The 226,340-nt window shown below is 51.3% G+C and overlaps 6 protein-coding genes and 3 long non-coding RNA genes across 17 annotated transcripts; 5 read left to right on the top strand and 4 right to left on the bottom strand.

Annotated features, from left to right (window-relative positions):
* The first annotated feature begins 6,408 nt into the window (after positions 1–6,408).
* Positions 6,409–20,106, top strand: POLR3H (RNA polymerase III subunit H). 2 transcript variants are annotated; one of them, XM_072843778.1, is made up of 7 exons: positions 6,409–6,647; positions 6,747–6,875; positions 9,867–9,963; positions 15,861–15,947; positions 16,343–16,406; positions 17,708–17,909; positions 18,760–20,106. In XM_072843778.1, exons 2-7 carry the CDS (start codon positions 6,765–6,767, stop codon positions 18,811–18,813), a joined length of 615 nt encoding a protein of 204 aa, XP_072699879.1. In that variant the 5' UTR covers positions 6,409–6,647; positions 6,747–6,764; the 3' UTR covers positions 18,814–20,106. The 2 variants fall into 2 exon arrangements, with proteins under 2 accessions (XP_072699879.1, XP_072699878.1); XM_072843777.1 differs by lacking the exons at positions 6,409–6,647; positions 6,747–6,875; positions 9,867–9,963 and adding an exon at positions 14,713–14,887.
* Positions 19,971–76,189, bottom strand: ACO2 (aconitase 2). 2 transcript variants are annotated; one of them, XM_072843776.1, is made up of 18 exons: positions 76,041–76,189; positions 42,101–42,237; positions 37,397–37,655; positions 34,217–34,309; positions 30,781–30,939; positions 30,409–30,559; positions 29,095–29,199; positions 28,080–28,171; positions 26,962–27,067; positions 25,643–25,800; positions 25,364–25,437; positions 24,821–24,932; positions 23,415–23,537; positions 23,009–23,164; positions 21,997–22,188; positions 21,482–21,614; positions 20,853–20,974; positions 19,971–20,499 (listed from the first exon to the last, which is right to left on the bottom strand). In XM_072843776.1, the coding sequence occupies exons 1-18, from the start codon at positions 76,074–76,076 to the stop codon at positions 20,362–20,364; spliced, it is 2,346 nt and encodes a 781-aa protein (XP_072699877.1). In that variant the 5' UTR covers positions 76,077–76,189; the 3' UTR covers positions 19,971–20,361. The 2 variants fall into 2 exon arrangements, with proteins under 2 accessions (XP_072699877.1, XP_072699876.1); XM_072843775.1 differs by lacking the exon at positions 76,041–76,189 and adding an exon at positions 61,550–61,681.
* Positions 43,601–47,661, top strand: LOC140642762 (uncharacterized). Its single transcript, XR_012039160.1, has 3 exons — positions 43,601–43,740; positions 43,867–43,974; positions 47,527–47,661. It is a non-coding gene; the product is annotated as an uncharacterized lncRNA (long non-coding RNA).
* Positions 76,187–86,589, top strand: PHF5A (PHD finger protein 5A). Its single transcript, XM_072843779.1, has 5 exons — positions 76,187–76,324; positions 76,448–76,643; positions 77,058–77,081; positions 77,616–77,782; positions 85,925–86,589. Exons 2-5 carry the CDS (start codon positions 76,592–76,594, stop codon positions 86,012–86,014), a joined length of 333 nt encoding a protein of 110 aa, XP_072699880.1. The 5' UTR covers positions 76,187–76,324; positions 76,448–76,591; the 3' UTR covers positions 86,015–86,589.
* A 9,355-nt stretch (positions 86,590–95,944) lies between these two features.
* TOB2 (transducer of ERBB2, 2) lies at positions 95,945–107,312 on the top strand. Its single transcript, XM_072843781.1, has 2 exons — positions 95,945–96,417; positions 103,331–107,312. The coding sequence occupies exon 2, from the start codon at positions 103,428–103,430 to the stop codon at positions 104,436–104,438; it is 1,011 nt and encodes a 336-aa protein (XP_072699882.1). The 5' UTR covers positions 95,945–96,417; positions 103,331–103,427; the 3' UTR covers positions 104,439–107,312.
* Positions 104,226–123,312, bottom strand: LOC140642765 (uncharacterized). 4 transcript variants are annotated; one of them, XR_012039164.1, is made up of 5 exons: positions 122,930–123,312; positions 121,795–121,845; positions 121,402–121,487; positions 115,768–115,937; positions 104,226–112,515 (listed from the first exon to the last, which is right to left on the bottom strand). It is a non-coding gene; the product is annotated as an uncharacterized lncRNA (long non-coding RNA). The 4 variants fall into 4 exon arrangements; XR_012039163.1 differs by lacking the exons at positions 121,402–121,487; positions 121,795–121,845 and having other exon boundaries at positions 106,401–112,515; positions 122,930–123,282; XR_012039162.1 differs by lacking the exons at positions 121,402–121,487; positions 121,795–121,845; positions 122,930–123,312 and adding an exon at positions 117,481–117,967 and having other exon boundaries at positions 106,401–112,515.
* A 6,601-nt stretch (positions 123,313–129,913) lies between these two features.
* Positions 129,914–155,336, bottom strand: TEF (TEF transcription factor, PAR bZIP family member). 3 transcript variants are annotated; one of them, XM_072843784.1, is made up of 4 exons: positions 155,050–155,336; positions 140,463–140,780; positions 134,655–134,875; positions 129,914–133,492 (listed from the first exon to the last, which is right to left on the bottom strand). In XM_072843784.1, the coding sequence occupies exons 1-4, from the start codon at positions 155,156–155,158 to the stop codon at positions 133,277–133,279; spliced, it is 864 nt and encodes a 287-aa protein (XP_072699885.1). In that variant the 5' UTR covers positions 155,159–155,336; the 3' UTR covers positions 129,914–133,276. The 3 variants fall into 3 exon arrangements, with proteins under 3 accessions (XP_072699885.1, XP_072699884.1, XP_072699883.1); XM_072843783.1 differs by lacking the exon at positions 155,050–155,336 and adding an exon at positions 145,206–145,459; XM_072843782.1 differs by lacking the exon at positions 155,050–155,336 and adding an exon at positions 144,698–144,975.
* LOC140642766 (uncharacterized) lies at positions 140,337–142,762 on the top strand. The gene is made up of 2 exons (XR_012039165.1): positions 140,337–140,838; positions 142,612–142,762. It is a non-coding gene; the product is annotated as an uncharacterized lncRNA (long non-coding RNA).
* Positions 155,337–159,389: 4,053 nt separating the features above from the next.
* ZC3H7B (zinc finger CCCH-type containing 7B) lies at positions 159,390–222,260 on the bottom strand. Of its 2 annotated transcripts, XM_072843785.1 has the most exons (23): positions 221,969–222,260; positions 197,294–197,352; positions 194,049–194,082; positions 193,726–193,923; positions 192,173–192,331; positions 189,247–189,327; positions 188,389–188,445; positions 181,909–181,951; positions 181,128–181,318; positions 180,457–180,778; positions 179,220–179,278; positions 178,329–178,428; positions 176,482–176,643; positions 174,154–174,359; positions 173,029–173,129; positions 170,593–170,774; positions 167,471–167,556; positions 163,808–163,941; positions 163,586–163,691; positions 163,336–163,444; positions 162,909–163,042; positions 162,605–162,768; positions 159,390–162,236 (listed from the first exon to the last, which is right to left on the bottom strand). In XM_072843785.1, exons 2-23 carry the CDS (start codon positions 197,344–197,346, stop codon positions 161,990–161,992), a joined length of 2,928 nt encoding a protein of 975 aa, XP_072699886.1. In that variant the 5' UTR covers positions 197,347–197,352; positions 221,969–222,260; the 3' UTR covers positions 159,390–161,989. The 2 variants fall into 2 exon arrangements, with proteins under 2 accessions (XP_072699886.1, XP_072699887.1); XM_072843786.1 differs by lacking the exons at positions 197,294–197,352; positions 221,969–222,260 and adding an exon at positions 195,596–195,651.
* Positions 222,261–226,340: the final 4,080 nt, after the last annotated feature.

Genomic DNA, 226,340 nt, shown 5'->3' on the forward strand with positions numbered 1-226,340 from the left:
TTTTTTTAAAAAAAAAGGAAAGAAATGTCTTTTCAGTTCCCTGGATGCCCATCTCCTTGTCCATGGGACTTCCCTCCAGCCTGTTCCAGTGATTTCGCCCTATGGATCCGACTGGTGCTTCCATCCTCTCTTCCTCTTCCTGGCCTCTCTTCCTTTCTTCCTCTCTTCTGTCCCCCAGTCATCTTCTCCAGTCTGGCTACTCCCCTTCAGCCAGAGAAGATCCTTTTCTGCAGCTTTGACCACATCATTTGTTCATTCCTTCAAACACTTGACAGATATTTATTGACTCCTTACCATGTGCCAGATGGTCCAGGCTGGAACACAGCCATGAACAAGACAGATGCACACCTTGAGTTTATAAAGCTCATGTCTTATCTCGGAAGAGACATAGTACCAAGTATGCAAACAAATAAATGTATAACCACAAGTTATGGAGATGACAAGCAAGCAGGGTGGGATGGAGACTGGCAGGGCTGAGTCCACCTGCTGAGGACTGAGAGGCCACTTTGAGAAGGCGCCCTTGTAAGCTGATCCCAATGGGTGAGAAGGAGCCAGTCTTGTAAAAAGCAGGGGAAGAACATTTCCCAAAGATGGAACAGCATGGGTGAACTCCCAGAGGCAGGAAAGGAGGCTGCATGTTCAAAAGGTCAGTGATGTGGCTGGATGAGGAAGTAAGAGGAGGACAGGTGTCACGTTGTGTAGGGTATGGGGGGCCTGGCAAGAGGCCTGCTCCTCATCTGAAATGAGACAGGAAGGCATGCATGCTCCTGCCTCCAAACAGTCTCCCTGGCAGCCTCACAGCCTCGTTCAGGGTAAAGATCAAAGCAGGCAGGAGACTGAAGAAGACAGAGGAGTCCCCTGGCCCTGGCCCCAGGGCTGGAGACTACCCTCTGGCCTGTGGGTGAGGGTTTCCTTGTACTATAGCTGCTTAAATCCCCTCAAGTCATTAGGAACCACTCTCTGTCATGGGGTAAGGGGTCCCTGCTCCCAGCTGCCCCTCAGCACCTCCCCCTGAGACCCTGGGCTGGAGCAGCCATGCTGACCTCCCCTCAACCCAGGGCTGGGATGGGCTGTGAGTCAGGCCTCCCTCACACACCCATTCCTGAAAACTCTGAGCCTTCTCAACATTTAGGATCATCTCTGTCCATACTTTCTGTGTGAGGTGGCCTTGACTGCCCTAGCTAGAGTAGCAGTGCTAGTCACTCACTGTCACATTATTCATGTGACCTTTCTCCATAGCAATGCCTGGCATGATCTTCCACATTTGTTCCCTGTTTCCCACTGAGGCCCCTCTCTAGAGCACAAGCCCCCAGAGTGGGGCTTCATGCACAGTGGCCCCCAACCAATACCTGTTGACTTTCTGGACTTTACTTTTGGCTCAAGCCAGAACAGAAGGCAAGTTATCGAGAGGCTCTGTTTCAGGTCTCTTCCAGAATTACTATTCCCAGTGGCCTCCATGGAAGGACTTTTCTTTTTTAAGAGTTTATTTTTAAGTAATCTCTGCACCCAACATGGGACTCGAACTCACAACCCCAAGATCAAGAGTTGCATCAGGATGCGTTCACAGGTGCAGAGGCAAGCATAATCTCCAGGTTGGGGCCTGAGCAGCCCGAGACCAGAGGAAGTCATTCTCTAAGATGGGAAGATGGTGGCAGGAGCAGGTTGACAGGCGACTCACCACCAGGAGTTCCGCTCTGGCCCAGATTAAACTTGAGTTGCTGGACGGAGCCTCAGAGCAGGCAGGAGGACACAGGAATCTGGGGAGATGGCCACAAGGCAGCCTTGGTGGCAGGATGCTGGTCACAGCCCGAGGCCACATGAGATCACCAGGAAGCATGGGGATGGCACAAAGTGGGCCTGGGACCCGCCAACATCTAGAGATGGGAGGAAGGCCCTGGAGGGGTGGGGAGGGTGGGGGCCCCTGGGAGCCAGGTAGAAGGGGTGAGGAAAGGATGCAGAAGAGCCAGCTGCTGCTGAGCACTGAGCATGAGTGCTGCATTTGGCAATGCGGAGGTCGTCGGTGACCTGCAGAAAGCGTGGGTTGTGTGGCGGAGCCAGAACCTCAATGCAACAGGTGGAAGAGAGGACAAGAAGAGGGCACTTGGAGACTGCAAGCGCCCATAGCACCTTCAAGTTTTGACGGTAAAGGGAGCAGAAATTGGGGCACTCGCTGGAGGGCTGAGAGAGGGGGGTGTTTTTAAGATGTAAAAAATCTTAATTGATTTTTATAATTTAAATTTAAATTTTGAATAGGTAATATATTCTCATGATCCTAATTATCAAAGATTCCAGAGGGCGTTTGGTGCAAATCTCCCTCCTTTCCCTCTCCCACGCCCTCAGCCATTCAGTGCCTCACTCTGCAGTCCATCCATGTCATCAGATGCTTGTCAACCCTTCTAGAGCATGCACGCATGTACATGCACACACACACACACACACACACAATATTATTTTCCCCCTTTTCCCACAAGTGGTAACATCCCATACACACTGTGCTGTGCCTTGCATTTTTATACTTAATGTATCCTGAATATCATTCCATATCAATACACAAAGAACATTCTCATCCTTTTTTTTTATGGCTTCACATTATTCTGTTCTATGATACACCATATATATTTTTTATCCAGTCGCCCATAATGGGCAATCATCAGAGATCTGTTCTATTATTATCTCCATTTACAGAGAGATAGCTGAGGCGCTGAGAGGTTCATGGGCTTCTCTGCGGTGGCTGTGGCGTGGGAACTCCCTGCCCTTAACCACTCACTGGACTCTCCTCCTCCTCCTGGATTAGCTTCCAACCCTGTTCCTCCCTCACTCCTACACTTAGCAATTATTTTGCTATCCTTTTGTTCATTCAAATAATACATATTTACAAGCCCTGACCTTGTGCCAGACACAGGGCTAGGCACAGAGGATGTGGAGGGACCATGACAGAGGAGTCCTTCGCCGTCGGTCGAGAAGCTTACAAACTGTCTTTGTGTGTTTTTGTAAGCTACCTCAAATCTTCCATGGAACAACGCAGAGAATTAATAAAGAAGCCCGGTCCCTGTTTTTCCTAATGAGGAAACCAAACGTGCCAACAAATCACTGTTGCAATCGTGTGAGCTGAATACCATACAAGAAGCCTGGGAACTCAAAGCACTAGCTCTGCAATGGCTGGCCCCATCCCCTCAGTCTGGCCTTCCTCCAATTTCCCATCTGAATGAAAGGCCCACCACCCAGCCAGCCACCCAGGCCACCACCCAGCCTGAAGCAAGCCCTCCTGCCCTGGCTCCTCCTACTTCCGGCCCTAGGTCACCCACCCTATCGCTGAGACCACCCCCCAGGGACCTCTGGACTCTGCCCAACTTCGCTGTCCATGGCTACCAGTCTTACTCAGGCCATCTCTTAGAGGAGCCACCCAAGAACTTCCTCCCTGGTCCTCTTGTTTCCACCCCAGCCCTTTCCCACCCACTGCCCATCCTGCGAATGTGTCACTGGGTCATTTCCCTGTTCTAACCATCTAAGGCTTCCCTTTGCTGTCTTTGGGCTAACATCTTGGCACAACCCAGTGGTTAGGATCATGGGCTCTGGAGCCTGAATCCCAGCTCTGCAACTCATTACCTGTGTGACCTTGAACGACCTACTTAACCTCTCTCTGCTTTAGATGAGGCAAAAGGAAAGGATGAGATAAATGAGAATGAGATAAATCAGATAATGATGATAGTCCCTACTATAGAGCTGTTGTGAGGATTGAAAGTTAATGAATATTATATTGAGAAGGTCCTTGTGATCCAGACCCTGTTGAGGTCCCCAAACTCACCGGTTCTTATCTCCCTATAAATCAGCTGAAGTACTTTTTTAATTCCCTGAGACAATCAAATTCCATCTCTCTCTCCCTCTTCCCTGCAACCCTTCTGAGCTGAAGCTGGACCCAGGGCCCAGTTCTTCTTCCCCACTGGATCTCCAAAGCTGGACACATAGTATGTTGAGTGAATGAAAGAGATAGGTAATGTGTTTGGGTTCTGAGGGATGAGTAGGAGTTTTCCTGGTAAAGAAGTGTTTGAGGCAAGACTAAAAGAACTTGCTCCGTCCCAGTGTTTGGAGAACAGAAGAGAGGTAAGACTGGAGAGAAGGGCTGAGTTCAATCCAGACCCTTCTGTTGGGCAGAGGATATTCATGAAGGGAAGGTTCTTGTGAGAGTGTGGAAGTCACAGGAGACACTGAGGCCAGGAGCTGGGGTGTGTGGCTAAACTCCAGGGGAGCAATGGGATGGCCTGAATCAGGGCAGCAGCAGTGGGAATGCAAGGAAGAGGGAGGTTTGAGAGATTGAGGACTTAATATCATCTCCTAAATACTTTTCCTGAATACCTCCTAGAAATGATATTAGGGCATCATGGGAATAAAGAGCTGAAGTAGCATTTCCCCCTGTCTTCAAGTAGCTCAAATCCTAGGAGAGGCAGACAGACCTAAAAATAAAAATATGGATGCAGAGAAGGCCAAATTAAGTATCACTGCAGCCAGCCTTACATAGATATCTCTACACGTGTAAAATCTGCAAAGTGAAGCACCATACATTTCTGAATGCCTCTCAAGGCTTTTTTTAAGTTCTCAAATTTTTATTTGGTTTAAATACACTACAGTACATTTCCACAGCCCACCAACTTTTAGAGGCACTGTAGAGGCTTAGAGGAGCGCGCTGCTACTACATAGCAGCCCTGTGACCTTGGACAAGCTACTAAATTGTCTTAGCCCAAGTCCATGTTACTTATCATATGAAGATGAGTGAGGAATGGCAAGGGGAGAGAACAAAATGGGGCTGTGAGTAGGGGTATGGGTGGTGTGGGTAGAGGCAAGATCCTTCAGGGCCTTGTGAGCTACCATAAAGGTTTTGGACTTATTTATTATTATTATTTTTTAAAGACTTATTTATTTATTTATTCATGATAGACACACACACAGAGAGAGAGAGAGGCAGAGACACAGGCAGAGGGAGAAGCAGGCTCCATGTAGGGAGCCCGATGCGGGACTCGATCCTGGGATTCCAGGACCGGGCCCTGGGCCAAAGGCAGGCATCAAACCGCTGAGCCGCCCAGGGATCCCTGGACTTATTTATTATTAAGATATTTATTTATTGGGGCGCCTGAGTGACTCAGTGGTTGAGTGTTTGCCTTCAGCTCAGGTCGTGATCCCCAGGTCCTGGAATGGAGTCCTGCATTGGGCCCCCTGCATGGAGCCTGCTCCTCCCTCTGTCTGTGTCTCTGCCTCTCTGTGTATCTCTCATGAATAAATAAATAAAATCTTAAAAAAAAAAGATATTTATTTGTTATTAGAGAGAGCACACGAGCAGGGGGGAGGGGTGGGGGAGAAGGAGAGGGAGAAGCCGACTTCACACTGCTCATGTTGAGCAGGGAGCCCAACACAAAGCTCTTTCCCAGGACCCTGAGATCATAACCTGAGCTGAAGTCAGGTGCTTAACTGACTGAGCCACCCAGGAGCCTCAATTTATTTAAGTAATTTCTACGCCCAAGGTGTGGCTCGAATCCACAACCTGGAGATCATCCCACACTCCATGGACTGAGCCAGCCAGGTGCTTCAAAGTATCAGACTTTATTATTAATTTAGTGGGAAGGTACTGGGGTTGTTTTTTGGTCCAATTCATGATCACTTTTCTTTTCTTTCTTTTTTTTAAGATTATGTATTTATATATTCATGAGAAACACAGAGAGAAATAGAGGCAGAGACACAGGCAGAAGGAGAAGCAGGCTCCGTACAGGCAGGGAGCCCCATGTGGGACTCGATCCCCAGAGCCCAGGATCACGCCCTCGGCCGGCCCAAGGCAGGCGCTAAACCGCCGAGCCACCACTGAGCCACCCAGGGATCCCCAATGATCATTTTTCAATTGAGATGTAATCTGCCTACTTAAGTGCAACGATCTTAACTGTCAAGTTTGATGCGTTGTTTTTTGTTTTTTTTTTAAGATTTTATTTTTAAGTAACCTCTATGCCCAATGTAGGGCTTGAACTCACAACCCTGTTAACAAGAGCTGCATGCCCTACTGACTGCCAGGCCCCCACCTGTGTAACCCACCCCCCTAGAAGAAGATAGGAAACATTCCTATCACCCCAGAAAGGTCCCGCCTGCTCCTTTCCAGATAAATCTCCCGCTTCCAGGGTCCTGAAGGGGTCTAAGCAAACTGTGCCGGCTTTTGAGAGGATCCCTCTGGCCGGGCGCAGCGCACCGCCCCGCCCGGGACGGAGAGGAAGAGCGACAGCCCCGCCGGGCAGGTGAGGTCGGGATCGCGCCCACGTTGCCTAGCAACCAGGAAGCGCGGTCGAAGGGCGGCCGGCTCCGCGGGGGCCCACGGGGAGGCCCCGCCCTACGTCGCGCCGCGTCGCGTTGGGGGGCGGGCAGAGGCTTCTTATTGGTCTGTTCTCCGGAAGCGACGGGATTCGGAATCTCGCCCGAAGTCGGCTGCGCGTGGGAGCGCGGTGCATGGCGGCGCGTGGCGCGTGGCGGGACCGGGTCGTGCGGCGGGTGCTCGCGCTCTCTCGCTGGAGCGAGGGCGTCTCCTGCTGAGCCTCAGTTTCCTCAGTTTGCAGAGGCTGCACACGCCCCGCACGGGGTACCCGGCGCCGCACCGCGCAGCCCCTCCGCCGGCCTGGGTGTGTGCGTGGGGGGCGCTCAGCGGCGGGGACGCGCCCGAGGGGGTTCGGGAACGCCCACCGCCCCACACGGCGCGTGACTGAGCCTCCCGCCCCCAGGGCCCCGGCGCAGGCGCGATGTTCGTCCTGGTGGAGATGGTGGACACCGTGCGGATCCCCCCGTGGCAGTTTGAGAGGAAGCTCAACGACTCCATTGCCGAGGAGCTGAACAAAAAGTTGGCCAACAAGGTACCGGGGGCCCACGGGGTCGCTGACAGGCCCTGGCACGGGAGGCCCAGCGCTGCCCTCCTGCCCGCTGCAGGCCTCCCCGGTCACGCCAAACCCTGGCCTTGGACAAGTAGCTTAACTTCTCCGAGCTCAGTTACTTCACCTGCACGTGGGATGTTGGAGTCAAAACAGAAACTGGGGAAATGCCAGATTGCACCCTGTTGGATTACCCGCTCTGGGCCTCAGCTTCCATTTGTAAAATGGAAATAATGATGGCTGTCACACACTGTGTCTGTGAAGATGGACAGTGGTTTAGAGTTAACCATCATTAAGGGGCCCCTGGGTGGCTCCGTCCCTGAAGGATCGGCCTTCAGCTCCTGATCGCAGGGTCTTGGGATTGAGCCCCACATTCAGCTCCCTGCTCAGTGAGGTGTCTGCTTCTCCCTCTCCTCCCTGCTCATGCTCTCTTGCGCTGTCTCTGTCTCGCAAATAAATAGAGTTAACCATCAGGAGATTTATTCTTTTTTTTTTTTTAAGATTTTGTTTATTAATTCATGAGAGACACAGAGGCAGAGGGAGAAGCAGGCTCCATGCAAGGAGCGCACGCGTTCTCTCTCTCTGTTAAATATATCCTTTTTTTTAAGATTTTATTTATTGATTCATGATAGACACAGAAAGAGGCAGAGACACAGGCAGAGGGAGGAGAAGCAGGCTCTATGCAAGGAACCCGATGTGGGACTCGATCCCAGGAATCTGGGATCATGCCCTGAGCCAAAGGCAGACGCTCAACCACTGAGCCACTCAGGTGTCCCAATAAATATATATTTTTTTTAAAATGAAGATTTTGGGATGCCTGACTAAACTGCTCAGCAATTTAGCGCCTGCCTTTGGCCCAGGGCGTGATCCTGGAGTCCTGGGATCCAGTCCCACATCGGGCTCCCTGCAGGGAGCTTGCTTCCCCCTCTGCCTGTGTCTCTGCCTCTTTCTCTCTCTCTCTCTTTCTGTGTCTCATGAATAAATAAATAAAATCTTTTAAAAAAATGAAGATTTTATTTATTTGAAAGAGAAAAAGAGAGAAAGCACAAGCACGGTGGGGGGCAGAGGGGGAGGGAGAAGCACTCTGCTGAGCAGGGAGCCTGACTTGGGACTCAATCCTAGGACCCTGGGATCATGACCTGAGCCCAAAGCAGATGCTTCACCAACAGAGCTACCCAGGTACCCTGGGGATTCATTTTTGAGAGTGGGAAAGGGCTGTGCAGAGAGAAGAGTTGGGCAGGCAAAGGAAACTGCATGTGTAAAGGCCCTGCGGCAGGAGGGAATATTTCATCCATCATAACCTGGAGGAGGACTGGTGTGGCCTGGAGAGGAAGAGAAGAGAGTAAGCTGGAAAGGTGGCAGGAGCCAAACCACATGGGGCCTGCAGGATGTCATGGCAGTATTGATTTCCATCTGTAGAATAGCAGGAGGTGATAGGCTGAGAAGGAGCAGGAGGAAGGTTGGCTGGCTTTAGACAGGAGGCCAGTCCCTTCTGTAGATAGAGGCTGAGATCATGGAAGGGAGTTGTTTGCAGCTGTTGGTGGAGAGAACTCATGAAGTCCTTAGTGATTGGCTTCCAGTTACGTTGTGAGGTAGAAGGTAGAGGGGGTCAGTGGAGGGATGAAGTGTGAGCATAGTGGTGACAGAAGGTGTGAAAAGTCCAAGAAGGTAAAAAAAGTAAAAAAAAAAAAAAAAAAAAAAAAACTGTTTAAAAAAAAGGGGATCCCTGGGTGGCTCAGCGGTTTAGCGCCTGCCTTTGGCCCAGGGTGCGATCCTGGAGTCCCAGGATCGAGTCCCACATCGGGCTCCTGGCATGGAGCCTGCTTCTCCCTCCTCCTGTGTTTCTGCCTCTCTCTCTCTGTGTCTATCATAAATAAATAAATTAAAAAAAAAAAAGCTGTTAAAAGTCCAAGAAGGGAATGTAGCCCTTTGGGGTACGGGTCCTTCAGGGACCTGTTCAGACGAGTCTTTTATATTAGAATCATTTGAGAGGAAGCTGCACAGAAGAGGTCTGTGGTCTGGCCAAGGGCACAGATCTTTTTTTTTTTTTTTAAGCTTTTATTTATTTAATTATGAGAGACACACAAAGAGAGGCGGAGACACAGGCAGAGGGAGAAGCAGGCTCCATGCAGGTACCCAGTGCGGGACACGATCCCATCCAGGCCTCCCAAGGGCACAGATCTTGTGCAAGGCAGCCAGGCTCTGTGGCTCATTGTGGTGAGGTCCGGCCCGGACTTGGAGTTCTCTGAGTTCTTGCTAATCCTTGAACAGTCCTGCAGGGTGTGTATTGGGAGGTGATGACACTGGTGGCAGGTAAGCAGGCTGGTGATTTGGGGCATGGTGGGCATGGGGTATGAGATGCCCTGTGTCTAGTCTCAGAGCCTCGGGCACGTGTCCCTCTGCCACCCTCAGTCCCTGTGGCCACGGCTGTGTGCCTGATACTTTGTGAGCAGGTGGGGTTTAGCCCGGACTCTGACATTCACTGAGCCATGAGCTCCAGCAAGAGCCGGAGACTTTGGGGAGTGTAGGTTTAGGGTTTCCCTGCCAGTGATCCTTACTGGTAATAATAGTGATCTGTGTTGACTGACTGTTACTACTTCCAGCATGTGAGTCAGATGCTGGCATGGGTGTCACATCCATTACCTCTTGTTATTTAACACACCTGCAGCCTGGTTGGTCCAGTTTTGCAGATGGGGGAAACTGAGGCTCAGAGAAGTGACCTTGGAGGTCACATAGTGGGTGGTGGAACTGGCGCTGTAACCTGGATCTGTCTTGTCACAAAGGCCCTCCTCCTTCCAGAGTGCCGCATCCTTTGGAGGCTCCTTACCCTTGGATACCTCAGACGGTGCCCCAACTCGTTTCTAGCTGCCCCGAGTGGTGAGGGTCTCAGGAGAGAATGCTGGGGAGCTGGGCCTCTGTGTCCTCTGTGTGCACGCGCGTTTGTACGTATATATGTATGTACGTCGATGCCCATAGGTCGTGTACAGCGTGGGGCTCTGCATCTGTCTGTTCGACATCACCAGGCTGGAGGACGCCTATGTGTTCCCAGGGGATGGCGCATCGCACACCAAAGGTAGGTGCCTTTTCCTCCTTGGGATTTTTGGTTGTGGGACTCCTGGTCTAGGGATTGGGAGACCCGAGGCCTAGTCCTGACTCTGCCAGCAATGGACTGTGTGACAGTGAACAGAATCTTCCCGTCTGGGCCTCAGTTTCCTTGTCTATAAGAAATGGTGGACAAGGTGATTCTTTTTTTTTTTTTTAAGATTTTATTTGGGATCCCTGAGTGGCGCAGCGGTTTGGCGCTTGCCTTTGGCCCAGGGCCCGATCCTGGGGACCCGGGATCGAATCCCACATCGGGCTCCCGGTGCATGGAGCCTGCTTCTCCCTCTGCCTGTGTCTCTGCCTCTCTCCCTCTCTCTGTGTGACTGTCATAAATAAATAAAAATTTATTAAAAAAAAAAAGATTTTATTTATTTATTCATGAGAGACAGAGAGAGAGAGAGAGAGAGAGAGGCAGAGACACAGGCAGAGGGAGAAGCAGGCTCCATGCAGGGAGCCCGATGTGGGACTCGATCCTGGGACCCCAGGATCACGCCCTGGGCCGAAGGCCGGCGTCAAATCGCTGAGCCAGCTGGGCTGCCTTTTCTTTTTTTTTTTTCTTTTTTTTTTAATTTTTATTTATTATTTATGATAGTCACACGGAGAGAGAGAGAGAGAGAGAGGCAGAGACACAGGCAGAGGGAGAAGCAGGCTCCATGCACTGGGAGCCTGACGTGGGATTCGATCCCGGGTCTCCAGGATCGTGCCCTGGGCCAAAGGCAGGCGCCAAACCGCTGCGCCACCCAGGGATCCCTTCTTTTTCTTTTTTAAGGATTCATTGGTTTATTTGAGAGAGCGAGAGACTGATCTCATGACCCTGAGATCAAGACTTGAGCTGGGCTAAGAGTCCATCACTTAACTGACTGAGCCTCCCAGAGGCCCTGCACAAGACCATTCTTGAGGCCTCTCTGGCTCTGAGATTGTGGCTCCGAGTCTGTGCCCCCTGTGGTCTCGCTTATTACCGAGCTCTGCTCTTCCTGGTCCTCAGGCTGCTCAGTTCTGGTTGGGGGGGTGGCCAGACAGGTGTCGGGTGGCACTGGCATGGTCAGTGTTGGGTTAAAAGTTGGGAGCAGGGGCACCTGGCTTGCTCATTTGGTACAGCATGTGACTCTTGATCTTAGGGTTGTGAGTTCAAGACCCACATTGGGTGTAGGGATTACTTAAAAATAAAATCTTAAAAAAAATAAAATAAAAATGTGGAGAGCAGAGGGGAGTGGATCTGTCTTGGGGAGGAGGCAGGTTGGAGGGGAGGGGACTTTAAGGGGCCCTGGGACATAATGAGTACGTGTAGCCCCTGGATTCCAGTCCCAGCTATGCCGATTACGTGCTGTGAGACTAACCACTCCGTGCCTGTTTCCTTGCTGTGAGATGTAGTTAACAGTAGATTTTATATCACAGGACATTGTGAGAATAATAATATGTGCAAAGGTCTTTGGACGGGACCTTGGCACATGGGGCTCCGTGACTCATTGATTTGAACTATTTCTCCTGATTCTGGGATCTGCTAAGTGAGTTCTTCCGGGCTGGCCTGTCCAGGGCTGGATGGGGTAGGGTGGCCTCCTGTGTCTGGTGGTTGGCAGACTGGTTGGTTGGGGGTGGGCACGAGGGTGGCTCATCTCTGCTGCACATGGTCTCATCTTTCCTTCCCGGAGATCAAGGCACCATGGTGCAGCTGAGCCCCTGTAGGAGCAGCTTTTCAAGCCTCTGCCTAAATCCCATTGGCCAGAGCAGGACTCCTGGCTGAGGCTGGCGGTGAGGGAAGGAAAAATAGATTCCACCTCTCGATAGGAGGCGCTGCAGTCACAGCAAAGAGGTGTGCTCCTGGAAGGGAAGGTTGGTTACCAGACCTGGACGTGTAGGGAGGGTGTTACCTTGGCTAGAGTTCTCAGGGAGGGAGTGGGGACCCTTCCCTCTCCTCCCAGGACCCAGCCACATCAGAAGCAGAGGGAAAGGGGGCCCCTGAGGTGGTTCGGGGCTAACCAGAGTGTAGGCCTGCAGCTGGCCATCAGCTTGGCGCTCAGGCCTGTGAATCCCAGCCTCTGGAGGTGAGCCCGCACGCATTAGAACGAGGAGCTGGGTGCTGCTCGCATGAGGAAGTGTGAGGAGCCCTGTCTCGGTCAGCCTCTGGGCACAGAGATGTGGAGCATTCCAGAACGCACCATGAGGCTGCCTGGTGTCTGTGTCCAGGAATCCAGACACTCGAGTCCACAGAGACATCGCCAAGCTCTGCAGGCAGCCCTAGGAAACAGGCTGGATTGGTACGCGCTCGGAACATTTAGCAGAAAAATAAAATGGTGACGTGAAAATAAGACCACAGGGCCTCAAAAAAAAAAAAAAAAAAACCACAGGGCCTCTTTACAGAGAAGAACGCACTCCAGCCAAGCCCAGTCTGCCTTTAGGTGGTGTTCTGGAGACGAGTGGTAAGAGGTGCCAGAACTTCAAGGAAAACTGGAAAAGTTAAAATTGAAGTTCTGTTCTTTCATTTGGTTGTTTCTGCCACTTGGTGTAAGATTTTCACTGTCCCCCAACCCTAGTTCACCCTGGGCCCCCTGTGTCCTTGGGAACGGGTGTGAGGATTAGGGCAGGTCACACGGTCCTGGATTTAATTCTGCTTCCCCCCGTCCCGTGTGGACCTTGAGCAGGTAACTTGCCTCTCTCGGTCTCGGGTTCCTTATCTGTAAAATGGGGTCACCATGTGCAGCTGTGAAGCCTGGCCTGGGCCACAGAGCACCGCATGGGGTGGTGGTATGTTGTGGGGATCATAGCATGTGTCACGGGATCACCACGTGTCAAGGCTGACCCTCCTCCCCTGCCCATTCCGGCCGCCACCCCGTCCACTGCCTCACCCAGGGCTGTGGCCAGGGTGTGCGGAGCAGGGCCTCTCCATACCTGCCTCCACTTTTGGCTTGAGGACTCTTCTTTTGCTTATTACCTTGTACTTCCAACCCCCCTCCCCCACCACCGCCGGGGCCAGATTGCATCACTTGTCTCAGCAAGTGTCTCCACAAAGTGCGCCTTTGTGACTTGTAACACCGAGCTCCGTTCAGCCTCATCTCTTGTCACTGTAACAGGTGCCAGTGCCATGTGCCCCATGCTCCCGAGGCTGGCCAGACCTGGCCTCCCCCAGGGGAGCCCCTCTTGACTGGCCCTGCCACCCCTGCCCTGCTCTGAGCTGGGACTGGTGTCGTGCCCACCATTTGCTTTGTTCCATTGTTTTTTCCCCTAAGTTGTGCTACGATACGTATAATATAAAATTTACCATTTTAACTATTTTTAGTGCACAGCTCCGTGGCATCGTGTATAGTCATCGTTGTGGAATCACCACCAACCTTTCAGTCCTTCCAGACTCACACTCTGTCCCTCTTACACATTCCGCCTTCATTCCACCCCTCTCCGGGGCTCTGGAGTCCACTATTGTACTTTTTTTTTTTTTAGATTTTATTTTATTTAATTTATTTTTTTATTTTTTAAAGACTTTATTTACGTATTCATGAAAGACACAGAGAGAGAAAGGCTGAGGTGTAGGCAGAGGAAGAAGCAGTCTCCAGGCAGGGAGCCTGATGTGGGACTCGATCCTGAGACTGCAGGATCATGCCCTGAGCCAGGGGCAGGTGCTCAACCGCTGAGCCACCCAGGCGTCCCAGATTTTATTTATTTATTCATGAGAGTCACACACAGAGAGGCAGAGACACAGGTAGAGGGGGAAGCAGGATCTCTGTGAGGGGCCCAATGCAGGACTCGATCCCGGGATCTTGGGATCACAGCCTGAGCCGAAGGCAGATACTCAACCACTGAGCCACCAGGCACCCTCACTGTTGTACTTTCTGTGTCTGTGAATTTTTCTCCGGGTTACTGCACGTAAGGGGGGACAGTGTCTGCCCTTAGCACAAACTCACCACGTCCCCAGGCAGACCTGCTTCTCCTGGGACAAGGTCTTCCTCTTACCCTGCAGACCCACCCGTTCTGGCTTTCCAGGCTTCCCATCTGCCCATGAAACACCCTGGAACTTTAGGTGGGGCTCTTGGGAGATGGCTCCAAATACAGCACTGCCCCGGCTGGCCCTCCCGCTGGGCTGTGGCCTCCTTTTTGTTTTTAATTGAGATCTAATCTACATGCCACAAAATTCACCCTTGTAAAGCTTACGATTCAGTAGCTCTTAGGATATTCATAGAGCTGTGCAACCATCACCATGATCTAATTCCAGAACATTTTCCCCACCTCAAAAAGAAACCACGCACCTATCAGTCACTTCTCATTCTCCCTCCTCCAGCCGTGGACAACCACTGATCTACCCTCTGTGTCTGGATTCGCCTAATCTGGACATTTTGGATAAATGGAATCACACAGTATGCGGTCTTCTGTAACTGGTTTATTTCACGTAGCATAGCATCCTTGAGGTTCATCCGTGTCATTCAGTGTGTCTGTACTCCCTTTTTAAGACCGAGTAATATTCCATTATACGGATAGACTGCGTGATGTTCATCCGCTCACCTGTTGGTGGGTGCTTGGATTGGCCACCATGTGCCTTCGGCTGTGGCTGTTCCAGACTCGAGCTCCCTGGGCACGAGACCACCTGCCGTTCTGCCCCCATAAGCCCAGTGCCCAAACCGGCCCTGGCACACATTTGGTGGGAGGCTCTGTGGGGATTTGCTAAGCTGAGCCGAACGTTGGGTCACATGGGGGACAGGGTTTTTCCATCCTGTGGACTTGTGACCGCTGGCTGCCCTCATCTGCTCTCTGCAAGGTCAGCATGACGCGCTCGTCACAGGGAGGGAGGGGGTACCACCTGCCTCCTCTGCTTTCCTCAGGCATCCTGCCTGGTGGGGCTGCGCAGCAGCAGCCTGGAAGGAGCCGGGGCCGCCGGGCCCTACTGGCCCTGGGCAGCGTCGGCGGAGTAGGTTAGTGGCTGCAGCCCGTGTTCGGGATGGAAGCTGCCAGAGGAAGGCACATTCCACCCTGTGGCCGTTTGCTGGTCCCGAAAGTCTCGGGGTCTTCCCATGGCAGAACAGGGTGGAAGGGCGTGTGGCTGAGCGGCCTGCGCAGCTGTCCAAACCGCTTCCCCATCGTCACAGCGGGGAAGCCTTGACCACTGGTGTGGGTGGGTTGCGATGGGCACTGCGTGACCAGCAGGAAGTAGCCTCGTGTGGTTGCTAGCTCTGGCGGTGTTGGGGTCCATGTTGCTCACCCCTTTGGGGCTCGAAGGGGCAGGAGTGATGAGGTAACGGCTCCCGCCGGGCCTGTGGATCAGGCTGTGATGTGGGCACAGACCTCACCTGATACTTTCCCGGGGGTGTGGTGACCGCAACCACCTAGGGCAGGGCCTGAGAACCCACAGAGGAATTTTTGTTGGGTGCTTGCCTCTGCGTCCCCGTGGCCCCCCTGAATCTCAAGGCACTTTTAGCATCCTGTTCCAGGTCAGAGCTATGCCTGGGGCAAACTCCCATCAGAGGGAGACGGAGAACTTGTTTCCAAACCTGGCTCCCTTTGCCAGTTGCTTCTGCCCATTTTAGAATTTAAGGGAGTAAGTCTAGAGGAAGAGTGGGAGTGGACTATGGAGTCATCTGCGGCCCAGAGTCTGGGTTCAGGAGTGACTTGTCTGCTGGGTTTGGGGGCCAGCCCTTGGGTCCAGGGCCTCTGCTGCTGGCCTGTTATGGGGGCTGTGCTGTGGCCTTGCGGGGGACGAGGTGTGGGTCCCCCTAGTTCAGCTGGCGGGTCTGGACCCACAGGGGTATGGGGTGTGGAGTGCCCAGCAGACTCCGGGGTAGCTGCAGGGCGTCCAGGTCAGTGGGCCAGCCAGTGGAGTCGGCCCTGGGAAGCCTGGGCCATTGCTCATGTGCCTGCTCGTCACTGACGCTCTTCCTTCACTTCCAGTCCATTTTCGCTATGTGGTGTTCCATCCGTTCCTGGATGAGATTCTGATCGGCAGGATCAAAGGCTGCAGCCCGGAGGGAGTGCACGGTAAAGGCCTGGGAGCACTCGGGGCAAGGGGCCCGGCCTAGGCCTCCCTTCAGCTTCTGTGCTGGGCCACATGGTTGGGGGGGGTGGGGAGGGTCAGATTCAGACGCTGTGCTGTCAGGGAAGCTCGTGTGTGGAGGATACGCAGCCCCCTCGTGCTCACGTAACAGTGCAGGGCCTTGGCCAGCCGGGGGGCTTCCCTGTGAGACCTTGCTCACCTCGGGCCCAGGTGCTCACCAGACCCTATTTTGCATGGTGTCCAGCATAAGTTTTGGTGGCTAAATGGCGTAGGTAGAGGCGCAGGGATCTGAGGTATGTGTGTGTGGGGGGGAGGGGGTTCCCATTTCCATGGCGACAACTGCCATGTCCCATGCTGTCACTTTCTTCATTTGTTCCAGTCTCTCTAGGGTTCTTCGACGACATTCTCATCCCCCCTGAGTCTCTGCAGCAGCCAGCCAAGTTGTATCCTCCCAAGGTTAAAGTGGGGCACAGGGGAGCTCAGGTCTTTCCAAAGGACAGTCTATGCTCCTTCCGGTGACCCTGGCTCCTGTGGGCCGGTACTGCTGATCTCCGTGCCCACTGCCCAGCCCACACTTGTGCCCTGGAAGTGCTGACCTGCCCGTGCTTCCCATGCTGACCGTGGTGGTGTCCACGTGCCTGGGCGTGTAGGTGGTGCTCTGTTCACTTTGCTTAGGTTGTCCTCTCAGGGATCACTCCAGAATCCTCGCCCTGGAGAGGTTTGCCCTGTGGGGCTCGCCTCCCTACTTCCCTGCTGTGCAAACAGTACCGTTGGCTGGCGTTTGAGGGCTTGACTGTGCCTGATGCTGGGCTGGGCTGTTTCCCTCCGCTGGGTTCCCCCTTTGCCCCACGCCGGCCCTTGCCCTGTTGCACTGGGGCTGTTTCTGGGGTCCTCGCTGAGACTGCTCACCAGAACGGACCCTGTCTTGTCAGGACTGTGCCCACAGTGCCCAGCAGGGGACCTGGCACGCGGGGCCGCCACTAGAGGGCGCGCTGGCTGCTCTGCGTGGGCTGAGCGAGGGGCCTGGGGCTTTGCAGGGGTTTGCAGGGCGCTGCCCTCACCAGCTCTCGAGGCCACCGCGGCTGGGCCGGTGTGTGGCTGGGCCCGTGTGCATGTACGGCGGACCAGGGGCGGGCTCGTCAGAAAACCTGGCCCTGCCTGGCTGGACCTCCCGCTGGCTGCGGGCCCTCGGGCCGGTGACCTTCCATTTGCCATGTCTGTCCTTCTGAAACCCGGGAAGGTCCTTGTGCTGGTTGTTGTCACAGGGCAGGGCTGGAAAGGACTGTGGGGTCGCACTGTGAGAGAACACGGGGTGGCTTTGGCTAGCACTGCAGGGCCGGCTGCGGCCAGTGGAAAGCACTTCTCGTGTGTGTGGCCATGTCCCCTCCTCGCCACAGCCCCGCGAGGCCAGGCCAGGCAGCCAGGCCTTGCTACCGCCCCGTTCTGCACGCAGCACCCTGAAGCACAGACGGCGGGCCTGGCCCCGTCCCCGCTTGTGGAGCAGAGGCCCGAACGTGGCAGTTGGCCCGAGTCCGACCCGCAGGAAAAGGGCCCTGGGCAGCAAGAGGCGAGACTCGCTCTGCGCCTGAGCCGCCTTCCTGCTCTGGTGGCAGCCCACACCTTGCCCGGCCTTGCTTCTCCTTGACACCCCAGCCAAGGAGCTCTCCCCCTAGAATTGGGTTTTCCTGGGGTTTCCTGTGGGCTCCTCGCCCCCGTTGTTACCTTGACCCCGCGCCGCGCCCAGTGACGAGGCGGAGCAGGTGTGGGTGTGGGAGTACGAGACGGAGGAAGGAGCGCACGACTTGTACATGGACACCGGTGAGGAGATCCGCTTCCGGGTGGTGGATGAGAGCTTTGTGGACACGTCCCCCACGGGGCCCAGCTCGGCCGAAGCCACGTCTTCCAGTGAGGAGCTGCCAAAGAAGGAGGCTCCGTACACGCTTGTGGTGAGCTGTGCGGACGCCGCATGGCGGGGAACCGGGTGGCGGGAGCCACTTCCTAGGGTGTTGGCTTGGGGTTCCCCGCCTGGAACCCCTGTCCCTGTGGGTGTGTCTTAGGCGGTCACTCTCCCGGGGGAGCCTGTCCCCTTGGCCATGGCCTGAGGCTCGTGGGGGTGGGTAAGCTGCCACAGCGCTGGGGGGATAGCAGTGTCTGACCTGCCTGCGGTCGGGACAGAGCCCACGCCAGGTGACAAGGCGCTGAGGGAGAGAGCAAGGCAGGGGCTGGGGAGGGGGTTCAGGGGCCGGTGACCCTCCATGGCGGCTGCTCCCGAACCCGAGCCCCCGTGGGCATGGGGTGGCCGCAGAGCTGCGACCAGCCTGGTGTCTACCCTCACGAAGTCAGACAGTGGCGTGTGACAAAGTAGGATGCATCTCCAGGGCCTGCTAGTAGGGTTTGCGGGTATAACGTGCCGCAGGTTGTCAAAAATCTGGGTGGCCGAGGGCATCTCCTCTGTGTTTGGAGGCTGGGGCTCGGGGTTGCTGGGCCTTTCTCGAGCCTTTCTTGGAGCATGCCCAGGACTGGCCTGCCGGTGCCCGTGTCTGGGCAGGCCTGGGGCTGCGGAAGGATACCTGACCTTGCTGGGGCTGGAGAGGGGAGTCCGGGCTGTGTTCCCATGTGGCCAGCTGGGTGCTGCATGGCTCCTGGATCTCCCCAGGTCCTTGTGGCTGGCATGAGCTTGCCTCGCTACTCCCTTGGCCCATGCAGGGCACCCAGGAGGGTGGCCCCCCTGCCTCCTGAGTCTCCTGAGGCCCGAAGGTAGACGCAACGTGCCTGTTTTTTCTCTACCCCCGGCAGGGATCCATCAGTGAGCCAGGCCTGGGCCTTCTGTCCTGGTGGACCAGCAGCTAGCACGGGGGCTCAACGGCGGACCTTGCCTGGTCCTGCAGACCCCAGCCCAGCCCCTGGGGAGGTGGTGCCGCTGGCCGTGAAGACACCAGCTCTGCAGTGTGTGTGCCTTGCATCCTGGCCCTGCTCCTGCTCAAGCTTCCCCCGAGGCCCCACTGTCCCTGTGGACCTCTGCCAGAGACATTTAATAAATCAAGGCCACATCAGTCAGGGAGGAACCAGTGATGTAAGGTCCCCAAGCTGCCACAGCTGAGAGAGCGTGTCCTCTCCCCAGGCCACTTCTGGAGATGACCTCCCCTCTGGCGGGATGTGGGGGTTGACATTGTCGGTCTCAGGCTGGGCTCTGGGCTAAGTTTGGTGGCCTCCCTAAAATAAGAGCGAGAGGCCAGCCTGGGGTAGCTATAGCTCCTGTCACTTCCCCTCCCCCACTGGTGTTTGGAAGGTGGGGGCCTGGACTCAGCCCAGCCAGCGCCATCAAGCCAAGTGGAGGCTGTCAGCTTAGCTGGCGTAAGGTCAGGACTGGTGACCAGCCGTACAGCTGTCACTTTCAGACCTTGGCCACGCCAGGAACACTCAGGGTCTGCTGGTGACGCCAGGTCCCCAGCGAGGGCAAACACCGCATTGTTTATTCAGCAGAATGGCTTTCCAGATTCCTCCTGCTGCTTCACTCCTGCAGAACCCGCGGGCAGGCTTGCTCTCTAGCGCCCACCGGATGCCGGATTTCTATCAGGCAAATCGTGTGCCCTCCATGGAGTGCGCCTCCTTCCTTGGCCTCCTCAGCTTGCATGGGCACCGGGGTGCGGACGTCACTCCAGGAGCAGCTGGAAGTGCCCCCTGCCACCCGGTGCCGTGGGCCAGGGGACCGTGCACAGCCCGGACTGGCTGTGGCCTTGGGTCTGTGCCCCGCTCGGGTGTCTGGGGGGCTGACCCTGTGCCCAGGGCAGGGCAGGATCCAATTCATCTTGGACCCTACCTCCTGGAACGTGAGGGAAGCTGTGCAGATGTTGGGGGGAGGGGAGGCTGCCCTGTGGGCAGGCCACTGTGTCACTTGCCCTTCACTGCAGTGGCAGGTCCAGCGGGAGTGTCTGCTGACTGCTACAAAAACCCACCCTGAGCCCTGGAGTCGGTACCGTGTACGGACACCACCACTCTCACACGGGGACAGTCACTGAGTTTGGATTCTTATTTTTTCATAAGAGTAAAGTTTCTTTAAAATCCTTGAGCCACCAGTGAAATGAGGCGGGAGAAAAATTTTAAATGGAGTCTTCTCATCAAAAATAAATACAGTTGAACGGAGTTGCTCAAGATCTGAAACAGACTAAAAACGGGAAGGCAGGGGAGCCGGAACATTCTTTTAAGAATACCCCCCCCCCCCAACCATGGGTCAGTCGGCCGGCTGAGGGAAGGGAGGCCAGGAGGTCTGACCCCACTGTCTCGAGCAGGAAACCATGGCTGGATCGGGGCAGATCCAGTTCTGATGACGCGTGGGCTGTACTGGGGACCCCGCTGCAGGGTCCGAGGGGCAGGCGGGCAGGGGAGCTGGGCTGGATCTCACTGCTGCTGCAGTTCCTTCATCCTGTTGAGAGCACTGCCGGCACGGAACCACTCAATCTGGGTCTCGTTGAAGGTGTGGTTCAGGAGGATGGTCTCTTGGGTCCCATTTGGGTGCTTGATGATGCACTTCAGGGGCTGTAGGGGGGAGGTGGAGTGGCTCTTAGGAACGTGGCCCTGGCGTCTGCCTTAAGGTCAGGAAGGTGGGGTGCTCCAAGGTGAGCCTCAGGGGCCAGCAGGCCGACCAAGATCAAGGGCAGGTGTGGGCTCGGGTGGCATTAACTCCCAGGGCCCAGAGGATCCTGCTAGGCGTGGGCTGTTGGCTTTCGAGAGCCAAGCCTGTACTAACGAGTGGGGCTTGGAGAATTTAAGGGCCCTTCCAGCTGGAACAAAGGTTCATGGAAGGAGGAGGATGCAGGGCCAGAAGTGGGTGTAAGGGGAAGAAGCAAAGTGGCTGTCCTCGGCCCACCCTCCTTCCCCACCCCCCTGACCTTGCCGGGAGCAAAGTCTTTCAGGCCCTGGATGGTCAACTTGTCCACGGGATGAATCTTATTGTAGTCGGCTGGGTCAGCAAAGGTGAGGGGCAGCAAGCCCTGCTTCTTCAAGTTGGTTTCTGGAAGGCAGAGGGCACACGGAGTCCACAGAGGGCAGGGCCAGTCCCTCCCTTCTCCACGCAGGAACCTCACCAGCCTAGAGCGCTTCCTTTTCTAAGCCCAGGTAGGGCTCTAGGAGAGGCACCCTGGCCCTGCACCTGGAGACAACTGAGCAGAGCCGTCAGGACCGGGTTGGCTACACTCCCGATGACGGGGTGCCTTTGGCCTAGAGCCCTCTGCAGGCCTGCCGGTTTGGGTCTCTGTGGACCCAATGGCTTTCTGGACATTCATGATCAGAAAAATCCTCTGACCACGTGCCCTGGATTTCAACTGCTTGGGTATGCAAGTTAGGAAGCCAGTTCCCATCTTGGGAAGCTGTGGGCCTCGGACCCAATGCTACTCAGGAGTGGCAGAGACTGGTGGAAAGCAGGCGTGGGGCTCCAGACCGGAGTCCGTCACCAGCAGGCTGGGTGCCTGGGCTGCCGGTGAGGGGAAGCGGAGGTGGTGGGACCTGGGCTCCACCTTACCGTGGATCCTGGCAAAGCTCTTGGTGATGATGGCCCGGCCCCCGAGGTGGCGCGGCTCCAGCGCAGCATGCTCCCGGCTCGAGCCCTCACCATAGTTCTCATCTCCGATCACCACCCACCGGATGCCGTGTTTCTGTCAGGCAAGTGGGAAGGGTATGAGGGAGGGGACACAGGGCCCCTGCCTGCCTTCCCTGGGGCTTCCGGGGCATCACAGGTCACCTGCTGCCCCAGGGCTGGTGAAATCAGAGGTGATCAGATTCAGTCCCTGTCTGCAAGGGGCGTGGGGAGGTGCGGTCTACCCGCCCCAGTGCTCAGGACAAAGGCAGGCTCTGGAGGAAGGCCCAGTAGGGGAGCAGAGCGCAGGGCAGGGGTAGATGGTGAGGGGGACACAGGACTGCCCCCCCCACTCCCGTGGCACCAGGGCATCCTCCAACTGCAGAGCTATTGGTGTAGGCTCCTGGGTAGGGAGCACCCCTTCCCTGCACCTGCACCCCGGCCCCACCGATGGGACCCACCTTATAGTAGCGGGCAGTGTCAGGGACAGGACCAAACTCCTGGGTGACAGCATTGCGCACGGAGTTGGCCTTGCCATTTTCGATGTTGATGGCACCGATGAGCAGGTTATTGGAGATGTTGTCCAGATGCCCACGGAACTTGAGCCAGGGGCCGGCGGCTGAGATGTGGTCAGTGGTACACTTCCCTTTGACCTTGGGTGGTGAGGCGAGAGGACGGGGGTCAGGGAATGGCGTGGGGGAGATGACGGGAGAAGCCCTCTAGAGGCTCTGGACACAGTCGCAGCCCTGGTGCAGCCACAATGACCACAAGGCTCGGGCAGGATTGTCCCCCCGCCCCTCAAGAGGCCCTGGGCTGCTCAGTGAGGAGTTGTCCAGGACGGGTCGCTCCCAGGCAGCAGAGGCTGCACGGGCAGGACTGCGGCCCACCCCTGCAGACCGAGGCCCCCAGGCAGTGATGCCGAGGCTGGAAGGCCTGCTAGAGACCTCGTGCTGGACACAAGCCCAAGGATGTGTCCCGGTCCTGACTGGTGACCGGGTTTATCCTATGGGCTTAGTGCTGCCTTGTCACCACCAGGAGACTCTGTAAACAGCATAACTTCATGTCTGACATGGGTCTCAGACCCCTGGCCACACCACAAAGGCTGTGTCTGCCTGGCTCCCAAACACAGGCCAGACCAACTGGTGCCCTACTGTGGGAACAGAGGACCCAGGGGCTTCTGGAGCCTGTGTGGCCAAGCCAGAGGCATGGAGACCTGCCGTGCTGGGTCACGCGTGCCCTGCCTGCCCTGCTTGTGCTGCGTCCTCTGCCCGTGGCCGCTGGAGGTGGCCCTGAGCAGCTGCAGCCGCTGGCTGAGAGCCCCGGACACAGCTGGCCAGATCCAGCTCAGACTGGCACAGGGCGGAGGAGGAGGGGACGCTGGGCCGGGGACGCCCGGGCGCCTCCGGCCCTTCCTGCTGAGGGCAGGGCCCAGAGGCTGGGGCTGTCACCACTGCCCCGTCCCCCGTCACTGACCTTGATGAGGATTTGCAGGTCCTCCAGGTCTTTGCCATCCCACTTGTCAAAAGGCTCCAGGAGCTGCAGGCGTTGGCTGGTGGGGCTCACGTCTACTCGCTGCCCGCTGCTGTCCTTGGGAGGGTGCTGGTAGGTATCCTGCCCGGGGTCAAACTCCTGCAGGAGGAGATGGGGACACGCTGGGTGCCGAGCCCGCAGCCCCCACACAGACAGGCTCTTGTAGGAGGAGGACCACACACATCGCCCCCACCCCCACCCAGCTGCCCCATTCTCACCACAGGTGCTGTCCTGCCTGCCCAGGAGGGACAGGAGAGTCTTAGCCACAGGGCAACCCGCGGGGCCCGAGACACCCAGGCCGAGGCAGGCCCACAGCGGCCAACGGCACAGGGTGGCAGCGCCTGCTCACCGCTCGGGGAAGCTCATCTGCATCCGGAGCCTCCAGCTTGAATTTCTTGCCATCCTTGCCTGTCAGGAAGTCAGTCTCTGGGTTGAACTTGAGGGTGCCTGCGATGGCCAGGGCTGTGACAATCTGGAACGGAGGCGGCCCGCTGCTGGTCAGCACCAGACACCACTCCCACCCCCGACCCTAGCGGGAGCCCAAAGCTGCAAGGAGGTCTCTGGGGGTGCAGGCCACTGGGCTGGACCTCAGTGCCCTCCTCAGGGCAGTCTCCTCCCCTCACGGGCATGTGCTGGGGCCCCGGCACACAAACGCTGCTGTGACAAAAATGTTCCTAAAACGGGCAGCTGAAGACGTGGAAGGTGCCACCTCTTCACTCATCTTTAGCGAACCAAGGAATTTCTGGAGCACTCGCTTAAAGTCAGGAACAGGGCGTCTGGCTAGCTTAGCAGTAGAGTGTGTAACTACCTTGGGGTTGTCAGTTCGAGCCCTGCATTTGTGTAGAGATTACTTTAAAATGTTTTAAAGAAAGAATAAAAAGACTGCCCTGTGCTGACAATGGTCTAAGCGCCGGAGCACGTAGCTCGGTCATTGTTCCTAAGAGGCTGCCTTCCTGGCCTAGACCATGCAAAGCACTTCCGCTACTTGCTCTGTAGTCCTTTTTTTTTTTTTTTCTTTTAAACTTTATTTTTTAAATTTTTTTTTTAAATTTATTTATGATAGTCACAGAGAGAGAGAGAGAGAGAGGCAGAGACACAGGCAGAGGGAGAAGCAGGCTCCATGCACCGGGAGCCTGATGTGGGATTCGATCCCAGGTCTCCAGGATCGCGCCCTGGGCCAAAGGCAGGCGCCAAACCGCTGCGCCACCCAGGGATCCCTGTAGTCCTTTTTTTTAAAAAAACGTTTTTTTAGGTTTATTTATTTGAGGGAGAGAGCAAAATGAGTGCATGCAGAGGAAGAAACAGACTCCTCACTTAGCAGGGAGCCTGACGCGAGGCCTGATCCCAGGACCCCAAGATCATGACCCAGGCTGAAGACAGATGCTGTGGAGCTCCCCTCATGTAATCCTGCCAGGATCCGGGGGCACAGAGGAGGGGGACTTGGCCGAGCCCACAGGACTGGGTAGAGCCAGGGCTGCCATTTCTCCTAGGCAGTGATTTCAAGCTCCTGCTCGTGACCATAACTGCTGGGCCGGGAGGGGCCAGGCAGGGAGCACCGAGGAGGGGACACTTGAGGCCTGTGGCTCTCTGTTTGCACCCCGACAATCCCTTGCTCTGCGATGCCAACACTCCCTCAGCAGCCCTGTGGGGTCAGACGCCCTGCCCCAGCCTCTGTTCCCCCTCGCAGCACCCTGACCAGCCAGGGGCAGGGCCCCAGAGGCAGCCCCAGGCCACCGCCGGGCTGGGTAGTCTCACCTCTGGGGATGTAACGAAGGCGTGGGTCTCAGGGTTCGCATCATTGCGGCCTGTGAAGTTCCTGTTGTAGGAGGTGACGATTGTGTTCTTCTCCCCCTTCTTGGTGTCCTTTCTGCCAGGTCAGAGGAGACAGGGTTAAGCATGTCTGTCCTTGTCACCAGGCCCTTCCTGGTGGGGGGGATTGGAAAGAGCCTGAAGTGGCTGCCGCCTCCCAGGCCTCACGCAGGAGGGAGCCCGGGAGGTCCCAGAGCTTTGCCTGGACCACACGTAAGGAAGGTAGAGCCGAGACCAGGGCCCGAGTTTCCTGACTCGGGGCCACTGCCTCCGTTTAGGGGGCTCATTAGAGCCCCTGGCTGCATGTGACTCAGCCAGGTGGGCGCTCAGGCTGCGGGGCTCTTCCTCTTCCAGGCATTCCTAGAGAAGTCTAGTGGGCAGCAACCCCTGAGGCTAGAGGCCTGGGTGGGCCAAGTCTCTTCCCTCCACCCCACGAACGCTTCCCCTCAATGTCTGGGGCTCTGTACCTATCAAAGGTGTGCCTCTCACCTGTCCCACTGGCCAATGCAGGGGCCACAGGCATTGGCCAGGACGACACCACCCACTTCCCTTAGGACCTGTGCCTGCGGAGAGAAGACGGGCAGGTCAGCGGCAGGCTGGCGTCTGACAGGACAGGGTCGGTCAGGAGCCTGAGTGGTGATGAGCTGTCCTGGATCCCTGAGGCTGCTGTGGGGTACCCGGCTGACAAGGCTGTGGCTTGTCCTGCCGGAAGCCACGTTGCTCAGCAGTCAGGAGGGGGAACTGGGGGCAGGGCGTGTGGGAACTCACGTAGCCATCCCGCTCGATGGTGGCCCGGATCTGCTCAGAGCCCGGTGTGATGGTGAATTGGGACTTGCACTTCAGTCCATGAGCCAGCGCCTGCTTGGCCACGGCTGCCGAGCGCCCCATGTCCTCGTAGCTGGAGTTGGTGCAGCTGCCGATCAGACCTGGTGCATTGTGGGTGGTGGGGCCAGGGGTCAGGAGCAGAGGTCTCCACCCGACCTCAACTATCCAGACCTGGTCAAGAGTTCACCAGCTGTGCCAGGCCTGGGGCTGTTCTTAGCGGAGACCTGCTGGAAGTGATCCAACCGTCTAACAATACAGGACAGGCTGTTCCGTGGCCCAGCCATTCAAGGGAAGACGGTGTGGCCAGTGAAACGACACGGACATGGAGTCAGAGGGCTCCCTCTAGAACACTAACAGTCACCATGGCTGGATCAGGGCCGTGAGGACATAGTAAGTCCCTTCTTTCATACTTCTGAGTATTCTCAGTTTTGATTGCTTTATAATTGGGGGGAACAAAGAATTCTTTTTTAAAAGCCTATGACAGTTATTGAAAAAGTCGACTGGATGACATCATATTGTTTATAGAACCTCAAGACAGTCTCACTCATCAGTTCAGCCATTTACTTCAAATTAAACCACCAATATTTTTTTAAATTTACTTTAACTGCTAAGAGTGAACACATTACATGGCACTTGTTTTATGCCAGACACTCAGCAGAAAATTCTTTGCACATGTTAACTCGCCACCCTTCCCAACAGTTACAGGTAAATACGACCTCACCCTCATCTTCCAGACAAGGAACCATGGCACAGGTAGGTGAATTAACTTGCTCAGGGTCACCCAGCTATGCGGTACCAGAGCCAGATTCAGAGGCCACCTGGCTTCATGGTCCGTGTTCTAGTCACACTGTACTGTGACAAGAGCAGGTGCCAATCAGGTCATATCGACATGCCAGTGTGTCTGTACGTGTAAAGCATGTAAACGGAAATCAGGGAGCGGCGCTGGGATGATGAAATGATTGTAAAACAAAAATATACACACGTCTGTATGCACAGACACGCAGGAAGAGTACACCTGCGGCAGCTCCTAGAGCTGGCTTCTGGTTGAGGGTTCAGATTAGGAGTTCTTAAAATTCATTTGTTTGTGAATATTCTCTACGATAAGCACGTATTTTTTTTTCTTTTTACCAAGAAAAGGTAATTTTTTTAAAAACCCATATAGAAGATATAAACAATTTCAGAAAATGCCCCAGAGTGAGCTGAGCGCAGGCAGGCCCCCTGGCCCTGTGGCCTGTTAAATCGACAGGGTGGAAGGTACTCACCCACTCGGATGTCCAGAGGCCATCCTTCCTTCTCTGCCACAGTGCCTACTTCTGCCACAGGGTGAGCCAGGTCAGGGGTGAAGGGCCCGTTAATGTGAGGCTTCAGCTGAAGAAATAGAAAGGGGAGAGAACAAATCGTCGAGTGTGGAAACCTGAGACTACTTCAGACGCTGCCTGGCTCCTACTCACCCAGGTCCAGGACCCAGGAGGCAGACTTCTAGCTCAAACCCAGGAAACACCTGAGCACTGGGTTCTGTATGTGCGCCAGCTCTGGGTCCCTGCGAGGCTCGTATTATCTCCATCGTGCAGATGATGGAGATGGCGTGCCTTGCTCTAGGTCACTCAAGGTCACGGGGTAGGAGATGGCAAAGGCACAGAATGAATGAAGGATGTCAGTGTCACAAATCTACTGTCTCCTACACTGAGATGCTCTGTAATCTCATGAGAAAAACGGACTTAAAGCCAGGTGCTTTCTCTGTCATGACACTTACCACTAAATGCAAAACATTTAGCAAAGCGCTTGCACACAGCTCTCGATACATGTGCCCAATTATTACTACGCATTCAAGTCCCACGGCCGCCTGAGATTTTACACACGAGAAAGTGAGGCCACAAAGGTTGAATAACTTGTTCAAGGTCATAGGCTCAAGTGGCAGGGTCGGGAATTAGGATTTGAACTCATGAAGACTGCTTCTGGGCCTAAACCTTCAATTGTCTACTCAGCTGCTTCCAGTCCTCCAGCCAGCCTGTCTTTCCTCTGGCCTTCCAGATGCTCACTCTGCTCTGTAGGTCTCAGGGTGCCAAACCCTGCCCAGGCCTGGGAACCCTGGGCCTTGACCTCTGAACTGTGACAACAAAGCAAATTCCAGGGCAAAATCTTGGCTTCTGCTAAGGCTGAAGTGGAGGCAAACGGAGCCAGTTTCTGAATCACCAGCCGCCTCTCCTGCTGCCTCCCCCATCTGGCTGCAGTCTGATTTGGGCAGCAGTTTGCAGGGGCACTGGGGAACCAAAGGCCCACATACCCTGCTGGGTGTGCAGGCAGGGCCCAATAGGAGATCCCAGATGGGGCCTCAGCGCTGCACCACAGAAATTCCCAGGACCCCACTGCCTCCCCTTACCTCATTGAGGTTAATTTCAATCAGTTGGTCATAATGGCAGCCAGGGTCAGGTACCAAGTGATCCTTATATTCATCAGCTAGTTTGGCAATTTCTGAAACCAATGAGGGAGGGAGATTAAAGTATGGGGGAGAGAAACTGGTCGCAAGACCAAATGACCCACCTACCCATCCATTTAAGCCAGTTCCCTGGCACCTGTTAAACTGGGCCATGGGCACTGAGCAAACAAAGCAACAATAAAAACAGCACAGGACAGTCCCTGCCCTCAAGGAGCACACAATCTAATGAAGGAGCTATGATGAGCTGGAATTAACAATATGATACAAGAGAGACACAGGAACATGTGGTCATAGAAGCAACAAGCGAGGTTCAAAGTCAGGGAAGGCTTCCTGGAGATGAAAAGCACTGAATTTTGAAGAAGGTACTTGATAACGCAAGAGAAGGACCGGACTGCCAGGTAGGCAGCGCTCGGAAGCAACCAGACAACCTCCCGCCTTGACCCTGGCTTCTGGTTCCACCAACGACCTTTGTTCACTTCCCTTCGGAGGCTCCAACGATCCCTCCCACAGGCCCTATTTCTTCCTCAAAGAGCTTCAAAGAAGCCAAGCTAGAATCTCAGGGAAATTGTGGGGGAGGCTGGGAAAGTGGTTCTGGTTCCAAATGTTTTCCTCCTACTGGGCAGGAATCATGAACCGTGTCATTTCCAGAGCTTCCTGTAGGGGGCACCCTGGGCTTGCTATCCTTTCGGGCGGAACTAAATTCCAATCCCGAGGCAGGGGTATCTCAAGCTTAAATGTCAGCCAGGCCCTTCGAGAAGCTGTTGCAGCCACAGACACCCTACTCAGAAACAAGAATGCACACACAACCTCCCATACCCCTTTGGGGGCTTCTCAGGGCCTCGGAAGCCAGTCTGGAAACACAAGATTAAAGACCCCTGCCCTGAAGGGAAAGCTTTAGCTCCAGGGTCTCCATGCAACACGACTGTTCTGCTCTCCAACCCTGGCCCTGCCGGCTCACCCTCCCGGCCAGTCTTGCTCAGGTACTTCTTCATCCTGTGGTTGTAGGGGAACACGGAAGTGGTGGCCCCGATTTCCGCGCCCATGTTGCAGATTGTCGCCATGCCTGTAGAGAAACGTAAGGCGGGTGGAGCAGCTGGGCATGGGTTCTATCCCCCCACCCCCACTTTGGATGCCTATACATCTTCACCCCAGGGAGCTGGTGTCATTCCTTCCCTCTGTCACATGGCCATCTAGTGGCAGCCGGCAAACTCGTCCCAGGGCCAGTTGACAGGAGAACACAAGGTTCAGCCCCTCCCAGCCAGGTTCAGTCCTGGCCTAGCTGTCCTGCCCGGCAGACCAGATGGTCACCACATACTGAAGGCTGGCCTGGCCAGGCTGCCCAGCTGTTACTGTGGCCATCTGCAGGTGAGTGAACTGGCTCAGAGGTCCAAGGTCCATGCCATAAAGCAAATGCAGGTGCTGCCTTTCAGGTCTAAGTCCACCCGCCTGGTGTCCAGGCCTGCCCTCCTTTCAGCCACACCACGGTGCTATGGGGAAATGTTTCTGGGTCTCAGGTTTTCCAGCAGTAAACTGGAAGGACGTCCACTGTCTGGACCACAGAACCCCACACAGAAGTGTGAGGCTTACAGACATCCTGATTGTACTGGGATATACTAGTCTCATAGGGTTGCTGAGACATGGGACTAGGATTGTTATCAATTTCCAAATGGCAGTAAGGGCTGCCCGTAAGACTGAGCCCCCATCTCTGGAGGGGTACGAGGGCCAGCTGAACAGGAGCCCTGTGGGGCTGCTGTGGAGCTGAGGCAGCCACCTGTGGAAGTCTAAGGCTTGTTCCAAGTCTCCCTGCACTCCTGAGGGCGAGGCACTGAAGCCAGGTCACCCGGAGTGATGAGTAGAAGGGACTGGCTCCTACTTGGTCTTGGAGCCTACTAGGTAGTAAGTCTAATTCAAGGGGAGATGAGTGAGGTTCCAGGAAGATGTGGAAATGGGACTGCTTTGTGAATGAAGCCCTGGCTCTTGACTCCCCATTCCCACCACCACCTCTGTCCTCTCTGGGATTCCCTTTCTGGATCACCCAAGGGAGCCCAGTGCTAGGTAGGGCAGCTGAAGTTGGCACAGCCTCTAACTCTGCATGGCCACAGAGAAGGTACCTGCCCTCCCAGAGGAGGCCACCATCTCTTCCTCTGTTGAATGAGACTAGATAATCTCCCCCCTCCCTCTAGGTCCCCACTGGATGGATTCTCAGGGGAAGGCCATTCACTGCTTCCATGGCTTAACTACTGGCCCCATGTCACACGGCCGCCCTCCTCACCAGTGCAGGAGATGGAGTCAACACCAGGCCCGTGGTACTCCACGATGGCACCTGTGCCACCTTTCACTGTGAGGATGCCCGCCACCTTTAGGATCACGTCTTTGGGGGACGTCCAGCCGGAGAGTGAGCCCGTCAGCTTCACACCAATCACCTGAACAGGTGGAATAAGACAGCAATTATAGGTGCCACGGGCCATGCCCCAGCCAGGAGGCCAAAGGGTCTGGATGCTGGGATTCCCATCCCTGCCTGTCTCTCAGAGAGACCGGAGTCTAAAATATTCCCTCATCCCTCGGGGTCTCACAGGCTCCTATGCCTCCCCACCGACCACCTCTCTGCAGCCACCCCTGAAAGAGCCCTTCCCTACTTCTTCACCTTGGGGCACTTCAGCTCCCAGGGAATCCCGGCCATGACGTCCACTGCATCAGCACCTCCGACTCCAATGCAGATGCCCCCGAGGCCACCACCATTGGGGGTGTGGGAATCAGTGCCAATCAAAAGAACCCCAGGGTATGCATAGTTTTCCAGAATGATCTGAAAAAGAACCCAAGATCTTCAGCCTAAAAGCCTTTGTCAGAGAATGGAGATAGGGACCAAAGGGGGTCAGCAAAACTGCTCCCTGGACCATTCCCAGGCACCCCTCCAGGCCAGGGCCTCGAAAGTGTGGCAGGAGGAGATGGAGCCCGGGCTTCTGACCAGCCCCAACAGTCCCAGACTGTCTGAGGTGGGCTTGCAGGTGCCTCCAGGGTCCCAGTGTCTGTGTGCGGCGGGTACTAAGAACCACCCGCACCACCTTGACTGAGTCATGGTGAGAACCAGACAAGCAGGGATACAGGAACATGTCCTGTGACAAGTGTGGCTGCCAACAGGTGCTCCTGACGATGCTCCCCACCCCATGTGGCCAACTGCCTAGGGCATGGGACATGCCTAACTGGGGTTCTCAAGGGGGATGGTTCCTTCAGGACCTGGCTCCAGGGTCCATAAGGAAGCACTGGGGACCCGACAGGAGCACAGGCCATGAGCTCTTCTGTTGCTGACCTGAAAGGAAGTGCAGACAATGCTTCCCCAAGCCCAGAGGCCTGGAAGTGGCTCTGAGAACTGAAGGGACTTACTCACGTGGATGGTACCTTGCCTCCTCCTCCCCTTTCCTGTTTGATGGTGGCTCCTTCATCGTGGGCCTCCTTCCCAGCTCGGGAAGGCGCTGGAAGTGAGCATTTCCCCAAAACACTTGATTCCGGAGGTACAGCTACCTCAGTGCAGCCCTGCCCCTCCCTTCAGGTGCCTGAGGCTGCAGGATGTTACCAGAAAAGCCCTGGCCAAGAGGCCCTGGGTCTGAGCCCCAGCCCTACTGCCTGCTAGCAGGTGGGGACCTCCAGCAAGCCACTTCACCTTCCAGGCCTGCTTCTTCATTGACAGAAGTAGCCAGTGCTGCTCACAGTGAAAATTCAATGAGATCATGTGTATTATGCTATAAAAGTGTCTGGGAGAGGCAATATTTCTATTTATTTTGTAGCACACGCTCAGATGTTGGGAAGGGCAAAGAAGGTCAGAGACGTGAAAGGCTCCATGATGGTGGGAGCCTGACTAAATGGTGGGCAGGCTCCATGGAATGTTACAGAAACCCCAGGCCCCAGTCCTGGGCTACACGTCTCCCAGCAGATGCAGCAAGGTGCAAGGGGTCTTGCCCTTCAGGAGTGTGGGCAGTTAGGAGGGCTGGTTCCTTCCCCAGGAGGAAGCTGGGGAAGGAGGCTGGGAGAAAAGGCTACCAGAGAGGAAATCCTGGACAGACAACGGTTAAGACGGGACACTGCTCAACTGTCTCATTTCTCTGGCCTCCTTGCCCCAGCCACAAACAAAAATGTAAAGCTAGTTAATGTAAGCTCCTCACGGTTCTGAAGTCTGATCCATGAAGACCAAACACACAGAATTCAGTGTGGTCTACACAGTGGGGACCACGAATATGGTTCATGTCCAAAAGGAAGGGTTAGTGCAGACCCGAGGACCGCAAGTGTCACAATGACGCTGGCTATGGCAGTGACCTCCGCGGGTCAGCTGGGTGTGGACGGGGAGGGGAGGAGAAGTTCACACAACACATGTACAGGGACGACTTATTCTGTACCTTCCTGGTCCCAGGCCCAGAGCTAGAGAGGAACAAACCAAGTGTGGTCTCTGTCCCCAGTGCACATGGTCTACTGAAGCACTGGCACATACTGGGGTCATAATGTGAAGGGGTCCCCAGAGGATCACACACGAGGGCTCTAATACGGGCAAGAGGGAGGGCCGGGGGGCTTTACGGAGGTAATCAAAGGGCAGAAGTGTGGAGGAGGAAGGATATGCCAGGCCTGAGCGAAAGGGGTTAAGGTTTGGTTTGGACGTGGTGGGTGAAAGCTGCTGACGGTCTGACATCAAGGAGGAAAGAAAATCAAAGCTGTGAGATCACATGCTTCATGAGAATTTTCTTCTTAAAGGAAAAAATAGGGGTGCCTGGATGGCTCAGTCAGCTATGTGTCTGTCTTCAGCTCAGGTCATGATCTCAGGATCCTGGGATCGAGCCCCGCATTGGGCTCCACACTGTGTGAAGTCTGATTGAGACTCTTCTTCCGCCCCCTCACCCCCACCCCATGCTTCTCTGTCTCTAAGATAAATAAATAAGACCTTTTTTTTTTTTAAATAAGACCTTTTAATACTAAAATTAAAAATTAAAAAATTGCAAAAATCTTAAAATAATAAATAAAATAAGGAACAAAATATATCAGGCTGTATGTACACTTAGCTGGTGGCCAGGGGCAGCTGTGAGCTGCCATCACTCATAGCCCTAAACTGTGGTCCAGGAGTTTCCAAAGGGCTTGTAATGGGGTAGAAAGGGGGACATTGGGATTGGGGTGCCCTTCACGATCAAAGTCCAAAGTTGGATCTACCTGACTGCCTAGCCCTGCTGCTGAGAGGCTTTCTACACCCTGCTGATGGATGTGCCCTGCCGTTCTCAGGCAGTCCCTTCCTGGCAAGGGCAACAGCTTGAAAGGGCAGAGCAGTGATCCGTGGGCTCTGGTTTCGGAGCGGGGCAGTGCTGGAGTCCATGCAGGGTCAGATTACAGCCTGACTCAGCTTGTCTTGAAGGAGGCCCGGGATGGAGATGGGGAGGAGGGTCACCTTGTAAAGGTGCAAAGAGGCAGGTCTTACACAGGGCGGATGGCAAATGGACACACGAACCAGTGCACCCTCCACAAATCAGCCACCTTGGATGAAAACTAAGCACCTGTCTCCCTAGAAACACATGTACGTACAGAGACAAAATTGCCCATCAAAAGAAAATCCAGCCTTTGGAAGCCCCGGGAGAAAGTATGACCTAAGGTCCCTCCATCCTACAGAATAAGGGCCAGAAGGGGCCAAGAAGACCCCGAGGGGCACTCCGCTCCGAGGGAAAGTTCCCTGGTATGATGGGAGGCACGCCAGCAGCACACGGTGCAGAGCATTGGCTCTGGAGCCAGACTCCTGGCTGCAGATCCTGCCTCCACTGTCAGCCAGTTGTCCACAGGCAAGTGCATTAACTTCTTTGTGATAAAACCACCTACCTCACAGAGTTGTGGTGAACAAGAGTAAGTTATTATCTGTCGAGTGTCCGGCACACAGAACGTGTCCATCAACTGTTAGCTATCCATGTAATATGAACACTCGTGGAAAAAAGACAAAAAATAATACAACCCCCCTCCACGCTCCTGAGTCTCTGGCCTTCTGCTCCTGCAGGCCAGGAGATGCTCTCTGGTTCCCTAAGGGCCCTTCCCCCAGAAAGGCAAGCCAAACCCTGCTTTACCTGGTGAATGATTCCAGAGCCGGGCCTCCAGAAGCCCACACCATACTTGGCACCTGCGGTTGCCAGGAAATTATACACTTCCTGGTTTATGTCCTATCGAGATAAATCAATAACCAGAGCATTAGTAATACAGTTTGCATCTGGGATGACCCTTGCTCAGCCCACCCCTAGGACTCTGAAAATGCTGGGGCTGTGAAGACAGGTACTCTCCTGGAGGCCTTCTATAAATAATTCTAAAAGGGCTTGGACATTGGCCCAGTCTCAGCTGGCTGGCCTAGGGAGAAAGGCAAAGGAGCAGAGAGCCTCAGTTCTGGGACACCTGGCCAGGGAATGGGTCTGGAACAAGTCCCTTCCCTACCCTGATCAGTTTCCTTATTTGTAGAAGGAACTCGGCTACATCATCTCTGGCACTCAAGTCCTCAGCCAAGGCCAGCAGCAAAGGGCACACCACCACAGGACCGTCTTGACTGGGGCATGGTGTTGGGGGAAGGGGTCAAAGGGAAGCAGTGACACCAAGTGGGCGCTCCAGTCCGACTGTAGCTCATGCAGGGTGCTATCTTTCCGCCCAAGTTTCGGATGCCTCAAGTGAGGCAATGTCAGTCACCCGGGCTGACATTTATTGAATGCTCACTGCACTAAGCATCCTCACAACCCATCCCACGAAAGAGGAAAGGCATTGTCATCAAGGCCATTTTGCAGATGCAAAAACAGAGGCTCAAAGGTGAAATAACTTGCTGGAGATCCCAGAATTAAATCCCAGGGTTTGAAACCAGGCCTTGCAGCCATATAACTCGAGAGCTACATTCTAATATAAAATAGCTACTTCCCTTATAATGAAGAGGACAGCTCAGAACACCAGTGGCTGGACGCTCGAGGTGCTCAACGCTTGGTAAAACGTTTGATGGGCCTCAAATGAAAGATTGTCAAATGGACCATGCTATAAAATGCAGATTTCCCTGACTCCAGAGACAAAAGGAATGGGACCAGGGCAGACAGCACAGGGTCCCAAAGGAAGAAGCAGGCAGTGAGACCTGCTGGCCTCTGGGCACGGGAGATCCACACTCCAAGGCAGAGGGACTCACTGTCAGCTTCCTGGGCCCTCAATAAAACACCCTCAAGACCACGCTGTCTCCTTCATTTAAATTCCAGACCAACCATGGGTCCTTCTGAAGCCCACATGGTTCCCCCAGGCAAAAAAATAGTACATAAAAAACTTGGGCCCCCAGAGCAGTCTCTCTCCAATTAATAATTAATAAGACTGCCTTTTCATTCAAATCAGTCACTTATAACATTGGCACCAAGGGCAGGAGGCAGTGGTTGTGTGCCTGGGTGTGTGTTCTCATGTCTGTACAAGTGGTGGTGGTGGTGGAGGGGGACAGAACAGAGTGCCAGTCTTGGCCTGAACTCAGCCTAGAGCCTTCTCTGGCTGTGTGACTCTGGACAGGTCACTCTGCCTCTCTGGTTCCCAACCACAGGGACTCTACAAATATATGTAAATCTGACCATAACCCTCCTCTGCTTGAACCCTTCAGGACTCCTAGGATGGTGCCCATGGCCCTCAGGGCCTGCCTGTGCCTGTCCTTGCCCCCCTCATCCCACCCTCCCTGCCACAGGCCCCCTTTCAACTCCACAAATGCATCAAATTGCTTCCTGCCTTGGGGTCTTTATATACACTGTTCTGTCTAGAATATTCTTCCTCTAGTTAATATCAGCTTATCTGTCCCAGTTTCAGCTTACAGGTCTCATCAAGAATCTGTCCCTTCTCCCCAGAGCCTAAATTAGGCTTCTTTCTTATATCCTTATATTCACAGAGTCCTACGTCTTCCTTTCATAAGATATATACGAACTGGCAATTGTCTGTTTGTGGGATGGTTTAGTGTCTGTCTCCTTACTAGGTTCTGAGATGCATGAAGGCAGGGCCCCCCTGCCTTGTTCACACTGAATCCCCAGCATCTAGCACAGTGTCTAGCATGTAATTAGTGTTCAACAACACTGAAATCTTATGATTCTGTGAATCTCATCTCCAGAAGTAGATTCTGAATCCATAAAGTAAAGGGAGAGCCAGACCCTGAAAGCGGTGGCCCCACAGCAGGCAGTCATTCCCAGGGGTGGACAGGACCCTGCTCCTGGCCATGCCCAGCTCCCAGCACCACAGGAGCCCCTGTAACATGACCACTTCCACTGCTGCTAACATGGAAACCTCTGGCCAGCAGGCTGGGGCTCTTTCAGCTGAATAGAAAAAGAGCTACTGGCAACCAGGACAGAGAGTGCTAGGCCAGGGTGGGAAGAGAGGGCTCGAGTGGGAAAGCTGTGTTTCCCATGGGTCTGAGAGGCTCTGTGAGCTCTGCTGACCCTGGGAGCTGGAGCACTTTCAATTGCAGCCCTGCCAGCATTCAGCTCTTGCCAACGGCCCCCTGACAGGGGTGCCCACTTCCACTGCAGGGGATGGAAAGGGTGGAGGTCCAGAGCTGGCAGGGATCTGCTGTGGTCAAGAGCAGGCACACACAAAGGTACCACAAGCAGAGCCTGGGGGAAGAAGCAGTAATTTTATTTCATAAGGCAGGCTGGGAGGAATTCAAGGGAAAGAACGACTCATTGTGGCATACAGGCCCTTCTAGCTCATTAAGCAAACCCCCAAAAGAAAGGCCCCAGAGGAGGCCAATCAGTAAGAGAGAGCACTCAAGACAGGGCGCTGGCCCTAATCACGTCCCTATGCCACTGTGGGACCTCCTGCTCAGGGCCTTGGCCACCTCCCCAGCCGGGTCCTCGGGGCTTGGCCAAGAGCATGAGTGTGTGCACATGTGATGCTGGCAGAAGGGGAAATCTAAGCTACCCCTTCCAGAGCAGCCGCCAATATGTATCAGAACCAGACATCTGTACCATTTCGTCTAACAGAACAGAAAAATGACCATAAAAACTGCCTTTCATGTGGTAAGATTAAGGATGATGGGTAGGGGTTGTTTGTTTTTGGTTTTTTGAGTTTTTTTTAGGCTTTCTCTGTATTTTCTAACATCTTCACCATAAGCAAATGGTATTTTCTGAGTTAGGAAAGAACAACAATGTTCAAAACAAGACTAAACCAAAGAGCCTATAAGAACTAGGAGGTGATACCCTAGCTCAAGAACCCTGCTTCTCATCCCATGTCACCTCCACTGCCGCCCGATGCCACCCTCAGCTCACCTTGGCCCGGCGCAGGTCTTTCTCACCCCCGAGCTGCGCCTCGATCAGATGGTCACAGTGGATGGTGGACGGCACAGCCACCTTGGGCAGCCCACTGCTGATGAACTGCAGCATGGCCATCTGGGCCGTGGCATCCTGCATGGCCACGCGGTCCGGCCGCAGCCGCAGGTACGTCTTGCCCCGCTCGATATCCTGTTTGGCTGGGTCATCCAGGTGTCCATATACAATCTTCTCTGAGAGAGTCAGAGGCCGATTCAATCTGGGGGAAGAGGGAGAAGTGCTGGCTGTACAATCCCCTGCCTGCCCACAGCCACTCCCTCTGTCCCACCGTAACCCTGACAGCGGGCAGGGACAGGGGACTCTGCATTCCATGAGGGTGGGCACAAATCAGTCTTGCTCACTACAATCTTCCTAGCACACAGCACTCACTAGGTGCTTTAAAATTACCTGAAAAATAAGTGACAACACCACAAGAGGTGAGCGGGGTGGTTGTTTTTTTATAAAGGCCATCTGTTTTTCCAGCGTGCTGATTGCTATTATCTGAGGGGTACCTATTACACATACATCTCACTATTTAATCCTCCTTGCTATTTAAACAAATAAGCAAGAGGGAAGGGAGGCTCAGCAGAGTGGTGGTAATAGCTCAATAGCTCAATAGCTCACAGCGAGAGTCTTGCTTTGGATCCTCAAATTCTCTCTGTCCACGGCCCCCTGCCCTGTGCCCTCAGCCTCAGTGAGACGCAGAGGATCCCTCCAGCATGCCTCTTGCCCAGCATGCCCCACCTGCCACCCACAACCCTCTGCTGCTTACACTATTGTGCTAAAGCCTTTCCCATTAGCCCCATTTGCTCTCACCCTGTTCAGATAGGCATGGCTATCAGCTCCAAGAATAGAAACCCAGTCATCTCCTTGAGCCCCTCTTTCTGACCCCTCTCCCTGCAGGTCCCACCCTTTCCTTCCTCATCACGGCCAAAGGGGCAGTCTAAACCCGGCTCCTGGGGAGGTGCAGCCCCTACCAGGCCTTAGGTGGCCTCCCACCAGCCACCTCCCAGGTGATACAGGTCAACTCTCAACTACCCACCTCGAGGCTCCCTATGGCCACCACAGCAGCCCTGGCTGGACCTCACACTCTGCCTCCCCAACCTGAGGCCTCCTGGGAAGGGGTGCAGCTCACTCACACCCAACAAGCCAGGAAAGAAAAAAAAGTATCAAACTAAGGAGTCAGAGGTGCTGGGTTTAGACCTGACCCTATTACTAAACCTAGTGTGTAACCAGACAAGCCACTGCTCGCTCTTCTCGGGGAGCTCCCCACCCCATCTCTGAAGTCCAGCACTTGGAGTGTAATGAGAGACAGCTGGCCCTTATATGGCACTTGTTTTTAAACAGCTTTACTGAGGTGTCATTGGCATGCCATAAACCACATATTTAAAGTATACAATCCGCCAGGCTTGATGTATGTATACATCTGTGAACTTACCACTGCAATCAAGATAATGAACGCATCCATCAGCCCCAAAAGTTTTCCTGTGCCCTTCTGTCATCCCTCTCTCCTGCCCCCATCCCTGGAGCAACCAGTGCCCTGCCTTCTGTCACTACAGATTCATCTGCTCACAACATGTCCTTTTAGCTCAGCTCAGCTCTAAGAGCTCTACTGTAGGCAAGTCACCGTATCCTCATGACACAGATGAGGAGACTGAAGCATAGGGAGCTGAAGGAACCCGCCCCGGGTCACAAGCTAGTGAGATAGTGAGACGCAGAGCCAGGACGCAAGGAGCCAGCCATGCAGTGTGGCTCAGCTGGCCATGTCTTTCCACTGCCGTCCCTCTAACACCTGGAAACCAGAACAGGGCCCAGGCTCTGGGATGTGTCCTACAACTCTCATTCTTAGTGCCGTCACCACTAGGACTCTGCTGGAAAAGCAGAGAAGCTTCCTTCCAATAGCCTGGTTCCAGTCCTCACTCCCAGTTACCTAATCCCGAATGCAAGAGTTGCCTAAGGAGCTGGCTCTGGGCAACAGCAGAGCAACCAGCAATTCTGAAAATCTCTACAGTTCTGCTGTCATGAGAACCTTAAATAAAAATAGCACTGGCCTGAGGTACAGCCTGCCCCCTTTTGTGGCAGCATCTCCAACGCCGGCGTATGGGCAGTGACTCACTGCCCAGAGCACAGCCCCTCTTTCTGGCCCCCAAGGGAGACAAAAAATAGCACATGGGCCTTAAAACCAAAGACCTTGACAGCAAATGCCTGAAGTTGTACAAAAAAGCCCGACGATGACAAAAGCCTAAGGCCGGGTTCATTGCCACATTTCCTTAAGGATCAACTAGGGATAGCAAAATGGGTCTCCCATGTCCATCTGTCCCTGTACTTTACTGGGTGACAGAGACTCAGTTTCCCAAGAACAGAACAAGGGCCCCTTCTGTCACGAACACAGGGTAGAGGAAGAGTCCCTCTGGAAGTCCACTGGCTTTTATTTATTTTTTTTTTTAAGATTTTATTTATTTGAGGGACGCCTCGGTGGCTCAGTGGTTGATCCCGGAGTTCAGGATCGAGTCCTGCACTGAGCTCCCTGCATGGAGCCTGCTTCTCCAGTCTCTGCCTCTCTCTCTGCCTCTCTGTGTCTCTCATGAATAAATAAATAAAATCTTTTTTAAAAAAGAAAGATTTTATTTATTTGAGAGACAGACAGAACAAGTGATGGGGAGGGTCAGAGGGAGAGAGAAGCGGTCTCCCCACTGAGCCACACAGGCGCCTCTATCCCCTGGCCTTCTGAAACGTTCTTACATTTTCATCCACTAATCTTTGTTTTGAACAGTCTCACTTCTAACAGGCTCCCAGGGTGGTGGTGCTGCTGACTCACAGACCACACTTTGAGGAGTAAGGCCTACACCAACTGAATCAGAATTGGGGCCCAGGTGCTGGTAGTTTTAAAAGTTTCCGAGGTGGGGCACCTGGCTGGCTCAATTGGTGGAGCATGTGACTCTTGATCTCTGGGTTGTGAGCACAAGCCCCATGCTGGGTGGAGAGATTACTTTAAAATAAAATCTTTTAGGGGCGCCTGAGTGGCTCAGTCCATAAGGTATCTGACCCTCGGTTTCGGCTCAGGTCATGATCTCAGGGTCTTGAGATCCAATCACAGGTCAGGCTCCCAGCTCAGAGCGGAATCTGCTTGAGATTTTTCCCTCTTGGCTTCTCCCCTCACTCTCTCTCTCTAAAAATAAATTAAAAAAAAAAAAACTTAAATATTTTAAAAATAGATGAATAAATGCTTCCAAGGTGATTCTAATGTGCAGCCTAGACAAAACCCACAAGAATGCTAGAACAACCACTGGGGAGCAATGGAACCAGACAGACCTGGCTTGAGTTTAGGTCCAACCACTCAACAGATAGATGAGGGATCCCTGGGTGGCGCAGCGGTTTAGTGCCTGCCTTTGGCCCAGGGCGCGATCCTGGAGACCCGGGATCGAATCCCACATCGGGCTCCCGGTGCATGGAGCCTGCTTCTCTCTCTGCCTCTCTCTCTCTCTCTCTCTATCATAAATTAAAAAAAAAAAAAAAAAAATCCATAGATAGATGACCTCAGACCGGGTATTTCCCTAATCTGACACCCGATTTCCTTATCTGCAAAATAGGGAGGCAGACATAATAACAACCTCTAGGGATTATTGAGAAGAAAAGAAATGCATGTGAAGTACCTAGAACAAACTGGACACTCAGGCAGCTACTACTCTTACAGCCCTCCTTGATGAACATTACTCAGTTCTTACTATAATTAGGCGATGTCAGGCTGGAGGCTGCTGGAGATACAGATTATGATAGTCTCTCCCCTCAAAACCCAAGTGAGGATACCAGTAAACCAAGTGGCAGGGGAGAGGGAGTTTGGGGTGGTGACTAGAGCATTGGACAAGAGCAGGGAGCTAAGGTCCCACCACTTGCCCACTGTGTAGCCTTGGACAAGCTGCTTCTCCACCCGAGCCTCGGCTTCAAATGGGCATACTCATGTTTATTCTCTCTCACTCCCAGGGTCACGGTCACCTGGTGGGCAAGCACCCAGTCCTCTCTATAGTTGTTCAAAAGCCGGGGGGCAATGCTGCTTGCTATGTGCTACCAGCCCCCACACGTCATCCTCCTGTAGCATCGTATCCATTCTTCTGGTGCCAGCATCTAGCCTAGGACCTGGCACACACGAGAGAAATGCAAAAACAGCTGCCATTTTACCAAACGAGGAAAGGGAGGCCCGGAAAAAAAAAGATATTCTCAAGATCCCACCTGAGCTCTCTTCCGGGTCTGAAGCCTGAGCTCTCCTCTAGGCCAACACACTGAAGAGGAAATACAGACAGTTCTCTAGCCTTTGGGCCTGGCGGATCCCAGGGGGCTGGCTTAGGGCCAGTAGTCTGTGCTGGAAAGTGCTGGAAAGGGCTGTTGGGAGGACCAAGTCACAGCACCAAAGAGTGTCTGAGACCTTCCCTATTGCCCAAATCACCAGGCTACTTGACAAGAGATTCTTTCTTAGCAGAGAAGGCCAAGGCCCATCACCAATCTGCAATGTCGTTCCTCGGCAGGGAACTTCATACCCTAAAGGCCATGATCCTACTGTCATCAACAGTCTTCCTTTACCAAGCACCTCCCGTGCTGACTGAAAAGGGCAGGAAGCAGAAGCAGCACACTGTGGCAGTCCCTACAGTGCCCCCCGCCCCTCAGCCTTACCGTTTGCGAACAATGTCAATGTTCTTCTCTAGCAGGTCATAGCGGATGTATTCGTGAGGCTCAAAGTGGCTCATGGCCACCTTGGCCCGTTGGCACAAAACTGAGGCCACATGGTACTGCCGCACACCCAGGGCTTTCTGCAAGAAGAAAGACAACAGCTACTGTCAACAGAGTATTTAGGGTGGTCCCCCCCTGGAAGTGTGGTGGAAAAAAAATGAGGAAGTAGGGCAGCCCCGGTGGCGCAGCGGCTTAGCGCTGCCTGCAGCCTGAGGTGTGATCCTGGACACCCGGGATCGAGTCCCATGTCGGGCTCCCTGCATGAAGCCTGCTTCTCCCTTTGCCTGTGTCTCTGCCTCTCTTTCTCTCTGTGTCTCTCATGAATAAATAAATAAGATCTTTAAAAAAAAATGAGGAAGTATCGAGAACTCCCGGGTGACTGCAGCTTCTGTGTCCTCTTCTAAGGCAGGGGATGATCCAGTAGCCACAGGAACGGTCCCCGTGGCAGGAGGAAGTGCAAGGGATTTGCAGTCAGAATTGCTGGAATCAAAGTCAAGTTCTATCAACTTAGAAAAATCCTCCATCATCTCAGCCCCAGAGGAGATGGGCAGTGGGCTACCACCGGCCACAGTGATCACACCGGGTTATCAGGATGGTTAAATATCAACATATGGGATAGTCCTCACGAGGCTGTAAAGCACTAACCAAATCCTAGCTGTCATTCTATCTATGCAATATGTTCCTTGAGGGTTAGAATCAAGCCTTCTGGGATCCCTGGGTGGCGCAGCGGTTTGGTGCCTGCCTTTGGCCCAGGGCGCGATCCTGGAGACCCGGGATCGAATCCCACGTCGGGCTCCCGGTGCATGGTGCCTGCTTCTCCTCTGCCTATGTCTCTGCCTCTCTCTCTCTCTCTCTCTCTCTTTGTGTGACTATCATAAATAAATTAAAAAAAAAAAAAGAAAAAAAAGAATCAAGCCTTCTTTGTCTTACCCATTTCTGTATCTGGACTCCTGGGACATAGCAGACTTAATAAATAATTACTGAATGAATGGAAAAATGAGGAAAACCCTGTGCATGAGCTCTGATATCTCCCCCCCACACACACACCTTTCTAAAAAGATTTTATTTATCTATTCATGTGAGAGAGAGAGAGAAAGAGAGAGAGAGGCAGAGGCACAGGCAGAGGGAAGAAGCAGACGAAGCAGACTCCCCACAGGGAGCCCAATGTAGGACTTGATCCCAGGGCTCTGGGATCATGCTCTGAGCTGAAGGCAGACACTCAACTGTTGAGCTACCCAGGCGTCTCTAAAGGTGACCCCCTTTAATGTGCAGCAGACGGACTTAACTTCTAATGACTAGAATGGGACATAAGTGAGGCTTTGTGACCTCCAAGACTAGTCATAAAGGTTAAAGACAGTCGCTGTGTTAAGACATTAAGGCAGTGCTGGGAGAGGTCCACTCAGATAGACTCTCTGAGGCTTTTTGCCAATAACGAGCACCACCTTGCATGTGGGTACTCTAGCCCAAGGCCAAGCCTTCAGGTAACCACAGTTCTGATCAACACCTGGATTATGATTTCTTGAGTGACCCCACGCTAGAACCATCCAGCCAAGCCGCTCCCAAATTCCTGGTCCACAGAAACTGTGAGAGAGAAATGTTTATTGTTTTAAGCCTTTAAATGTGGGGGCAATTTGCTTTGCAGTACTAGGTAATTGATTGTCACGATGGGGTTTGTGTTAGTTGATCTTAAACTGTGACAACTTTCACAGGGTACACTGTGATCAGGGAAGATTTCAGGAACCTCCAAAAATGAGAGGGGAAGGAATGGCTGCTTCCCTTCTAGCTGACAGTCCTGGTCTAGAGAATCATCCTGACAGGTAAGGAAAGAGGCAAAGCTCAAGCCACTATCCCAGGCCCCCTTCTCTATGTCACCGGAACATTTAAATCCAAACTTAGCCAAGCCCGGCATCTGAACCAGTACAGGTACACAGCTGCCATTACCTTTTCGGGTCACTCATTAGTGAGAACCGACCCCATTAGGAAACGGGGCCCCAACCATCATCCACCTGACCACCACAGCAGGAGGGTCCTCCCCAGTGCAGACTGCAGACCCCTTACCCTTTCCCAGGGAAATCTTCACTATCTGCCTCTCAGGGTAGGTGTGAAGAACCCACCAATAGCGCATCAAAGGACTTTCAACAGCCTGTGCACAGGCAGGACATGGTATACAGCAGGTATACAGCAGGCGGCTGGGGAAAGCACAGGGCCACTGACTATCAAGTCATCTTGGTCAATTTACCCTAAGCACTTGTTTCCTCAGAGCTGTTGTGGGGATTAGCAGAGGTTACATAAAGTACTGGCACAGTTTCTATTATTACCCCCGTAAGAGAAACCACACAAGCTGTTCTGCAACTTGCTCTTCTCATTTATCAACACACCTTAGACGCCTTTCCAATGTCCATATACAGATCAGATCTACCTTTCTTTTTGTAAATTAATTATCCTAAGCTTAAGTTTCCTTAGAAATAAAAATAAAGGGGCTGGGTGGCTCAGTCGGTTAAGCACCCGACTCAATTTCAGCTCGGTCATGATCTCAGGGTCGTGGGACTGGGCCCTGCCCCAGAGCTCCAGGTTCAGGGAGGAGTGTTTGTCCCTCTCTCTGCTCCTCTCACCCCCACACCTCCCCCTCCCACTCTTGTGCTCTCTCGCAAATAAACCTTATAAAAAGAGAAGATTCTCCCACTGTCCCTCCTCCTCCTCACATAATTAGTTATAAAAAAATATAACACTACCCAGTGTTTGGCCCAGGAGGCAAAACAATTAACTGTAATCATAATCATATAGTGTAGAGAAAAGGTAAAGTCCCAAATTCCCTACAGCAAGGGAACACTTATGCAATCCATGGACACACTGATATCTAAAAAATAGGTTCAGGGTGCCTGGCTGGCTCAGTTGGTAAAGCAAGCAACTCTTGAGCTCTGAGTGGTGAGTTCAAGCCCTATGCTGGGCATGGAGCCTACTTAAAATAAAAAATTAGTAAAAAGCTTTAACCAGATAGATATATAGTTTAAGAAACAATGCCCATTGGGGGGAAAAAGACAAAATAATATGTTCGCATATAGACTACAACTTATGGATATGAGAAAATTATTTATTAACGCCCAGTGATGCCAGCACTATGCTAAGCACTTGGCGAGCATTACATCATCACATCCTCACCGCCATCCAGTGAAGTGTCTCTAATCTTAATTAGCCCAGGTTCCAAGTCAGGAAATCGAGGCTTGCAACAAGTGACTAAGGCCACAGCTAGCAAGTGGGACTCAAATCCAGCCTGACTGACCCACTTACCTGCTGTTGCCCTGGGCATGTTACATAACTCCCCAAGCCTTCCCTCCAAAATGGAGATGAACTCCACTGTTAGTAACAAATAAAATCATTGCGTGCTCAACCCTTGATCACCATGTGTCCTGCTTTCCAAACATCTGTGCACAACAGCCAGCACTGGCCAGGACTTCCTGCCATGATGGATGTGTTCTAGATCCGTACAACCAATACACTGGCCACTAGCCACATGTGGCTGCAGAGCAACTTGGAGGGTGGTGAGTGCAGCTGAGGAGTTTTCAATGTTATTCAATTTTAATAAACTTGAAATGAAACTGCCACATGGGACGGCTCAGGTTTATACACTAATAGGGAAGGAAAGCGTATTTAGGAAGCCCGAACAACTCGTACGTTCATTAGAGCCCTTCTTCTATAAAGGTGACTTTATGCTTTTAAGTTCAGAGCACCACCCACACACCTACCACGCCAAGAGTTCATAATCCCACACAACCATACAACCCACTCCCGCATAATTTCAGAATATTCTCCTGCACGCTTGGCCAAACTCAGCTTCCTTGTATAGACTGCTTTCCAGCTGGGGTCCACCCTCAGGGACCCAGCCTCTCTTCCTCAGGACAACGACTCCCAGACCTTGGATGCATCACAAACTCCTGCGTCTGTTAAAAATACATCATCCTACACGCTACCCACGTCAATGACTCAGTCTCCAGGGTGGGGTCCCTCACTTACTTGAAGTGAGCTGTGCCCTGTCATCTTCTCTAAAATCTCCTCTTGGCCAAAGGTGGCCCAGAGTTATTTTCAACTGTCCCCATACATGGCAGTTTTCCCAATTCCACAATAGCCCGACCATGCCCTGTGCTGAGGACAAAGGGTCTTCACTTCCTTTAAAGCTGCTACCAGCCTATGACAGCCCACCTCACTGTGGATCCCCACCATTCCTTCCAGATATTCTATTCCAGAATAGCCATCTTTCTCAATTGACTACTCTCAAGCCATGCTATACTTGTAGGCTCGGTTTTTTGCACAAAACTCTACTTTAATCTTGATTTAATTTCATCATTGGTTTCTGTCTGCCTCCTGCCCCTGTAGTCCATAGAAGTCCTGGTCAGTCACCCTATGTTCTGACAGACTGGCCCTCCCAGTGTGTGTCAGCCACAAACAGCACAATTCCTAGGCTATTTATCCAAGTCTAACCACCAATGTGACCCATTCCAGGCCAGGCTCCCCAGGGCAGACACTTGGTCAGGTCAACAGTGGTCTATATAGCAACACTCCCAAGGTCTAGGTATTCTATCCACTTCAACAGCCCCCTAACTGTATCTTCTTTCAAGTAGGCTCCATGCCCAACATAGGGCTTGAACTCTTGACCTGAGATCAAAAGTTACATGTTCTATGGACTGAGCCAGCCAGGTGTCCCAATAGCCACCTCAGTGCATTGCCACTAAGAGCCTTGCTTGTTGTTAAGGACTACCTGATTGACCAAACTCTCTGCAGAAATCAATACTCATTCTCACTACTCTATCTACTAATCCCAACAAAAAGTAGAAGATACTAGCTTTGCCGAGACCCTACACAATTCACTTCATCCCTCAAGGCCTTAGTTTTTCGCACCTAGAACAGGTGAAATCTCAGCCTCATTCCCACTTCAGAACAGTGCTGTGAGGGGCTGACATGCACGAAAGGTCACGTGTAAACTCTGGAGCGCTCCCCCACACTGGTAGGCTTACCCCAGAGACGGACTTCAAAGGCGAGGACATTATGTAGCACTCATTCATGAACCCAACAAATCTCACAATGTAAGATGATTACATTATGGGTGATCTCTGCTTCCCAAATAAGAATAAAACAGCCGTTACTTATTAAGCCCCTGCTCTAGTGTCAAGCACTTTCTGTGCCTAGTTTTGAATTCCTGTGACAACAGGGCCAGGTCACTGCCATTCTGGTCTTACAGATACAGGAACTGCAGACCAGGGACGTTAAGTCATATACTGGTAAGTGGTGAGCAGGGAATCCGGGATACAAGTTCAGGTCTGTCTCCTGAGATGGATCAGTTCCCCTGACTTCTGCTACTCTCTCACCTCTCACAGCCCCCCTTTCTCACCGAAGGTGGCACAGTATGATGGTTTGTCTGGACTGAAGATCTGTACTCTGCCCAACCCTGCACCACCACTGAGCTGCTGTGGCCCTGGACAAGTTACTTAGCCTCCCCAAGCCTTAGTTTCTCCATAGAGAAAATTGAGATAAACTTCATAGTGTTACTATTCAATAAAATAGCCTACACTGGGTTTTGGCACAGAGCCTATTCACTACATGTTACACTGTATTATTTTCCTTCATAGAGGAGACAGATGCAGAGTGAGATGTGAAGCTGTGTTCTTCCTCTGGATGCTGGAAGAAGCAGCAGGTCTCTTCTTTCACTTACTGCACACAGTTTTAAAAGCTCTTTTGGGGTAGCCCAGGTGGCTCAGTGGTTTAGTGCTGCCTTCAGCCCAGGGCGTGATCCTGGAGACCTGGGATCAAGTCCCATGTTGGGCTCCCTGCATGGAGCCTGCTTCTCCCTCTACCTGTGTCTCTGCCTCTCTCTCTCTCATCTCTATGTATTCTCATGAATAAATAAAATCTTAAAAAAAAAAAAAAAAAAGCTCTTTGGTTGATCATTTTTCAGAAGATTTAGCTTGGCTGGGCCTTTCACATTCTTGACCATCTTCTCATGTATTCCAGTGGCCATACAATTTCTAAGCCCTCCAGCTTTCCCCAACTTATTCTAAAAATATAAGCTGATGTCTTTTGGTGCATCTCTGCCTTCTCTCCTGCAGATGACTTGCAATTTCTCAGAATTTTCCTAGGAAAGCCTCTCATCTCTCTACTTATAAGGTCCTGGAGGTGGGATCTCTTCTATTTGGTCTCTCAGTGATTCTGAATTTGCCTTCCTCAAAGGCACCGAATATGTTGAACTTCATTGGCCAGTAAAAAAAAAAAATCTAAAGGGATCTGCCACAGTACCTTTGCACATGCTGTTTGTGCAGCTCAGAATGTTCTCTGTCTACCCTTCATTCCTAATCTGCTCTTTGCCTATATCATTCCCATTGATCCTTCAAATTCCAAATTAACAGGGACAGGGAATCCTTCCTGAACTCCCAGCCCAACCAAAGCCTCCTATTATCTATGCCTACTTGCTACTTCTTGACATTCATTTGTGAGATGGTATCTGTCTCCATTGGTGTGTAAGTTCCACTGAGGAGGGATGTGTCAGTTTATTCATAATAAATTTCCCATGCCTGAACACTAGGTCTGATATACGTACTACATAAGTATCAATTAAACTATTATTCTTGCTTCTGTTTGGCCAACTAGCTCTTCAATTTGAACAGGGTTAAACACAGAGCAGGTCTGGTTAACCTTGTGAGAGCAAATAGTTAACAAGACAAATCAATAATTTACCAGTCTCAGATGCTCTTGGTTACAGTATAAACACTGTAACAACACTTTTTTTTTTCTTAAGTAGGCACTACACCCAGTGTGGACCCAACACAGGGCTTGAACTCACGACCCTGAGGTCAAGACCTGAGCCAAGATCAAGAGTCAGGTGCTTAACCGCTTACCAGAGGCTTAACTGAGCCATCCAGGAATTCACAGGTTCAGTGTTTTTGAAAGACAATTAGGTAATATTTATTGAAATGTAAAATGTAAAAAAAAAAAAAAAAGAAAAGAAAGAAAGAAATGTAAAACGTTTGTATCTTCTAACTAGCTTTCCCCAATTCCAGAAAGCTAGCTCACATAAATGAACACAGATAGGCAAGGATATTCTCTGCAGCACTTTTTTAAAATTAACTTTTTCAAAAGATTTTATTTATTCATGAGAGACACAGAGAGAGAGAGAGAAGCAGAGAAATAGGCAGAGGGAGAAGCAGGCTCCCTGTAGGGAGCCCTATGAGGGACTTGATTCCAGGACCCCAGGATCACGCCCTGAGCTGAAGGCAGACACTCAACCACTGAGCCACCCAGGCATCCCTGCGGCACCATTCTTAAGAGAACAACCAACTGTCCAAAAAATAGGGCACTGATTGAATAAATTCTGGTTCATCCACCAAGGAATGCCATCTTACAGCCATTTAAAAAGAATTAACTAGGGCAGCCCAGGTGGCTCAGTGGTTTAGCGTTGCCTTTAGCCCAGGGCATGATCCTGGAGACCCGGGATCGAGTCCCATGTCAGGCTCCCTGCATGGAGCCTGCTTCTCCCTCTGCCTGTGTCTCTGCCTCTCTCTCTCTCTCTCTGTCTCTCTGTCTCTCATGAATAAATAAATAAATAAAATCTTAAAAAAAAAAAAAGAATTAACTAGAGGGGTGCTTGGCTGGCTTGTGTGACTCGATCTCAGTGTCATGAGTTTGAGCTCCATGTTGGGTATAGAGTTTACTTAATTAAAAACTTTTTTAAAAAAGGAAATAATTAGAGGTGGTGGTCCTATAACACTGTGAATGTAATTAATGCCACTGAATTGAATACTTAAATATGGTTAAAATGTCAACATTTATGTTACATATTTTACCTTTTAAAAAAATAATAAGGTAGATCTACCTTTACTGGGAGAGAAAAACTTCCATGACACATTCAGGGAAAAAATAAGTAGAAGATGGCATTATAATAAGAGCTCATTTCTATATAATTGTAAATAACAATTCACACATATAGATATGTTTTAAAAATGATATGTCTGAACTGTGCATAGCAATTATCTCTAAGAATTAGAATTATGGGCACTTTTACTTTCTAGGCCAAGTATTTCTCTTTTTTTTTAAGATTTTATTTATTTATTCATGAGAGACACACAGAGAGAGAGAGAGGCAGAGACACAGGCAGAGGGAGAAGCAGGCTCCACGTAGGAAGCCTGATGCGGGACTCGATCCCAGGACTCCAGGATCACACCCTGGGCTGAAGGCAGGCACCAAACCGCTGAGCCACCCAGGGATCCCCTCTATAACTTTTAAATGTAATGTGATATATAGGATATAGGAGCTCCTTTTGTAACCAAGAAAAAAGAATGAGCAAGGCAAACAGGTGCAGAAAGCATGTGGACTGTGGAATGGTGTTAATACAATCATTTACTGGCAATTTGACAATCAACAATTTTTTAAAAAAATAAACCCTTGTTTCAGCGATTTACAGGAATTTATCATTAATAAGGAAGACACAGGGACGCCTGGGTGGCTCAGTCAGTTAAGTGACTGCCTTCAGGCTCAGGTCATGATCCCAGGGTCCTAGGATGGAGCCCTGTGTGGGGGGTTCCCTGCTCAGCGAGGAGTCTGCCTCTCCCTCTCTCTGCCCCTCCTCCCCTCCTCCTGCACTTTCTGTCAAATAAAATCTTCAAAAAAAAAAAAAAAAATTAGGGGATGCCCGGGTGGCTCAGCAGTTGAGTATCTCCCTTCGGCTCAGGGTATGATCCCGAGGTCCTGGGATCAAGTCCTGCATCAGGCTCCCTGTAGGGTTCTCCCTCTGCCTATGTGTCTCTCATGAATAAGTAAAATAAAAAAAAAAAAAAAAAAAAGGGAAGAGGGAAAAAAAATACCTTTATACTAGAAGGGCAACCATTACCTTAACCCAGAGATCAAGCTTAGCATTACCAATAGCAAGAGTACGTGACACTCATCTACCTGGTGGGACAGCAACACCTAAGAAGAATTCTTGTCAGGGTGCCTGGCTGGCTCAGTCAGTAGAGCATGAGACACTTGATCCTGGGGTCATGGATTCAAGCCCCACCTCAGGGGCAGAATTTACTTAAAAAAATAAATACGAAGGAAAAAAGAATTCTTGTTCAAAAAATGTTTAACCTGAATCTAAACAGGCACTGGGACCTTAGCCACAGCCCAAGGGGAAATCATGGAAAGAAACGACAATCAATCAAATCCAGGATGTGGACTTTCTACAAGAAAACTGGCCTGGTATCTCTGAAAAGTCAACATGACAGGGTAAACAAGGTGTATGGGAGGTGGGGGTTGAGAGTGTTCTAGAGTAAGAAAGACCTTTAAAAGAGTAAATACAATGTGTAAATTTTTTTTATTACATCCTGATTTGGAAAAAGACCACTACCAAAGACATTTTTGGGAGAACAGATAATGGCATTATAGTTCCATAGCTAACTAACTTATTAAGAAACAAATGTTGTAAGTTTTTAGGAATGAGGTGTCACAATGCCTTCAATTTATTTTGAAATGGTCAAGAAAAAAATAATAAAAAATAATTAAAAACTACATAGTGAAGCAAGCAAGTAAAACAAAATGTTACTAACTGTTCAAACAAGATGGTAGGCATGTATATGGGTGTTCTTGCTACTACTTTCTACTTTTCTTTATGTGTAAAATTTTATAACAAAAAAATACTTTGAGAAAGACAACAATTATGGTTTAAATTTCCTTCTTTTTTGTTTTTTAAGTAATCTCTACTCCCAACGTGGGGCTCAAACTCACCACCCCAAGATCAAGAGTTGCATGCTCCACCTATTAAGCCAGCCAGGCACCCCTAATATTTCTTATAATTAGAAAAAATATAACTGTTAATTTTTAATTAAAAATTAAATGCTCAAAACCAAAAATAAATATTCTTGCAGACTGCTTGCTGTGGAGTAAAAGCAAACTGATCTTTTTCATAAAACAGTTTGTCAGTATGAAACCCACAGTAATATCCTTACCCTCTGACCCAGCAATTCCATATCTTTTGTTTTTTAAGATTTTTATTTATTTATTCATGAGACACAGAGAGAGAAGCAGAGACATAGGCAGAGAGAGAAGCAGGCTCCATGCAGGGAGCCTGATGTGGGACTCGATCCCAGATCTCGGGATCACACCCTGAGCCAAAGGCAGATGCTCAACCACTGAGCCACCCAGGCGTCCCCCACATTCTATATCTGAAAATCTATCCTTGAGAAATAATTCTAAACATGAAAATGATACTGTATGCGTTGAGTAGTTCACTGCATTACTACTTATAGCCCCTAAAACTAAAAGCAACTTAACATGTTTAATTTCTATGGATAGGAATGATAGGTTTAAATACTAAGTAGCAACACAGGAAAGTGTCTGTGATATAATAATAAATGAAAACACTGTCTACAATGCTAAAACTCATGTTCACAGGGGAAAAAAGACCAAAAGGAAATGCACTAACATCATAAAAAATGTTTGGGTTAAGTGGGAAATTTTTCTTATATTTTTTTATTTTTCTTTTCCTATAATTCTCCAAATTTGTATTAAGGTGATGTGTAGCTAAAAAGATAGCAAGCTGTTTTCAGCTGGCGTAGAGGGAGCTGAAATCCCCTAGTGTCACTGTATTTTTGTCCTTGAACTCTAATTTTGCAATCCAACATTCCGATGAGGGCACCACGCTCAGACAGCCAAAGAGCCATGGTGTGCCTGCCCCATGGGCTACTTCCTCATGTGTGGATCAAACAGAGAGCCCCCCACGTGACAAGAAGGAACATTCGGGGCATGGGAGTCCAGAGATCTGGCCTCCTAGCTAGGCCACTAGGTACCCTTGCAGTAATCTCACTTTTCTGTGTCTCCCTTTCCCCATCTATGAAATGGGAGAAGTGGATCATTCCAGCTGCATCAAAGCCACCTGAGAGGTTTCAGCTTCTAGGCCCTACCACGCCCAGACCTCTCCATCAGAATCACCTGGGGTAGAGCCTAAGCCTCGGTAAAGACTACCAAGTCACTCTGATATTGCCATGTCTGGCAACCACTGACTAGATGTTCTCCAAAGTTCTTTCCAGCTCAGAGATTCTATAAATATTCCTCCCCAGCAAGCAGGTTCTCAGATAAACCCGTGTATTCCCCAAAGGCCCAGAGGAAAATGTAGCAATGTCAGAATAGATTTATCTGTACCAGGGAAGAAAACCTCCAGAGCTCAGGCTTTTCCGAATTAGCCATAGCCTTCGCCTTCATTTACACATGGGTGAGGATGCAACACTATGTATGTATGCGCACATAAAACGCAACCCAGGATGGTGTCACAGAAAGCGAAACAGATTCAGAACGGTACATGCTTATTATTGGCCGCCTCGACTGACCAAACTGCTTACTCTTTCTATTTTAAAATATTAATAAGGAAGAATAACCTCTGTCTAGACTACCTCATTTAACAAACAACAAATACCTTCCTAGGTGCCAAACACTGTTACCACATGGTTCCCACCCCTTCCAAGTTAAGGCCCATGAATAAAATACCTTATTTTTTGGACATTACAGCTAGGTAAACAGATCAGCGAGCCGCTGGGAGGCAATGGTGGGGGTGGGGAGGTGGGGGGGAGGTCAGGATCTCCGCACACCTATGTCCCATGTGGTACAGCGTGCCTGAGGAAAGCTTAGCTATACCCACTAAATTCCACCACCACCACGCTGTCCCTACGGGCAGGATCACAATCTGGTAGGATAAGGCAGACATGAAAACAAAAAGGGTGGTAGTATTAAAGTTGCTACTGAAGACATGAGGTCTATCTACTGTGGCTAGTGCATATAAATCACACCATAGGGGCTCTTTGTGTCTTCCTTTTTTCCCTTAGCATTATAGATTATCTTTTCTTGAAGGCAAAAATCTCACTCCATTCATTTCATGATCCAATGACAGGTCAGGATAGGGCAATTTGAACAACACCTGAGAGAACTCACAATTTAGAGAGTTACAAATGTCAGGGCCAAATAGCCCTAAGAAATGACTGGTTCACGATCACCCTGGACCTTTGCTGAGCATCATCAGGCTCTCTACCATGGTTCTGTTCAGTCTGTGGTGCCAGAGGCACCCAGGCCTCAGCCACCTGCTTGGTGCCTCTCTGCGCACAGCTATCCACCAAGAAAATTGGAAAAATAAAGACAACATAAGCAAATTTTTTTAAAAAGTCAAATTTATTAAATTTAAAACATGTCTTTTGTTTTGAATCTTGCCTTCCTATACCTTTCATGTTAAAAAAGGCCCTTTAAGTAATGATCTAATAGTGGAAAATGGTTTGTTTGGCACACAGTGGGGGAGGTGTTGTTTTGGTTTCCTTGATGAGATTTAACACCTGCAAACTCATGTTGATCCCCTCAATTGTGTGCACATTCTGGGCTGTCATGCAACTTCTCCAGAACACAACTGTTTGGGGGGTTTCGGGGGGCAGGTACAATCACTGGAGAAGATACGAGGAAGAAAAAGCTAAGATTTTAATTTTACCCTCAGGATCACAGTAGCATCCAGAAATATGAGAACTGATGAGCACAGCTGACTGGGGAAAACCATCTCTCTTCACTGTCCCTTTTCCCTCCTACCACCAAACCTTATTCACTCATATTTATTCATTCATCTGTCCATCAAATAGTTACTGAGTGACTGTGGGTGCCAGGCCCTCTTCTAGGCACTGAGGATACAGCAATGAACAAAACAATCTTCTTGGACCTGACATTCCCCAGCCTTTGAGAAAGTCAGATGGAGACAGAGACAGAGAAAAAAGTAAAACCTCTGTCAGATGTTGGTAAGCATCATGAAAGAGGATGAAGCATGAGTGATGGATAAAAGAGCCAGGGCAGTGTGGGGAGGTGCAATTTAAAATAGGATAGTTGGGAAAGGCTTCTATGAGAAGGTGACATTGAACAATGACCTGACAAAATTTACAAGCCAACCTACAGAATGAAGGAAAAGCATCTCCTACAGAAAACCCAAGGGTCCTCTAAAGTGAGGTGGTAACTTTTGTTTTCAAAGAACAGCAAAGGGGTATTTCTACACCCACATTGATAACAGCATTGTTATGATAACAGTCAAAAAGTGGCAGCAACCCAAGTATCTATTGATGGATGAATGGATAAAGTGTGATGCATACATATAATGGAATATTCCTTGAAAAGAAATTTTGGAGCACCTGGTTGGCTCAGCCAATGGATTGAATAAATAAAAGATTTTAAGTAATCTCTCCACCCAACTCAACATAGGGCTCGAACTCACAACCCTGAGAACAAGAGTTGCATGCTCCACTGAGTCAGCCAGGCGTCCTTGAAAAGAGTTTTAAAAGTCTGAAAAATCCTGACACATGCTACAACGTGGGTGAACCTTGAAGGCATTATGCTAAGTGGAATAAGCCAGTCACAAAAGTACAAATACTTTATGAATTCCAGTTACATGTGGTACCTGGAATAAACAAATGGATAGAAAGTAGATGGTAGTTGCCAGTGCCTGGGGGAAGAGGGAAATAGGGAGTTAGTGTCTAAATGGGGACAGAGTTTCAGTACAGGACAATGAAAAAAAGCTCTGGAGATGGTAAGTGGTGATGGCTGCCCAACCATGCTAAGGTACTTGATGCCACTGAACTATATACTTAAAATGGTTAAAATGGTAATTTTAAAATTAAAAAACAAAACAAAACAAACAGCAAAGAAGCCAGCATGGCCAGAGCAGAACAAACAAGGGGGAATGTTGGTAAGAGATAAGAACAAGGATTCAGGGATCCCTGGGTGGCGCAGCGGGGGATCCCCGGGTGGCGCAGCGGTTTGGCGCCTGCCTTTGGCCCAGGGCGCGATCCTGGAGACCCGGGATCGAATCCCACGTCGGGCTCCCGGTGCATGGAGCCTGCTTCTCCCTCTGCCTATGTCTCTGCCTCTCTCTCTCTCTCTCTGTGTGACTATCATAAATAAATAAAAATTAAAAAAAAAAAAACTTAAAGAAAAAAGAACAAGGATTCAAATTGTATAGGATCTTGCAGAATTGACTAAAGATTCTGACTTTACTCTGAGCGAAAAGCTAATGAAGAATTCTGAACAGGAATCAATGCTCCAACTTCTTCCCAAGGATCCTTCTGGCTGCTCCATGTAGAACAGAAGGCAGCAGGGGGACCAGGTTGCAGGCTAGTGTAACAGCCCCGTGAAAGATGATGGTGACATGGACCAGAGTTAGAGTGGTGGAGGCAGTGAGAAGGGGCTAGAGTCTGGATATATGCCGAAGGCAGTAACAGTTAAGATTTGCTGAGAGAGGGGATCCCTGGACGGCTCAGCGGTTTAGCGCCTGCCTTGGCCCAGGGTACAGTCCTGGAGTCCCAGGATTGAGTCCTGCGCCAGGCTCCCGGCATGGAGCCTACTTCTCCCTCTGCCTGTGTCTCTGCCTCTATGTCTACCATGAATAAATAAATAAAAATCTTAAAAAAAAAAAAAAAAAGATCTGCTGAGAGATTGGCCAAGGGATGTGAGAGAAGAGTCAAGAATGACACTGGGGGGATGCTTGGGTGGCTCGGTGGTTGAGTGTCAGCCTTTGGCTCAGGACGTGATTCCGGAGTGCTGGGATCGGGTTCCGCATCAGGCTTCCTACATGGAACCTGCTTCTCCCTCTGCCTATGTCTCTGCCTCTCTGTGTCTCTCATGAATAAATAAATAAAATCTTTAAATAAAAAAAAAAAAAAAGAAGGACACTGGAGTTTGGGCCTGAGTAACTGGAAGAATGGAGTTGCTACATGCTGAAATGGGGAAGGCAAGTGAAGAACAGACTTGAAGGGGAGAGCAGGAGTTTGCTTCTGGAGAGGACACTTGGGTAGAGATGTCAACTAAACAGTGGGATTCTGGGGCAGCCCCGGTGGCGCAGCGGTTTAGCGCCGCCTGCAGCCCAGGGCGTGATCCTGGCGACCCTGGATCGAGTCCCACATCGGGCTCCCTGCATGATGCCTGCTTCTGCCTCTGCCTGTGTCTCTGCACCTCTCTCTCTGTCTCTATGAATAAATAAAACCTTAAAAAAAAAAACAAAAAAAAAAAAACAGTGGGATTCTTATCCTAGGCCCCACTCCTTTAGAACTCTAAGTATTTTAAGATTTTATTAATTTGACAGAAAGAGCACATAAGCAGGGGGAGCAGCAGGCAGAGAGAGGGAGAAGCAGACTCCCCAGTGAGCAGAGAACCTGATGCAGGGCTCGATCCCAGGACCCTGAAATCATGACTTGAGCCGAAGGCAGACACTCAACTGACTGAGACACCCAGACGCCCCGAATCCTGCTAATTAAATGTTCATCCAGAATCACTGATTATCATAGAAACCCAGGTAAGCCTTGATCACCAAGTATTTTACTTCATTTGACAGATGAAGAAATGAAAGCTCGAGGTCACATACCTAGTTAACAATGGTTAGTGGGCGGCCTGGGTGGCTCAGCAGTTTAGTGCTGCCTTCAGGCCAGGGCCTGATCCTGGAGACCCAGATAGAGTCCCACATCAGGCTCCCTGCATGGAGCCTGCTTCTCCTTCTGCCTGTGTCTCTGCCTCTCTCTCTGTGTGTCTCTCATTAATAAATAAATATTTTTTTAAAAAGTGATTAGGAAAACTGAATCAGCTCAATTCTCAAGTCAGCGCTATTTCTGCCATACTACTTCCCTAATTTAAACTAAAGTGTTACTGATTCCTTCAACAAATACTTACCAAGTCCAAGAATTTATACTGTGGTGCCTAAATTAATGAGATAAGCAAGATAGGCACTTCCCTGCCCATGCTGACTTTATAATTTAAGGAAGAAATGGACACAAAGTAATCATTTGAAGGATCATATAAGGGGGATCCCTGGGTGGCACAGCGGTTTGGCGCTTGCCTTTGGCCCAGGGCTCAATCCTAGAGACCCGGGATCGAATCCCATGTCGGGCCCCCGGTGCATGGAGCCTGCTTCTCCCTCTGCCTATGTCTCTGCCTCTCTCTCTCTCACTGTGTGCCTATCATAAATAAATAAAATTAAAAAAAAAAAAAATGAAGGACCATATAAGCAGCTACATGAGGGAAAAGTACTATGAAAGGAAAGCTAATCAGTTATAATAGTAGAAAGCAAGAGAACTTATTAAACTAGACTAGGAGAAGGGCTTCTCCAAGAAAGTAATATTTAGTCTAAGAACTGAAACATGGGCAGCCCAGCCCCGGTGGCGCAGGGCTTTGGCGCCGCCTGCAGCCTGGGGTGTGATCCTAGAGACCCGGGATTGAGTCCCACATCGGGCTCCCTGCATGGAGCCTGCTTCTCCCTCTGCCTGAGTCTCTGCCTCTCTCTCTCTGTCTATGAATAAATAAATAAAATCTTAAAAACAAAAAAAATAAGGGCAGCCCAGGTTCAGTGGTTTAGTGCCGCCTTTGGCCCAGGGCATGATCCTGGGGTCCTAGGATCAAGTCCCACATCGGGCTCCCCTGCTTCTCCCTCTGCCTGTGTCTCTGCCTCTCTTTCTCTGTCTCTCATGAATAAATAAATAAAATCTTTAAAAATAAATAAAATAAAAATAAAATAAAATAAAATAAAGAACTGAAACATTATAGGAGTTAGCCAGGCAAATCAAATGGCGTTTAGCGGAAGGAATCCAAGGAAACCTGCAGGCACAGATCAGCATGTGCAAAGGCAGGAAAACCACCTGTAACTGAAAACAGAGAAGCCAGCTTGGCTGGAACAAAGTGAGCCAAGTGCAGCAGGAATGGCAGAAAATAAGGCTAAGAGGTAAAAAGGAGCCAGGTATCATGAGGGACCTTATAGGAAGAAAAAAGTACCCTAGGAGAAAAGTACCCTAGCAACATGGGACAACAGCTCCTCTGAGTCTTGCCAGAACACCTTGTGATCCTCCTGGAACACTAGATGGGAGGCCTCTAGAGGAGCTGCTGTGAGGCCATCTCCCACTTGCTTCCTTATCTCCTCTGGGAAGCTGTCATGAGACAGTTTCTCCTGTCTCCCAGAATCTGATGAGGTATGAAAGCTTTCTGCTCCACATCTTGCAGACCTGAGCTGCAGAATGTAAACCCGCTGAGTTGAAACAGCACACCCACAACTTGTGTGCAGTCATCAGCATCTTTTGCTTTAATGTTGTCCATTTTGGTGTGTGGGACCAGGACCCAGGGAGCTGGCACCTTCAGCTTGTTCTTCTTGTCTGTGTCAGTCATGAACTATCTGTATATGAGTGCCTCATTGTACCTTTACTGATCCAAGGCCTTGACCATGTCTTGTAAGTGTGTGTGACCTTTATGGTAGGACATGTTAAATGTTTAACTTGATCCTAAAAGCAGTGGGAAGCCACAGAAGGTTTAAGCAGGATTGTGACTGGACCATATTTGCATGAAAAAAAAAATAAAAAAAAAATCACTATGGCTGCTAAGTAGATAATGCATTCAACAGGGGCAAAGGGAGAATAGGTTGATGGTGGCTTATCGTGTAACTTCTTTCCTAGGAAGGAGGTCTGTATGCATTTTAACACTGTAACACCAATTATGTGCCAAACAATAGGAAATAGATACCAAGAAGAGAAAGTCCCTAAGTTAATATACTTAGTCTGACCAAGATCAGCATGTAAATGCAACCAACTGTCACCTATGCCAAAAAGGAAGCACATACCAGAGGCAAGCGTGCTGCAGAGGGAGCAATAATGAACTCCACTTGGGATGCTAGGACAGGGTTTCACAGAGCAGGGCTGTGGGGAGGATAACAGGAGTCTACAAGGCACTCAAAAAGGACAGACAGTATGTAAAAAGATACAGAATGATCAAGTCAAGCGTGTAAAAGCTATTAAGCACTCAGAATGGGAAGATATAACAGACAAAGCGGGAAATGGTGGAAGGTCAGGCTGGGTGTGGTTCACTATCCTATAACTTGAATTATAACCCGTGGTTTATAAGCACACAGTGAAAAGAACTTAGCTCTAGCTCCAAAGGCCAGTTCTACCATTTACTAGCTGTGTGATCTCAAGCAGGCTTCACCTTGAACCCAGTTTCCTCATTTGGAAAAAAAGGAATAATAGCTGGAGTATTATGGAAGCTAAGAAAGGATATGAATGGGTTCCCCCCTCAAATAGCAATTATTACGTAAAATGCTACAAGTAGATTTTTTAAAAATTTACGAGAGTTTTTCCAGCCATTTTAAAGAGTAGGCCACATTTCATGAAGAAAATTTACAGGGGATCCCTGGGTGGCGCAGCGGTTTGGCGCCTGCCTTTGGCCCAGGGCGCGATCCTGGAGACCCGGGATCGAATCCCACATCGGGCTCCTGGTGCATGGAGCCTGCTTCTCCCTCTGCCTGTGTCTCTGCCTCTCTCTAACTATCATAAATAAATAAAAATTAAAAAATATTAAAAAAAAAAGAAAATTTACAAAACACATAAAATACAATTTTACAGACTCCTTGAAGCTCATCCTGGGGATATCTACCACTACCACTTTCCCTCCCACCAGACTTCCTGGCCAACGCCAGGTACCCAGTGTATTTAATACACAGTGACTCCAAGAGAGGCAGGAAACACTCATTCCATGCCAAATCTACCTCTCCTCACAGTCCCTGGCACCACAGTACCCACACCTATAACCCACAATGAACAGGTGTCATGGCTGGGGTTTCTAAGCAAAGACCTTTATTAGTAATATTTAATACTTCCCACTGAGTGCCAAACTCTAAGTACTTTAGTTGGATGAAGAGCCCTCTTGTAAAATATGAGCTCCATTTAACAGATGAGGAAATTGAGGCTGCAGAAGGGTGGCAACTTGCCGGAGGTCTCACAGGGAGTGAACAGCACCAGCATTCAAGCACAACTTGAGCTCTAAAGCTCAAACACTCAACCCTTCTGAGTATCTCCTGGCAATTCTAAGTATTGATCTAGACACAAATGAATTAAAGAAGCCAAACAAAATCAAAGTGGAATAACTGCCAAACTTAATAGCAGCTCTCCCCTGTAGGGTGAAATTATGGAAATATTTGAACATTTTGGGATGCCTGGGTGGCTCAGTGGTTGAGGCCTACCTTCGGCCTAGGGCGTGATCCTGGAGTCCCAGGATCGAGTCCCACATCGGGCTCCCTCATGGAGCCTGCTTCTCTCTCTCTGCCTATGTCTCTGCCTCTGTATGTGTCTCTCATGAATAAATAAAATCTTAAAAAAATTTTTTTTAACTTTTAAATGTACGTTAGTGTGGACCTATAATACTGTCCATATACATTAGCTTTAGGATGAGAAAAATCTTTTTAAAGAAATAGAAATCATTTTTCTAAGCACCACACTGTTTCCTACAACTGGCAGTCCACTTTGGATTGTTAAAAAGCAGAAGAATGAAGGCAAATTTTTTTTTTTTTTTAAAGAACATGACGGGGATCCCTGGGTGGCTCAGTGGTTTGGCACCTACCTTTGGCCCAGGGCGCGATCTTGGAATCCCAGGATCGAGTCCCACATCGGGCTCCTGGCATGGAGCCTGCTTCTCCCTCCTCCTGTGTCTCTGCCTCTCTCTCTCTATGTCTATCATGAATAAATAAATAAATCTTAAAAAAAAAAAAAAAAAAAGAAGAAGAACATGACCGCTTTCTTCCACCTTCATTATACAAAAGTAATTGGCAAAACTCTCAAAGATTTACAACATAAAGCACTGGTAAGGATTTGGAGGAAACAATAACCTTGAATTTCACTATTAAAGAACACCAGTAAAGTCTTCTTGGTGGGAAGTGGCCAACAGCTGCTAAAACTCAGTACACTTGTGACTGAGCAAGTTGGAACTTTCCCCATATACCATGCATACACACAAGGAGGAGCTACGAGAATGCTCAATGCACCATTAAACAAAATATTTAAAAAACTAAAAACAACCTATGGGGCCTGGCTGGCTCAGTTGGTGGAGCATGTGACTCCTGATCGCAGGACAGTTGAGTTGGAGCCCCACATTGGGTGGAGGATTACTTCAAAATAAAATCTTTAAAAAATTAGAAACATGTTTTTTTAAGTTACATTTTATCCATTTTGTGGAACACTATAAACACTTCAGGAAAAACTCTTGAGGGCAGCCAGGGTGGCTGAGTGGCTCAGTGGTTTAGCGCCACCTTCAATCCTGGGTGTGATCCTGGAGACCCGGGATCAAGTCCCACATCGGGTTCCCTGCGTGGAGCCTGCTTCTCCTGCCTGTGTCTCTGCCTGTCTCTCTCTCATGAATAAATAAATAAAATCTTAAAACAAACAAACCTCTCTTGAGATTCGCTATTAAGTTACAGATAAAACACACAACCTACTGCTTTAACACTGTCTGCACTACATGTTCACAGAAATGGATCTAAGAGGACATAGCGGGATCCCTGGGTGGCGCAGCGGTTTGGCGCCTGCCTTTGGCCCAGGGCGCGATCCTGGAAACCCGGGATCGAATCCCACATCGGGCTCCCGGTGCATGGAGCCTGCTTCTCCCTCTGCCTGTGTCTCTGCCTCTCTCTCTCTCTCTCTGTGTGTGACTATCATAAATAAATAAAAATTAAAAAATAAATAAATAAATAAGAGGACATAGCTTGATCTGCTGTTACTTCTGGAGGTAAATTTAAGAAAGGTCTGGTAGAGGGGCACCTGGGGGCTCAGTGGTTGAGCGTCTGCCTTTGGCTCAGGTCATGATCCTGGGGTCCTGAGATCAAGTCCCACATCAGGTTTCCCAAGGGAGCCTGCTTCTCCCTCTGCCTCTCATGAATAAAATCTTTAAAAAAAAAAAAAAAAAAAAAGTGTGGTAGAAAAGAAAGATTTTAGCTTTTTTTATTTTTAAGATTTTATCTGAGAGAGAGAACGAGAATGCACAAAGAGGGGGAGCTGCAGAAGGAGAAGCAGCAGGCTTCCCACAGAGCAGGGATTCCAATGCAGGGCTCAATTAGAGATGACCTGAGCAGAAGGCAAACACCTAATCATTTGAGCCACCTAGGCTCCCCAGATTTTAGCTTTATCAAGAGCCTGACTGGCTCAGTTGGTGGAACATGCAACTCTTGATCTCTGGGTTCTGAGTTCGAGCCCCACATTGGGTGTGGAGATTACTTAAAAAAGTGTTCAAGGGGGGGATCCCTGGGTGGCTCAGCGGTTCAGCGCCTGCCTTTGGCCCAGGGCATAGTCCTGGTGTCCCGGGATCGAGTCCCGCGTCAGGCTCCCGGCATGGAGCCTGCTTCTCCCTCTGCCTGTGTCTCTACCTCTCTCTCTCTATGTCTATCATGAATAAATAAATAAAATCTTTAAAAAAAAACTGTTCAAATACTTATAAGAATGTCTTGTTACTTTTATGATTATAAATACATGTATTATTGTGTTTTTATTTTTTTTTATTTTTATTTATTTATGATAGTCACAGAGACAGAGAGAGAAGCAGAGACACAGGCAGAGGGAGAAGCAGGCATCATACAAAGAGCCCGACGTGGGACTCGATCCCAGGTCTCCAGGATCATGCCCTGGGCTGCAGGCGGCGCTAAACCGCTGCGCCACCGGGGCTGCCCTTGTACATGTTTTTAATCTGGATTATAAAAATTTAAAAACACTGGAAGGAAATACACCAGAATATTAACAGTAGTTATCTCTGGTTAAAGGTGGGGTATTACAGATAATTATAGGTAACTTTTATGATATGCTCTCTATACCTCTGTATTTTCCAAGTTTCCTATAATGGGCAAATTACTTTCATAAACAAGAAAAAGAGTTAAGAAATTAACCTTAAAAACAGACATTACTGAGTCCTATAATACGCTAACCACTGTGGTTGAGGAAAAATAGTCTGGATCAATATTATTTAAAGAAGGATGGTGATTTGTGGGCATATTAAAAAAAAAAAAAAAAAACCTACTAGGGGGATCCCTGGGTGGCTCAGCAGTTTAGCGCCTGCCTTCGGCCAGGGACATGATCCTGGGGTCCCAGGATTGAGTCCCACATCGGGCTTCCTGTATGGAGCGTGCTTCTCCCTCTGCCTGTGTCTCTGCCTCTCTGTGTATCTCTCTCATGAATAAATAAATAAATAAATTCTTTAAAAAATACTAACCTATTAGAAATAAATAAATAAATAAATAAATAAATAAATAACCAACCAACCAACCAACCAACCTACTAGGATGTTTTTGTTTCCTAAATCCAAAAGCAAAATATACTTCACGCTCAGTTCAACCTGGCCCTGGGACCCAGAAACATCCCTGAGATCCCTTGTAAGGCCTACCAACCCAGATGTTGCAACAACTAGGAAACATGAAAATTGTTTCCCATGCCTGAGCCCAAGTCTCAGGTCTTCTGAAATTCTCACAGGTACACACCAGGCCCTTATCTACACGGGGTACTTTCACTAAGCCCTCATCCTCCACTTCCTCTGGAACAAAGGAACCTAGAGCAGGACTGAGCAGAAACCTCTCTTCGGCACCCTCCCTAAGCTCCTCATTCAACAGGATGGGGCCAGGAAGCTCAGTTCCTTCCAGAAAGCCTATTTTACTCCTGGACAGTTCTAATACTTTCCAACCACAACAAATGCTTCTTATACTGAACTGAAACATGCCTCAGTCACATCAGAACACAGATTCCAGCACTGGAGACTGCCTCCAACAAGCTGTGTAACCTCCTGCAGCTGTATTTAGCATCTAAATATTGCCTTATCTTCCCTAAGTGGGGATAACCTTCCCAGGCCCAAGTGAGGGCTCAGAGAGACCACCTATGAGAAAGTACCCAGTCCACTGCCTGACACACGACAGGCCTCACTTCCTAGCCCTGACTGTCATTGTTGTTTTTTTTTTTTTTTTTTAAAGATTTTATTTATTTATTCATGACAGTCACAGAGAGAGAGAGAGAGAGAGAGAGGCAGAGACACAGGCAGAGGGAGAAGCAGGCTCCATGCACCGGGAGCCCGATGTGGGATTCGATCCCGGGTCTCCAGGATCGCGCCCTGGGCCAAAGGCAGGCGCCAAACCGCTGCGCCACCCAGGGATCCCTGTCATTGTTGTTTTAAAGATTTTATTTTTTCATGAGAGACACAGAGAGGGAGAAGCAGGCTCCCTGTGGGAAGCCCAATGCAGGACTTGATCCCAGGACCCTGGGATCGATCACGCTCTAAGCCAAAGGCAGATGCTCAACCACTGAGCCACCCAGGCATCCCATAGCCCTGCCCTTTGGAACCAGATCAAATGAGCCTAGTCAGTTTTCCATACTTTAGCCTTTCAAATCCTTGAAAACTCTCATTGTGTCTTTAATAATCTAAGCATCCACACAGCATTTCCTCTGCTACAAAACAGCTCCCTAACTTTATACAAGGGTGGGAGTCGCCCACAGATCTGTTTTGGAGTAAATAGCTGTTAGATGTCACCCTGCTCTGTGCCAGCTACTCCATACCTTGCTGCAGCTGTACAAAGCTCAGCCGCTTTAAATGCCCTGAAGATGCAGAGGCCCAGAGACAGGAAGTGGCGTGCCCAAGGTCACACCGCTAGGAACCTATAGAACCCACATTCTTTTCTTTTCTTTTTTTTTAAAGATTTTATTTATTTATTCATGAGAGAAACAGAGAGGCAGAGACACAAGCAGAGGGAGAAGCAGGCTCCACACAGGGAGCCCAACGTGGGACTCGATCCCGGGTCTCCAAGATCACGCCCTGGGCAGAAGGCGGCGCTAAACTGCTGGGCCACCGGGGCTGCCTTAGAGCCCACATTCTACTCACTGTGCTACAGAAGGTGTCTCCTGAGCACCTAGGTGGCTCAGTGGTTGAGTGTCTGCCTTCGGCTCAGATCATGATCCTGGGGTCCTGGGATCAAGTCCCACATCAGGCTCCCCACAGAGAGCCTGCTTTGCCCTCTGCCTGTGTCTCTGCCTCTCTCTGTGTCTCTGATGAATAAATGAATAAAATCTTTAGGAGAAAAAAAAAGGGTATCTCCCAGCCTCCAACAGCCAGGAAGGCTCAGCTCTCAGTGGAGGGACAGGAGGGATGGGGGAGCTCTTAGTTCCAACCACTGAACCAAAGTGCCTTTGGTAGAGTCTGGCTCCTGGGTGTTAGTAGGGCCCCCTCCCTTACTGAATGAGATCCAAATCTCCAGGGCTTGGGAAGCCTGGGTGGCTCAGTGGTTGAGTGTCTGTCTTTGGCTCAGGGTGTGATCTTGGAGTTCTGGGATTGAGTCCCACCATCAGGCTCCCTGCACGGAGCCTGTTTCTCCCTCTGCCTATGTCTCTGCCTCTGTGTGTGTCTTTCATGAATAAATAAAATAAAATCTTAAAAAAAAAATCTCCAAGGCTCCAAGGGGTAAGGGAGGTTCCGCTGATCCTGTGTTTACTGACACAGAACAAATTCTGAAAGAGGAAACATACTCAAAATGGACCCCCACGGGGGAGCCTGGCAAGAAATGAAACAGAACAAACAAAACAAAATCATGCCAGGCAAGGTAACAATTATCTTATGTCACCTTCCCAACAAATGTGCCAAGAGGGATTACTACAGGTCAGCTTGTCCCTTGTTTAGATGAGAAAATGGGAGAACCAGGCAAATGAGAAAGTAAATACCACTAAAGCATAAGCTCCCTTAAGGCAGAAAACCTGTCTAGTCACGTTACCATGCATACTCAGCCTAGAACAATATCTGACACTCAGAAGTTCAAGAAATATTTGGTGATGAAAAGAGATAAAGGCAGAGCCATAATTTGAACACAAGCCTCTTCTTCATGCTTTCAAATTCATGCACCTGTAGCAGAGGTGCTGAGCTAGCTGCGGCAAAGCTTATGGAAAAGGGATCCACCCTGGGGCGTGTTATATGCGCACCCCTGCACCCCTCGGAACTCTGGCCTTCCCAACTGCCCTAAGTCAGACATGCTACAGACCAGCTACGTTCTGTTCCCAAAGGACAGAAGTCTCTCCTTGGGACCACTTGTATTGAGAGAACAGTCCAAATCAAAGGGACTGACATATTCTTGAGCAGGAGTCCAATCTGACCTCTTGGCCATCCTGCAAGGCATGGCACATGCCAGCACTGCCTGAGAGAGCCACGTGTCAGTGAGCACCAGAACTTGGAACAAGCCAAGCAGCAGAAGTGGCTGGGCTGTCCAAACAGGCTGGGCTCCTGGAGGAGGCCTCATCTCTTGAGGCAGCTGCTTCAGCAACAAAGAATTCACCAGCCACATTCGGACCTGTCAAGTACCATTGTGGAAACACTCCAATCCATCAAGTCAAAGAGAGGGCATCCACTCTAGAGCTGGATGGATCTGGCTTACAATCTCAATCTCAGCTCCTCCACCTATGGGACCTCAGACAGTATTTTTCATCTCTCTGAGCCTCAGTTTCCTGTTCTAAAAAATGGGGGTAAAAGAACAGAGATTTTTTATGAGGATTACAAAGACTGTATTGCTTGTAAATGCAGAAAAAAATCTAAAATGATAAAACACAAAATTCCTATCTCTGCTTGCCCTTAGGGACTAGAATGGAAAAAAAGAGTTTTTAATGAATATACTGCATTCTTTAAGGAAAAAAACATACAAAAAGCACAGAGCTCAGTCTAGATTCCTGACAGGCATTCAATAAATGTAAGTTGCTACTACTCACTCAGCTCTCCTGGGGGCCAAGTTGCTACTAACACACTGTCTGCCTGTGTGTTACAGAAAGGACTACAGGGTGCTATTTTCCATCATGCCCTCTACCCCTTTCCTAACTCACAAAAACCAGAGCAGGTCCCAAGCACCAAGGTGGCAGATCTTTGAACTGAAAAGGTCCATCTATCCTCTGGTGCTGCCCTGGCATGCCTCATATGGAGCCATCCAACCTGTGCCCAGAGGTGAGGGACAGACTACCTTCTGAGGCAGCCCCTTTCACCAGCATGATGACCTCAAGATCAGAGTAAGACCCCTGATTCCTCTGACCATGACCCTCAGCAGCCTTCAGGCTCAGAGCTGTTAGCTGTTCCCAGTAGGGAAGCCTCAGGCAGGGTTTGGCTAGATGGGTCAGACAGGAATGCCTGTCAGTCAGCACCCTCCTAAGAAGCAGCATCTTCCCACACCTCTGCTTCTTGGAACAATTCTCTCCCACCCCTGGGAGGTGATGCCTGGCACCTCTCCCAAGAATCCAAAGCTAAACAATTCTCTCCCACCAGGAGGCAATCCGCTAGTCTGGTTGCTATGCAACTGGCAGGCACAAAAGGTGGTGCAGTTCTTTTCAGAGGCTTGGGAAGGGGGCAGGCAGCTGTGTCTCTCCAAGTCGCAATCTCTAAATGGGCTCCAAGGTGGGGGGGGTGGGGGGGGAAGGCGTCCTTTAAGGAACTGCTTGAAGATTCACTCATCTGCCTACTTGTCCTTTGCTGCTGGTGTCAGTGGCAGGACTCCAGGCACACTGTGAACTGCATACAAATCCTGAGTCCTGCTCCAGCCCGCAGGGCAACAGCTCTACACTACCACGCTTAGGAAGGACGTCTTCAATGGGTAGCCTGTGAGGCTGACCCAGAGCTCAGGCAAAAATAAAGCTGCCTCTGTGGGACTCACCCTGCTAGCCTATCCCTCTCAAGTTTGGCTGGTATTTGGGGCAGGAGGCAATCAAGGCTCCAAATAAACATGCATCCCAACAAGGCAAGGAGCCAAGTGAACTGTGTCCCCTATATCCAGCCTACTCCACAGAGGGCTACTTTCTACTCTCTACCCTCCAGGGAAGTACTCTAGGGAAACAGTATGGTTGAGTGGTAAAAACCTGGGTTCTGTGATCAAACAAATCTGCATTCAAGATCCTGCCCTGCTGCATGCTAGCTGTGACCTCAGACAAGCCGTTCAGCCTCTCTGGTTCTCAAACTAATGAAACTTACTTCTTAGGGGTGCTGTGAAGCATAAAGGAGGTAGTCTTTGTAAAATAAGACCTAGTTCAGTGACTAGTATCTCTAACAGCAGCGATGGTGTGGCACACACTAAACACACCCCTACAACAGCCAAGTTCAATGGCTCAGCACACCCCTTTCCTCCCTGCTTCAGGCCAGCATGTTATAGTTATGGAGTGACTGCCTCCTCACCAGCATATAAGCCCTTCCTTCCACAGGCAGGGCCCTTGTCTTAAACCAGCTCTACCTACAGCTCTCTCAGTGAACAAGAAGAACACCACAAATGTCCAGCAGAAGGTGAAGGAACCCAGCTACACAGCACCAAAGTATGGGAGGTTAGAGGAGCTTCTGAGACCTCTTGGGTTCCTCCTGCAACTGCCCCTAGAATTCAAGCTTCCAGTCAGAAGCTGTCTCAGTCTCTTCAGGATGAAAGCAGAAATACTCCCAGTGGGCCCAACTTCCCCCAGTACCCGACTTCGATGATGAAAATACTACAAATGTGGGGCACCTGGGTACCTCAGCATCTGACTTCAGGTCACGTCATGATCTTGGGGTCCTGGGAATCCCTGCTCAGTGGGGAGTCTGCTTCTCCCTCTGCCCCGCTCCTATATACTCTCGCTCTCAAATAAATTAACAAAATCTTAGGCGGGGGGGAATACTACTACAAATGTAATTCTAAACCTTATTCTCCCAATGTTGCCCTTCAACTTCGAAAATAAAATCAGAAAGCCAACAGATTCACTTCCGCCTCTTCTCCCAACTCTGAGAGCAGCATCCAAAAAGCTTTCCTGAACTACTACATACTCGAAGTCCATGGAGATTAGGGGAGGAACGAGAAGGTTTCTTAGAGCCAGTCTTTTTTTTTTTTAACCTAAGAGCTCAGGATAAAAAGGCAATGGCGGCTGCAGCCCATCCCCAGGCCTGGGGATGGAGACTAACATTCACCAGGTGACTGGACCCTGCACCAGATTTGCTCTGGGTACTTTACACACACAGTCCTACTTAATACAACTATCCTGGGAGGCAGATGATACTAAGCCCATTTAAAGATGAAGAAACCGAGGTTGCAGAATGCTAAAGAAAGAACAGCACCTACAAGTTCTTTCGGAAACAATCTGAGGAAAAAAATCTGCCCCTATTCTTAATTTTAGAAAGGGCTTATTCTTTTATTTTTATTTTTGGGGGGCTTATTCTTTTAAAATTTAAATAAAAACCAAAATAAATACAAAATTTTTAAAAGAGCCCATCTCTACAATATCAAAAACTATTCACAAATTTTTAGTGTTTGAGAGCTTGTAGAATTTTTCAGATATTATTAGGCCTTCAAGACCTTTCTTAATGGGAAAGTGGCAATTAATCATCCTGCTTTGCAGAGGTGTAACCCGAGGGCCACAGAGGGCTGAAATCTTGCTTGAAGCCATTGATAAAGATAGGGATAGCTAAGTCGGTGCAGAGGGTCTCTCTCAGGGTCCTGATATTCTTTTGCTTTTTAAAGAATGCAAGCAACCTCCCCGTAGTCCCTCCTGTCCTGCATTCTGAGAGGCCCAGAGCCTACCACTGCCTTCAAAACCAAGTACAGGGAAAAACAAGTGTGTCAAAGAAAGCTGGAGCCAATAAAGACAGACCACTCAAGTATCAACACTCACTTGAAGTACTAACCAGATGGCCCTCTGGGAGGCATCAGGTTCCAGAAAAAGGCCACAGACAGAAAGAACAGGGTTTGTTGCTGAAATGATGTTCATACTCAGGTGAGGGACCCTGGGAAAGGCACTTGACCCCATCCAGCTTCCTCACCTGTGAAATACAGGTACTTGTTGAGAGTTGATGTTAGGATCAAGAATTTATCAACAGGAGTGCCTGGGTGACTCAGTCGGTTAAAGTCTGCCTTTGGCTCAGGTCATGATCCCGGAATCTGGGGATGGAACCTCGAATCGAACTCCCTGCTCAGTGGGGAGTCTGCTTCTCCTTCTGCCCCTCACCCTCCTTAGGCTCTCTCTCTCCCAAATACATAAATAAAATCTTTTTTTAAAATTTATAAACAAGGGATCCCTGGGTGGCTCATCGGTTTAGCGCCTGCCTTTGGCCCAGGGCGCGATCCTGGAGTCCTGGGATCGAGTCCCACGTCGAGCTCCCCGCATGGAGCCTGCTTCTCCCTCTGCCTGTGTCTCTGCGCCTCTCTCTATCATGAATAAACAAATAAATCTTTTAAAAAATCTATTAAAAAAATCTATAAACAAACTTTGGCTATGTTACAAGTACTATCCAAATACAAGTTCACTCATCCCTCAAATGCTTAGGCCACAAACCTAGGAGTCATCTTTAATTATTCTCTATCCCTCACACTCCCTGGCCAACCCATCTGCCTTCAAAATATCTCCACTACCAGAACCCTCGTCCCAGACACCATCACCACTCCCTGGATGATTCCAATAGCCCCCATTGGTCTCCCTAACTCCTTTTGTCCCCCTGTGGTCCATCATCTATCCAGCAACCCAAACGATTTTTTTTTTTTTTTTTTTTAATGATAGTCACAGAGAGAGAGAGAGGGGCGCAGAGACACAGGCAGAGGGAGAAGCAGGCTCCATGCACTGGGAGCCCGACGTGGGATTCGATCCCGGGTCTCCAGGATCGCGCCCTGGGCCAAAGGCAGGCGCCAAACCGCTGCGCCACCCAGGGATCCCCCAAACGATTTTTTTAAAGATTTTATTTATTTATTCATGAGAGACACAGAGAGAAGGCAGAGACACAGGCAAGGGAGAAGCAGGCTCCTCGAAGGGAGCCCGATGTGGGACTCGAACTCCGGGATCACACCTTGAGCCTAAGGCAGACACTCAACCGCTGAGCCACTCAGGCATCCCTCAATCGATTTTCTCTAACCATAAATCAAATCCTGTCACTCACTGTCTTAAATCTTCCAGTGGGGGTTGGGGGACAAACCTTCCAGGGGATCTTCATTCCACTTGGGGTAAAACTCAAGCCCACATGACCTTGGCTCCTACCTCTTGCTCAGACCTTCCTCTCCTTTCAACCACTCTGCCACACTGGCATTATTTTTTTTTTTTTTAGATTTTATTTTTAAGTGATCTCTACACCCAACATGGGGCTTGAACCTACAACCCCAAGATCAATAGTCACATGCTCCACCAACTGAGCTAGCCAGGTGCCCCAACACGGGCCTTATTTCTTACCTTCAACACACTAAGCTCATACCTGTATCAGGTGTACATGCTGCTCCTACTTAATGTCTCTCTTCCCAAAACACTGAATGAAGGGCCAGGGCGCCTGAGTGGCTCAGTCAGTTAAGCATCTGCCTTCGACTTAGGTCGTAATCTAGCAGTTCTGGGATCAAGCCCAGTGTTGGGTTCCCTCCTCAGCAGGGAGTCTGCTTCTCCCTTTCCGTCTGACCTGACCCTCCTCTCCCTCATACTCGCGCTCTCAAATAAATAAAATCTTTAAAAATATATATATATCTAAGGGCTGCCTTCTTATCACTTAAGTATCAGCTCAAATGTCACCTCTTCTGAAGGGCCTTCCCCAACCACTTCAGTTAAAGCCATGTCACAGCTCCACACTTATCCTCTCTACCACACGATCCTATTTTACCTTCCTTGTAGTACTTAGTAGCTATGATTTTGTCTACTTATTTTCTGTTTGCCCAGAACTACAATATAAGATTCACTATTCTTGTTCACTATTGCACTAGCAGGGTGTAGAACATTCAATGTAAAGCATTCAATGAACATTTTGTTAACAGCAAGTTGAAAAGTCAACAATGTGCTCCCCTAGTTCTCAAGATGGGGACTCTACTCCCTCTGCCCAAATTTTAGATTGGAAGTTTATTTACTCGTCCGTTCAATCATTCATTCATTTACTCAAGTCAATAGCTCCCTATAGGATACCTGAGATGCTGCTACAGTGACATGTAACCAGAATGACCTGTTTCATAATTCTCAAGGTTGTTGGGAGTTTTTCTGTTTTAACATGGCACTTTATAGAGAACTTCTGCCAAATTTGTCAGACTCCTTTGGTAGTTAAATACCATCTCAGATTTACACGTAAGGTTACAGGACTTCCCCAAGGCCACATGATGAGAACTCAGCAACCCAGTATGTCAAGGCAAAACCAAAGACGTAAGAAACATATGTGTAAATGCCCAACCCCTTACACCTACCACCCAGAGTCATGAGCTCACAAATAAAAAATAAACACCGGAGAGTAAATGGGGATTTTCAAAATGTTCCCCTCATTTTCTTCATTGTTTCTAATGTTACCAGCTGGTGACAGGCACTGTTAAATAATGGAACACTTCCAACTCAAGGAAATCTGTTCTCAGGTTATGAAGCATTAATGGTACCCTGGCTGATAGACTGAGTCTTGATGTCAAAGGGAAGCAGTATGCAGGTGCTAGGACCTCAGACTCTGCAATCAAAAAGGTACAAATTCAAATTATACCTGCTAACAATTGATAAGGCCCTAGGCAAGTTTATTTCAATTTACTTAATTATACAGCACTAACTAGGTACAGGCAGGGTTCTAAATAGTTTGCACCTATAATATGGTAATTAGATAAGCCAAATGTACTATCCTTATCTGTATCTTACAGGTGAGGAAAAAGGCAGAGGAGTCAAGTACCCTGCCCAAAAGTGAGTATTAGAGTCAGCTTTCAAGTCTAGACAATGTGATGCCAGAATCTATGTTCTTAACCATCATACTGTATTTCTTCTCTAATCCTTCGTCTCTAAGACAGAGCCGATAGGTCTGATCTCACAGGATCATGTGAGATTACTGGCACACAATAAGGTAAATGTTAGCTACTCTTAGTGGTAGTGGTAATCGCTATCACTGTATTATTTACCTTCACCTTTGGTCCAGCCAAGGGCAGAAGAAAAATATTTTGATTGAGAAAGACCTCAGAGGCCCTCTGCAGTAAAATATATTAGGATATAGTAGAAGCTCCATGAGAATGGGAAATGAAAAAAAAAAAAAGAGAGAGAGAGAATGGGAAATGTCTTCTTTGCCTATCATTGTATTCAAAGCAAGTAGTGGGTACTCAATAAATATGCAGTGAATGAGGTAGGAATAAATTGAACACAAGGCCAGGGTTCTGGTAGTACCAGAAGGACCATCACTTCTCAAATGTAGCCAAACACAAAAGAGGTAAGTAAATTTACAAGGTTCTCAGAGCACAGTGTTAGCTGACCATTACTTAAGACAGCCTGGCTTAAGACAGGGAGGCAGTGTGGTATACTGCTGTTGTTCACCTTAGCTGAATGAATAAGGACACCTGGATTTTAATCCTGACTGTTATTGAAGTCACCCAGGCTCTCAAGGTCTTGGATTATCTATCTGTAAAAGAGAAGGTTGGACTATACAATGACCATAAACAAATATTCCTTTTCTCATCACTTCATAACAATCTGAATGGAAGCCTATTACCAAGTACTCAATAAGCATTTGTCAATGAAGATCATCCCAAACTGACAGATGATAAAACTAGAATTCAAAAGTAATTTGCTCAAGGTCACAGAGTAAGAATAGTGTATGAACTATGGCCCAGATCTCTTTCTATGCTGGTCTAACACTCATGTTTTCCAAGATCCTTTTTCAGTTAAAAAATACTATGATATCAGTCCTCTCTTCCAAGATTATTGAATCTGTAATCATTTAAACATCACATAATACTGCCTGACTTCACTACATTGTGGGGACAGCAGGATCAGGAAAAAACAATTACCTGTATTTCTATATTATTAACCTACAGTATCAAAAGATCTGAAGAGATAATTAGGGCAAACTCCTGTCTTTGCCCAGAATTGTGAAATCAGAAGTATTTAAGATAAGTGATCATATCATTTTAAACCATATGGTCTAAATTAAGGCAATGTGATTTTAAAAACAAAACGAAAAACCCCTTAGTAACACGTTTCCTGAAAGGATAGCACATAACTTCTTGAATTTTATTATCAAAGCTGTGCCACTTGATTCAAAGCAGATTCACAAAGTTAAATGTAAAAGGTTGTCAGAGAATGTCTACTTTATTGGCTTGCTTTATTTTTATTAACAAAATACATGCTTGACATTGAAACCTTGCATGTAACACCTTCCTACTGTTGTCAAGTTAGGAGTGAAGAAAACCATCTGGCAAGCACAGTCAATTTTCTAGATGGTCCATAACAGAAGAGTCAAGGTCAAACCGCTGAGTCTCTTTATCCTCCCAGGTAGTAATTGAAAAGCAACTAACTGAGCTCAAAATACTCCATACTGGTACTTTCACAGATACAAAGGTCAGCTCAAGGATCACATTCTGGCTCACAGAAGACAGGCTGACATAAGAAAAAAAAAAAAGGGTAAGCGGGGCAGATGTTCAGGCCACAGCACTTCGGTGACACTCAGGAGAGCACAAACTTTCACCTACTTTCTAGCAGTTTCCTCACTTATCGAATGAAAATTATCATCTGACCAGATGATAATATGAATCGAATGACATGACGAGGAATTTAAACAGTTTTGCAGTCTTGCAAAGATGAGAGATTACTGTCACCATTACTATTTACTACGTCTGGGCCAGGAAAGTCCCCCTGGCATTCTTGGCTATATGTTCCGCAGGATCCTCTTAAAATGGAACGCGGTACTAATCTCTTCTACAGTCTCCAGGCCTGGCAATCGTAGATGCACCTGGCTAGCAAGTCTCCGCTGCCGAGAGAGAAGTGAGGCCTTCAGATTCTGGGCCTAGCGGCCTCGACTACGACCGCGCCCCCCAGTCACCTTGTCCTCACCTTGAGGAACGGAAAGACACTCTACAAGAGAGGGGAGTGCAATCCTCAGAAAGGGGTGCCCCTCCACTCTTCACCTGACCGCCGCTGCTTGGACCTACGCTTCCCACGGGGCGGGGACGGGGCTAGGAGAGCTGAGCCGGGGACGCCTTGACCTCGGGCGCGGGAGGAGCGGGCACCGGCGCTGGGCCCGCGGCCGGGACAGGTATATGAAAAGTCGGCGGGAGGTCGGGCCCGCCTCGCCTCGCCTCGCCCACAGCCGCAGGCACAGTAGGAGGCACCCCGCCCTCGTGAACCCAGAGGGCCCTGAGCTCGCTCACCTGCAGCCGGGTCACCAGTAGGCTGTAAGGCGCCATTTTGTGCACTGACAAAGATGAAGTCGCGTGAAAATGACGTACGACACTGCGTATTTATAGCTTTGGGGCAGGGGCGTGGCCTGACGGGAAACACGTAACGGCGAAGGCGGGGCCTCCGCAGAGGCGCGGGAGCCGGGCGACCGCAGTGGGCGGGGCTCCCGCGCTAGAAACGAAGGCCTGAAAGGAAAAGAGCTGCGTAAAAACACTTTTGGAAATAAATACCGGACACAAAGATGTGTTATTAAAAGGCAAGTTTCAGTTGTGTCTTCCATCCAAATCTCGGAAAGGCATTTATTTTTCCATGACTTTCATGCACCTACCAGGACCTAGCTCCCTATGCTAAGACGGAAACTCCTACTTTTTAACTTAAGGTTTGATCACGCGAGAACGAGCGAGAGCGAGCGGGGCTTGAGAAGCTTGGGAGACCAATCACGGCGACCGGCAGGCTGGAAAATGGAGGTTAAAAGTCGGGCGGAAGTTCCTTAAGCTTCCGGTGACCGGTCTGCGTTGGCACTATGGCTAAACATCATCCGGATTTGATTTTTTGCCGCAAGCAGGCTGGTGTTGGTGAGGCAGCGTCCTGCCCCGGCTGTCTGAGTGGGGATTGTATTAGGAGCTGGGGGGTCAGAGGTTCCCATCTCATCCTTAGGGTTTTGTCTCTGAAGCGCCAGGTTTCCCGCCTCACGGTTGGTAGCATGGGAGCGCGCGGGTTTGTGGGCTGTGTGCAAAGAGGGCGAGGGCCTGGGAGCCAGAGGCGGGCGGCCGAAGTCAGGTCCGAAGAAACTCAGACTGCCCGGGCCCTGGGGGCGGCCTCATACGGGTGTGGGTTTGCCTCGGATGGAAGGTTATGCGGGTAAGATGAATAAGAGCCCTTAGGGCTCACTGCAGTCCCTGCTGTGTCGCCACCCCAAACTCGAGGATCTTTCCCTTTTTTCGTCAAAACCAATGCTAATATACTCTTTACCATCTTTGATCTTGCAGCCATCGGAAGACTGTGTGAAAAATGTGAGTGGAACACGCCCTCCCAAACACCCCACTCCTTCCCCCTCACGACTTGTGTAGAACCGGCAAACGGGCATTTCCAATTTCCAGCGTGCCACAAAGAGGGCTTTGAGTAGATGTGCCTGGAAGTATGTGAACTGAGTACTAGGCCGCACCCATAGGCCCTCTCCACCTCCTCGCTCCTCACTTGCACGCATTAAACATTATGTTTAGGTTTCGAGAAAATCTCTACATTTGGACAGGAGAGAGCCTGACCGCATCCTCCAAAACACACATACCCAGTCCTTTCCGGTAATGATAGAGACTTCTTGTCTATGAGGCGATGTTCTAAGCTTTCAGTAGATTAGTTGGTTAACTTCAGTCTTGAGGGGATTGGGGTGGACACTGGGTAGGCTGAGTTTTGTAATACCAATAAAAGAGGGTCCTAAAGTCACTGTCGGGCGGAGACCAGTGTATTTCCCCATAGCAGGAGAACGGCACGCCTGTCAACTTGAGGTACTTGCGGATGAGCATAATTCCATTCTCTGTTCTTCACAGGTGATGGCAAATGTGTGATCTGTGACTCGTACGTGCGTCCCTGCACTCTGGTGCGCATATGTGATGAGTGTAATTATGGCTCTTACCAGGGGCGCTGTGTGATCTGCGGAGGCCCTGGAGTCTCTGATGCCTATTATTGTAAGGAGTGCACCATCCAGGAGAAGGATGTGAGTGTATCTTTGCTGCTCTTATTTAGTAACTCTTTGCCAACCACGGCAAACTCCTATTGGCTCCGGAGATTACTGTGTTCAGGTAGTCACTCAGGTTATAATTTCCTCAAGTTCTGTAAGCTGAGCTGGGTGTAGTCCAATAAAAGGCAGTTATTTTGCATCAAGGGCTAAAATGCAAAAGAAGCAAATCTTTATCAACGTCAGCAGTTTGGTGAGTGCTCTCTGTTCCTTTGATGTCTCTGATTATTCATATTTATTTATTTTTTTTTTTAACTTTTTTTTTTTTTAATTTTTATTTATTTATGATAGTCACAGAGAGAGAGGGGGGGGGGGGGCAGAGACACAGGCAGAGGGAGAAGCAGGCTCCATGCACCGGGAGCCTGACGTGGGATTCGATCCCGGGTCTCCAGGATTGCGCCCTGGGCCAAAGGCAGGCGCCAAACCCCTGCGCCACCCAGGGATCCCTGATTATTCATATTTAGAAACAACATCCTGCACTTTGTGAGTCCTGGCACAGTGCGTAGTATGTAAGCTACTCGGTCATTTTCCTTACTATCATTAAAGATTGCTGGGGAAAAAAAAAAAAAGATTGCTGGAGTGGATGTGGTGACAGCTGAATTTGGGACAACTAAGTTGATTTCCGCTTTAACTGGCTAAAGGATGCCTTTGGTCTGATAGTGCAGAATTGTGATTCTGTCTCGTGTCATCTTTGCTCCTTGACATTGTGTGGTGGCAGTGGCTGTTGCTCAGTTTCTTCAGTCGAGGGGGGCACCTGAGTGGTTCATTGGTTGAGCATCTGCCTTTGGCTCAGGTCATGATCCTAGGGTTCTGGGATCGAGTCCCTATCAGGTTCCCCATGGGGAGCCTGCTTCTCCCTCTGCCTGTGTCTCTGCATCTCTCATGAATAAATAAATAAAATCTTTTAAAAAAAATTCCTTCAGTCAAATGCCATGATAGAGGGGTTGTAGATCTATACTAAAGGCAAGTTTTACTGTTATTGTTTAGGTTGGAAGCAGAAGCCTTCTTAGAAGGGTGGGGAATTTGAATCCACTTGTTTTCTTCTCCTTATGACAGTAAAAAGAAGTGTCATAATAGTACCACTAAGCTAGTAGTAGGTACCTGGTTACTTAATTTAGGGTAAGGGAAAAGATCCATGAGGAGTGCCTGGGTGATTCAGTAGGTTGAGCAACTGACTCTTGGTTTCAGCTCAGGTCATGATCTCAGGGTCCTGGGATTCAGCCCCGAGTCAGGCTCTACACTTAACAGGGAGTCGGCTTCAGGAATCTCTCTCCCTCTGCCCCTCCCCATGCTCACAGGTGCATGCTCTGTCCTTCGAAAATAAATAAATCTCTTTTTTTTTTTTTTTTTTTATTTATGATAGTCACAGAGAGAGAGAGAGGCAGAGACACAGGCAGAGGGAGAAGCAGGCTCCATGCACCGGGAGCCCGATGTGGGACTCGATCCCGGGTCTCCAGGATCGCGGGTCTCCAGGATCGCGCCCTGGGCCAAAGGCAGGCGCCAAACCACTGTGCCACCCAGGGATCCCCTAAAATAAATAAATCTTTAAAAAGAAATATATGTGGGCAGCCTGGGTGGCTCAGCGGTTTAGCACCAACTTCAGCCCAGGGCCTGATCCTGGGGACTGAGGATCGAGTCCTACGTCGGGCTCCCTGCATGGAGCCTGCTTCTCCCTCTGCCTGTGTCTCTGCCTCTCTCTGTCCCTCTTGAATAAATAAATAAAATCTTTAAAAAAAAAAAAAAAAAAGACATGATTCTCAATGTTCCCGTGTGCAAAGAGTAAGTAGTTTATAGATGTCATTCTTTATTCTTCACAGTATCCCTATTAAGTAGGGATAATCGTTATCCCCACTTTATAGTCTATCACTCAGCTAATAAGTGCAAGCATAGTTGTCTGACTAAAGCTAGTGGTATCTCCATTATTACACTTTGCCCATGTTGAGTAAAAACACCTAGCCCCCTCAGCAGTCTAAATAATTTGGATCCTGTCTACCCAGTAAGTGGACCATATCTGGCCAGATGAGACTGTTTTCTTATACTACTATGTCTTCTGATTTTTTAGGGAGATGAGAAAGGTCATAGATGACATACCAAAAACATAATTTCAGTTGATGACTTAAACATCATCCTGGGGGCAGCCCGGGTGGCGCAGCGGTTTAGCGCCGCCTGCAGCCCGGGGTGTGATCCTGGAGACCTGGGATCGAGTCCCACATCCGGCTTCCTGCATGGAGCCTGCTTCTCCCTCTGCCTGTGTCTCTGCCTCTCTCTCGCTCTCTATGAATAAATAAATAAATCTTAAAAAAAAAACAAAACACCATCCTGTCCTGAACTCTGATTTGCATTTACCTTTGCCTGTCAAAGCATAGCCTTATCTAGCTGATTCACCAGCTAGGTTGCACTCCTTTAGAGAAAGGAGCTCAGTTTGGTTATTTATCTCTTTTCCCTGAGTTCTTGGTATAGTGCCTGGTATGTATTATGAGCATTGTCCACATTTTTGGTGCTTCCCTGTAAGCCATCCATAGGAGTGCCCCATAGAAACTATCTGGTATATAGGAAGTGTTTGGTAAGTACTTATAATCTTTTTTTTTTTTTAATGATTTATTTATTTATTCAGAGAGAAAGGCAGAGACACAGGCAGAGGGAGAAGCAGGCTCCATGCAGGAAGCCCTATGTGGGACTCGATCCCGGGTCTCCAGGATCACACCCTGGGCTGCAGGCGGCGCTAAACTGCTGCGCCACCGGGGCTGCCCAAGTACTTATAATCTATAAGGAGTGAAGCCATGGGAAGGTGACAACAGTGACAAGAAAGTATGAACAGGTCTTAAACTACCTACAGAGCCCATGAGGACAACATTTTCTTGAACTTTTTAATGGTTGTTGCTAGAGTTTTTGTCTGAAGTAAGCTTGTAACCAGAGTGCGTAATGAATGTTAATTACTGTCTGACTTGTTTGCTGTGGTGCATCAACTGATACTTTGGACCTTAGTGCTTTGTTCTTTTCCTGAGAATTATTCTAGACGTCACTCCGCCTACTTCATACTGTACAGGAATGTTCTGAGGATACTTGAGATGGCATCAAGCTTACATATACTCGGCAATAGTTTCCAGGGAACACAGAGCAGTCCAGTGACATGATCCAGCCTCTCAGCCTTCCAGATCTTCTTGTAGATTAAGTCCCTAAGACTTTTTTCCTAGGCAGATATCTTTCTGCAACCAAAGCAAGTCCAGTTATTGTACTCCTCTTCCTGCCGTTTTCATAATTTATAAGGGGATTAGACCAGTGAACTAAACAGGTGTTCTCACTTAGTTTTTCAGCTTCAAAAACACTCAGGAGTCCTATCTGTGGGCGCTGCTGCCATAGGACTAATTTATAGTTTCTTATAGGGCAGCCTCATACTGATCTGATGTCCCCTTAACCCTCAGTTTCTTTACTTCAGACCAGAAGATAAGGAGAATAGCCACTAACATTTATAGTCTCTTGCTCTGTGCACCAAACTGTGCTGAACGTTTTTTAAGATTTTATTTATTCATGAGAGACACAGAGGCAAAGACACAAGCAGAAGGAGAAACCGGCTCCATGCAGGGAGCCCAATGTGGGACGCGATCCCTGAACTCCAGGATCACACTCCGAACCAAAAGCAGAACTCAACCACCAAGCCATCCAAGTGTTCCTGTGCTGAATATTCTTTTCCAAAAGTTCTTTGTGATACAAATTAGAAAACTAAGTCTTCTAGATGTTAAGCAGCTTGGGCCAAGGTCACATGGCTAATCAGTGGCAGATCCGGGACTAGAACACAGGTTGTCTGATTGCCCGTATCTCATGTCCTTTGTTTCATTATTGGCCCCCTAAAGAGAAAAGTTAAAATTCAAATTATATTTTCTCTCTAATAAGAGAAATTCAATACTAAGGAATACAGATTTTATTGGGTGAGGATAAACACAAACCATGGTAATGTTGAAGATGGTTTCATCACCTTTGAAAATGGGTGGTCAAACTTAAAGTACTTCTCCAAACGACCTCACTGTTGCTCTTCCCCCTGTTTAAGTGAACAGCAGAGCTGTTTGTAAAAAGGATATTTGGTACTTTTCAAAGTTAATGTATTTTTATAAGATATTTGTTTATTCATGAGAGATACAGAGAGGCAGAGGCGTAGAGGGAGAAGCAGGCTCCCTCTGGGGAGCCCAACACAGGACTCGGTCCCAGGACCCCAGGATCACAACCTAAGCCAAAGGCAGATGCCCAACCACTGGGCCACCCAGGTGCCCCAATCCCTGTTATTTCACGGATACATTTATTGAGAGCTTGAAGGTCTTCCAATGGACATATAATACTATATGGCAGAGGGAAAAGCAGGCTCCATGAAGGGAGCCCAATGTGGGACTTGATCCCAGAACTCCAGGATCACGCCCTGAGCCAAAGGCAGACGTTCAACCATTGAGCCACCCAGGTGTCCCAGATTTTTTGTTTTTAAGAAATCTTTTTACCCAGTGTGGAGCTCAAACTCAACTATCCTGAGATCAAGAGTTGAGATCAAGAGTTAGAATCAGTGCTCCACTGACTGAGCCAGCAAGGTGCCGCATCCTCCAAGATTTTTTTTAATAGTTCTTACATCTTCGTTTCCATGCTGTCCATTCACAGACATGTTCAACAAAAGCCAAGAGCACATCCTCACCTCCTACAGCATTGATAGAATTTGGGAAGAAGTAAACCCTTGGGAGATGTGTAGAAAATAAAAAGCAGGAGTATTTAGGCAGGAAAACAGGAAATTGTGAGTCTGTGAGAGAAAATAGCTTAAAAACCAAAGATTTTATAATCTTTTTTTATTCATGAGAGACAGGCAGAGAGAGAAGTAGGCTCCATGCAGGGAGCCCAACGTGGAACTCAATCCTAGGACTCCAAGATCATGTCCTAGGCTGAAGGCAGGCACTTAACTGCTGAGCCACCCAGGCGTCCCCTTTCGTAATCTAATACATTGGTTTTCCAACTGTTTTTATAACATGCGGAGTCCTATCTTCAAAAAGTATCTTACCAAAAAAGGGGGATATCTTATGCGGGGGTACCTGGCTGGCTTAGTTTGTAGGGCATGCAACTCTTAATCTCAGGGCTCAATTGTAAGTTGGAGTTCCACGTTGAGTGTAGAGATTACTTAAAAATAAAAAAAAATTGGGATCCCTGGGTGGCGCAGCGGTTTAGCGTCTGCCTTTGGCCCAGGGCGCTATCCTGGAGACCGGGGATCGAATCCCACGTCGGGCTCCCGGTGCATGGAGCCTGCTTCTCCCTCTGCCTATGTCTCTGCCTCTCTCTCTCTCTCTCTCTCTGTGTGACTATCATAAATAAATAAAAATTTTTTAAAAATTAAAAAAATCGGGGATCCCTGGGTGGTGCAGCGGTTTGGCGCCTGCCTTTGACCCAGGGTGCGATCCTGGAGACCCGGGATCGAATCCCACGTCGGGCTCCCGGTGCATGGAGCCTGCTTCGCCCTCTGCCTATGTCTCTGCCTCTCTCTCTCTCTCTCTCTCTCTCTCTCTCTCTGTGACTATCATAAATTTAAAAAAAAAATTTAAAAAATCTTAAAGTATCTTACACAGAAGTCGTGTGTGTGTGTGTGTGTGTGTGTGTGTGAGAGAGAGAGAGAGAGAGAACTTATTAAAGGCTAATTATAGGGCAGCCCAAGTGGCTCAGCGGTTTGGTGCCGCCTTCAGCCCAGGGTGTGATCCTGGAGACCCAGGATTGAATCCCACGTCGGGCTCCCTGTGTGGAGCCTGCTTCTCCCTCTGCCTGTGTCTCTGCCTCTCTCTCTCTCACTAATAAATAAATTTTTTTTTTTTTTTTTTTAAAGGCTGATTGGGATGCTTGGGTGGCGCAGCGGTTTGGCGCCTGCCTTTGGCCCAGGGCGCGATCCTGGAGACCTGGGATCGAATCCCACGTCAGGCTCCCGGTGCATGGAGCCTGCTTCTCCCTCTGCCTGTGTCTCTGCCTCTCTCTCTCTCTCTTTCTGTGTGGCTATCATAAATAAAAAATTTTAAAAAAAAAAAGGCTGATTATAGAGACACCTGGGTGACTCAGCAGTTGAGCGCCTGCCTTTGGCTCAGGATGTGATCCCAGGATCTAGTCCCATATCCGGCTCCTCGTGGGGAGCCTACTTCTCATTCTGCCTGTGTCTCTGCCTCTCTGCCTCTCATGAATAAAATAAATAAAATCTTAAAAAAAAAAAAAAAAAAAAAAAAAACAAATAAAGGGACGCCGGGTGGCTCAGTGGTTGAATGTCTGCCTTCAGCCCAAGGCGTGATCCTGGAAACCCAGGATCAAGTCCCACATCCAGCACCCTGTGTGGAGCCTTTTTCTCCCTCTGCCTGTGTCTCTGCCTCTCTCTCTCTTCATTTCTCATGAATAAATAAAATCTTTTTAAAAAATAAATAAAAATAAAAGTCTGGTTATATGTCAGGCACTGTTCTAAATATATTATTTATTGGTTCTTGTGTTTTCATAAGTAGGGAAATTATTTAAATATTTATTGGTTTGTAGTTCTGTAGATAGGTTCTACCATTGTAGTAATTATATATGTGACAAAAAAAGATGGAAGGAGATTAATAACATCAAAAGTCGGAACAGAACAGTGCAGTTTGGAGGATGGGCCCTTGTATCACTTGGCAACTAAGATGAACCCAGGCTCTCTACAGTTTGTAAACATGGACCTCATCTGGTCCACTTATTTTACAGTTAGGGAGTATGAGTCCAAAGAGAAGTGATATACCCATAGTCCTGCAAGTCAGACATAATAAGCCTAAACAGGCTATCATTATAGCACAATATTTCATAGCATCTCTAAAGATAAAGAACTTAGAGCATTGTGGTGTTTAGTATCAGGCCATCTTCCAGGTGAGAGGCTGGTGTTTCCTCATTTGTACCAGGATTTTCAATACGGAGTACATGGCTTGAGTTCCCATAGGGAGCTGTTGGTGGGCCTGGGCCCACTCCTTGACTCCCTCAGCAGACTGAGCTCCTCAGTTGGCCCTTCTCAAAGTGATATATGCTATCTATTTTCCAGAAAATAAGATGTTAGTGTTGGCTTTGTGGGTTTTTAGAGGTTTTTGTACAGTGTTGATATTGATCCCCCAAAAGAGAAATCAGCTAAATTAGAAATAAGGATTTGATCAATTAATTCGTTCTAAAGCCCAGTGTCCCAGGGAACAACCTCCTTTGATTGATAACAGTGTTTAATAAAATCAGACCTGTGTAAGTTTTCTCTAGTAGCATCTTCCCCAATTTTCCTCCCATCATCCCAGATGAACTGATAAAGTCATCATTTCTGCAGAACACAGCTTCCCCAGGGGCTTCACTAAAACCACTCAAGCTCACAAAATGGCCAAGGGAACATTTCATGACAAATCAGAGTATAGATCTTCAGCAGCCATCTCTAGCACAGGAGTGGTCTTCCCTTGGCCATGTGTCAAATTAAGTGAATTAGTAAGGACACATGAAGCCCGGTTTTCTTATATTGGTATTTAACATGTAAAGTACTATTTCCTAAAGCCTTTAGTTGTTTTTGTTTTTTTGTATTTTGCCTTGGTGGTATTATTCTTCCCTTTGTTGAGATAGTGGAGGGAAGCTAGAGTGCTTGATGTACAGATGATCGTAACAGTTTCTTATCTCTCCCTTGAGGAAAACCCTTTGGATATCTTAAGAGTTAAATTCTACCTCAGCTGTATCATATTAGCAACAAAAGTGGGTGAGAAACCCAACATTCTAAGTGCAGGCTACCCTGGCTAGAGAGTAGAACAGGCCCTGGCACATTCTAGATAATAGATTCTTTTTTTTTTTTTTTTTAAGATTTTATTTATTTATTCATGACAGAGAGAGAGAGAGGGAGGCTCCATGCAGGGAGCCCGACGGGGGACCCGATCCTGGGTCTCCAGGATCATACCCCATGCTGAAGGTGGCGCTAAACCGCTGAGCCACCGGGGCTGCCCTAGATAATGGATTCTTGATGATTGAATAGGATAACTGGACGGATAAGGCAAATAAATGGCTAACCCCATTGATCCAAAAGTTATTTTTATCTTAAATTCCTTTCAGTTCAGAGTCAAAGACTTCTAACAATTTCTCTATCCTGTTTTCCAGAGAGATGGTTGCCCAAAGATTGTCAATTTGGGGAGCTCTAAGACAGATCTCTTCTACGAACGCAAAAAATATGGCTTCAAGAAGAGGTGATTGGTGGGTGGCCTCTTCCTCCCACCAAGCTGCTACTGCCGCTGCCAGAAAAGATGCCTACCACCGCCAGCACAGAAGGAGTAGTGCAGAGCACCACCTGAGTGCCTGTTAGTACGCTGGCCCCTCTCCAACTTTCTTCTCCTCTTACCCAGACACGTGATAGGAACAGAAAAAGAATCTTCACAGACCACTCTGGCAGACCATAGCAGTGAAAAATTGATAGATTGGGTCATGATTTTTCTTGAATTCAAAAAACAAGCTTTGTTTTCCAAATTGCCATGTTCTCTCTACATTGAGAGCTTCTGAAACAGGAATAATATCATCTCAGTCTGCTGTTTGAGGAATTGACTGTGAAGCTACCACAGTGAGAAACCTGTTCTTGGCAGCAGCTCTGATGGCAGCTGTCCTTGATGAGACATCTGCAGTGTGGTGGAGAGCTCCCGGAACAATCGATGTGGGCATTGAATCTTGTAACACTTAGCAGGTGGTGCCTGTTCATGTTATTTTTCTTCTAAGAACTTGGAAACCCTTTCTGTTGCTGTTTTATTAATAAAGCAGGTGTTTCTTTTCTGGTACTCGGTCACAGTCCCAATTTAAGTTTAACTCTAGGAATTTGTTTTAGTCACCCAGGAATTTGTGATTCAGCATAGATGTATTGGGATTCATCAAGCACTTTGTGCTCTTATTACTCCTGGAAGGGATTCTAAACCATTGATGCCTTTCATTATAGATACATCAAGGTGGTTTTTAGAAACTTAACGGTTTTTTCTTCCTGTTCAACTTTAATTTGGACTGAAGAAATGACTTCCAGTAATGGTCAAAGTACTGAGACAAAATGTGTTCAAGTCAATGAGTTCAGAGAACTTAACTTGGCTGATTTGTTTCATGAAGTACACATATACTTAAACATGTTTCCCTTTTTTTTTTAAGTAAATACACAGAATAAAGGCAAATGCTGACATACCGTTTATCCTCACACAACTATCAACTTTTTGCCTGCTAAAGGTGATCGGGTTATCCTAAGGAGGCACAATCATAATTTGAGACTTCTGTCAAGTGGTCTTTGACATTATGAAAGTGAAACAGGCTTTGAGTCCTTAGGAATGCAGGGGCTTGGCCCAGGTTACACTGAAATTTTTAAGAGCAAAGCCAAGGGGAACAAATCATCGTCTTTTGACTACTTGTCAGAGCTTTGGTTTGAATCAACAAACACTTGATTAATTGAGGTATATTGAGGGTCAAAAGTAGAATTATAAAATAATCTCTGCCTTCAAGAATTCTTTTTTTAAAGATTTTATTCATGAGAGACACAGAGGAGGCAGAGGGAGAAGCAGACTCCATGCAGGGAGCCCGATAGGGGACTAGATCGCAGAACTACGGGATCATGCCCTAAGCTGAAGGCAGACACTCAACCGCTGAGCCACCCAGGCACCCCTACCTTCAAGAAATTTAATAAGGGACGCTGCCAGAAACGGTTTAGAATAACCCTGGGAGGATTAGGAAGGTTCTTGGCCTACGTTGAGGGCACCTCAGGAAGGCCAGGGGAAGGTCATAGCCACAGAGTAACAATAATCCTTAAGGCTTTCCCATCTCATCTAGCACTCTTCATACTCTACCCACTGGGGCTCGTTTCAGTTCCTCTAATGATGGGTCCCCCTTTTGTCCACCCTATTACACATCCTTCAGACTTTAGATAATATTTCCTCAAAAGATGCCTCTCCTGGCCCCCAATTCAAGTTAATTACTCTTGTATTCATTGCACCGTAGCATTTTGTTTATACTGTTGGGTAATTATCAACAGTCCTCCATTAGGCAGGTTCCCTGTGGCTGTAACCAAGTCTGTTGGGCCCAGTAGGCAGCAACTACTCGGTATTAAATGAATAATTGAAGTCAAACTGGATAATAAACTTTGAAGGATATACTGGACCTACAGACAAAGGAGGTGGGGTGGGCAGAAAAGGACATTTGTGGGGCAGCCTGGGTGGCTCAGTGGTTTAGCACTGCCTTCAGCCCAGGCACAAGGTGTAATCCTGGAGTCCTGGGATCGAGTCCCACATGCAGTCCCCCTGCATGGAGGCTGCTTCTCCTGCCTATGTCTCTGCCTCTCTCTGTGTGTCTCTCATGGATAAATAAATAAAATCTTTAAAAAAAAGAAAAGGACATTTGTATGGGGGAAGCAATCTGAATGGGCAGTGTGTTTGAGGAGCTCTCTGAGCAGTTCTAAAGCATGAGTCAGGGATGGTGTATCAAGATTATAGAGGCCAGGGATCCCTGAGTGGCGCAGCGGTTTGGCGCCCGCCTTTGGCCCAGGGCGTGATTCTGGAGACCCGGGATCGAATCCCACATCGGGCTCCCAGTGCATGGAGCCTGCTTCTCCCTCTGCCTGTGTCTCTGCCTCTCTCTCTCTCTGTGACTATCATAAATAAATAAAAATTAAAAAAAAAAAGATTATAGAGGCCAGATAATTTTCAGATTAGAATTTGTCACTGAAAAAAAAAAGAATTTGTCACTGATTCTATAGTAATTTTAGGGTTTTTTTTAAATATTTTATTTATTCATGAGAGACACAGAGAGAGAAAGAGGCAGAGACACAGGCAGAGGGAGAAGCAGGCTCCATGCAGGGAGTCCGACGCGGGACTCGATCCTGGATTTCTGGGATCACGCCCTGGACTGAAGACAACACTAAACCGCTGAGCCACCCAGGCTGCCCGTAATTTTAGTTTTAAAGTGTACTGTAAATCACAATGTTTTATCTGGATAAAGACCAGTCAATTTTTAAAATTTGCTTATTAACCACCCTGGTCTACATACTATTTTCCATTTATAAATATATCAAAAGCTATTCCTTAGTTTCAGCAAAACACCACTTTAACTGTGCTCCATCAGCCTCAGCGAGTATACCTCTGAAAGGTATTACAAGTGAGTTTAAGATTAATGCCCAATTTCAAGGGCATCCCCCCTCCAGTCTCCATTGCTGAATGGAGCAAGTTCAATCTGAACCCAGTGAATTCTGCTGAACTCTGTTTCTCTATCACCTACTTTCATAATCCCATTCTCAGTTTGTTTCCTTTCCAAGGCCAAGAGAATACAATTAATGAGTTAAGAACACCTGAGATAAAGTGAATGGCTTTGAAGGTCAAATTCTTTTTTCTTTTTTTTTTTTTTTTTTAAGATTTTATTTATTCATGAGAGACACGGTGAGAGGCAGACAGGAGAAGCAGGCTCCATGCAAGGAGCCCGGTAGGGGACTCAATCCTGGGACTCCAGAATCACGCGTGGAGCCGAAGGCAGACGCTCAACCACTGAGCCATGTAGGTGTCCCGAAGTTTAAATACTTAATTATTGTCTATTTTGGAATTTCCAAGTTCAGTCCTCTTAAATTTTAAGAAATTAGGACAATAATAGTACCAAATTATCTGCTGTTGGGAGAACATAATTTACAAACTAAATTTTAACCTCTAACAATATACATACAGTTCTGTGGAGAGAATTAGAAAATGATCTCAGCCAACTGTGTAGGTCTATAAAAAATCAGAATGGTCTTAAAATGTGTTAAGTGTTTTTCTCCATTTTTAAGTAAGCACTACCTGAGACACCTGTGTGATTCAGTTGGCTTATAAGCATCAGACTCGATTTCAGCTCAGGTCATGAACTTAGGGTTGTGGGATCGAGCCCCATGTCAGGCTCCACACTGGGCATGGAGCCTGCTTAAGATCCCCTTCCCTCTCCCTCTGTTCCTCCCCACCTCTTAAAAAAAGAAAAGAAAAAAAATTGAACTCATCATGGTCAGCCTGAGAAAGCAGTGCCCTTTCCTGGATTTAAAGCATATTATTTTTTTTTTAAGTATTCAGTACTTGATATTCATTTCTAGGTTTTAAAATGGATGGGTATCTTCCAGTTTCTCAAGTACACTGTACACACATGGTAATTTCCTTTAAACATTGTGCTTACTACATGTGCTCTTGCTTAAAAAAAAATTAGAAATGTGTAGTCTTTATTATCAGACCTATATTTGAATTCTCTGCTTTTGACCCTTCGAGTCATTTAGCTGCTTTTTTCTAATCTGTTAAATAAGGATAACAAGGCTTGCGTTTTCAGGTTGTAAGGATTAAATTTGACCTTGTAAGTTCCTCACCCTTATGGGGAAGTCTTTTTTTTTTTTAAGATTTTATTTATTCATAGAGAAAGAGAGAGGCAGAGACACAGGCAGAGGGAGAAGCAGGCTCCATGCAGGGCGCACGACAGGGGACTCTATCCTGGGTCTCCAGGATCACACCCCATGCTGCAGGCCGCACTAAACCGCTGCGCCACCGGGTCTGCCCGTGGGGAAGTCTTTACAAAAATGGCAGTTCTTTCATAGTAGGTTCCTATTTTTTCATGGATATTTAAGTCCTGGCATGGAAGGTCCTCAAAATGGTTCCTTCTCCCTTACCTCCAAGATTTTCCTTCATTCACTTCTGTCTCTGCATCAGGCAATTAAAGGGACATTACTGGCACATACTTTGTCTTCTTGGCTATTTCCTTTGTTCGAAATAGCCTTCCACAGTCACATGAGCCAGCCAACTGGGTACCTCTTCCTTCTACGTTCCTGATATCTCACAAATGCTTCCAGATACATCATACCCCACAAGAATCTCTCCTACTTGGACTATTCAAGCCTAGTACACACATTTAACAGAAACAAGTTTTGTGGAACAATGCTTACAATGTAAACACTCCGATATTTTCACTTTATTCCATTCTATTCTAAAATTCATCTGAAATCCACTAAGCCAAATGATTTTATGAACCCACTGATGGATATTGAATCACAAGCCGTGGGACGCCTGGGTGGCTCAGCAGCTGAGCCTTCACCTCAAGACATCCTGGAGTTCCAAGATTGAGTCCCACGTCCGGCTCCCTGCGTGGAGCCTGCTTCTCCCTCTGCCTGTGTCTCTGCCTCTCTGTATCTCTCATGAATAAATAAAATATTAAAGAAAAAATCACAAGGGGCAGCCCGGGTGGCTCAGCGATTTAGTGCCGCCTTCAGCCCAGGGCCTGATCCTGGAGACCTGGGATCCAGTCCCGCGTCAGGCTCCCTGCGTGGAGCCTGCTTCTCCCTCTGCCTGTGTCTTTGCGTCTCTCTCTCCCTGTGACTCATGAGTAAATAAATAAAATCTTAAAAAAAAAAATCACAAGCCCGATTTTAACAACAATAAACTGGGTAAGATCCTTGAACTCCTTTTGCCTCTCCCTCCACTGAGGGGCAATCACTTATTTATTACATTAAACTGAAAAATGAGTCACAAATTCAAGAGTCTGAATGTGCAATATAGTTGTTGAAGAAAAGAGAGGTATTAAGAATAGCCTAAACAGGGTGATAAGTGTGACCCTTGTTTTCAGTGCCTCGGGTGCAATAGAGAGAGAGTGGTGAGGACTTCAGGAACCCAAGAGTATAGACTCTACCTAAAGGAGGCAGCTGCCATTCAACTACAGACAAATGTCAGCTTGAATGCCCAGATCCTTTGAATTTAGGAGGCGAAGCAAATTAAAATATCTTTGTGCAATCTGCCAACTTTTAAATGTCAACTCATTTTAAACGTGTCAGTATACACCAGGACAATACACCAGATGTGGACCTTGACCTGGCAATTAGCAGCTTCTAAATTAAGAAAATTAGGGGCATCTGGGTGGCTGGGTTGAGTGGCCAACTCTTGATTTCAGCTGAGGTTATGATGCTGAGCGCAGTTTGCTTGGCATTCTCTCTCTCAACCCCTCCCCCATATTCCTCCTCTCTCTCAAATAAATAAAATCTTTAATTAACCAGTATGTTAACTGGAAATAAAAAGAAAACAAAAAAACACAGGGAATCACACGGAACTAAATTTCAGAAAAACGATGTCACTCTATTCTGACCTGTGCTCTTTAGTAGTAGTTTGAAGCTAGGCATAACGGTGAAAGATGATTTGCCTCGACTGAAATTTTTGTGCCTTAAAAAAAGGACTCCAGGGCAGCCCGGGTGGCTCAGTGGTTTAGCGCTGCCTTCAGCCCAAGGCGTGACCCTAGGGACCCGGGATCAAGTCCCACATCGGGCTCCCTGCATGGGGCCTGCTTCTCCCTCTGCCTGTGTCTCTGCCTCTCTCTGTGTCTCTCATGAATAAATAAATAAAATCTTTAAAAAGGGAGGGGGGACTCCAAATCCCATCTTTCACAGTTATTTGGTTGCTCATCAACTCCACCCCCAAGTGGCCTCCTACCACCAAGGCTAAAATGTTACTTTCTTTGAACACTGCAGTTTCAGTGTCTTAGCAAACCTTTAGTGAGGTTTGTTTGGTCACATCGTTGGTGGTGAATAAATAGCATTTGCCCTGCATCCAACCACTTCTCCAAAGCCAGTGTTGTTGGGGTTATGTTTGCTCCTGCCCAGCTGGAGCAGTCGATCTGAAAAATCAAATTGAGGAACTATTTTCTTAGATAACATAAAAGTAACTGCAAAATGTTTCTAGCATGTGTATATGAGAGTGACTCACCCCTGAGAGTTAATTGTGGTTAATTATTACCAGCCTGACTTGTCAAGGCAACAACACATCTGGTATAACTTGCTTATTCTCAGACAGGGGAGTTGCTTCTGAAGCTCACCATCTTGAAAACATGGTGTGTACCTTTCAACATACGATTATTTGAAATGGGAGGGGCCTGTGGAATGCTTGAGTGGGAATTAAGCTCTCGATTAAGCCCTGGCAAGATGAAATCACACACTGAGAAGTCCTCACCTCCTCCTCCCCACAAGACAAATGGAGGCATCAGCAGTTAAGAATGCTGATTACCTTTTGCTCCTCTATTTAATCCCTTCTTATTTATATGCCAACCCTTTGCCAACTGCCAAGGAGGCTGGATTTCTTAATTTTGTTTTAGTTAAGTTGCTCAGGCCTGGTGTGTTTCTAGCACTGCAGGGGAGATGAGAACAAAAGCACCAACCCGCAGAAATCCAGCGCCTTCTGTCCAGGGATGGGGTGTGCCTTCTCAGGCTGCACTAAATGGTAGGAGATGTCTACCCTTTATCTACTTCTATGGACTCCATCCCTCCTTCCTGAGATGCCCTAGGAGAATTCATTTCAGCTCACCCCAACCTTTCTCATCATTCTGCATAGTAATGCTTCTTGTTGGGGAACACACACCGAACTGTGCACAGGATATGTAGGATGCAATTTGGCCTGAAGTCATCTATACATCAAGGATACCAACTTTTGGGGACACTTGGGTGGCTCAGCAGTTGAGCATCTGCCTTCAGCTCAGGGGTGATCCCGGGGTCGAGGAATCAAGTCCCGCATCGGGCTCCCTGCGAGGAACCTGCTTCACCTTCTATGTCTCTGCCTCTCTGTGTGTGTCTCTCATGAATAAATAAAAAATAAAAGGGGACGTCTGGATGGCTCAGTAGTTGAGCGCCTGCTTTGGCTCGGGGCATTATCCTGGATTCCCAGGATCGAGTCCCACATCGGGCTCCCTGCAAGGAGCCTGCTTCTCCCTCTGCCTGTGTCCCTGCCTCTCTCTCTCATGAATAAATCAATAAAATCTTTTAAAAAATAATAAAATCTTTTTAAAAAGATACCAACTAGGGCAGCCCAGGTGGCTCAGCAGTTTAGCGCTGCCTTCAGCCCAGGGTGTGATCCTGGAGACCTGGGATCGAGTCCCACATCAGGCTCTCTGCATGGAGCCTGCTTCTCCCTCTGGCTGTGTCTCTGCCTCTTTCTCTCTCTCTTTCTCTCTCTCTCTCTGTCACTCTTTCGGTATCTCTCATGAATAAATAAATAAAATCTTTAAAAAAAAAAAAGATACCAACTATTTGAGCCAGGCTTTACATTACGGTATCATATTTAATCCTCACACGATCTCCATGTTAAGAACAAGAAAGCAGGTTTGATGATGTAAAGAGATTTGTTGCCATTAAATCAAGATAACACAGTTGGTGGACACCATCGGGATTCAAACCCATGGCTGCCTCGAATAAATGACTTCAAATACCAGCATCCCTTGCAAAGCCCCATTGCGCAAACGCACACTCTTCCCAAGAGCCCGGCGCCTGGGCTTTTGGCCCCCACTCTCAATCCTAGCGGTTGGATGGAAACCCAATCAGAAGCCGCCTGTCCCCGCTCCCCGACCAACGGGAAGGCTGTTGCTAGCGCTCCGGGTATATTTTTAGCTCTCCAGTGCTCTGGGACCCGGTGGGTCGGCCGGCTCTCACTGCTCGCGTGGAAGACGCTAAGGGACAACGAGGGAGGAGTGGGAAGAGATGGGGAGGGGTGGGGGGAGGTAGAGGGGGAGGAAAAATGGGAGGAGTGGAGTGGGGCAAGCGGGGCGCGGGGGGGCGGGGGGCGCATATGTGACGCTCTGCCACCGGCTGACGCACGAGGCAAGTAGTCCCTGGAGGTGCCCCAGGGGCTGAAGCGTTCAGCGTGTGGGGGATGGGGGACCTCGGGATCCAGCTCCCTCCCGCCTCCCTGTCCCCTTGGAGTTTGCCCTCCAGTCCGGGGTTTTTCTGCTGCAGTCAAGGAAAGCGCTTCAAAACCCCCACGCTACCGTTGCTCTCTGCCCTTGCCAGGAAAAAAAAAAAAGTAATCAAGGAATAAACAAATGCAAACTGTTCGTAGCTGGAAACTTTCGGATTTCGCCACCCCACGTGGGTTCGGCGACTGCCGATGGCCTGGAACCGTCTGGAATGGGAATAAAGGTCGGGGGTTGGGGAGCGATCTGGAGAATGGACTACTGGACGGAACACCTAACGGCAAGCTGCCGGGGGTCCGGCAGCCCGGTCTGCCTGTGACCTCACCTGGGCACAGGCCTCCCTACCCGCCTCCCCGCGCCCCGCAGTCACAAAGCGGCCGAGCGCGCGGGCCTGGGGCGCCCCGTCCAGGGCCGGCGAGCCTCGGGCTGCAGCCCCACGGACCGTCGGGTGCGTGAGCCCTGCGCCCCTGGCACGGGCAGGCGCCACGACCGCCGGCGGGGGGCTCTCCCTAGAAGCAATGTCACTCTGTCTAGTGTCCCGTACGGGGGTCGCCCGCGGGGAGAGCACACGGTTGGACCGGAGAAGGGCTGAGCCCCGCCCGGGGCGGCCCGGGGGCGCGCCTGCGCAGAGCCGGCGCTGGCCTCTCGGGCCGCCAGGTAATGGGGGCCAGAGGCGGCACCTGGGAGGACTTTGTGGCGCTGGGCTCCTTCTCCCTTCTCCTTGTCGCCTCCTCTTCCTCCCGCCCAGCGTGCCTGGGCCCCGGTTTCCCCGGCGGAGGCACGGCGCGCTCGGGAGACTCGAGCCAACCCGAGTTAATAAAGGAGCGAAACGTTTCCAAAGCTCGCGCTGCCCCCCAACTCCCCCCTCCTGCCAGGGGCGGTGCCGGGGTGTGCGAGCCGTGGGGGTGGTCGGACAGCCCGACGCCCAGACCCGGAGGGACTCGCCAGGGTGGCCTGGCGGACCAGGCCGGGCGACCGGACAAACCGTCGGCCCTGGGGCAGGTGCAGGGCCAGGCCGCGGGCGGGGGGGGGGGGGTGTGCCTCCCCGCGACGTCCGTGCGTCCCCACGTCTAAGGTGAACCACCCGGTTCCAGCCCGGGCCCCTGCGCGCCCGGAGCTCGCTGTCTCCCTGGGGAGACCCTGTGCCCAATGAGCACGCTTTCGGAGTGGGGGGCCTGAAGGAAATCAGGGTGGCACGGCGCTGCGATGCGGGGGAGCAGGCAGCACTAGACCGGCTAAAGGCGGCCTCGCCGGCGTGTGAGCCGGGATGGGGCGAGCAGAGGCCGGCCACGGGACGGCAGGGCACCCCTGGGCGCGCCCGGAGTCGCTGGCCGCGCGGCCCGAGGGGTTAAGCCGCCGGGCGGGCTGGGAAGTAGTCCCGGCCCGGCGCCCGGCCCCGCCCCTGCAGGGCGGAGGGACGCATCACGCAGGGGTGGGGAAGCCGGATCCGTGCGCAGGGTTGCTAAGGGTGAAACTTTTCATTGACTTTGCTCACTTCGGGCCCGGGCGCGGGAAGGTGCGGGTCGTCGCCGGAGAGAAGCGAGTGGCTCGGGCGACGCGGGGCCCGAAGGGCAGGACCGCCCGCTGGCCAGAGCCCGGCCCGTCCTCCGCCCCGCGACACGAGCCGCCCCCCGGCCAGACATCCCCGCGCCGTCGCCGCCGGCCGGCCCGCCCGCCTTCCATCCCCCCTCCGCCGAGCCTGACCTCCAAAAAGCTGTAAGAATTATTATTGAGAGTCCGAGCCCCAAACTCCCTCACTTGCCCCCCCCACCAACCCTCAACGAAGAAAAGAACCCATCAGCCTCCGGCCCGGCGGCGCCCAGGAAGGAAGGAACAGCGACCTCCGCCCCGCGCCCGGGACCACCCTGGAGGGAGAAGTCGCGCTGCGGCCGGCAGACCGCCCCGCCACCGCGGAGACCCGAGTGAGTGAGTGGGGGGCGTGCGGGCGGGGGGCCCTGAGACGCCTTCCCCCACCCCGTCCCGCTCCTGCTCTCCGCTTTGCTGGACGCAGCGCGCTGCTGTCGTGCACCCCCTCGCAGGACTGGCCAACATTTCCCTTTCCCCTTCCACCTCCCCTGTGGACCCCCCCCTTTTCCCCGGTGCCCCGCTCCTCTCCGTGTTCTGAGTGTGGCCTCCTGGGTGGGGTGCATTTCCTCCCCTCTCCGCCTCCCTCAGTTCTTCATAACGTAGAGACTCGCTAGATTTTTCCTTGTCCCCCCGCCCCCCCAAAAAAGCCCATAACTTCCACGCCATTAAATAAATCAGAGGAAGAAGTAAGGGGATCCAGGTCTTGTTATTCTGCTGCTTTTCCCGTGTGCGGGGAAGGGGGTGGTAATAATAGGGTTTATTTCTGGCCCCGTGGAGCTGAGGGATAGAAGGTAGACATCCCCTTTTGGACCGGTCATTGGTGACTGTCCTCTGGCCCCTCAACCAGAATTTACCATTTTGGCTTGAGCTCTTTATTCTCTGTAGTGTTTTAAGGGAAAACCGTGCTGGGGGTGGTGGTGGGGGGGAGTACCTTTACAGCAACACCAGTGAATGGACTCGGGTTGGTCCCAGTGAGATGCCTGGGAGGAAGAGCCCTACTTCTGAGCTGGTTCACCTCCTGCCCAGAGGATGGACTGTGCCCTTGACCAGAGACGGAGGGGAGGAGGGGCAGCTGGCAGGCCTTCTCCCACCCCGCAGAGGAACCAGAACCCTACACAGCAGGCTTCAGCCTGGGCCAGCGGAGGGGGTCTCGGGTGCCTGCTCCGTGTCTAACCTTTCTCTTTCTCCTTCCTATACACCCTACCCTGGGACTGAGTCCCTCATCTTTGATTTTCCAGCGGAAAAACGCTCATTGCTTTCTTGGGCGCCTGCCCCCACCCCCTCTTAAGCAGTGGGGGAAAGAAGCTTGTGTGGGAGGAAGGATTAGGGAGGTTTAACACCGTGTAGGGGAGCTTTGCCGAGGATCTGGTAAGTCTGGTCATAGAGCAGGCCTTGCAATGGGAGGAGACTCACAAACAATTTCAAGTATTAGAATATGTTGTTCGGGTGTCAGATGTACGGTTTTCCTTCCTTGCCGGGAACCTTTTCTCATTTCCCTAGCTGGGTCTAGTTACTCGACTTGGATTAGAAGAGGGGTGAGGCTTGGGCCCTGCTGGCTTTGGGCCTTCTGATTTTCGGCCCGGCCCCTCCCCGCAGCTTAACTGGGAATTTCTTTGGCTGAGAGGACGGGAGAACTGGGTTTCGTTCCTGCCTTTTCTGGCTTGGGGGTGCTGGACCGGAGCCCGCTGGGCATTAAGTGAAAAGGCTTTTTTCTTTTTTCCCTCTTTGAATTCACCCGTCCCTACAGCAACTCCAGACGGAGACCACTCAGCCCAAGGAATACAGATTAAGCGGCGGGGGGGGAGGGGGGGACGGCGGGGGGATGTGTGACCTTTATCTGTCCCACCCCACCGCGTTCACCCAGAAAAAAACTCATTAGAAGGAAATCCTTAATTGAACAGTCAAGGGAGGCCGTGAAGTGGAAGGTGGGGTGGGGAGCGAAGTTCAGCCTTTCTTGAGACCAAGACGTGAAACCCGTGGGGGGTGGTACGATACGGGGTGTAGGCCTTATGGGTAAATTTATATAAAATGTATTAGGCGGTGGGCGGGGGGGGGCGTCCACCACAGCGCGCATGTGCATCGGAAACTTTTCCTTGGTTCTCCGGACCTCGGCCAGCTCCCCTTACGGGGCATGCGCGATTCGCTGGCTAAACCTTCGCAAAGCACTCAGGGAAGTGTAGTGTGCAGAGAAAGTAGGTCACTTGCTCCAACCTAACTGTAAGGTGTCTGAGGACTACAATTCCCAGAGTGCAGAGCGCGCCTTCGCTGCCTGCCTACGTTGGAGTTCAGTGAAGTCTTCCTGGCTTTACAGGAATCGAGTGCCCCAGAAAGGGCCCTCTTCCTCGGAAGAGTTGGGCTTGCACAGTCCATGTTTGAGGCAGATGGTGGAGACTCTGGGCGGGGTGTTGCGGTGCATCGGCACAAGTCCGGGAAGCCCTTCAACCATACCTGCGGGCCTGGGTGGCTGCCTCAGATTGGCGTGGTGGGGCCGGGTGGTCCCACTGAGCCTGGGTCTCACTCCCTGGGATCCAGATTGTGGCACCTGCTGGCCTTGTCAGAATTGAGGACCCCTCCTCCCCGACTCCTCCTTCCAGACTCACTGAATCTGATAGTGCTTGGTCGTAGGACCATTTGGATGTTAAGGCTTGGGGTGCCTGGATATTGTTACAGATACCAGATACTTGTAGTTTGGAGATCCGAGAAGTTCCCTCACCATCATCCCTCCTTTTTCCCCTTTAAAACATAGTTGCTTTTCTTAAGATCCTTCCTTCTCAGTTTAGTCATAAGTTCTTTCTGGAAACCCCATTACCATATCGTTGACTACAGCAGCCACCTTTCTTACCCCATTTTTGTCCTTCTCTTAAACACTCTTTAAAACAGTAGTCAGGGGAGGCCTGGGTGGCTCAGCGGTTGAGCGTCTGCCTTTGGCTCAGTGCGTGATCCCGGGGTCTGGCGATCGTGTCCAGCATCGGGCTCCCTGTGAGGAGCCTGCTTCTCCCTCTGCCGATGTCTCTGTGTCTCTCATGAATAAATAAATAAAATATGTTAAAAAATAAAACCCACCACAAGTCAGCACAGAGGATCTGAATCCCACATTAATTTTGCTGTTGGAAATAAACAAGCGAAGGAGTATTCAATTCTGAAAGAAATTGGACAGAATTTACTCTCACATTTGCAACTTTTTAATATGTCGACAAAAGGTAGATGTTGCTATTGTTAAATACTTAGCTTTGTTTGGTGTTCAAGGGGGTTGGTTTTGTTTTTACGTTTTTGCCACCTTTCTGGCTTTTTGCACCTGAGTCAGGGTTGGAGAAGAACTCAGAGTTCTCTCTTTCCTCTTTAACTCAAATCTACTTGTTCCTTGTATTGAAGAGTAGTTACTACTAAGCTTTCTAATCTTATCAAATACTATGAATATTTTATGTATAAGCCTAGAATTTGTCCATAGCCTTAAAAAAAAAAAAAAAAGAACAGACTCATCTGAGTCTCCTCTCTTTAGTTCAAGACAAGACAGCACCAATGCTTTAATCCTCTGTTCCATAAGCTTCTTGAAGTCAAAATTAGAGCCTGAGCTGATAGAGCAGAAAATCTCATTCTGGTTGTCCAGCATTTTTGAAAGGTTCCACCCCACAGCCATCTGGCCCAGCCTGTTCTCCAATTAAAGAGGCAAAGATGGCATTATATACTTCCTTATTTGTGTGGCAGCATCATTGAGGTATAAATTGGTGTGCAGCTTTAGTTGCTTATGCTGCAGAAAATGGTTAGCTAGGCAGGGCTGATGACAGTGGTTCTATTGTATTTTGGGGTAGGAGGCTTATTTCCCAATGACTTTGGCCTGCATTTAAAATGCTCCCATTTTGAAAAGATAAAAAGGAGAGAGGGAAACAAGCCATAAGAGACTCTTAACGGGGGAAAAAAAAGAGAGAGAGAGAGAGAGAGAGAGACTCTTAACAAGAGAGAACGAACTGAGGGTTGATGGAGGGAGGTGGGTAGGGCATGGGCTAGATGGGTGATGGAGATGAAGCAGGGCACTTGTGATGAGCACTGGGTGTTGTTTGTAAGTGATGAATCACTGAATTCCACTCTGAAACCAATATTACATTGTATGTTAACTAAGTAAAATTTAAATTAAAAAATTGAGGGGCAGCCCCCGTGGCGCAGTGGTTTAGCGCCGCCTGCAGCCTGAGGTGTGATCCTAGAGACCCAGGATCGAGTCCCACATTGGGCTCCCTGCATGGAGCCTGCTTCTCCCTCTGCCTGTGTCTCTGCCTCTCTCTCACTCTGTGTCTGTATGAATAAATAAATAAAATCTGTTTAAAAAAATGTTTAAAAAAATTAAAAATTGATAAATAAAAAAAATGCTCCCATTTTGAAGCTAAACTGTTGAGGGGAGGTTAACTTGGAAGTCGCATATGCAGCAAAGTTTGAGGAGGCCTAGAAAGGTGTAGGAGCCCCTTGGTCTGATTCTTATACCAAGAGGCCATGTGGTGCTTTGGGGAAGTGTCATGTCTTTATTTTTTAATTAATTAACTTTAAATTTTTTATTTTATTTTATTGTTTTTACTTATTCATGAGAGATGCACAGAGAGAGGACGAGACATAAGCAGAGGGAAGAGAAGCAGGCTCCATGCAGGGAGCCCGATGTGGAACTCTATGCTGGGATTCCCGGGATCACACCCTGAGCCAAAGGCAAACACTCAACTGCTGGAGCCACCCAGGCGTCCCTCATGTCATATTTAAGTTTATTTTACCTTTTTTTTTTTTTCTTTTTCCTGGGTCTTTTTTTTTTTTTTTTTTTTTTTTTTTTTATTGGTGTTCAATTTACTAACATACAGAATAACCCCCAGTGCCCGTCACCCATTCACTCCCACCCCCCGCCCTCCTCCCCTTCTACCACCCCTAGTTCGTTTCCCAGAGTTAGCAGTCTTTATGTTCTGTCTCCCTTTCTGATATTTCCCACACATTTCTTCTCCCTTCCCTTATATTCCCTTTCACTATTATTTATATTCCCCAAATGAATGAGAACATATAATGTTTGTCCTTCTCCGACTGACTTACTTCACTCAGCTATTTTACTTTTCAAAAACACTTTGGAAACATTGTCTTTGACTCCAGGCCCATCCTTGGGAACCAGTGCCAACTTTCTTCATAACTTTTTAATCTCCATGTTGGACAGCTCTGGTGGACTGTCATGGCCCTTATAGACTTCCACTCTTGGGGAAGGCCTTCAGCCCTGGTAGCTAGTCTTGCATCTAATGATGAGTCCAATCCTTATAAACAGAAAGCCCCCTATCTTTACCTTTTCCTCCCTTCTTTAAACCTTGAATTGACCTGTCTGTGCTCCCAGCACCTCTTGACCCCCCATGTGACCCTCTGCTCAAACCTGAAATGAGGGTGGGACTGGACCTAGCCAGTGTCCTATGATGCTCCATATTGACCCAATGCTTCTTCTCTGATAATCACCTCAGAGAGGGAGGATCCAGTCCTAAAAATACCCCTATGAGCCGTGGCCCCAGTCCTGAGAATGATAAGGAAATGAGTTGAGGCAAGTGTCCAGAAAACTCAAGATCCCCAAGCCTAGAATTAACACCTACATATTCTATGCTGGACCCAGAAGGGATTTTAATCAAAACCCAGCCCCAGATCTATAGTAGGGCAGAAGATGCCCCTGATGGACCATGGATTAGTCTTGTCTCTGCTGAACTCAGCAGCACATTTCCATCCAGAGGCCTGGCTGGTACCTGTTCTGGCCCTGCCAACCCGCGAAGAGGGTCCTTTTTCAGTTTTCCCACCGCATGACCCTGGAGCTGCTCTTTTGGAAAAAGTGAGGAGAATAGGATCACTGGCTCTCAGGACTTTACTGATCATCTTCCTGAGACATGAGTCTGGCCCAGACCTCAGGAGTAAACCTTTTTGACCTCTGTGGGAGCTGGCTGTGAGAGAATCCCAAAATAACAATCTGAGTGTTTATCTTGGGCTGTCTCCTCTCCAGGGATCTCCAAGCACTTGATAAATCTGATCTGGTGCCAAGGACAGGTGGTCAGACAGTCCCCAGGAGACTGAGTGATGATGGGTCCCCAGCTGGAGGCTGCAGGGTGATGGAAAATTTCGTCTCTTTGCCACCCTCATCACCTACACTCTAGCCAAAAGCTAGAGTCCCTCAGGCCACACTCGTGCTGCTCTTAAGGATTTTTTGGCATCTAGGGCCTTGTCTCCGTTCATTTCCTCTGCTTCCCTGAGACAGCCCCTGGTCAGCGGTCCGTTGTTGGCCCACGCCTCTGGTTGTGACAGGTCTTGACTTCTTGGGGATCATTTTCTTGTCTTTATTCTTGGAGGCGTGCTGGATGGAGGTGCTCCCTTTGGTTACAGTGTGGTGGTGTTGTATCAGTTCTGCAAACCCAGGGTGAGGGAGAAAGCATGTACACCCAGGGAGCCCAGGATGACAAATTAGATGTGACTGCAGTCCAAGCCAGTAAAAAGTAAAAAGTTGGCGGTGCTGCTTCCTGTTCGGTAATCTGTATCCCTTTCCATTTAAGGAAAAAAACTAAGGATTTTAAACTTATATCTCAGCCTGTGACAGTTTGGGAGCACGACTTCAGCACCAAGATGTTACGAAGATAAGTTAGCAAGAGCCTTCCCAGCTGAATTAGGGGCTTGATTTCTTTTTTTTATAGCAGTCATATAGTGACTTGGATTCTCAAAATAGTGGAAACCACAGCACTCCTGTTTCTTTAGAATTACTTGAAAAACAATAGCTCATTTTATCAAGTGCCTTCTAAATAGCAGGTTCAGTGTGAGACAGTTTACATCCTTGAGCTAACTTACTCTCCATGATAGCCTTATGTTCCTGATGAAACTAAGGTGCAGAAATAAGTGGCTGGCCCTCAGTCACACAATTAAGCTGGTCCCCAGTGGAGCAGAAAAGGGGCCTTGAGTCTATGTGATCTTTTTTTGTTTTTTAAAGAATTTATTTATTTATTCATGAGAGACAGAGAGAGGGGCAGAGACACAGGCAGAGGGAGAAGCAGGCTCCGTGCAGGGAGCCCAACATATGGGACTTGATCCCAGGACTCCAGGATCACAGCCTGGACCGAAGGCGGCGCTAAACCGCTGAGCCATCCAGGCTGCCCGAGTCTATGTGATCTAAAGTTGGTGCTTCTCTATCCTTTGCCATTGATCCCCTGCCCCCCACCCCCACCCCCACTTTCTGCATATCTGCTCATGATACTCTTTGTTCTCCTTTCTCAGAGCTGTCTGGAGCCCGAGGCTGCCTACCATACATCACCTGCCACTGCCTGTGGCCTGTACACGTGCCCTGAGCTGATTGTCCGCCCAGGAAAGGACCATGCAGCTAGAGATCAAAGTGGCCCTGAACTTTATCATCTCCTACTTGTACAACAAGTTGCCCAGGCGCCGGGCAGACCTGTTTGGGGAGGAGCTTGAGCGGCTCTTGAAAAAGAAATATGAAGGCCACTGGTACCCAGACAGGCCACTGAAGGGCTCTGGCTTCCGCTGTGTGCACATCGGGGAGATCGTGGACCCAGTGGTGGAGCTGGCCGCCAAGCGCAGTGGCCTGGCCGTGGAGGATGTGCGGGCCAACGTACCCGAGGAGCTGAGCGTCTGGATTGATCCTTTCGAAGTGTCCTACCAGATCGGTGAGAAGGGGGCAGTGAAAGTGCTGTACCTGGATGACAGTGAGGGCTGTGTTGCCCCGGAGCTGGACAAGGAGTTCAAGAGCAGTTTCAACCCTGACGCCCAGGTCTTCGTGCCCATCGGCAGCCAGGACAGCTCCCTGTCCAACTCCCCGTCGCCGTCCTTTGGCCAGTCGCCCAGCCCCACCTTCATCCCCCGCTCTGCCCAGCCCATCACCTTCACCACCGCCTCCTTTGCTGCCACCAAGTTTGGCTCCACCAAGATGAAGAAGGGGGGTGGGGCGGCAAGTAGCGGGGCAGTGGCTGGTGGGGGAGCCGGGGGCCCACAGCCTCCCCAACAGCAGCCCCGCCTGGCCCGCTCCCCCACCAACAACCTGCTGAAGCACAAGAGCCTCTCTCTGTCTCTGCACTCGCTGAACTTCATCGCGGCCAACCCGGCCCCTCAGTCTCAGCTCTCACCCAATGCCAAGGAGTTCGTGTACAACGGCGGGGGCTCTCCCAGCCTCTTCTTTGACGGCGCCGATGGCGGGGGCAGCGGGGCAGGCCCGTGCAACAGCAACAGCTTCGACGTGGCCCAGGTCTTTGGAGGCGGCGCCAACAGCCTCTTCCTGGAGAAGACGCCCTTCGTGGAAGGCCTCAGCTACAACCTGAACACCATGCAGTATCCCAGCCAGCCCTTCCAGCCTGTCGTGCTGGCCAACTGACCACCCACCTGCCACCGGGCCAGGAGCGCCTAATACCACAGAAAAGAGAAAGGAAAAGAAAGTCCAAAAAAAGAGGAAAAGAAAAATACACAAAAAGATTTCCAGTCTTCTCACTCTGGCTTCTAGAAAAAAAGATCCAGCCCAGGCATGGAGTGGGAGGGGGCTCCTGAAGCACCAAGTCGTGTTTAACTCAACCCCCTGCTGTTTTCCTGCCTGCCTCTGATTTATTTGGTTGGTTTGGGTTTTATATTTTTTCTTTTTTTTTTCTTTTCTTTCTTTCTTTTTTTTTTTTTTACATGTAGTTTTCTATATAACATCTTTAATTAGTGGCTTCCTGTGCTAAGAATGGTCCAGATGTGAATTGCTGCTCCCTGCTCCCTCCCTTTCTCCCTCCCTCCTTCACACCTGGTTTTATAGGATTGGTGTGTCCAAGCTCACAGGGAAGGAAGAGCCACAGTTGGGGCCTGACCCTGCCCAGAGCAGGGAGAGGCTGCCCCCCATGTCACTGCCCCTGACATTCAGCTAAGCTTTCACTCAAAGCCATCCAACCTCAGCAGGCCACCTTGGGCCCTGCCACCCGAATAGGTTTGACCCCAGCCCCCCACTCCCTCTCAGGCCTGAGCCACGTGGGGAGCTGCTGACTGGCTACTTGATACCCTCCCGCTAGAGCTGAGGTCTGTGACTCCAGGGAGGTTAGCACTTGGTCTAGTGGAATTGCTTTCATCTCTGTCATGTAGCCCCACGCCACCACCCCCACCTGGCCCAGACTCTCATCATGGCCCCAGAGACCCAGCCATTGACATGTGGCCTCTCCTGCAGCCCCTTCTTCCCTGGGCCTGAGGTTGTGGGTAAGGAGGTGGGGCAGGTGTGTGTGCGCGTGCGTGTGCGTGGTTTGCTGTCCTGTTTTAAAGGATTCCAAGCCATGTAAACCCTCCCCACCCCCCAACATGATTCCAGGTTGCAGCAAGTGCTTATTTTATGTAGGAGGTTGGGGAATGGGCCTGGGAGGGTCGTCAGTCCTTTTGTAGGGTGGGTCATGTGTTGGGGTGAGACTGCGGCTGAGCCTAAGACACTCCCAGGGGAAAATACTGCAGAAGGAACTGGTTTCCAGACTGTGGAGGGATCTGCACTTTTGTTTTTGACCAAAAAAGGGGGGATGGGGGGTAGCTGTGAGGGGCTAAGGGAATACCAGCCTACCGGCCCCCCGATGCCTAAGAGGAGTCCCTGGACTCAGATCCTCCCGTTTCATTGTGACCTTAACCCAGGGTGAGGAGCCGCTCACCTGAGCACCCTGGGGGGTGGGAGTTTGGAGTCAGTGCCTAGAGTGCGCAGTCCTGAGCCTTGAATTGAGACTTATCAGTCTTTGGTTGTAGATGTTCTTTTAGTCTGTTTCTGCCCCTGCCTGCTTGAGAACTTCTTGGTACCCCTTGCTGTCCCCTCTCACTGCCCGACCCAATCCCACTGGGCCTTGATGCTGTGAGGGGTGGTCTCAGGCAGGTGGCAGGGCTGGACAGGCAGGTGGCCATGGCAGGTGGCGCGTGTGGACTACAGGAGAGCCCCGGCCCCTGTCTCTGCCGGAAGAGAAGTTGTCTCTCCCACCTGACCCTAGTGAGCCAGCTTCCATGCCATGATGCTTTGGCTGGTGGGCCACATGGCATCAGGGCCCCCATCACCGGAAAGTACCAAAGCCCTTGGCACCCCCACCCCACCCTCCTGTGACCCCAAGTGGGGCAACCGCCGTGGCAGTGGGTCCGGCCCAGACAGACACTGCCAGCCTCCTCCCTGCAATGGGCACCAGCTCTACCTCCCCCAACGGGGCAATGCTCCGGCTCCTCAGCCCAGGATCATCTGTCCCCTAGATTTCTCAGGGGCCAGCCCAGTCTGGGCCCTACCCTCTCCGAGCCCTCCACTCCCGCACAGTGACAGGCCCAGGCAGATGGCTGCTCTCTGGGAAAGGTTGGATGCTGCCTTATTTATGTCCTCTCCCGGCCCCTTTCCCCTGCACTCACATACACAGGTACCCGCCCCCCGGTCGGCTTGTTCTCGCCACATCTAGGGAGAGGGGAGACCAACCCCTTAGTGTCTTTTGAAATACGAAGAAAAAATGTATGTTCCGGAGCATGACTCCAGGGCTGGGCTCTTGGGCCCAGTTCAGTCTGTCTCGTCTCAAATCTAGGCATTTTTGCTTCAATTTTATTTTTTTTAAGGAAACAAAAACAAAAACCTGCACTAATTTACCTGGTTTCGTAGGAGAACTTTTTTTTTTATTTTTTACATTTTTTGGTGTCCGTTTGTATTGAATAATTTGCTACATTTGTAAAATGTAAGAGGTATATATAATATATGTATATTTCTAACGTAAAAAACGTAATTTTTTTCTTTTCAAGATTTTTTCTTAAAAAGAGGAGAGAAACAGATATTTTTTCAGGAAAAACAAACTTTAAAATAAAAAAAGAGGAGAATTAAACCTATTTCTCCCCTTTCCCCATCCTCTCTGTCTGCCCCTCTTTCCCAGGAACAAATCAAAAAAGGTGGATCATCTTGTAAAGAATGTAAACTTTTAGTCCAGAATGATGTATTTTTCTCAATGCAGTGAGCTATAGATTCTCTAGTTGACCCCTCGGGATGGGAAGGAGGGCATTGAGGCAACGTGGAGAGGAGCTTGGGGGAGCAGGGTAATGAACTTGTTTTCTTTAGTGAAGGAGGAATACAATCGAGCGTTTTGTATTCAGAATGTTGTGCAATATTTTGGAATGGGACATTGGTGTGTTTAGAGATTTAGTTTAAAAACAAAACAAAAAGATTGATCAAATCTGTACAGTTTATATTGTTCCAGATTTTTTTAAGTTTGTATTAAAAGCATGATATATAATAGCCTGCTGCTTGCTCCTGGCTTGTTTCATTTGGGGGGCCCCTTTTAGGATGGAGAGAAAGGGAGGAACCCAGCCCCTGTTGGTCCTCCTCACCTGACTCGGGGTGCCTGAGGTTCACCACCTACCACATCAACACAAGACACAGAGTTCCCACTTCCGGGGGTTCTTTTCCACACCGGAAGCAGGCTCCCCAAGGCTGGGAACTGCCCAAGCTCCCTCTGCTGATGGGTCATGGAGCCAGTACTGGAAGCAGAGCCTTGAGAACAGGATAACTTAGTGGCTTCTTCTGGAATGGCCTATTCCTGGGAGGCCGAGGGAGGGACCTCCCGCCTGGTCTCCATGACAGAGATTTGCCTACCTCACAGGGCTTCGCTCAAGTGGGCGAGGATGAGAGGAGCCCATCCAAGGCAGGTTCCGTCAAAGACCTGGCACTCGGACTCGCCCTTCTCCAGGCCCCAGGCCAGGCCATTCCCGAGCTGCCTGAGCCTGGGGGTGGGAAGAGCTGAGCGGGCGGTGCTGCCCACCGCAGGGTCAGCTCCTGGCATACCTTCAGCCCGACGGGGACCCTCAGCCTCGCAGGCCCCCGCAGCCAGTAAGTCAGTGAAGCTAATTGCCCTCACAGCAACGTGGTGGTACAGGTGTTGTCTCCACCGTACAGCTGCGAACGGGGCTCCCAGGTGGATTCCCTGCTGGGTCCACAGGACTGGTAACGGGAAGCTGAGGTTTTGTGTGTGACGTTTCCATGTCTATAGAGAGGTGGTAACCTGTAGAAGAGTGACGCCCTCCAAGGGGAGTGGGAGGGCTGACCTTGCCACCTCCAGGCTGGGATGGGGTGGGGGTGGGGGGCAGGAGGCTCTTCTGGGGCCTCAGTGGGATGGAGTCTACTCAGGCCCCTCACTTCCCAAACAGGCCAACGCTGATCCCTCCCCATCTGAGCATGAACTAGGCCTAGAAGCTCTCAGGCCAGACCTCCACCCTCTGCACAGGGTCCCAGGAGCTCCCGACGGCTGGCCCCTCTGTGGGCCACTTCCCCACCAAGGCCCAGGCCTCTGCCTGACCAACATAAGGCCACTGCCAGGGCTCTCACTTTCCTCTGTCCTGCCAGGGAGGAGCCCAGCCTGTCCCTGCGACCCTGTGTGCAGGCTGCCCGCCTACCTGTGGGACCCAGGGCTCCTAGCACACCCAACTCCTACTTGTGCTAACAAATACCTAGCACAGGTCCTGCCACAACAGATGCCCGGAGTCACCCACTGACACTCCCTGCACATGTGCCTGAGAGCTGGCAGGGCCTGGGGGAGCCCCAGCTCAGCGCCGAGACCACCTTCCCAGTCAGCCCTTCTGGCCAAAAGGCTTGGAACAAACCCCAAATTCTCCACAGCACAGGCACAGAAATGATTTGTTCATACGTTAATGTTTTCCTTTATTCACTAAATGCTCACTGGCTCTGAAGTGGTGTAGTGGGAGTTCGGGGGTAAAGAGCTGCCTGGGTTCCCGGCCTTATCCCAGAGGAAGAAAGAGCATTCTGGTAGACTCAGAGAGCTCCCCAGGGGGAAAAGTCTCATTTATTCACTTGACAAACCCCTGAACACCCTCGGTCTGCCGTGGGAGCGCAGGTGAGGGAGCCGTCACCAGACAGGTGTGCACAGGGGGCCTGAGAGCCCAGGGAGCAGGAGGCACAGAAACCACACGTTCGCCAGGAAGGAGAGATTCAAGGCCAGGCCTCTCCCCGGGGAACCATGAGGGAAGAGACTGCTCTAGCCCCTCAGAATCCCTGGCTTCCAGGCCCACCCCTGCTGCTCCCCTGGGGGACCGCAGGCAAACCACTTCACCTCCTCTGAAGCCTCATTTCCCTCACTTCTAAAATGGGGATAATAGGGCTGCCTGGGCGGCTCAGTCAGTTATGCATCCTACTCTTGGTTTCTGCTCAGGTCATGATCTCAGGGTCGGGAGATCGAGCAGAGCCCCGCGTTGGGCTCCCAGCACAGGGCAGGGTCTGCTGCTCCCTCCCCCTGTGCCCCCGCCTGTGCTTTCTATCTCTCGCTCTTCCAAATAAATAAACAAAATCTTTAAAAATAAATAAAATGCGGATAATAATTATGCTCGTTGTGAAAATGAAATGAAATAACAAGTGAAAAATGCCTCACACTGCAGCCGGCCCAGAGTAAACAATGTCTCACTTTCTTCACCAGGGCCATTACCGTCCCATCTCAACCACCACAGGCCAGCCCATCCCGGAGGCTCCCTTACATCATCAGCAAACAGGCCGAAACCCAAGCCCTCCAGCAGCAGGACCAGGCTGGGGCACAAAAGGAAACTCCATCCTTGGAGCAGAGACGAGGCCGGCCCCTGCCCTCCCCTCTGCCAGGGTGGGAGGCCGCTCGTCCCCAGCAATGCCCTCCACCCCATACTATAAAGTATGCTAACTGCCACTTGTTCTCTCCAGAGGCCCAGCCTTCAGTCTTGACCTGCGTCCTGAAACCTCCTGGGAGTTTCTCTCTGGAGAACAGATGGGTGGGTGGGTGTGAGTCATGGCAGCAGGAGGGCCCTGCTCCCTTGGTCACTGTCTGCCTGAGTCAGGGCCCACCCATAGGCCAAGGGGATGCCTCTGTCTGGTCCTCCCCGCTGCCACCTCCCGCTGAGTGAGTCAGGGGCAGAGGAGCACACTCTCACCCTCCTCCCTCCTTCCCTTGGGCCTGGCCAGTTGGGCCAAGTCATGCCTGGGCAGGGCCTAAGGACAGGCTGGAACCAGCCAAGAAGTCTCCAAGCCCCTGGGCAATAGGAACCTACTGATCCCTGGTTTTTAGTTTGGGGGATTTCACTGCCAGCAAGAGAAGTGGGCTCTTGGTCCTCACAGCTGCTAACTTTCTGTATAACCTTGAAAACTTCTCTTCTCTCTTGACACCTGTCCCACTTGTACCACAAGGCATAGCGGGGCTGGGCCCCTGGCCAGCTAGACCAATCCCTGGGCCAATACCTCTTCCTGTCTCGGTGACTCCCAAGACCTGATGAGGGTCCTGAGCTGTAGCACCTTTCCCAGGGAGGGGAGGGAAGAGTGATGGGCTAAGTCCTGGGCAGGACCACATGAGTCCTGGCAGAGACCTCCTCACCCCCTGCCCAAGGCATGAGGCCCTGATCAGAAGACTGCTGGGCTGTGGCAGGGCTGAGTGAGGAGGACTGTGGAGAAGAAGAGGCCTGGCCCACCCACTGGGACAGCTGGGTCCTCTGGCTAGCTGTGCCCTGTCTGGCTCTACTCAACACTTAAAAAAAATTTTTTTTTATTTTTATAAATTTATTTTTTATTGGTGTTCAATTTGCCAACATATAGAATAACACCCAGTGCTCATCCTGTCAAGTGCCCACCTCAGTGCCTGTCACCCAGTCACCCCCACCCCCCGCCCACTCTACTCAACACTTAACGGACATCATACAGCACGGAGTCCCCCATAAATGCTGGACACTGTTCCAGGCATGTGGGAAATAAGGGTGAACAACAGGAAAAAAATCCCTGCTCCCCTAAAGACGATGTGCTATTAACCACGAATAAATGAGAAAATGTCAGACAGTGAGGATGGGCCATGAAGATGGGCCGTGAAGACAGTCACAACCAGTGATGGTAGCTAGTGACCAAGTGGCTCCTTTAGATTGGTCAGGGAAGAAGGGGCCTTCCCAAGGAGGCGGCTCTCCATCGATGACCTGAATTACAGGAGAAGTAGCAGAGCGAGCAGCTTGCTGCAAGGGCAAGACGGGAACAAACATGGTCTGCTTAGGAAAAGAGAAGGCCACCAGGAAACAAGAGCAAAAAGCCCCAGATTGGCTCAAAGACAGCCTCGGGGCCACATCATAGGATTTTATCTTAGTTGTGAGGCTTAAGTCTCTCACCCCCAGGCTGCCCCATGTCTGGCTGGCAGAGACAGTTCCCTCACACAATCAACGAATCTTCCCAGAACCCCTCCTTTGAGCCAGGCCCTGAGCTGGACACAGCAGCCCAGAGCGTGGGCCAGAGGAAGTGAAGGATACATCTGGTGATGGAAACTAGACCCAGGTCATTATGACTTCAACACCTTGATCGGGTCCATGACAGAAAAAAGTGCAGGGAGACATGAGTGCCCAGAGTGAGGCTCCCACCCAGCCCAGGAGGGCTCTGCAGAGGGCTGACTGAGCTTGTGAGCCAGGAGTTCAGGCACAGAACACAGGCCGAGTGCTCCAGCATGGGCTGGTAAGATGACACCCGGACTGAGCCTTGGGGGGCTCCAGGCAGTCAGCAGGGAGGCCCTCAGAGGATTGAGACTCAGGAGTGGAGGGGTGAGGGGTGCAGCCATGGGCACAGCCAGTGCAGACGGTGCCCTTCAAGGAGCCACAGAGATATCCCAAAGGCAGAAATATAAAACTAAAACTAACAACTTCTAAAAGAAAACAGAAGAGAAAATCATTGTGATCTTGAGTTAGGCAAAGAGTTCTTAGATCTGACTCCCAAAAAATAATCCATAAAAGAAAAAACTGATAATCTGAACTTTATTTTTTAAAAAAAAAGGGTAGCCTGGGTGGCTCAGTAGTTTAGCACCACCTTCAGCCCAGGGCTTGATCCTGGAGACCTGGGATTGAGTCCTATGTCGGGCTCCCTGCATGGAGCCTGCTTCTCCCTCTGCCTGTGTCTCTGCCTCTCTCTCTGTGTCTCTCATGAATAAATAAATAAATCCTTAAAATAAAAAAATAATAAAATATTTTTTTTAAAAGTACCCTTAGACACTGGTAAGAGAATAAAAAGACAAGCCACTGGGAGAAACTGGAAGAAAATATTTGCAAATTATATGCCTCTGATAAAAGTGTTTTATACAGAACCTATAAAGAACTTTCAAAACTCAATTATATCATTTTGCAATATACACAAATATCAAATCATTATGTCATACACCTGAAACTAATATGTTATAGGTCAATTACATCTAGAAAACAAAACAAAACACCCCTCAATTATAAGAGAACAAACAACACAATACAAAACTGGGCAAAAGATCTGAACAGACACTTCACAAAGAAGATACATGAATGGGAATGCCTGGGTAGTTCAGTCAATTGGGGTGACCAACCCGATTTCAGGTAGGGCTGTGATCTGAGGGTTATGGGATCAAGCCCCATGTCAGGCTCCATGCTTGGCTTGGCATCTGCTTAAGATTTTCTCTGTCCTTCTCCCACTCTCCTTCTTTCTATAAATAAATAAATAAATAAATAAATAAATAAATAAATAAATAAATAAATAAATATCTTAAAAAACAGATATGGAAATGGTAAATGAGCGCATGAAAAACTGCTCATCATCAGTCATTAGAAAAATGCAAATTGGGACACCTGGGTGGCTCAGTGGTTGAGCATCTGTCTTTGGCTCAGGGCATGATCCCAGAGTTCTGAGATCAAGTCCCACATCGGGCTCCCTGCAGAGTCTGCTTCTCCTTCTGCCTGTGTCTCTGCTTCTCGGTCTCTGTGTCTCTTATGAATAAATAAACAAAGTCTTTTTTTTTAATTTTTATTTATTTATGATAGTCACAGAGAGAGAGAGAGAGAGAGAGGCAGAGACACAGGCAGAGGGAGAAGCAGGCTCCATGCACCGGGAGCCCGATGTGGGATTCGATCCTGGGTCTCCAGGATCGTGCCCTGGGCCAAAGGCAGGCGCCAAACCGCTGCGCCACCCAGGGATCCCAACAAAGTCTTTTAAAAAAAGAAAAATGCAAACTAACACCACAATAAACACACCTATTAAAGCAGCTAAAATTTAAAAGATTGACAATACCAAGTGTTAACAAAGATAAGGAGGAATTAGTAACTTTCATACACTGCTGGTGGGAATGCAAAATGTTACAACCATTTTGTAGAATAATTTGGAAGAGTCTTTGGAAGTTAAACACATAACCTACAATGGGATCCAGCCATTCTGTTCCTAATTATTTGCTCATAAGAAAAGGAAATCAGGGCGCCTGGGTGGTTAAGGGTCTGGCTTAGTTGGTTAAGGGTCTGCCTTTAGCTCAGGTCATGATCCTGGGATCCTGAGATCAAGCCTTGTGTTGGGCTCCCTGCTCAGCAGGGAGTCTACTTCTCCTTCTCCCTCTGCTGCTCCCCTCCACTCGTGCTTTCTCTCTCTGAAATAAACAAAATCTTTAAGAGGAAGGAAGGAAGGAAGGAAGGAAGGAAGGAAGGAAGGAAGGAAGGGAGGGAGGGAGGGAGGGAGGGAGGGAGGAAGAAAGAAGAAAGAAAGAAAGAAAGAAAGAAAGAAAGAAAGAAAGAAAGAAAGAAAGAAAGAAAGAAAGAAAATGAATGTCCATACCAAGACTTGTACACAATGCTCATAGCACCTTTATGTGTTAGCCCCAGATGGGAAACAACACAAAAGTCCTTTAAGGGGTGAACAGTTGAACAAGTTCCACTATAACATACTATGGAATACTCCACAACAATAAAAAGAAATGAGCTTCTGACACATGCAACAAACACGAATGAACCTCAAAATATTAAAATGAGTGAAAGTCTGACAAAAAAATATATATATATATGATTTGAATCCATTTACAGATGATTCTAGAAAATGCTAACTAATCACGTAGTGACAAAAAGCAGATTAGTAGCTGCCTGGGACAGGAGAGGAGGAGGGAAAGAGACAGGAGAAAGGGATTAAAAATGGGAACAAGGAAACTTGGGGGTGATGGGAAAATTCAGTATTTTGATCGTGGTGACTAGAAGGCACAGCCCATACTTGATGGTCCATTCCACAAATACACGTTGCCCTACTATGTGCAAAGCCCTGTGTTCTCGGTACTGGAGATGGAACAAGGACAACACGGTCCCTGCCCTCCCAGGACCCCCGTCCTCGGAGGCAAGAGCGGTAATAAACCTGATACATAAATGAAAGCCATGCACAGAAATAACTTCAGGGAAACAATACGGCGACCAGGCAGGAACACGAGGTGGGGGGAGTGAGGGAAGCGGTCCAGGGGGGGTCCCCATGTCTCATGTGTAGCCTCAGCTGGGTGGTGTGGCCATGCCAGAATCTGGGGCCCTCTCTACAGCTCCCTGGGCCATATGGTGTGGAACAGGGTTGAGCCCGGCTCACGAGGGCACGGAGCCCCCCCACGGCCAGCTCCCTGCCCAAGGGGGCCTCTCACCTTGGCTCAGCTGCATTTGGGGACAGGCAGGGTAGATACGCCCGGGGCAGGAAAACAGGTTTCTCAGAAGCCCAGCTGGCTTCTCCTCACAGGCACCCTAGGGAGCTCACCCTGTCCAGAATCAGGGTTGCCTTCTGGGGAGAGGGCAGGGGTTGCAGGAGGGGCACCCTCATGAGCAGGGCTCGCAGGGAGGCAGGAGGGGGTGAGGCGCGCTCCTGGCCTCTGGGAGGACAGCTCCGGCCTCCTGCTTGTGACGGAGGGGATGGGACAGGCCAGGCTGGCCTGACGCCCAGAGGGGCAGGGCTGGAGGTCATCGGCCACCGGTAGGGGGGCCTGCTTGGCCCGTTCTCTGGACACAATGTCCTGGACTGCTTCACAGCTTGGCTGGCCGACAGGGAACAGTAGCTGGCAGAGGGTACGGGCAGCCGGCCGACTGGGGGTGGGGAGCAGCCTGGCCTGAGCAAAGGGCTTGTTCGCACAACCTGACCTGCCACCTTGGGCAAAGAGAGGAGCAGCTTGTCTGGGAGGGAGACGAGGGGACCTGGCGCCCTATGAGGGCCTCAGCGATCCCTTCCCTAATGTCTGCCTTAGTTTCCCCATATGGCTCCCAGCTGCCCTCCCTTGAGCAATGCTCTACAAGAGTAAGTGCCCTGCAAGTGCTGGCCCTGCGCCGTACCACCATGACCTTAGGCACCTCACAACCTCTCTGAAACTCCGATCTTCACCTGAAATATGGCACCTACTTCTCTGGGTTTGAAGGCACGGGGGGCATTTAAGATAGTTAACCCTCACAGAGGAGGTGCCTGACGTAGTAGTGGGCTCTAATGGCCACGTTAATAAGGCAATGGTAACGTCTATGTATTGAGGGCCTCCTGTGTGCCAGGAACTTTGCCTACATTTCCCTGAATCCCGGCAGCAACCTGAAGGCAGGTTTTATCTTCCTCATTTTCTAAGCGAGAACACTGAGCTTCAGCAAAGTGGCACAGCTGATATTAGGGGCAGGTGGCTCCCCACCCCTATAGGAAAAAGCGCAAGAGCCCGATGGGCAGACCCCAGGGGATTCCCTCAGGTGGAGTTGAGCCAGGGAGGGCCTGAGGGAGGAGTCCTAGAAACCCAGCAGCTGAACCCAGAGACCATGCTCACTTGCCACAGGACATTTCTGGCAGAGTCCAAACTGTATCCAGACATATAAGCCAAGGTGAGGGACAGTTGTGGGGAGCGATGTATTCATTCATTTAGCAAATATTAATAGAGGGAAATACAGCCTGGAGAGGGGCTGCCAGACTTTGGACTCAGATACTGTACCTTGTGAGGTGTGTGTCCTGGAGGTAGCGTGACGCCCAGTTTTCCCAATGAAGGTACTGTGTCCCAGGAAACCCCTCAGTCCAAGGCAAACCAGGATGGTTGGTTGCCCTAGCTGGAGGAGTTACTCCACCTCTTGGTTTCCTCAATCGTAACAGGACACCAATTCTCACCTGTTGGAGGGTGAAATGAACAGAAAGTCCTGGACTCAGTCTAGGTCCAATAACTGGGAGCAGGGATAACAGCCTTTCCTCTTATCCTGGTAGAGGCTGGGGAGGAGGGGAAGGAGGGGGGGTTGATCTTCCCAGTTTTGTAGATGAAGGGACTGAGGCTCCCATCGAGTCTGAGCAGCACACAGAAGGCTTGGGCAGATACTTCTCTTATCCCCAAATCTGCTTTTTTTTTTTTTTTTTTTTTAAGATTTTATTTATTTATTAGAGAGAGAGACAGAGACAGAGACACAGGCAGAGGGAGAAGCAGGCTCCATGCAGGGAGCCCAATGTGGAGCTGGATCCCGGGTCTCCAGAATCAGGCCCTGGGCTGAAGGCGGCGCTAAACCACTGAGCCACCCGGGGTACCCCCAAATCTGCTCTTAGAAGGTACTAGGCCCTCCAGGACCAGCCCTGCCCACAGCTGCTGGCCAGGCCACAAGGCAGGCCTGGGCCATGTGCTCCCTGCGCAGAGACCAAGGTCCACAGGGACCCAAGGCTAGGCTCGGGTCCTGCACGGTGCCAGATCCTGGGAGGGCATTAGGGGAGAATTAGAACAGGTCACAGTTACCTCCCTAAGTCCTCAGCAGGTGCTGACACGCCCCGCTTCTTCCCTGCAACACGAGAAGTGCCCACCAGCAGTCCGAGTTTACAGGTGGGGATACTGAGGCTCTGAGAGGCAAAGTCTGGCCAAGGTCACCATGGGGCAGGGGGAGGAACCAGTCACCAGCGGGGGTCACTGCCTGACTTTAGAATTCATGACAGACTGTGGCCCAGGCACGGGCAGGGAGAGGGGCGGGAGCTCTGGAAGGCTCCGGGCGCAGGGGACCCCGGGGCCCCTCCGGTCCTGGTCATCGAGGGGCCCTTCGCGCGGAGGAGCAGGCCGTGACCCGCGGCCCCGCGGCCGTTCTGGGGCTCCCATCACAGTCTGGGCTCCCCTGTAAGCCCAGGGATCCTTCCTAGCCAGCGCGGTCACCCCATCCCCGCGGGGCCCCGGTCGCGGGGCCCCGTCAGGGAGCCGCCTCAGTTTCCCCTGGGCGTTCAGCAGCAGCGGAGCGTGCTGAGCCACGCAGGACCGCGCCCAGGGAGGGACCGGGGCCTCTCCTTTCCGGGCCCCCGAGCCCCAGCGGCGGCGGGGGCGGGGGAGCGGGGGGCGGGGGTTACGTAACGGGGGCGGGGCGGCGCGGGCAGCCAATGGGGGCGGCCCTCCTAGCAAGGCCCGGCGGCGCCGCCCTCCCGCAGCCGCGCGGCCCCCCCGGCTCTAGCCAAGCCGCGGGGCCGGGGCGGGGGGCGCGGGCGCGGGCGCGAGCGGACGGGGCGGGCTCCGAGCCGGCTCCGGGCCCGCGGACCCCCTGCGCCCCCGCCCGCTGCGCGACGGCACCCACCGGGCCGGGGCCCCGCCCCCTCCTGCGCCAAGGTCACCCGGGCCCGCGCCGCCCCTTCCCCGCCGCGCGCGTCGGCCTCCCCCGCTCCCCGGCGGCTCCTGCCTCCCTCCGCTCGCACTTACTTCATCCGGCCTGGCCTCGCTGTTATTTATATCCGCGTCTGGCTCCCCAGCAGACGGCTCTGACGCGAGGCGGCGGCGGGGCCGGCCTGGGGGCCCGCACGCACACGGTGTGCTGCAGGTGCCGGCCGCCGGGGTCCCCGGGGGGGCAGGGGGCTGAGGGAGCCCCTCGCCGAAGCCCCTGGCTTAGGGCCTGCTCGCCTCCCCCCCGGGAAGTGGAGGAAAGGCCGCAGGCAGCCACCACCCGAGGTCGCCCCCATTCCCTGCTCCGTGGCCCTGGCTCTGCTGCTTTGCCCCGGGTCAGGGATCATCTTGGGCTTCCGTGCTGCGCTCAGGAGGCCCCCAAAGGTGGATCGGGACCACCGGGCGGCTGCTTAACTGTGCTGATTCTGGGTTTCCACGCCAGGCCCCTCTGCGTGGGCCTTCTGGGGGTGAGGCCTGGGACTCAGCATTTGAAACAGGCTCCCTAGGGGAGCTTGGGCTTTCTGAGGTTTGGGAGATGTCTTGGGGTTGCTTTGGGGGGAGGGAGCAAGCAAGTGGCAGGAGAGTGGCAGGTTGGGACTGTCCCTGCTTTGATTTGATGGACAGGGTGGAAAGACAGGGCAGAGGAGTGAGGGGCTGCCGTGGGGCGGGGGAGGTTAGATTGGGGTTTGTGGCTAGGGACTGCCTGAATTGTGGAGGTGGAGCAACACCCTTCACACAGGTAAAGCCCTTCAGTGCCTACTAAGGGGCCCAGTAGATCCCACCATTCTCCAGCAACCTTGCGAAGTGGGCCTTGTCCATCTTACAAAGCTCAGAGACCGGATGTGACCTGGACAAAGTACCTGGCGAGAAACAAGCAGGCTCAGGACCCAATTGGATTCCTTCATCCAAGCACTAGCTAGACTCTGGCACAGAAAAGGGAATACAACACAGTTCCTGCCCTACAAGCATAGTGGGTCAGGAAGAAAGGTGGGCAGCACACACAGCAATCAATCCTGATCAGGTTGTGGTCTGATGAGCATTGACAGCTCAGAGCTGAACTGTGAAGGATGAACAGGAGTTCCCCAGGAAGACACAGGAGGGGGCATTCCAGGCAGCAGGAACAGTTTGTTCAACTGCTCAGACGCCTGAAATAGCAATCGCTGTAGGGATCTAGAAGCGGTTTGAGGCTGAGGCTTAGAGCCTGTCAAGTACGTGATGAGAGATGAGGCTGGATGTGCAGGGAAAGCCTTGACCAGGCAAGGCCTGACTTTGTCCCGAGTGCAAGGGGGTGGGAAGCCCAAAGAGGAGGGGTGAGGAGTGAGGGGGAGGCCCAACGAATGGGGTGCCCCAGTAGCTGAGGCAGCAGGGTCTCCTTTCCAGCCCTTCCCTGTCTTCTCGTGGCGACCTCACTTTCCCCCAGCCCCTACAGCCACCCTCCCTCCACCTCTCTATTAGCTAAAGCTGGGGACTGCCTGGGGATACTGGACCCCATCCAGATGGGCATGATAGGCTGTCTATGAGGACTGGAGTAGGTGATTCTGTCTCCCTGGATCTCAGTTTCCTCATCTATAAAATGGGGACAGCTCTAATCTGTTCCTCCTAAGGGTCAGAGTGAGATGCCGAGGCAGGGGATGGTCAGGAGGAGCTGGTTTGTTCTGAACAATGTCCAGCACAGCACTAGGCATTTGCTCATTTGGTGCCTCCCCCTGACCTCCATCCGAGACCTCTCCCCAAATGGTCCCCTGTCCCATGCACACCAGGCTTCAGGAACCACTACTTGAGAGCAAGCACTGCTGGCTTCAAGTTCCAGACCTGCCAAATCTCTCAAAGTTGGGGCCTCCGTTTTCTCAGATGCAAAATGGAATGTTCTCAAGTGCAGATCCCCAGCAGCCCCTCTTGTCCAGGACAAGCCAGGCGGGCTCTCCCCAAACACAGCAGAAAGGGCAAATCAGGACCCCCTCTGCGCCCCCGCCCTTGCCACCCCCAGGCCCTGCCAAGGACATCCTGTGCCCTGGTGATGTCACAGGGCCCTGGAAGCTGGGGCTGGCTGGAGCTAACAGCACTCTGACGGGATTTATTTTTAAACTCTCAGGGCATGGTCAGCTCCCTGGCCCCTCCCCATCCCACCTCACCTCATCCCTGCTGTCTCCCACCTGCCAGCTGAGCTCCCAGGCCAGTCTTTGAAGGTTTTCTCTGCACACGGTCTGTTTCTGCACCCACCAGGCTGCTGAGGGGCAGTGGGGAGCCAGGTCATTGGCCCAGTGTCTCTGATCACCAAATCCAGACCTACTGAGGGAAAGAGATGGGCCTCTGGAGGTGGACCCCAGCCTCCTAAAGCCCAAAGAGGGCAAGGGATTTGCCCAGGGCCCCACAGCCAGGGCCAGGGATTATCAGATGGGCTCTGTAGACACCCAGAATCCCTGGCTGGGCTGTACAGCTATCACCAGAGCTTCAATTCTTTCTTTTTCTTTTTCTTTTTTTTTTTTTTTTTTTTTTGCCGGCAGGCCTCAAGGCTTTCTTGATGCTGTATAGCTCAAACAAGCTGCAGGAATAGACTGGGTGCTGGGGTAGCCCTTGACACCATAGCCCTTACCAACACCCCAAGCAGGGTGTGTGTCCATCACAAGTGTCACACACTTACCCTCTCAAGTGACTTTAGACTAAAGACCTGTCAGCACCTTTAGCTTAGAAATTTATCCTGATGAAACACCCCTTTTATCAGTTCCATATGTTGGCCTTCTGGGTGAGATTGTGGTTGAAAATGAGGTTCTACTGGAAAAATCCATTTGACAATGGCAGCCTTGACTCCTCTATCCTCACAGCTGCCCTGGGAGGCGGGGCAAGGCCAGAGGCCTCCTTCAGCAAATGAGGCTCAAAGGAGAAGAGTGATTTGCACAGTAACTGGAATCCAAGGTTCTTCTGTCCTCCAGTCCTCGTGAGGTGAGGTGGACCTACCTTGCCTAGCCCAGCCCAGCCTGGGGTCGGTGGTCTCAGATACCTCTGCAGCTCATAGCAAGTAGGGGGGATGGGACCTTAGAATATCCATGTCCTGGGGCACCCGGGTGGCTCAGTGGTTGAGCATCTGCCTTTGGCTCAGGTCCTGATCCTGGGGTCCTGGAATCGAGTCCTGCATCAGGATCCCTGCAGGGAGCCTGCTTCTCCCTCTGCCTGTGTCTCTGCCTCTCTCTCTCTCTGTCTCATGAATAAATAAAATCTTAAAAAAAAAGAATATCCATATCTTGACTCTTCACTATAGTGCAACACAGACTCTAGACCCAGATAGACTTGGTTTAAAACCTACCTATGGGATCCCTGGGTGGCGCAGCGGTTTGGCGCCTGCCTTTGGCCCGGGGCATGATCCTGGAGACCCGGGATCGAATCCCACGTCGGGCTCCCGGTGCATGGAGCCTGCTTCTCCCTCTGCCTGTGTCTCTGCCTCTCTCTCTCTCTCTCTCTGTGACTATCATAAATAATTTTTTTTTTAAATTTTATTTATTTATTCATGATAGTCACAGAGAGAGAGAGAGAGAGGCAGAGACACAGGCAGAGGGAGAAGCAGGCTCCATGCACCGGGAGCCCGACGTGGGATTCGATCCCGGGTCTCCAGGATCATGCCCCGGGCCAAAGGCAGGCGCCAAACCGCTGCGCCACCCAGGGATCCCTATCATAAATAATTTTTAAAAAAATAAAACCTGCCTATGGCATGTCTTAGCTGTGTGATCTTGGGAAAGTGACTTCACCTCTCTGTGCCTTAGTTTCCTCCCCTGAAAAATGGGGATAATAATAGGATGCAATTCTCGTTGTGGGAAATACTGCTTTGAGAGACCACCTGAAAAGTGCTTAGTATAGGCTGGACACTTAGTGCTCAACCGATGGCAGATATTATTATTATTATTATTACTATTACTATTACTATTACTATTATTACTATTCCTAAGCAAACAATCACTGAATTCTCACCTTGAAGCTGGACCTGGAAGGCTGGCTTCTTCGGACAGTATCTGGGCAGGGCTATGAGGAGTTGGGGGGGAGTTAGCTCAGCTGGTCTGGGAGAAAGAATAGTAGAGAAAACCTCTGGCTGAACTGGGGTGGGTGCATGGGGAGAGGCCAGAACCAGCAGGAATCCCCAAAACCTCAGCAGCCCCTTTGTCTTCTGCCATTACTACCACCACCACCCTCATCTTCCTAGGAGGTCACTTGAGCAAAAAGAGCAAGAGCCAGGTGGCAAGGCAGATGGCTTATCACCAGGAGGGTAAGGAGTCAAGCAAGAGAGCTTGTGCACCCCCCTTCCCATACCCACACCCAAGTGTGTCTGCAGGAAGTCCGTCAGAGCTGGGTTCCATTCCCACTTACTGTGGGGTCTGAGCCAAGTCACCTCATTTCTCTGAGCCTCAATTTTCTCCTCTGTGAAATGGGCATAAAGATACCATAAAGTGAAGATGTAATGAACAGGTATGTAAAGCATCTGGCACACAGTGAGTGATTAATAATTCTATCCCTTGAGAAGGGAAAGAGCCAGGCTGACTCTTTGCATGAAGAAGTGGGGAGGGGGGGCTAGGGACCAGAGCCCTCAGCCCCTTACCCACAGGAAGTCCACAGCCTCCGTGACTGGGCTGATGGGAGTAAGCATGACACTGTGATCTGAGGGAAGGAGGGCCTGGAGGGTCTGAATGCAGAAGAACTCAAAAGAGGGGCACCTGGGTGGCTCAGTCGGTTAAGTATCTGCCTTCAGTTCAGGTCATGATCTCAGGGTTCCTGGGATGGAGCCTCACATTGGGCTCCCTGCTCAGTGGGGAGCCTGCTTCTCCCTCTCCCTCTGCCCCTCCCCCTGCTCATGCTCTCTCTCTCTCTCTCTCTCTCAAATGGATGAACTCTTAGAAAAAAAAAAAAAAAAAAGAGGGATCCCTGGGTGGCGCAGCGGTTTGGCGCCTGCCTTTGGCCTAGGGCGCGATCCTGGAGACCCGGGATCGAGTCCCACGTCGGGCTCCCGGTGCATGGAGCCTGCTTCTCCCTCTGCCTGTGTCTCTGCCTCTCTCTCTCTCTCTGTAACTATCATAAATAAATAAAAAAATATAAAAAAAAAAAAAAAAAAAGAAAAAAAAAAAAGAATGCAAATCAGGCAGTACAGGTGCTGCTCTTGGGGAAAGATGGAGAGACAAGATCCAGCTACCAGGTGCCTGGGGGCTGGAACAGAAATGAGTTGTCCTGGTGCCCTGGTGTGGACACACATGGACACACTCACTGAAACACAGACATCCAGGGACTCTGATACACACTCTGTCTCTCTCACACGGACACACACACACACACACACTTCAGATCACAGGGCTCAAGGCAAGAAAAGCCCTAGAGACTGCCTGGTTGATACAGCAGGAGGCTAGTTTCCTGTTCACCTGCCTTTTCCCCAGATGCACACACCACCCACACACCCATTACTGGGGAGGCCCCCCTCAAAGCCTCTCAGCCTCATTCTGCTAGAGTGGCCCACCTCGGCTCCTTGAAGCAGGGTTTCAGCCCTTGCTCACGTCTTATCCTCTGATGACAGATGAGGAAGCTGAGGCTCAGAGACAGGACCAGTCTTGTCAGAAGCAGCTGGAGGACTAGAGGAGGCGAGATCCAAACAGAACTCCTCATCCCAGATACCTCACTCTGGCTGAGCCCTGGTCCCCACACCCCACCCCCGCAGGCCTACATGTCAGCTCCCCAGGAAGAGCCTAAACTGCAGGCCATGGGAGGCAGGCAGGCCTCCCCCTGCTTCTCTCCCCCCCTCCTCGGCCTCTGTGGATACCCCTGGACCACGTCCACCAGTGGCCACTGGAAGAAAGGCGCGGGGCGGGGGTGGGGGAACCAAGTCCGCGGGGGGGCCCACAGCACCGCCTGGCACCGGACTGAGCGGGGGAGGCTTTGCTGACTGAACAACTCTGGAGGCTGGAGGAGAGGTCAAGGCCTAGAGGTGTGTCTGCAGCGCCACCTGGTGGTTATACAGCACTCCTGCCGACACCCGGCCCTGTTCTGTCGCTGACCCTGTACATTAGGGGGACATTTAGTGAGCAGCTGCCATGTGTCAAGGATTAGGCAGGCCAGGCACGGAGAATGAGACCAGGCCGAGAAGATCTGGGGGACAGCACTCCAGCAGACAGGACAGCAAGTGCACTGGCTCTGAGATGGAGAGGCACTGGGCAGGAGGAGCCCAAGGGCCGAGTGGCTGGAGCCTGGTGCTGGGCGTGGAGGGGGAGGGGAAGGGGCAGGTTGAAGGCTGTGCTGAGTTTGGGTTTGTTTCTGAGAGTGATGGGAGCCATGGGATGTGGCAGATGGTAGCAAGGCTGCCGTGAGAAGGATAGACTGAGGAGTGAAAACAGAGCAAATGGTGGGGCGATGCTGTCACTACCCAGGTAGGACACAGAAGCAACTCAGACACCAGAGGTGGCCATGGGATTCTAGAACTTATAGGGTCTGTGGACAGATTAGAATCAGGCTTTGGTTTGAGCACCTGAGGAATGGGGGGTCCTGTACTGTGAAGACTGGGGAGGAGCAGGTTTGGGGGAGACCAGGAGCCTCTGGGCAGGTTAAGGTGAAATACCTGTGGGACCTCCTGGCAGAGGTGCCAGGTAAGTGTCAGGAGCTTGGGGAGAGGATGGGGCTAGAGAGACGCAGGCGGGTTGCTGGGGGACAGATGGTACACGAGGCTGCTTGCTCCGTGCCAGGTGCTGTTCTCAGGATTTCATGTGTTTTAAGTCACTGGATCCTCACCTCAATGTGAGGGCAGCACTGGGCCGGGCTGGAGGCCTGCAGAAGAAGGTGTAGAATCATGCAAGGGGGCAGCTTGTCCACAAGAGTGTTTTTTTTTTTTTTTTTAAGATTTTTATTTATTTATTCACGAGAGACACCGAGAGTGGCAGAGACACAGGCAGAGGGAGAAGCAGGCTCCATGCAGGGAGCCCGACGTGGGACTCGACCCCAGGTCTCCAGGATCACACCCTGGGCTGAAGGCAGCACTAAACCACTGAGCCACTTAGACTGCCCTAAGAGTGTTGTTGAAGCCTTCTTGGTGGAGGTGACCACTGACTGGGGCCTGGAGGGATGATTGGGAGTTGGCGAGGCCAAGAAGAGAGGGAAGTGAAGGCTGGGCTTGGCCTGGTGCTGTTACAGAGTGTGAACGTGAGTACTGAGATCCCCACTTCTGGTGCCCTTGGGCCTGGGGGGAAAAACTGACATCCAGAGCAAGGAGGGCCCCAGTGAGTCCTTGGTGGGCTGGGCACTGGCTCCTGGCCCAGGACTCCATTCCAGCTTCGGGCGCCTCCACTTGCTCTGGTCACACCCCTCAGGCTCGCACTTGAGGCCTTGGCAAGGCTCCAGGGTGGGACGTCAAGGTGATTTGAGCTCAGTCCAGCAGCTTCTCCAACAGAGCAATGGGGTTGGGGGTGTGGCCCAGCTCTGCCACAGACGTGCGTCAAAGGAGTTCCAGACTCAGACCTCGGGAGGACCGCCTCGCTCTTCAGCCCTGAGTGGCCTGGCCCTGCTGACTTCCAGCCCCATCGCCTGCCTCTACCTACCTCACTCTCTGCCCTCCAGTCTGCTTTTCTAATGGTAGAATTGCAGGCATTGGCAAGCCTGTGAGGAACGTGGTTTGTGTGTGGGGTGGAGGAAAGGGGGGTGAGGCATCTACCAGGCAACCCTGATAAGTGGGCAGGATAAGGATTCTGATTCTATGCACTGATTCTATGCACTCAGGGGTGCCTGGGTGGCTCAGTTGGTTAAGTGTCTGCCGTCAGCTTGGGTCATGATCTCAGGGTCCTGAGATCGAGCCTGCATCGGGCTCCCTCCTCAGCGAGGAGTTTGCTTCTTCCTCTCCCTCTGTGCTTTCTCTCTCTCTCTCTCTCAAATAAATAAATAAAATCTTGAAGAAGAAGCAGAAGGAAAAGAGGAAGGGGCTCAGAGAGGGATGTGGCTTGCAGAAGGGCCCACAGCAAGTTGGAGATGGGCTTGGGATGAGGCTGGTTCCATGTGAGCCCAGCTTTTTGTGAACAGCTCATGGTCCAGGTAGTAGGAACAGCCAGTGCCCTCCCTGAGCGAGGAGGGGCCACCCAGCCTCGAAGTGATTTCTGGGAGATAGGACACATGGATATGCAAGATGCCTTGGTCCGAATCTCATTTTGTTGTGTGACCTTAGGATGGCTCCTTTTCCTCTCCGGCCTCTCTCCCATCCATTCCAGGAGGGCCTGGAGGTGTTAACTTCTGAGGTCCTTGTTGTCTAAGGCCTCTGACCCTGGCAGCCAGGAAGAAAGGACATGCTGTGAGGGAGGGAAGGAGATAGACACTGGTCCAGGGTTGGGTGAGGACCAAGGAAGAGGTTGAGGAGGGGGGAGAGGAGAAGCAGTATGGCCTCTTGGAAGTCACATCCCCTGTCTGACCCTCAGTGGACACATTTGCCCAGTGGGGGATCACTGTGAGGGTCCCAGCCCAGGCTGTGGGATAGTCACCAGTTTTTTCCTCCTTCACGCCAGCTGCTGGGCCTGGCCTTGCTGCCGGCCAGGGTGGCTTGGATAGTCTGTGGGAAGATGTCCCACCAGGCCTTGGTCTGGCTGCCCTGGCTGGCTGACCCCTGCTGGCCCAGGGAAGTGGAAAAGGTGGGGGGTGTGGACGGGCCTTGGCAGTGCCAGCACCTGGGCTAGGAGATGACTGATATGACGGAAGAGCTTGGGCTTAGGAGCCAACCAGCTCTGCTACTTCATAGCTGTGAGATCTGGGCCAAGCAAGTCACCCAAGACTTCATTGGGCCTTGGTGTCCTCCTCTGTAAAATGGGACACACATCCTAGGTGCCATGAGGCTGAGATGCCAGGACAGCAGTGAGTAATGATGCCCCAGTTTGGGCTCAGAGGACTGGCTAAGATTCCTCCTCCTCTGCTTTCTCTGCAGCCCACATGGGACCAGCTACATGGAGTCAGCCTGGAATCCAAGCCGGAGTGGATGCCCCCCCACTCCACACCTGCACCCTAGGAGCTGGAGGAGGCCAAGCATGGGGTTGGGAGGGTTTGCTGAAGCAGCTGATGTGAGCACGGGAAGGGCTGGCTGGGGGTTGGGGGCCGGGGGCACCCACCTTCAAACCTGTTTCTGACTTCCTTTGCCGCTCACCCCTATCTCTGGCGGGCAGCTTTCCCGGATTAGCAGCTGACGTCAGGAGCTGCCAGCTGGGCTGGCCTGGCACAGCCTCGGGGAGGTGTGTGACGGCTGCCTGGTAGTTGGGTATAGTCAAGGAGGGAGGCATGTGTCCAGCTCTGGAAGTCCGTCCTCCAGAGAGGTGGGAGAGAGAGGCGCATTGTGTTGGCCACTCACACATGATCGATGTAGCACATTCATCTTGTGCAGAGACAGAAATCACTCAAGGAGGTGGAGTAAGTTGCCCCAGGCCTCGCAGCTGGTCTGACCCTGACTGTGTCCCACACCACCCAGCTGCTAGGCCTGGAGGGGCTCATCTCTGTCTAGAACCTTCTATGCCATGACCTCAGTGCATAGCCAAGGGATCTACCCTCTCCCAGAGGCCTGTGAAGCTGGTGTCCCATAAAAAACCCCAGAAGCCTAGACAAGGTCAGTGACTTGCCCAAGATCACACCCTAAATTGGTGATGGGAGGCAAGGTCTGAACCCAGGGCTAACTCCAAACCCTAAGTTCTTACCTGCCACAGCCTTGACAAAGATCTTGTAGCTTTGACACATTTTGAGCCCAAATGCCCTATGCTCCCATGGCTGCACAAAACTCTGTTTTGCATGGGAGCATTTGTATGCAGGGTAGAAAATGCAGTGGGCTGGAGATGCCTGGGTGGCTCAGTGGTTAAGCATTGCCTTCAGCTCAGGGTGTGATCCTGGGGTCCTGGGATCGAGTCCTGATCGGGCTTCCTGCAGGGAACCTGCTTTTCCTTCTGCCTGTGTCTCTGCTTCTCTCTGTATCTCTCATGAATAAGTAAATAAAATCTTAAAAAAAAAAAAAAAAGCAAAAGAAAAAGAAAATGCAGTGGGTTCAAGTAGGTCACCTCCAGGGGAGAAACAGACCTCAGGTTGACAAATTTAAGGGAAGGAACCTTCTGGGTCCAGTTTAGTTATATTACCTCCTTGGACAATCAACTGTGCCCAGGGCTAGGGTCGGTAAAATGCAGCAGCCCCCTGCAGCCCCCGAGCTGGCTTAGGGGGTGGCACAGGGCCAACACAAAGCCTTTGCCTAATGTTTCAATCACCAGGCCAAAGGTCTGTTCAAGTTAGACCTGCTTTCCACGGCTTCTTGGTGTCCTAGTCTCAACCTTGGTGACAAGAGGTGGCAGTGTCAAGGTTCCACTCACGCTGGGTCCTCTCATCACCGCTCACCTCGTGCCTCACCTCTGGCCAGATGGACAGGCCATGTCTGCCCTGGGGAACTGAGGCATGTGGACGGAGCTCACAAGCCACCCGGAGGACTCAGCTCTGAGCCCAACTCACGTGTGAGCCTTAAGGGCAAGTCACAGCCATTCTCCTTAAATGTTGCCTCCAGACAGGTCTTCCCTGACCCCTCCACTAGTTTCCCTCCCAGTTCCCCCGTCTTTTCAGTCACATGACTGAGTACAATCCATCATTCTCTATTTTTGTCTGTGGAATGTTTGTCTTTGCTAGCAGATTGTGAGGGCAGGAGGCACGGCTGGCACAGAATAGACATTTAATAAATATTTGCTGAGTGAAGTTTCTCTAAACTTTGATTTCCCCGACTGCACAATGGGGTTAACATCACCCCCGACCTCTGAGAAGTGCAAATAAGATAACATCTCCAAGTACCCAGCCCAGGCCGAGGATACAGTAGGGGCTCAAGATACTGGGAGCTGGAATGAGCGGCAGGCTGGGCCGGAAGGCCTGTGCACGCTGTGGGGAGATGGGAAGACCCAAGGGTGCAGTTGGGTAAGACCAACTTGACCCCAGGGCCAAGAACAGTCTGCCTGCCTTTACTGTCCAGGGAATTTGAACTTGAGAACTTGAAACCCACTCTGGGTTGGAAGTTCAGCTCTGCTGCTGTTTTGGGGGGCATATCACTTTGCTTTCTGAGCCTGTTTATTTGTAAAATAGTCTTAAACATTTTTTTACAAAAATCTTTAGGTAGTTTCCACACTCAAATTGGGGCTCGAAGTCACAACCCCGAGATCAAGAAACATATGCTCCACTGACTGAGCCAGGCAGGTGCCCCGTAAAATGGCCATTTTTTCTTTTAAAGATTTTATTTATTTATTCATGAGAGACACAGAAAGAGAAAGGCAGAGACACAGGCAGAGGGAGGAGCAGGCTCCTTGCAGGGAGCCCGGTGTGGGACTTGATCCCAGGACTCCAGGATCACACCCTGAGCCAAAGGTAAGCACTTAACCACTGAGCCACCCAGGAATCCCTAAAATGGCCATTTTTTTTTTAATTTTTAAAATTTATTTATGAGAGCCAGAGAGAGAGAGAGAAAGAGAGAGAGAGAGAGATATGCAGAGACATAGGCAGAGGGAGAAGCAGGCTCCATGCACCGGGAGCCCGATATGGGATTCGATCCCGGGTCTCCAGGATCGCGCCCTGGGCCAAAGGCAGGCGCTAAACCGCTGGGCCACCCAGGGATCCTAAAATGGCCATTTTAAAAAGCCCACCTGGCCAGCCTGTCTCCAGACTCTACATGAGTGCTTTTCCCCTTTGAAACAAAATTAGGGATGGTTCCTGGTCCCTGAAGCCACAGCGACCCCGGGCACTTCATGGCCCTGAGCACTACAGGCTGCCATGTCGGGAGGCAGGACCTGCAAACAGGCAGCTCGGGGCCGCAGGGGGCAGCAGGCACCGCCACTCTGCACCCAGAGGGAGCAGGGGGCTAAGGGTGAAGGCAGGGCGCTGCTGGGGGCCAGGTGAATTCGTCGCCGGCTCTGCCCAGGGGGTGCACCTTCTTCTGCCCCCACACCCGATGAAAGCCCCCAGGGACCCGGGCCAGCCTTGAGCAGGGGGCCCGGGGATGCTCACGCTGAGTGAACCTTGCCAGTGGCTGCTCCCTCGTATGTAATGTATCCTTTAATTGCGAGGTCCACCGTGGCCACAGACAGGAAACTCGGCCCATGGAGGAAAGGAACATCCCTGGAATTCCACCCTGGGACCCCACACCTAGTCCTGACACTTTTTCCTTTTTATATAATTGCCGTCAGGGGCTCCCTGCTTGGGAACTCTTCTCCTGAGCCATTCCCCGTCTTTCTAGCATCTGTACCGCACTTTTCCTCGTCCCTACAGCTTCTGCTCTGCTATCTGTTTTTCCTCAACACACGGTGCGGTGAGCAGGCAGGTCACTCTCAGGGGACGGAAGAGGAAACGAGGGCACAGAGAAGTTAGGTGACTTGGCCGAGGGTACGCAGCCGGTGGCGCAGGGGTGCCTGTGATGTCCCTCGGGCTCCTAGGCCACAACACACACGGACAGGGGAGGAGGACAGAAAAGACAGTCCCACGATTCTCATCTCAAAATATTTAATCTTGTCTTGAAAAGGACACATCCCCGACTTCCCTCCCGGCCACATCACTCCAGCCCACCAGCAGCGACACATTCGCACGCACACACGCACATAAGGCCAATGGGCTACAGTCTGCCTCTGCCCTCTCCGGCGGGGAAGGAGGGGCCTCTCCTTGCCTCTTTCCCCCAACAAGGGTAAAGGGGAGAGGGGCCCGCTGGAATGCCGGCTCCCAGGGGAGGACGCAGAGCCCCACACACTCTATCACATGCACTTAGAAAAATAAAACCAAGTGGTGTTCTGGCATCCCCAACACCGTAAGAGAGCAATATCCACCTGGAAGTCATCTTTGCCATTTTCTAGAAAAATTTATTGCACTTAATGAACAGATGTTAAAGGAGCTCTGGGGTGGGGCTTTGCCACGAAAACCAGGGGCTCTTTGCCCTTTGTGTTACCGGGAGCAGAGCTCCCAGGGTCACGGACGGAGCGCTGCCCGGCACAAACGGGCCCTCCTCTGCTGGTTCCCAGGCCTGCCACCCTGCCTCCGGCTGGAGGACCATATTAGCCCCCCGCAGCAGGGCGATGCTTACCCAGTCAAGGGTTAGTGCCCAATGCCCTCCCCAACCTCAGGGCCCGGACAGACAGCCCCCTTCCTTTGGCCACGGGTAAGAGTTACCCAGGTCCTCCACGAGGTGCTAGCCATCATGAAAGCTCTCTCTAAATATATATATTTCTATATCTAGATATACATTTATTATATGTATATTCTTCCAACATTCTAGCTCATTCATGATTTGTCTATTCTGAGGTTGCAACGAGGCTACCGTGGAGCTGAAGACGGGGAGCTCAGGAAGGCATGCGCCTCCCAAGCAATCACAAACCCACAGAAAGCCACCTCTGCTGGCTTCCCTAGCCTCCAGCGCTCCGTAGACGATGTCAAAGGTCTGAGCACAGGAGCCTCACTCTTTGGCTGTCAGCCCCAAGGAGGGAGTCAAGGAGACTCCCAATTCCTGACGGATACTGAGCAGGGAGCAGCCCTCTCCTGCTCCAAGCACCCGATTCTTAGGCCTGGGAAGGAGACACGCTTTCTCTGAGCGGTCCTCTTCCCCCAAATGTCCACTTCCGTGGACCACTCCTTCCTATCCCCGCCAGGCTCCTGACTCAAAGGAGCTCTTCTGAAAGAGGCCGGCAGCTACTCTCTTTCCAAGTAAGCACTTTGGGAAGGAACCAGACAGCCACTGCCTGGCAGGGAGGAAAAGGAGGGCACTGGGCAGGCAGAAGGTGAGACAGAGGAAAGACATCAGGCCATCATTCCACCGCTCAAGGGGGACATGGACACTAACCAGAGAGCAGATGTCCATCCTTAAAACAAAACAAAACACAACACAAACCATATACTTTCTGACCAAAGAAAAGGAAGAGCTTTTAAGCTGGAGGCTCTTCTACCAATTACAAAATGAAAACTGCCCTCTTGGTGGGTAGCCAGACCAGAGAGAGTGTGTCCGGGTAGGCAAGCTGCCCGGGGCAGGACACAGACATGCCGGATGCAACGGCCCTGTTGTGGTTACAATAGAGTGAGAGTGAATATGGGTTTTATAGAACCACAAAGTCAAAATCAGGAGGGAGGGGGTGGCCTCCCTTGGCCTCAGGGACCCTTGTCAAGTACCCTGGAAGGGCAGGTGTGCAGGTCCCTGGAGGGCCGTGGCATTCCCCTGGGGAGTGGCCCATGGCCGGTGCATGGTGTCCCCCGGTCTTAACATCTGTTATGAAAAGTCTTAAAGGGTCAGGGCACAGAACTTGGAGCCACCACTTTAAATAAAGCCAGTGGTAAGCCCGACAAAGTGCGCCTGTCACCTCTGACCCCTCTTTACCACAGGCTACCCGCCCTGAGCAAATAAATACACCCATCTCCAGGTGCCCTGGCTGACCACAGTGAGCAGAGGGTCCCACGGCTTTCCTCAATGAATCTTCCAGGTACAGCAAAAGGATGACTGAGTCCGCTGACACGAGAAAGGAACAGCTGTGAGATAGAGGAGCCACAGCTGCGAAGACCTCTTCCCTCCACATCATACCACAGCCAGCTTGTGTGGGTGGCCGGTGCCTCCTGGGAAACAGACCAAGGGGCCCCTTGCCCGAGTGGATGGCCCAAGAGCTGAGCTGTGAGCCCTGCGACCCCTTACCAAGTCCCGCAGACTGACACTCCTGGCAGCTCACACAGGGGAGGGATCCTGAAATAAGAACTGGGAAGCCCTCTTCTGCTTTTAGGGAAAGTGGGCTCTGGCCTGGCCCACATTGGAGAGCAGAGCAAGAAAAAAGGGGAACTTCTTGGGAAACATGCCCCAGCTCTCCGCCCACAATGTACGGGGTCGTGGAGGCCGGTTTTCTAAACACCATGCGGAAGGTGCATCCTGGCTCCAGGAAGTTAAGCTTCCTAGGCGAGAGGGGGGGGTTCCTTTTAAATCCAAGATCTGAGCGTGGTCACTCGGTGAAAAGAAACAGCAGGCTCCAAGGCCCAGTGTGGTGGGACAAATAAGTCTCAGGTGGCCTCCATGAGTGGCCTGGAGAAGAGATGAAAAGGCCTCCCTCTGCACTGTGGTCAAGACTCGGGAGACCAGCCGCCTGGGAGTCCCTCCTCCAAAGCAGATGAAAAATGGAGAGAGCCCACCGCCAGGGCCTCATCCCTGGCTTCCAGGCCTCAGAACCACAGGAGAAAAGGGGTGTGGGAGCTAAGAACAGCCTGGTGCGCTTCTGCTGTGGGCCCCAGACCCACACCCCATCCCAGGCCGAGTGGAGACCCTGCTCCCGTGGCCCGGCCCTGGGGGGATACTGCGGAGGAGCTGCTTTGTCTTTCTACCTCTGAGGGAGATGGGAACGGATGTTTCTCTCAAAGACTTTCTGGGGAGGGTGAGGTGGGTGACTGACGCACCCCACCTGGAAATGCGCCCCGCTACCTGAGAAGACGTTGGGCGACAAGGATCACGATTCATTCTGTGGAGACAGGCTCAATGGCCCAGGCCGGAGACTGAGGGAGAGTCAGGGAAGCCTGAGCCCCTGGTGAAAGGAGATCTGTACCCCAGAGGTCCCCTTCCGATTCAACTGGGACATCCAAGAATAGAAACTAAGGCTGATTCACCCGTCTACGTAGATTCTCTCGCATCCCCACGGGTGAGGAGGCTGGCCCCCCAGAGAAGTCGCCACGTGCGCTGGCCATGTGATAATGAAGCTTGAACGTGAACGCTCCTGGAGCAGGTGTGCCACCGTTCGACCATGACGAGTCATAAGTCTCCACGCGTGTGTGGGGTTTCAGGGAGCCCCCAGGCAGAGGTCTGAGGTGCAGGCAGCGCTGCCCAAGCGGGGGACACGGGTTACAAGGGCCCGTACTTGGTCTCATACTTGGACACGATGGTCTTACACTTGCCCACCTCCTTGCGCAGCTCAGCCACCTCCGTCCGCAGAGCCGTGTTCTCCTTCTCCAGGAAGGCTGCCCTGATGGTGATCTGGTTCTCCTTCAGGCGCCGGGCATCCCGGGACCGTTTGGCCGCTACATTGTTCTTCTTGCGTCTCGTCCAGTACTTTTCATCCTGTGGAGAAGTGTCCTTTGTGGGTTTCTCCTTGTTCCCCATGAGGGAACCCAACCCTTCCCTTCCTGCCAGCATTCTGCACCCCAGATTCCTCTTAAAACTCCATCTGGTGCAGCCAGCCAAAAGCTTGGACCCCAGGGAAGGAGCCACATGTGCCAAGGACACTGAAGGGCCCTAATCTTTACCCGGGCATGTGGAAGAAGCAAAGCCCTTGGGCAGTATATGTGGTGGAGGGAAGGGGACTCATGGTCACTGGTTCTGGGCTACTTCAACATAAAGCACTATCGCCTTGCCTCACTTCGACATTTTGGTTGTGGCTAAGGGCCGGCATCCTGCATCCAGTTCCCTGGGTTTAAATCTTGGCTGGAACTGTGTGAGTCTCTTAGCCTCTCATCTTTACGATGCGGGATAATAACAGTGACTCTGTCACGGAGCTGTCTGAGGGTTAAACAAGTTACAATGTATGAGGGGCCTATAGGCAGCACCTGGCACATGGTACAGACCACACAAACGTCTACCATTTTCACTGTCATTGCTACTGAAGGCTCAGAAGCCTCTGGAGAGACAGGTGTAGTTATTTCCATGTTACAGATGAGAAATCTGAGGCCTCGTAAGCTCTTGGTGGCAAAGTGGAGTTTGAACCCAGGCCTGCCAGATTCCAAAGCTTGGATGAAATATGTTCCTTTTGAATTTTTTTATAAGAAAGGATGGAAAGATTTTTGTAAAATCCTCTTCTCCCTCCCACTCTCTGAGTTCCTACAAGAGCATCAGCTTGAAAGCTGCCTTCTCCTCCCTGGGGATGGCAACATACAACTATCTTTTGTCCTTCAAAGCAAGGGCTTGTTCAACGCCAGTTCCCGTGGCCTAGTGAGCTCTGGCCCGAAGGCTGGGCCAAAGCCAGGAAGTGGGAACATCAACACAGTGGTGGCCGGGAAGAAAAGAAAGAAGCTACAGGGAGTCGCACTGGGGCCAAATGTTACCTGACTCTCTCTTTCTTTCTACCAACTGCTGCAGGATATGGCTCCACACGCTGAACTCATGCCTTTCTAAATGGTGTCCCCAAGGAGACAGGGTCCTCCACATGAAATTAAATGGGAGGAAGCACAACCCCTTGGCTCTTGAACCGATGCTGTACCTTTATTTATAACACATAGCAGGTTACCTTCTGCTCATCGGGGACAAAGACCTTCTTGGCCTTTTTGATCATGGGCTGGGGCTTCAGGTCCTCCTCTGCAAACTTGTGCTTCCGAGGGTTGAAGAGCTCCCCACCAGGGACACTGGAGAGGACCAGGTCAGCAGGGTCAGGATTGAAGTTCACATCTACCTCCACACAGTTGGGGTCAATGGGACTCGGTGTCTCCCTCTCCTTTTCCAGGGAGGATTCTGAAAGACACAGAGGCAGATGGTCCCAAAGCAGCTCACTGGACAGCAAAGACACGTCTCACACCTGGACACCTGCTTCAACCTCAAGGTTGCATCAGCCATTGCCACTTGGAGGGAAGAAAAACTGCAACAGCCTTAGCCCCAAAGCTGGCATAAGTGATTCACTTCAACAACACGAATTCTGTCCATTAGGAACAAAATGCTCAAAAGGAAACAGAGGCCCTTGAAAAAGACAGGATTTTCCGATTGTCTCCTTCCCCCCAGAAATGTTAAGCAAAACATTAAATCATTATGCCCCCTAACTTCCTGTGGTTTCAAGTTCTCAAATAATGAGAAACAGCTGAATTCCTCTATGAACTATTATGCGCTAGGGACCCAGACTGAATGAAATGGCTTCCATTTTTGAGTCCCTCAAGACATTATTGGTCACAGCGTTCATTCAGTCTTAGGACAACTCTGAAAGGCAGACAGGTGTTAACCTTATTTTATAGATGAAGAAACTGAGGCTCAGAGAAATAGCCTGGTTTTCCCAGGGTCACACAGATGGTAAGTGACTAAAGTACAATTTGAGTCTGGGTCTGCTTGACTCTGAATCCTTGTTCTTTTCTACCCCTTCCGGCTGCCACTTTATAGTGGACATTGGATTAGAGGCACTTTCAGAATGCAAAGGTTGTGCATTATTAGAGAGAAGTTATAAAAAAAAAAAACACCATCATACCTTTGGCCTACTCATTCAATGCTACTGATAGGAGTACACAAACTCTTAAGTCAACAGATATTTACTAAATATCTACCACATGCCAGGTACTGTCTTTGCAAAGACAAAGCAGCGCACAAAACAAGTAAAAATCCTAGCCTTCATGGAATGTTATTCTAGCGGGGGAAGGCTGACATTACACAAGATAAATTAAAAATATCTATAAAAGTGTTGGATGCCATGTGGCTATTTGGGAGGAGAACATTTCAAAAAGAGTGAACAGCAAGTGCACCAGGATGTACACAGGCAAGCAGTGGTGTATTCAAGAAACAGAAATGCAGCCGATGTAGCTGAAGTGAAAGGATGGGAGAAAAGAGTAACAGGACAGCTCCAGAACATAAAATACAGGGCTTTTAATCCCCAGAAAGCAGTGGTTTTCAACAGGGGATGATTCTGTCCCACAGGAGACACATGGCCACACAAGGAAAAGGGGCATGTTCCTCTGACATCTAGTAGGTAGAAGCCAAGAATACTGTTAAACATCCTCTAACGCACAGGACAGTCCCTCCCTCTACCCCAACAAAAAAAATTATCTGGTCAAAATGTCAATAGTCCCAGTGATTTGGACTTTTGCCCTGAGATGGGAGAAGCCACTGGAGGGTTCTGAGTGGAAGTGTGACATGGTAGGTTTTCTCCGGATCGTGTGCATAAACTCAGTGGATCCTATGAGAGGGGGTTAATTACAAAAAGGGCTGGACATCAGGAGAGTGAATGACCAGGGACCAATGTGGTAACTGTGGGAGTACTGCAGATGCCAAACCCTACACCCGCAAGACAAACAGCCAGGATGCCAAAGCCTGACAACTAGGACTCCCACACTTTGCAGGGAGGAGCAGATATGGCTGCAACCACTTTGTACACTATGTGGTGGAAACTACAAAGGCTGAAGGCATACGTGTCTGATGACCCAGCCCCATGGAAACACACAGACGTATTTACCAAAAGACATGCACATAAACGATCATGGCAGTGCTGTGCATAACCCAAAACTAGAAATGCCTCAAATGCCCATAAACCATAGAATGGACAAACGTGGTATGATCGATCATATAATGGAATCACTCAAGCAATGAAAATGAACAACCTGCTACAGGCACGTTATAAATTTCCTCACAAATTTGAGGAAAAGAAGCTGGACAGACCATACATACTACTTATGTCTTTTAACAGGAGAAACTGAAAAATTAAGAGACGGAATTTTACTTTCATTTCTACCATGTGTATAATTCTTCAATATAAAACTTACTTTACCTGTATTGTGGTTTTATTTCTGCCAGAGGAGTATTCCATAAGTATGTTTGTTTTTTGTTTTTAAGATTTATTTATTCATGAGAGACACAGAGAGAGAGAGAGAGATGCAGAGACACAGGCAGAGGGAGAAGCAGGCTCCATGCAGGGAGCCCAACGTGGGACTCGATCCCGGGTCTCCAGGATCACACCCTGGGCCGAAGGTGGCGCTACACCGCTGGACCACCAGGGCTGCCCTGTTTTTGTTTTTTGTTTTTTTATAAGTGTTGTTTTTTTCCTACTAAACATGATATTTCCTATTCATTCATTCATTCATTCATTCATTCGAGACACAGAGAAAGAGAGAGAGGCAGAAACACAGGCAGAGGGAGAAGCAGGCTCCACACAAGGAGCCTGATATGGGACTTGATCCCAGGTCTCCAGGATCAGGCCCCGGGCTGAAGGCAGCGCTAAACCACTGAGCTACCTGGGCTGCCCCATAAGTATATTTTTTAAATATATTTTGTCAGTGTAAAGTGATTCATATGCCCCTATAATTTATATGTATATTATAAAGCTAGCTATAGGGATCCCTGGGTGGCGCAGTGGTTTAGCGCCTGCCTTTGGCCCAGGGCGCGATCCTGGAGACCCGGGATCGAATCCCACGTCAGGCTCCCGGTGCATGGAGCCTGCTTCTCCCTCTGCCTGTGTTCTGCCTCTCTCTCTCTCTCTCTGTGACTATCATAAATAAATAAAAATTAAAAAAAAAATTAAAAAAAAAAAAAGCTAGCTATAGGTACTGATAAATGTCAGACCTTAAACATAATTACAATAGGCAAAAACAAACATCATACATAATACACATACATATATAATTAATATGTAATGCCAAGCATCTTTGGTGATGGAAATAACGATAGTGATGGCCTCTGGGTGGTAATGACTGAATTGGCGTCACAAAGCATTTCTGGGATACCAACTGTGTTCTATATCCTGATTTATGTGGTAGTTACATGGGTGGGTTCACTTTGTGAAGATTCATCGAGTTGTGATATGGGCACTTCTGTATGCCATACTTTATTAAGAAGGCTTACTTAGAAACAAAATTGGGGCAGATGGGTGACTGACTCAGTTGGCTGAACTTCTGACTCTTGGTTTCAGCTCAGGTCATGATCTCAGGGTCCTGGGATGGAGCCCATGTCAGGTTCTGTGCTCAGCTCAGAGTCTGCATGGTAGTCCCTCTTTCCCTTTCCCTCTGCCCCTCCCCTCCTCACTCTCTCTCTAAAATAAATCTTAAAACAATAACAACAACTCAAAGGAAAATGCCACTGAGACTGCCTAAGGTATAAAATGAAGACTCATTTCCAGCTCTGCCCCCTACCCATACATGGGCCCAGCCTTCTAGGACAATCTAATGGGCACAAAAATGAACTGCCTTCGGGCAGCCCGGGTGGCTCAGTGGTTTAGCGCCGCCTTCAGCCCAGGGCCTGATCCTGGAAACCTGGGATCAACTCCCACATTGCACTTCCTGCATGGAGCCTGTTTCTCCCTCTGCCTGTGTCTCTGCCTCTCTCTCATGAATAAATAAAAAATCTTAAAAAAAAAAAAACCAAAAAAATGAACTGCCTTCAAACAAGAATTCACCTGGAATCAGCGGAAGCCTCTATATCTCATCAGTTTACAAGAGAAAAACAAGGGGCAGAGGAACATGTTAAATGGTACTATAGGGCTACAGTCAGAAAAATCTAGCATTTGCAAAACTCTACAGACCAATGATCCAGTTTCTTCAACAAATAAATTGGAAAAAAAAAAAAAAAGAAGAGACCTTATAGATAACAAAGGATTTAAGAGACAAAACTAAATGAAATCTGTGGATCTTGTTTGGATCCTGATTCAAACAAACAGTAAAAGAGTAACTTTTTTTTAAAGATTTATTTGAGAGAGAGAGATTGAGCACATGTGCATGTGTGTGCATGTGTGTACAGGAGAGGAGCAGAGAGAGAATCTTATTTATTTATTTATTTTATTTTTATTTTTATTTTTTTTTCAGAGAGAGAATCTCAAGCAGACTCCTTGATGAGCAAGGAGCCCAACGTGGGGCTTGATCTCATGACCCTGAGATTATGACCTGAGCCAAAATCAAGAGTCAGACATTTATCCGATTGAGCTCCCCAGGTGTCCCTCTAAACAGTAACATTTCTGAGACAACTTTTTGGGAATTGGAATGCTGATGGATATACTGTCAACTTTTTATGTAAAATCGGTATTTTTGTTATGTTTTTTGGAAGAACCTTTAAATCTTACAGACATATTAAAATACGTACAGATGAGGGGGCAGCCCTGGTGGCTCAGTGGTTTAGCGCTGCCTTCAGCCCAGGGTGTGATCCTGGAGACCTGGGATGGAGTCCCACATCAGGCTCCCTGCATGGAGCCTGCTTCTCCCTCTGCCTGTGTCTCTGCCTCTGTCTCTTTCTCTCTCTCTCTTTCTGTGTATCTCTCATGAATAAATAAATAAAATCTTTAAAAAAAATACGTACAGATGAAATGATATAGTATCTAGAATTTGATTTTAAATAACCAGGTGAGAGAATGGAAGAAGTTATGGAAAACAAGACTGATTATGAATTAAGAATTATGGAAGGTGAGTGATAGTTACATGAAAGTTCATATACTAGTCTCTCATTTTTGTATTTGAAAATGTTTCTGTAATAAAAAGTAAGAAAATAAAATAAAAATAGAGCATGAGAATTCCTTGGGTGTGGGTCCCCTGGGTTCCACACCAACTCCTGGGATCCTTCATGGGAGCCATCAGCTTGTATGCCTGTAACTGAGCCTGCAAAAAACTTTGTAGGGCTCTCTGAGACAGCAGCCATGCCTCCTCTGAAGGGTTCATGTCCAAGCAGCATGAAAACCAACCAACCAACCAACCGACCGACCCACCCACCCACCTACCTCAAGAGGTAGAACAGAAAAAGAACAAGAGGATAAAGGAAGTGTCCTGAAGATGATGATGGTCCTGGCAGCAAGAATGCCTTGCTCAGGGCAGTGCCTAAGGAGTATCTGGCTTTGGAGTCAGGCATCCTGACTTCAAGTGCTGCCTCCACCACCTAGCAGTTGTGTGACCTTGGGCAAGTTACTTCTAATTTCCTCAGGTATAAAACAGGTATGAGAGTATCAATGTTACAAGGTTTTTGTCAGGATTATGTATTAATGCCTGGCATGCAGTAGGTTCTAAACAGATGTTACCTGGTATTATTATTATTATTGTTACTACTGCCTGAGCTTCCCAATAAGCTGTGGCAAAGTGCATGCAGACGCAAAGGGCAGTGTGCTGAGGAAAAGCAGCCTGGGATTTCCATCCTGTAAAGCCTCAGACTGGAAGGGTTCACTCCACTGTCCCAGCCATGTGCAGCACACCAACCTACAGAAAGGCCCAGACTGCGCTGATGTGGCTGCTATTTTTGTCTCCAGCCTCAGGGGACTGTGCTCAAGGGTGAGGAGCCAAGGATTTCTCCATGCTGCAGGCCCACCAGGACCTCTGAGAGAAAGACCTCACTGGGTGTGTGAGGGCCCTCTGGATGGGCCAGGTGGCCAGGCACCCACCTGTGCTGGACGCGGTTTCAGAGGCCTGAAAGACGGCAGTGGAGGAGGATGGAGGAGATGCCGTGGAAGAGCTGGCTGACTCCTTCCCTTCCAGCTCGGCCACAGGCAGCAGCAGGTTCTGGGCCAGGTGGGTGGGGCTGGCGGGGATGCCATTCTCCAGCAGGAACTCATCCAGGTCCATGTACTCCAGGTGGAAAGACTCGCCATCATAAGGGATGGTCTTGTCCCAGATGGGCGGCATGAGGGACGCTGAGACTGCCATGGTGCTGGCTGCCGCAGCCTCGTCTTCCTCCAGCTTCTCCTTCCCTTTTTCTTTATCTGCAGACACAAAATCTGTGATGAGACACCACACCAGAGGGTAATTCAACCTCAGGAGGTAAGCAGTGGGCCTCTCAGGCCTGACTCTTTTCCATCTGAGCCTTGACCCGTCCCAGCAATTTCAAGAGCCTGCTCTGCTCTCCAATTAAAACCTGTTGTTTGTCCCAGGCCCACTGGTCTCCTTCAGCGGTGGCAGCGTGGCCTCACCCATGCCTGGGCTTCCCAGAATGTTCTCCACAAGTTCTAGGGCCTGATGTGGTCCCAGGATTAATTCAGAATAGGCTGTGGGATTGGCATCTGCAGGAGAGAGGCTGCAGGGAGGAAATGGAGTTTCTGCTATCTTAGTAATATTTTAGGAAAGGATATTTTAGGATTCCTCAGGCCAAGAACTTTTGTGTTCTTCTGTCCTGTTCCCTCCAGCGAAGCTTCTCCACAGCAACCCAGCCTAGGGCTTGAATCTCAGCTGTGGCACCCACTTGCTATGTGTGATTTTAATCTCTCCCAGCCTCAGTGTCCTTCACTGTACATGAGAACAAAGCAACCTCTTTGGTGAAGACTAGAGATAACATTTTCTTAAAAAACATTTTTTTAAAGATTTATTTATTTATTCATGATAGACATAGAGAGAGAAAGAGGCAGAGACACAGAAGGAGGGAGAAGCAGGCTCCATGCCGGGAGCCTCGTGGGACTCAATCTTGGGACTCCAGGATAGCGCCCTGGGCCAAAGGCAGGCGCTAAACCGCTGAGCCACCCAGGGATCCCCTTTATTTTTTTATTTTTTTATTTTTTTGTGTTTTTTTTTGGGGATCCCCTTTAAACAACATTTTTATCTTCAAGTAATCTCTACATCCAACGTGGGGCTCGAACTTATAACCCCAAGATCAAGAGTTGTATGCTCCATTGACTCAGCCAGCCGGGCACCCCTAGAGATAGCATCTGAACATGTCCTGTAGGGTTCCTGGCACACAGCAGGCATTCGCTATTACTGTGAGCTCACTGAGGGCAGGGACTACATCTAATTCATTTCTACATCTGAAAGACCACTATGGGAGCAAGCTGAAGGAAAATGTGCATACTGAATGAAAAATGCTGGGTTTCCAAACTGACTCCCTTTTGGTTTATTGGATAGAGGGCTTGGAGCTGTCTTTTCAGAACCTATTTCAGAACAAGCATTTCAAGAGCCTTCTATCTCTGAATAAGCAGGGAAGACTGACGGCAGGTTTTCTGGAAAGAAGGACAGGGCTGGAGCTGAAGTAGAAAAGCTTGTTTCCTCCTGCCCCCCCCCCCCCGTCCCCCCCCCCGCCCAAAGCTTGTTCCCATTCAAAGCAAAACTAATCAATTAGTGGAGACTGGATCCCACCTAATTGTCTCAGCCCAAAAGCTATGCACATAGATACCCAAGAACGGGCAAATTAAGGGGAAAAAAGATGAAAGAAATGTGACAAGGTTAGAAGGGAATCAAAGGGAGGCTAATCAGGGAAGTGGGAGATAAAATCATGACAAGTTCATAATGGGCCTTCAAATTGAGGGAGACAACTTTGAACTCTGGATTCTGAAGTGAAAAAGACAAATCAAATATGATTATGTCAGAAATAAACCAGTCATGCGTGTACTCCTAGACCACAGTCAGTCAGAAAAGCAGCCTGTTGGTCCAATAAAAATGAACACACCCAGTGTGTTAAAAAGGTGGAGGTTTTGACAAACAGAATTTGTTCATGCCTTCTAACCTGAGTTGTTGCAACTGCCTTCTGTACCAAGCTTGGGTGGGCTGGGAGGGCCAGGTGGCCTCCTTGTTCTACTCCTCTGAGATCTGACTCTACATTCTGTTCAGAAACGACTGTGCCCTATGTTGGATCGGATCATGGGAATCAAAGGAGGCAGGAAAAGGGAAGAGACAGAAAAACAGCCATACTGAAGGACACATACCAATAAGTTCCAGGCTTTACTTGGCATAAGCAATTAAAAACATATTTCTTAAAAAATTTTTCTTTTTAAAGATTTATTTATTTCATAGAGAAAGAAAGCATGAGTGGGAGGGGCAGACAGAGGGAGAGGGAGAGAGAATCTCAAGCAGACTCCACTCCGTGCGCTGAGCCCAATGCAGGGCTCAATCTCAGAACCCTGAGATCATGACCTCAGCTGAAACGAAGAGTCAACTGCACCACCCTGGCGCCCCTAAATTTATTTTTAAGTAACCTCTATGCCCAATGTGGGGCTTGGACTCAAGATCCCAAGATCAAGAGTTGCACATTCTACTGAGCCAGCCAGGCACCCCAAGAATATTTTAATCAGTGTTTTTATATATATATATATTTTTATAAATTATAGTCAGAGTTTTAATTATACGAGATGATAAAGGTCTAGGCCCATTACTTAGGTCACAGGGATGCACATCAGTGGTTGCCAGTGATAGTGTAAAAAGCACCAGACCAGGCTGAGAGCTGTAAGACCTAGTTATGTGACCTTGAGGAAGCACCCTCACCTTCTGAGCCTCAGCTTTCCTCATCTGGGGAATGGGAGTAATATCTTATAGGACTGCTATGGAAGACTACATACGATTATGTCAAAGTGCTTTGTAAGCACTGTGTGAATACAAGGTAGAATTATTGTTATAGATGGTGGCTACTTAGTAATCTTGAATAAGAACCTGAGAGATGTGCACACCTGTCCCAGTAGCTCCTCTCATCCCCATCATCTGGAACAAAGCACTACCTTCCAAACAAAGAAAAGGGTCTGTGCACATGAGGTTCCAAAGCAGAAGGGGAGAGCCTGGCCTTACCTGATGTGCTGAAGCTATTTATAACCCAATAGTGACAGCCACAGAGATGGGAACCTCAGCACACACTCAGAAAAAAAGGAGAAACAGCATTTTTTAAAAAGAAAATTAATTCCTCAAGACAGGTAATTTACAGAAGGCTTATTCCTTTCCAAATCCTTGAGCCACACTGATGGTTCTCAGAAATTCAAAGATCTCAGACTGAAAACATACTTCAATGCAGCTCAAACTTCACAATAGGTAGCACTCCTCCTGTGCCCTGAACCTCCGGTTCTCAAAGGCCAAAAAACAGGCCAAACCTGCTTTCCACACAGGCTCCAGGGTCCTTTGTGGCCTAGGAAGCAAGCAGCAGCCCAGCCCTGCCACAGTGGCCCCAAAGTCTAGGGTCAGCCCCAACAAACCAGGTGAAGGGCCACAGTGGCCTCGTTCTGACTCTCATCCCCCTACCTGCCTCGCCCCAACCTCCCCCTGGGAGGGCACCTGGCATCCCTTCTCCTGACACCCCTCCCCCACCTCAGCAGCGGAAAATCTCCCCGGTGTACCTAGTAGCTGGGGATACGCACATGCAGGGATGAAGAAGGGTCCTCCTCCCAGGAGCAGGGAAGTCCATATACAAAGACAATCCACCACCGTATGTCAGCGCTTCTCAAACTTTGGTGGACTTTGGAATCACAGAGGTGGGGTGCTCCTTCAAATGCAGGTTCCTGTCCCAGCAGCCGCAGACTGGGTGGGCGAAGGGTGGGGCCCAGGAACCAGCATTTTAAACTAGCATCCCCAGTGATCCTGCTGCAGGCATCCCCAGGGAAGGCGCCCTGGAGCGCCCGCTAAGAGGCTGCTACGACCCCCATCAGCCTCCTCAGTAACCCCTACACGTCGCGCGCGCCCTGAGGCGGCCCCAATGAACCTCCTCACCGCGACCCCCACCCCACCTCTCCCTCCTGCCCCTTCCCCGCCAACCTCCATCTGACCTAGCCTCTCGCTAGCCACCCCGACCTTCTCTTCCCAACGCCCTCGCCTCGCCCTCCGCGGCCCTCCGCAGGACGGCTACACCCTGACCTCCGACCTCCCCGGCCCCGCCCTCGCAAGGCCCCGCCCCTGCAGAAACCCCGCCCCCGGGCGCGCGCGGACCCCCTCCCCTCACCGAGGCGCGCCTCCCGCGGGGGGTTCTCCATCAGCTTCTTCAGGACCAGCGGGAAGGAGCCCGGCAGGCCCCTCTCCCCAGCTGCGCGCCCCGGCCCGGGGCCCGGCCCCGCCTGCGGCTCCACAGGCGGCTTCTTTCCGCCGCCCGCGTCCGACATCGTGCCCCGCGCTCTGCTCGCGCGCCTCGCCTCCCCCGCCCGCCCCCCGAGATGGGCCGGAGCCGTGCGACCCGCAGCAGCTGCCGACACGGGCAGCTACTGCGCAAGCGCCCAGCAGCACCCCCACCTCCCTCCATCCCTACCCCGCCTGCGGACAGGCGCTGGCATATTAATTATTCATGAGGCCAGGCCAGCGTCCCCGGATCGCGGCTTCGGATTGGCCCATCCTGCGAGGAGGGCAGGCGCAGCCTTCCGGGCCGTGATTGGTCCGGCCGCCGGGGTTAGCGCGGCACGTGTGGGGCCAGGTGAGGAGCGACGCCGGAGGCCCCGCCCCATCCGCCTCTGTGTCACCTGATTGGCGCCGGCTGGAATCGGTGTCATGGGGCCTCTTCGGCCGCAGCCCCTTATCCTCAACCCGTGGTTGCACCTTCGCCTCCCTCTTCACAACCCCCGCCCTCCTCCCAGACCACCGCAGCCGTTCCCCCTTCCCTCTCATCGCAATCTCGCCACCTCCTGACGCGCCACTGAAGGGAGCTGGGCTGGGCGAGGCCGGGCCGGCCGGGGGAGCCTATCAAGTGGCCGGCTCGGGCCGCGCGTCCGGCCCCCCGTGGGTCACGTGGAGCCGCAGCCGAGTCTAGTAGCGGGGGGAGGGGGAAGAGGCGGAAGGCGCGGTGCAGCCAATGGAGGGCGGGGGCGGGGTCCGGGGCGGTGCACGAGGCGTAGCACGTGCGGGGCTGCGGAGGGGAGGGGAGGGGAGGGGAGGGGAGGGGCGGGGCGGGCCTTTCTGTTCCGGGGACTCTGCCCAGGGTCGTGGGACGGGAACGCGAAAACCTGGCGCGCGCCCCTCCTCCTCCACGACCCAGAGGTTGGCTGAGGCCAGGGCCGCAGACGGCGACCTGCCCTGCCCGTAGGGCTGGCTGGCCTGGCCGCGGCTGCGGGGCAGGGGGGCCGGGGGGGGGGTGTCAGGTTCCCCACGGATCCGGGTGCTGTGCGGGTGTGGCGGCCAGATAAACACTAGCGTGGAGGGCGCGCTCTTGAGGCCCGCGGGTGGCCAGAGAGGGGCTGCCTTGCGCCGGGGCCAGGGCCACGCTTCGTCCTCCCCTTCACTAGCTTGTGACCTTGGGAAAGTCCAGTGGCTTCACTAGCGCCTGCTTCCTCATCCATAAAATTAAGGGGTTGGGCTCCTCTGTAAAATCCTAAACAGCTCTGCAAGTCCTGTACCTCACTAGGACTTTCCCTTCCTTTTCCTAGAGAAAAGCGAAACAAAACACAATTTCTTTTCGCAGGGTACCGATTACACCCTTTGCGGGAGAACCTCCTCTTAAAACACGAATAGTCCCTGAGAATTCCTCAGGAGACAGTCGAAGTGTAAAATGTGAGTGGGTACCGTGGAGACGGGAGAGCGCCCAGAACTTTGTCCCTCATTAGAGCACAAATTACACTCTGCTTTGCACCCAAGCTGTGCTGGCCTCTGCCGGCCTCTAAACTCCCCTGGGGGCGGGGGAAGGGGTGGGGGGCTTGGCCTGTTGATCCGGTTTCTCACCAATGAGCCTGGGGCTTCCAGTAGCCAGGCTGGGGAGCGGCAGAGTACAGGCCTTGGTGCACAGAATAGGTTCCGGACGCCAACACCCGCCTAGCTGAAAGCTGGCCAGCTGATGCAATCAGGATTTTGCTGGAAGTTGAAGAGGAAAAAGAAGTGGGGCCCCTGAGCAAACCTGGGAAGCAAGAGTTTTGAAGGGATTCTGGGGGAATGGTTGGGCCAGGGTCATGGCATCTGGCTCCAAATTCGAGTTCTCAATTGCCACACACGTGACACTTTGGTCACCTTCTGGTTCGTGTCTCCAGCCAATGGCTTCACATCTCCAGGCCTCCTTTACTGGTATATCAAATGGAGGTAGGGCAGGGTCTACCTTGTGGGGCTTCCAGAAGCCAATGCACTGCAGAATTGTAAATGTGCAACAAATGGTAGTCTTCATAATTTTACTAAACATGGCTACAAACCCACTGCTCGGTGTATGCTGATTCTCTGTTTAGTAGAAACACTAAGCTGTGCACAGATTTGTTGCGTTGTGGCCTTGTTGGTGGGAGTTACGTATGTGGTTAAACAAAAATATCTTAGGGGGACTCCTGGATGGCTCACTTGGTAGAGCATGGGACTCTTGATCTCAAGGTTGTGAGTTCCAGCACCACACTGGATGTAGAGAATACTTAAAAATAAAATCTTAGGGGTGCCCAGGTGGCTCAGTAGGTTAAGCATCTGCCTTGGGCTCAGGTCATGATCTCAGGGTCTTGGGATTGAGTCCTAGGATGAAGTCCCCACATCACACTCCCTGCTCAGCAGGGAGTTTTGGGGATGTCTGGGGGCTCAGTGCTTGAGCGCCTGCCTTCGGCCCAGGGCATGATCCTGGAGTCCCAGGATCGAGTCCCACATTGGGCTCCCTGCATGGATCCTGCTTCTCTCTCTGCCTTTGTCTCTGCCTCTCTCTCTCTGTGTCTCTCATGAATAAATAAATAAAATCTTAAAAAAAAAAAAAAAGGCTGGTTTGGCGGTGGAGAGACTTGCTGCGTTAGTTAAATGTCTTATTTTCATGGCTACCATGACATTATTGAAGGGGTAAAAAAATAAAACAATTTTCAAGGTATTAGAGGAGGATTTGTCATTTAACAATGGAAAGTTGTAACATTTGTTTATAACAAGGGTGGATGTAGTAAGGAGTAAAGATTCAGATATCTTTGTAAGCTACAGTTATCCAAAAGGCATAATGCCAGCTCTACTTACCACTCAGCCTGGAGCAACTAACCTAACAGGCAAGCAACACAGGTTGGAACTTTAAAACTCAGTTTTGATTTCATTCTCTTTTCATGTCCTGACACTCCCCATGTGTGTGTATTGGTTTTTTTTTTTTTTTTCTCCTGGATAACCACAGGGTAAATGGTGTGTCACAAACACTGTGGGAACATTATAAACATGTTCTCTCTCGTGCTTGCTTGCAAGCTAGGAGGTTAGCTACGTTGTGGACTGGCAGCGTTCAATAGCACCACTCTGGAGGTGGGGCGAGAGCCATTCCATTCTGGGCTTCCTTCTCTAGCTGAGAGGGGGGAGCCATAGCACCTCTGGCTAGCCTGTCTCCTGTCAATCGGTAAAGTGGGAATAACAGCGTGGCCTCACCCCTTCTCGTGGTGGAGGAATAGATGTTGTGAGAATTAGCTGATTTCCATAGGGTGTGTGAGCCCTGTGAAGAAAAAAGCTCCATAAAAAGGACATGTCATTACACAGTTAAGACTTTAAGGTATTGGGACGCCTGGGTGGCTCAGTGGTTAAGTATCTGCCTTTGGCTCAAATCATGATCCCGGGATTCTGGGATTAAATCAATCCTGTATCAGGCTCCCCACAGGGAGCCTGCTTCTCCCTCGGCCTATGTCTCTGCCTCTCTTTGTGTCTCTCATGCATAAATAAACACAATTAAAAAAAAAAAAGACTTTAAAGGTATGAAGTGGGATCTCAGTGTCCTTTAGTGACAGGGTTTCAATGCAGTGATTTTTGAGAGAAGTGTGGTCCAGGGGTGAATTTGTGGGCTTGGGGGCAGGCATGGGTTGGATCTCCTCTCAGCTGCTGACTGGCCACATGGCCTTGGGCCTGTGACTTCTCCTCAGCCTCCTATTTGTCTCTCAGAAACCAGGGTAGATATGCATACCTCACAGAGCAGTTGTGAGGATGAGAAGCATGAGAAGCGATCTCAAGCGCCTGCCAGAACAGTATGTGGCATGGAGTGGGTGGGCCTCCACCCTTCCCCTTCATTCAGGTTGTGTCAGGTCAGGAGTAGAATTATTTTGGGAGGCTGGGTTCCAGAGTCAAAGCTACAGCAGAGATATGGATGTGAAATGTCTGTTTTCCAGAGCTAGACTGGCTTTAAATTCTCTTTAGTGTTTCGGGAACCTGCTAACCAACCCAAGTTAAAAAGGTAATTAAGGGGGAAAAAAAAAAGGTAATTAAGGGGTGCCTGAGTGGCTCGGTTGGTTAAGGGTCAGACTCTTGATTTCAGCTCAGATCTTCATCTCAGGGTGATGAGTTCAAGTCCCTCATTACGCTCCACACTGGGAGTGGAGCCTACTTAGGAAAAAAAAAAAGTACTAAAAAAAACCCAACCCAACTTACTTGAGCATATGCAGAACAAGTGCCTTTTGTTAAGCCATTATGCCAATTCAGAGTATTATTATTTAAACTTGAGTTTCAGAGGAGCTAAAACTCCAGCAAGGGAGCCTTTGGCCACAGCGATCCATTTGGCCAATGTTGAGCATCTAGTAGAACAGTACCACTTCCAGTCTTCCGACTTACTGAGCATGGTGTGTGTAAGAGCAGGACAATGAGAAGGCTTCCACGGAGCTCCAACAAAGCCCAGTCGTCTGTGTGCTTTGCCAGTCCCCAATGCAGGAGAGCACAAAACTTGGTTCAGGGTAGTAACTCAGTAAATATTTGTTGGCTCGCTTTGTTGGCAGTGCTGCTAGGAAGGTTGACAAAATCTTTCAGAGCCAAGTCCTATACATTTGGAACATTATTGACATTAAATAACAGTCATTGTGTTGATTCACAGTCGAACGTGGAATAGCAAACATGAGCCATCTTCGATGGCAAGTCCCCTAGCACAAGGCTGGCCAACAACCCACATACCTGTGGCTGCATAGTTCTGGGCTGTGGTTTGTACCTTGGTCTCAGTGTGCTCTAGGGGAGAAGTGGTGGGTGGAGGCTCTTCACTAACTCTTGCCCATCTCTTCAATACGAGTTTCCTGTTTGGCTTGCCTCTTGTCCACCCCCAGGGTTCGGGTTACAGATGGAGCGCTGCCCGAGAGTGCCATTTCCAGAGAAGCCATCACCTCCAGCCTCTGCCACGTCTCAACAGCCACCGACAACCATGGTTTCTCCAGTGAAAGCTGTGCTGATGGTGCAGCCGTAGGGTGTGGGCTCTGGAGTCAGACCATCTGGGTTTAATTCCTACTTTGCTTGCTAACTGTGTGACCTTGGACAAGTTACTTAACCTCTCTGTGCCTGAATGTCAAAAGCAAACCCTTCAGGCACGCCCCTGAGAACAGCACTTGGCACCCAGCAAGCGCTTGGTGGAAGTTAACTCAGCCTAATTGCATTTTGGGTTGTCCTGGGAATACCTCATTCCTCCCCACCTGCCACTTCCCCAAGAACAGTGGGGGTGGGCAGGGACTCTCAGGCAGGGTTATGACAGCTCCAGGCTTCTTTATGATCTCCAGGGCCCTGCAAGTTCTCCCCTCTTCAGGTCTCTCCACCTCCCCCCTCTACCTCTTGTCCCCCTTGCTCACTTTCTGCAGCCACAGTGGCCCTTTATTCCTCAAACAGGTGTTTTTTCTGACCCAGAAAAGGGCCTTTGCAGGTGCTATTCCCTCAGCCTGAAAGTTCTAGGTGTTGCTCATTCTTCCTCCCTCTCTGGACCTCTGCTCCCATGTCACCCCCTCTGAGAGGCTGGCCCTGACCCTCCTCTTTGCTGATTGTCTGTCTCTCCCCACTGGAATGCAAACACAGGTGTGTGTTGGGGGGGAGTGTTTGTGTCATTCACCCACCCCCAAACCCATGCCACAAGCATAGCAAACGCTCAATAAGCGATTAGATGACTGAGGAGATCCTGTGGGAATCCTGTGGGAAAGGATGAGCCCGGAGCAGGCCGAGCTGGGTTGGGATCCTTGATAAGTCTGTGGCCTTCCCTTTACCAAGCATCCATCTCCTCATCGTAGAATGGATGATCCTACCTCCCTTGCAAAGCCATTCCACAAGTGGTGACGTAAAAGCTCACATTCAGGAAACTGGTTCTTAGAATCAGGATTCATTCCTTGGGCAGTGTCACCTTGGGTCAGGCTCCTAAAGGTGCGAAACCATCTGCAAGGGGCACTCTTAGACTCAACTGCCAGTTTCTGGCACTCGGTAAGAATGAATTTATCACATTTCTCTGTGATTGGTGATGGTGGGGAACAAATAGAAAAGAAAGCTTGAGTCCCTAATGTGGGAGCAAAGAAGAGAGGCTAGTCCACACACTGGCCTGAGGGTAGCTGATTCCTCTAAGTGCATTTCCTTACCATTTAGAGGTGGTAGGATTCAAGGAGCTAATGTACCCAGTATATAGAAGACCCCCACCCCACCACCGCCTCCTCCTTTTCCCTAAAAGCAAACTCCACAATTTCTCAGTTTCTCTCTGGTTCCACCAGGCTGGGTGTGGAGGCAACCACATGGACTTTTCCTGAGGCCAAGCTCAGAACAGCCCAGGGTGCACTGAGTCTACTTCTTGGCCCACTCAACACAGTCCTCCCAGAGGAGGACACCCAGGCTCTCTCCGTGCACCCCTGCCTCTGCCCTAGCACGTCCCACTGGGATCCCGCCTATTACTCGGCCCTTGCTCTGGCCAGCACAGCTGGTACCGGTGGGTGCAGACAATGGCACCATGCCCCAGGAGCCTCAGCACCCATTTCCAAGGAGACAACCCTGTGTATGCTCCCACAAACTTGCAAGATCCAGTTCTTTCAAGGAGAATATCCTCGGGAAGGAGAGTCAAAAGAGGGGAATGGAGGGTCAGATTACAAATGTGATGTTGGTGGAAGGAGCATCATGCCAGGCCCAGCTGCTGTCTCTCACAGGAAAACAGTGTAGCAGGGATCCCTGAATGGCTCAGGGGATCCCTGAGTGGCTCAGTGGTTTGGTGCCTGCCTCTGGCCCAGGGCGTGATGCTGGAGACTTGGGATCGAGTCCCACATCAGGCTCCTGCCTGGAGCCTGCTTCTCCCTCTGCCTGTGTCTCTGCCTCTCTCTCTCTCTGTCTGTCTATCATGAATAAATAAATAAAATCTTAAAAAAAAAAAAAAAAAAAAAGAAAACAGTGTAGCACTTCACAGTGTGCAAAGGCTTCTCCATAGGAGAATTCATCTAATCTTGGCATGAATACCTGTGAAGCAGGTATTCTTTGTACCTTGTACAGATCGACGGTGGGGGGCCTGTCAAGGATTCCCTGTTGGGTGACCCACAAGGGATTCTAGTCAGAAGCTCCCGGAGGCAGGTACCCTGACTGCCCAGCTCAAAGTAAGGGTCTTGTTAAACCTCTGAGGTGGGGGTGGGTGGGGGGATGGGGAGTGTTCATGCCACACAGCTCCCTGGATGCCTGAGAGACCAAAGCTGGCAGGAAAAGGAGGGACTAGCCTCTGAGCACGGCTGAGGCCCCATGGGTTGAGGGAAGGATAGGATGTAAAGATCTAACAGTGTGGTTGAGAGAAGCAGGGTCTTTCCAGAGGCTGGAGAAGGAAGTGAGAGAGAGAATGTGCGACTTGGAACAGAATCCCCTCTTGGAAGAGGATCCTCCAGAGAAAGAGCAGGCATGGAAACAAGAAACATCCTGATCCCTCTAGGGATCAGGGACCAGAGACAGAGAGAAACTGAGTCAGGACTCAGGGTACAGAGCCACTCTTTTGCTGGATATGAATTTGTCTGCCCTCAGGAAAGTCAGTCAAACTGGTGGCCACAGTGAGGGGCCACCAGGCAGCCATGGTGACCTGAAGCCAGGGGGGCTCAAGGCTGGTCAGCTCTGCTAGACAAAGTGCTTGACTAGGGACAGGAAAGAAGTGGAGGTCTGCACAGCCTGGTGGGGGAGGCCCAGGGGCAGCAAGAGGGAGAGAAGCCCCAAGATTGTATCTGAGGAAGCATCTCCGAACTAGAACATGGAGTGAGAGGCTGCAGGGGAGCAGGGTCTTGTGAGAGCGCACCTGGGATTTCTCACACTCGGCACGGGTTGCGTCTATAATTCCCTCATGCTGAACCCAAGATATGCTCTGCACGTGACCCAAAGGTGTGTGGAAGCAGTCACTGGGCTGGAGAAAGTGGAGAGCTTGTAAATAGGCCTCAGGCCCCCATGGAGAAACTACCCCTTTCACACCAAAACAAAGGGTGAGCAATCCTGGGGGTAGGCCTGCTTTCTGGGGCAGCTGGATGTTTCTCTTGTCTTCCTCCCATTGAAGTCAGATGCCAGGGTCGGGGGAAACAGGGAGAGAGAACTTGTAAAGTGCTTGCTACATGACTGCTGGAAATTCTAGTTCTGTATGGGATGTGTGGTCTTTTTACCAAGATATATTGGTTTTCAGGTAGATATGTTTATTTTCATTAAAACTATGGAGAGGGTCGCCTGGCTGGCTCAGCAAGTGGAGCATGAGACTTTTGACCTCGGGGTTGTGAGTTTGAGCCCCACGCTGAGTGTTGAGATTACTTAAAAATAAAGTCTTTAAAAAAAAAAAAAAAGATATGGGGAATCTGGGAGCTTTGGAGAATGGTGACCGTGGTTTGGAAGCCATAATGAATGAGGTCTTTGTGGGGTGCACTAACACTGTTAGCTCTTCAACCTTCATCCCCTCATCTGCTCATTGGTATCCATCAGCCCCGTGGGGCCTCATGCTTCTGACCCCCAGTGAGATGCCACATGGGAAATCGATAAGAGGTGGCATGAGACTCTCGTTCATGACCCTTGGACCGACCTAGCCATACCAGACAAACTGAATTTCAGTCTGAACTCGCCAACTCTTGGAAAAGCTCTGCCTGAGAACCTGGGCAAGTCCCCTCAGTGCTGAACCCCAATTTTGCCCACCCATAGGAAGCAATGGGGACTGCCCAGCAGTTGTGGGGACCAGGGGCCAGCTGGGAGCCAGTGGCCAGCAGTTGCTGCCACATTTCAAAGGCTCTGTGATCCTAGTCCAAGGAGCAGTGCCCTGAGTCGCCCCAATAACCCTTTTCTGTCCAGCTGAGGGGTGTCCCTGCAGAGCTGCTGGCCACCCAGCTGCTCCCTGTGCACACACTGGGCCATCCTGAGACACCCTATCTTCCCCGGGCGCCTCTACCTCTAGCTCTTGGAAAGACTTCTAGCTTCACCCACCCACACAGCCCTTCAGAGATGGCAAGAAAGTCAGCTGTGGCTTCTCTGCCAGGCTTAGTTGAGAGTTTCCTGAAGAGACGGGCTCCTCTGGGTTAGCAGCCGGGGCCTGAGGCTACACGGGCATAGGAACTCCTCCTAGGACGCCTGCCTCTGAGGGTGGCCCCGACTGCCCCAGGATTCAAGCCACAGGGTGCGTGGTCTGAGGGGCCTGCGCCCAGAGCTCTGTGGGAGAGCCCACGGGGACCCTGCCCTGAGCTTGGGGAGCCACCTTCCTCCCTCGGGGAAGGGTCTCCTCACTCCCCAGAGGGTGAGGGCAGGGCCTGTGGTGTCTGTCCCCAGGCTTCAGAGTTTGGGAGTGGCTAAGAGTCCTTTGGAAGGAAGTCCTGCGGGGACACCCAGGGCTCTGGTGACAAGACAGATCAGGTGTCAGCACAGCTGGATGAGCAGAGAGGGGTCCCCCAAGGGGGCAGCTGGGGGTCCTAAGTCTGCTCCAGCAGCAGGAGACCGGGGGGCTCCTTTAAAGGCGCATGTGGATTCTGAGCAGCGAGGACCTGGGTGTGAGCCCCTGACATCTGAGCACAGAAGAGATTTGGAGAAACGTTTATCAGGAGGGAGTACTCTGAGCAGGCTGGCCCCCAAATCTAGCCATGGGCTTGTTTCTGCAGGCAGGCTCAGGAGGCACCTGGTGCCGGCTGCTGGCGCTGCCCCTCTGTCCACGCCCTCCTCTGCTGGCTCCCGGGCCCCGTGTTTGCCCGTGTATCCTAGGAACCGGGGCTGCGAGCCTGTGGTCCTGTTACATAACAGCTTCCATGCCATGCAGGGGTTCAGCCCTCCAGCGAGCGGGAGCCGAAGCAGGCGAATGGAGGAAAGCCTTTTCTCCAGACACCGGACACTGCCCAGATCTACAGCCTCCGCCAGCTGCCGCCACCCCACACACACAGAGGGAGGGAACTTAACACACAGTCGGCGGCGTTCAGTGCTTCTCCCAGCACAGTGCGCGGGTCCTGCCCATGCCCCACGTGAGCACAGCACCTGTCAGTGGCCGCACGCTGGCCAGGGCTCCCGGAGCCCACAGGCCCAGGAGGCAGCCCCTGAGCTGCAGTGGGGGCTCCCCACTCTCTCCCTCTCTGCACCCAGCCCTCCTCCTGCCCAAGAAGGGGGCCCAGGGCAGACCTCGAGCGGGGAGCTGCCCGTCCCGCCACCGTGCCTGCGACTGCCCCCACCCCTCGGGCACAGGGGCGGCCAGCCAACCCAGGCCACCTCCGTTCCTACCTGTCCTCTTTTCTGGCCAAGGCAGAGAGTGCTCCAGCAGGGACTTGAGGACCTCAGGCATGTCCATGGCAGGGGCCACTCCAATCCGGTCACAGCTCGACATGGACATGGCCCGGCGGGAGGTGCTTGCTTGGGGAGTTCAGAAGCAGCTAGAGAGGCAGGAGCTGGCCCGGGAGCCGCAGGCTCTGGAGGCGGGCGGGGCGGGAGCCCGAGGCAGCCAATGGGCAGTAGGGGCCCCGGCCCACCCGTCCACCCCCGGCTCGGCCGCCCGCCCGCCAGCTCTGGCTGCAGCCAGGCCTTCCCTTCCCGCTGCCTGGCAGGGCGGGCCTGGCCCTGCGCCAGCAACAGCACGTGGAGCCACCGCGCCAATCCTCTGACAGAGCCCAGCCTGTTATCTAACTTTGCAAAGGGAAGTTCTCCCCCAGGCTGGGAGCCATAACCAGGCCTGCCAGGTGAGACAGGGAGATGGCTCCCCGCCCACAGCCAGCGTGCGCCGCACACCCAGGCGCGCTCGGCCGAGGGGCCCTGGTGGCCAAGTGCCGCAGAGGGCAGGGCCGGCCATGGAAATCAGTGTGGCCCGGGACCGGAGACCCTGGCGCTCCGGGCAGCACAGCACGAAGGTCGTACTCTGAGTTGGCACGGACAGGCACAAGGAAGGGGGATCACGCCTTCACCTGCAAGCTTGGGAGCCTCGAGAGGTTGTTGGCACAGTCTGACGCCCGTGCATCCTGCAAGGCACACAGGTTTGCGTGTGGCGTGGCTAACTGGGGCTTTGCGCCATCTGCAGAGCCCGACGCCTGCTCTCCTAAAAGACATGTGAAAACCTGCAGCCTGGGATTCCTGTGGTCTTCCGGGGAGGGGAAGAGGCAGGTGCCCTGCAGACAAGCCCTGGGTGGGCCCACAGAGCAGCACCACTGAAAGGGAGCGGCTCAGACTTGTCTTGGGTGATGTCCTGCCTCCCAGCCCATCCTGGAGACCTTGGTGGCAACTGGCTGTTTGCTTCCTGGCCCTCTCAGCAGGACTTTGGCCTCTGTGGTCCCCAGGCCACTTGAGCGTGTGGTCAAAGCCAAGGTTCCGTATGTCCCCCTCCACCAAAGACCAACATCAGACTCGGCAGGCGAGGTAGGGGATGTAGGGGGGTCGGGCTTTTGATTCTGCCGCACACTGATGTGGGATTTGGACAAGCTTGCACTGCTAATCTGGATCTCAGTTCCCAGACTCTTCAGTGTTGTGACCTCTGAAGTTCTTTTCGACGCCCATTCCATGTCTCTGACACTCCCAATTGGATGCAAGAAGCATTTGGTTCCCCTGCACCGTAGATGATTTCTAGGCAGTTCTTCACCGCTTTCCCAAACTCTATTTTGTACAGAAGCAGAAATTCTCCAGGAACCCCTCTGGCCTCTCCCCTCCCCAACAGCCCTCAGCCTGTCCTCTAATTGCCCACCCATCCTCCCTAATAGCCCTCCCCAAACTCTGCTCTTTTCCCCAATTAATTAAAAATCAGTCTCAGGCTCCAAGTTCAACACTTTGGATTTCTATTCCTGTCCTTCCTCCTCATTCCTCTTCCTTGTAAATGAATTTAGTTTCTTATGTATCCTTCCACTGTCCTTCGCTTCTGAGATGCTGGATGGTGAGAGTGAGGTGGGTCTGGTGGGCTGGCTGCCTCAAGCTGACCTGGGATTTGCAGGCTGGGGCTGACTGAACTGCTCCTTGGCTCGAAAACCCACTCTTGTGCTAGACTGGCTTACTACAAAGGTGGAGTGGGTAGGTGCAAGGAGCAGGATTCCAGGGGCAACAGGAAATGTCCTACGTGTCTCAACAATACCCACCTGCTGAATGACATTTCATCCTTGGAAATCTGTTCCCATGAACTCTCTGTAGAATCCTTTCCTTGTACAAAGGTACTAAGCATCTAAGACCATGTGTGCTTACTGCATACCTGGCACCAGCCTAGACCTTGTGAGGGATTCAAAGTTAAGTAACAAACCCGGCCAGGCAGGTTCCCCCCCTTTAGGGGATTTTCATGCCACTGCAAGTCAGTCCACGTGGCACCCCTACTCTGCCCCCAGCGCCTCCAGTTGGCAGCGTCACCTATGGTCACACAGGGGCCACTTCAGTGGGTTGCTGGGTTGAGTGGCTGGAGAGGAGAGAGACAGGGAGAGAGGAGGCCTCAGAGAAACCTGGAGACATTTGGAAGGGACCTCAAGGTGGGAATGTTGGGGTTGTCTGCACTCCTTGGGTTTCCTGACTCAGAGGTCTGACGCCTGCTGGGGATGGCCCCCCGGCAAGGGGGTAATAGTGGGCACAGTTTCTGGCCACCCCCTCAAGGGCTTTCTCTGGAGAGGTGCAGAGTCCCCCTGCAGGTCTCTGGCAGCCACCCTCCCTGCCCAGTTGGCCTTTCCTTAGCAGCAGCTTCCCCAGAGGTAGGGAGGAAGAGCCTGCTGGGGCTCCATGGTGGTGGTGGTGCCTACTGTGGCCCTTTCCCACAGGCGTGAAGACCAGAAATGGACCTGTGTTCAGTAACTGGAGGCTGCTAAAGCCAGCTCTGGCTCCTTGATGGATAAACTGTCAGCCACTGATCATAAATATCTAGGTTACATCGGGGCTTGGAGATGCACACACAAAATACAACTGAGAGAAAAAGAAAGGTGCAGGACAGTAAGTGCACAGAGGATAGTGATACAACCATCTTCGTCAGCTCCTGTTCCAGCTCTGCCTCCTCCAGGAAGCCCTCCCTGATCTGGCACCTGGAGCTGTGCCTGTCCTGCTTTCCTACCTTCTCCCACATAGATCTGTATCCCCTGGCAGACTGTGGGCTCAAGGGAAGCCACATTTCTTCAGTAACTGTGTTCCCAGGACCTGAGATGGAATGGATGCTCAGTGACTGTTTACCAACTGATCACCTGAGCTAAAGGACGACCAGAAGAGAACTCCGGGGAATGTAGAGAATTGAAGAATTTCATCCCCCAGCTGCATCAAGGTTCAGCATATCTTACTTTCTTTGATTTTTCTGAGTTCAAGGGTGTGGGGGGGTGTCCAGGTGCAGGTTCATGATCTCTCCAGCCTGAGGACGGGTCTGCTTTTTTCTTTTCGGAGTTGTACCTTGCTTGCTATGCTGGTTTGGCTTTTCACGGTCCTGCCAGTGGTGCTGAGAACCCCACAGAACATCAGTGCTGAAGGGACCTCTGCCAATCATCACTCAGTTCCCAGTGGTTCTCCTTTTCCTGTTTCCTTCCTGAGGATCCTTGGAACCCTTGCTGAACATCTGTAAGATGTGGACATCAAACGTGCAGGGTTGTTGTAGAGAACAGACACGCCACATCCCGGGCCTGGTGCACAGAAGGTGCTCAGTCAAGTTGGTGGTTAACCTTGCTCATCTGGTCATTTATCAAGGACCTGAGCCCCTATGCATATCTGGCCCAAATGATTCGCCCTTGGAGAATTCATCGGCCTTGGACCCCTGTTCCTGCAGTTGCAAGTGGTCTGGTGAGAGCGTGCTCTTGAGCACATGCAGCCCCTCCCATCAGGATTCCCCTCCATCACCTGCAACATGCACAACCCAAGAGATCTGGAAAAGTGTATCAGCCCAGCAGATACGGGCTTCCCCGACTGAGAATTGGCAATCCAATTCGCCCTCTCCTTTTCAAGATGAGAAATCTGGGCCCAGAGGAGTCGGGGTTGCAGTCAGAATCTACGGGACACCTGGCTGGCTCAGCAGTTTAGCGCCTGCCTTCGGCCCAGGGCGTGACTCTGGAGACCTGGGATCGAGTCCCGCATCAGGTTCCCTTCAGGGAGCCTGCTTCTCCCTCTGCCTGTGTCTCTGCCTCTCTCTGTGTGTCTCTCATGAATAAATAAATAAAATCTTAAAAAAAAAAAAAAAAAGAATCCAATTTCGAAGCATGACACAGACCCTCACTTTCCTGGAAAAGCCACACCCAGAAAGGGCACAGAGCCAGCCATCTGGAACTCAGGATGGTGCCCTTGATAAAGGCAGGGAGGCGTGGGTACCTCTGGACAGCCCCACGCGGAGGCAGGCTGCAGGAGGGTGAAGGGTGGCTGCTGGGGCCACTTGTACACAGCACAGCTTGTCCCTGCCAGCCCAGGTGCTGCATGCCTGAGCTGGGGTCAGCTAGGTTGCCCTGTTTACACAGGGACACAGACCTTTTGCCCCTCAGCCCGCGGAATGTCCGCCTTGAGGCATGCCCCACACCAGGCAGCTCTGCCCCACGTGCACAGAGCCGCCCAGGCCTCCAGACGCAGGCAGCTCAGAACAGGAGTGACACCTTGGGGAAAGAGGTCAAAGTGCACACGTTTATTTTCTAGAACAAAGGCTAAAAGAATCAAGTTTCTTTCATTTTATTTTAAGAAGGACAAAAATTGTTATTAAAACATCTACATTATTATCAAGATACTAGACCTTATGAATATTTAATATTAAAGTGTGGTATTCTTAAATTTTTAATACACAGACATTTTAAAAGGACCATTAAATTGATTACTGCCCAGCTGAGAAATGCAGCATCCCTCCTTCCCCTTCCCCAAAAGGGACACTCACATCGGGGGCACCTGTCCGAAGTCTTGTCTCTGCCTGCTGGCAGTGGGCACAGGCCCCTGAGTCAACTCTCCAAGCCTCCCAGTCGGGGTCACGACTGAAATAATCACCCTCATCATTCAAAGCGTACTCCTGCTCCTCCGCCCCCTGCCTCTTTGCTCTCTTCCCAACCTGGGGGGGAATCCAGCTCTAGCCAGGCTGGGGAGCCCCAGATCCCAAGGGCTCCTGGATGGAGAACAGGTTGAAAAAGAAAAATCTAGATAGACTCTGATCCTATTCTCTGGGGCGGGAGACACACACCAATCATTTTCTTGGCTGGAGCACCACTGCTCTCTCCCAGCAAGGCTGGAGTGGTCTGGAAACTGGGCCTGGGCAGGGCCACTCTTGCCCCTGCTGCCAAACCACCTCCAACCCATGGCTCCAAGGCCCCCAAATCTGAAAAAGCCCTCTTAATTACACCAGGATGGCTGCATTTTCTGGCCAAATTCTTTATCTTTAGCCCTCATTAGAAGTGATTCCTTGGATACCACACACATATATAATATTATATAGAGCGATATATTTAATACCTGTGTATATATGCATCACAGGGGCGACATATATACACACTAAAAACGAGGCTGGTGACGACAGACTGCAACATCACGGATCAGGGAAAACAAGTGTCATCGACATTCACAGCCATGGCCCCCACCTTGCGTGTGGTCTCTCCTCCCCTCCAGTCATGCCACCAGCGCCGGGAGGGATTCTATGGTGCTGGCCTGCTGGGGGCAGGGGCGAGGGGGGGTACAGGGAGAGGGAAGGGTGCATGCCACGGTTACTGGGGAGGGCTGGGCAGTGACAGCAAGAGGAACAACGTTCTCTGCGCCCGGGGTGCCCATAATCACATCATTGCTCGCTATCGATCCTTGCTTGAGGAGAAATGAGGGGGATTCCATTCTCTCCATCTCACCCCCACCCCTGACTCCAGCTGTGGCCCCTGGTTCCTCCCGGGGGGAGGGCCCACAGCGTGGGACATTCTGGAATGTCTCAGGAACTGGGGGAGGCTGGGTCTGCCCATGGGTCAGGGGGTGGGATGGAGAGGAGGGGGTACACGCAGACGGGCAGACAAGAGGGTGGGGACAGGGATGGGACAGGGCTTGGTGGCTGGGGGCAGGGGCTGGGGGTCAGCTGGGGTCCCAGGCAGCTGGCAAGGCCAGGAATCAGGGAGGGCTAGGACGCAACTGTATGTCTAGGTCTGAGGAGAAGGGGGAGAGGGCCATGCTGGGTCCCCAGGAAAGAGGGGCTGGGTCCGATCCCCAACTGGCCCCTGCTGCCCAGCGTCACCTCCCTTCTCTCCACATTCCTGACCCCACCCCTCCCCTTCCTCCCAGTACATCACGTGGAAGCTGAGCCCATGGGCACCCTGCCCGTTACCACTGCCCAAGTGGGCATCGTGCTGCCACACTCCCCACAATCATCCTCAGGAGGGGACGGTCCCTCTGCAGAGTGCTGACATGACCTCCTTTCCTCGGCCCAGAGGTGGCACTGCCTGGGACCCCCATGGCACACTAATTCAGAGAGGGTCCTGTCCCTGCTAAGAGCCTGGAGGCTCCAGCAGACAACTGGCCTTCTCCTGGCTCTACCTCGTTCCGTGGCCTGGAGACCCTGGGCAGGTCACCCATCCCTGCCCAGCCTTTGTCTCCCTCTCTGCAATGAGGGGGTCTGGGCCGAATCATCTCCAGGGACTCTGAGGACCTAGTCTACATTCAGTGGCCCACGAGGAGGAGGGTTGGGCCGGTGGCCTGGCTGGAAAGGCTCCAGAGATCATCTAGCCCAGCCCCACCCACTCTTCCAACCAGAGGGGAAACTGAGGCCCCGGAGGGCAAGCGACCAATATTGTGTTCCCGGCTCCATCCTGGGGTGGCATTTAAAGCTAATTGGGGCCTCCAGCCCTCTGTGGTGTCCTGATCTGCCCCCAGGGGAGGTGGGGATGGGGTGAGGGTAGGGCAGGGAGGACCCTCCTGCTGCAGATTCAAGTGGGGACCCCAGGCTCCCCAGCCCTGAGCTTTGGGCCCCCTTTAGGAGCAGACAGAAGTTAAAGCTGTAGGCTGAGGCTGGAGGGGTGGGCCAGGCCCCTCCCTCCCCAACCAGGGGAGCCCAGGGGGGTGGGGGCATCTGCCCGGGGTTCTGGCAGGATGAGGACCCTGGGACCACTTAGGGCTGCAGCATGTGGCCCTGGGTCTGCACACAGGTGGTGGGGGCAGAGAGGATGGAGGGGGCCCCGGAGGGGGCTGGGGGCTGCCTGAGGAGGGCGGTCCCCCACCCCTGCCCTGGCCCTCCTATCAGGCCCTCTGTCCCCACCCCCGCCCCTGACCCTAGGACTTCACCCGAGGCCCAGAGCGGGCCCTACTCCCCAGTGACAGCAGCGGCAACAGGGGCTTCTGGAGCGGCACCGGCAGTGTTCCCGTCCTCTTGCAGCAGGAAGTTGTATTTGCCAAAGTCGTCATCCCGGGGGCACAGAAGCATATCCTTGCGGGCCTTGGCCAGCTTCTGCTTCAGCACCTCGCGCCGGTCCAGCCACTCGGTGAGCTCCTCCTGCCCGTGAGCGCAGCGGCACTTGTCCCCATCTGGGCAGGCCTTGCCCTTCTGGAGCCTGTGGGCAGCAGAAGGCTCACTGCCCACGCCCCGCGCCCTTTCCACCATGGGCTGCGGACCCCGGGCTGGCTACTTGGCTTCCCCCAAGACAAGCCTCTCCCTGGACAGCCTCGGGCCCAGCCTCCTCTAGGACCTGACCCAGGGCTGCAGGTGGGGGCCTGGCGGTTCTGAGCCCCGGGCAGCATCCTGCCCCACCCCGGCCCCACGCTCCTCACATCCACGAGCAGCTGCTCTGGGACACCACCCTCTGCACGCCATCTCTAGGACAAGGGGCGTGGGGGCTGGCCATGGGCTCTCTCAGGCCCACCCTGCAGCCCACCAGGTCCCGCCATGCCCACCCACGGCCCTGCCCTCCCCGGGGAGCACCTGTCGCAGAGCCGGAACTCGCCCATGGGGAAGCGGTAGGCCCAGCCACTGGCGTCGCTGTCGGAAGTGAAGACCTTCTCTTTGTGCTTCTCGGACTGGATGTGCTGCTGCCACTGCTTCTTGCTGTTGCTGTTTTTGCCGCAGAGCCAGCAGTGGTAGCCCATCTGGGGGGGGGTGCACAGTGCTGTGGGTGCCCATTCCTCACACTTCTGCCCAGACCGATCCCCCCAGGGAGGCTGAGCCCGCCCCAACGCCCAACCAGATCAGGCTCGGGGGCTGGCCCGAACATGGGTGAGGCCGTTACCATGATGTCGGCGTAGTCCGTGGGCATCTGGATCTGCTTCTCCCCTTCCCGAGAACTGATCGGGGTCCCTTCCCCTGGCTTCCCTGGGTTGTGTTTCTTCAGCCACATGTCATAGGTCTGCTGCATGTCCAGGACTGGTGGGAAGGAGAGGACAGGGTGCTTGGTGGGACAGGATTCTCCATCCGTTCTGCCCCATGATCCGCCTCCCCCCCCCGGATGTGGGAGCTGGGGGCACTGCAGGCCTTGCTGTCAGGGCTGCCCGGTCAACAATGGAAAATGCAGAGAGGGTACGGCCGGGGGTGGCAGGAGGAGGGCCTGGGTGGCAAAGGGAGAGAGCAGGTATTCTTGAACCTGCTGATGAGTTGGGGTATCTGGCAATGAGGGGACCCTGGGCCAGGCCCCCATCCTGCCTGGTCTTCCCACTCACTCTTATTCTCCTTCATGAACGTCCACATGTCCCTCTCCTCTGGGCTGTGTGCAAAGGAGCAGTTCCCCACGTACTGGCACTTGCGGCCATTCTGCGCATGGATGCAGAGCTGCAGGGTGGGTGTGGGGTGAGCCTGCTGAGTCCGTTGGATTATGCGACAGCTCCAACCAGCAGACAAGCCCTCCCAAGGCCCCTCTGCCCCCACACCTGAGTTCCTACCACCACCCTGCACCTCATTCCTGGCGCTCACATCATATTGCTGTGGGAAGTTGCGAATGGATGGCAGTGGCCTCACCGACACCCATTTCCTCTTGGCCTTTGACATCACCAGAAGGACCCGCCGCTCCTTGGTCCAACTGTAGGACAGACGGGTGCTTTTTGGGGAGAGCCCAGTGCAGAGCCCCGGCCTCCTTACCCGTGGTGCTCGGGTGGGCCCCACCCTGCCCAAGCCCCTGCTGGGCGCCTGGCTCACCAGTGCCGGGCCTTGGCGCTACAGTACTTGAGATCTTTGTCAGGCTCTACCACCTGCCCATTCCTCCAGCACTGGCCACACACAAACTTCATCTGCAGGTCGAAGGTGCTGGGCCCATGTGTCCGAGGGGCGCCCTGTTGGGGGAAGGGGGTTGGTGAATCCAAAGGCATCAGGGTGGAGGCCTGGAGTCTGTCACACAGGCGGCCTCCAGGAGTGTTAGGGCCACTCAGGGCCTTAGAATGAGCCGGCCCATCACCACTTCCCAGAGGGAAATAACCTCCCCACTCTAGGTCCCCTGGCCTCTCAGTGTGGGAACCAGGCCTGGGACGGGGCTTCTGATTCCCGATCGAATATTCTCTGCCTTCTCTGGCTGGTCCCCATGGGTCTGCTCTTTGGAGCTGCTGGCATTTCCCTGAGCATGGCTTGCTTTTGCACATGCTGTTCCCTCTGCCTGGAATGTCCTTCCTCTGGACTTGGTCACGCTGTTTCTGGAAACTTTCAAAACTCAGCTCGAGTACCACCTCCTTTAGGAAGCATTCCCTGGAGTTCTTCTAAGTGGCAGCCACCCATCCTAGGAGCTCCCACAGTACCTGACTCATGTTGATCAACTCCTCCAGCTAGGAGGGCTGGGCCTGGCAGGCAGCAGGGCCCAGGTGGGAAGCCACTTGCACAGGAGCCTGCCTGGGCGGCCCTGGACTTCATCCTCATGCTCTGCTCTAGCCTTTCCTTTGAAGGCAGGAGGGCCTGTTCTTTGGCACCCTTGGGATGGGAGGGGGCGGTGAAAGTGGGGGAGATGCCCATGCAGCCTTGTCTTCTGCCACTTTCAACCTCCTCCTCCAACTACGTTGGCTAAATTACTGACTGTCCCATTACCTAGAGCCTCTCTGTCCTCTCTGGAGCCTCAGATGTGGGGTCCCCCCTCCAGGCCGCTCTCTCTCCCCCAGGCTAGAAGAGGGTACATGTCCTCTACTGTGGGAGTACCCTGTGTGCCTAGAACTACCTCGCTCAGGGCCTGTCCTTGAGCAGGAAGGGGTTCTGTCCACATGTGTTGACTGACCCTTGGCCAGGTGCTGGATGACTCGCAGCCTGGCTCAGCCCCAGGATAACCCCCATGTCACCTCAGTAACAAGGTAAAAGCAGAGCTTTGTAACTAGGGCATGGCCTGTGTTAGAGCGGGCAGGAGGTTCTCCACATCACTACTGATATCTAGGTGTCCCATTGGATTCTCACAGAAGCCCGAGGGGACCATTTCACAGGTGAGGGAATTGCAGGGGCGGGGGGGGGAGGCTACTCTAACGAACAGCCATGCCAGGTCACTGAGCTTCCCTTTCTACAACTGTACAGCCTCACCAACTCCTCGCTGTAGCCCTGGGGTCAGGTAGGACTGAACAGAAGCAGAGGTTCACAGAGGTTACTAATCCACCCACGGGTAAGTGGTCTGAGGACAGGATCCTGGTGAGAGGCAGGAGCTTTGTTGTGGGATGGCACAGCTGCGGTGCCGTGGGCACTGGACCCGAGCAGCTTCTCCCCTGGCATCTCATCCTTGGCCCCAAGTGCTGCTGGCTCCGCCATCTGGTGGCAAGCAAGCAAGACGCCTCATGCCCTGGTTGTGGCCAGGCCTGGCACAGAAGCCCTGTTCCCCAGCCAGGCCCAAGAGTGGCAACTTGGGTGGGCTGGGTGGGGCCCCTGGCAGCAAAAGGGGGTTGAAGCCTCTCATGGCACCCTTGGGCAGCTAGGCCTGCCCCCGTTCCTGGGGACCCTGGCAGCAGCCCTGAGGAGGAAGAAGGGGTAGGAGGTGGTGAAGACTCAGAGTTCTCTTAGAAGATAACACTGCAGGTCCAACCCAAGCCCCTCACTGCTTTCCAGCCAGGATCCTGGCCAGGAACAAAAAACAAACCACATGGCAGAGAGGGGGTAGGGAAAAGAGGACAGTACAGGGAGGGACAGAGGAGGAGGACAACCCAGGAAGCGGGGAGAGAAAGAAAAAGGACCAGAATGATGGGCTAGAGAGAAGGGCAAGTCCCAAAGGAACCAGGCAGCCCTGTGGGGCAGCCTGCCCTGCCCCCTGGCTCACTGCCACACCCACTCAGGAGGGGCCAGGGGCCTAGCCTTCTCCCAAAGTGACTGGTGGGTGGGTTTGGCCTGGGGAGGGGGGGGTCATCCCTTATGTGTGGATGGCATAGGGGGCTCACCTCACACTATCTTTTGGGCCTGAGACCACCCTTTCTTTTCCCGCTGTCATCCACGGCTAAAACAGTCCCTACCTCTTGGGGAGGATATGAGGATTGAGGATGGCATGGGGCCCAGTGTGGAGCAGGGACTCTGCAAGCTGCAGCTTGGTCGGGTTCTATGACCCTCACAGCCACCCTGGAGATGGCAGGCAAGATTATGATCCCCATTTTATGGGTGGGGAATCCTCTGGTGGTGGGAATGGTACTGGTTGGGGGTGGGGAGCAGAGCAAGTTCTGGATAAGATGTCAGAGAACCAGGCATTTATTCCACTAAGTGTGCCCCTGGGTTAGTCTCTAGCATGCTCTGAGACTCAGTTTCCCCATCTGCAAATGCCACAGTGCCACAGCTCACTTCTTCAGGAACAGGATGAGGATTGGGATGGATGGGAATGGTACGATCAGTGGGAAGGAATATTTACACGGTCTCAAGGACCCTCCCCAGAAGATACTTTTCATTACAAAGGGGGAAAAACATAACTTCACGGTAGAGAAACCTTTACCTTGGAGGCACCTTTAATCAAGTGATCACCAGTAAAGTGACACACAGAGATGATGTGCTCCTGATGAGTGAACTGAGGCGAGCATAATAACATCACCTCTGGGGTTTGAGGAACCAGACAATCCCAAATGGATGAGCCTTTTACAAGATAGCGGCTCTTCAAAACCATCAGTATCATGTAAGACAAAAAAGACCAGGGGACTGCTCTAGATCCAAAGAGACTAGACAGGGGCCCCCGGGTGGCTCAGTTGGTGAAGTGTCTCCCTTCGGCTCAAGTCATGATCCTGAGGTCCTGGGGTTGAGCCCTGTGTCGGGCTCCTGCTTAGCAGGGAGCCTGCTTCTCCCTCTCCCTCTGCCCTTCCCTCCACTCATGCTTTCCCTCTCTCTTTCTCAAATAAATAAATAAAATCCCTAAAAAGAGAGAGAGAGAGAGAGAGAGAGAGAGAGACTATAGAGACACAACAAATAAATACAGTGTCACTTGGGATTTGGGGATGATTCACAAAATCTGAATAATAGGACATCATCTGAAAAATTATAGCAATGTTAGTTCTGTGATGCTGACAACTGTCCTGTGGTTATTATGTAAGACAGTGTCCTTATTTTTAGGAAATAGACACCAAAGGATTTAGGGGTGATGAGGCATCATGTCTACCACTTATTCTCAAATGGTTCAGGAGAAAGTATGTATATAATTGTATATATATGTCTATATGTGGACACACACACACACACACACACACACACAGGACAAAGTGAGTGTGGAATGTGGTAAAATGGTTACTATCTGGGGAATCCAGAAATGAGAATACACAAATTCTTTGTAGTATTCTGATAATTTTCTGCTAAGTCTGAAATTACGTTCAATTAAAGGGATGGGGAATGGCCCTCGGGGTCCTGGGTCCTACCCCCAACGCCAATCCAGGGCCTCACCAAGCTGCTGCTGGCCTTCCCTGCATGGGCCTCCATCTGCTGCCAGTACTTCTTGGATTCCTGGACGATGTCTTCGTGGGTCATGCCTGTGGAGGGCGGGACCAGACACGGCATATGTGAAGGAGAGTAGCAAAGAGAAAGGCAGGGGATCTGCAAGGGCCACCCAGACCCACGCTAAGGACCTGCCACACAAACACATGGGCAGCAGAGAAAGCATTCATCCTCTCTGGGCCTCTTAATCTGCATTAAGAATGAAGGACCTCGGGCAGCCCGGGTGGCTCAGTGATTTAGCGCCTGCCTTCAGCCCAGGGCGTGATCCTGGAGACCCGGGATCGAGTCCCATGTCGGGCCCCTTGCATGGAGCCTGCTTCTCCCTCTGCCTGTGTCTATGCCTCTCTTTCTGTGTGTGTCTCATGAATTGACAAATAAAATCTTTAAAAACAAAAACAGAATGAAGGACCTCAGGGCACCTGGATGGCTTAGTCGGTTAAGCTGCTGCCTTCAGCTCAGATCATGATCCTGGGGTCCTGGGATTGAACCTCACATCAGGCTCTTTGCTCAGTGGGGAGCCTGCTGCTCCCTCTGCTCCCCACTTATGCTCTCTGTTGCTCTCTCTGTCTCTTTCTCTCTCAAATAAATAAATAAAATCTTAATAAAACAAATAAAAGAAGAACCTGCTCCAAACCCTCACAGGGAGCAGGAGAATCAAATGCAGCTAAGAGTGGGAAAATGCAGGAGAAAGATGTTGACTCTGCAGCATGGCATGGTGACTGCCTTCATGCCAGTCTCTTGGGCCTGCTGCTCAGCACCCTTCTTTGAACCCACCCCCCTCAGTGGGGGTCTCAGGCCTGACTTCTTCTTGGTGGCCTCTAGTCCACTGGTTGTTAGGGCTTCATGTTTGGCCCAGGCAGGCTCACTAGCTCACTGAGGGGCTGCTGCTCTTCACTGTGAGTGAGCAAAGGGGCAGCCACCCAAACGCTGTGGCCCAGACCTTCCAATTTGACTGCTGACTACTGAACCCACCCTCTGAGGAAAAGCTTGGAGCACTTTTTATGAAGTGTGCTCTCCTTCCATCTCCTCCAGTCCCTTTCTAGACTGATTTCCTTTTGATCCTGTCCTATGGATGCTGCTCCATGGTGACCGTGTGTCACTGGGGAGTTCCTCTAGGCCAGGCACTGTGCTTGACACCCATCTTCTTGCTAGTGATTCCTAAATAGATCTCTCCAGCTCAGACGTCTCCTGTGAACTTCCAGACTTCCACATCCACCTGCCTGCTCAATATCTCTACTTGAAGTCCAAGAGGAATCTCAAGCCCCTCCCATCCCACAGTGAACCCTGACAGGACTCCCCAAACCTGCTCCTCCTACAGCCTCCCCTGCTGAGAACATAGCAACCCCATCCTTCCGGTTACTCTGCTCAAAACCCTTGCAGTTGACCTTATGCCATCCTTTGTCAGAATCTGATCACTCCTTCCACCCCTGCCACTGTTACCCCGGCCTGAGCCACACCTTCCCTGGTCCCCCCACTGTCCGCCCTTACCCCTCTATCCTCCACCCAGTGGCCAGGGCGACTTTTAAAAAAATATTGATCAGGGTGGCTCAGTTGATTAGGCGTCTGCGTTTGGCTCAGGTCATGATCCTGGGGTCCTGGGATTGAGCCCTGTATTGGGATGCCTGCGCAATGGGGAACCTGCTTCTCCCTCTGCCTCTGCCCTTTCCCCTACTGTGTTCTCTCTCTCAAATAAATTAATTAAAATTAAATAAATAAAAAATATTGATCATATCACATATACCTCTACCCACTTAAACCCTCCACACCCTGCACATCATATTGAGAACAATCCCGACTCTATGTACAACCTAGAGACTTCCACACACTCAGGTCCCTACCAACCTCAGGCCCCCCTCCCCCCATGCACTAAGGTGCTCCACTCTCACAAACAGCATTTCTGTACCAAGCTTGATCCCGCCTCAGGGCCTCCAGCCTTGCTCTTCCCTCTCCTGGCACTCTCTCCCTACCCTTTCTTTCTTTCTTTTTATTTATTTTTTATTTTTTTTATTTTTTTATTTTTTTTTCTTTCTTTTTTTTTTTTAAGATTTTATTTATTTATTCATAGAGACACAGAGAGAGAGGGGCGGAGATACAGGCAGAGGGAGAAGCAAGCTCCATGCAGAGAGCCTGACGTGGTACTCGATCCAGCGTCTCCAGGATCACGCCCTGGGCTGCAGGCGGTGCTAAACTGCTGCGCCACCAGGGCTGCCCTCTCCCTACCCTTTCTTGCTCAAATACCACCTCCTCACAGAGACCTTCCCCAACCATCTTATCCCAGATGCCCCAGCCTGAGCCCCTCTCCCTCTGTGTTACTTTCCTCTCAGCACTGAGCACGTCTGAAATCACACAACCCTATTTCATCAACCGTAAGAAGAAGACGTCAATTGTTAGATGCACCGTTATTTTATGTTACACCCAAAACAATGCTGCTAAATTACATTACAATACACAGTGGGGGGAACGTGTGTGTACAATACACAGTGGGGGGAACGTCCTAGACCAGATGGAATGCAGGATTTACTACATACTTACTATGCTCTCTTGCCTTTGCTTACAGATATCAGATGTTCTTGGAGAACCAGGACCTCAAGGGGTCCTTGCTCAGGCCCGACACACAGCAGGTACACTCATCACACTATCAGATGAATGAGTAAGCGAATAGCTTTTAATCTCCTCAGCTGAGATGGAGATTATGGTCACCAGTTCACAGATGGGCAAGGGGAGGCTCAGCGAGGTGAAGTGACCTGCTGATGACCAACCAGGCAGCCTGGCTCTGCCCCTTCTTCCTCTTCCACCTGTGTTCTGCTGGCAGTGCCCGGATAGGGATAAACCCAGGATCTTTCAAGCCTGGAAGCTCCCCGAGAGCAGGGCCTGGAAGCTTCTAGAGATCAGAGCCTTTGTGTCCTCTGTGATGTCTAAGGGGCACCGGCTCCTGCAGAGGCACGTCTCCCATCAAGCCACTGCCCCTCTGAACTCCTTTAGGCCCCCTCTGCCACCTGCTGCGGGCTGGCCCATCCACCCTCAGCAGGTCCCGCGCCTCCCCTCCGCCTGCCCCTGCCCAGCCCCCTCACCTGAGTACTGCTGCAGCAGCCACACTTTGAGCTCGATGAAGCTGTGGGCAAAGTGGCAGCTGTCTTCCCGCAGGCAGCCATAGCGCACCTCGTGGCGGCACACGTCGAACTGGAAATGCTCCTGGAACTGGCGGATCTTGGAGTACTTGAGGGAGGTGGAGCGGACGATGTGCACCAGGCACCTGGTGGGCAGAGGGCAGGGAGCACGATGCAGTCTGCAGCACCCCCCCTGCCCTCCCCCACCATTCCCGGCAGGACTACTCTCCCTGAGCCTGGGCGAGCCTGAGGGGAGGGGCTCCTCTCTGGGTGTTCCTGCCCTTATGGAAGTGACACTTCTAGATCATGAGAGCACAGGAGGCAAGAGGTGGGAGTCCTACACCCAGGCAGTCCCAGCTGTATGTCCTCCTCTGGCCTCAATCCTGGGTCAGCTCAAAGGGGGAGCTGCCAGGAGAAGGACACAGATGCCACCTGCTATGAGGCTGGGAGAAGGGAGCACCGGGGTGGGGGGGCACAGGGAAGGGGCACAGGGAAGGGGCACAGGTTCCCCCCCAGCTTGATGCACCAGAGCTGCTCCTGCATCCAGAGAAACCATAATCAAGCACCTCTTCTGGGACAGGAATTGCATTTTATTTTATTATTTTTTGTTGCTGGTCTTTAGTTTTTATTTCATAATCAAACAATGCTGCAGGTTGTGATCTTGGGGTCGTGGGATTGAGCCCCATGTGGTGCCCCATGCTCAGCATGGAGTCTGCTTGAGATTATCTCCCTCTCCTTCTGCCGCTCTCTCAGCACCCCCCCCACTTTCTCTCTCAAATAAATAAATAAATCTTTAAAAAAAAAGGCCCCAAACTGTAATTCTTAAATCCAGGTAAATTTGGGAGATAGTAAGGAAAATATGGGAGCCCATAGTAAGGAAAATATGGCAGTGAGAGCACAAAGATTACAATATATTTTGAGCCGCTGGGGTGAAAGGGTGCTCTCCTGAACTACAGAAGGAATGGCCTGGTAGTTAAGATAAAAATGCAAATCATGGGATGCCTGGGTGGCTCAGCGATTGAGTGTCTGCCTTCAGCTCAGGTCGTGTTCCCAGAGTCCTGGGATCAAGTCCCATATCAGGCTCATTGTGGGGAGCCCTCTTCTCCCTCTGCCTATGTCTCTGCCTCTCTCTCTCTGTGCATCTCTCATGAATAAATATATAAAATCTTTTTTAAAAATGCAAATCAAATTTATTAGATTTATGGGCCAGAAATTTTATTTTATTTTATTATTATTATTATTATTATTTTAAAGATTTTATTTATGCATGAGAGACATAGAGAAAGAGAGAGGCAGAGACACAGGCAGAGGGAGAAACAGGCCCCATGCAGGGAGCCTGACATGGGACTCGATCCCAGGTCTCCAGGATCCCACCCTGGGCTGAAGGTAGCGCTAAACTGCTGAGCCACCAGGGCTGCCCCTATTATTATTATTTTTAAGATTTTATGTATTTATTACAGACAGAGAGAGAGAGAGAGGCAGAGACACAGGCAGAGAGAGAAGCAGGCTCCATGCAGGGAGCTGGATGTGGGACTAGATCTTGGGTCTCCAGGATCAGGCCCTGGGCTGAAGGTGGAGCTAAACCGCTGAGCCACCGGGGCTGCCCCTGTTATTATTATTTTTAAAGATTTTATTTATTCATTCATGAGAGACAGAGAGAGAGAGAGAGAGAGAGGCAGAGACACAAGCAGAAGGAGAAGCAGGCTCCATGCTGGGAGCCCAACGACGTGGGACTCAATCCTCGGTCTCCAGGATCAGGCCCTGGGCTTAAGGTGGCGCCAAACCGTTGAGCCACCTGGGCTGCCCAGGGACCAGGAATTTTAGTATATGTGCTGCCTAAGCGAGCACGGGACCAGGAATTTTAATTATGCTCACGGCAACCCTAGGAGATTGGGATCACCATCAACTTTACAGACAAGGAAACCAAAGGCTATAGCATTGATCAGGCTGGGATTTGGACACAGGATGCCGGGGCTCTATCATCCATGCTGGGGCAGAGCCAAGGGGAGTCACAGGGAGCGAAGGTGGTGCCAGGCCTGACCCAGATCCTCCCACTTGTCTGACGCCAACGTACTGACAGTGGAGGGCACCAGATGGGAGTCAGAGATGTGGCCTCCCACGTTGAGTGAGCTACTTCCAAGCCTCATCAGTACAAGAGACTGTAACTCCTCCCTTCCAGGAGCAAGGAGATCATTAAAATACTGAGAGAACGCCTGGAATACAGATCTCATCTGTTGGTTCCATCTGTTCCAGGTGGATGCTGGATCTGAGCCCTAAATTCTGCCCCTCAGCTTGACACCCCAGGTATACTCTCTGGCTTCATTTGCTCCCCAGGCATCTGAACCACCCCAGCTTTCTGTGTGCCCCTGCTCCCAGGCCCAGGCTGTGGGTCCCACTCACTTGTTGTTATAGAAGCTGTGCTTGGCAGCCAGGTTGGAGCAGACAGACGGAGAGTCCTTGGTGCCTTTGCTGATGATCCGGGGTTTACTGTCGAAGCAGATCTGCCGAGGGAGGGAGTGGGCTGGGACCCGGAATGGCTACCTGGCACAGACTGGGTCCCTGCCAGCCCTGCTGAGTCAGGGGAATGAGAAAAGGCACCCCAGGTCCTGTAGCCCCCACCTCTTTGGCTCTAGCTCCCAGATAACCTGGGCTGTGGCTCTCTCTGGTCCCACCGCTCCAAATGCCTGGGGTAGGGGGTAACTCCAAGTCTCTGAGCCTGAGTTTTGCCAACTGGAAACTGGGGTGACCATGCCTGCTGTCCCACAGGCTCACTGTGAAGCTCAGGAAGGACATAACAGAACTGCAAGTGCTTTGTAAAGTACATGCAGCTGCTGGCCGGGAGCTGTGATGCCAGGCCAACTGCACTGAAGGGAGCGGCCAGTCCACCTACTCCAAGGGTTGGAGGGGGAAGGGCTGGCTATGCAATGGGTCAAGGTTGGGCTGAGCTGCACCAACCCTGCCAGCAACCTGGATCCAGAGCTCTCACTCCACGGAGATCGACCTGACACTATCACTGGCCTTATCATGCTCCGATCGGGCAGGGAAGCAAGGGGCCAGCAGAGTCTTCTGTGGCAGCTCTGGGGACAGAATTAACGACAACTTGGTGGAGCTGCTGGGATCAGAGCTGAGTCTTAGAGGGTCCAAGATGCAGGAACACAGGGAGGGCGCTCCAGGGAGAAGGGATGGCCTGGATACAGGCAGGGGGGTGGGCAGGAAGGTATAACGGGCATTGGAGCCAACACAGCTAGACAAGGAGGTGTGGGGAGGATGAGCACCTACAGTGCCTGGTGCCCAGCCTGGCCTTTGATGGCCATCAGGAAAGAGTGGATATGATCATCTCTCTTTCCTTAGCAAGCTAGGGTCCCACAGGCCTTTCTGACAGTGCAAGGACCTATGGGTTCTAAAGTCAGGTCCCCCAAACCCCCAGGTTCCGCGACTGACATTCTTCAGAGGCTCTCGCACCCGGGAGGCCCACCCCAGCCCCAGCTGTGCTGGGGCCTGCAGAGGAGGCAGGCGGGCAGGTACCTCACAGAGGAAGGTGAATATGCCCTGGTGCTCCTTAAGGAGCTTGGCGATGGTGAGGCTGCCGCGCTTGACACCCCCCAGCGGGTCAAAGAGTAGGTCACGGTTGAGGGTGCCTTTCCGCTCCTCTGTCCACACGTCGATCTCCTCCTGATGGTAGGCGAAGGTGCAGTTATCCCCGTACTTACAGTCCTGCTTGTTAATCATGTCTGCAAAGAGGCAACAGGACACACACGTTCTGCCAGGCGGGACGGCAGCCCACGGAGCCCCCGGGACACCAAGGTCGCATGGGGTGCTCAGGCCCAGCTCCTCCGTGTGGGCTGGGGTGCTCAGGGGGGCAGGGGTGTTCATCTGGGACCTGGGAGGGCGGGGGGCAGAGCTGGGGAAGGCCCTTCCCAGGCCAGGTCCCTTCTCTGCCCTGCACCTTGTGGGGGTGGGGGGACCTGTGTGTTCCAGCTACAGGGCAGGTGGTCACACCCCTCTACCCCCACCACAAAGCTGCCTTATGTGCTTGGGGTAGGATAAGAGGTGGGATGAGGGGGTTGGTAGATGAATACAAGCCTCTAAATAAATACAAGTGGTTTCATTCTGATTATTCACCAGGAAAATGCCCTTGGTTAAGGGCCTGGGCCTTCGAATCCGGCAGACTTGGGCTGGGATTCCCTGTTATTCCTCAGCTGTCTGTCCCATAAACAGAGAATACTGGGTTGTTGTGGGAAGTAAGTGGAATAATAAATAAAACCCCTGGGGACCAGGGGCACCTGGCCGGCTCGGGGTAGAGCATGCAACTCTTGATCTCAGGGCCCTATGTTGGGTGTGGAGCCTACTTTAAAAAACAAAACAAAACAACACCCCCACAAAACAAAACAAAACAAAACAATACAAAACAAAACAAAACAAAACAACCCTGGGGACCAGGGAGTTGTGAGGGCAGCAGGCTCACAACCTGGAGCCCTGGCGGTCGAAACTTTTTCTTTCCCTCCCCTTGCTCACACTCTCTCTAAGATGCCCTGCTCCATTCTTCTGCCAGGATGAGGGAGCTGATACACAGATGATCACCACCGACTGCTCTGTGCTGGAATCAGCTCTGCACCCAGGGAGCGGGGAGCCCTGTAGGGAATGGCTTCCCAAGATCCCAGGCGCTGCTTAATCAAGTTCAAGGGAATGTGCAAAAGAGTCTGGGTTCTGGGCAGCCCAGGTGGCTCAGCGGTTTAGCGCCACCTTCAGCCCAGGGGACATGACCCTGGAGACCCAGGATCAAGTCCCACGTTGGGCTCCCTGCATGGAGCCTGCTTCTCTCTCTGCCTCTCTCTCTCTCTCTCTCTCTCTCTCTCTCTCTCTCTCTCGTCTCTCATGAATAAATAAATAAAATCTAAAAAAAAGAGTCAGGGTTCTGTGTGTTTGGGGAGTGGTTAGGATAGATGGGGGACTTGTAAGCCTCAGAGAACTTGGACTTCCTCCACACTGGGCAGGGGAGAGCTGACCGAGGCCTTGTAGCCCAGAAGTGACATATCCTTAAGATCCTGTGGGAAGGACAGAGAGCTGACCCAGGGAACCGAGGGCTACTGTCTCCTGGGGAGATAAAGGCCTCAGTTTCCTAGCCCAGAGTTATGAGGATGTGTGATGGTAGGGACAGAAAGGTGACACTTGGGATGCCTGAGTGGCTCAGTGGTTGAGCATCTGCCTGTGGCTCAGGCTGCCTATGGCTCAGGATGTGATCCCGGGGCCAGGGATCGAGTCCCACATCAGGCTTCCTGCACGGAGCCTGCTTCTCCCTCTGCCTGTGTCTCTGCCTCTCTCTGTGTGTCTCTCATAAATAAGTAAATATTTTAAAGAAAAATCTTTAAAAAAAAAAAAAAAGAAGAAGGGTGACACTCTAAAGCACTCAACAATGTTGTGACTGTTCACGCAGCACCATGTAGATTAGGAAATCAAAGACAGCAAATAAGGTACGTGACAAACGTCCACTAAATACTGGCCACGTTGACATGAGTTGGAAGTGGGGATGATGACAACATGATGGTTTTTAAAAGCTAATATTGATCAGGGTGCCTGGGTGGCTCAGTGGTGGAGCGTCTGCCTTTAGCTCAGGGCATGATCCCAGAGTCCTGGGATTGAGCCCTACATCGGGCTCCCTACTTTCCGGGACCTGGCTGACCCTCACACTCAGTAGGGGCTTCAGCTGGGATGGAACATCCCGAATTATCCCCACACCACCCCACCCCTGCCCCCAGTCTATGGAGCTGTCAAGGTAGGAGCTTGATGCTCATTCTGATGTGGGATTCAACCTCGATGAATGCCACCTTTGTCTACCTGCCGTAGCCCACCCACCTTTGCACAGGTAGTAAGAGCCCACAAAGCTGGTCTTGGTGGGCCGGGGCCGGATCCGCTTCCAGGTCTGGTCTTCAGAGCTCCGGAGCCGGCCCAGCAGGATGTCCCGCTTGCATTTGTGTTCAAGGCCCTCGCGGTAGGTATAGTCTCCTGCCCTGGGCCCTGTGGGGACACATGGATAGAGATCAATTTCAGGTGTGGAATTGAAGGATGACGGCTGATGGGCCTGAGTAGCGGGACTCGGAGCCTTGCCTCAAAACCCACCTCCGAGGGGTGCCCGGGTGGCTCAGCGGTTTAGCACTACCTTCAGCCCAGGGCCTGATCCTGGAGACCCGTGATCTGAGTCCCACGTCAGGCTCCCTGCATGGAGCCTGCTTCTCCCTCTGCCTGTGTCTTTGCCTCTCTCTCTGTGTGTGTGTCTCTCATGAATAAATAAATAAAATCTTTAAAAAAAGAAAAAATAGCCCACCTCCTTCAGCTGGGCCTCCCGCCCATTCTTGCCACCCCCTTCCTAGCCATATGCTCCCTAGGGACAGGGGGCCCGGGTCGAGGAGAGACCCTCTCCAAGGATTCCCTTCTAGGCACCTGCCCTCCCCTTCCATCACCACTCTGACTCTCCAGCAAGCCAGACGTTTCAGTGTTTCCCTAGAAGGAGTCATGAAGACAGCGCCCAGAAGAGAACAGACCTGCCCCTTTCTTGTCCTGCCTGGAAGGGCACTGTTTGGATTTATCCTCCCTTCCCTGCTCCTGCCAAGTCTTCTGACCCAGAGCCTCCTCTCCTCTGACGATGGAGAAATAGTCCTTGTGGGGACCCCCACCTGTGATCTGGCTGTGCCAGCACCAGGTGTGTAGCACTTCATATGGCATTAGTCAGCTTTCCCAGCACAGAGGCAGCGGGTATGCGGACTGGGGAGGCAGTCTGAGGTCCATGTGAGGAAGAACTTCATCACGGGCAAACCCATCCAACAAGATGGTGCCCTGCTCCCCGCCCCTGCAAGTCCATGGGAGCTTTGGTGGGATGGCTCTCACGTATGTGGCAGGGGGATGAAGGAGAAGGTCCTGCAGTGGATGGATGACAACAACTAGACAACCTCTAGGGTCCTTTCAACTCTAGTACACTTGAGATGGAGAATTCTAGACTGCTAAAATTTTTAACCCTGGCATCCCAAAACAATATTGCACTAAAACCTCAGGGATTCTGGCAAATGAGTCTTAGATTAGAATTCTGAGATTCCAGGTGTACTGAAAAGTGCTGCCCGGCAGGGGCCATCTATTCTGAACTGCTTCTGTAGCCTTCCTTGGATTTGGGGGCTGGCACTCTAGGAAATACACTGCCCAGACTCCTTTGCCACCCAGGTTCCAGGCAAGGTTTGCATTCATCCAGGAAGATGCACTCAGGGGAGAGATACACTGATAGGTAGAGGTGGCACGAGGTGTGGGCTGCATTTCCTCTGGCTAATGTGTTTCTGCAGCAGCCAGCTGGACTCCACTCTATGGCCAGGTACCAGCCTCTGGGCTGTGGGTGGCTATGACATGGGCCAGAAGGTCCAGCAGCCCCTGACCCCTGTGTGAGAGCAGCACAACCGCCTCTGGTCCTTGGTTTGTGGAGGAGCAGCCTAGAGGCCAGTGGAGGCTCCCAGCTTCCGCTCCACCAGCCTTTCTAGCAGCCCCAAACTCCCCTGTTCTATACTCTCACCCCTATCTGTTCAAAATACCTAGAGGGGCTCCTGCTTTCCTGCACTTATCTCTGACTGGTACACTAAGGGTCTGTCATTCTGGGATGCTACACTCTTGAGATTCCCAGTATCTCTGGGCAGAGGGGTGGAGGAATGAAGGTGTGACATTACCTGTTTTGGGGTAGCAGAGCTGGCAGGCTTGCTTGAACTCATGGGTGGCAGCCAAGGGGTTCTTGATGAGCAAGGCGGTGTTGGGCATGGAGGGCTCTGGCTGTGATGGGAGGAGGTTGGCCATCTTGGGCACTGGACTCCCTCCAGAGGTTGGGGGGTTCTATGACCTCCCCCGCCAATCCTACCCAAGAGCAGAACTATAGCCCAGCACCCTCCCCTTTCTCCTACCCTCCCAGCCAGGGAATTCCATATACTACGATCCAGAATCTATAATATTGGGATTGGATCAGCCTAGTGGGGGTGCATGGGTGACAGTGATCTTGTCCTACAACCTTTCCTTTGAGCAAAAGCCCAACATAAAAGCATAGAAACAGGAATGGCCTCAACTGGGTCCTGTGTGCATGCCCTCCCCACTCCCAGCCTCTATCTCCCAAGCCCCCAAGGCATTAGCAGATGAGGAAGAAGGCAAAGCTCAGAGAGGTTAGGTTACTTCCCGGGGCCACACAGCTAGTGTCTAGGCTAGGGGTAGAGTGCAGAGCACAGGCTGCCTGTCACCTGCTCAAGCGCTCTCCTAAACTCAGAACTGGCTGAGTCTAGAGAACAGGATGTTCTTAGCCCTGGAAAAGTTTCTTAACCCCTCTGAGCCTCAATGTCCTCTTCTGTCAGACAAGGATTGGGCTGTGCCCTCAGCTCACCCTCCCAGCATGTGGCTCAGTTTGGAAGAGCCAGGGAGAGGCAACCTCTGGCCCACCCATTCTGAGGGTGTGTCTGGGGGATGCAGCACATCATCCCATACAGAAGGCTCACCTCTGTTCTAGAACCCACACCATTTCCCTTTCACCCCTGGGAGGGCACAAGGTACCTGGTCATGGATCTGCACCAAGTACTCACCGAGGGGGCTGGTTTCTGAGTACCACTTGGGGGACGATGGTCCTGTGAGTTGGTTTCCTCTGCAAGAAGACACAGGGGTCACCTGTCCTGCTCTAAAGGGGTGAGAAGTCCTCTGGGGACTTTTTCGTATGCATTTCTAACTTTAGAAACCATGCAGGCCACAGATCCTCTACTATGTGTGCTGACCCCCTGATTCTACCTTCAAGGCCACAGCCCAGGGACAGAGCGATGTCCCAGCCGAGCATGTGTACCCTGTCCTTATACCTACCACGGCCGCCACTGCCCCTGGAAGAAAGCCCAAGCTCTCAGCATAGCTTCAAAGGTCCTCTGACACCAGCTTTAGGGCTTCAAGGCACCCAAGCCACCCTCCCCTCTGGCTGACTACTCTGCTCAGTGGCCAGCCTTCACCACACAAGCCAGTGTCATACTGCTCCCTCCATCAGCAGAGGGTTGTCTCCTTTAAGACTTTGCTCAGGGCAGCCCCGGTGGCTCAAGCGGTTTAGCGCCGCCTTTGGCCCAGGGCCTGATCCTGGAGACCCAGGATCGAGTCCCCGTCAGGCTCCTTGCATGGCGCCTGCTTCTCCCTCTGCCTGTGTCTCTGCTTCTCTCTCTCCTCTCTGTGTATTCTCAGAAATAAATAAATAAAATCTTAAAAAAAAAAAAAAAAAAAAAAAAAAGACTTTGCTCAGCCTTCCAGGAAGTCTCCCACAGCCCCAGGGCTGAGTCAAGCATATCTGTGCTCCTGAAGCCTCGTGAATCCCCGAGTCATGAGCACCCTGGCCTAGGTCCAACTGTCTGAAAGCTGGTCCTGTGAAGGCCCAGACAGGTCTGCTTCCTCTCTGGGTCCCTGGCACCCCGATCAGAGTGAGGCAGAGTGAGCCTGTGGCCTTGCAGTCCTTCCCCCAGCCTTATTATCATTCCCATGGGATCCTACCAGCCTGGCGACCCCAGGGCCCCAGAAGGCTGGGTGGAGAGCACCATACTGTGAGTCCCAGCTCTGCTGTTTGATCTTGAACAAGACACCCAGCCCCTCTGGCCTCAGCCCCACCCTGGGCCAAGCACTGAGGGAGACCCAGTAACTCAGAGGCGGTGGCCCTGGACCACGGTGGGGAGAGAGGGCCTGGGCTTTGGCTGAATTGAACTGTAATCCCAACTCCACTCCTCAGAGACTGGAGATGTGGTGGCACTCTGAAAACTGTCAAGGGGGTGGGGGTGAAGGTGCCCACCCAGGCCTTACCCACAAAGGAGTTGGGTTTGTCCAGGGAGCCACGGGTCGACCCAAAGCTGTCGAGGGCATCCAACCGGGTATCCGAGTACGGCAGCAGGTCGAGGGAGTCCAGTGTGGAGCCTGGGGGGTCGAGGGCATCCAGCACGGAGGCGGCCAGCTTCTTGGAGGGGTCCATGACGAGACCAAAGGAGGCAGGGGGCAGTGGGCTGGAGACGGGGATGGTGCCGCCCACTACAGGTGGCAGCAGTGGGGTCCCACCGGGGAACACAGGTATCAGCTGGGGCAACTCGCTGGGCACACCGCTGCCAGGCAGGCCACCCTGGACCAGGGACTGTGAGGTGGGGAACAGAAGGAGAGGTTGGAGGAGAACCTGACCACCCAGGCCTGGGCAGAATCAGGCACTGCAGGTCCCAGGCAAGGTGATACCTCTGCACCTCAGGCCCCAACCCATCCCAGGAGAGGAGCCAGGGATCTTCATGGTCCCTCTGGTTGTGGGTTCTCAAGCTTCACGTCTGTACCCCAAGCAGGTCCCTTTCCCTCCTCAGGCCTCAGTTTCTCCAACTGTGACATGGGGATGGGACCTTCCCTCCACCCCTGGTGGGACGGGAGGATGAATGTGCAGGGGTCCTGGGTGGGGCTGGGGCTCGGGGGAGCAGAAGAAGGGCAGCAACCCAGCGCACCAGTGAGTCCAGCAGGGTGTCCAGCTCCGGCCCGAAGACATCCCCGTCAGAGAAGTCGTCCAGGCTCTCAGTGCCAGGCAGGGCCCTGCTGCTGTCCAGGGGGGCCAGCAGGTCCAGAACGTGAGGGAACAGGGGCATCGTGGGGGCGGAGGGGAGCGGGGCAGGGGAGCCTCGCAGGTCCACGTAGCAATCTGTGGATGGGAAGGTGGGATCAGCAGCCCCCAGAGGCGGTGTGGGGGGGGACGGACAGGAGGTGTTCCAGGGCCCTCGGGTCCTCACGCAACACCTTCCCTCCATTCCTCAGCTCCTGTCAGGAACCCTGCCTGCCCTGCTGGCCTGACTCCAGGGCTGGAGGCTCAGTCAGAGTGAAGGCCGGCCGCTGCCGAGCAGGAGCGGGTCCTTCAGTCCCACAGTATTTCTCGAAGGGGCCTGGCTCAGTGCCTGAACATCCTACCTGGGGGAAGCAACGGTCTCCCTAAGGGATGCTTGGTAAGCGTGACCCTCCCTGGAAGCCAGTGAGGGAGAGAAGGGGACTCCCAGTAGGGGGAGACGCTGGCCTGGAGTGGAGGAGACAAGAGCAGCGCTACCCTGCTATGTGGCAGGCCCTCACCCTCTCCTGCCTGAGAGGGAGCGTGTTCTCCCAAACCCACTATCTTCTTTCATGCTGCAGGGAGTCGCTAGGGCAGGGAGCCCTCAGGTTCCGGCTGTGAGGGGTGACCACCCCGCCTCCCCTTCCCCAGGGACCCATCTCTACCCTGGGCCCTCAAATCAGGGACACTACCTGTTTCGATGTCATCTATGGACCCCAATCCATTGGAAGTTCCCTGTGGAGAGGAAGGACACAGGGGGTTGGGCAGATGTGGTCTAGGAAGGCTGTGATGCCTGCCCCACCTCCACCCCAGGGACCATTGCTGGAATTAAGCACAGGGCTAGACAGGCAGGGGCCAGGGGGTAGGGGAGAGGGGCCGGACAAGCCTCACATCTGCCCCTTTCTAGAGGGGCACCCCCGGGGATAAGAGATCTAACCTCTGAGCCTCAGTTTCCTTACCCATCACAGGATAGGGTCCACACCCTGGGGAGGGTGGCGGGGGTTTTACCTGGCACTCCTACTCTGTGCCCTGCATGGATAGTTTGCAGCTCAAAGACAAAAGCGCCATGCCAGTGTCCCCTCCCCTGTCACAGCCCCAGGCTGAATGAGCCCAGGCGGAGTCCCACCGCCACCCGTGGACCTGCTGTTGGAGGGGCAGCTGGGCCTGGGCTTGCTCCGTGGCCTTCTAGGACAGTTTTAAATCATTTTGATGTTTGCATAGACCTTAGGAAGGTCTATGCCTGTGCCTGTCAGGAGTTGGCCTGGATGGACTGGGTGTTTGTCCACTAGCCTCCACATTCTGGCCTCCCCCATGTCCCATGTGCTCCGCTGGCTGCGGCCTGAGTAATTCTTCAATCCTGGCACATCCTCCCCTTCTCGGAGTCCTACATGGTCCAGCTGAAGTCCTCCTTCCCTGGCAGGGCCCTGAGTGACCCCATTTCCCTTGCACACCCGCCGACAGCTGCAGGAGGACCAGGGCCTCACTCCTTAGCCATCCTATCACGTGGATCCACGGTGGCACTAACAGCAACCAGATGTACCCAGCGCCCTGCCTCATGCCAGCCGGGCCAGCACTTCATGGCCAATCGAGTTCAGCCCTTGATCCAGATGCCCTACCAGGTGCTGTCCCTTCACCCACAGGGATGTTGGTCCAGGGAAGCTGCCACTCCTGGGCCAGAGAGTGGCTGTCTGACTGGGGACTTGGGAGTCTGCCCCGACCCCAGCCCCAGGCCTCTGCGCTGCTTCCCCTCCCCTGCACAGAACACCCTCTCATGCCCTGGCACCTGGCCCCTGCATGGCAAAGATGGGCAGGTCAGTGTTCTAGGGGGTGTCTGCACAAACCAGGGCTGCCATGCTGGGTCAGGGCTGCTGCTCTCACAGATAAGCTATGAAACATGAAAGGTGGGAAAAGAGGTGCCAGATGAGCATCTCTAGGGATGGCTGTGCATCTCCCTGCCCAGTGCTGTCCACGGCCCCCAGGCACCCTGCCCATCACCCAGCTCCAGCCCATCTTGTTTGGCTCCTCTCTCCCTGCTGTTTCCTGCTTCATGACACTCACACAGCAACCAGGTTTCCGGAGCACCTCCTCTCTGAGAGGCCTTGTGCCGGTGGCTTTCATATGCAACTCACTGTCACCCTACAGCCACCACAAAGTGGCAGGCACTAGCAGCTCCCTGAGAGGTGGAGTGGTGCTTCAGATAAGGGTGACTCAAGACCTGAACCTAATTGCATGCCTGGCTACAAAGCCCAGCTTCTTCCAAACTCCCATGGGGAGAATTAGTGTTGTGGTCTCAGAGGGTACGAGTCTCCCTCTCCTGCCCCGAGGCCCGTGCTCAAGCAGGTCCTCTGGCTCTGAGCTCTGCTCCCTCCTCTCCACCTGCCTGAATCCTGCCACTCAGGTTCTGGGAAGTCCTCTCCACCAAGGCCGCCTCAGGTTCTATGTGTTCCTAGAAGTCACAGCTTTCCTTGTGTTGTGCCCCTCCCACTGGCGAGACGCAGCCCCAGCACAGGCACCCTGCATGCCCGACTCATCCCCAGGTCCCATGAAGCTCCCTGTGGGTGCTGCTCATGAGTCTCCACTACGAGGCACACGTGTGGGGTGCCTGACTGGCTGAAGGACCAGTACTCCCCTGCTGGAGAGCCCTGTAGGGATGCCTATGGCCAGGCTCACGCACAATGTCTGTGTAAAAGCTCCAGGGCAGGGGATCTGGTTGGCACACTCCCCATACTCCATTCCGTGTATCCTTAGACCACTGTGGATGTGTAAGTGTGGGACCACTGTGGATGTGTAAGTGTGGGCTATGGATGTGTGTGTGTGTGGTATGTGGATACGGAAGTGTGTAGATGCGTGTGTGCAGCACCATGCTGGCCAGTGAAGCAGGATCTGACCTGTTCTCCACTGTAGAGTCCCCTCTGCTTGGGCTCCTCCCAGATCCCCATCCCCATGACAAGCCCTGGCCCCTATGGATGCGGTGGGGGCCCCAGCGTGGCTGTAGGGATGGGTGAACAGTTTGGCAGCGGCTTGGGTGCCCACTGCCATGGGTGCCACCATCTGTGGTCCCCAGGCTGCAGACTCCATGGACACTGAGGGTTGGTCCTTGTGGAGCTGGGCACCCAGCCACATTTGCCATGGTCCTGCCTGCTGTGATGAGCAGCAGATTCGCTGTGCCCTCACTCACCGGCCTGAGAGGAGCCTGGAGACTCCCCCAGCCCTGACACCAAGGAAAGATGTGTGCCTTGGGCTGGAACAGGATGGGGAGGGGCCCCTAACCTGCCTCGGGTGCCAGGCTACTGGCTTCCCATGCCTGCCTTCATGTCATCCACACAAGCACCCCGGGAACTGAGCACCATCATCTCTGTCTTTCAGAGGGGAACCCAAAGCTGGGAGACATGCCATCAGTGAGCGGAGACCTGACCCATCTGACTCCAAAGTGGTGCCATGTGGACGTATGGAACAGAGGAACCCACAGTCCTGCTCTCACATGAGCTTGTTGCGGAGCCCGGGAGATATGCATACATGCACGTTGTCTGGTGCGTGAAGATGGACAGGGACATGGGAACTAGACTGCTGGGGAGCCTAATGCCAGACAAGAGTAACTGGAGTTGATTACTTTCAAACAGTCACTTAAATTAACAATCACTGAGGGTCTCTATGCTGAGGAGAGACCAGAGGCCTGGCTGTCAGAGTTCACCTTGGGGGACAGGAAGGGGAGGCCAGCCTGACCTGGAAGAGTGGGATGTGGATTTAATCAGGGCAGTCACTGTGGGAGGGGAAGGAAGGAGCAAGGACACCCCATCAAGTATCCAGCCAGGGTCACCCCACCCTAGCTCTATAAGGTGCAATCAAGCCACTATCAGCAGAAAATGGAAGGGAGTCCCAGTTTCTTCAGGTCCAGGAATGATATCCAAGAACTCTGAATAAGATGTGCTTGAATAACTCCCTGCCTCCCTATCACCTCCAGCAAGAGGAAAGAGGAGCCCTACACCCTGGCCTCTAGCTGTCCCCTCTAGCTACCCTGGCGTCCTGGCTGTTCTCTCCACACACTGGACACTCTCCTGCCTCAGGGCCTTCGCAATGGCCATTCTCTCTGCCAGGTCCCCCCAGACCTCCTCAAGGCACATCCCTCATCTTCAGGTCTTTGCTCCAGTGTCTCTTTCTCATTGAGGCCTTCCCTGTTCACTGTTTAAAACTGCAACCAATTGCCCCAGCATTCCCCAGCCCTCATCTCCACATCACTGATGACTTTTTCTTTGTCTCCTCCAGTTACAATGCAAGCTCTATAAGGGTGGGGCTCCTTGGCTATTTTCCCCTCTGCTGTATATCCAGTACCTCAATCAACTCCATCCTGAGCACATAGAAGCCCTCAATAAGCCCCTTCTGAATTAATGAACAGAATCAATACTCTTCCCTTTCAATGCCTTCTCAACACTCCTTTGATGAAGACTCAGCTCCTCACCAGGTGCAAGATGCTCTGGCTTCTATCTATTATTCCAGCCCCACTGCAGCCCTGCCTCCCCTCCACTTGGTCCCACCCATACTCTGAGTTCCTCCTAGCCTCAGGGCCTTTGCACATACCATCCCCTGTCTGAAATGCAGTTTTACCAGCACACCATGCCCCTGCTTACTCCTCAACCTTCAGGTCTCATTTGAAAGGTCACTGATGCCCAATCTAAATCAAACCTCCCTGTTTCAATGGCCTGTGGCTCCCCACACTTTGCCTTTACAGCTCTCGTGATGGTTTGTAACCAGAAATTATCAGGCTAGTATCCATTCACCCTGGACTATGAGCTCTTGGAGGGCAGGAACTATGAATGCTTTTTTTATTTATTTTTATTTTTTTTTTAATTTTTATTTTAGTAGATAGTCACAGAGAGAGAGAGAGAGAGAGAGAGGCAGAGACACAGGCAGAGGGGCTCCATGCACTGGGAGCCCGATGTGGGACTCGATCCCAGGTCTCCAGAATCACGCCCTGGGCCAAGGGCAGGTGCCAAACCACTGCGCCACCCAGGGATCCCATGAATGTTTTGTTTACCACGTACCTAGCCCCAGGCTCAGTGAATTCAGACAAGTCATCTAACTTCTTGGGCCTTGGTTTCTCCTTTGTAATAGGAGTAAGGAGTCCCTCCCTTAAGGCATTGTGAAATTATTTACAATTCTCCGGTCTTTCGTCCACTGCTATGGTCTAAATATCTGTCAAATGTTCAATGTATGTCAAATTCATATGTTGAAATCCTATCCCCTAAGGTGACAGTATTAGGAGGTGTGGCCTTAGGGAGGTAATGAGGTTGTGAGAATGAAACCCTCATGAATGGGATTCACAGACACCAGAGAGCTCCCCTGACCCTTTTGCCTTGTGAGGTCATAGCTAGAAGATGCCATCTGTGAACCAGGAAGCAGGTCCTCACCAGATACCAAATTTGCCGACACCCTGACCTTGGACTTCCTATCTCCAGAACTGTGAGAAATGAATTTCTGTCATTTATAGGCATTTATAAGTCATTTATATACTCAGTCCATGGCATTTTGTTATAGAAAAATGTTATACAGGCTTCCTGTATGGAGCCTGCTTCTCCCTCTGCCTGTGTCTCTGCCTCTCTCTCTCTGTTTCTCTCATGAATAAATAAATAAAATCTTAAAACAAACAAACAAACAAACAAAAAAACTGGGCAGCCCGGGTGGCACAGTGGTTTAATGCTGCCTTCAGCCCAGGGCGTGATCCTGAGTCCCAAGTCAGGCTTCCTGCATAGAGCCTGCTTTTCCCTCTGCCTTTGTCTCTGTCTCTCTCTCTGTTTCTCTCATGAATAAATAAATAAAATCTTAAAGAAAAGAAAAGAAAAATGTTATATACATATATATGTGTGTTTGTGTGTGTGTGTGTGTGTATGGTTTTTTTTTTTTATTTTTTTTTTTATGAGCATCCAGTATGTGCCAGGCCACAAAATTTCTGGTTATAATCCATGAGGAATGTTCTACAGGCAGATCCACATCTGCTTCCCTTGGCACCCGGAAGTCCCCAAGGGCAAGGATGCACCTGCCTAGCTCAGCTATGCCCCAGTGCCCAGTCCAGGGGTTCCCTGGGAGTTTGCTGAGTGAACGGATGAAAGCCTTATAACACTCAGAAGGCAATCAGGCCTGCTGCCGTCTCTGTGTGATGCTGGCACAGTCCGCTCCTCACTCTGTGCCTCTGTCTCCCCTTATGTACAACAAGGAGGCAGGACTCCAGCCTCCACCAGCCTGTCCTTTGTCTTCCTCAAAGCCTCAAAGTCCAGCTGAGCATGTGTGGTGAGCAGTGGGAGAGTCCAACGTGTGTACTGGGCCCCTGTCAGCACCCCCAGGATGAGCCAGGGTTGTACAAGGGTCTTGGCCCTGGGAGTGAGGACATCTAAAACCTAGGATGATGCTGTGATATCAGCAGCCACCTCTTATAGCTCCCTCGGGTGCCACACTTCTCAGGGCATGCTCCCTTGTTCTGGCCTAGGGACAGAACACCCTCATTTCACAGATTCAAAATCTGAGGCTCAGAGATGAAGGTTCTGCCAAGAACAGCCCGCACGCAGCAGGTTGGGCTCTTCTCTGTGGGAGTCCCAGGTGTGAGCTCTGCGCCCCCCACTTTCACGCGTCTCCCCAGCCGTCACTCGGGCAGGGGTACCCAGGAGGCTTCAGTGGGGGTGGAGGGTGTGCTTTAGCTGGGACTTGAAAATAAAAAGGCAGAGAAAGTAGGGTAAGCAGGAGGGAAGAAGTCAGAGACCTGGAAGCCTAGATGCGAAAGACTGTTGGGGAGCAAAGCAACAGCAGCAGGAAGGGTTGGGGAGGGGAGCAGAAAGGTAATTGGGACCAGGCCACCCAGGCTTCCCGCCAACAGCAGCCACAGCCTGTCCCCACACTTTGCCCTGTGGTCACAGGAGGCTTCTCCTACGAGGTGGAGGAGCTGTGCGTCCCCAGAGCTGTCCCTGAGTCTGGCCCGGACCCAGGTTGTCAGTCATGCCCTCTTCCTAGGGCAGGTGCCTGGCTCCCAGCGGTGGGGACTGGGACAGATGGAGCCCAACCCTTTGGTCTGATGGCCCCGGACCTACCGCTCGGGTCTGTATACCCCACAGAGGGAGTCCAAAGCTCTCGTGATAGGCTGGTACTGGAGGCAGGGAGGGAGGCTTGGGGTCCAGGCCCCCACCTACCTGGTCTGCCATGCCAGCCGCAGTGCCATTACTGAGCAGAGAAAACGTTTCCAATTCCTGCAGAGATCAGAGAAGTGGGAAGAGATGAACATTCCAGAAACACACTTAGTGTCCCATTAGCCAGGGCAGCAGAAGGGGCCCCAACACAGGCAGCTGGGGTCTGTAGTACCCTAAGGTCCTCTGCCCCTAGGCCTGCCGGAAGTTACCTGCCCTGTCTCTGGGTCAGATTCAGGCATTTTCTGGGACCCAGGCAGAGGACTTCCACACACATGTTCCTACTGTGTGCCAGGTGCCACATCAAACATTCTTTCATTGCGATCCTCCCAGGAACCCCCCTGAAGTGGACATACTTATTCCAATGTTCCAGATGTAGAAACCACAGGGGAGAGAGAGCTAAGCTGCTCAAGGTCACAGCTGACTCTAGAGCCATACCCTCTCCTACATGCGGCTTCCTGGCATACGGTAGGTGCCAAATGAATAAATGTGGATCTGAAAGAGCCACCCAGATACCAAGGTCTCAAATAAGCCCCATACAGAGGTTATTTGAGAACATAAGGTCAAAGGACACCAGTGTCAACTCAGGCCACTTCTGGGGGCATTTAAGTTGGCCAGGGCGTGGGGAGCAGGTTTTTAGCAGCTGGCATCTAAGGTAAACTGGAAGCTTTGGCCATTCTTTGCTTTCCCAAAAGGTTCTCAAAGTCAGTCCAAGACTTTCAGGCAACAGGGGGGAAGATCATTTCCCTCTGTCCTGACCTGGCCCCGGCCACCCTCACCCGCTTCTGTCCGAAGGTGCCTGGTCCCCCCTCAGACCTCCCCATCTGCACCCCCGCCCACCCTCAGTGCCCAGAGCCCACCTACCTGGGGCCTCTTATATGCTTTCCGAACTCGAAGCCCAAGCTTCTGAGCCAGCTCCTGACCAAGCTGAGTTACGCTTTCATCCTGCAACAGCAAGACGCAGGGTAGAGTGGGTCAGTCTGCCCTAGCTCACAGAGCTATGCTCCGGAGACCTTGAGCAGCACTTCAAAGGAGTGGGGGGGGGAGTGGACATCCACGGTTACTCCCGCATTATCGACAAGGGAGTGAGGCCCCAGGAGGGGTCACTGGCTGCCCAGGTCACACAGCTCATTTGTGGTCAGGCTGAACCAGAATTCATGCTTCCCTCTTTCCTTTTACTGTGGGAAGGGGAAAGGAATAATTTTTATTTTGGATTCTTAGATTATCTTTTTTATTTCTAAAATTCAGCAAGTAGTAGTGTCACTGTAGAGGGCTGAAATGTTGCAGAGAGAGCAACTGCTCCCCTGCATTACCACCATCCTCACCCTAGGCTCCTCCCCAGAGGGAACATGCCTTGTGGTCTGAACTATTTCCCTATGGACCTTTTCTAGGAATTTACATATGTGCCTACGGACCTCTAAAGGATGCTTGGTTTTGCTTTGTGAGGATTTTCTCCTTTTTTTTTTAAATTTTTTTTTACATAAGTGAGATCATATTATGACTATTGTTCTACAACTTGCTTCTTTCACCACACAATGTCTTGGAACTCTTTGCAAGGGAGGACATGTGGGTGGTGCCCAGGCTCATAGGAGAGAGAATGTGGGAGGTTTGCAACGTGGCTGGCCCACAGTTAGCGCTCAGTAAGAGCACCCAGCATTCCTTCCTCCCTCCAAAGGTGTATTACTGTATGCGCATTATGTGCGAGGCAAGGGCTAGGAGCCAGGGACACCACCGTCACAGGAAGACAGGGTCTGGGCCTCATGGAGGCTCCTATCTAGCTGTGAACACCAACCAGTAAACAAAGAAGTAGGACCATGGTCCAGGTAGCAAAGGGGCCACAGGGATGTTATAACATCCCACGTATTTGTCTATCTCCCTACCTGATGAGCTCCTACAGCCCAGGGCCAGAGTCTTAGTCATCACTGGTCCCCAGTACCCAGCACAGAGCAGGGCTCAACCAGTATCTGCCAACAAAGACCGGAAAGCTGGGGAATCCCCCACCTCGTAGTCAGAAGTTCTCATCTGGGCACTTTCCTTAGTCAAGTTAGCAGCCTCTCTGGGCCTCAGCATCCTCACCCATACAGTGGGGTAAATGCGACCCTGCCTGCCCATGAATGGTAAACATGAGACTTGGATGTGGACCTGTATATCTAGAAAATACTAGACACTAGAAAATTCTGTATATCTCAGGGACTACTGTCATAAGAAAGAGATATACTGGGGATCCCTGGGTGGCTCAGCAGTTTAGTGCCTGCCTTCAGCCCAGGCCGTGATACTGGAGATCCGGGATCGAGTCCCGTATCAGGCTCCCTGCATGGAGCCTGCTTTTCCCTCTGCCTGTGTCTCTGCCTCTCTCTCTCTCTCTGTGTGTCTCTCATGAATAAATAAATAAAATCTTAAAAAAAAAAAAAGAAAGAAAGATATACTGTCTGTATATCTCAATTATGAACTAAATTGAATTGGAGAAGCACAAATAATAAACAAAAAGTATAGTAACAGTTAATGTTTTCTGAACTTACTATGCCTGGCTATTGTGCCAACTGCCTTGAGGTATGATTTTTTGGATTCCATCCTCATAGCCCAGTGATGCATGGCATATTATCACCCCCATTTGACAGGGGTGCAAATGAAGGCTCACAGAGACTAACCTGTGTGTGTTCAAGGTCACACAGCTAGTAAATGGCTGACCCAAGATTGGAATCCAAACCCAGCTCTCTGACACCCATGTCCTTGACCACTGTGCACCCAGCTTCTCCTCTCTTCTGACCACCCAGATCCTTCCTGCTTCTTCTGGCCCCACTCAAGTCTACTTTCCTCCCATGAGGGAGCCCTCCAAGATCCTGATCACTTTGGGGCAGAATTGAGCCTTTTCTGAGCCCTTTCATACTCATTATTTCAGAGATAAAGTAGGAGGAGCATTTTATAGACATGGAGTTGATATGCAGACAGGGGAAGTGTTTTGTCCAAAGTCATATTGGGAGTCACAGTAGAGCCAGGCCTAGACTGGGGGGACTGTTTTCACATCTCCTAGCAGACTGTGGGTCCCTGAAGGGCACAGATCTGGGAAATTTGTGGGTGCTTAGTAAATACTTGTTAAATGGATGAATAAACGGGGAGGGGGCAGGTGTCCCACTGTGTGTGTGTCAGGGCAAGCAAGGCTCACTACAGGTCAATTCTCCATCTCTCCCCCACCTAATAAATGCCTGGACATCAGGATCCCAGCACATGTGGCACCCCTACTGGTCCTCACTGCCACCCTGTACCCGTACAGTACAGAGGCTAAGAGTGCCAACCCTAGAATCGGACTGCCTGGGTTCAAGGGTGAGCTCCAGCTGTGATCTCGGGTAAGTTCCTATCTCTTGTCGGTGCCTGTCTCCTCATCTTTATTTTTTTTTTCTCCTCATCTTTAAAATGGGGATAATAAGAGTATCTACCTCAAAGGGGTGATGCAAGGATTAGGTGAGTTAACACACGGTGTATTTTTAGCAGTGCCTGAACACAACCAGAGCTCAGGGTCCCTATCGTACATGTGAGTGAGAGCCCCAGAGGAGAAAGCAGGCTCAGAAGAGCCGAGGGGCACCCGGGTGGCTCCGTGGTTGAGAGTCCACCTTCAGCTCAGGGTGTGATCCTGGGGTCCCGGGATCGAGTCCCACATGGGGCTCCCTGCATGGAGCCTGCTTCTTCCTCTGCCTGTGTCTCTACCTCTCTCTGTGTGTCTCTCATGAAAAAAAAAAAATCTAGAAAAAAAAGGAAGAGCCAAGAGCCCAGACCCTTGCCGCGGGGCACTCACGTGGGGCCGGGCAAGGGAGCACCGGCTGCTGCACTCGTAGGCCTCCTTGTGCCGCCCCAGCTCACTGAGGGCACGCGCCTTGCGGAACAGCGCTCGAATGTTCTCGCCGTCCAGGCCTAGCGCTTTCTCGCTGTCCTCCAGCGCCTTCTCATACAGGCCCTGCAGAGAGGGGTGGGCGGCTCAGTGGTGGGCGCCTATTCCCTCCCTCCAGCCGGGGTCTCCTGCCCCCTTCCCTGTAGAGACGGAGGATGCTGGAGGACCAGGGTTGGGGTGGGGGGCCCCAGAGCCCCAGAAACAGCTCTGGCATTCACTCTTTGGTCGAGGGCAACCAACACACCCTGGCAGGCTCCTGGAGTAGAGGGGCCTTCAAATTCTAACAATGACGAGTGTGGTGTTTCAGACTCATCTACTCTATCTGCCTTGGGCTCAGAGCACCATGGACCAAGAGTAATAAAGGCACCTCTGAGAAGAAGGGGAATCATGAAGGCAGCTCAGGGGACGGAAGACGGTATGAATAGGCATCTGGTAGACACATGCTTTTCCAGAACAGTCCACTCTGGATTGCAGAGGGGTTACTAGGTCCTCTGCAGAGCTCACAGCAGAATTTCCCAGAGGATGTGGTCAGTAAGCAAGCAGGACAGGGATGAGGTGGAGGCCCAAGCTTTAAGGGGGCAGGGGGAGGGACACCTGGGTGGCTCAGCGGTTTGGTGCCTGCCTTTGGGTGTAATCCTGGAGACCGGGGATTGAGTCCTACCTCAGGCTGCCTGCATGGAGCCTGCTTCTCCCTCTGCCTATGTCTTTGCCTCTCTCTCTGTATCTCTCATGAGTAAATAAATAAAATCTTTAAAAAAGGCAGGGAGGCTGGGGGAGACAGGAAGGGAGGGAGCCCAGGAGAGAGGAAAGGGAAGGCCAGGGATTTGCAGAAAGAGGCAGCAGTGATGAGGGGAGTGGTTCTCAGCCCTGACTGTCCAGACTCCTGCCACTGCCCCAGGCCACCCTGACAGTCTAACTTAATTCACCTGGGGTGAGGCTGAGGCTCATGACAAACCATTTTCGGTTTGTCACAGATCAGTACTTTAAAGGCTCTCCAGGGATCCCTGGGTGGCGCAGCGGTTTGGCGCCTGCCTTTGGCCCAGGGCGCGATCCTGGAGACCCGGGATCGAATCCCACGTCGGGCTCCCTGCATGGAGCCTGCTTCTCCCTCTGCCTGTGTCTCTGCCTCTCTGTCTCTCTCTCTCTGTGTGACTATCATGAATAAATAAATAAAATCTTTAAAAAAAAAAAAAAAAAAATAAAGGCTCTCCAGGGGAGTCTGTGGTGAAGCTGGGGTTGAGAGCTGTGGCAGTGGATGGTGAGACTCGCACAGGAAGAGGAGGAGGTGGAGGAGGAGGAGGAGGAGGAGGAGGAGGAGGAAGAGGAGGAAGAGGAGGAGAAGCCGGCCCTGCAGAGGCTCAAGGAGTGCCCACCTGGCTGAGCCTGCTCAGCAGGGCATCTGGGGGATGTGCTGATCAGAGTGAGGAGAGTTGGAGGGGAAGGGCAGGCGACAGGCTCACCATGGTGAAGTAGCAGGCGGCCCGGTTGACATGCAGCTTGCACAGCAGCTCCTGGGGTAGAGCCACCTGATCGGAGGCGGCGTAGTCGGCCACGTTCAGCCCCTCCATGTACTGCACCAGGGCCTGCTTATAGTCCTTCTCCCGAAACAGGTCATTGCCCTCAGCAAACAGGTTCTGTACCAGCTTGAGCAGAAAGGCCTGCCAGGGGGCAGGGGGCAGAGGGGGCTCAGGGGTCTCCATGCAGCCCAAGGCTTAGACACCTCGCCCCCTCTCCTGGACATCCCTGCCCTTCACCTTCCCCCAGCCCAGCAGCTGACACTCACCTCATATTCTTCTTGCTTTAGGGGTAGTGTCGACCTAGCAGGAAAAGGAGAGGGACACAAAGTCTGGGTGAGCCCTGGCATCTCAGACTCATGGAAGCCCCAGTAGCCTGAGCCAAAGGCCACAGATCATGCCAGGAGCGGACTCCTCTAGCTCGGATCTCAGATGTCACCTCACAGATTAGAAAGGGGACGGCAGTTTTTTCTCCCTAAACCAACACCATGTTCATCTTCCATTTCTGATGGAAGGGGGTTGGAGGAAGGCCTTGTGTTTGCCCCAGAGCCATGGCCAGGCTTTTCCGGTTCAGATGCTGAGACAGAACAGGCCAGCTCCAGCTCCAGCCAGCTGTCCTCATCCTAAGAAATCAGTTCTCTGAGAATGACCACACCTCGATGGACCAAAACCTGCAAATGCAGGCTCCAGGTAGCACAAGAGTCAATCTCAGGTCTCCCATCCCTTCCTGCAGAACATGCATGCCCCCAGCCAATGCCAGGTAACTCTCAGAGCCTGACCCTTCATGCCAGCCCCAACAAAGCAGATGGGGCTGTGGGCATCCTCTCCTCCACTTGGGGCCAATGAAATCCAGCTCAGTGCAGAAGAAAATGACAGCCCAGGAGAATGGAGGCACATCTGTCACGCTAAATGGCTAAGCCCGAAGGGTAGTCTCCCAGTCCTTCATGGCACAGAGGGGAAAACACACGCTCCGACAGGGCAGTGACTTGCTCAAGATCACACAGTAGGTCAGTGTTAGAGCCAGGGCCAGGTGCAAGGCTGGGACTCCTTCTGTTGCCCGGAGCTGCTGTCAACACCTGGGCAAGAAAGACCAGACTGAACCAGTGAGTGAGAAATGGTGAGAGGAGATGCCGAGGTCCCCTGTGTGTGTGGGAGGAGGTGTCCCTGATTGTGACAGTTGGGCTCCCATCTTGATCTCTCACTTGACTCTCCACTGTCAGGACCGGGGCCCATCACTGCTCCCTCTACCACCTAGTCAGGCCCCATTGCTACCTTCCTACCTGGCCTTCCACCTCCAGCACCAGCTCCCTATTTACCTCAAGGTCACTTCATCCTGATGTTTAAGGCTCCACACAAGCCAGCACCACCCCACCTGTGCAAACTGCTTTATGGCCCTGTTATAGTGCTTGGTGCCCAGAGGTGCCTAATAAATGCTTAGCACACAAAGTCTATATATGTGAAAGGACAGTTAATCATAAAAGAAGCATGTCCTACTGTGTTATCTTGTAAAGCCATCCCTTAGGAGACAAACATATGGGTTCCCAGGAGGCTGTCCTATTGCTAAACCTTCTGGGAACTCCCCTCTGGAGACGGAAAGGAGAACACCGAGCTACCATTTACCCCAAGCACAATGACTCCATGAGGGAAGGGGCCTATCTCATCTCGCAGGTGTGGAGAGCACCCAGGAAGTGGGGGAACCAGGATGCAGGACTCAAAGGTCCAGCTCCACAGAAATCAGTGACTTGAAGACACAATTCTGTTGAAAGACAGTATTTGGGGCACCTGAATGGTTCAGTGCTTGAACATCTGCCTTTACCTCAGGTCATGATCCTGGGGTCCTGGGATCGAGTCCCACATCCGGCTCCCTCTAGGAAGCCTGCTTCTCCCTCTGCCTATGTCTCTGCCTCTCTGTATCTCTCATGAATAAGCAAATAAAATCTTAAAAAAAAAAAAAAAAAAGGAAGAAAGAAAGACCATATTTGCAAGGTTCACTCTGTTAATCAGATTGTCCCCTGCATAAAATTTGAGCAGTACCCTCAAATGGAAGGAAACCCGCCCAGAGAGGAGAGAATAGTGGGCCACAGCTCTCCCAGTGGCCTAAGCAAGACAGAGTGACCATGATGCAAGCGGAGGGAAGGATAGTGTGTGACTGTCGACACAAGCTCCATCAGAGCATCGTAGATACCGTGTGTGTGACAAAGGGCCCAGGCTGTGGAGAAGAGGCAGGTTGTGTTTTACAGGTCTCTGTGAGAAAACAAAATTGGGGAGCTTATCTGAGGGTAGAGAGATGTAAATCCTAGTTGTGTGGGGATTCCCATTTAAGAAAAAAAAATACACAAAATTAGAAACAAAGAATTGCCCGAGGAACCTTCCATGGCTTCGGAAAGGACCCACTCAAGTGAGGGACCCTGCAGCTAACTCATTAGTGTCATGATAAATGTGCCTCTGGGATCTATTTAAGAGAAATAAAAGAAAAAAGTTAGTAAAAATACTTTGTGTGTGAAGGGGAAAAATGGGATAAAACCCTCCAAACATGGCATGTGGAGACTGGAGGGGGGAGCTCAAATAATGGAAAGAAATGTGGGTTACAGGCCAGCCAGACCTGGGTTAGAATCCTATTATTTTAGGGGCAGCTGGGTGGCTCAGTGGTTGATCATCTGCCTTTGGCTCAGGTTGTGGTCCTGGGATCGAGACCTACATCAGGATCCCCACCGGGAGCCTGCTTCTCCCTCTGCCTGTGTCTCTGCCTCTCTCTGTGTGTCTCTCATGAATAAATAAAATCTCTGTGTGTCTCATGAATAAATAAAGTAAAAATCCTTCAAATAAATAAATATCTAAAAAAAAAAATCCTATTACTTTAAAGCCGTGTGACCAGAGGGGATCCCTGGGTGGCTCAGCGGTTTGGCGCCTGCCTTTGGCCCAGGGCGTGATACTGGAGTCCTGGGATCGAGTCCCGCATCGGGCTCCTGGCATGGAGCCTGCTTCTCCCTCTGCCTGTGTCTCTGCCTCTCTCTCTCTCTCTGTCTCTCTCTCATGAATAAATAAATAAATCTTTAAAAAATAAAAAATAAAGCTGTGTGACCATAAACAAGTTTTTTAACCTCTCTGAGCCTCAGCAAAATGGAACTAAGACCACCTACCTCCCTGGGCTGTTGTGAGGATTAATGGATGTGAAGAGCCCAGCACAGAGCCTGGGATGTACACAGGTAAGCAGGAGAATTAACAGGATGTGTGCCTCCGTATGTGTAGGGTGAGGGTAAAATGGTACACTGAGCAGGACAGAAGGGTGGCCAGGGTCAGGGAATGTGTGTGCCTGGTTGGAGGGGGGTCACCGATCTACCCCCTGGTCCCTCCAGCCCCTTCCTAGCATGTCCCACCTCCTCGCTCCCCAGCACACAAGGCAGCCTGGGCAGCAGAGGCTTAGCAGGAAGAAAAGGGGGAGCTGGGGAGGCCTGTGCGGGCCTTGGGCAGTGTCGTCAGAGGCCCCAGCCTGCCCAGCCTGCCCCACACTCACTGAATGAACTGCAGCCCCTTCTCGATGTCCGCCTTCCGTCTCTGTCTCTCCATCAGTCTCTGGGGGGAGAGAGCAGTTTATCAATTAGTCAGCAGGGGCCACTGGCTGGTCACAGTGCCCACCCCATGGCGTAGTCTCTCTCATCCCCACACGCAGCCCGTTTCACAGATGACACTGAGGACAGTGACCGGTCTCATGGCCGACAAAGGCCATCTGAACCCAGCCACGCACCTCCTGCCCTCCTCGCAGTGCTGCTGGACCCTGGTTTTGTGTGGTGGGTTTGGTGGGCAGGGGGCTGCCTGGAGGCCACCTGCCTGTTCTCACACATGGCTTGGGTGGCAGTACCGCGCCAGACACCCCAAGTTCCAAGAGAAAAGCTTGTTTTCCCAGCTAACTCAGTCCAAGGAGAAGAGATACAGAAAATGCAAAATGATGCAGCTGATTATGGCTACAACGTAGCACCACACACTGGGGAGGGCACTTCGGGCACTTCCTATAAGAATCTCTTTGAATCTTGCAACAATGCGACGAGGCAGGTGTCATTCTGTCTCCATTTCACCAAGGAGGAAAGGAGCTCAGGGAGCCCCAGTCATGAGCCGGCAGGCAGGCAGCTGAGGCAGGATTTGAACCCAGGCCACCCTCTTTTACCACCAGCAGCCCCTCCGCACAGTCCACAAACACCCGGAGCCGGCCTGGCCCAGACCAAGCCAAGCAGCATGGTGTGTGCCCCATTTTGCCAAGATGGAGGGAATTCCTCAGGTTCTGGACCAGGAAGACAAGCCCAGCAAGGCTGAGGACTGGCCTGATGTTGCACAGCAAGTGATGGTACTGAACACATGCAGGAGACCTGCTTGAGAGAGGCAGGGAGTGAACACTGTTTAAGGAGATGGGAGGCCGGGCAGCCCCGTGGCGCAGCAGTTTGGTGCCGCCTGCAGCCTGGGGTGTGATCCTGGAGACCCGAGATCGAGTCCCACATCGGGCTCCCTGTGTGGAGCCTGCTTCTCCCTCTGCCTGTGTCTCTGCCTCTCTCTCTGTGTGTCTATGACTGAATAAATAAAATCTTAAAAAAAAAAAATAAAAAAAAGGAGATGGGAGGCTCAGACAGAGCAGCTAGGGGCTCAGGTACCTTTAGGGCAAGCCCTCCAGGGCCCAGGAGCTTCTAGACCCATCCAGACAGCCTTCCTGGCTTCCACGGAACCATGTATGGACTGGAAGGCCTGCTGGGGGGCAGCTCATCCCACCCAGTGGCAGCCCAGGAGAGGTATGGGCCTTCCCCTGGGTCAGAACCTGAGCCTGGGGCTCCCACCACCTAGCGGGAAGGGGGCTGGGGCTGCCTGGCCTCAGGCCAGCACTTTCTGTCCAGGCCCCTCATAGGCCCCTTCCACGCTCTACCCCACAGCGTGGCCCTCACTCTCTCTCCCACTGAGAGATTATGGAGAGAGGACTGCAGGCTATGCGAGGAAGGTGGAGCTCCATCAGCAGAGGGCTGGTACACAGACACAAGCGGTGGTACCAAGATATAAAAAGGTGTGAGAAACACCCGGCTACTTTGGGGAGGGAGTAAGCATGTCAGATTAACACCTTGCAAAACTCCCTTCCATCTGCATCAACCACATTCTCACAATCCTGTCTTATAAAAGGGGTAGGAGTCACTAGCCCATTTTACAGATGAGAACAGTGAGGCACAAAGTATGAAGCTTCTATCCCGAGGTCACTCGCCCAGAGCATAGGCAAACAGTCCTGTCAGACCAAACGCCACATCCTTGGCCACACTAAGAGCTATGAGACACCATATGGCCAGGGCCAGCCATCTCCCTTCTCTATGCCTCACTTTCCCTCCTCTGTGTAGCTTGTTACAGCTGACAAGGCCTGCCTGGAAGGGTGGCTGTGAGGCTCTAGAGATAAGAGTGTGGGATCAGGGGGATCCCTGGGTGGCTCAGTGGTGGAGTGCCTGCCTTTGGCCCAGGGCATGATTCTGGAGTCCCAGTATCAAGTCCCACGTCGTGCTCCCTGCATGGAGCCTGCTTCTCTCTCTGCCTGTGTCTCTGCCTCTCTCTCTTTCTCTGTGTCTCTCATGAATAAATAAATAAAATCTTAAAAAAAAAAAAAAGAGTGTGGGATCAGGGAGCTCAGTTCCTCGAATCTCCTTCTTCCCGTGTGTCCTTCCCAGGGAGGGGCAAAGCCACACGGAATCTTCAGACTCCCAGAACAGTGTTCTTCACACCAGATCCTCATACTGGGCAGGGCCAGGGCCATCGCCATGTGCCCATTACACATCTGCTTGTCCTGCCAGGGACTTGGGTCAGGGCTCTGGACTCACATGGACCTGGGTGTGAACACCAGCATTTACACTTGCTGGGTGACTTTGGGCCTCAGTCTCCTGATGGGGAAAATGGGGCTGATGGCAGCCCCCACCCTGCTGGCTGTCGTGAGAATTCAGGAGACAGCACATGGAGTGCATGTGGAATAGGGCAATAGTCCGGCCACCATGGGAACACATGTCATCCAACGCTGCTCCTCCTTCTGGCAAAAAACTGCAAGTGTTTCCTGGGATGGACACAATATGACCCTGTTCTCCTGCAGGAGGCAGGCGGTGATGGCCTGGGCTGCCTGGACCTTGCCAAGCACACCTTTCGGTTGGTCTCTCTGCCCTCGGCTTCCCTGTTTGGGAAACCAGGGCTCATCACCCTCACACGCACAAGCTACTCTGGGCCTCCAGCCAGAACAGGCTGTAGTGGTGTTCCTGCCTCCTGGCTTTCACTCCACAGCTCCTTCCACCTAGGCAGCCATCCTACAAAGGAAATTCCATCCCTCCTTCGAAGCTTGACTCCTCCACAGTCTCCCCCTCTCCCTTCAATAGGACCATCATATGTTCATTCATTCTATTTCGTGGGAGCCTAGGGAGCCACCGGCCCAGTCCTACCCTACAAGAGAAGCTTCCCTGGTAGGGGAGACAGGGGTGCACTTATCACCATGTAGTATGGTCCAGAATGGTCAGATGACCTGTGAAAGGGAACGGCCCCCAAAAGGCCTAGACAACCAGCAGTGCAGGGCCATGACCACCAAGTCCTGTCCCTTTGACCTGGGTCAAAATCCAGCCCCCATCCCTCCTCATCACCTGGGGTGTTTCCTGCCCCCAGACAAGTGGACCAGCCTCCTCACTGCCCCCCACCTCCCTGAGACCATCACTGGGGGAGGGTTCTCGAACCCACAAATCAGACCCTGCCCTCCCCCACCTAGAGCCTCTTAATGACTCTCTTGAATTTCGGCTGATCACGTCTCCCCACATGAGCTCACGCCGTCCGGGAGCAGCTGGCTTATGACCCTCCTGAAGCCCAGCACAGCCTGTAGCTCTCAGAAAAGCACAGCAATCAGAAAGCAGTGTTTTCCAGTCTCCTCTCAGCCCTGCGGTCTGAGCAGACTTAATAGAAACAAGCATTGCCCATATCATCCCAAGAGATTAATTCCTAAGACTGAATCCAAAACCAGGGAAAAAACACTCCCTGCCCCAGGCAGTATGAAGAAGGCTCCTCACACAGCCTGGCGTGAATCCTCCTCTCTGACCACCGATATCCCAAAGCAGCAGCCTGCTGTGTGCATGCACTATGGTGATGGGTTCAAATCCCAGAGCAGGCTCCTCTGCCTCCCTGATTTGCAGTCTCCTGCTTTGTACAGTGGCGATTACAGACAGCACCTACTGACAGGATGAATACAGAGAAGGCACTCATTTTAGGGCCTGGGATATTGCAGACACTTAACAAATAGTGGCTTTCGGATCAGAACTCCTATGTCGGGCATTCAATTCAATATTTCCTATATGCCTATCATATATAGGGGAGAAGGCCAGGGTGCCCACCCCCCACTCAGCTCTTCTAACCTACTTCGAGACATGGAAAGAATATCCCAGCACCTTCACCCCAAACCAGACATCCATGGCAAACAAAGGCTGGGATGAGGCACAACCAAAGTGGAAACATTTGGGAAACAAAGAGGTCCACATTTGAATTAGGCTTTGATGGGTGAATAGGAGCTGGCTCATTGGGGTCAGGGAGGGAGGGCCTTCTAGAAGTCTGCATTCAAACTGTATTTATGAAATCTCTGTCATCTCCCACATTTTATCTGATCCTGATTGATGACCCTGGGGCTGCGGTGCTCTGGGACCCACATTTGAAAGACGAGGAGAGTGAGGCTCAGGCAGCACATGAGGGCCAAGCCTGGAACAACTGACTGTACATCAGTAAAAATTCTGCTGCTCTTCCTCAAAGGCACAAGACAGTTTGTGCTTGGTGTTCATGAATACTCATGGCCCAGAAAAGGCAGATGTGTTTGCAGGGCCATTTGAGGGAAGATTTCTGTGTAAAACATCATGCTTCTTCTAATTTCCTGTTCTAGGGTCTATGGTCGACCACTCTAGAGTCATTCTCTTTGAGTGTGAAGGCCCTAGGCCAGGGCACCCTGGCAAACAGATTTCATCTCATAAGCAATGCTGCCAGGCTGGTAGAGGCTGGTAGGGCTGCCCCAAGGGGCTGGGCCCTCCCTAGGGGTTTTTAAAGAAAAAGTGCCACCAGGGATCCCTGGGTCGCTCAGCGGTTTAGTGCCTGCCTTCGGCCCAGGGCGTGATCCTGGAGTCCCGGGATCAAGTCCCATATCAGGCTCCCTGCATGGAGCCGGCTTCTCCCTCTGCCTGTGTCTCTGTCTCTCATGAATAAATAAATAAAATCTTAAAAAAAAAAAAAAAAAAGAGTGCCACCATATGTGAGAGGAGCCATGATGAACAAGGGATGCCCAGCAGAGATGCACATGCCTCAGGCCTTCAGACACCCCGTATCCATTGAGAATATAACCACTGTTAAAATTCACACTGGGATCCCTGGGTGGCGCAGCGGTTTGGCGCCTGCCTTTGGCCCAGGGCGCGATCCTGGAGACCCAGGATCGAATCCCACGTCGGGCTCCCGGTGCATGGAGCCTGCTTCTCCCTCTGCCTGTGTCTCTGCCTCTCTCTCTCTCTGTATGACTATCATAAATAAATAAAAAAATATATTTAAAAAAAAATAAAAAAATAAAATTCACAGTAATACAAAGTAACACCAAGCTGGAGGCCCAAGTCTTTTTTTTTTTTTTTTTTTTTTTTTTTTTTTTTAAGATTTCATTTATTTATTCATGAGAGACACAGAGAGAGGCAGAAACACAAGCAGGCTCCATATAGGGAGCCTGAGGTGGGACTTGATCCTGGGTCTCCAGGATCACGCCCTGGGCTGAAGGCGGTGCTAAACCGCTGAGCCACCCAGGCTGCCCTGGAGGCCCAAGTCTTAATGGGGCCCAGGGTGCAAAGAAAACCACCATGCCCCCCTCCTTTGGGAAAATTTTCTGACTCCTGCAACATATTGGTGAATAGTCTCCTCTGGCCAAGGGCAGAGATAGCCCTGGAAAGCCAGTAGGCCTGGCCCACAACTAGGAGAAAGCCAGGTCAGGTGGTAGCGGGGGAAGGAAACCCACATTTCCTAGGTGCCTTCTGTCATCAGACACTGGGCTTACCTCCCCCTGATTGAAGGGCCTTCTGCTGGCAGCTCCAGGGGTCCCTGCTAACGACAGGAGGGGCATAGACAACCCGAACAGCTGTGTAGTCTGGTACTATATCTGGCTTTGCCTGGCCATGTCCATCCCAGAAAATGAGCTACAGAGCACCTGCCAAGTGCCAGATGCCCGGATGGAAGGACAGACAAAGTACAAAGCACAATACCTGGAAAAGAAAAGAAAACCAGAGCGGCTGCCAGACGGTGACCCTGTGTGAGCTGGGGGATGTGCGCAATCACGCCTTCAAATCTGTCACTAAATGTGAGTGGCTCTTCCACTGTACCAAGTCCTGCTCTGGGTGCAGGGGCCTCAGCCACAACACAGACAAAACCCCTGCCGTCGAAGGGCTCACACTCTAGCAGAGAAAGCAGGCTGCAAGGACACAGTTACAACATGAAGAAAAAGGAGCTTCAATGGGGCCAGCCAGCCAGCCACCTGTGCATCAAGCCCTTAAGGGATTCTTTAAACATTCTAGGTAGACCCTGGGGATTTAGCAATTAACAAAGGTGACAAAATCTCTCCTCTTTCAGAGTGTCTGTTCTGGTGGAGGAGAGATACAACAAATAAATGCATAATGGCACACAGAAAGGATTCCCATAGAGAAGGAAAAAATAAAGTGATAGAGCGACAGGGTGCTATAATTATATAGGGGACCCAGAGAAGGCCTTTTTGACATTTGAACAGAGATCGAAATGACGGAAAGGAGCAAGCCATGTGGGGAAAAGTGTTTGGGCAGAAGGAACGGTGAGTGCAAAGGTCCTGAGGTGGACACTGATTTGGTATATCTGAGGAAGAGCAAGGAGGCCAGTGTGGTTGGAACAGAGTGGGCAGTGGGGAGAATGAAGAACAGGAAGCTCAGAGAGATTAGCAGGGAAGGGCATATATGAGGTTTCATTGGTGGGGCAAGGACTGTGGCTTCACCCTAAAAGATGAGAAATCCCAGGAGGTTTTCAACAAAAAAGCAGCTCTGTGTCTGGCTTTGTCCTGCATGAAAATGAGTCATCATTAAATAAATGTGATTAAGTTTCACTACAACACCATCAGGCAGGAAAATAGTGCTCCACGAGGTTAGGAAAGTTGTCCAAGGCCACACGGTGATCCTGGAGCCTGGGTTCAAAGGGCCTGGGGAGATGGGCATCGGACAACCTCATTAACATTTTGCCAAGAGACCAAGAGCCCCCAGCCCCAGCAAGCACCTAATGCTGACACCCCTTGCTCCTTCCCAATGTCCTTCCTCTGGGAAGAATATTTTTATAAGCAGTTGTTAGGAACTGAATGTGTGTTTCTCCCATTAGCGTATATGTTGAAGCCCTACCCCCAGTAGGACTTACTTGGAGATGGGGCTCTAAGAAGTAATTACAGTTAAATGAGGTCATAAGGGTAGGGCTCTCTGATCCTGCATTTTGTTTGTGCAGCCTGAGTAGACTAGTAGAGATTTTGGTACTAAGAGGTGGGGTGCTACTATAGCAAATACCTGAACCTATGGAGGTGGCTTTGGAACTGTGTGATGGCTGGAGATGAGCGAGCTCTGAGGTGCAGCTAGAAAAACCCTTGATTGCCATGAAGGGATGGCTGGCAGAGACAAGGATGTTAAAGGCAGTTCCTATGGGGCCTCAGATGGAAATGACAAACAGTTTATTGGAAACCGGAAGAAAGGTCATCCTTGTCATAATGTGGCATAGAACCTGGCTAAATTGGGCAGCCCAGGTGGCCTTGCGGTTTGGCGCCGCCTTCAGCCCAGGGCATGATCCTGGAGACCCAGGATTGAATCCCACATCAGGCTCCCTGCATGGAGCCTGCTTCTCCCTCTGCCTATGTCTCTGCCTCTCTCTCTCTCTCTATGTCTCTCTCATGAATAAATAAATAAAATGTTAAAAAAAAAAAAAGGAACTTGGCTAAATTATGTTCTAGTGGGGCACCTGGCTGGCTCAGTCAATAGAGCTTGTGACTTTTTTTTTTAGATTTATTTATTTATTTCAGAGAGAGAGAGAGTCTCAAGCAGACTGTGCTGAGCACAGAGCCTGATGCAGGACTAGAGCCCTCAACCCTGAGATCATGACTTGGGCTGAAACCAAGAGTCAGATATCCAACTGACTGTGCCATCCAGATGCCCCGAGCACCCAACTCTTGATCTTAGGGTTGTGAGTTCAAGCCACATGCTGGATGTAGAGATTATAGATAAACTTTTAAATTTTAATTAATTAATTGTGTTCCATTTTCTTGTGAGAAGTAGAATTTGCAAGAGATTAAAATGGGGGGGATCCCTGTGTGGCTCAGTGGTTTAGCGCCTGCCTTTGGCCCAGGGCATGATCCTGGAGTCCTGGGATCGAGTCCCGCGTCGGGCTCCTGGCATGGAGCCTGCTTCTCCCTCCTCCTGTGTCTCTGCCTCTCTCTCTCTCTCTATGTCTATAATAAATAAATAAATAAATAAATAAATAAATAAATAAATACATCTTTAAAAAAAGAGAGAGATGAAAATGGTTATTTAGCAGAGGAGTTTTTTTAAAGGTTTTATTTATTTACTTAAGAGAGAGACAGAGCAAGCCCAAGTTGGGGGAGGGGCAAAGGAGAGGGAGGGAGGGAGAGAGGGAGAGAGAGACAGCCTCCATGTTGAGCACGGAGCCTGCTACATGGCTTGATGCAGGACTCGATCCCATGACCCTGAGATCATGATCTGAGCCAAAAACCCACTGAGCCCCTACCAGGGCCCCTAAGCAGAGGAGATTTCTAAGCAAAGTATGGAAGGTGTGGCATGAGTCCTCCTTACCACTTATAATAAAATTTGAGAGAAAAGAGATGAATTGAAGAAGGAACTGTTAAACAAAACTTCAAGAACTGGGAAACTCTCAGCCATTCTGTATTGCAAAAAAATGAGAAAGCGTGTCCTGAAGAGAATACAGGATGTGGCTGAACAACCATTTGATAAGGAGAGGAGTATGGGTATGAACCACATATTGAATCAGCTATCAGCAGAAATCAGAAATAGAGATGGGATTATACCAGCAGAAACACTGCCAGTTAGAACCAAAGGGGACAGAGAAAACTGGATGACGAACTGCAGGAAAGCTGCTGGACTTCTCGAATTCTACAGCACCAGACCATAGAGTTACTTGGAGGCGAACATGTTTTATCCTTCAAGGGAAGTCTGATCCTGAATCACAGATCATCAGAGCTGCCTTGGTGGGGCCACTGATTCCTTTTCAGAGCTGTGGGGGGTATGCTGCATCCCCATGGACCAGGAAGCCAAAATCATCTTGAGAAGATGATTCTCAAAAAAAAAAAAGAAGAAGATGATAAGATGATTCTCAAGCCTTTATATCAAATGGAATTTGCCCCATTGGGTCTTAGACTTGCTTGAGCCCGTTGCTTCTTTCTTCTTTCCGACTGATCCCTTTTGGAATGGGAATGTCTATCCTATGCCTGTCCCACCATTGCTTTTGGGGAGCACATAACCTGTCTGGTTTCACAGGTTCGCAGCTGGTGAGGAGTTTACTCTGGATGAATCTGCCTCCAGTCTCACCCAGCCCTGATTTAGATACTTAGATGAGTCTTGGGACTTTAGAGTTGATGCAGAAGGATCTAAGATTTGGGGGCTGTTCATGAATTTGCGGGGACAAGGGGGAGAATTTATACACTGAATGTTTGTGTCCCACCAAAGTCATATGTTGAAGCCCTAAGCCCCAATATGAAATAGGACCTCTAAGAAGTAATTAAGGTTAAATGAGGTCTTAGGATGGGGCCCTGGTATCATAGGGTTAGTGCTTTTATTAGCAGAGACACCAGAGAGCTCTTCCTCTCTCTCCCTGCCCACACAGGGAGGAAAGGTCAGATGAGGCCACAAGGAGAAGGCAGCCATCTGCAAGCCAGGAAGAGGGTTCCCATCAGAAACTGAATCTGAATCTGCCAGCACCTTATCTGGGCCTTCGAGCTTCCTGAACTATGAGAAAACAAACTTCTGTTGTTTAAGCCACTCAGTCTATGCTATATTGTTATAGCACCCCCAACAGACTGAGATAGTGGTTAAAAGAGCATTTGTTCTCAGCTGAAGAGGGAGAGGAGTTCCTTGAGGGTGAGGGTAGGGGCTTGCTTGATCAGGGCACTTGGTGGGCACATGCTTGATCAGGGCACTTGGTGGAAGAGCAAAAAGCATGTAGGTCAAACAAAAGAAGTCCAAGGAGAAAACAGGCCCAAGTTTCACCCAGGATCTCAGTGCCAGGCAGGGCAGTCCCCTCTCCCCTCCTCTACGTCCATGTTGTTACAATTTGGGAATCTCAAGCTGGACTTACCTCAAATGGCTCTTCCCAGAAATCACCATTAATTAAGGAACCATCAGGAAACAATTCCCTTACCATGTCAGCACAGTATGTGACCACATACCCAGGTTCACACATGAGTTCAAATCCAAGCCTTGTTCCTTATTAACTGTATACAAGTTGCTTGACTTCTCAGTGTTTCACTTCCCTTATCTCTCAAACAGGGATACTAATACCTCCTTCTTCTTCTTTTTAAAGATTTTATTTATTTATTTGATACAGTGTGGGAGTGAGCACGAGCATGGGGGGGGGGGCGCAGGTACGAAGCAGAGGAACAGGGAGAAGCAGACTCCCCACTGAGTGGGGCTCCCAACCCTGGACTCAATCCCGCCACCCCGAGGTCATCACCCCAGCTGAAATCGAGAATCCCACGCTAGTGGACTGCGCCACCCAGATGCCCCAGAGATACTAATACCTTCTTTACAGGGTTGTTGTGAAGATTCAGTGAAATGCCAGGCCCCGAGTAAACATTTAATGTCAACCTATTTTATGATCAGTATTATTACTTAAGAAGAAGGGCAAAGAACATAAACAGGAAATCCAGAGGAACTATGAATCATGAAGAAAAGACAGTCAGGGGATCCCTGGGTGGCTCAGCGGTTTAGCGCCTGCCTTCGGCCCAGGGTGCAATCCTGGAGTCCCGGGATCGAATGCCGCATCGGGGTCCCTGCACGGAGCCTGCTTCTCCCTCTGCTTCTCTCTCTCTGTGTGTGTCTTTCATGAATAAATAAAATCTTAAAAAAAAAAAAAAAGACAGTCGAACACACTGACACAAGAACCGCACAATAAACAAGACGTCACACTTTTCACCCCTGACACTACAGTGAGAAGAGAGCCCAGCTGATGCAGGTGGAGGAACGAGCACTCTCCAACGCTGCAAGTTCCCGGAGAGAGTGAACTGGCAGCGTCTCTGTGAAGCCGCGCAGCAACATCTCCCGCAAGGAGCAAGGTAGCCGGTTGGCCTCCGTCCTCCCCAGCACAGCCCCGAGCCTGTTCCCTTCGAAGTCACTCAGGTGAACCTGCACGAGCCTCAGCCCATCACAGTGGTCATTTTACTTGCAGGTGATTGGCTGAGGCAAGGGCACGTGGCATCATCCTGACCAATGAGAAAGGAGAGGAAGTCAGCCAAGGGGCTTCTGGGAATGGTTTTCTTCACCCTTAAAAGGGGGCGGAAGGCGAGTAGTGGGGAGACGCCTGCGCTGGGGACGGGCGGAGCGGAAAGAGCTCAAAGTTATTGGATGGCCTGTGTGACCCAGTAACAGCTGATCCTGCCGCTGCTCCGCTTCATTTATCACATGAGAGTCTAATAAACTCCTGTTTTGAGGTAGGAATTGTTACTTGCAGCCAAAAGGCTTTCTACGTGATAAAGCGCCCTTTCCTTTGAACCCAGAAACTTCAGTTCCAAGAATTTAATCTACCAAAATCCTTGTGCGAGCGCTCAGTTGCACAGGATGTTTTGTTTTTAAGATTTTATTTATTTATTCATGAGAGACGCAGGCAGAGGGAGAAGTAGGCTCCACGCAGGGAGCCCAACGTGGGACTTGAACCTGGGTCTCCAGGACCAGGCCCTGAGCTGAAGGCGGCGCTAAACCGCTGGGCCACCGGGGCTGCCCTGTTTTTTTTTTTTTTTTTAAGAGTGTAAAACTCATGGGATGCCTGGGTGGCTCAGCGGTGGAGCGTCTGCCTTCTGCTCAGGGCGTGATCCCGGGATCCAGGATTGAGTCCCGCATGAAGCCTGCTTCTCCCTCTGCCTAGGACTTTGCCTCTCTCTGTGTGTCTCTCATGAATAAGTAAATTAAAAAAAAATATTTTTTTTAAGTGAAAAATTCGAGGGAACTTTAACGTTCATCAGTAGAGAATTACTCCATTAAGTTACAGTACACCCCACCGTGGAACACAGGCAGCTATTGGCATCTATTATATGGCTTTGTGATGGAGGTGCCACCATACACAGTCCGGGAAGAAAAAAAGCAGCCGATTCCTGAACACTCTTGTGCTGTGCGATGACATCTGTGTGCAATGTGTGTTTATATCAAGAAGTTTGAAAGATATTCTCCAAATTTAACTGGTTCTCTCTGGGGACTGGGATCTGTCAAGGGGCAACAGGACACAGAACACTTTCCACTTTATGTGCCTTAGTGTGATTTGGATTTTTTGCAGAGAGCAAGTATCAGCCTTGTAATCTGAAATACAAAATGAGATGACTGACTTGAGGTCAACCCCATAGGGCAGAGGCCAAGTGGGAACCAGTAGCCTGGTTTCAAACCCAATGTTCCAGGTCTGCCCAAATGTCTATGAACTGTTCTTCCCAAGAGAAAGACCAAATCATTGACCTGAAAACCATGACGGAAACACAATTTTTCTTCACCCCCTCCTCCCCAATTTGGAGAACAGTTTGATGATGACAGAATTTCAGATATTCAGATCTTCATCAGACCAGGCAGGGACTGTACCAGCCTCTTCAAAATCTCAATGCCTGGCCCTGTGCTTGGTGTAGAGCAAGTGCTCCATAAATGGTAGTAAAAGAAATGGACCAATGAATATCAACCCATTCAACCTATTACATAGATAAGTATCAATGAGTGTTGGGGTACCTGGTGGCTCAGTCAGTTAAGCGTCTGCCTTCGGCTCAGGTCATGATCCCAGGGTCCTGGGATTGAGTCCCACATCGAGATCCCTACTCAGCAGGGAGGCCTGCTTCTCCCTCTCATCCCCACTCATGTTCTCTCTTGCTATCTCTGTCTCTCTCATATAAATAAATATTTCTTAAAAAAAAAAAAAGAATGAATAGGGATGCCTGGGTGGCTCAGTGGTTGAGCGTCTGCCTTCAGCTCAGGGCATGATCCTAGAGTCCCGGGATCGAGTTCCATATCAGGCTCCTTGCATGGGAGCCTGCTTATCCTGTCTATGCCTCTGTCTCTCTCTCTGTCTCTCATGAATAAATAAAATCTTAAAAACGAATGAGTGTTGAATAAATAAGTGAGAAAAATGGACACTGAAATAATCAAGTAATAACATTAGCTACTTGCCAGAGGCTAGCATAATCTCTATTTTTTTTCTTGGCATGTCATGATCTCTTTATACATAATGCTTTCTAGCACACCCTGTGAGATAGCCTATCATTCTCACTTTGTAGAGGAGAAAAGAGAGGCACAGAGAAGCTAAGTGACTTGCCCAAGGTCATACCGCTGGTACATGGTAGAGCTGGGATTCAAATCCCAGCAGCCTGGCCCCAGGGCCCATACAGATCACCATCTGTTTCCCATTAAGCAGTCAGATCCAGCCCCAGGACCCCTCAACCTGTCATCATGCTCAAGTCTTCCCCCATCCACAAATAATTTCTTCCCCTGATCCTGAATCCCCTTCTGGATAATGCACAACCTCTCCCTTTCTTGGTCACATGTTGTGAAACAGTAGTCTATACTGTCTCTACATCCTCACCTCCTACTCCACGCCCCAAAACTCAGCAACCCCCCTCCCACTCCACCAAAGGTCATCCCCATCCCAGGGATCTCCTGGTTGTTGAGTCCAGTAGAGGGGCAGTTTTTACTCGCCTTTTTGGGGACTCTTGGCTGCAACTGCCAGGTCCTTCTCACGTCTCTCTGATGGGTCCTGTTCCGTTAGGGGCTCCTCTTCCTCTGCCCAGGTCTCAAGACCAATGCGTCCGAGCTTCCATTTAACGGACAGTGCTCCTGTTCTCCTCACTCTGCATGCTCTCCCCAGATGAGCTCTTGCATTTCATGATCTTATGAGTCATGTCGATGACTCACAAATCTATTCCTCCTGCCAAGTTCGCCCCCTCCCCAATATTTCAGATTCATGTCTTTTGCCCTCTGGACAGCACTATCTGGATGTCCAACACTCAGGCTGCTTAGAACCTCCATGCTTTTCCAAATCCTGAGCCCTCTACCTGGATGCCCTCTCCCCACACATGCCAACTCCTATTCATCTGTTAAGACCCAGCTCAGATGCCTCCGTGTCCAGAAAGTCCTCCCTGGTGCCCATCCCAGTTGTGTTGCTCCTCCGATTTACCACATTCCAGACTTCATCTCCCTTGCTTCTACTCCTCCTCCTTTTCTCCCAAACTCCAGTCACGGCTCCAACTGCTATCCTTTTCTCAGTCCCCCATTCCTTCCACCTTTACCTCTAAAACAGTTCTCCACTCTGCAGCTCCTCCCACCACCTCATGACCACAGCTCTCAGGCCTGCAGCATCTCCTGCCAACAGCCTCCAACAAGCCCCCTCCAATCTGCTGCTGTTTGACGGTCAAGGATATTTGTCCAACACATATGTCAATGTCACTCCCCTGCTCAAAACCCTTCCTGGTGTGCACCTGCGCACATACAGATGAATGCAGTTGTTTGGGGGTGTTTTTTTTTTTTTTTAAAGGTGAAAACCTAATAAGCTCTGAAGTTTCGTAATGTACCAGTGCCAATTTTCTGGTTTCAATAATGTACAACTACCATATACCATCATCAGGGGAAGCTGGGTGAAGGGAACTCTTTGTACTATTTTTGCTACTTCCTGTGAATAGAAAGTTGAAAAACAAATACAACCTTCATGACGCCCACTACCAGAAGGACAAAGGCCAAGCTGCTCATCCTGAGCACAGAGCACTGCAGGGAGTAGCTGGCCTCCCCTCCAGCACCATGGCCGGCCTGGAAGGTTAGTCTCCCCAACAATGTCAGACCCAAGCTGCCCACTTGGTCTGCAATAACCTTTACAACCCCTCCTTCCTTCCCACCCTGGCTAGGGCCTGGTGCTTCCTTCAGGCTTAGCCTACATGGCTCCTCTACCAGGAAGACTGTTTCCCCAACCACCACCCTAAGGCAGTAACCCAAGCTCACAACCAACGCACTTACCCTAGTTCACTGGCAGTGGATGCTTATGTCCCCATCTCTCCCTAAACTATGAACTCCCTGAAGGCAGAAGCCACATCTGATTCATCTCTGGGCAGCACACGGAAGCAGTGCTCCAGAATCTATACTGAGTAAGTGGAATCTCACCAACCCTAGAATAACAGGGAAGATGCTGATTTCAATCCTTTTTCATTTTTTTTTAAGATCTTATTTATTTATTTGAGAGACAGAATGAGAGTACGAGCAGAGGGAGAAGCAGGCTCCCTGCTGCGCAGGGGGGCCCCATGCGGGGCCTCAATCCCAGGACCCCAAGATCATGACCTGAGCCAAAGGCAGATGCTGAACTGTCTGAAACACCCAGGTGCCCCAATTTCAGTCCTTTATTAAGCTTTTTTCTCCTACTAGATATTGCTCAAAGAGTTTTAAATATAATACTTAATTCTCTAGGCCCCTGGGTGCTGTGGTCAGTTAAGCATCTGACTCTTGGTTTCAGCTCAGATCATGATCTCAGGGTTATGATATTGAGCCCTGCACTGGGCTCCGAGGTCAGCGAGTTGTCTGCTAAAATTTCTCTCTTGGGCAGCCCCGGTGGCTCAGCGGTTTAGCACTGCCTTCAGCCCAGGGCAGATCCTGGAGACCCAGGATCAATTCCCACGTCAGGCTCCCTACATGGAGCCTGCTTCTCCCTCTACCTGTGTCTCTGTTTCTCTCTCTCTCTCTCTCTCTCTCTGTGTGTCTCTCATGAAAAAATAGATAAAATCTTAAAAAAAATTTTTTTCTCTCTGCTTCTGCCCTTCCCCACACTCTCTCCTCTCAAATAAATAAATAAATCTTTTAAAAAATAACAAACAAATATAATACTTAATTTTCACCACACCCCATAAGAAAGTACTATTATCATCCCCATTCTACAGATGAGGAGACCAAGGTATAAGGTGAACTTATCTCCAAGGGTCACACAAGTTGTGACAGAGTGGGGACTTGAACCCTGCCAGTTGGGTTCTGGAGCCCACCACACACTCTCATCTTCCAACTCGAAGATGCTCCTCCCCCATCCCCACAGGCTACCCCCAGCCTCATCCCACACTCCACATGCCTGGCCTTTACCTACCCCAGGTTTCATAGAAGAGGAGCAGTCAGTACAGACTGCAGACTTGCCCCACACTGCACTACCTGAGGTTACGTCATCTCCAAAGACGCCTGGCACTCCTCCTGACTCACCAGGCTCTCCAACAGCTTACTCAGAGACCAGCAAAGGTTCAGTTTCACTGTCTTCAACCTCACTAGTCAGAATTCTAGGTCAGCATTCATCCCTTACCCACAGGTTTTCTGCACCCTGTCTGTCCACCTAAGGATCCTCTGCACCAAGGAGGTCAAGGGGTCTTGGTTCATTTCTGGAGATTACGTGTTGGGTGTCATGCACCTTTTATGGCAGGGGTTTTGAGCCTGGGGCCCACGGAGAGAATTCAGGGGTCCATGAACTTGGATGGGAAAACATGTACAAGTTGTTTTCACTAACCCCTACCTGGTATTTAGCATTCCCTTCAATTATGAACGCAGGCAATACACCGTAGTAGTGTTGTGCTAGAAATTACAGCTCTTTCCCTGTCACATTTCAGCTACTGCAGGCACAACAAAATATTGTTCACGCTCATCACAACTTCAAAATTATGGTGCTTATATTATTTTTTTTTTAATTTTTATTTATTTGTGATAGTCACAGAGAGAGAGAGAGAATGAGGCAGAGACACAGGCAAAGGGAGAAGCAGGCTCCATGCACCGGGAGCCCGACGTGGGATTCGATCCCGGGTCTCCAGGATCGTGCCCTGGGCCAAAGGCAGGCGCCAAACCGCTGCGCCACCCAGGGATCCCTGGTGCTTATATTAGACTCACTGCCAGATCTTGTTTTACAGTGCACTGATAAAAGTGCACTGATAAAACTGTAGCCCAGCTACAGTTTGAGAGAAGTGTTTTCCTTTGCAATCCCATGTATCTTACTTTTATACATTTTAAAACAGTATTCTGGGGCACTCTCAGTCGGTTAAGCATCCATCTCTTGATTTCAGCTCAGGTCATGATCTTAGGGTTCTGGGATAGAGCCCTATATGGGGCTCTGCATTCAGCGGGAGTCTGTTTCTCCCTCTGCCCCTCCCCCAGCTTGTGTGAGCATGCTCTCTCAAATAAATAAATAAAATGCTCTCTCTCAAATAAATAAATAAATAAATAAATAAATAAATAAATAAATAAATAAAACAGTATTCTGAGAAGGTGTTCATGGGCTGCCCCAAGCCACCCGACAGGTCTGCAGTGCAGAGACGATTTAGGAGCCCTGTCCTAAGGAATCATGTTTATCCCTACAATAATCTCAAAGGTAGGTGCTATTATCCCTACTTTCTATGGAAAAGCTAGGCTTGAAAAAAATAAAGTCTGCTTTTTCTTTTTTTAAGATTTTATTTAGGGGTGCCTGGGCGGCTCAGTTGGTGAAATGTCTGCCTTTGGCTCAGGTCAGGTCACGATTCCAGGGTCCTGGGATTGAGGCCAGCGTCAGGCTCCCTGCTCAGTGGGATGTCTGTTTCTCCCTCTCCCACTCCCCCTACTTGTGCTCTCTCTGTCAAATAAATAAATTAAATTAAAGATTTTATTTGAGAAAGAGAGAGGGAGCACAGGTCAGGGGGGAGCAGAGGGAGAAAGAGAAGTAGATTCCCCACTGAGCAGAGAGCCTAATGCAGGGACTCTATTCTAGGACCCTAAGATCACGACCTGAACTGAAGGCAGACACTTAACCAGCTGAGCCACCCAGGCACCTCAAAAAAAAAAAAAAAAAAAAAAAAAACACCAAAGTCTTAAAAAGAAGTGAGTGTTGGAGAATCTGTGACCTGCCCACAGCTACCCAGCTGCTGAGGAAGCAAGTTAGCGGCACCAGCAACCTCAGGCTGCACCAGAAACCACCTGTCAAGGAATGAACATGAGAAACGGACCGCCCACAGGCCTTAGCAACTTGCAGTTTGTTTTCTTTTAACTACCTTGAACAGAAACCAAAGTTCAGGAAACTTCCCTTAGGCCGCCCCACGGTCCCTCTATAAGCCAAACTAAGAGTCAGCAGCAGAGCATAACCTTCCTGCCTGCTGCTCTGGTTACAAAGGGCTTTTTTTTTTTTTTTTTTTTTACAAAGGGCTTTTACTTTCTTGTCTTCCACTCATGACTCCTTGGGGTCAAACTGCACAGGAATGGTTCAAACTCACAACTCTATCTCCAAGGGCTGGGGCTCCAAATTCGCCATCATAACTCACCAGCTATAAAGTAAGACATTTAAACAGTAAACTTTTCTTTAACAGAAAAGTAACAGAACTTATTGCAAAAGCCTTGGGAATTATGGGCAGGTATAATTATATAATAATAATGATATAAGAAATCATCCAGAGTCCACTGGTGGAGTGCTTGTTCTTTTGAGCAATTGAGAAGTTACTGCCCCCTGTGCACGGGCGCTCAGAAATCCTTGTGGTCATACCGCCTGGGCACCAAAAGCATATCACGGACTGCCCAGCCTGCTTCACTGCCTGAAGACAGGCAGGTAGGGACAGTGCAAAGAGCCCCGAGCTGAAGAGTCCACCAGACCCAGTTCCAATCCCAGCACAGCCTCCCACTAGCTTTGAGGGCATCTCTCTGAGCTTTGGTTTTGTCAAAGATGGAGCTAATGATACCTGCCTTGCAAGACTATTTTGCAGATTTACAGTGTGTCCTCACCCCCATATCCGAGAGGAGATCAGACATTTGTATTTCTCCTGAACCCGCACTGTTAGAGAGCTCCTGGCAACTTACAAAATTACCCTGTAAGTGCTTTTTGATCAGTCAACACCAATTTTCTTGCAGTTTCTATCTATCTAGGCCACTCTTTTTTGGCAAGGGCTGTTCTGGACCACCCTGCTACTATTATGCATCTATTCAACAAACAACTACAGAACACCTCTATGCACCAGGAGCTCTGTGAGATGCTGGGGGAAAGAGGTTAATAAAGTCCCTGACCTCGTGAAACATGTGGTCCAGGCGTGGGAAGACAAATAAACAGGCCAATGTTAAATGCACAAGACAAGTAAAGCTACAGAGGAGAGTTACGAACAAACTGAAATGGGAAATGTGGTGGGAGTGATGGCCCTTCGGCGAGGCAGAATTTAAGAAAAACAAGAAGGAACCAGCCACGGGAACACAGAAGGTAGGTAAGCGTGCACCAGCAGAGGGTACAGGAAAAGTAGTGGCCCTGAGGTGGGAGCAAGCTCAGAATGTTCGAGGCAAAGACAGAAGGCTAGTATGACTGCAGTGCTAGAGTGAGGGCAAGACAAGTAGGAAGCACGTTTTGAGGGGCCGGGTAAGGCTGTTTAGAAAGCTACATGCAGGTCATACTGGGGGAGCCAGCACTGTGTTCTATGTGTGTCAGGAAGCCACTAGAAGCTTTTCAGCAGAAGAGTGACAAGGTCCCATTTAAATCTTGAGATCTGTCAGGCTGCTGCATTGAGGGTAGATGACAAGAGGAGAAGCTGGAAGATGAGCTAGCAAGCTACTGCAGTGGTCCAAGCCTGGATCAAGGAAGGCAGTGGAGATTTAGAAACATTCTGGAGGCTATAGCCACCACAACCATGCTGTCACACCAGTAGTCTTTATAGTTTTGAAATCCTCTTCATTTGAGTCTCACAGCAAACCAGGGTAAAATGGGACTCAAATCAATGAGGCTATTTCACAGAACAAGAGACTGAGGCCAAGAGTGACAGTATGATTATGCCCTAGAACATGCACACAGCTAGTGTATGCTAGAGCTGGGAATGAAACTCAGGGCTTTGGATGCCCTACTCTAAATTCCTTTGCCCGGAGGGGGACAGGGCACAACACGGAATGCTCCTGAGACCAAGAGCACAGATGAACCTCCGTAAACCCCAGAAGGGTCACAGCCTCAACCTCCCCTGCAGCCCTCACAGGAAGTGTTCAGTGAATGCTCGCTGGTTGACCCCTGCACTTCGGAAGACACAGCCCTCCTTCCCAGGGAATGCGACACTCTGTTCCCTTTCCAAGTCACAGTGTGGACAGGGTAGTAAGAGCTGGAGGGTGGGTGGCCTCTCCATTTTTTCCTTCTGCAAAGCAGACACTTCTCACCTTAAAGGAGTGTCAAGAGGACTCATGAGAATACGGCCAAAAGCACAATACAAATGATAGATAATTGAGATTTCCAGATAGGTAAGAGCTTCACGGAGACTTCATGGGGCACCTAGCTGGCTTGATCAGTAAGAGCATGTGACCCTTGATCTCAGAGCCATGAGTCTGAGCCCCATGATGGGCAGGCGTAGAGATTACTAACTAAACAATATAACTTGAAGGCATCTCTCCTGCTGAGCAGCAAAGACCTTGGGCTTGGGAATACAAAAGGCCTGGCTTTACCAGGGCCCTGTGACCTTGGAGCCTGTCTCCTCACCTGTGAGATGGGGCTGCTAATACTTGGTGCTGCCTCTAAGAGTTGTTAAGCCAATCTAATGAAAGAGGGCCCAGAAAGCACCAAGCCCAGGGCTGGCACATGGCAGCCCTACATATGTGGTGGCTGGGGGCCCTAATTGCCCTGCTGCCATCAAGCCCATGTGTCAACCTCTGATTCGGGGCTGGGGACTCGTGCCTGAACTGAAGTCGGCTGCAGCTGGGCTCTGGATGCAGCCATGGCCCTGACAACCCGATGGGGAGACAGTGCTCACACACCTGCAGAAGCCATCAAGGCGCTAGCAGAGAAACAGACTTCCTAGGGAAATAAATAAGGCAGGAAGGAGCCCTGTAGCTGGCGATGACAGAGAAAGGAAAACGAGCCCATTTTCTATGGGCCATTAAATGTGATGAAAGGAGCTGGCTTCTGTGGAGGCTCCTGGGAGCCGACACGTAGCAGTCACTTCATCAGCCCGGGCTGAGGCTCCAGCTTCGGCTTGCAGCCAGACTTCCTCAGAGGACACCTCCACCTCTGCCTTGTGAAGTTACCGCTGCCCGGTCCGTCCCTCCCAGTCCCTAGTCCCACGGCGAGCAAACCCTAACACCAGGCAGCCTGGGTCTGCTCTCCAGCTCTGCCACTTATACAATGCCACTTAACCTCCCTCGACAGTTTCTTCATCTGTAAAATGGGGAGAGTCACAGTGCTTATTACCTGTGCATCTGTTGTAAAGATTAAGTAAGCTTATTGAGGAAAAATCACTCACAATAGGGCCCAACCATAGGAAATGCTGGTTACATGATTAAACATTTTAAAACCAGGGCACCTGGGTGGCTCAGAGCATCTGCCTTCGGCTTGGATGGTGGTCCTGGGGTCCCAGTTCCTCACGGGGACCCTGCTTCTCCCTCTGCCTATGTTCTGCCTCTCTCTCTGTGTCTCTCATGAAAGAATGGATAAAGTCTTTTAAAAAACCAGAAACATCTTAAAACCCCTCCACATATAGTTCCTCGCATCGGACTCTCCTGCCCCGATCCCCGGGCACTGGGTTTCTCCCACAGATTACCATCATACCATCAAACCTCAGGGCTTGTTTTCAGAAAGGTCAATGTAGGCCCAGGGAGCCCAAGGGACCCCAGTGGCAGAGCCTGACTTGAATGCGAACTGACACCTGCCACCCACATCGTGGCCGAACCAATGATCTGTGGGTTCCTTCTTTGCACTGCCCTGCCTTTGCCGGCCTCAGCGCCTCTCCTCAGGATGCCTTCTCTGACTTTTCTGAACCCACCTCTCAAACGTTCAAATGGTGCTTCTTCTAGGAAGACCTTCCACTCCAGGGCAAAAGAAACCTTCCTCCTCTACACTGGGGTATAATTCAATATGACAACACTTCGGCTGAATGGGTCTTCCTGGCACCTCCACGGGGGCCTGGAGCACAGGGGGTCAGTCAGAACCCTTTCCTGCCCTTGGGAAGCTCAGGTTAATCACCCATGTCTTTCTCCTTTCCAAACTACAAGCTCCTTCAAAGTGTCTAGCCAGGCCCCCGCAGGCGCTAAGAAAGTGAACAGAGGGATCCCTGGGTGGTGCAGCGGTTTGGCGCCTGCCTTTGGCCCAGGGTGTGATCCTGGAGACCCGGGATCGGGTCCCACATCGGGCTCCCGGTGCATGGAGCCTGCTTCTCCCTCTGCCTGTGTCTCTGCCTCTCTCTCTCTCTCTCTGTGACTATCATAAATAAATAAAAATTAAAAAAAAAAAAAGTGAACAGAGCCCAGTCCTCCTTCACCACCATCCTGCCTTCTCCAGGAATGCTTCCAGAAATCTCTTTAGTACTTTCACTGGGCCAGCCCTGTGAGGCCCTGAGATCTAAGGTAGTTCCGTAAAACTCCCCTGCCTTGTGGAGCCTGCTGGTCTTTGGGCTTAAGCCCCCACCTCCACTGCATGTGCCAAATCAGACTGTCTGGGTCTCTGCTCTTTGTCTACTCATTTGAAATGGAAGCCACCCAATTCTGACACTCAACAGTCACAAAGGCCTGGGTTCCAATCCAGCTGGATGACATAGGACCAACTGCATTCATCCTGCATCCCTCAGTTTCTCCATCTGTGAAATGGAGAGGAAAATGCACACCCCTCACAGAATCACTGTTAAAGTCACTGAGACGTACGTCAATCTCCAAGCACTGAAGCAACATGGTGAGCCTAAGAATTCCCTTCCTCTTCCCTCTCCCAGCCAAACCTCCCCATTCTTCCAAACTCAAGATCCACTTCCTGGAGGAAGCCGTCCCTACTCTTCCCGGTTACCCTCAGAGCTCTCTCTTCCGTTCAATCCCACTGCATTGACTCCAGTATCGAGCATTTCTTGGTCCTCTCATGGGTTCTACCAAAAGTGACTTTCTCTTTCCAGCCAGACTCTAAGTAATAAACTCAACCCCAAGCCCGCCCCACAGCATCTCACTATGCCCCACAGGGGGCATTTGAAAACTAACTTGCTAAGGTGGCCGCGGACTCTGGGGATGACTGAAGATTTGGAGTCAGAAAAACTAAGTGGGAATCCTAGCTCTGCTATGTGACTTTCCAGGGAGACATTCGATTCTAGAAGCCTCAGGTCTCTCATCTGGAAAATGAGGATTGAATAATGTCTACCTGACATGGTTGCTATGGAGGACAGATGAGCCAGCATATGCGAAAGCCCTTTTGTTATAAACTAAAAAGTTCTATTTAAGGGATTATTATTTTCAGATTCTCAGAATCCAAACCTATCGACGTCTTAACTTTCTTATTCCTAGAGACTGGCTCATCTCACAGAGCTCCTTAGCCCCAAATAATCCACCCACACCTGCATTCTTAATTGTCTATCCCAAACAAAAAGCCCACAGCCTAGGATTCACAGCATCCGTGGAACACAACCCTCGTGCCAGCTCAGCGACCACAAAATCTCTCTCCCATCCTCAGACCTCATCCTTCCTCAACACAGGTTTCTCCTTCTCAGCTCAAGGCATTCCATGCCTCAAAATTGCTCCTTAGTGTTTTGGCCAGGTATCATTCCTACCTCACAGTCCAATTTCTATAGGAAGTCAAAATGAGGAATGGAGACTTTGGTGGGTAGGACTGTATGTGGGGAGAGGGGCAGTAGTAGTCTTGGTAGTAGAAGTAAAGATTCTGCTGGAATCTTGGGTCTGACAGTTGCTAAATGTACTATAATTATCCCATTTGTGTGAAAATCTAAGGATCTGCATTCTGCTATTTTCATGGGACTGGATGAATTGCAGGATGCCCAGGAAAATTGTAAGAAGTTGGGGTTCAAAGTCTGGAACCCAGGCGCCAAAGTCTCTGCGAGCAGCCCCAGAGAAGTGAAATCCCCCACAAAGATGCTGTGGGTCCCCAGTCCCCCCCCAGTCCAGGCCCAGCCCCCCTCTCCAGCCCCAGACTCGCCAGCACTCTTTCCTGGCCCCAGACCCTACTCTTCCCCATTGATGCCATGCTGGCACCACAGCCATCAGGGGCAGACTGATCGTTTCTCCGTTTTGTTTTTGTTTCTTTTTTTTCCTCCTGGGAAAACTGCTTTGTCTCTGTTGAAAGACCCCCCCCCCCCAAACTAGGCATGTTATTATAAACATCCGATTTTAAAAGGGATAGGAGGGAGCTGGCCCAGGAGACAGGGCTCCTGAGGCCCGCCAAGGGCGGGAGGAGGGTCCGAGGCCGGGGTCGGTGACCCTAGGGCGCCCATCTCCCGGGGGCGCCCCCCACCCCACCCCCCGCGGTCCCCGCGCGCTCCCGGCCCAGAGACCCGCCCCGCTCAGGCCTCCGAGCCCGGGGGTGGATCTCGCGAGCGGAAATGCCCCCCTGCCCAGACCGCGCCCCCCTTTCCTGCCGACCCCTCCCCCCGGGCCCGGCCGCAGGCCCCGGATCCCCGGGCTCGCGTGGCCGCCGCAGCCGGCGGAGGCGACCGGTCGGCGGCCGCGGTCCTCGGCCCGTGCTGCGGTCGCTCCAACTCGCGGCGCTGCGGGGCCGGGACGCACACAAAAGGCAGGGGCGCGCGGCCAGGGACGCCCCCGCCGGCCCCCCGGACCCCCTTCGCGGGAGCCGGCAAAGCATCCGCGCGCCCCACAGCTCCGGACGCCGAGGCGGGAGCCCCCCCCCAACGGGGGAAAATTGCAAGGCACCCCCCGCCGGTGCCGCAGGGGCGGCCGAAGCAGCCCGCGGCAGGTGCCCCCGGCCGCGCAACTTTGAAACTTCGGGGCAGGGCACGGGGACGCGGAGGGGGGAGCCCCAAAAAGGAGGAAATGAGGCTTTGGCGGCTCTTTATTTCTGCAAAATGCACTTTACGGGGGGCCCCGCGCAGCTCCGGCCCGGCCGGGCCCCCCGCGCCTCCCCCGGCCCGGCGCGGCCCCCGGGCGCCCCCGAGCCCTCCCGCGCCGGCCGCCGGGACGCGCTCGGGCCCCGGCCTCTGCCCCGCGGGGCTCGGGCCGCGCGCAGCACTCACCTCGGCCGGGCTGCGCTCCCCGCGGGCCTGCGCCGAGCCCGATAAATGGTATGCTATGACTAGAGGTATGATTACGTTATTATTATTAGTAATAATAAGAGTAAATGCTATTTAATTACGGGCGGCCGCATCCTGCTCCCGGCGCCGCCGCCCCGGCAGCTCCGTCCATGTGGCTCCGGAGCGCTGTACTTTCATTTCCAGCCGTCGGCCGGCCGCTCGCGGCAGCACCCGCTGGAGGCACCGTCTCCCGCAGCTCTTCCTCCCCGGTCCTAGAGCGCGGCTGCCCTCGCCTCGCGCCCGGGGTGGGCGGCGCACCTGGGGGCGGGGAAGTCCCCCTGCCCCGTGCCGAGCTCATGCCTGGAAGCCACCTTTATTTTCTTTAAACCTGGCCTCCCCTCTTAGGGCTTTTTTTTTTTTTTTTTCCCCCCTGGGCAAGTCTGTATTTCAGGGCGGATGCTGGTCAGACTCCGCGCCTCGGCCCTACCCCGTCGGCGGAAAAAGCCCCCGCGTCGCCAGGTGCTTTCCCTGAAGGTTTCCCCAAACCCTCTTCACGGATGAGGGCCGGGGGCCCAGAGGAGAATCAGACCTTCCATCGGCTGCTGTTTTATGTTTGAGATCTTTCCAGAAAGGATTCTGGGGCTAACAGAGGAGACCCAGTAGGGAAAGGGACATTAACCAGAGAGACTGGCTGTATGGCACCCCTGACGCTGCCTCAGAGCTGCTCAGGACCAGTGGGGATTTGAATCCAGAGCTTCTTACTCCAAATACAGTGTTGTGCATGCTACCACTACCTGCTCCGTTGAGTCCAGAGGACTCCCACATCCTGTGAGAATTCTCTCAAATTTCCTTCTTTCCCTCTCTTAGTTTTGTACATACATACACATGCGCTTATATATATATACATACCTACGTGTGTGCATGTGTATGTATGTTTATACACATACATATGTGTGTATTTAATTTATGGAGGATCAGCTGTCAGCCGGCAGACTTTATAAATGTTATCTCTTCCCCAAATGCTCGTGTCAGACACATCTTAGGAGCTGGGGATACATCGATGGGACAAATTTTTAACATTTAAACACACCGGACAGCCCTGATGGCCCAGCAGTTTAGTGCCACATTCGGCCTGGGATATGATCCTGGAGACCTGGCATCGAGTCCCACATCGGGCTCCCTGCATGGAGCCTGCTTCTCCCTCTGCCTGTGTCTCTGCCTCTCTCTCTTTCAATCTCTTTCTCTCTGTGTGTCTCTAATAAATAAATAAAATCTTTTAATAAAATAAAATGAGGGCAGCCCCGGTGGCGCAGCAGTTTAGCGCAGCCTGCAGACCAGGGCGTGATCCTGGAGACCCAGGATCGAGTCCCATGTCAGACTCTCTGTATGATGCCTGCTTCTCCCTCTGCCTGTGTCTCTGCCTCTCTGTCTCTATGAATAAATAAAATCTTTAAAAAAAATAAAATGAAATGAAAAATAAAATGAAATAAAATAAAATAAAATAAAAAAGATTTCTAATTCCCTGCTGTCAAGAGACTCTAATTCGCATATCTGACAAGCACTTCTTGGGGGTTCTGATATTTTGTGGGAATTCAATCCCTTGGTCACCTGGGATAGACCCAAGATCATGGGTTAAAGGCAGCTACAGGCAGAGCCTGGCAATTTAGGGAGGCGGGGTGGTATGGTGGCATAAGGAAAACCAGGGTGGGTTGGAGTCCCAGCTCCCGCCTCTTGCTAGCTGGGTGATCATGGACAATCACAGTATCAATTTCCACATTTGTAAAATAAGGATAAGAATACCTAATATATATACTCCCTGTACAATTTACAGTCAGACACTTTTGACAATAGATCAGATTTAGGCACCACTGTTACTATCACTCCCATGTTACAGAGGAGGATGCTGAGGCCAGTTGGATCCCCACAACTTGCTCAAAATGAACTAGCTGGTAAATGATGTGATTCCACCATCCCAAGCTGCCAGTAAAATAGCACATATCTGGGATCCCTGGGTGGCGCAGCGGTTTAGTGCCTGCCTTTGGCCCAGGGTGCAATCCTGGAGACCCGGGATTGAATCCCACGTCGGGCTCCCAGTACATGGAGTCTGCTTCTCTGTCTGCCCCCCCCCCTCCTCTCTCTGTGACTATCATAAATAAATAATTAAAAAATTTTTTTTTAAATAGCACATATCCTTAGAAGACTGCCCATCATTTAAAGGGGATTCAGCTGGACATCAGCTCTCCACTTTGATTTGACATCAACCAGGTAAAGTGTCAATGCTGCCTGAAATGGTAAATGGGACTTTACAAGATGTCAGACCTATGTGGCAGTGCTTTTGAGAGAAAATCCTTGAGGCTGGTGCTAGTAGATTGTTTTCTGGGAAGGCAAATGTCATTGGGCAGCAAATGTTCTATGTCCGCATATTAAAGCCTAATTAGAAATAACAGCCACTTTCTCTTTTTAAAAAATATTTTATTTATTTATTCAAGAGAGACACACAGAGAGAGGCAGACACAGGCAGAGGGAGAAGCAGGCTCCCTGCGGGGAGCCTGATGTGGGACTCAGTCCCATGACCCCAGGGTCACGACCTGAGCCAAAGGCAGTTGCTCAACTACTGAGTCACCCAAGAGTCCCCAACCACCAACTCGTAATTATTATGGACGAAGTACTTTGTATATGTTGATTCTCTTATCCCTTTCCCTCTAAAAATCCTATAAGGTAGGGATTATTTTGACCAGTTTTGGGTGAAAAAACAGACACAAAGCACCAAATCACCTTAAGTGATTTGGTCAAAGTTACACAGCTAAGAAAGAGGCAGAGACAGAATTCAGACCCAGGCTTGTCTACCTATAAAGCTGCCACCACTGCCCCATGATGTGGACATCTTTTTTTTTTTTTTTTTTTATGGGGACATCTTAAGTTTGAATGCATCCCTGATCACCCCTGAGGACCAGTCACGTAAGAGGGTTGCTGGAGAATGGGAATCAGACATTCATGTTCTCACCTCTGAGGAACTAACAGTTATGGTGTTTAGTTATCCCTTCTCCAAGGAGCACCTCCTCTACTGAGCTCACACCTGTTGTGGTCTGGCCCTCAGAGATGCCTCATTATCTCCTGGTGGAGAGTCTATGCATGTATGGCAGCCTTTCCTGCAAGCATGTGCAATGTTCATTCAGTCACTCAACAAATGTTCATTGCAAGGCCCCATGCAGAGAAACCCTGGGGCCCCACAGCTCCCGCATAGTCCCAGGTCCCAGCCCTCCAGCAAGGGATCTTAATTTGGGGTTTAGGGAAAGGCCCTGAAGATGTGATGCATAACTTAAAGCTTAGGTCAGTGATATAAAGAGCACTTTCCCCACTGGGTTCCCACCGGTCATGAGGATTAAATGAGTCCTTGCGTTCAAAACATTGATAACTGTGTGATTAACTAAAAATAAATAATACATTCTTCTGGGAACTAGTCCAGAGAATTCAGATTCTCAAAGGTGAGAGTGACTTAAAAAGAGAAAAGTGGAGAGGACTCATGAACCTAGAGGCTGAGATAGGCTAGCCCCCAGCCTAGCATATGCAGGGGGGAAGGGAGGAAACCAGGCAATAAAACATGGTCACGTTGTCCCCAACGTGTTATTATGAAAATGGCCAAGATACAGAAAGCTGAAAGCAGTGAATACTCACATGCACTAGATTATGATACAAACATTAACACTTTGCTATGTTGCTTGATCACCTACTCATTCATCCATCCATCCACCCATCAATCGCATAAAAATTTTTTTCAAAACAAAACAGGGAATTTTTAATTTATTCTTTTTTTTTTTTTTAAATAAACTCTAGGCCCAATGTGGGGCTCGAACTCACAACTCTGAGATCAAGAGTCACATACTCTGGGGATCCCTGGGTGGCACAGCGGTTTAGTACCTGCCTTTGGCCTGGGGCACGATCCTGGAGACCCGGGATCGAGTCCCACATTGGGCTCCCGGTGCATGGAGCCTGCTTCTCCCTCTGCCTCTCTCTCTCTGTGTGTGTGTGTGACTATCACAAATAAAGAAAAAAAATTTTTTAAATAAAAAATTTTTTAAAAAGTTAAAAAAAAAAAAGAGTCACATACTCCACCAACTGAGCCAGTCTGGCACCCCTTAACTTTATTCTTTTTTTTTCCCCTTAACTTTATTCTTTTTTTTTTTTAATTTTTATTTATTTATGATAGTCACACAGAGAGAGAGAGAGGCAGAGACATAGGCAGAGGGAGAAGCAGGCTCCAGGCACCGGGAGCCCGATGTGGGATTCGATCCCGGGTCTCCAGGATCGCGCCCTGGGCCAAAGGCAGGCGCCAAACCACTGCGCCACCCAGGGATCCCCCCTTAACTTTATTCTT

This window comes from Canis lupus, chromosome 11 (assembly GCF_048164855.1).
Source record: "Canis lupus baileyi chromosome 11, mCanLup2.hap1, whole genome shotgun sequence".
In the NCBI taxonomy this organism is placed as follows: domain Eukaryota; kingdom Metazoa; phylum Chordata; class Mammalia; order Carnivora; family Canidae; genus Canis; species Canis lupus.

Coding starts and splice junctions, on each gene's coding strand:
- TEF (XM_072843782.1), bottom strand. CDS start 144,854: ATGTCGGACGCGGGCGGCGGAAAGAAGCCGCCTGTGGAGCCGCAGGCG. Junction 140,781..144,697: donor CCCGCGGGAGGCGCGCCTCG/GTGAGGGGAGGG, acceptor TTGTGTCTGCAG/ATAAAGAAAAAGGGAAGGAG. Junction 134,876..140,462: donor TGAAACCGCGTCCAGCACAG/GTGGGTGCCTGG, acceptor TGTGTCTTTCAG/AATCCTCCCTGGAAAAGGAG.
- POLR3H (XM_072843778.1), top strand. CDS start 6,765: ATGTTCGTCCTGGTGGAGATGGTGGACACCGTGCGGATCCCCCCGTGG. Junction 9,964..15,860: donor TGGCGCATCGCACACCAAAG/GTAGGTGCCTTT, acceptor CTTCACTTCCAG/TCCATTTTCGCTATGTGGTG. Junction 15,948..16,342: donor CAGCCCGGAGGGAGTGCACG/GTAAAGGCCTGG, acceptor CATTTGTTCCAG/TCTCTCTAGGGTTCTTCGAC.
- TOB2 (XM_072843781.1), top strand. CDS start 103,428: ATGCAGCTAGAGATCAAAGTGGCCCTGAACTTTATCATCTCCTACTTG.
- PHF5A (XM_072843779.1), top strand. CDS start 76,592: ATGGCTAAACATCATCCGGATTTGATTTTTTGCCGCAAGCAGGCTGGT. Junction 76,644..77,057: donor CCGCAAGCAGGCTGGTGTTG/GTGAGGCAGCGT, acceptor TTGATCTTGCAG/CCATCGGAAGACTGTGTGAA. Junction 77,783..85,924: donor GCACCATCCAGGAGAAGGAT/GTGAGTGTATCT, acceptor CCTGTTTTCCAG/AGAGATGGTTGCCCAAAGAT.
- ZC3H7B (XM_072843785.1), bottom strand. CDS start 197,346: ATGGAGAGACAGAGACGGAAGGCGGACATCGAGAAGGGGCTGCAGTTC. Junction 194,083..197,293: donor AAGGGGCTGCAGTTCATTCA/GTGAGTGTGGGG, acceptor TTTTCCTGCTAG/GTCGACACTACCCCTAAAGC. Junction 181,319..181,908: donor CATAGATGACATCGAAACAG/GTAGTGTCCCTG, acceptor TCCCATCCACAG/ATTGCTACGTGGACCTGCGA.
- ACO2 (XM_072843775.1), bottom strand. CDS start 61,666: ATGATAGACATAGAGAGAGAGAGGCAGAGACACAGGAGGAGGGAGAAG. Junction 30,940..34,216: donor GCTCTGGAATCATTCACCAG/GTAAAGCAGGGT, acceptor GTTCTTTTTCAG/ATCATTCTGGAAAACTATGC. Junction 27,068..28,079: donor TTGAAATTAACCTCAATGAG/GTAAGGGGAGGC, acceptor CTATTTCTTCAG/CTGAAGCCTCACATTAACGG.